We start from the raw sequence: 288,358 nt of genomic DNA, 5'->3' as shown, positions 1-288,358 counted from the left end.
AACATATGGGGCCTCTTAAACTGGACATAGTTGAGGGCCTCAGCATGTCGTAATCCAGCACTGGTGAGGATGCAAGCTGCTTGGTGACAAATTGTTGAGAAACTCAGATATCCTCATTATCATGTTTGCTAGCTACATTTAAGTACACTGTTTCTTGTCCAATAATTCTGGGATTTATGTCCTCATTTAGAGCTTCACAGTGTCCATTCGATAATCACAAAATGTGAATTGTGGCATATGACTTCCTTTGAAAAGTCACTTCCATAGACCCACTCAATTTACACTGCCTTATTTTAAAAGGGAGTTTTCTGGTTCTCTGATAAGATCAGAGCAATCTCCATATGTAGGCCCAGTCCCTTTTCTAATCCCTTAAGATAAGCAACAAATTCATCTCCTCCAGCCACTGCTCTTTTGTCAAGTAAAGTTTCAATATTTTTAAAATGTCTCAGCAATGGTGATGTCTTAAGACTGCTTTCAATTATAGACATGTAAGCTGTGAGTATCAACAAGTCAAACTTGCCTGAAATGCCTTCCCAAAGCTATGATTTACCCTTCAAATGGAATTTCAGTGTTCATTATGTCATGTCGGTCAGTATATTGCAACACCAAAGTAAAAACCATTGAAGCCTAGTCCCAAAGGATGAGTTTACATTGATGAATAACATTCACCCTTACTCTTTGGACTTTGATACTTGAAGTAGAAATTTCAGTTAAATTCAATAGACTGAAGTCCGGCATTTCATTCTATAGGTGGCACACATGCATGCACTGAATCATGTAACGCTTTTTCTGTGGTACCATTTTATTTGTTTCTTGCATTTCTTCAGACTTTTTGGGGTTGTTGAATTTTGTGAAAATGTACACTCTTTAAGCTTTAAATTGATATATAATGTGTGAGGATGCAGAAAGTATAAATACCATAAAATATCCTTAGACTATCTATTCCTTTGTGTATGATAAATACCCTTGAGAGAGGTACAGGGAGAAAACATTATTCAGTTATGGTTCTGTTGACTATAAAAGTTCCATTATAGCACTTATTTTACATTATTTACAAAGCTCACTGTACAATAGAGAAAACAGAAAAGGCAAAGGAGCTTATATGGAAAACTGGTTACCTAGATATAGCTAATGTAATTTACTGTTATTATCATTGAATCATAGAAGTAGGGTCAGAAGGGACCTTATAGATCTTCAAGTCCGACCCCCTGCCTGGGCAGGATTAAAAACTGGGCTCAAATGATCCCAGCTAGGTAGGCATCAAGCCTCCTCTTAAAGACCCACAGGGTAGGAGCCAGCACCACTTCCCTTGGAAGTTGGTTCCAGACCCTAGCCGCCCTGACTGTGAAGTAGTCTAATCTAAACCTATTCTCCAGCAACTTGTGGCCGTTATTCCTTGTTATGCCAGGGGGCGTTAGGGGAAACAAGGTCTCTCCCAAATCCTTCTGGTCCCCCCTAGTGAGTTTATAGATGGTCACCAGGTCCCCCCTCAGCCTTCTCTTGTGAAGGCTGAACAAGTTCAGGTCCCGCAATCTCTCATTTTAGGGTCTGCCCTGTTGTCTCTGGATCATGTGGGTGGCCATCCTCTGGACCCTCTCAATGTTGTCCACATCCCTCCTGAAGTGGGGCGCACAGAACTGGACACAGTACTCCAGCTGTGGCCTGACCAGTGTTAAATAGAGGGGGAGGATCACCTCCTTGGCCCTGCTTGAGATGCACCTGTGGATGCATGACAAGTTCCGGTTAGCCCTGCCAACCATGACCTCGCATTGTCGGCCCATGTTCATCTTAATGACTCCAAGATCCCTTTCTGCCTCCGTGCTCTCAAGAAGGGAGTTTCCCATCTTATAAATGTGCTGCTGGTTACTACTGCCCAAGTGTCAGTATTGAAACGCATCCTGTTTTTGTTAGCCCACCCCTGTAACCTATCCAGGTCTTGCTGCAGTCTTTCCCTCCCTATTAGCATGCTCACCTCACCCCAAATTTAGGTATCATCAGCAAATTTAAACAGGGTGCTTTTCACCCCATCATCCAAATCACTGATAAAGAAATTGAACAGCACGGGCTCAAGGACTGAGCCCTGGGGGACTCCGCTGCCCACTTCTCTTCCCACCCTCTGACTACGACCTTTCAGCCAATCTGCAATCCATCTGACTGTGTAGGCATCAATGCCACAGTCACCCAATTTTTTAATGAGGATGGGGTGGGAGATGGTGTCAAAGGCCTTGCTGAAGTCCAGGAAGATTACATCCACAGCAACACCTGCATCCAGTGCTTTTATGACCTGATCATAAAAGGCAATCAGGTTGGTCTGACATGACCTGCCCCTAATGAAACCGTGCTGGTTGCCTTTAAGCATCATTCCTGAGGCCGGCCAATTGCAGATGTGCTCCACAATGATCTTCTCAAAGAGTTTTCCTAGGATTGAGGTAAGACTGATGGGCCTATAGTTTCCCAGATCCTCCCTCCTCCCTTTTTTAAAGATGGGGACCACGCTGGCTATCTTCTAATCATCTGGCACCTGGCCCGAACACCATGAGTGCTCATAAAGCTGTGCCAAGGGCCCTGCAATGACCCTTGCTAGCTCCCTCAACACCCTGGGGTGGAGAGCATCTGGACTCACTGATTTGAACATGTCCAGCCCCTCCAGAATCTCTCTAACCCGGTCCTCCCCAACCTGAGGTCTGGAGGTGTTCCCCTCGAGTCCATCTTGCATCACGGTGGGAAGAATTGGTTAAAGAGGTCTGCTTTCTCCTCTGGTGCAACCACCAGATTGCCCAGAGGATCTTGCAGGGGCCCCACATTTCCCGCTGCCTTCTTCATCCTCCCTATATATTTGAAAAAGGACTTTTTATTATCTTTGATTTTGGATGCAAGTCCTAGCTCTATGTCCGCCTTAGCTTTCCTGACAGCCCCCTACAGGCCCGAGCAGAGGAGGTATACTCCTCTTTGGAGATAGCACCCCCCACCCCCCCACCGATTGTACGCCACCTTTTTGGCAATCAGGCATTCCCGTACACCCTTGGTGAGCCAGGGGGGCTTTTGGGCACTCCAGCCCCCCTTGCTTTTTGTTGGGATGGTCACCTCTTGGCCCCTGAGTATCATCTCCTTAAGGAATGAACACTCATCTTGGGCACTGAGCTTCCCTGCTCTTGAGAACCCCAGCACCTCTCCCACTAATCTCCGCAACTCGTTGAGTTGGCCCTCTTGAAGTCTAGGGCTACCACCTTGCTGCAGGCCCTGGACACCCTGCGCTGGATGGTGAATTCCAGCAAACAATGATCACTATCACCCAGGTGGTCAAGAACCTGGAGGCCCCTTACCAGGTTGTTGACTGTGGCCAGGACCAGGTCCAACAGGGCATTCCATCTGGTGGGACTGTGCACATCTTGAATTAAGTGGAGGTCCTGTATCTCGGCCAGGAACCTCCTGGAACGGTCTGACCTGGCTGACTGTTCCTCCCAGCAGATGTCCGGGTAATTTAAATCACCCATGACAACTACATTCTTCACCTTAAGTGCCTCTGCAAGCTGGCCTGAAAATTCCCGGTCCAGCTCCTCCCCTTGGTTGGGAGGTCTGCAGTAGACCCCCACCATTAGATCCCTCTCCACATGGCCCCCTTGTAGCTTGACCCAGAGCACTTCAGCTTGACACTCTGACCCCATTTTGCTGGCAGAGGATGTGTATTGCTCCTTGACATAGAGCGCCACACCCCTGCCTTTTCTTCCTTCTCTATCCTGCCTGTAAAGCCTATAGCCCCTAATGCTAACTGCCCAGTCATGGGATGAATCCCACCACGTTTCTGTAAGCCCTATTATGTCTGGGTCTGAACTGGCTATTCTGAGGGTGAGTTCTTCCTGTTTATCCCCCATACTACGAGCATTGGTATATAGGCATTTAAGGCCTTGCCTAGCTGTGTGTGCCACCCCCTGATTTGGAAGACTGTTTGGACCACTGTTTCTTACCTGGGCACTCCTTGCACTTGTCACGTGTCTTTCTCAGGTGGTGTCTCTTCATCTTCCTGCGGCCCCCTCCCCGGTGATGCTAGTTTAAAGCTCACCATACAAGATCAGCCAACTGGAAGAGAAGACACACTTGCCTTTAAGAGAGAGGTGAAGCCCAACCCACCCCAGCAAGTCCCCCATCTGAAAGCATGGGTTATTATCAAGGAGCCTAAGGCCTGCCTGGTGGCACCAGGCCTCGTGTCGCCATCCCCGCCTACTCACCAGAAGAAGAGAGGAGAACACCACCTGTGCCCCCGTCTCCTTAAGCTTGTCCCCCAGAGCCTTGAAATCCTTCATAATGTGGTCAGGGTTGCCCCTGGCCATGTCATTCGTCCCCACATGGATAACAACCATGGGGTACTGGTCTGCAGGTCAGATGTAGGCCGGGATCATTTCCGTGTTGTCTCTAATCTGAGCCCCAGGCATGAAGCAGACCTCTCGTGTCATGGGGTCAAGCTTACAGATGGGACCTTCCAATCCTCGTAGGATGGAATCTCCGATGACAAGGACTCGGCATTTCTTCCTGCTGCTGTTTGCTCTCTGCCCTTCCTTTATCATGTGGGGAGTGGCATCATTCCCGCCAGAGGCAATTTCACTGTCTTTCTCCATCACAGCTGCCAGGGCATCAAACCTGTTCCCCAGGTGAACCTGGGGAGCTTCCACCACTCTAGGCCTAGCAGCTCTGGATTTGGACACCTTCTGCCATTCCCGCATTGGCTGTGTCTCCTGTGGGGGCTCTACAGTGGGCAACCGGGCCTGCAGAGAACAGAAATAGGCATCAATTTCATCCTCTGCATCCCTGAACCCCCTCAGCCTTCTCACCTCAGCCTGGAGCTCCCTCACCTGCTCCTCCAAGGCCCTAAGTCATGCACAGGAGGGACAGGAAAGGGGACCACCAGGTTCCACCCCCCCCCAGGACCCCACCAAGCCCCCCCACAGACAGGGGGGCAAGGGGCCACTGACTTCACCATGAGCTCTGTCTGGGTGGAGGCCTCAGAAGGGCCCATGGCAGGTGACTGTGCCCAGGCGGGGTCCCTGGCAGCTGCGCTTTGAATCTGCACCGTGTCTACAGAGCTGCGCCTGCTGCTTTTGCTCACTGGAGGTGCCGTTCTGGGCAGGTACCTCACACCCACCTTACGTGAATGCTGGTGCAAACGTCTTCACACCCTTACATAGAGCGCCTGTTTGCGCACACTGTTCGCGCTTGCTGCCCGCGCGCAGCTTGGAAGTGAAGCTCCCTGTCAGGTGATCTAAGAAGGCTTCAGAGGGCTTCCACCTCAGCTGTGCTGTATCCTCTGCCCCACTTACCTTAGGGGGAAATCAGCTGTTGCTGCCCCTGCCGCTGTCTCCTCTGCAGCTGCTGCCTTCACTGCCGAGGTAATGTGGCACACGTGCACCCTGCTTCCTCTGCTCCTGCTCCCCAACTGTCAAAGAAAAAAAAAGAAAGAAAAGAAAAAAATAAGAAAGAAAAGATTAAAATAAAATCCAGACCCTTATGCCTTGGTCTAAGTGGTCCAGGTAAGCTCTGCTCAGCATAAGACCCAGGAAAATGGTTGGATCTGTAGACACTTCCTCCTCTACATCCCCCTTCTCACACTCTGCGCTTCATTAAGTTTGTGGATAGCCAATTCTCTTTGTCACACCTATCCCATGCTAAAATAGGTCTCTTTGTCACACCCACAACATGCTAAATAAGTATTATTCCAATAAGCCAACATACTTTTTAGCAACAGATCACAAAAATACAATTTTCTGCCCCAATCCGCACATACTTTATGGAAAAAATTCCTCCAGAGGTACATTCTCTCTTGTACTTCTTCCTCACATGCCTAGTGCTTAATGGGCTCCTCCTCTTTTCTGAGCAGCTGTTTGGCTTGCTTTCTCTGGTGGTTTTTCATATTTTATAGAGATGGGTATGTTCCTTCTCTTGATAAAATCAGCAGACCAAGTGATCTGCCTGCATCCGGAAGACCACCTTTCTAAATCAACAATGTAAACATGAAATGGAAATGTAGGTCTTACACACACACAAACACATACACACACACTCAGATATGAGGTTAGACTCATCTTAAACAGTACTAACATCCACTAGATGTTATCATAAACAGAACTAACATGCACATTTATATAGTAATATTTTCAAAAAGTATTTCATGAGCTTCAGCAACAAAATGTATTCAGGAAAAGTGTTTTCAGTTTGGCAAGAAAGATAAATAATAAGTGAGGCGGTGATCTTAGTTGGCAGTAACTTCCACTGTTGAGAAATGTGGCAGCCCAAGGTGAATTGTAATGTTATCAAGAAACACAGAGAAGGCACACTGAGCCAGTCAGCCAAAATCAGAGAGAGTCAGCAATCTATTCAGCAAAGGCAGAAACAAATTAATGGCATTAAATCTGAACCATCATATTTTAAAATCAATATCTTCACTAACTGGTAATTTCACCTGACAATCTTAAGAGCTCCAAAAGCTAAAGTTATCCTTTCTTTTGTCTTGGCAGTAATTGTAGCTACATCAGTGATTCTTTTTTGACCTACTAAGCTAAAAAGATTCAATTTTTTGTTACACTCATCTGTTGTTTTATCTCCCCCACCCTTTCCTTGGCGTTTTGGGAGGTAATTAGGGCAGTACTCAAATTTTATTAAGTCCTCTTTAGGTAACTGTGGCATACCACATACATCTAATCCAGTTCTCCTAGTTGTTCAACACACAAGAATAATGTGCATTTCCAACCAGCAAAAATAATCTTTCTTACATCTACAACCACCACCAACTACAAAAAAGATAGGAAGTAGAAATAAAATGATAAATCTTCTTAAAGGTGCTTTTTCTTTCCTTTCATTTTGAATCTTTCATTTTTTCCCTGCTCTCATAAATGCAAGTTACTTTCACATGTTTAGTCAACATTACTTTGTTCTTTGTTTGCAACAAATCATTGGAGAAGGAGAAGTTTATTCTACTATGAAAAATCAGGAAATCACTTTTCATAGACAACAGGAAATTCTAATAGTTGTACTAAAGCTTTGTAATCTGGCTCTAGAGAAAAGATGAGATTTTACTTTATGGAGCAGAAAAATAGCAGTACAACTCATTAAAAGCTGACATTTGGCAGAACATATTCAGTTAAACCTGCCAACTAATAAAGAATTTTGGCTCAGAAATTAACCTCAGACATACCTGAAATGCCATTAAATTCCATGTGGTACAATGTGTTGTCTAAAAGTGTGTCAGAATATTGTCCAGATGAAATGCCCACTGGATCAAGCCTGCAGAATATCAAGCCATCAGTGAACAGAGGTAAGGTGGATGTTCATTCTAAGTGATAGTGTCTTATGCTGGAAAAAATGCACATGTATTTACAGTAAATATTTACAGTTAGGCACCTAAACATTAATGATAAATTATTACAAGTTATTTTCTGTATGTCAATATTTCTTCTGGAATACTAATTTGAAAAACAAAATCCTGATAAATCCAGCCATAATAAAACCTAAATGACTTTATCATCCTAGAATAGAGTTATTTTAGTTATTTCCAATGGACAAAATTAGTAGAAACAAGGAATTCACAAGTTTCACAAGCACAGAAAGGTCAGCTGACTGTTTTATTATTTAAGCATTATACACATTGCTGAGTTCCTAGGTATACATTAGCATTTCTTTTACTTTGACAATATGACAGATAATCCGTAAGTCCCACAATACTACTTTAAACAATCTCTGAATTCTGGATTCCCAGTTTTCCTGTAAAAACAATAATATGCAGATTTTACCACTGCACATCTATGTATTGGAATATATCATTATCTAGCTAAGAACAGAGATCAGGTTGTATAGCTGAATGTAACAGTTCTTTAAATTATTTAAAATGTAAAAAAAGTAAAATAAACAAACAAGAATAACAAAGAAACAAACATTGAAATTTTAGTGTAGCTATTAGAGAGATCAGAGAAAAGTAGGTTAGGTGTGACAGTTGGATATTTTGAAATTGTCATAGTAGATTTATATAAATAGACAGATGGGCTTAAGGACCAAGGAATTAGTTTGTGTGTAGGAACTGGGGAGCTGTGAAAAAAGAAGACAAGACTGAGGGGCTGTTCTGAAGCAATACTAAGAGTAAGTAGAATATTAGAGTATTTGTTGGTTCCCAACAATTCTTCGTTTTCTTTTTAATGTAAATTGAGTTATGGAAAGTAATAAAATGACGTGTATACAACCACAAATTTTAAAGTGTCCACTGTCTGAAACTTGAAGATAATAGTTGTAATTTTATTCCATGTATTAGACTTGTAAATGAACTTAGGCATCTAAGTGTGATTCTATTCAACCTTTTCCAGGTCCCTGAAAATCTCTAATGCATCTACTTTTAATAAGGAAATGTTGGTGGTTGCCAAGTTGTTCTAGGGACATAGGCAGACAAGGTTATTTGGGCAAATGTGATATTATAGCAGAAAGACCCAACACTTCCTTCCCATTCATTTCTTTCTCTTTTCCCTCTCTCCCCCTCTCTCCCCCCATATGAAATTAGGTCTAGGATAAATCTTTTGTGAGTTAAGCTAAGGAAAGTAGTCTGTGCATTGCAATTTTTTACTATATATATATGTGTGTGTGTGTGTGTGTGTGTGTGTGTGTGCGCCTCTTTTAGATTATGTATCACTAATTTTGCTATCTTATATTGTTCTATATTTGAATTGTTGCTATTTTGTGCTATTTTTACACCATTTTTGTATACTTCAGACATGTTTTCATGGTTAATCAAAGTACCATCCAGCCCCATTTTGTAATGTCAAGATTCCATTTTGTTATGTTGTAACCTGCTTCTCCCCTTGCTCAAGACATGTTGTAACCCCATTGTAATGTCAATTGTGTCTATATGAAAAATTGGTCCCCGAGTGAATGGAAACTGTGAGTGTGTGTGTATGACGGTGAAAACGATGGACCCATCAACTCACCAATACACAGGAGCAGCCCTGCATTCAATTGAAAATAAGATTTCAGGAAGCAATCAGGATCATTATGGATTTCCAGTAACCCAGCACCACTCTCATTGTGAATTCTGAGAAGAAGCCCTCTACCCAAAACAGTCAGAAGATAGGACACTTTGAAACTGCACATCCCACCAGATGGGACTCTCATCAATGTGAAAATGACAGCTGTTAGCTCGTCTTCAGGGCTTTGAGCCCACAAGGATCACCAGGGAACTGCTTGATAAAAAGGGAGGGGAAAGTGACCCTGGTGGATGCCACCTCTATCCAGACCAGCATCCCACCACATAACCTGCACCAGCCACCCACCAGAGAATCAGCCAGCGACCCCCTCTGGACCCCAACCTTGGGATGACATTGACTGGCTATCAATCATCAACCCATGGCACCTGGATAGGTAAATATCACCTCGGTCCTTCCTAGCCTCTCCCTTCAGCTTCTCTCTCTCTCTCTCTCCCCCTCACTCCCAACAGGCACTACAGCTGTGTGCTGCTGAAGTCCGTGTCTCTCTCTCTCTCTCTCTCCCCTGACAGACAGCTGTGTGCTGCAGAAGTCTGTTCTGTGGCTTTATTGTTCTCTCATTCTCTTCCCCTAGGACTGCACACCGCCATTTTCAGTCTCCAAATGCCAACCCACAGTCACCTGTGTGTGTATGTGTGTGTGTGCACCAATAGTTTCTTGTACCTGTTTTAATTTATTGTATTTGTTTTATGTTTGCATAGTTACACCCTCATCTAATAAACCTGATATTGCTGATCCTGAGCATGGTCTTGCTTTCAAAGTCAACAATATCTTTTATCAGACCACCTGAATAGTTAGACAAATTGCTCTTTATAATTCTTTGGGCATAGGTGCCTGTACCTGAGAACTTGCAAAGAACATTTTTCAACTATTCAGTTGGTCTAATAAAAGATATCATATTTACCCAAATAATGTTTATATTTGTACAACACAGTATTATTTTGCCCTGAAGATCCTATCCCAAAATACAGAGAAGAAGAGGGCAATCCATCCTACTTTTCTATTAACAGGTTTCATGGGATTTCAGCAGACACCTAAGTCAATTTACAACCCTAAAAAGTGTAATAAAATCTGGTCCAATATGTACATATATGAAAGTCAGAATCAGCATTAAAAAAAAAAGGCAGACTCATAGAGGAAAAACTGAAGAAAAGGATAAAAGATCATATAAAACTATTTTCTTGGGGGTTGCTCATTCCAAGGTGGAGTACTTTACATTTCTCAACATTGAACTTTATCAGATTGTGATCTGCCCAACTTGCTAGTCTGTCTAGGCCTGTTTATACCTGTAGCTTATCTTGAAGCGTAACCATACTTCCCCATAACTTGCTGTCACCCACAAACTTGGCCAGTGAGCTCTTCACTCTCACATCCAAATTGTTAAGAAAGATGTTGAAAAGTACTGGACCAAGCACCGATCCCTGCGGGACACCACTGATTCTTGGCAATAGTCTTATGGGGAGGGAGGGGCTTTAATTAGAGTGACTCCAAGAGCCACTCTAATTAAAGAGTCCAGAGTGCCTCGTGTATTAGCGTCTCTGTGCTTCAAAATGGTGGTTGGGGCATTTTATCTAAAGCTTGTCAAAAGTGCTCTTGCTGGTCACCTTTTGACAAAGAAACATCAGTCAATTTTGAAAAGCCATGTTTGTAGATGACTGTACTGCTCTTTTGATCTGTGTCAAACCTGGGACGATCAATCCAGGGCAATACTTTAGCTAAGGTCTATTTTTACCCTAAAAGAAAGTATAAATATGATTTTTCAAGTGCTGATCCTCAAGGAATTTCACTGGTACCATCCTTTCAATTGTGCATTTTCTTTTTCAACAAAAGCTGTTGAAATCTTTCTTTTAACAAGTTTCCTTTCCTCTTTATGGGTCCTTGTACTAACCCTCATCTTCTTCAGCATATCGAATAATTTCCAGTGTGGCACCATATCAAATGCTTTACCGGTAAGGTTCAAATATATTCAGTCTAATGCATTTCCTTTGTCTAGGAAACCAGTTGTCTCATAAAAGAAAGATATCTGATCATTCTGGCATTATCTGTTTTTTTGGAATGTTCTTTGTATACCTCATGTCACGTCCCAAGCTTTACCTACGTATTTAACTTATGTCATTTTCATTCGACTGTGTTTAATTGGAGCTTTGATTTCTCCTCTTGTGGTGCACTGACTTTTATGTAAAAGAGTGAATATGAACAGAAAATAGAACTCTTTCATTATAAAGTTATAAACACATTAAGAAAAAAACTAATGATAATTATATTACAAGGGAACTTTGAACTTCTGAGAAGAAGTTTTTAATAACTTGAAGGAAAGAAAGAGAAAAGAAATGTCAGAAGCTATGGCATAAAAGGTGACACTATATCATGAAAATGGTCTACTATTTCATTTCAGCAACAGCCTTTTCATACTTCTAGAGACAAGACTGTGACATAAATCATTAGGTTCACCTGTTTTCCAGATACTAGAATTATATTTAGAACTAAAGTAACCAAGAAGAGATGATATTAAGGACCAGATGATACTGTCAGACCTACATAACATCTCTCTGTAATTTGGTTTTATTTATATATTTAAGGGGCTGACAATAGCTATTGAACTTAACTGAAGAATAACTGACATTCTCCCATCCTCCCACAAGAGTGGTTCCCCATGTATACATACAAAAAGTAAAAGGAATAATCTAGAGGTATATTTCCAGCTGTTGTAAAACAAAAACAAAAAAAATCTGCCCAGCTTTAAAAAGTTACTTTCTGCAATAGACAACTCTTACTCTTGGACATTAAATTATAACTACAATGAGATAAATCACAATTATGGCTAATTTTTGTGTCTTTGTTTGGTGAGAAATGCCTTAAATTTTCATTCATGAATGAAAGCCGGAGTCATTAAACCTTGGATTTGTGTTTCCACATATATATATTGAATGCCAGTAAGTGCAAGTATATCTCCATTCAATTAATTTCCTCATGCCAATTTACAGACCATTTTAAAACCAGTAGGAAGTTCAGCCCATCATTTGATAAATGTATGCTACTTTTCTGGAATGATTTTGTACATACTGGCAGGGACAATAAACAGTAAGGATAACAATCATTGAGATTTCAGTGTGTGCATCTACATATACAATTAGCACAGAGCAATAAACTGGTGCAGTTCACCCTGGAATTTATTGCTCCCAGGTGCAGCATTTACATGTGCAGGACCACAGCACATTGAAACAGGGTGGAGCAGCACTGGTTGAAAGAGGACCCACAGGGATCAGCCTGCCAACCATAACAGTCCTGGCTCATCATGCTGCAGGGGTATAGCTGGAGCACAAGGGTGCTCCAGTGCAGGACTAGCTGGCAGGCAACCCCCTCATTATAGCACCCTCATGCCCCAGACAGCTCCAAACACCATCTACACATGCATTTTGGTGCACATAACTACTCTGCTGTAGGACAGTACTTGTCCTGGACTGTACTGGCCTACAGTGGATTTAATTAATTTACTGCACCCTAGGTACACATATAGATACACCCAGTGAGAACTAGATTGATCTCAATTTTTTACTGAGTTAAATACATGTCTCTATGAAAGGGACTGTAATATTAGGGTACTTCTAGAACAGCAAGGTTTCCTGAGATAGAAGAAAGAACCACATACCCCAAAAACGATTAGTGATAATGATTTATTTTTTATTATATTTTCTGGCAGCTTCAAATGTGTTAACTGTTTCTTTAATTCTGTTTATACTTGAGATTCAAAGACAATATTTTCTAAGCAAGCACTTTTATGCAACATTTCATTATCTGAGTTCTTTTATAAATTAGCTATACACGATAGATTCAGAATGACTCTTAGCTGAAATACCTTATAAAAATGCCTAGCTCTGTGGTCAGAAGGGAGTTTATTTATTTATTTATTTATTTTGATTATGTAGTAGAATTTAGCTTCCTTTTTTAATATTAGGTTCCTAGATTGACTTGCAGCTGTGAAACAGACAATGAAATTCTATTGACCAGCTGAAGCAGTCTCTAATGGTTCACTCTACTGTAAAGTGCTCTCCATCAGACTTGGAGAGAATAATATAAATCCAGCATATACATATATATATAGAATGACATAGATGATACAGATGAATCATATGCAAACAAATTCAAATATGCTGAATATTTCAAACTAAGGTAAGATACAGTACATTATTCTTCACTGCAAGAACGTTACACATATATTATATAAACTGATATCTTAAAGCTTTAGGCACCCTTCAGGAACCTGGGTTAATATATCTTTCAGGTTGGGATATAAACATCCAAGCACTCATTTGGAAATGTATACTTGCTGTTAGCTGACCTGTCTGTCATTATAAATATTTACCAGTAACTGAGCGATCACTAAAATTGCAGAGTAGTTAAAGGAGTAGAAACCCTTCAACAAAAAAGAGAAACAAGGAACTTTCCCAATTTGCTAATATTGAGAGACAACTGTTAACAAAGCATTGGTCCTAATTTGACACTAAGGCAGTAAAACTGTATAAATCCTAAAAAATATGAAAAACAGGTTAGATTCTAAAACCTGTCATTTGGTTAATAATAATAATAGCAGCAACAATAACATCATGGAGTGGAATAGTGCCCAATGAGATAGGAGTGTCAAAATCTGCCTTTCAAAATGTAGTAAAAACTAGTCCAGAAATAAGTAATTGAGCTAGAGACAGAAATTACACATAAACCAGTATAAGTGATCAGAAATCAATAAAACCTGTACCAGAACAGAAATTCAGTGCACATAGACTGGTTTCCAAAATGGTTGAACCTGGTTTATGATAGACATGGATTCATAGATTCATAGATGCTAGGGTCGGAAGGGACCTCAATAGATCATCGAGTCCGACCCCCTGCATAAGCAGGAAAGAGTGCTGGGCCTACATTACCCCAGCTAGATACACATCCAACCTTCTCTTGAATACCCCCAGGGTAGGGGAGAGCACCACCTCCCTTGGGAGCCCGTTCCAGAGCTTGGCCACTCGAACTGTGAAGAAGTTCCTCCTAATATCTAATCTAAATCTGCTCTCCTCCAGCTTGTGGCCATTATTTCTTGTAACCCCCGGGGGCGCCTTGGTGAATAAATACTCACCAATTCCCTTCTGTGCCCCCCTGACGAACTTATAGGCAGCCACCAGGTCGCCTCTCAACCTTCTCTTGCGGAGGCTGAAAAGGTCCAGTTTCTCTAATCTCTCCTCATAGGGCTTGGCCTGCAGGCCCTTAACCATACGAGTGGCCCTTCTCTGGACCCTCTCCAGGTTATCCGCATCTTTCTTGAAGTGCGGCGCCCAGAATTGCACGCAGTACTCCAGCTGCGGTCTGACCAGCGCCCGATAGAGGGGAAGTATCACCTCCTTGGACTTATTTGTCATGCATCTGCTGATGCACGATAAAGTGCCATTGGCTTTTCTGATGGTTTCATCACACTGCCGACTCATGTTCATCTTGGAGTCTACTAGGACTCCAAGATCCCTTTCCACTTCCGTGCCACCCAGCAGGTCATTTCCTAGGCTGTAGGTGTGCTGGACATTTTTCCTCCCTAGATGCAGCACTTTGCATTTCTCCTTGTTGAACTGCATTCTGTTGTTTTCTGCCCACTTGTCTAACCTGTCCAGGTCTGCTTGCAGCTGTTCCCTGCCCTCCGGCGTGTCCACTTCGCCCCATAGCTTAGTGTCATCTGCAAACTTGGACAGAGTACATTTCACCCCCTCGTCCAAGTCGCTGATGAAGACATTAAAGAGTATCGGTCCAAGCACCGAGCCCTGCGGGACCCCACTGCCCATGGATGGATGTAGTATCAGACTGAACTGATTTACGTTAAACTAATCTGTCAAACTTCTGTCCCAAATCCTCTCTCAACTCAAGATAAGTCAAGTCCCTCAGCATCCCAGGATTCCTTGTGCCTCCCCCAACCCCCTTGACAGGATGGGTAGGCTGCCCTTAGCTGTGCTGTATGCTTCAGCAGAGCTGGACCTACCTTTGAGCTGTTACAGAGCTGAGGTACCAAAGTCTCTGCTCCCTAGCCTGCATCCTGCCTATGTCTGTCAGCCCAGTGAGGTGGGGGGAAATGAAAAAGAAAGAGCCCCTGGCCCCAGGCCTGCCCCACAGACCCAGTCTGCCCTGTTGCAAGTGGGGAGTGATTCCCCTCACCCCCATCCCCATACTTGACCTGCCCCTGAAGGTGGGAGGTGAGAAGCAGCCCCCCTCACTGGTGCTGGCCATGGCAGCCAAGGGTCTGCCCATCCAAGGGAGCTCCATGCCTCAGGAGATTTAGCCCAGACCTTCTGAGGTCCCCTGAGCCCCAGTCTTCCCTGCTGCATGGGAACAGATGGGTTTCCCACCCCTCCCCTGTGTAGTTGGGGCATATCTCAGCCCCACAGGTGGGAGGGGAAAGCAGTTGGTAGTCATGGAGCTACCCACATGTAGAGCCCCCACCTCAGGGGGGTTCTCTTAGCCCACCCAGGGCCTCCCCCCCTAGTCCCAGTCTGCCTTGCAGTGGGAGTCTGAGGGATTTCCCTCTCACTATTTTGCCCACACAGATGGAAGGGGAGAAGCAGTCCCTCATCGCTACAGCTCAGAAAGAAGGAGACCCCTCTGTTCACATGTGGAAGTGAAGACTAGGGTTGAGCTTTAGATAAAGTGCCCCAGCAGACATTTTTAAACCCATCAAGGCTTATATATATAACACCCTGCTGTGGGGTGCCTATCACTGCTAGTGGCAATTTGTGGAACTCTAGGGCACCAGCTATACCCATCCTTTTGTTTCCTTTAGGCTCACAAGAAACCTCAGGATCATGGTATGGGAATATCTCCTGTAACAGCACTCTGACGGACTAGGTAACTATTTACAATATTTATTATGTACAACAGATAGATAGATATTAATTTATATTCAGATATTTACATACATACTTACATACATACATTTATATTTGTACACATACTTTGCTATCTATTCTAAGGTTTAACTCATAACATATTTAACTTATGAAATAATACTAATGACCTCAAGGCTTATAGACATATGTATAATTTGGTAACAGCATATGTACATTTATAGGTAGGGAATCACACCCCCGGCAAATCTGATGTAGACACTCAAAATAGTAGTCTCTTGGTTAACTATCATGGTCTTGACTCCACCATAGTTCAGGTGTGAGTGCAATAGGAACTCCCTCAATGACCCCAGGGCCCCACTCCTGATGATGATTGGTGCCCATGCTTGACATCCTACAATACATAAAAAACTTCCTCCCCATGACACCTCTTTCTGCCCCTCAGACAGGGCTGGTGGCTCTACAGTCCTGGTTGCTCACTTCCTCGGGGCTTCCCATGTGAAGGTCAACTACAAGATGGGAGGGCTATGCCCACTCACCAACTCCTAACCCCAGGTGCTTCCCCTTTAACTAGAGCCAGGATTCACCTCTGGGCTCTGGTCACTTCCCTCACTCACCACTTTGGTCCCCCAGTGAGATCCCTGCAGTCTAACAACAGTCTCTCTCTCTCTATTTCTCTCTTACTCTCTCTCCCTTGGCTCCCAACAATCTTCAACTGTCAAGCTTCTGCCCCAGCTCCTAGCAGCCACCAATTCTGGCTGCAGAATTCTGGGGCTGTGAGAGGGGCCCTGTTTCCAGGCCCTGAAGGCAGAATTTCTTCAGTCCTTTGGCTCTGGTGTCCTCAGGGGGACAAAGAAACCTCTCAGGCTCAGCCTGGTTTTGGCTTACGACGGGTTTCCCCCTACAGGTGAGTATCCCTTCTATTACAGTCTGTTACATACACATGAGGCTGTGATGACACTATAGAGTTTTTGTTAGAACACAGAGCAAACTTCATTCATCACATTCCAAAATCAAATCCAAATCACAATCCAAATCTATTATAAAATAGATGCCACAAAGTCCTGAATGTACCTAAACTCACTCTGTTGGATTTTCATGTTCTTGAGGCACCAAGTTCTGCTGCTGGTCATCTGCAAAACACCCATAGTCTGTGAAGTTTTGTGCCTAGCTCCTATCTAAGCCACTAGGACCTGTCTCTTCACTTGGGATACATGACCCCAGATTCTATCTTGAAATGAAGATGCATTTTAAAACTGAAGAAAATCAAAGAGGAGAACACTCATAGAATCATAGAATTATAGAATCATAGAAAAGTAGGATTAGACGGGCCCTCCAAAGACCATCTAATCCAGCCTCCTGCCTCAGACAGGACCATCCCTATCCAAGCCATACTTTACAACCAGAATCTAAACCCTACATATCCCTCACTCCTTTAGTAGAATAGCTCAGAACATACACCAGGTACTTGGGTAACCTGGTTTTAGTGCTTCTCTCTCTTTCATAGATTTCAAAAACATGTCCCACATTCCTGGCAAAATACATTAATTACTAGACTGCAGGTTATTATCAGGTGGATGGGCAATCTCTCTAATGTTAAAACTTAGGTTGAAAATGTTTCACTTTGCCTAAAATGCCTTTAAAAAACCATGTAAATGGTTTGGGGCTCAAGGAAGAAAGAAAGAGAATATGAATCTCTAGCCCAGTGGCTAGGAAGACACTATCAGACTCCTAAACTTTCATAGAAGACTGTTTATTTATTACATATGAAGCAATTAATAAACTGCATGTCTACAGAAAAAGCGCTATAATCACAATTTCCCCTTTCATGTAAGTACAATAGCTCTTTATTATTCCATTGGAAGTGGAATAGCTCCAGCAGGAAGTGTTGAGAGATCACTTTTAAGTATCTTACCCCAAAAAGTCTTATAACATAGTAATTACAGCATTCACTTGGGGTGTGAAAGTTTATATCCCTCTAGTCTCTGAGTTTCTGTGTGAGCTCCCTAGAAGCCCAGAAAATAAATAAAAGAGAAGCCACTGTCTCCTTTTCCATTGATATGGGTCTTGCTCCAATAGGTGTTTTGTAAGAATTCTTACTGGATCAGGCTCCCTAGGTATGATAGGCTTATGGATCCTAGTAAGGCATAGAATTGGACTGGAGGTTAAGCAGCTCCTCATCATTATCAGATTCTGTACATCCCCAGAAGCAGAGCTTTAGTTGCCTTGAATAATAGGTTCCAATGGAGTTCAGGAGCCTCTAGCAACAGAAAATTTTATTATCAGTTTTAAACTCAAATATCTAAAACTTGCCTAAGACTGACATGGACTTCAGTTACAAATTGACCTGTGCTTCAGTGACTAATGCCCTTGCAACTTATTTGTACACATTTTAATTTTTCTTCTCCCTCTCCAGCTTCCATTTCTCAGTCCTCCAAACTTCCACCCTATGACACTGCGTGTGTCAAGAATATGTAAACCTCATGTAAAACCACATGATGTTAATTTATAAATAACAGGATCAACAATGACACATTTCTAATTTGTAATGCCTCTCTAATCTTTTTGATATGATAAAATATACCTACATTTGGATGATGAGCACTCAGAAGCTTAAAGAGAATGCTTGCATGCAAGCCATTTTTATATGAGGACTGGTAAAAAAGAGAAGATTCCTTCCATATTTCAATGAAATATGTAGGCATAATACCTCCCCCACTTAAAATGACTCAGGTTTTCTTATAGTGGATGACAGAACCAACATATTATCATCTCCATTCATAGAATCATAGAAAAGTAGAGCTGGAAGGAAACTCTAGGACCTCTAGTCCAACCCCCTGCTTGAAGAAGGATCATCACTATCCCAACCGTTCCATACAAATTCTGATCTAACCTATTTCTGAAATTACATGAGTCAACCTTGTCATACAACTACAAGGCTTATTACGCAAAGGCACCAAAAGCACCCTTACCTGCATGGTAAAGCAGGGGATGAGAGCTGTCAATGAAAAAGAAACCCGCCTCTCCAGGGCTCATTAAAATGTGCTCAGATACAAGTTGCATGAGTTTGTGCATCCTGGTTAGAAGAAGGTGAAGGTGCCATAGAGGAATAAAACAAGCAAGCAAGCAAGCAAACAAACAACCCCCTCCCCCCCTTAGAATATTATTCCTTAAAATATCATCCATCTTTGAGTATTTCCTCCACGTAATCTATTGCAAATTTTATCAGTAGGAACATACACAAAATTTTATTCCATTATTTCAAATAGAGAAACATCTTGAGGGAGTTGTTATTTCTTTAAGACCAAATTCTGCCATTTTATTCTCAGTGTATAATACCTTCTTGTGCCTGCAGTTTTGCTGAAAGCAGCCACATAAGTTTAATGATATTCTGACACACTGAGCCCTCCATTAGTAGAAGTGTGTACATCAAGCCATCTTGAAAGAAGTTGGAGTAATGTCTTAAGGGGATCTGGCTATTGTGTTTCATTCCAAAGCTTCTCCACTCCTCTAGATCCTAGGATGCTAGGTTCAAAGTAACCATAGGCTGGAGGCCTAGAGAATTCTCTTCCTTCAACTACTAGCGAGCCTGAATGGATACACACAGTCCCAGAACTGAATATTCTCTAAGAAATAATATTATCTTAGAAGTATTTAAAATCTGTTTTCAGGGATAGAGAAAAAGTCAATAGAAAGAATAAACTTGACTTAAATGACCTTTAGATCAGCCCCTTTAAGGAAGAGATATCTAAATACAATCAACAAAAAATATAAAGAATATCACTTAAATAACAGCAAGAAAAATAGAAAGAGTGAGAACTCACCAGCTCTCTAAAAATCTGAACACGGCCAACCATTGACTTAGGAAGGAAAAAGAACTAGCCTCAATGAAAACAAAAGCAAAAATATAAATTCCATTAATAAATAGGGAAAAGATGCATTTATTGGCTATGTATAATTCTGGTTTTTGTTTATATATATTCTGTTGCAAATGTATTGCCATTACATGGCTGCTCAAATCAGAAATTATTCAAATATTTCTATTTAATGAGACTTAATAAAGATATACAGTTTATGAAGAAGATGCTATGGCTGCTTCTATGGGGAATAAAGGAAATGTTGCTATTGCCTACTTACAAGTGTGACTGACATATAACTCAACAGTTTTTCATTTGCTCCAATCTCTGTTATTGAAAATGGAGGGTATTCAAAGACATTTATGTATTTTACTATAAATTAGATATTCTAGCTCTCTTGAATACAGTTTCATAAAACTTTCAGTTAAGACTATAAGAATTTAAGAATGGAATTAGAACAGCTAGAAAGTTGAATTTTAAAGGTTATAATTTTTCATGTTGGTGTGGTAGAGGTTATTAAATAAAGTTTTTTTTAAGCAGAGAACCCTACTTGCCTGATATACTAAAATTGCAACTGTTAATTAAAATGTTCTCCCTTGGTAGTGCCTTGGATTATACCAGTACCTGTGCACATCTAAGGGGGAGGAGGTTGTAAGCATTTCCATTATGCATTCGCTTTTACTATAAAATATATAACAAGAGCTGGGGCCTGTAAAAACTTCTTGGCATGCAAGATCCCTTTCTTTAAAAAAATAAAATCCTGTGCTTACAAGCAATAAGAAAACTTAATTAAAATCAATGTTTATATTAGTTGGTTAAGTCAAAAATATATATATTGCTTTTTATAGAGATAGATGCCCCAAAATATTTATTCTCTGTCTAAAAACAAAGCAAGTGCATTTTCTTGTTGTTAATTAAGAAAAGTTGATCAATTGTAATTTGTTGTCTTTAATTAGAATGTAAGCTACTCTAGAAAGTTTTAACTTTTTATTTTATTGTATATGTTTGTACAATAACTAGCTCAGATTTTGACTGAGACCATTGGCCAAAACTGGAAAGAGTCACAGAACTCTTCTATTTTTATATATTATTTCCTAACTCCTGATATTACAACCTCACTAACATGCTTTTAATGTTTGTTTATTTGTTGTTGGGTTTTATTTTGGGGCAGGGGGAGGAGGTTATTATGGTTTGTTTTGGTTTGGAGGTTATTTTCTTTGCTTGTTTCTTTGTCTGTTTGTAACAGAGGAAACAAGCATATTCCAGATATGGCATTTGTAACTGTAACAACTTCAGTACTGATATGGAGCATGTTTTAAAACAGAGCACCTCAGCACTGCAGCACAGATTTCAATCATTTCACGGGCAGGGACAATTATGTTAGCTAGCAACAGTTATAATTTCTGAACTGGTTTTACTTGGGGACAGGAATATGTAACAAACAAAAGCAATGGATTGAATTTTAAGGAACAGAGTCTTTTACAGATAATGCACTGCATTCAGGTACATAGATTTGGCAGACTTTCTGTGGAAAAGAATTTCTTAATTTGAAAGTGATTTTATTAGACATCCACTTTCTAGTCTCAGTTATCCCAAGATTAACTTTACACATCATCTCATCTACCCCTTTGATAAAATGTATGCTAAAATGGGTATTAGGATACAGATAATACTTTTCTCAGTATTACAGTATACAATATTAACAGATTAATAATACCATTTCAAAGTTGAGGTAAGTCTAGGACTCATATTCTCCTGTCTTTTGACTTCCACAGACAATGGATAATTTGGGGGGAAAAAGAAAGATTGATTTTGTCTGAATGAAGAATCAGAATGACACCAAAGGCCTGCTTTTCATGAGGACTATTTCCTTGCCAAACTCATAGGATAATGATGCTGTTAAAAATTTTTCGAAGAAATAGATGTACTGTTTTTCCTGCAAATTAAAAAATATCATTGAAGCATAGAAAAATAGAGCTCATCTTGAGAAAGGACCTTAAGGGTTCATCTAATCCAAACCTTTGCAAAAAGTAGGTTCATCTCTGTCTAGATCATTTCCTCTAAGTGTTTCTCTAAACTTATCTAAAAAACTACCAAATGACATTGTTCCAATAATATTCATATTCATCCTTAGACATTTTTTCCTGATATTCCACCTCTCTCTCCCTTGTGGCCTTTTAAAGCTCAAATCTTCATGTTATCTTGGAACAGAGAACAGTTTGTAGCCATTCTCTTTATGACAATATTTTTTTATATTTGAAGAACTTAGCAAATCACTTTTACTCCATTCACCATGATAAATAATTCAAGTTCTTCCAACCTATTATCCTATTTCATGTTTAAAAGCTGTAATATTTTTTTGTTGCTCTCCTCTGGACTCTTAATTTCACCACATATTTCTTGAAATGTGGGACCCAAAGCTATACAGAATACTCCATGCAATGTATCAGATATGATCTTTTCAGCCTCAAAAACAGGGATCCTGGTTTCCTCTGATAAAAAAGAACAATTTTCAGGTAAAGACAGTAACCCCAAAATCACATTTTTTCTGTGATCAAAATGAAGCACCACTAATATCTATAACTATATCTATATATTATATATCTATGTATTAGTGGTGTTTCATTTTGATCAATGAAAAATGTGGATTTGGGGTTCTTTTTTAAATCCAAATATTGTGGGTAGGGGGGTTATCAGTGAAAACCAGGATCCCTGTTCATAAATATCAATGGAAATAGTCAAAGTTTGGCCAAATAGTCAAATTTGTCAAAGGAAAGTATGAGCTAATAATTGCCCTTAGAGTGCATATGATTTAAGGCAAAAATAAATAAATAAATAAAAACAACAACTAATCAACAGGAACAAACCTGAAACTAATTGTGTGAAAGTAAAGCCAATCTTTCTGAAGGACAATTATCTTAAACTGATATATTCTCAAAGTCATAGTCCCCCATAATTATTTTAAAGGACTAAGAAATAATGATCTGTCCTAGTAATCTACATTTAGTAGTGATAAAAAGTGGTTGCTTCGGCAGGAGAACATTAGAAACAGAGCAGAAGATGCAAAGTAAGAAACCAAGCGTCAATTTCCTAGTTTTTGGATGACCTGTTATAGAAATATGGGTTACTATATGTCCTTCCCTTCCTATATTTTTTTTAAAGATGAGCCCAGCTACTTTTCTTGAAAAGGGCATAAGATGGTTCCAGCTTTGGAATATGTGGATGTGAAAACCTTTCTGTAGGTCACTTTGTAAAACATCTGGTAAGCAGGTGTCACATCTGTGGTCAGGGTTTTTCTATGAGTTAGCTTTAGGCAACCACATGCTGTGACGGCTGGTTTTAATGTGCTCTCTTTTAAATATGCTTTGTGTTCTGGATTCCACTCTGAAGCACCTTATACCTACACTACATAGATAACTCTCAAATGACTCTCTCAAGTTCTGGATTCCACTCCAGGCACTGAAGTATCTCCGCTGGATTTGCACCTTAATCTATTTCTGTCCCATTCATCATTCATTCTCCACATCTGCAATACATATTTTATTTAGCTAGATTTCAGATTCAGGAAATACAGTTTAGGCCAATTAATCTCTGAAAGAAATATATTTTAAATTAAGTGATTGCTACTCCTGTGTGTGTGTGTGTGTGTGTGTGTGTATTGTCCCTTTATGTCAGAATGGGGTTTTCTGATTTTTTTTTCTGTGATTTGTGAGACCAGGAAACTACACAAAAGACCAGAACCATATAAATACTTAAGCAAATGGAAATTAGACATCCAGATGCTTTTGAAAATAAAAGTTCATCTGAAGTGTCTATCTGAAGGTGTATTGTAAAATCTAGGCGTACAATGCAAATCTCTCTGTACTATTTAATTTTGTATTCGAAATATAATCAATATATTTTCTTCACTCTTTAGGACACTGAATCACATTGATGAGATATATTTGGAACATGTCAGCATGTCTGAGTAGTTCAGAGGTGGGTAAAATATTGCCCATAGACCAGACTGGATGTGCTGAGGGATTATATCTAGCATGCAGTAGGTTCCTTGGTCCCGCTAAGCTGAGGTATGGGAAGTAGCATGGACTGTGGTGCATGCAGCTGGTCCTGCCAGCTCCAGGTGCACAGCAGTGGCCTGACTCCATTTTCTGGAAGCTCTGCCACAGCTTACAAACCTAGCCCTGCTGCCCACACAACCCAGCCCATCTGCCCTGCACCCACCACTGAGGGCAGGGCCCACATGAGCAGGGATCTTGCCCAGGCTGCTGGGATGAGGCAGTGGGTGAGTGTGAAGTGGTGCATGACAGCATGGTGAGAGCTGTGATCCACTCCCCGCATGCCCTTGCCTTCAGAACCCAAACCTGTCATAGAAACATGCGGGGAGTGGATCGTGGCTCTGCCCCAGCCCCAGCCCCAGCCCCATGCTATCGCTGAATCAAGATCCTGGTCCCAGCCCTGGATGTATTCCCTCTTCCTATCTATGTGCCCTGCCTGTGCAGCTCCCTGTTGGTCTTAATGGAGATCCTGGGATCTTGTGATGGTGATGGCATAGAGCCAGGGCCAGGGCCGAGCCCTAATTCTCCAGGCAGGGACATGTAGGGAGCAGATCATGGCTCTGCCCCAGCCCCAAGCTGTCACCACCCCACAATCCCATGGTCTCTATGGAGACTAGCAGGGAGACATGTGGGCAGGGCACATAGCCAGGTGAATGGCATGGGGCTATGGGCAGACAGGAAGCTGAGGCTGGGGCTGTGATCTTGTGGCAGTGACAACATGGGCTGGGGCTGGGGCTGGGGCCAGGGCTGGGGCCAGGGCAGGGCCACAATCCTCTCTCTGCATCTCCCTGCAATGGGTGTGGGAGGGAAGCACTGTTCAGGAGTGGGATGGGTGGGTGAGGCTTGGATCAAAGAACAGGATCTTGGGGTGGTGACAGTGTGGAACCCAGGTAAGGGTAGAGCCATGATCTTCTCCTTGCATGCTCCTGCCCACAGAATCCACACCCATGTCGAACAAGAAGAATTTCTACAAGTATGTCAGCAACAAGAGGAGGATCAGGGAATATGTGGGTCCTTTACTATACTAAACTGGGAGGCAGCCTAGTGAAAGAGGATGCAGAAAAGACTTAAGTATTCAATGCCTTTTCCACCTCAGTCTTCACAGACAAGGTCAGCTCCCATACTACTGCACCTGGCAGCACAGTCTGAGGAGGAGGTGAGCAACCAGCAGTGGCAAAAGAATGGGGTAGGGAGATGTTAGAAAAGCTGGACATGTACAAGTCTATAGGAACAGATGGAATGCACTTGAGAGTGCTGAGGGAATTGGCTGATGAGCTTGCAAAGCCATTGGCCATCATCCTTGAAAACTCATGGCAATCAGCGGAGGTCCTGGACAATTGGAAATGGGCAAATACAGTGCCCATCTCTAAGAAAGTGAAAAACGTGATTCCAGGGAACTACAGATTGGTCAGCAGCCCTGCAAAAAAGGACCTTGGGATTACAGTGGACAATAAGATGGACAATAAGATGAATATGAGGCAACAGTGTGTCCCTGTTGCTAAGAAGGCTAATGGCATACTGGGATGTATTAGCAGCAGCGTTGTCAGCAGATTGAGGAAAGTGATTGTTTCCCTCTATTCAGCACTGGTGAAGCCACACTTGGAGTACTGTGTCCAGTGTTGGGGCCCCCACTACAGAAAGAATGTGGAGAAATTGGAGAAAGTCCAGCGTAGGGCAATGAAAATAGGAGAACTTGACTTACCTGTAAAGGATGAGGGACTCAGGCTTAGATTGTCTAGAGAAAAGAAGCCTGAGAGGGGAGGATGGGGCTAGACTGTTCTCATTGATGACAGATAACAGAACAGGGAGCAATGGCCTCAGGTTACAGCAAGGGAAATTTAGGTTGACTATTAAGGGAAAAATCTCACACTAGGAGTGTAGTTACACACTGGAACAGATTGGAGGTGGTGGAATCTCCATCCTTGGAGGTTTTTAAGACCTGGCTAAACAAAGCTTTGGTTGGGATGATATAGTTGGGTATGATCTTGCTTTGAGCAGGGGGTGGACTACATTACCTCTTGGTCCCTTCCAACCCTAATTGTCTATGCTTCTATGATCCTAAGCTCAAGTTGCTCATGACACATCAATAAATAGGTGCTTGGGATTTGAAATGAAAGGCAGCTGGCTGTGATACTGGTGACATCACTGCCTGATATAGCATCAGCCATAGAAACATATATGCCTTAACTATACTAGTTCATTGATTTTTTTTTAAACTAAAGAAGACTAAACTCTTATTGAACTAGACTGGAGTTTTAGTAAGAATTGTAGTTGATGGCCTGTGAGCCAGTGGTTGTATCTTCACGAGACACTTTACTGTGCAGTAAACCAGTCAACTGTGCAGTTAACTACTCCCTATAGATACAAGTAGTAAATGAACTGCAAAGTTAGATAATGCACAGTAAAATGCACGTAGATGCTGCCTGGGAACAAATATGCTCCTGGTCAGCCTAGCCAGCAGGGGGACACAGGAGACAGGGAGCTCTTTGACCCTAGTGCTGGTGCTATTCAACTCACTGGCCCTCTCCAGGAGCTAATCAGGGCTAGGACTGGGGAGCTCTCTGTCCCCTGTCAATGCTTTCTGGATTGGCCCCACACAGGAACTTCATGTGTCATGTATCTTAGAGCTGGTACCACGTTTTCCCCTGGCCCCATATGGTGCTGGGGGGGTGGGTGGTTCAGTACAGGTCTGGCATGAGGGCCCACTCAAGACCCAAGGCCAGCACTGGAGACTGGATCATTTTAAGAGTTTTATTTTTATAAGCTTTAGAGTTTATGAAGATTATTACAGTAAACTCGCACATAATTGAAAGAATAAATATTAAAATAAGTCCAGCCTTTTCTCTTCTCTTTTTAAATTATCATTGACAGAATTAAACTTCTACCTGGAGGCTTTACATAAAATGGACTTAATTGTTCTATGCACTCTAATAACACAGGATAAGATAAAATCCTGTCCCAAGGAAATTAAAGTTGAAACTGACAGAATAGATTCCAATTCAGGCAACAGAGGCAATTCAGAAACATGAATATTAAAGTGCACACAAGAAGTTTGTGATCTTCTACATATCAGTCAAGCACGTCAACCACAAAAACCATCATATAATATCTATAATGAAGTCAAGAGTAATAAAGGAGGGTGTATATATATATATATATAATGAAGTCAAGAGTAATAAAGGATGGTTTTGTGGTTGAGGTGCTTGACTGATATGCAGAATATATCTAATTTAGATATATAACACATATATCATATATAAAATTAGAGTAGAGAATCCCCTGCTCCCTTTATATAAATACAAATATTTCTTTTTGTTCTTTGCCCAAAAGCTTGCAAGGAACAATGTTTCCATCTATTTAGTTGGCCAAATAAAAGATATCACACCTACCCAAAGAACCTTGTCTGCCTATGCCCTTAGACCAACACAGCTACAACCAACAGATATAGATAGATAGATACATAGATAGATATAACTAGATATAGATACATGTATCAGGGCACTAAGTTGCCTGGTACTTGAAAAGCAGCAGTATGGGTTCAGGTGTTGGTTGCTAGGGGCAACCAGGAGGAGCTAAGGGCCCACAACTGGTGAGTCAGCTGACTGGAAGGGGCAGGGCTTACTACTATAAGACCCAGACTGGAGGCTGTGAGTGGTTTTTCTCTGCTGGCAGCCAGGAAGAAGGAGTACTGCCTGGGAAAGAGATCGCCTCTGAATGTGGGAAAGAGAATAAGGCCTGAATGTACCAGCCGCTATTTACACGGGTGAGAGATGTGGTGTGGTTTGGAGAACGTTTAGTCAGGAGGTTTAGCTTTGTGTTATAGCCCAGGGGCTTGTGTAATTTTTTTTTTTGCTGTTGTTACACCAGAGGACTGGGTGAGGCTATTAGGGGTTGGAGGAGGCCTCATAGGGGCTCCATGGTAGCATGGGGACCCTGGTGCCAGAGAGGGCACAGCATTTGGGGTGCACTGACCCCAGCCTCAGAGTAAGGGGGTAGTGAGAAGCCCTAGAGCAAGGGGCACAGTTGTGAAAAGCCCTGGAGCAGGCAGTTGTGAGAAGCCCCGGAGTAGGGGCAGAGATTGACGAGTGCCAGAGAGCACGGTTGCAAGGCAAGCCAGAAACGCCCGTGGGGTGCGGAGAGTGAAATCGACCAAACAATGTCCGGTACATCTTGGGGCATGGTACCGGGATGGTTGGAGTCACACATAGCCCATAAGGTTGGGGTGCACCGAGTCACCCAAGATAGAACAAAGACCAAGATACATCAGAGCACTGTGCCAGAGAGGACTAAGGGCAGTCTCCCTTATACATGGTTAACATCAAAGATGTGGCGGGTGAGATGTGAGGGTGCTTTTAATATTACATCACGGTAGGGGGTGCTAGGTGAGTTCACGGCCACCCCTACGATTCTGGTCTGCTACAATACATATAGATATATGGTAGATGTGAAATCTTTTATTAGACCAACTGAATAGTTGGGAAAATTGTTCTTTGCAACATTTTGGGCACAAACCCTTCTTCAGGCATAAGAAAAGTCTGGTGGTGTTTTGTATGCTCTCCTAGGCAGAGTAGAAGCTGATATGCAAAATGCAGGTCTGTGAAAATGCACATGCATGACAGTGAGGATCAGAGGAGATGTGAGACAATCAGTGTGAGACAGATAGGTGATAGAATGTAGTTGTTAAAATGCAGACAGGTTACCTGGGGTTATCAGATGGCAGACAGATTATAATGTGCAATAAATCCAATGTCCATGATTTTTAGTATCCAGTAGACTTATGAAGTAAAGTTCATAGGCTTGTGTACTAAAGGTGTTTTGAAAGTTCCCTTTGAGGATTAGAACTCAAAGATTGGAGCGAGAGTGGTTGTCTTGTTAGAAGTGTGCACCGACAGGTAATTGTGTACTTTTGTCTTTGATAGATTTCCGGTGTATATAACATGTCTGGAGGTTCAGGTGCAAGATCCAGAGATGGTGATTTTTCTGTTGTGGGGTGTAGTCAGTGTGGGAGTAGTAGAGATGTATTGGCAAGTACAGTTGTAAAAAAAGTTTTATGGAGTACCTCTAATTAAATTAGAGAACCTCATACATACATATACACACATACACACACACACACACACACGCACACACAAAGAAAAAAAGAGGTTGGGGTGGAGCTCTGCCAGCCTTGGCAATTGTTAAAATGCAAAGACCTGGAGAAGAGGCTGAGAGAAAACCAATGCACAGTTTTTTGGACAGTGGGGCAATGACATTGTCTAAAATCATTTAGAACAGGGGTGTCCAACCTTTTTGAATGTGGGGCCAGATCATGAACTTTTTATCACCCAGTGGGCCAGCGAGCCATATTTAAAGACTTCACAGGAAGTGGTATCACATCACCCCCCACCAAATGAAACTACAGCGTTTACTTTCATTTCCTTTCACAGCACCTCAGGCCTCAGAAAACAGCTTGGACAGCCACATGGCAGCCTGCGGGCCATATGTTGGACAAGCCTGATTTAGAATGTGGATATAAAGGTTAATTTATGGGAAGGAGGGAAGGTTTGAGACCTCAGTTTTAGCTATATTGAGCCTGAACTGATAGGTAGACATTCAGGTAATGATAATCTAGAGAGAAACTGAGATGTACATTTTATTCATAGAAATGAGCTGAATTTGAGTTTGTCAATGAGATTACAGAAAAATAAGTGTAGAGAGAGGAGAAAAGGTGACCAAGAAAGGAACCTGTGAGTACCTTAGAGAAAGCTGAATTGGGGAAAAACACCTTAAAAGAACTTTTAGAGAGGAAGAAAAATATAAGGAGAGAACAATAAAAGAGGCTAAGTCTTTAAGTCACCCTCCCCGTCTCCTCCACATACTCAGTTGAAAAGTCTCTATGTTTTTAATAGATCACAGACATGGACTCAAAAATAAAGTCAACTTCTCCCTGAGCTTTTGTTTTATTTATGCATTGGGAAGGGGCATAGTTCAAAATCAGTTTCTTTTCTATCTTCATTACCTTGGGTTAAGGCATAATCTCCCACTCCCTTTATTAGCTGGGGAGAAGTAATTAGACCCACCCATATATATGACTGAGCCGTAATCCCACTATAATTGATACATGACTTGATGTAGGAGTACCATATTATTATGCTTAATTTTAAGCATTGAAAGCTTGATACAGGAGATAGAACTAGTTTAATTTTTTAACAAAAAGCCCCCCTTTTCTGCTAGAAGATTTTTCTTTAAAAATGTTGTTTCCGAATATTTCACCGATATGTTATTTTCTTTTTTATGTTTGTGTTTGAATATGATTTTGGGGTTTTTTTAATTTTGTTCTTTCACATTTTATGGAAGGTGTTTGTAAGGGGTAGGAAATGGGCTTTCATTTTCGCATTTTGTGTTGGAATCCAAACCAGAGAAATATATTGTTTCTTATTTTCTCAAAGAAAAAATCCCTACTAAATAATGAAGCAAACTACAATAACAGTTATGCCTTCCCACTTCCCAAAAATATAATAACAATTCCACAAGTACATATAGATCAAACTCATGCCTTGCCCAGTTCTGATGGAAGTTCCCTGAATTCTAGCATTCTGTAATGCTTACTATCAAATAAAGTAGTTATTTAGAGAATCTCTCAAACCATATACTGCAGAGCTGTGCAAATGAATTATGCATTCAGCCTTTCAGTATACAAAAGCAATATTTAACCAAGGCTAGATGAAAGGCCTCTATTCAGACTAACAGCAGAAAACCTTGGGCCTGTACTGTTCAATCTCTTTATCAGCGATTTGGACGACAGGTGAAAAGCAACCTGTTTAAATTTGCTGATGATATCAAAATTTGAGGTGAGGTGAGCACACTAATAGGGAGGGAAAGACTGCAGCAAGACCTAGAAAGGTTACGGGGGTGGGCTAACAAAAACAGGATGCATTTCAATACTGACACTTGGGCAGTAGTAACCAGCAGCACATTTATAAGATGGGAAACTCCCTTCTTGAGAGCACGGAGGCAGAAAGGAATCTTGGAGTCATTAAGATGAACATGGGCCGACAATGCGAGGTCATGGTTGGCAGAGCTAACTGGACCTTGTCGTGCATCCACAGGTGCATCTCAAGCAGGGCCAAGGAGATGATCCTCCCCTTGTATGCAACACTGGTCAGATCACAGCTGTAGTACTGTGTCCAGTTCTGTGCACCCCACTTCAGGAGGGATGTGGACAACAACGAGAGGGTCCAGAGGAGGGCCACCCACATGATCTAGGGACAACAGGGCAGACCCTACAATGAGAGACTGTGGGACCTAAACCTGTTCAGCCTTCACAAGAGAAGGCTGAAAGGGGACCTCGTGACCATCTATAAACTCACTAGAGGGGACCAGAAGGATTTGGGAGAGACCTTGTTTCCCCTAACGCCCCCTGGCATAACAAGGAATAATGGCCACAAGTTGTTGGAGACTAGGTTTGGATTAGACATCTGTAAGAGCTACTTCACAGTTAGGGCGGCTAGGATCTGGAACCAACTTCCAAGGGAAGTGGTGCTGGCTCCTACCCTGGGGATCTTTAAGAAGAGACTTGATGCCTACCTGGCTGGAATCATTTGAGCCCAGTTTTTCTCCTGCCCAGGCAAGGGGTCGGACTTGAAGATCTACAACGTCCCTTCCGACCCTACTTACATGATTCTATGGAAGTTTTGACCTTTAAATAATGCAGTTTCTCAATATGATATTTTAAGTCAATGTCCTTCTATCCATTGTTCTTAATAGGAAATAAAATCTGAAGGGGAATTATGAAAACATGTATTTCTTTAAATATATATATAAAAAAAGTACATGCTCCCATAATTCCCCTTGAATTTTATTTCCTTTCAAGAACAAGGGGTAGAAGGATATAGAGTTAAAATGTAGCATATAGGTTACATAAATAGAACTCACTCTATGGGCTAGATGAATGGTATGGGGCTGGCTTTATGGGCCAGATAAAGCCCATGGACCACCTCACACTGGATCCAACATTCACAGTATCTGCTCTAGCTGGTCTGGGATATAAGCTGCATGCAACACTCTGGCTGGTCCAGGGTAGGCACTACACACAGCATGGGTCCCAAAACCACTCTGGGTGGTCCAGGACTATGCCACATGTAGTGTTGGCTCCAGGGCCCACGCTGTATTTGATGCCCATCCTGGACCAACTGAAATGAGGTCCATGTGCAGCTCACTGCCTGGACTGACCACAGTAGTTGCTAGGTGTGGCATTGTCCCACACCCATTAGAGTGCGTGCAGTGGGCACTAGATTCTGCATATTGGAGAAGAGCTGTGTGGGGCTTTCTGTGCAGAGCCAGCTGCTCTAGGGAACAAGCATGAGCTGGGAATCTAGCCCTAGAGGATGACCTACAGCCCCGGGGGCCTGAAAAACATGGTGAACAGGGGACCCTGTGGTGGGTCAGTAAGGGGTGCTCCTGTGCTGAGCCACCCACCTCACTGCACCCAACCACCTTCCAAGTGCCTTCCTAGGAGAGCCTCATATCTGGGCGACCCCCTTACTGGAGGATACTCTCTTGCCTGGAGGTATTGCTGCTACCATCCAGGAACTGACTCGATCCTGGCATGGTGTCCCCTGGAAAACTGGCCTAATAGCCCTCAAGAGTACTTGTCTCACGTCAAGAACTTAGAATGATTCCTTCAGTCAGAAGCATAAGTAGTGGTATCCCTTAGTCAGCCAAATGAAGGGGAACATTATTGGTTACAAGGAGTAGGGTTGAAATAGGATACAGATTTGAGTAGAATCAGAGAAATCCCATAAAGCAAACAGGGTGGCTGGGGTAGCCATTGATCATGCATCTGAGTTTCTGCAAGCTATGTATCTAGTTAGATCTCAGGTGTCATCCAAATGCAGGTGAAGTGTCCCTCTGGAAGCAGGCAGTTCATTGATCATGAGTTTCAGGACAGAGAGCAAGTTTCATATGGTCCAGCTCATCTCTCTCTCTAAGTTTTTATCATGGCTACTACCCTTCCTCATGGGCAACCCCTAACTTATGACCTCATTTACCTGGTCCAATGAAGTCTAGCACCTGTTGGCTGCCAGCCAACCAATTTGAAATGCATCACTGGTTGCTGGGCAGACTGGCAGTCTCTAGCCCATTAGATAGTCAAAGCCCCTTACCCGGGTATGTGATGCCAGTCACGTAGGCAGAGGGAGCAGATTTCCCCACTCCCTCAGGAATGTAGTCAGCTCAGGTTACCTAAACAGATGGGGTAAGGTGATGTCTTCTGTTGGGCCCATACTAACCAAATTGTCACAAAGTAGAGTTTTTGGGAAGAAACAGAGGTGGCCTTCTGTCACAGAGCCCATGGTTCAGAAGATGAGCATGAGATGGGGAAAGAAGTGTGTGTAGGTGCTGCTGGGTGGTGAACGGTTCATCAGGAGAGATTCATAGGTGTATGACACAGTAAGAGAACATGCAACATGCAGACCTAGACTTCTAATCATGTTAGACTTCAATAGAAGAGTAAATATACTATGTTAATTGCCTGCCAAGCATTAAATCTGTTTAATAAAATTCAGATCTTTTGCCAAAGAATACTTTGTTTTGCTAGCTGTATTAACATTTCAAATGTTGTAATAATTTGAGCAAATCCACTAAAGCACATTTGTTTACAAAACCTCTTTTTTAAAGAAATTGGTAAACTATTTTAAGAAAGTATCAGTCTGATCATAGACAATTCACAAAGTGGAGTAAGTGCTACATTAGCTAAATAAAATATTCAATAAAAAACTATTCACCTGGCTCTAATTTGAATCTTGAAGAGAGCTTATTTGAAAATTTCTCCTAGAAATGCTGCTTTCAAGCTCTGAAAAGCCTTTATTCACTGTGGACCTGAATAAATCTTATAGATATCACTTCCATAATCAAAAAAAAATATTAGCGCCTTAAAGGAATTTCCCCCATCCTCTTATCCTATTTAATTGTTTGCCAAAATATGTGGGAAGTTTGGATAGGAAAAAAGAAGGTTGTGCAACAGACACTTGCCATCTAGGCTTGAATTTATAGTTACACTATTTATCAAACTATAAAGTAACTTTTCAGTGTGATGCATACACTTCCAATAATGATAATGAGGTATGGATGCTTATATTTCCATGCAGAAGTCAAAGTTATACTTTCTGTATTATAATAACTAATAAATAAGAGAGGAGAAATTGTAAAAGTCAGGATAAAAATTCAAGGTAATAACAAACATGGCAAACAGAGAGATAAATGATTACAATAAATATTAATGTTTGGAGACAATTGAATTCATATAAGACAAAACAATAACCCACCTCATCCTCTTCACTGGGGTTGGATTTTAATAGCCTAATAATATAGCCCTGCAATCCTTAAGGGGTAAGAAGTGGGAAGAATTTGCTGGGGTCAAATGCTCTAGTCAACATATTGAGGTAGGTTGTGTGGTATGTTCTTATTCCCTTCCTTTTCCTCACTTGACCTACACAAGTTTTTATACTGATATGCATATGATTGCTATTTGGTTATTCTGGAGACATGGTGCTGAATCTTTTGGCAAATGTAGTTGCTTTCTCAACCTGGGGAGGACAAAAAGGGATTGTTTATACACAAAAGTCATCTTGTGCCATGAGGGGACCTAGACTGCTGGGTACATGCAGACATTTAGGGAGGATAGGGGGAGATTAGCTCAACCTCATCTAAGATAAGTTGGAATGGGGGGAGTGAAAGGCTTAGGGGAATGGGGGCGGGTATCGGTGTCCATGGGGAGGGGATAAGGGGGTTTGGAGGTGCTACCAGGTTCTGTGGGAGGGATCAGGGATAGTAGGGTCTGCAGGAGAGATTGGAGAAGGGTAAGTGGGGTCCATAGGGGAAGAGTGGCGGGGATGCATGAAGTCCATTGGGGCAATCTGGGAAATCAGGGTGGAAAACAGGGTTGGGGGAGGGGGGGTTGGTAGAGTCCAGGGTGGTTGGGTGGGATCAGGGAGCTAGCAAGGTCCTCAGGGAACTTGGAAGTATGAGGGGAGGGAGCAGCTTGTGGGATGATGAAGGTTTGCTAGGTTTGAGTGGGAGAGACACTCATTGGTCTATGGGTGTTGTCCATCTGGGGAGATAAAAGTTGCCTGGTGCTGGGAGGGTAGGAAAAGTGTAACCCTGAGGTTGGAACCAGAAGCTGTGTTTTCCCTGTGCTCTGGGAACTGTATGCAAGTTCAGTTAGATAGGTCTTGCTGGGCCCAATTTGAGATGGATGATTTTGGAGGTACACTTAAAATACGTCAGGTCAGTCTTTTTTAGACTGAACTAACTGCCTTAAACTTCTGCACAGTTTGCATTTATATACACCTGACTAGTAATCTAAGTGTAATGTCCTCACTTGTATGAACTAAGTTAGATTGGGAGAACTAAGTTATGTTTTTAAACTAATTTCCCCTAGTCTCCCTGAACATCTGTATGTACCATCCTTTGCCTTCTCCAAAATGCTGCAAAAGTTTGATATGTAGGTTTCAAGCACTATATACTGATGGGATAATAATCTTTCAAGCAGATGATAAGACTTTAAACCTATTTATGCATTTTCAATCACAGCATAGACTGATCCTTGGCTCCAGGGGGTTGTGTGGGGGGCAAGGGCTCAGTCATTAATGCAATGGAATGACTGCAAACACCATTTGTACAGTGCCCAATTTTAAATTAAAGATATGCCAATTTAATCACAACGGTTTAGTTAGTAAAAATATTATTCACAAACTATGAAAGCAACCCAGTGGTTAAGAAATGCTTAATTTATAGGTTATCAGATCACAGAAACATTGACATAATGTCCAGCAAATTAGTCTAGAAGTAACAGCTGCTTAAATACACTCAAAAGGTTCATAAAGGACTCTGCTACCCTTTCATTTAAAGCATATACTTTAAAAATAAACAGTACAGTATTAAATTACAGGGCAGTTCAGAGCTCCAAAAGTGTTTAAATATCTTCACTATTTTGATCATTGTAATTTAAAACTCAAAATTAAGCTAGTTTGGTTTGTACTGGTTTAATTAACTACAAGGCAAGGTTACTGTAAAGGTTAATTAAAATCTGCCTTCTATGACTGTGGGGAAAACACTTTATGATAAGTAGTTCAAGAGGTATTGTGGTTTTCTGTAAGAGCACTCGAGCATGTTAAATGCAGTGGGTTTGACATAAAAGAAGGGCTTTCTTTCTGATATATCTGAAAAGCTTGCTAATCATAAATATTACTCTGCCATTCATGTGCAACAGAAAAAGACAAAAAAAATCCTTTTTAGTAATTTAACTAGCTTTTTAAAAATATTTTGATTCATAGCTCTTGTCCTATGTCAACTGCGCATTACCTGGTCCTATTTTGTAATTTTCTTAGTGATTACTGTGTGGTTGTATGCTGGTAAAACAAGAGCAAAAAAGATCCCTTGGCACCCCACCAACATGAAACAAGGGTTGTATGTCAAGTATACAGCTTTTCATCTTTGATTAAACTCATCCTCAAAGGTGACTCCTTTCACAAAGAAAACAATAATTAATCAGCTAATTACATTTCTGACTAACCTTCTGAACTGAGCCAAAATGAAATTTTATTTAATAATAACTTCTCCATTTGTGTCCCAGACTGTATTATTCTGTTTTAAAAAACAATTCAGATACTCTTGCTGGCAACTCATGGTATTTATGACATGTTACCAATGAAATCTGACCTATTACCCCTAAAACTTCATAGTTTCTAGGGTCAGAAGGGACCTGAGTAGATCATCTAGTCCGACCCCCTGCCATGGCAGGAAAGAACACTGCGGTCTAATGACCCCAGCAAGATGTTCATCTAACCTCCTCTTAAACACCCCCAGGGTAGGAGCCTGCACCACTTCTCTTGGAAGCTGGTTCCAGACCCTAGCCACCCTGACCGTGAAGTAGCGCCTCCTGATATCTAACCTAAACCTACCCTCTGCCAGCTTGTGACCATTATTCCCGGTCACTCCAGCCGTGCTCGGGGAAACAGTGACTTCCCCAATGCCTGCTGATCCCCCCTGACTAGTTTATAACAGGCCACAAGATCCCCCCTCAGCCTTCTCTTTTGGAGGCTGAACAGGTTCAGGTCTCGCAGCCTGTCCTCATAGGGCCTGCCCTGCTGTCCCCTGATCATATGAGTGGCCCTCCTCTGGACCTTCTCCAATCTGTCTACCTCCCTCTTGAAGTGTGGCACCCAGAACTGGATGCAGTACTCCAGCTGTGGCCTGACCAGTGCCGCATAGACGGGGAGGATCAACTCTTTGGACCTGCTCGAGATGCATATGTGGATGCATGCCAAGGTGCGGTTGGCCTTCCTTACTGCCTCTCCACACTGCCGGCCCATGTTCATCTTGGAGTCAATGATGACCCCCAGGTCCTTTTCCGCCTCTGTGCTGACAAGAGGGGAGTTCCCCAACCTGTAGGTATGGTGCCGGTTGTTCCTCCCGAGGTGCATCACCTTGCACTTGTCTGTGTTGAAACCCATCCTATTCTCTTCCGCCCACCCTTGTAACCTGTCGAGGTCTGATTGTAGCCTGTTGCATCCTTCCAGTGTGCCCACGTCCCCCCACATCTTAGTGTCATCAGCAAATTTGAACAGGGTGCTTTTTACCCCCTCGTCCAAATCACTGATGAAGATGTTGAACAGTGCGGGCCCGAGGACTGAGCCCTGCGGAACCGAACTGCCCATGTCTTTCCAGGTTGAGAAGGACCCATCCACTACCACCCTCTGGGTGTGGCCCTCCAGCCAGTTGGCGACCCATTTGACTGTGTGGGTGTCTACACCACAGCCCCCCAGTTTCTTAATGAGAAGGGGGTGAGAGACAGTGTCAAAAGCCTTCTGGAAGTCCAGGAGGACTATGTCCACTGCTACCCCTGCATCTAATGATCTGGTGATCTGATCGTAAAAGGCCACCAGGTTGGTCTGACAGGACCTGCTGCTGATGAACCCCTGTTGGTTGCCCCTCAGCATGCAGTCCCCTGCTAGCCCCTCCTGGATGTGTGCCAGCATAATTTTCCTCGAACAGCTTGCCTAAGATTGAGGTAAGTCTAACTGGCCTATAGTTTCCCGGGTCCTCCTTCCCGCCTTTTTTGAAGATAGGGACCACATTGGCCCTCTTCCAGTCCTCCAGTACCTCACCAGAGCACCACGAGTGCTCGTAAAGTTGTGCCAGGGGACTTGCGATGACCCCGGCCAGTTTCTCCGGCCAGAACTCTAGGGTGGAGATCATCTGGACCGGCTGACTTGAATATGTCCAACCCCTCCAGAAGCTCCCTAACTAAATCCTCGCTAACCCGTGGCCCATGTGTGCCTCCCCCGGGGCCCGAGGGGGGCCCAGCAGGAAGGTGGCTGTTCTGGTCCCTACTTAGGAAGATGGAGGCAAAGAAATCATTAAACATGTTAGCTTTGCCGTCTGGTGTGATGACCAAGTTTCCCATTGTGTCCTGCAAGGGCCCCACGTTACCTGGGACCTTCTTTTTACCCCCTATGTGTTTAAAAAAGGACTTCTTATTGTCCTTAATCTGGGAAGCTAGTCCCAGTTCCATTTCTGTCTTGGCCTTTCTAACTACCCCCCTACATCCCCGAGCATCTACAGAATAGTCCTCCCTGGTGATGACCCGTTCTTTCCATTGGGTGTAAGCCACCTTTTTAGCAAGGAGACATTCCTGGATGCTTTTGGTGAGCCATGGAGGCTTGTGTGCTCTCCTGTTCCCTTTGATCGTCGTTGGGATTACCTTCCTTTGGCCTTGGAGGATCGTCTCCTTAAGGAGCGACCACTCTCCCTGGACACCTGGCTCCCCTCCCGTCCAGGACCTCAGCGCTTCTCCAACTATCCTCCTTAGCTTGTTGAAGTCTGCCCTCCTAAAATCTAGGACCACTGCCTTACTGCATGCCTTTTCCACCTTGCGCTGGATGGTGAATTCCAGCAGGCGATGATCGCTGTTGCCCAGGTGGTCAAGCACCCGCAGGCCCCTCACCAGGTCATCACCCGTGGCCAGCACTAGGTCCAGCAAAGCGTCTCCCCTGGTGGGGCTGTGCACCTCCTGGGTTAGATGGAGGTCCTGCACCCTGGCCAAGAACCTACGTGAGCGTTCATACCTGGCTGACTGTTCTTCCCAGCAGATGCCCAGGAGGTTCAGGTCCCCCATGACTACCACATCCTTAGCCTTCACTACCTCTGTGAGCTGATCCAAGAATTCTTGGTCAAGCTCTTCTCCTGGTTGGGAGGTCTGTAGTAGATTCCCACCGTTAAGTCTCTTCCGCTCGACTGCCTTGTACTCTAACCCAAAGCACATAAAATTATGTTAGGGAAGATGATTAAATAAATGACTGAACAATGTTGCACCACATTGGATGCTGATTTGCAATACAGACTAATGATGATACATCCCTGTAAAGTCTGCAGCTGCTTTAGAAAGCTACTGGTAAATTTGCTGTATGAGAAACCTTGTGAAAGGGGGGAAAAGACAAGCTTTCCAGCCTGGCACCACCCCCTCTACCCTGAAGGCAAACCAGAGTTGAGCTCTCAGCCCTGGCTGCTGCCCTGGATCCATGGTGGTCTCAGGGAAATGCACTCTGTGCCTTTGCTAGACCAGGTCTGTGGACCTAGTGGAGAAAGCAGCATCTTGACTCCTTAGGAAGAAACGAAAAAAGTGAAATGTCCCTTGTTTCTTCCATAGACCCATTCTGCTTCTTCAACAAACCTAGGTCACTCCCAACTGTGCAAAAGGTGGGAGAACTGTGCAGCCATTCAGCTTGGCACAGGAGAAGGGTGTTCTTCCTGGGTAGAAGCATGCTCTTTTTTCATAGAAGTACCAGTTCTCTTCCTGGAATTGCTATACACTATCTTTCATTTGGCACACATGCAACTCCTGCCTATATCTCAGTTTAAAAAGTTGAGGATCTATGTTTCCATACAGAGGATATGCAGGCAAAAGAAAACTACAGTAAAAGCTCTGTTATTTGGCATCCCCCATTCCAGGGGGATGGTGGATAACAAAATATGCTGGTTAATTGAATGATGCTAGCTGCCACTTCTCACGCTGTGTCTGGGGCATCCCTCTGCCACTCTTGTGGCATTGCTGCTGCTCCCGTGGGGCCTGCAGGACCCTGCAGGACATGAAGGTGGGTCCCACACAGCCTCACATAGTCTGTTATGCCCCCAGGCCATGGGGGCTCAGCAGCACAGGCTGCTTTGCCCCAAGCAATGGGGGCTCAGAGAAACTGGAAGTGCCACGGTGGGCACTTCTTGTTTTCACTTTATCTGGCAAGCCAGCATGCTGGTTAGTGGAGCATGCCAGTTTATAAGATGCCAGATAACAGAACTTTTACTGTAGATAAATTTAAACTCATGAAGGTTTCTTTTTTCAGATATGGATTTGCCTTCTGCAAAAAAAGCCTGCTGGGAAAGGATCATAAACATCGGGTATCCTGGTTTTTTCTGATTAAAAAATCCCCAATTTTCTGATTTAAAAAAGTAACCCAAAATCCACATTTTGCTGTAATTAAAATGAAGTAAGTGTGTGTGTGTGTGTGTGTGTGTGTGTGTGTGTGTAAAAGCATAGACCAACTGCAGGTGCTCTCTCAGCCTGATGAAGGGCATTTGTACCCAAAAGTTTAGAAATAATTTTTCCAACTATTTTAGTTGGTTTAATAAAAGATAAGCAGACATGGTTCTTTGGGTAAATCTGATATCTCCTTAAACCAATATGGCTGCAACCTTTACTCCTGAAATATTGATCTGTCAAGACTGACAAGTTTCTTGATCTGCCCATCTGGATAGGTGCTCTTGCTTTCATACTCCATCCAATTTACAGTCATCCTTTGAATAATATAATTCATCCTACTATTCCTCCCCAGACCATGGTTGCATGCAGACTGATCACCCCTTCTGCTCTCCCTCCCCCCACCATAGGCTATTTCTCAGACATTCTTTCACATTAAGGAGCTTCTGGGGGTCAAAGGGAAGGGAAAGCAATATGACATAGTTACCTCTTCTTTTCCCGTACCTTCTCTACCCATCATATGTTTTTTGTTCATCTTTATCATATAGAAGCAAAATAGAACACAGGAATATCAACATGGACAATAATCTTTCCCCCTTGTAAAACTTTGCTAATAAGCTTTTTGTAAATCAAGTCCAATCCTAAGTGACATCTGTAAAATCCAATTATCTTCAATTCCTGGCCTTAGTTAATATGTGAAATTACAAGGGATTCAAAATGATCAAATTGAGCTCCATAATTTAATTAATAATAATAGTTATATTCTGTAAATATTACAGTTACAATAATAATCCCATTCAATGTCCATCAAGTACAGCAGAACCCAGTTCATGAAGTTAAAAAAAAAATTATTTAAGTAACTAAAGTAGTCAAAATGCTCACTTACTAATAAAGTGCAGAAAACAATTATGATTCACAATATACATGTAGAGTATGTTTTTCTGAGCAAATGGTGACACTTTTACAGTCAAGAATATGGCACATTATGACAGAAATGGGTTAGGATTTGGGAACAAAATTAAAATTGCATTTATTATCTATTGCTGGAAATTCTACATATCATGAACTAGTAAGAATAACAAGAAACAAAAAATAAGCATAATGTTTATCATTATAAATACATTTGTAGCAGTTACTTTAATTTACTTTAATTATTCTGAATATTATATCCCTCACACCATTAGCTTTCTCATAAAAGAGAAATAAAAATGGTATACAGATCTGAAAGAGTGGGATCAAGGAATATGATAGTTTTCTTTTTTGTAAGTGCAATTTATACCCAGAAACGTACAGCCATATTTCTACCTCCATTTTGTAAATGCAAAAAAATAAATTTCAGGTATTGGGAACTTTGATTTTCAGTTCAGTATCATGACTATGGACACAGTGTTTTTAACGCACAGGAAATTAAATTTGGCATAAATGCACTGGTAGACACGTCCAGTATGACTTGCATAACGTCAGGGATTGAAGTAATAGAAACGGTAGGAAATATAATAGTACAAAGTGCAGTCATGTGCACTGGGACTACTCCTAAAATATTTTGGATCAACTGGTTGGTTTTATCCTAGAAATAGTAGTTGGAGAGATGGATTTGGATATATACATTGGCAGCTCATAGGCCTTCTATTCTTTTGCTTATGTGATGTGGCTGTAAAAAACAAACAAAAAACCAACTAATTCAATTATAGAATTCATTAGGAAGGATATTTTTAATAGCAATGGGTAATTATTAGTAGAATTATACAGGGCTTTAGTACAACCTTATTCAAAACAAGTTAAATTAAGATGAACTAGGGGTAAATAAGTCCTTAAAATGTTTAGGAGACCAAAAGAGAATACTTTACCTAAGTCCCTATCCCTTTCGGGGGGAGAGGGGTGGGAAGAGGCTAAAATATTGCTCATGTCTTTGTCTCTCTTGTGCTCTTCCTGTGGTAGATTCAAATTGTATTTATTTAGGGTTGGGGTGGGGACATGAGTTGTGTTAATTTCAACATTGTTATGGTGAAGATTGTTATGGAATGCTTTGTACCTGCAATATGCAGGAGGGTCCAAAATAGATGTTCTGGTGGACAATTATGGATCATAGTTAACAAAGATCACAGGAGACAAGACTCAATGGTCTGGCTACTTTTTTCCAACTGTGTATACCTTAACAAATGACAGAATCCTTTTTTTTGGGAATCGGTGAGAACACAGTATCAAAAATATTTGGAGGGGAAGGAAATGAGAAATAACTATCATTACCATGTTGAAAGGCAAATTTTCCACTTCCAGGTAAACAGCTAAGTGAAACCTGACTCTGGTGGCATAACTACATATTGCTGTTCAGTGATATTGCTATGGCACCATGCTTTAGTACTTTCTTTTGGTAGTTATTTGTGAAAGTACTAAAGCTTGGTGCAGTAGGGGAAGGTACTTCACTGTGCACACAACACACAGTTAGATTTTGCCACTATGTTGCCGTAGTGGCATGCTATACCAGGGCAGTGTGCTGCTACAGCAACAGAGCTGCCAATCCTGTGTAGACCCATGCGATCACTATACCACCATAGCAGACCGCATGGCAGTGTAGTATGCTGCTATGTAGTAGGGCTGTGTGAAATTTTGCTGGCTGTTTCATTTTGACACTATTTTGACTCATTCTGAGGTCAAAACAGCAAAATTGAAACAAAACAAAGAGGTTCAAAACAAAATGAGGGCAGTTGAAATGTTTCAAAAGTTTCTAAATGTTTCAAGTTTTGAAGCAGTGAGCCAGGTGGTGGGAGACAGGGGAGAACCAGGGCTGCATTCCCTGTGGCTCCACAGCCCCATGTAGCTCAGCTTGGCGTGGAGTGCAGCTTTGGCTCTCCCTGTCTCCTGCAGCCAGGCTGTGCTTGGTGGTGCTGGCAGAGTGAATGGGAGTGCAGTATTGGCTCTGCTGACCTCCTGCTGCTGGGCCGTGCTCTGATTGGCTCTGCCAGCTCCATGGAGCTCAGCCCAGTGACAGAAATGCTGTGCTCTGCCTCCCGCCACCGAGATGAGTTGCATGGGGCTCCAGGAAGCCAACTGCAGTGCTGGGGAACTCAGCCCAGTTGAGTTCTCCAGCCCGATCACAGAGCTGGGGAGGGGAACTCAGTCAGGCCAAGTTCCCCAGCCCAATTCACAGCTCTATCAAAACAGCATTGAAACAGTGAAACTGTTTTGATGAAACGGAGCGGAACAGTGCTTTCAAAGCGAAGCAAAACTCAAAATAAAACACTGTTTCTTTGAAAAGTCAAAATGGATGTCAAAGCAGAACGCTGCTGTTTCATACAGCCCTACTATGTAGCTAAAGGGTGACACATGCTGGGAGATCATTTAGAGTGCAGGTGAAGGTACAAGAGAATATTGCAGTTCTGTGAGCAGGGATTTCTGAGGAGCATTGTGGCTAACAACAGAATCAAAATGGCAAGGTTAACTTTAGGTTCACCTTTTCCTAAATATAATAAAAATATATTACAAATTTATGGTATAACTTATTTATGGTATAACATATGATTTTAGCATTTGTCTAGTTCAAAACTTTCAGGAATTTGTCTATATTAAGGTCATGTTCATGGGAAAAGGCTTAAATTAATAGTTGAGACTTTGTTTCTTTATTTTGATTATGTTGCAACATTAATAGAGTTTCATTTCATCTTTATAATTTTAGTCACTTTATTTTGAATTTTATATTCAAAATATAAAATGTATGTGTATATATATGAGAGAGGGAGAGAGAGAGGTGTGGGGAGGGACCTACCAAATTTGTGATTTCACAATTTTGCTGAAACCATTGATTTGGTCCATCCCTCTGAAAGTGCAGGGACGGTGAAAAAGGTACAAAAATCAGTGAATCAAGGGAGAAAAATGAAAAAAATGTAGCTGCAAAATGGCAGTAAGTCCTAGTGTCTTGAAGCATGGGGCAGAATGGGGAAAAGGAAAGGAGAGGTGGGAGAAGGAGCAAATTGGATGCTGAGCCTCTGATGTAGATGCAGTCTGGGAGCCAGTCAGGAGCCAGCCCAAGAGCTTGCAAAGAAGCTGGCCTCCCTCTTTTTTGCTTTCATTTGTTTTGCATTGCATTGCAAATGCCAAGCCCGGCATAGCCTGCCTGCTTGCCCTCCCACCAGGGCAAAGAGCTACCTCCCTTCCTGGCAAGCGGTGAAGACTATGGAAGCCATTGACTCTGCCCTAGACTGCTTAATAATGTGGCAATTACTGGCTTCTATGGGCTTAATCAGGGGGTTTAGCCCATGGAAGCCTTTAATTGCTGCATTACCAAGCCTCAATTAGGGCCATTGGTCCATCTTTAGGGAGGGGTGGGACTTCTGGGGCCTATTAGCCAAGCAGACCTTTGTGTGTGGGGTGTGGGGGTAGGGGGCTGCCCCACTCCACTGAGAAAGTAGCTGTGAGTGCTGGGCTCAGACTCTAAAATCAGATGGTAGCCACCCCAAAATTGGTAGGCCGCTATATATATTTAATATTTTACATTAATTTGATACCAAAACAATGTTTTAATACCATCAATAGAAAACTTTTCAATTATTCTTAATAGTTGTTACCCTGCGTCCCCCCCATTTCCCTTCTCCTACAGTTTTCTTCTACAGGAATTCTAAACATTTTGGATTTTCATTCCATTAGAGAAGGGGGAATGATAAAATGTTTAAAATTCAAATGGACTTGAAATTGCGTTTTCCAATTAACTCTACATACATGATTTATTGTTTTTCTTTGTACTGAACATATTTGAATTGGAAATAAAAACATAATGGCTCACTAGCAGAGCACTTAAGTGACTTCATGTAATACTGAGTGCTTCATTTAGGATTTCCCTCTAAGGAATTGGAAGCCTAGCTTAAAATAGGAAAAAGCAAACAAAAAAGAAACAAACAAATCATCAAACACAAAAAATCAATTAATTAAAAGTTAATTGAAAATAGTTAAAACATTATGTTCAATGTGATAATTATAGCCTATTCCAGTTAATCTTGGTATTCAGTTTCTTCCAAGATGAATTGCAGCTAGAAAGTCCTACAGTGTTGCATGATTGCTTAGCAAGGTAAGAGATACAAAGGAGAATAGAGACTTAAAACACTTACACTACTATTCTATAACATGGAAAGAGACACTGCCTCTTTAATTTCATGGTCTGAATCATGCTCACCAAGAAAAGTTTCAATGAATTGAATCATAAGTCACAGCTATAACTTAAAGTAGATTGCTTGGTGTCTTTGTTTGCTGAATTTATGGTGACAGGATCATTATGACTGTTCTTAATCCCTATTTTCAGGGATTTTTTTATTTTATCCCCCAAATTTTCTGAGCCATAAAGTTTTATTCAAAGAAAGGGTTTTCTTTCTCCAACAAACACAAAAAGATCTATACAAATAGAAAAATATACAAGTTTTCTGTTTTTGAACTTATAACTGAAAACTGACTTTCATTTGAACAAATTAAAATGTGCAATCTTTTGTATACATATAGTATTTTTTTCCAAAACAATGGCATAAACATATGAATTAATTCATGTTGGAATCATGATTCCATTCCCCCAAACTGCCTTGTGATTAGTTCTGTTATATTGTAATTAAACTGGTTATGGCCAATTTAACAGATTGACATTTCCATGTCCCTTTTCTTTCTCCCCTCACTGGCTTTATAAAAAAAAAAAAAAAAAATCATTGGTTTTCCTTCCTGGATTTCTAGATTATTTGTTTTACCATACCTGAAATCCTGGCTTATTGCATACCTCTTTGACTGGTCAAAACACTTCAAAGGGAGGGATAAAGACCTTCCTTGTTATCAATTTACCCTGAATCTCTTCTTTTCCTCTTTCTGCTCTAATTTCTTGCCAGAAAAATCCTCTGATAAGGTGGGGAGGAAGAGAGGGGGGTGCACAACACTGTCCTATTTCACTCTATAATAAAGTTTGTACAGTGATTTCAAGGCACACAAAAGTGAAATTGCCATTAAGCTTTGGAGGGAAATGTGTTTCTTTTTAGGTAATAGACAATACTGGTTGGTGGGGAAAGTGTTGTGACTAGTTCTTATATGATGAGATGAAAGCCACCCCCAGGGACTAGTTTTCCTCAGCTAGTAACTCTTGTTCTATAATATGACTGGATAGCTTCAGGCTCAAGATTATAAAAGCCTAGCCTGAAGGAGGTTTAATTTTGAAGTGATTGCTGTAAGTTGTGAAATGCTAAGAGAGACTGAAGCTGACTTTTGCTTGAAGGGTGAGCTCCCTTGTCAATAAATAATGTAGCATGTTTTCTTTCTCTTTTGCACTCCCCTTTTACCATTTTAAAAACTTTTAAATATCATCTGGTGATTATCAGGCCATCTGGCTTTGTAAGTTTATTCTCTACTTTGTGAACCTGCTTTTATTTGTATTGGTACCTTTTCATCATAGCTAGTAGCCATAGCTGTATTAGCTGCCATGAAGAGTTAAATGTCATGAAGAGCTCCAGCATGGGAAGGGGGTGTGTGGGGACCGGCAGAGCCCCGGGAGGTTTGGGCCATGGTGCAGCCCAGCTGCTACAGGCAGCTGATCTTGGCTGCTCCCGGGGCCAGGGTGAGTGCCATGGCCCATGTCGCCTGGGGCTCTGCTTGTCTGCACTCATCCCAGCCTATACTAGAGCAGCCCTGGGAGCAGCCAACACCAGCTGCCTGCACCAGGGCATGATGCAACTTAAGAGCAGAGGTGACTGTGGACAAGTGGGCGGCACAGGGCAAGGCACTTATGCCAGAGCCCAGGCACAGCATGAGGGCAGGGGAAGCACAGTGCAGTCCAGCAGCTGCAGGCAGCTGGCGCCAGCCACACCCACTGCAGCCTGGGCTGGGATGACTGGGGACAATGGCCCTTTCTCCACTCCCAACAGACTTACCTGTTTGGGCAGGGGTGGGGGGGTGCCTATGCTGATTGCATAAAAGTTAATTTATGACGCATATAATGATATGGTCTAAATACTCTCATCACATAAGAGTGAATGTATAAATAAAGAACCCACATAAACTGAGGAAAACCTGGAAAATTGTCATTTCTTGTCTGATTCATATGAAACTTGCAGGGATGGTAGTCCTTTCTGAGGCCATGAAATCTGCCGATGTCCAAGGAGATAGGAGGAGTTTCTGGGAAACTGCATCTCAAGCTGCTGACAAGCAAAACTTCTGACATGGGTGACACTGTGTATGTGCTAAGGTATTAAGGTGCAGGAGGGTTAAAACTGCAGGCATGTTAGGCCCTGATGAGGCCATTGAGCATGCCAGCTTTCAAAGAGATAGGTGCAAGGGTTTCTGGGAAACTGCATCTCAGGCTGCTGACAAGCAAAACTTGTGACATGGGAGACACTGTGTGTGTGTTAAGATGTGATCTCACTGGCTCTGGGACCTCCACATGACATGATAGTGTGTCTCCATGAGGTCTCCTCCTCCCCTGCAAACTCAGCTGGTCCACCACTTTAAAGGATAGCAGATATAATAATAACTTAGTTAGCAGCAGCACAGTAGGACCAGCAACATCTCGGGCAGCCAAACTGTGACAGAGCCTTTCTTTCCTCTCTGCAGGAGCTTCTTCTCCAGCAGCCACCAGAGAACTCTCCCTACCAGCCCCAGCCCTGGGGTTAGCTGTGCCCAGGGCCCTGCATCCTTCCGGTCAGGTGCTAGGGGTGTTGGTCTAAGGACATGGCACTGACAGACAAGGTCCTTTCCTTTGGGTCAATCTAATATGGTATGTTTTAACACACCAACTGAATAATCACAGAAATATATCTTGGCAAGCTTTTGGGTTGGAAAACCCTTTGTCAGGAAGCACCTGCAGTTGGGGCGGGTGTGTGGGTGTGTGTGCGTGCGTGTGTGCACACACGCACATGAGCTATTTCTAGATGGAAGGAATAGTAAAGAAGCCAGAGGCTGGTATGCAATGCAGGCAAGAAAGCCAATCAGTGAAAATGGAAGTGAGGGTGTCACAGGGTGTTGCAAGCCTGTAAGGGATGCTCCTGCACTGAGCCACTCACCACCTTGTGCCAAATAGCCTTCCATTGTCTGAGTGCCTCCCAGGAGGCAGCTCACATCCAGCACACCCACAAGCCTGGGGGTAACATCACTACTACCCAGAGTCTGGACTGATCTTGGCCCTGTGTCTCCTGGGAAAGACAGGCCTAGTAGTGCTTGAGGGGTACTTGACCCACTATTGCCCACTTTTTTCATCATTTTAATTATCTTTAAATGTGTAAGTGAAGTTACATACACATACACTTATGTGCTATATGTGTATAGATAGACAGATAGGTATATAGAGATATATCTATAGATACACACACACACACACACACACACATCTTAACCTTAATATACATTGCTTAATTCTGTTGAAACATCAGACCAGTATTCATCTGCATAATCAAATTAAAGCTAGTATGCACTCACCAAACACCAGCTTCTTTTTTTAACTCCCAGAAGCATAAGGTCCTTTAAAAGAAAGTATGTACTCTTCTGTAAGTGTTTTTATGAATTAGCTCCTGAGCTATAGACCATCTACAAAGCTTTAAAACTTACAATTCAATAACCAACTTGAGCCTCCACACAAAGTAAATTCCTAATATTCTCTCGTCTCTGGGTGAATGCACACCTAGAGTGGTATTGATTATGTAATTCATTCTGAAGTTTCTGCATGAGGTACCACTAAAAGCACTAAGAAGCCAATGACACATCTGATATAAGATCAGTAACAGCAACAGAAAAATTAGATATTCTTCCTGCTATCCATTAAAGGATCCTTAAGATTGTCCATTAAAAATAAATTAATAGTAAGTGTCAAGGAAAAAGCTGAATTTCTGATCCATGAGCTTTTGCTCATACCATGCTGAAGGAATCAACTAGGTAACATCTTTAGTTGTACATACAAATTCACTGAGAAATGTATGATTCCTCAATGCAGGACTTCCTATTCTGAATATTCTGCTTTTTAAAGGGGGTGGAGGGAATCTCAGAAGGACTTTATTCCTTGTTCTCACAATGATTTTCATAGTGGCCATAGAACAAATTTTGGAATTTACCAATTTAGCAGGAAGTACTAGTTGAGTTCTTTCTGTTGTTGTTTTGTGGTATCATACATGTGTAAGGCCATTCTCATAAACAGAGTGCAGAAGTAGTAATGAGGCCACCTGGAGAATTTTGTAATGGGTCAGACCAAATGGAGGACAGAATTGACACTTTAGCTGCTAGAGTCCTTGAAAGTAGACTTTCCTTCAACCTGTTTGGGCACTATGTCCAAATTTCTACACAGACAGTTGTCAAGTTTTAAACTGATACTGAATTATTATTATTGTTGTTATTATTATTATGATGCATTTGGCTGTGACTGAAAAAAGTAAACTTGCCAAACATTTTTTGAGGAATGACTGAAAATCAAACATTTCCCTTACATCTTTGGAAATGAAACAAGATTACTACTTTGATCTTGAAATCTTGCTTTATTTAAACATTAACTTTACCTTTTAAATTATTAAGTTAAAAGGTTTACAATCAACTTAAGCAACAGGGTTTTTTTTGCGGGGGGTGTTGGGGTATTTTGAGTCACTGAAAAGAAGAATACATTATTTACATATTTTTAGTTTGTATAAATATTTCTTTTGTTTTATTTTGGCAGTATCACAGTTCCTAAATCTTCAGCATCCAGGAGGTACATTTTTCTTCTGTATTATAATATATTATATTATATTTATATTTTCCTTTTTTATATTACTGTCAGTATTAATGGTGCATTATTTTCTTGCAAATAATTAACAATACCTGTCTACCTCTGCATTCTCTTTACTTTGGATCTCAAGAGAAGAAGAATATAATAAACATGCACTAAGGGGAAAAAAATGTTTTTGACGCCTTACAGTGCTTAAATAGATGCATAAAAAGCAACAAGCACAATGGTTAGAGTACCACAGAAATGAACAATATACTGAACTGCAACAACAACAACACTCTGCCACTGCTTGCTTCCCCATATGGGAAGATAAACTTATATGGAAAATGTGTTGTAAGAGAGGTCATTTGTTTATCTGTTTTTTCCCCATGACTTTAGTGCGGTTTGCAATACTAGTATGTGATTGGTGATTAACTGGAAGCCATTCATTTCAAGAATCATAATTCCTATTATCTAATGTTTCAGTTTTTCAGAGTATGTCTGTATGTGCATTTTATTCATAAATGGGGAACTGAAATATTACTCTTTAAAGAGAATCGCAGTGGCTTTGTGAGTGAGCCACAGAGAGTAAAATACATTTGAAAAGCCTGGTTGGTCCATTGTATCTAGCCATCCATCTATCTCTGTTACTGTGAGCAACATAAAGTAAGCCACATCCTAGAATGACCAAGCAAAAAAAACCAACCCCCCCAAAACTATAGTTTATATGCAGAATAATGCCAGAAATGTTCAGACTACTTTGAAACTGGAGGCCCTACCAAGAACTGGACTAGGTGGAAGGTTAATGACAGTAACCTTTGCAGGACCGAAGGCAGATAAATTGTCTTCAGTCCAGAAAGCTTTGTAAGTTCCAATATGTACTGAGAAAATAGGCAGGGATATTTGCAGCTTGGAGCTCTTAAATGGCAAAATCGTTGTAGAATAGAGGAAAAAATCCAGACTGTTTGCTGAAGAAATTTGAAGCCAATTGTTTTTCATAGAAACAAACACTTCTAAACAAAGAAAAAAATTCTCTGAAGGAAATCAGAGACCAAATTAGACAGGTGATGAATGGCTAATCCAGATACAAGTATAAAAAAAGACTGGTTTCCCAGATGGAAATGACGTAAAGAACTGTAGGATCTTAACTGCATCAAATTTAAAAGGTATACAAGAAAAAGAAAAAAAAAATTAAAAAAAAAATTCCAATACAATAGCCTGAGCATAGGACATATTCAAGGAATTGATGAAAATACTCATTAACTCAATAATGAAACAGAGAGGCATGGCCATCCATCAGACACATGCTTTTCTTTTTTTGCTGAGGATTAAAACAAAAGCATGTATACCTCAGGTTTACAAGGCATATGGACTATGCCATGAAAAGCAAAAGGAAAATTTGGTACCAGGTAAGCTTTACATGAAGTGCAAGAAAGCAAACTATTTTGCATGAACACAACTCATGGGAAAATGGAAATACATATTTTAACCAGTGAAGTAAAGTGGAGAAAACCTTAAAGAAGAAGAATTTAACAGCCATGACAATGGCAGTTTATGATGTTTCATTTAGGCCATATTTCCTCAGATTTCTTATGAGAAAGTATATTAAAAGAATCTGTAAATAGTCAAGACATGGCGTATTTGTAGCTTCGTAGATTCATAGATGTTACTGTCGGAAAGGATCTCAGTAGGTCACCAAGTCTGATCCCCTGCCCCGGGCAGGAAAAAGGGCTGGGATCAGATGACCCCAGCTAGGTGCTTGTCCAGTCTCTCTTTGAAGACCCCCAAGGTAGGGGAGAGCACCACCTCCTATATAGGAAGCCCAATCCAGGTTCTGGCAAACCTTATCATGAAAAAGTTTCTTCTAACAGCCAACCTAAATCTTCTGTCTGTCAAATTGTAGTGATTGTTCCTAGTTACTCCAGGGGGTGCCCTAGTAAATAGACTGTCTTCTATTCCCTGCTGCCCTCCCCTGATGAATTCATAGGCAGCCACAAGATAGGAGTCAACTATGACTCCAAGATCACTTTCTGCCGCTGTGCTTCTCCTTTATTTCACTAGAATAAAGATGAAATTGCATTTGGTATAACATGATCTGTCTCTTATCGACCACTTTGGCTCTTTTTAAATTACTTTATTATCTTTTAAATATGTTAAAATTGATTGTTCAATGATTTTTTTCCAGTATCGTTTTGCTGATCAAAGTTATGCTTAATTCCTAGGATGATCTTTTTTCCTGTTTCTAAACATAGTACTAACTTGGCCAGTTTCTGTCCTTTGGTCTTCTGTGGAACATATCCTGTTATCTGTATGGTCTAGCAATTGGTAATGGTCTGCAGCTTATTTTAACTGGGTTCCTAAGTACTCTGAGGAAAATGTCATCAGTCCCTGCCTACTTCTCATGTATCTTAACTAAATATCATGCCGTCTGCTTTTTTTCCATGTTCAAGTCTGCAATCCCAGATCCTTGTTAAAAAAAAGATATTGGTAAATATCTAGTCACATATTATGTTGTCTTTTTTTAAAGACTTAATAAAAGACAACAAAGAATGACGTCTTTCTCTGTATCATCCTTTATTACCATTAGTTTTCCTTCCCCATTTTTACAGGCATATACTTTCCTTTGTTTTTGTTTAATACATTTATTGGAACCTTTTGTTTTTGCATTTTATGTTAGTAATTGAAAACTATTTTGTGCCTTAAGCTTTCAGATTTTATCCTTGTATCGTCATCCCAAATCAAGTGTCAATTTTTTATATTTAATTATTGATTTTCAGGTTATTAAATACCTTAGGATGCAACCTCAATGTCCCTTACAACAAGCCCCTATATATACTTTGCCATATATATTCCTTACTTTTGCACCAAGATATTTGTCATTGTATTCCTTTATCCTCTATATTGTCTTTTGAAGATAACCTATGTACCAGTTCACTGAGTTTGTGGATATCTTTAAATATGAACTCTATTATCCTTACTTGGTTGCTTATATTAATTTTTTTCTTGTAGAGTGATTTGTTTTTAATTTCATGATCATCTTTATATAAATTATGTCCTATCTATTAGTCAGAACAAAATCTAAAATGCCTATGTCCCTAGTAGCTTCCTCAACCTTCTAAAACAAAAAAGCTATCCCCAATTCATTTCAAGAACTGTATGAGTCTCACTGTAATGTTTTCCAAAAGATAATGCAGTAATTGGAAAATGATGGGCTTATCTTTTCAATATCTCAACAGTCACTTAAAACAAAAAAAGTCTCATCCATTCCCTTCTCATTTTCTCACTAAGTTTCCAAGTCAATATTCTGGGATGTTCTTCTTTTCTCTTTCACATGTACCAGTCTCTTCCACTATTCTGCTTTCATAGAATACCCCTTGTACTTCAGAAAACCAAACTTCTCCTGACTACACCATATGCAAAAACTTGCGTTTATCACCAGAATTTCTCTCTTCTTGCTTTGGCCTTACCCTCAAGAAATAATAGCAACAAGAATACTGCATATGCAATGGAGTCCTTCAGTCTTATCCCCAAACCCTTGTAGTAACTTCTGATATAATCAGATGATACCAGGCAGTATTATTAGTGTCTTTCATGACACTGTTTGTCCATGTAACTGCTTTAAAAAAATCACAATAGCATGCAAAAGGGGTTATGCCCCAACTTCCCTCTATTGTTATAATATGTAGCTCTGTCTTATTAAATATCTGTTTGGGATTTTTCTATGTCTATTACAGTATTTACCTTACACTGTAACAGTCAATCTTACCTTATTTACTTCTGGCTATATTCCATACCAGAATAATACAGTATATGTCTTTTATATATGTGCATTTTAAATGTGTGCTTCTTATAATAAATAAAATAATGGAAGTAACCATTATTCAATTAAACAAACAAACAAAAAAATCTTAGACCCTGAACTCTTGTTATTTAAAGGAAAAAAAGACATAAATTAGTACAAAACAATGTATTTTGTTGTGTCCTTCAGATGAAGTATTAGTACTTCTGAGAGAGGTAGCATAGACTGACAGTGGATTCCAGAGTTTAATAGAGTGACTCATACAAGCAAAGAGAGACAAATTATATTTGAAAATGAATTGTAGTAAACAGCAGACTGACATTTTAAATTAGCAAAGATCTAAGTATTTTTGAAGGTTACACTTGCTAAAGAACATTATGTGAAAAGGAAAGGTGAGGCAAAGCTAAATCAAACAGCAATATTTTATGGTGAAAGATGCAAAGAGAATCTCAGAAAACATTCTAGATGAGATGAATGGATGGTACAAATGAAAATGCAGCCCACACAGTTGGAGAGACAAGAGGGTGCCAAGAATGAATGGGAAGAGATGTAAGGAAAAATTAGCCAGCAAGGTGTGGGGGAGAGATAATCTCTCTCTCTCTCTCTCTATGTCTCTTTCTCTTTTAGTACAAAGTAGACAAACAAGGTTACACCCTTGAACTCATTTTGGACATTGGTAGGAAGACAATGACTGTATTAGGATGAAAGAATGAGTATATAATACTTCCCAAGAAGCCTGAAGATTCTGGGCCATTTTAACTTAGAGAGTCAAGATTTAGGAAGATAACAGAAAAAGTGAAGTGAAGCTTAATAGTAAGACCATAAAAAAAATGGATGGAAAATACAGATTTTTGAAATGTCACCCAGGGTAGGAATGTATTCTTGAAATGGTCTTGAGCTGGTGGTCACAGACAGACAAGGAAAATGTGTATGGTCTGAATTAAGGTTTCTTGTCTTTGTAGAATCAAAGAGTGCCTATACACATGCTCTGACACATTCTAATTAGAATGTTTTAGAGCAGACTCAGCAAATCAATCAATCAAGTCTGCTGGACCAATCTAATTAGAAAGTTCTACCATTCTGCAGTGGCACGTGTATTCAGCGTCATGTGTCCTCAGTATCCTAACACCCCCTCCCCCCCACACACACACACTTCGAAGCATGTGTATAGACACCTAAATGTCTAAGTTAAATGGAATTCCAGCAAAATCAGAAACTGCAGAAAAAAAATACACTTCTTTCCAAAAAGAAAATTTAGTCTGTGAAACATTTAATGATGGGTGTAATGGAAGGCCTGTGGCTCTGTTACAGAATTGGAAAGAAGATGGTGTATGCACTTTTAAGGCCAGGTACAGACATTATACTTTTACCTGTATAAGTGATTGGAAATTAGTCTATACCTATAACATAACAGAAGTTCAGCACACAAAGACTCGTATCAAATGTCAGAACTTGGTCTAAGATTTGGTCCCCACCATTCTCCACCGCAGAACAAATGTATGTTCTGTTTGCTACCAATCTTAACTATGCCACTTACAGAAAACTGCATAGCTTAGATTGATTCTGCCGTGTGCTTTTTGAGTGTCTGTACCTAGTGTAAGAAAGTAAGCATAGACTGGTAATCCCATTCTCCCATGCTTTCCTTGGATATATAAGCCTTCTGAGGGCTGAGCCAGTGCAGCTAGTGCTGAGGCAGCCTGGAAGAAGGAGCTGGATCTGAGCAAGGAGCCTGGGTTAAGGCCTGGGAGTTGGAGTTGGAGGAAAGATGAAAGGAACATTGCTAGGTATTAGAGATAAAGGGGCTGTACTGTATAGGACTAGTCCTGAGATATTAGTGCTGGGAGGTGTCGGGTATCGCTTTCCTCTGCAAGGCTGGACCAATGCCGCCTGCCAGTTGCCTAGTGTGTCCTCAACTATAATTGGGGTGTCACACGTTTCACCTGCCACGACTTTGATGGTAATGCAGTTGGTTCAGATGTCTGACGCATGCAGTCCAATTATGAGTCTCACAAGCGTCTCATGAGGTCCTGAATTTCTGAGGACTCCTCCACCCCTACACCCTCACCCATTCCACCGGGTGGTGGCCAACTGGCTGGTCTGGCCACATATCCTCACGTCCTCTCAGATAATCCATGAACAAAAAAAATAAAAATCAAAACAAGCACTACGACCAAGAAGGTTCCCTTGATCTGTGCCACTGCTCTGGCTGTCTGCAGCCACCTTCCAATCCAAACTTGCCCTCTGAGGGGCCGAGCCCCCTTATTGGCTCTCAGAGAGCCCCCTTTGTGGGGCTTGACAAGATCCCCTTTTAACAGTTTTAGTCCACAAGTGAAGTGCGCCCCTATTACACGGCCTACGGTATCCAAAGTCAATAGTGCCCTTCTACTAGGGCTTTTACGGTACCCAAAGTCAATGGTATCCCTCTACTAGAGCTTTTACGGTACCCTTCTCTTGCCGGGCTCCTCCTGGCCGGTAAACAAACAGTCCTAGCCCCCGCAGGGGCCAGCAGACTGGGTTCAAAAACCCTTCTGGGGCTTCGTTCTCTGCCAGAGGCTCCTACCGGCACTCAGCGTTGCTTTCAGCATCCCTCTCAGTGTGTGCCGGCCTGCTCTACCTCCTCCTCATGCTCTTTCCGGTTCTGCATTGCTGCCACTTTCCGGTCCCGGCCTCTCCTTTATACCGGCGGGGGAAGTACCAGCCCCTCCCTTCCCAACACACCTGGGTAAGGGAACTTTCTGCTGGGCTCCTTGGGGCTGCGGGCCTGAGGCCACTGGCCCTCCGCTTAGCCCGGGAGCCTTGGAGCCTGCTGACTCCTTCTCTGTCTCACAGGAGGCTGCTAAGAATATTAGTCCTAGGAGAGGGGACCACTTTATTCAAGACTTTAAGATGATTTAAGATGGACCTTTTGATTTGGAAGCAAAGCCCTTGTGAGAGTCAAGGAGTGGTTGGGAAGGCTATAGTTTGTCAGGGTTTGGCTGGGACATAGATGGCCAGGACTCTGATAGGCCAGTAGAAGTGACCAGTGGGTCAGAAGGGTGTGGGACCAAGTTACCAGAGCCAGGAGGGGAGACCCAAGAGATATATTCCAAGATGTAAGCTGAGGTCAGGAGCCAGGAGTCAGAGAACCAGTGCTGAGTTCCAAAGAAAATATCTGAAGACAAAGAAGCCAAGCCAAGTCAGGATGCCAGAGAGAGTAGGGCAAATCCCAACTTTCAGGGGAGATCCAGGGTCAGTTTCAGAGAAAACCAGGAGGCAAGAGAACTGGACTGAGAACAGCAAGAACAGACTGAGGCTATGTGAAAGCATGCGTGCAGCCTAAGGCCGCAGTTGTGCTTATAAGGGATGAGGGGCATTTCTGTCAGCCAATCTGGCTCCAGAGCACTGGGTCAGTTGCCTTAGTCAAGGATCAAGGGCAGGTGCGGTAAGTCAGGTGTGCTTGATCAGAGGGGTTAAAATGTATAAGATAACTTATTTAATAAATGTAGCCTATTTTTGCCTTTATAATTTTCTGCAGACTTTGATTTTTATGACCGTGTTTCCTATGTATAATTGTTTTCAAATAGTTTACATTAACTATATTTTCAGTTTATGAAATTCACTATGAAAACACCTGTGAAGCGTTCACTAAGAACATTAGTTTGAATGGCTGATATTTGTGATTCAAATTTTCTTCTGTATTTCTTCTTCTGGTATTCTTTCTGTTTTCTGATTAGATAAATACATATGCAATTTACTTCTGCTTCCATTTTAAACACCTATTTTTCTGAACAAATTCCAGTTTTGAACCTTAGATTTGCATTATTTTTGTATTTGTGGTGCAATTCTAATGAAAAAAAAACCTCTAAAATATTAGCAATTTTATAGATAGATAGATAGATTTCTACCATCTTGTAATTTTACTCTACATAAGATAATATGACTGCCTGCATAAGCTGACATGTTACCCTGAAAGAAACCACTGCACTGTTCAAAGACACCTGAACATTTTCTAAATGATGTGTATGCTCTAACTTGTGAGCGTTCAGGTCAAGATATTTCCAATGACTGCAATAATTTTGGAGGATATATAAAGAACACAATTTTCAGATGTGCAGGGATGGATAATACATGAAGTTTCCTTCCTGAGTGCAAAGTATACCAGCTGCCTGTATTCACAGAACTACTTGCTTCTTGATCTTTCTGATAGGATCTTGAAAAGTGTCTTAGAAGCTGAGCCAAGGACATGTTTTTATGATTTCTTTCTGTCCTGTTTTATGAAGTAGAGCTCACACCCTGGGAGGAATCTCCACTGTACAGAGTTCCTCTCCCCACTTCCCCCACCACATCCTCAATGCACATTGAACTTTCACATTCTGGCTTTTTAACTTCCTAGGATTGTGCGCAATATCACATAATGCTCTACAATGTTGCTGTTTGCATATCTATATCAATTTATATGAGCAAAACTAAGACCCTCCAAAGATAATTTTTATTGTGGCTGACAGCCAATAATTATTGGGAGCTGACTGTACTGAATCAAGATCTATAAACTGGAAGGAAATTGTGATACTGAGATGGGTATTATTCACTATACAGGCAGTCCTTAACTTATGACTATTCGATTTAAGATGAACGGCACTTACAACCTTTATAAATTAACACCACATTTTGAGATTCTGACACAGGTTTCAACTTCATGATGCTCAATACAGCTGGTAAGTCTGCTGTGGTGGAAGGGGAGGGGGGAAGGAAGAGGTATGCGGGGGCAGATCAATACCCCCACAGAGAAGGAGGGATTGGGGCAGGGGCTGAGACAGGGGCTGGGCAACTGCTGCCCAGCCAAGGTGGGGTGGCATGGGATGAAGGTGCAGCAAATTTGGGGGGTGTGGGGAGGGGAGAGGAGGCCCCTGCTGCTGTTTGCCACTTGTCTAGGAACTGCTCATGTGGTGGCTCATCCAGCAGCTCCTGCCACTTGTATGGGAAGGCACGGGGAGTAGGGCATGTGGCCACAGATCTGCTCAGGGCAGGGCCAGGATTGCACTGCACTGAGCTCCAGGTGGATGCAACAGTTAAAAAATAACCCTGAATCCACACTTTTCCATTATTAAAATGAGACACCACTACATATATATCTATATACAGTAAAAGCTTTGTTATCTGGCACCCATGGGAAATGGAGGGCTCCAGATAACAAAATATGCTGATAACTGAGCAACCCAAACAGGTATTTTTGCTTTCTCAGGGTGCTTTCTCCTGGGCCATGGGGGCTCCATGAAACTGGAAGTGCCATGGTGGACACTTCCAGTTTCACTTTCCCTTACAAGCCCTTACAAGCCAGCATGCTGGTTAACAGAGCATGCTGTCTTGCAAGTTGCTGGTTAACACAGCTTTTGTTGTATTAGTATTTCATTTAAATCACAGAAAAACGTAGATTTGGGGTTACTTTTTTTTAACGGAAAATTGGGGATTTTTTTAAATTGGAGAAAACCAGGATCACTGGCCATGAGACTATAAAGTAGCTGGACTGGGTTACCTCCACTTTCTCATGCTGAAATTTTCTCTTTGTATAAACAGTGTAGAAGCGGTGTAGAAACAGTGAAGAGATAGTTATTATACCTCGTAATGATTTTTGGTTTCTGAAGACATACATCCATAGTAGAACAGGAAAGCTTCTTTTGTTTTCTGAGAAATATGAAAATCCACCAAAGTGAAATCAAGTGTATTCTGGGGGATATGACAGTTTCCTGGAATGTAGGAAAACCAAGTTCATATCTAATCTCTCCCTTTAACTTAAGCAAGAAAAATGGTAAATGTTAAAAGTATTTTCTTTGAATACACAAAAGTAATTTATGCCTGACTATCTCCTTTATTCTTCAAAGGAAGATAAGGCTTTTTAATGTTACAAGATTGGAAACAAGCATTTGAACCTGTGTCCCACATCACAGAACATTACTGTCACCTCAAGGCTCTAGAGACCTCTGATATGGATTGTCTGTTGGGTCAGTTTCACTCTGCATGGCTTTCATAGGAGAATGGCTGAAGTCCCTAGTAGTTAGGTTACTCATTTGTGATGGTCTCAGACATTTCCCCCCACCCATAATACCCTAGAACAGTACTTCTCAACTTTGTTAGACATGAGGTATACCTTGGAAAAGCATGCTCTTAACTTTCAGTTGTTTTTGATTGCCAAAAAATAAAAGATCAAATACTTGGTTTTGAAGAACACAAAGATCACAGCAGATCAGAATGTTTTAGAAAACTAGGGAGTCCTATTTGAAATCTTTGGGTTTATGTTGTGATTCAAGTGTTTATACACATAACAGTGTTAGTATTGCACTTGGTAGCACTCTTTAAACAGCTCCACAGCACCCCAGGGTGCCATACCACTCTGATTGTGAAAAGGATACATGTTTAAATACTCAGGAGACAATTGAACTGTATCTTCCTGCAGTCTGAAAGAATGCTACACACTGAGTTAATGGGTAAATGGAGAGCCTTATCTGCCAGCCTTGTAAATTGGGCATTCATTTCCTTAGCTTTCATTTTCTGGCACTTAGATAAAATATTCTTCTATTTGGATTCAAAATAAATATTTTGTTTCACTCAAACTTCCCTCTCATCCCAAAATTTCTTGATTTGGCCTCTGAATCAGAGAAAACTATTTATGTAATTCTAAAATCATTAAAATTCTCTGCCATTTGTGTAAATTATGAATTTTTTATTGCTTTTTCATTTTGCGGGGGGGGGGGGGGTCATGGCAAGAGGCATCCTCTTACTGAGAAAGCCATCCTGCTCTCTCAGAGGTCCAGGGACCTGATCCTTCTTAGCAGGTTGTTCAAAAAAGGAAAAGGAAAACCTTCACTCACGGTAGCCAGGTAGAATAGAAGAGGAAACAAAAAGTTGTACAATCCTTGGTTCTGGATGAGGAACACCATATTTCCATATAATGACAATTACACAATAAAGACCTGTATCTTGTTCTACAGAACCTCAACTGAATTTCTACAATACAAGAAAACATACATTTCAGGAATTATTTAGCCGAAACATAATTATTTTATTACTATAGCTTGTAAGAACCTTAAGGATCTAGATAACATTGTACTCTAGGGCCTTTGTACATACTACAAAATTGGCCTTTAAAATGGCTTAAATGATCTTTTGCATCACTTTCATAGATTATAGAGTTGGAAGGGACGCTATGGATCATCGTGTCCGACCCCCTGTCCCTCCCTGGCAGGAAAGAGGACCAAGGTCAGATGACCCCAGCCAGGTGATTGTCAGGCCTCCTCTTGAAGACCTCCAAGTTAGGTGACAGCACCACCTGTCTTGGAAGCCCATTCCAGACCCTGGCCATCCTTATTGTAAAAAAGTTCTTCCTAACCTAAATCTACTCTCCACTAGTTTGCACCCATTATTCCTAGTTACTCCCTGGGGAACACTGGCAAACAGCACATCCTCAATTCCCTGCTGCCCTCCCCTGATAAATTTCTGGCAGTTACAAGGTCACCCTTCAGTCATCTTTTGTATAGGCTGAAGAGATCCACATCTCTCAAACTCCCCTCACAGAGTCTTTCACAGAGACCACTAATCATGTGAGTGGCCCTCCTCTGAACACTCTACAGATCCTCAGTGTCCCTTTTGAAGTGCAGTGCGAAAAACTGGACACAATACTCCAACTGCAGCCTGACTAAAGCTACATAGAGGGAGAGCATCACCTCCCTCGATCTGTTGGTCATGCATCTACTAACACATGACAGGGTGTTGATTGGCTTTGTTGATGGCCTGGTTACACTGCCGGCTCATGTTCATCTTAGAGTCAGCTATGACTACAAGATCTCTCTCAGCCTCTAAGCTGCTGAGGAGGACATTCCCCAACCTGTAGGTGTGCTGGGGATTACTCCTTCCTAGGTGGAGTACCTTGCATTTATCTTTGGTGAATTGCATCCTATTTCATTCCACCCATTGATCTAACCTGTCCAGGTCGGCCTGTAACTGCTCCCTGCCCTCTGGTGAATTAACTTTGCCCTACAATTTGATATCATCCACGAACTTGGAGATGTTGCTCACCACATCATCGTCCAAATTGCTGATGAAGATATTAAATAACACCAGCTCAAGGACCAAAGCTTATGGGACCATGCTACCCACCTCCTTCCAGGCTGGGAATGACCCATCAACCACCACTCTCTGGGTGTGGTCCTTAAGCCAGTTGGCCACCCACCTGACTGTGTAGGCTTCCACTCCACAACCCCTTAGCTTCCCTATGAGAATAGGTTGCGAAACTGTGTTGAAGACCTTCCTAAAATCCAGTTAGATGACATTGGCCTCCACTCCTGTGTTAAGGCAGTGTGTGACCTCGTCATAAAAGGCTATAAGGTTTGTGAGGCAGGATCAACCTGTGACGAACCCATGCTGGTTTCCTTTCAGCATCACATGCTGGGCTTTCACAAATATGCTCTTTGATGATTTTTTCTAGTATTTTCCCAGGAATAGAGGTAAGACTGATTGGCCTAAAGTTACCTGGCTCCTCCCTTCTTCCCTTCTTAAAAATGGACACCACATTGGCCTTTTTCCAGTCCTCAGGGACCTGTCTGGAGCACCATGAGAGCTCAAACAGCAGTGCCAGTGTCTTGGCAATGACACTGGCCAATTCCTTCAGCACCCATGGATGGAGGTCATCTGGGCCAGCTGACTTGTACCCATCCAGACCTTCCAAGTGCTCTTTAACTGAGTCAGGACTAACCTTTGATGGTCTGGTGCCTTTTGGACATCTGTCTATACTCACGGCGGGGGGATTGTCTTGGTAAGTTTTAAGGAATACTGAAATGAAGAACTCATTGAAAAGCTCTGCCTTTTTGTCTGCGTCAACCACCAACTGATTTGTCCTGCAGGGACCCTATGCTACTCTGCACCTTCTTTTTGCTCGCTATGTATCTGTAGAAGGAATTTTTATTGCCCTTTAATGGCACTGCTTTTCACACGTTTGGCAGCATATTCTGCTTTAATGGTGTTGTTGTTTGCATAATTAGCAGTGTATTCTGCTTTAATGGTGTTGCTGTTTGCATGTTTGGTGGTGTATTCCACTTTAAATGACTCTGGTATGTAGCAAGATAAAACACCTCCAAGGTGTAACAATTTGCAACAGTGCATGGGGATGCTGAAAGCAGATGTCACTGGGGCTTGGCAGGCCTCACACAACTTAGGGGCTGTGGGACCTGGTGGCAGTTCATTCAGGCAAGTTCCATTGAAGGAAAAAAAAAACCTGATCTTTCCCCCTGCCCCACCAGAGCCTGCCTACCTGCCCCCCGGATGTGTGCAGGGGCCCAGTGCTTCCGTCCATTGCTGCAGTGCCGTCCAGGACTTCCAAGGCCAGATGCCAGCAGGTGGGTGCCCCTGGGGGGCCCATGCTCATCTCAGGGATTGCTTAGCCCACTGGAAGCTCCTCCTGCCCCCTGCCACCAAAGAGGCAGGTAAGGATTGGGCCTCCACCCTTGTGTACATGCCATGAGATTTTAGTTCATTTAAATTCTCTCTAAATTTAAGTGGTATTTTTAAAAACCCACCATTTCAATTTAGGGAGAACTAAACTGAATTAACCCCCCATAGCATATACAAGCACCCCTAGATAAGAAAAGTTACATCAAGTAAAAGCAGACAGACAAGTAATACAAAGAAACAGTTATTCAATCAATCAGAATACTTGGCAGTGCTCACAGCAACTTATTTATCAGTGTAGTCAGGTCTTAACCCTAGAAGGTCAGCCCAGGGGATCAGGAACAGACAAGGTCTAAAAAGCAAGGGAGCCAGCTAAATCAGATTTAGTCAGATCTGAAGGCCAAGCTGAGGCACCAGGATGCAGGCAGTCACACTGGGTAAAGCAATAAGCTGAAGGAATTTAAGAAAAGGTCCGGACCAGAGTCACTTGCTGGGTGGGAGGGGTCAAAGACCTACTATCTCTAAGTGTATAGGAGCAGGATAAGGGGAATCACTGGGGTTTTCTGTTATTTAAAAAAATCTTTAATTAAAAAAAACCCCCAAAATCCACATTGTTCCATGATTAAAATGCAACACCACTATAGATAGATAGATAGTGGTGTTTCATTTTAATCACATAAAAATGTGAATTGTGGGTTACTTTTTTTAAACTGAAAATTGGCAATGTTTTTCTTTTTAAATGAAAGAAAATCAAGAGCCCTGGTAATCATCAAGCTAAACCACAAGTCCAAAAGACAGTCTGGAGCACAAGGAACTCAGAAGGGATCAAGGCTGGAACAAGGAGTCAGCAGGCAGGAACTAGGATGAAGGCAGGTAAAACCTAGGTCACTAGAATGAACAATCATAATGCAGGAACTGGAAAACTAGAAAGAAAAAGGTTGGAACCAGATTATGGCACCAGAAACCCAAAACTAGGCAAAGAAACAGCTGTCTTGCTGAGTGCTGAAAAAGTATCTGTTTAAGAGCATGAATCCATACCCATACAGGCAACTTCAGACAGCTGAAGATACTTAGGCCACTTGGGAAAAGGCCCATTTGGTAACAAGGGAGTCAACATATTTTCCTTTCTTCCTTGACACCTGACAATTTTGTTATTCACTTGTGGTTTCTTGCTTTGTTTTAGATATAACAGGAAAGAAGGCACTGGTGGAGAAGAATGTGTTATTCAAGGCAGGAGTTAAAACCCTGGGTGTCAAACATAGATTGGCTTTGTGAGACATATCTAGTCTGCCAACCTACTGGGAGGCCACTGGAAGTTGTGAGGCATGGCTGGGGAGTGTAGCTTGCTACAGAATCCAGGCCCCAGTAGACATGGAGATTACTGGCAGGAAGATGAGCTAGGGCTGACATAACCCCATCTGTCCTCCAGCCAGTTCACCTGTCCTTATTGCTGTAGCCCTGCCTCCCAAGTCACTGGCCCCCAACCAGCCCTATAGTTAGAGTTGTAGCTGCCACTGTGGTACAAGGCATGCTGCAATGGCAGTTCTGGCTCTAGCATTGGGGCACATCAGGAACGGTTGCCATTGCTATAGGCTCCAGGTCAGAGCCAGAACTTCTGCTGCTCCTACCACTCCCTCATGTTCCAGCCTGGATCCACACATATGAGGCACACATATGAGGCACAAGTTGAGTTGAATGCCCTTTATTAGACAATTCAGATTGGAGTGTCTACATAATGGTCTATGTCTGAAAAGTACTGTTTATGCATAGGTTGGATTCTATCCCTGGATGCACAGCCATGCATGCATGAAGGCTGAAAATAAGCAATGCAGGGCTCTGAACAAACACATATTTTATGTTTTATAATAGAAAAAGATGAGACAGCAGGATGCAAAAAAGGGTGACACAATCTAAGTGATGAACTACAGAAAGAGTCTTTCCATCAGTATTTTGAATGATTATGAGTAGAGCAAGACTGCACTTGCCAATGCCAGAGAAAAATGATGATGTTGTTATAAAGGTGATGAGAAAAGAACAAGAACTTAGCTGTGTAGATAGATAAAATAGACTGTAACTTACAGATGTTTTCCAAAGTATCAGCAAGACTTGATATGAAAACCTAAAAAGAAGGCATTGAAGGAGAGGCACCTTGCTGTGGTACCTGTGTGCCAACATTTGTTCCTCGGTGAACTTTCTTTAATAACCATTGATAGAGAGCAAAAACAGAAGCCAGAACTTGAAACCTCCTTCCATTCAAGATTTTTCCCATCCCATGGAGATACTCTCCCTCTGACTAGCTTTGTTCCATGCTCCACCTAGCTTCCTTTTGTGGCAACCAAATTGTCGGCTTCAATAGGAAGGGTAGGGATGGGGTTCTTGGCCTTGCGGTTAGGGTACTTTGCTAGGAAGTGAGAGACATGTTCAAATGTATTTTGAGTAAATGGAGCATAGACTTGAAGGCCTAAGTCCTGGCCATGTGCCCTCATTGCTAAGTCAAAAGATGGGATGGCTCTTTGCTTTCAAATAACTGTTATTTCTGTTTTTAATTTAGCAGTAAATTTGGATACTTAGATGGCATAATACACCAACCCAGGCACAACTGGATCATCATAGAACATGAGTTGCCATAGGCAATGGACAGATATTACACAGAAAGCTGTTTAAGTGATTGGAAACTGATTTAAACCTGTATCACAACAGATGTTCAGTGCACTGAAACCAGTTTGAAAATGGCTGAAACTGGTTTGAGATAAACCTGGTTAAATGTAGTATCAGAGTTAGTTGATTTGGCTCACACTGGTTTGTGCAATGTCTGTCCCAGACCCCTTGCTAGTTTAAGATAAGCCAGACACCCCCAGCATCCTGACATACTCTCTGGGATGAGCAGGGCTCTCTGCTCTACAGCAGTATTGGCCCCTCCCCTCTGCTCCCTTGCTGGAGCTCCAGCAGAGACTTGCAGGCACAGCAGGGTCTGCCTGGATTCTCCCTGCCTTACCTCCATTCACTGCTCACTACTTACTGCTCAAGCAGTAAATCTCCCCTTCCCTCCCATCTCCCACAGCATGGACCCTAGTCTCAAAGACCCTCGGCATGTGGTATGCTAGCTAATGCAGACATGTGTGTGTCTCCAGTTTCACTGGGACAGGAAGACAGAACAGGGACCACTTAGGGCTGTTTGGAGCTAATCAGCAGGTCATCTGGTAAGCTGTTTAACAAGAGTTTGAACTAATGGAGAGAGGGTATTGTTTTGCTGATCAGGTGATAAACACTGTTATCAGCTCCCTGCTGTCTTGCTCACATGACAGTTTGCTGCAGACAGTATAAAGAAGCAGGGAGGGAGACTGAAAAGCTCTGTATCATCCGCAGATGCATTTACTGCACACACACCCTTGCCTCAGAGTTCTAGCAGGGAGCTGGGGTCTGACAACACTCCCACCCCTTGAGCAGCCCATGGGGAGAAGCCTGCGATGGTGCAGGCAGACCTCCCTAATCAAAGTGTTGCCTGGCCAGGCCGCCCTCATCTCAGCACTGTGGAAGGAAGGGAGGGCTTATCTAGTGCCCCCCTGGTTTCTAGCCTGAGCCACTGCAGGCATGTGCCTGAATTTCCTCATTCCAGAGAGAATGTCCATCCGGTTACAAACCAGATCAGCCTAGCCAGGTTAGGCTGACCTGCAAAAATTAGAGATCCCTTCTGAGTGCACTGAAAAAAGCAAGTTTAGTTACAGAAACAGAAATAGAATCTAAAATCTGTGTAGACGGCAAAAATGCCTCATGCATCTACACATAGATGTCTTTAACCAAGGACAGGGGCCAAAGAGTTCTATTTTAGCTATATCCAGCTTGAGTTGACAGCTAAACTTCCTCAAGGAATATCAGAGAAACTGACTGAGATTTCAGGGTGAACAGGAAGATGCAATTCTGGAGGAGAAAAGTGAGTCATTTACTCAGATCAGCTGAATTTATGTCTGCAGTTACGTACACTCAGGTGAAAGTACTTTTTCCTGACATGGCAGGGGGTCAGCCTTGATGATCTGCTCAGGTCCCTTCTGACCCTACCAACTATGAAACTATGAAAAGGCAGAAAGACAATTGAAGGCAGAATCTTATGGAACTGTCACAGAAAACTAATGGGAAATTAGAAGGATCCTAAAGAAGTTGATTGGGAAGGGGATAATTAAAGAGGAGAATCAGTAAAGGGTAGAGTCCTGGAAGTCAAGGGAGGAAAAGATTTCTGAAGAGGACCATGGTCAGTTATGTCAAAAGAGAACAGAACAAGCAAGGAAAAGATGAGAGAGATTTTTGAGTAGCATGCAAGAAGTAGGAGATACATCAGAAGATATGAACTCCAAAGAGCAACCACAAATAGCACATTCAATGAGCTACAAAGTGAAAGGGAGGAAAGAGTGGTATGGTAATTAAAGAGATAGGTAACAAAACTGTCTGTAAGGGGGCAGAGACTAAAGCACACAGCATATATTTTTAAAAATATTCTACATCTAAGATGACAAGGGAAAAATCTAATGGTACCCTGATAGGTAGGAAAACAAATAGCACTCTTCAATATGTCTCTGTGTGTGCATTTGCAAGATACAATTTATTCTATAATGTATCACATGATTCATATGAAATTTAGAAGACATGAAAGCAGAGGCTATGGAAGCGTACTATCTTAGCTTTTCTTATTAAACACTCCCTTTCTCTGAATTACAGAACTGCATCATTTATACTAGTTTCTGTCGTTTGCCCCCAACATTTCCACAGGCCATTTGGGTTATCATGCTTTTATTAGACACAAAGTTTATTTTCTTTTTGGTTTTAACATTTAATTCAATATACTGGAGTAGAGTGTATAGGGGTTTACACCAATATAACTCTGAAAGCAGAGTCTGGTCTAAAATATGCGCTCTTTCTTTTTAATACCATACAACTCCAGAGTATTAACATCTGAAGCTTGTAAGCCATTTCTGTTTCAATAATAAGCTTATAGTGGCTCATTTCCATGGCAACCTTCAATTCACCAGTGACCAGTGCTGTAGTTATAATATATTTTCTCTGCTTTTTCAATAAATGGTTTAGATCTGCCAAATATGTGTCAAAAGATGAAGGTTTCACTTCAGAGCTTAGTAGGGTACAAAGATGCTACCCTTATATTTGCTTCAATAAAAGATTGTCTCACCTCAGCTAATTCACTTCTGTGTGACTTGATTGACCTGAGTCCTGTGTCTCAGATAAAACCTATGATAGTAATTGTCAGACAAAGTCACAATTCTGTTAGAAATGGAATATTGTTAGAAATGCACAGCTTGCATCTTGCACCTGATAAGAAAGAGATACTGCCAAGGACTTTTTTCCTCCCCCAGCCTTGCTACAGCCTCTCTCATGCTAATTGCAGTTTCTCCCCCATCCCCTCCCTAGTCTTTGTCCTACAGATTGCAGGAGCCAGAATTCAATTATCTGTGTCCTTGAAAAGGGGCGGGGGGGTGAAGTAAACTTTTGGTGACCTGTTGTAGTTTCTGAGCATGCTTAATTAGCTGATGCATATTTACTTCTCCACCCTACATACTTAAGTAGTTAATTATACTATACATGCGATGTATGTAGTGATGTAACCACATGTATGCTTGTATGAAATGGAAATGAGCTGTAAGAGTTCCTGTTTCTGCACACGTGGCCAGGAGGGAGAAGATAAATATTCCCTGCAAACCTTTGTGGGTTTGGAGTAATCTGAGTTCTTGACTCTGCTCTGACCCTATTTGCAAATACGCCTTTTGTGCCATCTAATGTATGTGTGTCTGTGATTTTTTTTGCGGGCCTCCAGAGAAACGAACCGCTTTATGCATCAATTGGCGACTCCACCGGGACACCTTCTGGATCACCTCGGAAGCCAGTGACAAGATCATCTCTGTCACCACGGGGAGTGCACACTGAGCCGCCTTTTTGGGCTCGCCCAGGGGGTTTAAGACGTGAGTCGGGGTATCCGAGAGATTAAAGGCTCCTGTGCAAAATTTTTGGTTTCTGAGGATGCCAGACACACATTCCTGTATTCTGATCGAGATCTCTGGGATATCTGAGTGAGTATACGAATTCCCTTGCCCAATTTGGTCTGGATCCGGGAAAAAGACGTGTTCAATTTGGTTTAATACTGGGGAATTTTCGGCCTGGTATATGCAAACCATCTGTAACTAGGATCTTTTGGTATTTGGTGTGCATTGGGCGCACTCTTGTGGGCATATGGGTGCGGGTTGCTCCCGTGTAGAAAACTCGGATACGCCCTTAGGTTATATATTACGGAACTTCAGTAAATTTGCAAAACAGGCAGATTATGGAGTGAAAATAAAAAGGGTAATTTAATTAAGTTTTGTCAACTCGAGTGGCCAACATTCGGGGTCCACTGGACCCCAAAAGGATCCTTTGTAGTAAAAGAAGTGATAGCTATCCATGAAATAGTTATGCAGAACGGATATTGCAATCAATTTCCTTATATCGATTGTTGGTTGGAAGTGGTTCAAAATCAGCCACCTTGAATTAAGAAATGCTTAGTAAAGTCTCATGCAATGGTTGTTAAAGGAAAGACTCGAGGAGGACCGCCTGTACTCCCTGAGTCTAATGATGGGGGCGATTCTGAACTGGCTGAGTATCGGACCCGCTCTCTGGTCACCCTGTCAGATAGCGAGGATGAATCAGACACCTCCTCGGGATCCAGTCCCTCTGCACCACTGCTCCCTCCCTCAGGGAAACCACCACCAGTGTATCAAAGCATACCTAATGATTCAGAGCACGTGCTTCAGCCAAGTGCCCCATCTGAATCAGGGAATAAGGGCTATATTTGCACAAGACTGTAGAATCACAGCCGGTGCTGAATTGCCCGATGCGAGAGGTTATCGGAGAGGGGGGCAATGCAACTTTTGTCTACACCCCATTTAGTACTTCAGATTTATTTAACTAGAAGAATCAGAGTTCCTCTTTTCGTGAAGACCCTAAAAAGATGAGAGACCTGTTTCGATCTATTGGGCAAACCCATCGACCCACTTGGGCTGATGTCCAGATGATGCTCCAAACCCTCCTGACCCCGGAGGAGAGGAGATTAGTATTGGGGATGGCAGAGCACATTGCAGCAGCCAGGGTAGAAGTGGAGGGAGTTGCTGGTCGTACCTTGCGTGATACCTGCCCTGTTGAAAAACTGAGATGGAATAATCATACTGTAGAAGTAAGACAGCTGAGTGCACGGTATCTGGGGATTATAGTAGAAGCAATGGGGAAGGCAGTGCCTCGGGTTACTAATTTGTCTAAATTGTATGAAGTGAGATGGGGAAGAGAAGAGGATCCCTCAGTTTTCCTCGGGAGGCTGTACGAGGCGTTCTGCAGGTTTTCAGACCTAGATCCAGAAGCCCCAGATAATCAACACATGGTAAATCTTATGTTTATTGGTCAATCCACTGCTGATATTCATACGAAGTTACAGAAAACTGAGGGAGGTGCTGGGAAACCGATTTCAGAGCTGGTGGAAATTGCATATAAGGTATATGGGAATCGTGAACAAATGCAGGAGCGCAAGGAGGATAAAAAGGCTCAGCGACAGATGGGAGCGCTGGCAGCTGCTATAACTGGAGGTAACCCTGGAAAGGCTGGGATACAGAAAGGGAAAGGAGAAAGAGTGGGAGCAGACGTTTGTGCTTACTGCAGGGAGAAAGGACACTGGAAGAGGGAATGCCCAAAGTTAAAGGAGAAGAGAGAGGGGGAACCAAGAGGTCACCTCATGCAGGCAGAGGAAAAGGTTGAGGACACAGAATGATGGGGACGGGGATCTAAGACCACTACCCTTCGGGTTGGAGCCCGAGAAGGTCCCATGGTAACCATTAGGGTTGGTGGCAAAGACTTTGAAGCCTTGGTGGATACTGAGGCTACATTTTCAATGATTCCAGAAAAAAAACCCTGTGCAAGAGCTAGTAAACAGCATGTTCTTGTAGAAGGGATTGAGGGAATGCAATCCCGACTCCCTGTTTGTAAGCCACTCCTCACCAAAGTGGGGGACCATTTGCTTGAGCACTCCTTTGTATATTCTCCAAGTTGCCCAGTTGCACTACTTGGGCAGGACCTACTTACAAAACTGCAAGCTGAGATATTTTTCAGAGATGACCAGATGGTGGTCCAGTTACCTGTCAAGCAGAGCTCAAACTATCAGATGGCTCTCCTGGAGGACCGGCACCCTGTAGTAAGTTCTGAAGATCACATGACTGGAGTCGACCCTTCGGTATGGGCTGATGGAACCCCTGCATGAACTAAGTCGGTCTCCCCGGTAAGGATCATACTCAAGGATGGGGAGGGGCCTGTTCGGGTAAAGCAGTATCCATTCAGCCGAGCGGCCAGAGTTGGACTCAAGCCACTAATAAAGAAATACAAGAAGTACAGATGGCTAGTGGAAAGGTCCTCGCCATATAATACCCCCATTCTTGGAGTGCCGAAGGCAGATGGGGTCTCATACAGACTGGTCCAAGACCTGCAAGCAGTAAATAAAAAGGTCCTTTCAGACCACCCTGTAGTCCGGAACCCACACACGATTTTGACACAAGTACCGGGGGAAGCTAAAATATTTTCAGTGCTAGATTTGAAAGATGCTTTCTTCTCCATTCCCCTTCACCGAGAAAGTCAAAAATTGTTTGCTTTTGAATGGGAGGACCCAGATACTTTCCATAAAGCCCAACTCATGTGGGCAGTTCTTCCACAAGGATTCATAGCAGCCTCCCATATTTTCGGACTTGCCCTTCAGAAGGACTTGGAGGAGTGGAAGGGATCGCACCCCGCAGTGACTCTCCTCCAGTATGTGGATGACCTGCTAGTTGCAAGCCCAAATTTGCAACTCTGCGAGGAAGCCACCAGATCACTGCTAAACACCCTAGGGGAAAAAGGATATAAAGTCTTTAGAGAAAAAGCCCAAATATGTCAGCCTCAAGTTATATTTTTGGGATATAAGCTCTCAAAAGAAGTCGGAGCCCTGAGTGTGGATCACATACAGGCAATCCAAGGTTTAGCCTCACCTAAGTCACCCAAGGAACTGCAGGCATTCCTAGGGCTAACTGAGTTCTGTCGACTATGGATACCAGATTATGGTGAAAAAGCTAGACCACTGTCTGACTCCCTGACTAAGGAGAGTCTCACTGAACGGAAATGGACTAAAGAAATGCAGCATGCCTTTGATCTGCTTAAGGCAGCATTAACCCAGCCCCCTGCCCTGGCCATCCCAAATAATAAAAAGCCATATCGACTGTATGTTCATGAGAATCGAGGGGTTGCATCAAGGGTGCTGACACAGCCATCAGGCCCAACCTGGAGACCCGTGGGATATTACTCAAAGGTTCTAGATCCAGTTGCGCTCGGGTGGCCAGCCTGTCTTCGGGCTGTGGCAGCCACAGCAGTGGTTGTTGAAGAAGCCCAGAAGATAGTCATGGGTGCAGACTTGGATATACACACCCCTCATGGAGTTCCCCAGATTCTAGGGACTGAGGGAGGAAAGTTTCTCAACCCCTCCAGACAATCACGGTATGAAATATTTTTGCTCTCTAATCCAGGACTTACTTTCAAACATACTACAGCCTTGAACCCTGCAACCTTGCTGCCGGAACCAGGGAGACCAATGCATGACTGCCTTGAGGTCCTGAATCAAACCACACAGGTGTGACCTGATCTTGCTGAGGACCCAATTGAAGACCCGGATGCCGAATACTTCGTAGACGGCTCCAGCTCTGTCATCGATGGAAAAAGACGAACAGGATGTGCAGTGGTAACCTTGGATAAGGTAGTATGGAGGGAGTCATTGCCGAGCTCATGGTCGGCACAGGCCGTGGAACTCACTGCGCTCACCCGAGCATTACAGTTGGGAACAGGCAGGCGGGTTAATGTATACACTGATTCTCGCTATGCTTTCTCTACGGTTCATGCACACGGACTATTGTGGAAAGAAAGGGGTTTCATTACGGCTTCTGGGAATAAAATTGCTAATGGCCCTCAGATTATCAAACTACTAGAGGCACTCCACCAGCCTAAAGAGGTAGCAGTCATTCATGTGCGGGCCCATGGGAGGGCTGCTGAGGAAAAGGATAAGCTTGGAAACGCAAAGGCTGATGCGGCAGGAAAAGAAGCTGCATTTATTGGTGGAGAGGCGGAGGAAGTATCCAGGCAGGCCATGTTCCATGCTATATGGCCATACATCCAGGATTTAGTCCAGCAGTATTCCCCTGAAGAAGATCAATTTGCACAGAAGGCTTATGCAGAAAAGAACTCCCAGGGGTGGTGGATAGTACCAGGAGGGAAAGTCATGATACCTAGGCCATTGCTTCGGGAGGTGCTGCAACAGCTCCATGCAAGTACCCATATGGGAGGCTTGGCTATGGGTGATCTAGTGATCTGCCAAGCAGTAGCCCCAGGGCTATATGTAGAAGCTCAGCATATTGCTACCAGGTGCATCACATGTTCAGAAAGTAAACCCTCGAAGGAAACCCCCTGTGCCAATAGAAGTTAGACCCTGGGCAGCGTACCTTGGACAAGCATGGCAGATTGATTTTGCCGAGCTCCCATGGTCCAGACATCATGGGTTTTTACTTGTCATGGTAGACCAGCTCTCCGGTTGGGTCGAGGCATAGCCCACCAGGACTGCCACTGCGGCTACAGTAGTGAAGTATCTGTTGCAGGAGATCATTCCCCAGTATTCTCTGCCTGAATCCATCGAGTCGGATCAAGGACAACACTTTGTGGGAAAGGTAGTTCAAGAGGTCACACAAGCCCTCAAGATCACTTGGAAACTACACACACCATAGAGACCACAGAGTTCAGGACAAGTGGAACGCATGAATAGGACCTTAAAAACTCTACTCACCAAGATCTGTATTGAAGCACGCCTTAAGTGGCCTCAAGCATTGCCACTAGCTCTTACTTGCATCCAAAACACTCCCCGACGGGGCATTAAATTGACCCCATATGAAATTATGTTTGGCAAGCCCCCTCGAGTCTTACCCCCTGGGATGCGAGAAAATGTAACTTTTAAATTAGATAATAGCGAGCTTCATATGTACGTTATTGCTATGCAGTCTGTCTTGTCTTCTCTTCACAGGTGTGCAGCCTCCTTTCAGCGTCTGCCTTTAGACGTTCCGGTACATGACTTCCGCCCGGGAGACTGGGTCTTGGTGCAGCGGTGGAAAAAGGAACCTTTGACTGAGAGGTGGAGTGGCCCTTTCCAGGTACTTCTAACAACCCACACCGCTGTAAAGATTGCTGGCCATGACCGTTGGATACACCATACCCATGTGAAACGACATCCACGAGCGTCAGAGGACACCAACTCCCAGGACGAACTCACTCCGGAAGCTGAGTCGTCCTCGGAACAAGAAGCCAGCAAGTGGAGCTGTGAACCTACTGGTGATCTCCAACTGTGCCTGAGACGGCTTAATCAAAGTTCAGAAAATTAGACAAGAAAGTAAAAAGAAAAAGTTTAGGCTGTATTTGATCTCAGAAAAGGGAAAATATGGTGGAAGTCTTAATATGCCTTATGTAATAAGAGAAGCAGGATTGAGCAGCCCTAGTCGCCAGCCTATATCCCCGCTTCCCCCAACTGCTCCCCCAGGAACAAATTTGTATGTTGACATGATGGAAAGGATTCAAGGTACCTTCAATCTCACCAACTGCTGGGCCTGTGGGGGACTCCGAGAGGCCGGAGAATGGTGGCCTTGGAGGGCTTTTCCTTTGGCCCCAAAATGGTTAGTAAGCAATAAGGCGGATGTTAAGAGTACTGGTCAAGAATGAAATGAAAACCACAGCTAGAATCTTTCCCAAGTGGCATTAGGAGAGTACTGTATTAGCAATAATGGTACAGGGAGGAGTTTGGGACATAGCCGTTGCATATGGACTTTAAAAGTGAAATAAATAAACCTTACAAAATTAGAACAGCTTTATTACCCTAACAGCCCAGGGTATAATCAGCTAGTGTGGCAGCATCCTAATGGAACAATTGCATAGTTTAATAAGTATTGGAGTGCCACAAATCAAAGTAATAATTGGACAGATTGTACAAACAAAAACCAAGATGGGCTATGGGAATATTCCACGAGAGGAGGCCTTGCAGCCACTGGTCCTTTGGGTCCAGAAGGAGGCTTGGGGTTTCCCGAGATGCCCTATGGTTGGGCCCCTCCAAATGCCACTAATAGAGAAAATAGGGCCTTAAGAGGATACCATTAGATTTGCAGACGGCGGGCCTATACAATACTACCACAAGGGTGGGTAAGAACCTGCTACATTGGAGTAATTGTACCAGCTTTCTTTTTGCTACCATCTAAGGTTGGAAATAAGTTGAGAGTCTCTTTGTATGATGATTGGAAAAGAACCAAGAAAAGTATTAATGTAAGTTTAACACGGGGTGGCTCCCAAAAGTGAAAAAAGGATGAGTGGCCCCCTCAAAGGATTATTGAGTATTATGGACCAGGTACATGAGCTAATGATGGGAGTTGGGGATACCGGACACCAATATACATGTTAAATAGAATCATCAAGTTGCAGGCAGTCTTGGAAATAATTACTAACCAAACTGCCACTGCTCTCGAGTTACTGGCCCGACAAAGTTCTCAGATGAGAGAAGCCATATACCAAAATCGAATGGCCTTAGACTATTTACTCGCAGAGGATGGCGGAGTCTGCGAAAGTTCAACCTTTCTAATTGTTGCCTCCAAATAGATGGTAACAAAAAAGCAGTCTTAGAGATTGCCAAAGAAATTAGGAAAATAGCCCATGTACCAATACAAACGTGGGAAAATACATGGGATAAAGACTGGTGGTCTAATCTACTTGGAGGACCCTGGTGGAAGAAAGTAGGGTTTGTATTTTTGTGTGCTCTGACTGGTTTGATTTTTTATTCCTTGCCTTACTCCCTGTCTCACTAGATTGAAAACCACCACAGTTGAAGGGATGCAAGTTGCAGCAGTCCCCCTCAAAGCCCAGACTGTAGCAAAAGTCATGGTACTCAGAAAAATTCCTCGTAATTATCTTGATCTGCCTAAATGAAAATGGGGAGCAGAAAGCATCTTGAGGGGGGAATATTGTTAGAAATGGAATATTGTTAGAAATGCACAGCTTGCATCTTGCATCTGATAAGAAAGAGATACTGCCAAGGACTTTTTTCCTCTCCCAGCCTTGCTACAGCCTTTCTCATGCTAATTGCAGTTTCTCCCCCATCATCTCCCTAGTCTTTCTCCTACAGATTGCAGGAGCCAGAATTCAATTATCTGTGTCCTTGAAAAGGGGCGGGGGGGTGAAGTAAACTTTTGGTGACCTGTTGTAGTTTCTGAGCATGCTTAATTAGCTGATGCATATTTACTTCTCCGCCCTACATACTTAAGTAGTTAATTATACTATACATGCGATGTATGTAGTGATGTAACCACATGTATGCTTGTATGAAACGGAAGTGAACTGTAAGAGTTCCTGTTTCTGCACACGTGGCCAGGAGGGAGAAGATAAATATTCCTTGCAAAATTCCTTTGTGGGTTTGGAGTAATCTGAGTTCTTGACTCTGCTCTGACCCTATTTGCAAATACGCCTTTTGTGCCATCTAATGTATGTGTGTCTGTGATTTTTTTTGCAGGCCTCCAGAGAAACGAACCGCTTTATGCATCAATTCCATTCATTTTGTCAGGAATTTGGTTAGGGCTTCCTCAAATATTGCTGCATATTTAGTACCTCAGTTTTTTCTCATAGATCAGTACATCTATACTGTAAAGTTTTGCCTGTCTCTTTTACCAATTGAATTAAACAGGAGTAGAAATGTGGGAAATACATTTTCTGATATAGGAAGCAGCATTCAAAGCCATGATCTGTACAGCATATTATCTAAAGATCTTCAAAATGGTGTTCTGCGCCAGTTGTGTGACATTATCTGACTCTCAGTTGATGTAAGTCTTCTATAGTCTCAGTTACAGAGCTTGAGGGTAAAATCTTGACCAGTCGGGGTCAGGATTTTGCCCTGTGATACTTAATTGGTAAAAATGTGTGCTTTCATCTGTAAAAGACCCTGATTCAATCCCAAGGGTGTTGGCTAAAATGGTGACTCAAACACTGGTGAATGGGAAAGGGCATTGATGAATCATTTTCAAAATGAAATAAAAATATGTTTATAATGGTCTTTATTCTTTTTCAATCTATATGACAAAAATATATGATGACTACGTAAAGTAGAGATGCTGAATACACTGCACAATAAGGATCTGGCAGAGTACAGAAAAGCTCATTTTATTTCCTGACTCCTGTCACATGACCTAATTCAAATGTTAACATGTCTGTCAGATGGCAGGGGTTTATATTTGGTAGCTAGCATTTTTGAACCTAACTAGGAATTACTATCCATGCTGACTTTCCTGCTGGACCAGTTTGCAGCACGTGTCTGATGCAGTACTTAAATTGATACATTAAAGTGAACAGATGAAAAGATCCTGCTTGTGTATTGTGTGCAATTTATTTGTAAAATTGAACAGGAAGCCAAGAGGAAAAAAACCACAAAGAAATGGACTTGCTACATGTTTAGCTTTGGTGTTTGTTGAAAAGGCTAAGTCCTTTGCGAGGTTACTGGCACAGAAACTTATGTCTGGTTGGCACAGGATATTGTGAGTCACTAACTGCAACATCTAGCTTGCTGAGCTGATGTCAAGAATCAGGCTGTGTGAGGTTGCTGTCAGAGCATTTGTAACTTGCTTGGCTAGCATCCAATCACATACCTTTTCATGAGGTTTCTGGCTAAAATATCCCTAATTTTCTTAGCTGATGTCAAAGCGGAAGCATTGGTGACATTTGCTGGCTTTGAACCTCTGTCTTACTGTGTTGATGTAAAACATCAGTTATCTGCAGCTGACCTTGTTTTATGTTTATTTTCGTTGAATAAAAAAGAAAAGATGAACCCCTTTCTGAGCAGCAAGGTAAAGTGATGTTAGTAATTTAGATCATAAGAACTGCCATTTACTAGGTCAGACCATAGCTCTATCTTGCCCAGTATCCTGTGTCACAATGGCAAAGAGTCGACACTGAAAGGGAGAGGCAGCAGGGTATCACCAGGAGTTTTTCTCTGGTTGCTTTCCCACTTACAGTGTCCTGCTTTTACATTCCACATCACATTCTTGCAGATCTGAATTGGATAAAGGCCACAGGAGCTGCCAAAACTGTGCTCTGAACTGCCTTTATTTGGAATCGCTGGTAACTTTGAACCTGAAATTTTGTACACAAAAAACCTAATTCTCCGTTGTCTCACCTTCACACTCAGTGGATCTGCCTTTGCCTTGCCACTCCCTGTTACACTGCAGAGGATAAAACTGAATGTCTGTCTTCTTCCCTTATTTTTCTTACCTCACATCTTCCTGTGCCAGGGTATATGAAGTCCAGTTCACATTCTCCCTTCTCTGACTCAACACTCCCCACCTAATATCTGTTTCTATCCTGATCTTAGTAATACCCTTGATTAACTGTGGCCCTCTGTACCTTAGACTCTTTTTACCTTTCTGTTCCTACTACCAGAACAATGTATACAGACTTTAGAAACAATGATTTTAAAGTAATTCTGTTCCTGATCTGTGACATTGCTGTCTCACTGGTCATCGTCCCAACTGTAGCTCACCATTTTACTTTTATTATCTTCACAAGTCTGAGCTAAATGATCCCAAGTAAGACATCCTCAGAACATCAGTTAAGCTCATTCCAGAATTCCTGCTCACTAGTTTACTGCACGAGGCATAGCAGAATAATTGTGGCGATTGTAAGCTTTAAATATAGATCAGGTTCCCTTTGCCTGAGAGGGATTTGTTTATATGTTCCATACATTTCAGTTCTTGCAATTACCATGCAATACAAGCATTTTATATCATCCCCCCAAACTGTGCTTTAATGTTTATCTTAGGTTTAAAATTGCATTCTCCTTGATTTAAACAGCTAGCATCTAACTCTTCCACTTGGTTATTTATAAGACCCTCAAGAATTTTCAGTTTCCAGTTGAGCAGCAGAGAGTGTACCAGAAGTTCTCTTTGGCTGTTAGCTGTAAACTTAATGCACATGATGTAATGCCTAACAGAAACAGTATCCCATGTTGTGTTTTTTTCCTTTTTTCAGTTAAACAGAAAGTGGACACTACAATAACATTAGAGTTGCATTAGTGTCATTAAATGAAGTAATTAGTTTGTTTGTTTTTTTACACAGGCACAGCTCTGTTTAAAAGAAAAAAAAATCTTACATCAATCCTTTCTACAGAAAACTAACAGCTGCATTTTCATTCTAATTTTCTCTTCATTATTGGTTTTAATTAGCAAAGGACAAGAGCATCAATTTTGTTCAGAATTTTCTTTCCTTCCCCCCCTCCCCCTGCCCCCATGTCATGGGGACTGATTTGTAAAGGTAGACTCTAACTTTAGAAAAAAACTTTTTTTCACTCAAAAATACTTCCAAGGGTCAGTTGCAGAGACACAAAAATGAATCAGTGCTTGGGTCTTTATAGTACAGTAAACAGATAGTCAGGGTATCATGGCAGAGCAGTTAATGTAACTTGCCATGGCTTCACAGATAATAGTTGGACCCCTTTTCTAGACTCGTGGTGCAGGCTACCTTTTAACCCAGTGGGTATCCAGACATTCAAACTCAACATGGCATCTGGCTACCTTTAATTTCGATCTATATTACTCCTTTATGTCTTGTGGCTGTTGGGCCTGATATATGTTAACTGTGTTAGCTCACTGGGTTGTTTGGCTCAGGGAGATCTATAACTTTGACTTTTAAATTAGCTAGACATCTAAATACCATAAAATTAGACCTATATAAATATGTATTTGTGTGTGTGTGTGTGTACTAACACAGGTATATATTAATCCTAAATCTGCATTCATAACTGTGTGTAACAGTAGAAAACAGAAGTAATCTAAGTACTATGTATTTATTAACCTCTTTCATAAAATGGTTATTTCTAGCTTTAATCCCTATCTATTGCTACTCAAAAGCAAAGGTGTATTTATTTTTTTTAAACACAAGAGTTAAGGAAAAATAATTCCATAACCACAATATCATACACAGCATCAGATCATGGTTATTTTGTGCATTTATTCTTTGCTATTACCCTGTTTCAGTCTTCCATCATGATTGATTAGCATGTGACTTTAGTAACATGATGATGGATAAAGGACAAACAAAACAGAAGAGGGAATAGTTAAAGTGAGAACTTAGAACTGAATATACCAGGGCTTGGTAATTCACAGCCTGCAGGCCAAATCCAGTTCATGGAGCCATTTGATTTTGCTCACAGACTTGGGGCTTTGGCAGCATTTGCTGGGGGGGGGGGGGGGCTTTAACTAGGAGTCACTTTTCTTGGGCCATGGAAGGAATCATTACTGGTACCTGGGTTTTAGTTGTCTTCCCCTCACCTCCTCCTGTCTTCCTGCCTCTGACCCAAACTAAGTCAGTCCTGCCGACAAACTTAAAAGATTGCCAAAAGCTGAAGTACATTATAGACTCTTATTTGTTTATTTTTAATTTAAATTATTTTAATTTGCCTATACTGTTAAATGAATAATCAAGAATAAGAAGTATTAACAGGCTAAGATTCAATTTCAGTGAATAGAAATAAGATTGGAAAGTACTAATTTTCTTGGCTATTTTATTCATAATGATAATGTAACTAACTCTAAATTCTTGCAGACTGAATATACTGCTAACTGTATCTCTAAATATGTAATTTATTTCATATTCTTACATAATTATAAAACTATTATTGGTCTTAACATTCAAGTACAAATACATGGTTGAGTATATAAGAGATTATTTGAAAAGACAGTTTTCTACTATTTATGTATAGCTTCATAGATTTCTGTGAATTTACCCTAATGAATCAAACTTTATTTACCATATTAACCTGAATCCAAGATAATTTTAAATTTAAGATGACCCCCCAATAATTAGATTGTAGATATGGAAAAATTATACATTTGTTTTAACTTTCCATGTATGGAATTGAATTGTTAGGGAGTCATCTTAAATTTGTCCCTGCTACCATTGCAGTACAAGAAACAGCAGGAGGGTGGCAGACAGCCTCTAACACTTGTCCCCATCACTACTTGATTCCCTTCAGCCTGCACAACCCTAGTGGTGCTTGCACACCTGATTCCTGGCCCCCTGCCTGCTCCCCACATCTTCTGCCCCTTCTGTCTCCCTGCAGTCTCTTCTACTTACCCCCACTCTTTACTTTCAGGTATAGTTCTGGTTCTGGCTTCATTCCCTCCCAGGCATAGAGCATGCATAGAGTCCGGTCCCAGCCCAGCCATGAAGCAGCTGCAGGGCTAGGCAGGGGATGGAGCTTGCATGTGCTTGGGAGAAATGGAACTAGAGCCACACCTGACAGAAAGTGGCAGGGGTTAGGAGGCAGATGCTGTAGGGGAGAAGGCAGCTGCTATAAGGCTTGGGCCAGAGTTAGAACCATAGCATCCACCTGTCCCACTCTGCCCCTTGCCCTTGTCCTTGCCGTGTACTTAAATCTCAGTAAATTTCCCCCCCGCCCATGTTGAATGAGGGAGAAAACCTCCCCTTGGACTTGAGTAATTATGGTAAATGATATATATGCATATAATACTCTTTTTAGAATATTCTAACATTATAATATCCACACTCCATGCCTGAACTGTGTCTTTAGATCTTTGAACACTGTAATTGCTTTTCACACCACCTGATGTATGAAGGTGTACACCACTAAGAAGGTTTAATCACTGTGAAAGAAGAGCAATTAGAGAAGAGCACTGTGAAAGAAGAGCAATTGAATTTAATAATTTAAAATGACATAAGAAATGTACATGAGGAATAGTAAAACAAGACTTTCTTAGTAGTGGGGGGGAAGCAAGAATATACAAATTATGAGACTTTATTCTGAAGTTAAAAAATGGAAAAAAAGTTCTGTCTCATAACTAGAAAGTAAATTTGCCTTGAAACTACATATTGTATATCCTATGGGATCTCAGATTTTTAAACATTAGTGTTTTGCTGTGACTGCATTAATGACTTTTAACTAATTTGCAGGGGGGATGTCAGTTTTCAATGTGTTATGCTCCACTCCTGGAATCTCTGAGACCTAAGATATGGAAAAGAACATATATTACTTTTCAGCTCTTGGCCTGGTGATCTGTAATGCTTGACTGTGCAACCAATGTGAAAGCATCAGTGATATACAGCCTATGAGAGTAGAGTCTTATCTGCCCTGATATGGTTATATTATTCAAATCCTTGGACTCTGACTAAGGTTAAATAAGACATGAAAAACATATTCAGTGACTTCATCATTGCTAGTACTTGGATCTGGCAAATACTTACATTTAAAGCTATAGATTTCTGGCTAGTATGGGCAGAATCCTGTTTCACTTACCAGATAGCCAAAGTGCAGCTTGAGATGAACTCTGAGCTATTCAACTATCATGTAGGAATGATTCTTTTTCCCCCTTTCAGAGCAACTGAGTGCCCCGTTCTAGGAACAAGGAGATATCTACACTTTTCTAGAGGACAATCCTATCCATATAATGGAATTTAATATAATGAGATCACCCATTACAATTAAATCATGTTAAGAGCATTTAAAACTGGAATGATTACACATTAAAGCTCATTAACAAGTGTTAAGTACCATGTAGGCGACTTAAAATTATGCCACTTCAAGTATTATCTTTGTGAGAGGGAAAAGGCAGGTAGGGGAGCCAGGGGGAGGGAAGCATGGAAAGAAATGACAGGGGATAGGCTTGGATGTGGGAAAGGTAAGAGGAAGGGGGAGTAAGTAGCTTCCAAACTACTGCTTCATCTTCTCCCCAAATTTCCCCTGACCCCCACATCTTCTCTAGCCCCAGATTGCTCACCTGACATCCCAATTACCCCCTGTCTCTCATGAGCCCCTTCATTCCCAGATCACTGTCCTACAACCCTGATCAGCCCAAGAGTAGCAGAGATAAAAAAGTGGGTGCTTCCTCTCCTTGCCTGCTCATGAGGTCCCAGCAGATAACACTGTTCCTGTGAACCCAGATCCAGACACCTTAGACCCTGCAGCTGAAAGGCAGGCAAGGAGGAAGGGGAAAGAGTGGGACAAGAAGCTATCATGTAGGTGAGGGCCAGGTGGAGGCTGGATCTAGGAGCATGGGGATGGCATGGACTACAGGGAGCTCAGGACCAAATGGAGGAGGAGCCAACCCCCTCCCTCTTGCTAGTGGCATTGCCACTGCTCTCAGACTGGGCATCAAGAAAGTGATCAGGGTATGGAGGGGTTAATCAAGTGGTGGGGGAATTCAGGGGCTGATCCAGGCATGGAGTGATTTGGGGGTGTGGAGGAAGTGATCCAAGAGGCATTGGAGGGAAACCTGGCTTATACTGTGGCTAGCAATCTGCAAGTAGGGCAGACATGGAGCATACTTGCAGCCTGTAACCAGTCCTCTAGCTGCAGATCTCAACAGTGTAAATTAGGTAGGGTATTAACCCTGAACATGTGAGTGGTCACCAGGGATTCTGGTTTTCTCTGATAAAAAATATCCCCAATTTTGGAATTAGAAAAAGAATCCTAAATTCATATTTTTCTGTGATTAAAATGAAATGCCATATATTTAGCTAGATAAACACCATACATATACACACATACATATATATATAATTTTGTGTGTGTGTGTGTGTGCGTGTGTGTGTGTACGTAGGTATTATTTATTAGGGCTGTGCGAACCTTCAGTCGCTGATTCAATTCAGAGGAGATTTGGCCTGATTCAACAGCGAAATCTCCAAATCCGAAAAAAATCAGGAGATCCATTAATCTCTCTGAATCCAATCAGAAGCCTCTAGTTTGATTTGAAGAGATTCAGAGAGATTCAATGATTCAGATATAGACACTGCTTTATATGTTTTTTCTACTTACCTCAAGGTATCAGGCGGCTTGTGTAACACTGAGAAGGTGGGGCAGATGGAGCATCCCACGAGAGTGCAGAGGAGTCCCTAGCATGCTCGGTGGTGGACCTGGAAGTGGTACTTCTGTTTCACTTCTGGGTCTGCTGCTGAGCACACGGTGGGTGGGGGGCGGGGGCCCACGCTTCTGTGGGATGCTCCATCTGCCCCACCATTTCAGTGTTCATGGGCCATGCCCAGTACCTCATGGTATGTAGAAAAAAATATAAAGTTGTGTCTATGTCTGAATCACTGATTCTCCAAATCAGACTTCAATCTTCAGATTTGGATTTGGCTGAATTGAATTGGGACAGTATTCCAAATCAGTTAATCGATTCACTGTCCCCCAAATCAGGCCAAATCTGGAACCAAATCTAATACAGCCCACTTAGCACACCCCTTTATTTATATATAAGTGTATATTAAAATGAAACACCACTATATTTCATTTTGAAATATATTTGAATAATATATATATGTGCCAACAATATATTTATATAGTGGTGTTTCATTTTAATCATGGAAAAATGTGTATTTTGGGTTACCTTTTTAATTAAAAAATTGAGGATTTTTTTTTAACAGAGAAAACCAGGATCCCTGGTTGTCACTAGCACTAGTTAATCTTAATACAGACTGACATTCCTTAGAATTAGAAGTCTAATTTATAAATTCACTGTTGCTATGACAGGCTATGATCTTGTTTTATAGTTTAAATGGGTTTGTGTTATAATAATGTTGCATGCCTCACTTTTCTTGACTAGTTTGTACATGGAAAAAGAAGTTAGTACACATGTTAAAAAGATCCCCACAGTTCCTGTTCCAAAGTGTTCCATGTGTAAGGAATGGATATCAAGCACTAACTTCACTGAACCATCTATTTGGCATCTAGATGACCAACTCATAGCTCATTCAACTCTCAGCCTACTCATCCTTGAAGAAAGACCTGTAAACTCTGCAGATGGATCTGTGGGTCAAAGATTGTACTTTGAAATTATTTTAACACTCATCATTGAGAGATGGTAGAGATCATCCTCAAATTAAGGGCTTGTCAATAATGGATCATAAAACAATTTGTTTATGTGTACACATCAGGTGCCCAGCCTGACACCTGAAGAGACTTCCTATAGTTTTTGCTGCAAGGGAGACTTCAGAGTCAGAAAGTGCAAAATATCAGCTTGAAAAAGGAGCTAGCCAGAGGAAGTGGGAGGGAGAGATAAAGGCAACATGAGAGGATCCTTAAAGGCTTGACATACAACAGCTGAGGCAAATTGTCTTTACAGAGACTTCTTGAGCCAAAGGACACTACTTGCTGTATTGCTGTCGACCAGTAATAGTTAATTTTGTTAAAAGAAGATATACTTGCTTTACTGCATGTAACTGTGACTTTATACCTTGAAGAAGTAAAATGCTTTGCCAGGAACCAAGCTAGGAGGTAGTTTTCTGAGCTGGAAATGGATAACCAGGGGCATCTGGAACCAAAAGTCCAAGTCTTCAGTTCAAGGAGCCGGGGGCTCAGCTAACCCTTCATAGAAGGGTGGCATCCTTGGTATGCTTCAGGGGATACTTCAAGAGATTTCCTAAGGCTAGGTGTCCCAAGCAAATGTTCCTTTCAAGAATTGGTACCACTTTAACACCCAGAGGGGATAAGAGAGTTACCCATAAGCAATACAACAATAACTCAGAATTCAGTTGTCCACTAGGAACAAAGTTCTATTCCACATATTATGTGTCTAAGTATACTTAAACACTTAGACTACATTCTGGTCTACATGATCAGGTTCTAGTAATCCATTCATGCATCTACTTCTGTAGATCCTATCCTTTAGAATTAGTCATAGGAAAGTAGGTCAGGGAGGGACCTCACAAGGTCATCTAGTCCAATCATCTGCTCAAAGCAGGATGATCACTGACTAAACCATCCTTGTCAAGTGTTTCCCTGACCTTGAACGTTTTGAAAATTTCCAGGGGTGGAGATTCTACAGCTTCTCTACACAACCTGTTCTAATGCTTGACCACATTTATAGACAGACAAATCTTCCTAATTTCCAAACTCTTCTACAACTTGAGGCCACAATTCCTAGTCCTGTGCCCTAAAACTACAGAGAAAAGTCTGTTTCCATCATCTCTATAACTGACCTTCAAGTATGTGAAAACTGTTGTCAGTTTTCACTTTAGTCTTCTCTTCTCAGACTAAATGACCCTAGTTCATTCAGGCTTTCCTCATAATTCATTTTTCCTGTCCCCTTATCATTCTCCACTGGACAGCCTTCAATCTGCCCACATCTTTCTTTAAGTATGGGCCCCAAAACTGAACACAGTACTCCAGCTTATACCTCACCAGTACTGAATAAAGTAGAAGGATCACTCTCCTTAATTTTCAAACGACACTCTAGTTAATACAACCCAGGATGCTGCCAGTCTTTTTTGCAACCAAAGCACACTGTTGGCTCATATTTAGCATATTGTCCACCGTAAAACCTAGGTCCTTTTCTGTAGTCCCAAAGCATAGGCAATCATTCCTCAGTCTGTATTTGTGCATGTAATTATTCTGTCCTAAGTACAGGACTTGACACTTGCTTTTGGTGAATTTCACAATTGAAATAGATATGAATTTATCTACATCTATCTATCTATATCTATATCTATATATATACACACACCCGCAGATACACACACACACACACACACACACACAATTTGAATAATTTCTCCAGTTTTTATCGGTCATTCTGGTAGGTCACTACCAGACCATAGACAGTCCCCAGGAATCCACACTTGCTACCTCCTCCCAAGTAGACATCAAATGATTGATGGTTACTAGCTGAGCACAATGATCCTATCAGTTTTATATCCACCTTATGGACTTTCATCTAGTCTGCATTTACTTAGTTTATTATGAGAATATTGTGGGCAACAATGTCAAAAACCTTTCTAAAATACAGGTGTATCACATTCATTGCTTTCCTGCCAGACACAAAGTCTGAAATCACTTGAGTCACAAAACAATACACCCACCCACATTTTATCAATAATTTTTCAGAGCCACTGGTGGGATGGAATAGAATTAGACTTAAATGCCTAAGTTCCCTAACACGTGTAATAGATTGAAATGCTTTGGCTTGGTGAAATAAGATTCTGTCTTATATCTTGGAGAAAATTTCCAAGAACCTTCTTACTTTTTCACAGTAGCACAATTCAGGGATGTGCCCTGGTGACTTGGCACTGTTCCATCAGCATGGAGCAGTCTTAAAACATTCTGCTAATTTCTTTCCTTTTGGGAATCTTCAAGGGTCCAATGTCTTAGCTCTCAAAGCAATAATTCCCATCTGTCAGTATTAGTTTGGCAATAAAATTTTCCTGCATCCTCTTGATCCCCAGGTATTGTTAATAATCGCTATGTGATAAAGATGACTCTAGTCTGAGACGCATTACCAGAGTGTCCTGTAATAAGTGGAATGAAAAAACAGTACTTCTGTGCTTTAGTGGCACTTTTATAACGTTTCTTTAGTGATCCACTAATATTTCATACAATAAATTATTATTGTTAAAGTGTTCTCCAAAGGAGAATGTAGTTTGAACACAATGTAAAAGAGACTTACCATGTGTCAAGGGTAACAAGTCATTTACCAAAATAAATTATAGACCTCCATTTAAAATCTCTGTCCAAATATAGTGCAGCTGAATATATATATTCAATTATATATATCAGCAGTATTTGTCTTTTTAGGCTAAGTCTGCAAAAGTGGGATCATAACCTGAAAATAAATAATTCATTCTTCGCTAAAAATACCAGAGGCAGAATTCTATTACCCTTTGTACACATAAATGGCACTTCTCCAGTTGTGTAAGTGGCCTTTTTGGCACTTACATACAGTTTGCAATTCCATTACCCTACATTATGTATGCTGTGTGGATGTATTGCTCATCATCATTGGCAGTCCCTCAGTATGAGAATGACAGCCTTCCAGTAAATAGGTAAGTCATTGATGAGTTCACAGAAGATTGAAGAAGCTGATCTGTGGGGATCCAGGTTTTCTCTGATTAAAAAAAATCCACAACTTTCACATTTAAAAAAGTATCCCAAAATCCACATTTTTCCGTGATTAAAATGAAATGCCTGTCAGTAATATGAGTGGTGTTTCATTTTAATCATGAAAAAATGTGGATTTTGGGTTACTTTTTTTAATTTGAAAATGGGTGATTTTCTTATCAGAGAATGAATTATTTATTTTCAGGTTATGATTCCAACTGTTTGACATTTAGGTGGTTGTGAAGCTGGCCATGGGGTAGGACCCGGATAATTCTAATGAATGGATCTGTATCATCCCGGTGAGAAGTGGCCAGTGGTGTCCCTCAGGGGTCCATGCTTAGTCCAGTACTTTTCAACATCTTTATCAATGATGTGGATGTAGGGGTGAAGAGCTCACTGGCTAGTTCGAGGACAATACCAAGTTATGGGGGAGCATGGTCACACTTGAAGATAGGGTGCAGATACAGGAGGACCTAGACAGGCTAGCAAGTTGGGTGGATCAGATCTAGATGAATTTCAACATTGAGAAGTGTAAAGTGCTCCATCTGGGGATGAACAATCCCCAACGTACTTACAGTCTCAGTGGCACCAAACTGACTAGCACCATGACTGAAAGGGACATAGGGGTATGTAGACCATAGTATGATATGAACAAACAGGGTGATGCTGTACCCAGGAGGGCAAACAATACTCTGGCATGCATCAATCGATGTATCTCAAGCAAAGCCAAGGAAGTGATTCTTCCACTTCACTCAACATTGGTAAGACTGCAGCTGGAGTAGTGTGTCCAGCTCTGGGTGCCACACTTTAACAAGGACATGGAAAAGCTTGAAAGAGTCCATAGAAGAGCTACCCATATAATCAGAGACTTGCAAGGCAAGCCATACGAGAAAAGGCTGAGGGACTTGGGTCTCTTGAGACTAAAGAAGAGAAGGCTGAGAGGGCACTTAGTAGCAGATTACTGCTACATAAGGGGAATACAGCAAGGGCTTTGTGAACAACTGTTTACTAAGGGTGCCCTTGAGGAAAACCAGGAGTAATGCCCACAAACTCCTGGAAGACCATTTCAGGCTTAACACTACAAAAAGCTTCTTCACAGTTAGGGTGTCCAGATTGTGGAAAAGCTCCCTCCAGAGGTGGTACATTCACCAGCCTTGGAAATCCTCAAGACGAGACTGGATGGTCACCTCACTGGGGTCACCTGATCCTAGTTGTCTTTCCTGCCTAGGGCAGGGGGGATGGACCTGATGATTTTGCAAGGTCCCTTCCGGACCCTTACAATCTATGAATCTACTAATCTTATCTATGAAACAGGACCTCTGCTAAATTGAAATCTGCATGTTCTATTGCAAACTAGATCCTACTGATCTTTTTTGATTTGTCCTCAATTGTTCTTTCACTCTTGAATTTTCCTCTGTCTCAGATGTCATGTGTTAATATGTGTCTTGCTTTTGTATGGGATTGATACCTTTCTGCTAAGTTTTGCTTTTTCTGTTAATGGAGCTTGTATTCATTCTCATTGAAGCAGTCCTGATGCTTGCTTTGTGATGTTTATTTTGCATACAGATTTTTGCACACTTCTTAGATATATTTCTTGAAACTCTATCAGTCATCAATTGTGTTGAGGTCATCAGAGGTCAGAGACTTACTCATTAAGGCACTGCTGGAAATGATTGCTTTTAGCAGGGTCTTCAAGTACTTGATATTGAACCTCTCTCTTGGATGCTTCCTCTGTTTACATCTTTTTGGGGTAATACAAATGGATGGGATGGAACATATTGAGCAATGATTTGTTCAGAAGTCATTTGCTCTGGTAATAGCTATGGTGATACAGACATCACAATGATCCTGGATACGCACTACAATGTAGTCAATCACATGCTGGTGTGTGAGTGGGGGTGCATACATGATATTTTTCATTTGTTGTTTCAGATGAAATAAGGATTTTGTAAAATCATATTCAGAAAATTTGTTCAGGAGCAGAATTCAATTCACTTCTGATAATCACTAGCACCTGCCCTCTTTGCCACTCACTTGTCATTACCATTGCCATCATTGTTTTTAGAAGAAGATGCCTGTACATGTCTTCTTTTAACAAAGGGTTGCCATTGCACATCATGATGCTTCATGAAAAGGAAGTCTTAATCTGATGGCGAGGAAAACCTAGACACTGGAGGTTTCTATTCTACTGCAGCCTTCATCAATTTTGCAGCCATTAACTTTTTAAATCCTCTTACTATGCTGTTGATGTCTTTATTTTTGGATCATGAGTAATGTGGAAAATTTGCTCTTGATCTTGCTGTCATGGGTGACACTACCAGGAGTACAAAACTTCAGATGGCTACAATCTTGAGGGTCACTGATTGCACACAACCTTTTCGATCATGTCAAGGTTGCAGTGGAGGACAGTGGAGAACAGTCATGACAGGGTAATGTGGAAACACATATACTGAGCATGTGCAGTATGCAATGTGCATTGACTGGGCTGGTATGCAGCTAAGTATGTAAATATATAGGTCATGACACTGTACACTGATTTTAAAACCCATGACTAGCACACCTCACATAACTTCCTCCGTTCTTTAGAATGACTAGGACACTCACCCAAGAAGCAAAAGACCCAGCTTCTGAGTTACTTTCAGAAATTTAAACCCATATTGCTGTGACTCGAGCAAAACATAGACCATACTTAGGGCTGCTTTTGAAGCTGTCTCCTAGGATGCAGAGAGAGGAAGATATGTAGACCCAGGAAGAAGGAAACAAGTTCAGTGATATGTAGTTTACTAGGATAGGTGTTGCTCAAAAAGACAACAGGTGCTGGGTTCTACTTGAACTCTTGTCACAAGTGGGGCAGAAAATGTGTAGCTATTTTTTCCAAAAACAACTAGATACAAGATGTTGTGGTTTATCTTCAAAAGGAGTGTTGAGGAAAGACCGGGAGAATATCTAATCTAATTTGTAATGTGGCAATTCAAGCATTGCCCTCAAAAGGCAGAGGAGACGGTAGGCTCAATGTTCCTCTGGTATGAGAGTGCAATGGCTGAGAACATGTCTTCTGTCTAATTAGGAAGCATTTGAGTTTCACAGTGGATTTTTTTGCCATCTACTAATGGAAAATGTACATTTTCTGTAGGATTACTGTTAGGGTCAGGAAGGCCATATGATCTTATTTCTTCAGAAGATTTTACAGAAGACTCTACAGGCCAAAACTCAAAAGATAAGCTATTTAGAAAAAAAAAAAGGCCTATTTCAGGTAGCAAGCATGAAAGAGAGATACTAGGATACCAGGCTGGAGGGTGAATCTAAACAATAAACCAGTTGGCTGTGTGTTGCAACATGTGAGAAAGTGTGTGGCTTCTTTACTACTATGTGAAAAATACCAGTAAAAACAGATAAATGATATTTTCGTTTTGTTTAGCTCTGTCACAAACCAACCCACAGGGAATCCCTAGAATTCTGAGTTTCTCCCCACTTTTGGGTTATGAAAAAAGAAATTATAAGCCCTCTCTCCACAGAGAGAAGTCACTCCTTCCACAGGCAACCAATAAGGAGACAAAAACCCAAAATTATTTATTATAAAAACAGAAAAAGCACGAGAAACCAGTAAATGTGTGTTAAGATACAGATAGAGATGTGAATGAAGAAACAAAAGAAAATACCAGAATATTCACATATTTTTACCCTACACCTTGAATGTTTTAAAGCAGTCTCTGGCTCTGACCCTGCCCATCAGGTTCTTCTGCCCCTGTCAGCTTGGTTTATGCAGTCTCCCTGTCTGGGACATTCAGCCCTTCCTTTGGACTTGGGAAGACTAAAGATAAGAAATCCTAGTTTTGTCTGGCAAAAAAACCCAGTTTTGAGATTATATATGTATAAATTCTATATAAATTCTATATATATAATTTTTAAAATTAAATATATATAATTATATATTTAATTTTAAAAATTATATATATAGAATTTATACATATATATAATAAAACATATGAATAATAAAAGATAGATAGATAGATAGATAGATAGATAGATAGATAGATAGATAGATTAGTGGTGTTTCATTTTAATCATGGAAAAATGTGGATTTTAGGTTACTTTTTGAAATCTGAAAATTGGGTTTTGTTTTCTTCTAATCAGAGAAAACCAGGATCCATGCTGAAGACCAATCCATGCTCTCAAAGAAGGCTTAAGTACCTTTACCAGTGTGGCTATTAACATATGCCACCCCTTCATTTCCAGATTACTCATGCCATGTCAATAACTTCCTGACCCTCCAAACATGTATATTTGCTAAATTACATTTTGCATTCTTTTTGAGACATTCAGATTCATTAATCTGATATCCTGTCTTTCTTTTGTGACAGTTTGATCATCTAGGTGTTAGGATTTTTTAAAAATGTAAATATATAATTTTCTGGTCAGACCCAGGCTTCCATGCCTCTTAGCACTTGGCATGGAGGACCAAAATGCAAGTCAATTCAAATGCTACTTCTTAGCTGTTCACTCTAAGTATGAATAATTGTGGACACTTCAAATTAATAACCACCTTACTAACAGAACCTTAGCTGAAATATAAAGAAACATCAAAATTAAACTTATATCCAATACTACAATATATACAGATGGGCAAACAATAAAACTGAACACGGTTTACACTCACTACAATTAGGGTGCTTACACAAGTGACTTTTTTTGTGCAATAAGGCTCTACAGCCATGACTTAAAACATGTGCACAGCTTCAGAGTGCTTTAAAAATGGCCAATAGCATGAACAATTCACTCTGGTAAAATGAAGTATTAGATTAATGTGCTCTAAAGCAGAGTGCCTTAGGGCACTTGTGTTCTCTCCAGGGTTAATTTTTTGTGTGGGGATGGGACTGGGTTGGTGGTGGAAGACAGTAGCTGGACCAGGATGGAAACAGATGTGTCTGTGCTCTGGCAAGGAAGACAGAAAGTTCACCCACTTAGCATCATTTGGGTTTCCCTTTTATAGGGTTTCCCAGTCTTTGTTCAGCATCTTGGGGTTTTCCCATGCTTAGTCTGTGTTTTAACAGTTATTTTGCATCCATCTTCTTATCTCTACTCGAGGTCAGCCTGGTTATAAAAATGGGTCTTAGCTTTGTAGTGTTCTTGTTACCCACATGGCAGCATTCTTTCTTCCATTATTTCCCCTGTGCTGCAGGGCTTCAAAGGGATTCTTCAGCCCTTTGTTAGTTAGTTACTAGCTGGTAATTTACACATCTGGTGCCTTGTTACTTACATAAAAAGTTACATCCATTCTCCTTGTTCTCATGCAAAAACTCCCATGCACTTTTCACTCACCCCTTCACCCATACATCTTATGCACAGGACATAGATTTCATAGACATCAGGGCTGGAAAGGACCTCGGGAGATCATCGAGTCCAGCCCCCTGCCCAAAGGGCAGGAAGTCAGCTGGGGTCATAGGATCCCAGCAAGACAAGCATCCAATTTACTCTTGAAGGTGTTCAATGTAGGTGCTTGAACCACCTCCGCTGGCAGACCGTTCCAGACCTTGGGGACTCGGACAGTAAAGAAATTCTTCCTTATGTCCAACCTGAAATGGTCTTGCAGGAGTTTGTGACCGTTCGACCTCATCATCCCTTGGGGTGCTCTGGTGAACAAACATTCCCCCAGATCCTGGTGGTCACCCCTGATAGACTTATAGGTGGCCATCAGATCACCCCTGAGCCTACGCTTTTCCAGGCTAAAGAGTCCCATAGCTCTCAGGCTGTCATCGTAAGATCTGTTTTCCTGACCTCTGATCATGCGCGTGGCTCTCCTCTGGACTCTCTCAAGATTCTCCACATCCTTTTTGAATTGTGGAGCCCAAAACTGGACGCAGTACTCCAGCTGCGGCCTCACCAAGGCCGAGTACAAGAGGAGAATGACGTCCCGAGATTTATGAAGTTCATACAAAGTTCATTCACTTGTGTCAAACCAAGAGCACTACAAAATAGAGTTAAGTAGTTACTTTCTAGAAGACAGAGATCAAATCATTAAATTCATACTGAAATATTCTAAACTAGATTCAACTTAATTATTTAAAGATTCAACCACATGCCACACTCTCGCTCTTCCCCTGACAGCCCCAGAGCCTGTGGGAGCTAGTGAGAGGGGCAATTTGGCAGTCTCCCCCCGAACCAATACATGGACATCTGTTGAGTTGGGAAGGAGGGTGCTCTATGTCATCATGCTTTATGTGAAGCAGTATGAGTTAGAGCAGGGCCTTGAACATCTGTAGGCACCCTTACAGACTAAACACCCTAATAGCAAACCTAATTTCATAGAATATCCATGCATGCCACATGGTTAATCCCCCAAAATACCTTTGTCAAGGTGTACTTCCATGACAAGCTGGAAGTCCAATTTTATATCAAAGCAAGAGTTTAGCAATAAATCTTTTAAGCATCCCTATTATGTACATACACACTTGAGAATAGTCTGAAACCTTTAGAGTACTATATAACATGATTACGGTGGAGTGGGGTGGGGGAGGTGAAGGATAACAGGTAGAGGGCACAAAAATGAAGCACAAAATTGCCAGGTATGAGACAATAGACACAATTCTGAAGAGCTCTTCCTCTCCCTGCCTCTCTCCACCCCCTGCCCATGCTAAGGGACATTTTCTGATACTTCTGCATGAAAATATATATACAATACTTTCCCCCAATTGAGGCTGTTCCTAGAGGTGCAAACCCTGAATATTTTGGTAGGAAAACTTTCATAGAGAAAATTAAAATTCAATTCAATTAAAACCCTATTGATAGAACTCAAAAATATATAGAAGGAAATAAGTTTAATTACAACTGAATTTCAGATTATTTCAGTATTATCACAAAAAGCTATGCAGGCAGAAGTCCATCAATATTCCTTAAATGGAAGTAGTCACATAAACCAAGAGAACTGAACTGACACCGATAAAATTTTTATTCTTTCGGGCTCAGATCTTGTACTACAAATGTCAGTGGAAGCTGTGCCCTTAATTTTAATGAGATGACAGAATCCTAAAGGAATATGGGGATGGGTTTAAGATGATTATGATAGCTGCCTGCATGTCTAATGTAATGCTGTAAATTCTGCCTGGAAATTATTACAGTTTCAGTAGGTGATCTTATTTATATACCTCACAAATAATCATGGTAGCATACACAAGGAAACTGGAAGGAACCTCAGGAGGTCAAGCAGTCCAGCTCCCTGCTCAAGATAGTATCATCCCTAAATAACCCATCTTAGTCAACTGTCTGAGCATCATAGGTGACTGGTGCCTCCTGAGTCAGAGGTGGCACTTACTTTCCCAGCGGCCAGTCAGCAACCGGGGGGGGGGGGGGGGAGGGGGGGGGAAGAGTCCCCCCACGGCTGATTGTGCTGACCCAAAAGTGCCAGAAGTGGACCTGGAAGTACCATCTGCATTTCTCCTGGTGCCCACACTCCCCAGCCAATGCTTTCAGGGGAGCATGACAACTCCTACCTGCCCCATCTACTCATCACCTAAGTGGGGAACACTGGTTTTCAGGGGGTGCTTTCAGGGGGTGCACATGAACCCTGTGCATCCCTACACGTAGCCACTGCTGTATATCCTGTTCTTGGAAATTTCCACAGCCTCTCTAGGAAGCTTGTTCCTATGGCTGTCTACCATCATGTGAGAATGTTCTTCCTAATCTTCAATGTAAGTTTCTTTTGCTTCATTTTGAGACCACTGTTACTTACCTGGTTCCCTATAACAACTTTTTATTCTCTATCCTCTTTATAAATCACACTTCATATATTTAAAGATTGTTAATGATTCCCTGGCATGCTTTTCCCTTCTCTTCCCTAGTCTCATTAATCTTAGTTGCTTTCAGACTTCCCTCAAAAATCCTGCTTTCCAGTCCTCTGATCACCAGGAATCCTGGTTTTCTCTGATAAAAAAAAAAAAAAAAATCCCTAATTTTTAGTTTAAAAAAGTAACCCCAAAGCCACATTTTTCCATGATTAAAATGAAACACCATTATCTATCTATGTATCTATGTGTTTCATTTTAATCATGGAAAATGAGTAAAAGGCTTAGTGGTCTTTCTTTCAAGTATCAAAGGTGAGGCTATTTTTTTCAAAATGGTGTCCATGGCCCCACATCCTTTTTGCATTTGTTTGACAGTTGTATTGATCATCCACAGAATGGGAGATTTTGTTTTAATTTTGTTCTCTGCCTGCAGTGATCAAACCTAGTCACCTTGGTGCTCTAAATACCAATCTATATGCTTTTCTGTGGTAGTGAATATCTCCACCCCTCCTTTTCAGCTCTATTATGATGATAAAAAGTAAACATTTATAAGTTCACTTAGAAAAAAAAGGGACCTGAGATCCATTCCCTGCTTCAATGACCATCAAAAAATAATTGAATAAATTATTGAAACAATCCTTAGGACAGGAGGTAATGAAGAACTCGCTCTCAATTAAGTTTCCTATTTTCTCCCTCTTCCTGGCCCTGTAACAGGGGACCTAAACCCCGTTACTTAGCTGAAGGGGAAAGAGAAAGGCAGAAATAGGGATCAAGGTAGTCAATAGATATCAACATTGCTCAGACTTGTTAAGACTGTGATGATTCTGGGCATTAGAGAGACAGAATTTTAGGTACCTAAAGAACGTTAAAGCTGGAAAATATAGTGAGAGAGAAAGAGAGAGAGTTTCATAGTTTCATAGTTCGTAGGGTCGGAAGGGACCTGAGCAGATCATTGAGTCCGACCCCCTCCTATGGCAGGAAAGAGTACCGGGGTCAAATGACCCTAGCAAGGTGTACATCTAGCCTCCTCTTAAAGATCCCCAGGGTTGGAGCCAAAACCACTTCTTTTGGAAGTTGGTTCCAGATCCTAGCCGCCCTGACAGTGAAGTAGCGCCTCCTGATATCTAGCCTAAATCTACCTCCTGCCAGCTTGTCACCGCTATTCCTAGTCACTCCTGGTAGTGCTTGGGGGAACAGGGACTCCCCCAGTGCTTGCTGGTCCCCTCTGAGTAGTTTGTAACAGGCCATTAGATCCCCCTCAGTCTTCTCTTGTGGAGGCTGAACAGGTTCAGGTCCCGTAGCCTCTCCTCATAGGGCCTGCCCTGCTGCCCCCTGATCATGTGAGTGGCCCTCCTCTGGACCCTCTGCATGTTGTCTTGAAATGCAGTGCCCAGAACTGGACACAGTACTCTAGCTGCGGCCTGACCAGTGCCACATAGAGGGAGAGGATCACCTCCTTGGATCTGCTTGAGATGCATCTGCAGATGCATGACAGGGTGTGGCTGGCCTTCCTGACAGAGTGCCCACATATCCCCACATCTTAATGTCATCAGCAAATTTGAACAAGATGCTTTTTACCCCCTTGTCCAAGTCACTGATGAAGATGTTGAACAGTTCGGGCTGGTGGACCGAGCCCTGAGGAAACCCACTGCCCACATCCCTCCAGGTCAAAAATGACCCATCCACTACCACTCCCTGGGTGCAGCCCTCCAGCCAGTTGGTGACCCATTTGACTGTGTAGATGTCGACACCACAGTCCCCCAGTTTCTTAATGAGAATGGGGTGAGAAACAGTGTCGAAGGCCTTCTGAAAGTCGAGGAAGACTATGTCTGCTGCTACCCCTGCATATAAGGATTCAGTGACCTGGTCATTGAAGACCACCAGGTTGGTTTGACAGGACCTGCCTCTAATGAACCTGTGTTGGTTGCCCCTAAGCATAATATCCCCTGCTGGCCCCTTGTAGACATGTGCCAGAATAATTGTCTGAAAAAGCTTGCCCAGGATCAAGGTAAGACTAACTGACCTATAGTTTCCTGGGTCCTTCTTCCTCCCCTTTTTGAAGATGGGAACCACATTGGCCCTCATCCAGTCTTCTGGCACCACACCAAAGCACCATGAGTGCTCGTAAAGCCGTGCCAGGGGTCCCGCAATGACCACAGCTAATTCCCTCTGTACTCTAGGGTGGAGAACATCCAGACCAGCTGATTTGAATACATCCAGTCCCTTCAGAAGTTCCCTAACTAGTTCCTCACTAACCCTTGGCCTAGTTGCACCTCCCCTGGGGTCTAAGGGGGGTCCGGGGGTGGTGGTGTCTGTTCTGGTCCCTGCTCAGGAAAATGGAGGCAAAGAAATCATTAAATATGTTAGCTTTGTCATCTGGTATGACGACCAAATTTCCTAGCATGTCCTGCAGGGGTCCCTTGTTACCCGGAAGCTTCTTTTTGCCCCCTATGTATTTAAAAAAGGACTTCTTGTTGTCCTTGATCTGGAAAGCTAGTCCCAGTTCCATCTCTGCCTTGGCCTTCCTGACTGCCCAAGTATTTCATATAATATGTGTGGGTGTGTACATATATATGTGTTCCTTGAGGTTTGACCTGCAGCTGATTAGGGGTTTTTAGGACTGCAGTTTAGACTTTGGAACATGTCACGTGGGTTAACTGCACTTGAAATGCAAGGATCCATGCATTAAAGCAGTAAAATATATGCTAAATGTGTTAATTTCATAGCAATGTTCAGACACTTTGTGCAAGGAGTATCTTCAGGTAATATTAAGTAACAAGTTTCCAGCTATTGTTGGATGGTTCCATGGAGATAATATGTGTTTGAGAGTGGGGTACAGCTGGTTTTAGTCTGGTCCAGAATGGACTGAGGTCATAGTAAGCATTACCATGTGGCAGCTCAGAATACATTCCAACTTTTAATGTGGCATGGTAATGCTTACTACAATCTAAATAAAACACAAGCTAAGTGTTCCACATAACTAGACCCTCCAACACCCAAATTCTGTTAAAGTTTACAAAATCCTTGTGGATCTGACCCATATTATGGAGCAAAAGTATTATATCAATGAGTAAAAATCCTCAGAATAAATAAATGAATTTTACATACAATTAAAATTACACGATGTTAATTAATTTACCAGAAATTGTGATGTGCTGATATATTTCTTAACAAAGGCCATTTATGGAGAAACAATGAAAAGGGTGAGAGAGAAAAAGAAATCCCATTTCTACAAGCTAATATGCAGCTGTTGCCAAGGTAACAACACCGTCATCTTGTTGCTATAGCAATGTTATAACAGGGCATATGTTACCATGATTTAGTGAATATTTCAGGGCAAAAAAAGTTTATTAATAAACTTCTAATTCTAATGCTACTTTAAGGTATTTTGCAAAGCTAAATCTAGGATCTTTATTGTGGAGTCAAAAACTGCTGTCATAAAGAAAAATAAGCTCAAAAGTGTTATTTTACGTAAAACATTTTTATTGTCCATGTGTATGTCACTTACGGACATAATGAAAAACATAGTATTCAAAACTATATACACATCAGAAAGAAGCACATATATCACAGGCTGAGATGTGCAACTTGAATACAGATGTATGCACTGTATATCCAAGTGTATATTAACAAATGTATTATAACTTAAATAAATCAGATTGGAAAATTTCCCTTAGAATATGTGTGTGTGCCTCAGGAGATAAAGTTCTTGATATAGTTCACTTTTCAATTTGTTGTTGTTTTCATTTTTATTTCATATCCCTCATATGCTGACTTAGATTTGAGATCGATTATGCTATTTAGGCATAGCTCATAAGGAAGAATATGGAGCACTATTGACTTACAAGGAGCACAGGAACACCAAAGGAAACAGTTGATTCTTATTATTTTTGAAGATATGGCATTCAGTCACAATTCAGAAAGCTTTTTAGGGGAAGGAAGAAGGTAAGGAAGAGGGAAAAGTACAAAATTTGGATCCCTTCTAGAACTGTCCTTCTTTTGTAAGGACTATAATTTTACTTAGCTCATCAAAAAGAGAAAATGCTTTTTATTCCTACCCTTCCTGCTTTTCAACGTGTAAGAACCTGATAGAATCTGGTCCTGGAGAAGGTAGGTATAAGTTTTGTGAGAGATATTTAACAAACATAGACTAGCCTTTTTCTTTAGTTTCAAGGGTAGGATTTTTATGTGAATTTTACAACTGACCTCACCCTCAGCAGGTGCCAAAGTTAAGTCAATACAGAGTGCATCTGAAAACCCCATTCTCAGAGGTCACACAACTAAAAATAAATGTGGAGGGGGGACCTCAAGTTTTTTCCAGATTGAAACCAAAGTTTTTAGAACAGGAAATCCATTAAGGAATGGTTAACATTCATGTGGTCAAATACTTTTAAAATGTGTGATGTACATTGCATCATGTTAATGTGTTTTTTTTTAAAGCATGTATTTTTATTGTTTCAGTTGTGATTGCAAGATGCAACATACTATTTGTAGTGTATCACATTTACTAAACAAAAATTTTTGAATTGAGTTCCCATGAGTTCCTCATACTTCAACCATGCTTTTTTTTTTGTACATTTTGCCTTATGGAATCTTTTACAAATAGACAACACTGTGTTAAAAAAAGCTACAAGTGCATCTTTCTTCCCACAACTATTTCCTTATTTAAAAACAAGAAATATTTTCAATTTGTAAAAATTTAAAATGGATTAATCAAGAACAGTCTAAAAAAAAGGTTATTTTTTTTTCTTCCTGGAAAGAGATGAGTTTAAAATGAATTACAAAAAATATACTGCAACCTTTTCTGTCTCTTTACAAGGAAAAGGGGAAAAAAGTTAATTCTGGAATGAATAAATTATAGGAATTAAAGAATAATGACTGAAGAAACAGTAACTCTGCTGGTTTGAATGTGTCTTATCTTCCAGAAAAAAAAAAAAAATTACATCTATACATCTTCATTGGTTGGACACAAACTGTTTCCACAAACTGTCCTGGGAGTTGCTCATGTGCAGCTGACAAGATAATTGAACTCTAATATTTTTATGCCGTGTAATATCAAGGGTATTAAGAAGGAAAAAGCGTGGAATAACAAAAAGGGTTAATGGAGAAAAATGTTGGCTGAATGTTAACCAAAGCCTTCCCCAGTGTAGAACAAACACAGACATGCATGTACATGTGCAAAACACAATCTTACTAAAGTCCTTATTTGGAGTTTGGCTTAATTTAAAAAAAACAACAAAAACATATGACATAACTTGTAACATAACTTTCAGCCCAAATAATCTCACTAATTTTGGCTACTTCTGGAATTTATCATTGAGAATTTATGAATCCACAATCTAACTTTTCACCACAGAAATCTACTACCATGTTTTATATTTGTAATTATATTAATAACAGCCTAAATGCATGATAGTCAGAAAAAGGCAGTTAAATCTTCTCTCTTGGGATCAACACTTGAGAGCAGTATGGGGTGTCTCTGGAAATCACACTCATATTGGAAATCAAAGATTCTGAGCACAACAAAAGTAAAGAAAATATCATAAATGTTTTTTAGTAAAGCTGCTTCAGTTGACTATGGCCATGTGTAGACGAAATGAGGGGCATGTGTGCATGACAATTTAACGCGGGTTAAATGCCTTTGCACTGCTTTAATTGTGTTGGTGTTTCATGAGTCAGCAGTGTATTGTGCACTAATTCCAGCTGCTGTAGCAAATTCAGTGGCATAATGCACCTTAAACGACTTGGGGCACAGCAAACTAAAACTTTGAAGAGTTTGAATTTGCTGCCCTACAGCCATGGAGCAAAGCACCAGGCTCCATGCAGCTCACGGGCTCTGCAGAAAACCTGTGTGGCAGCCTGGAGCAGCCTAGGAAAGCAAGCTATGCCCAAGAAAAAAAAAGTGGGATTCTTTTTATTATTTTTTTTTCTTCCTGGAGCCCATCTGCCTGCCTGAGTTGTGCAGGGGCCTGGTGCTTCCTTCTGTGGCTGTGGTGCCCCCAGGGACGGCTGGAGCTGTGTGCATGTGGGTAGGTGCTGCCTGGGGGAAGCCTGCTGCTGCTGCAGAGGGAAGCACCAGCTTCCCCACCCCAGGGACTGTTCAGCCTCCAGCAGCTCACCCTCCCTGCCCCTTACCTCGCCACTGCCAGAGAGGCAGGTAAGTGCATAGGTGTGTGCATGATATTGGGGTTTACTTGCTCCTAAATTGAAGTGGCATTTTTAAAAACCCACGGCTTCAATTTAGAGCCCTTGTTTTGTCTACATATGCCCAATGCCATTAAAATGTTATATACTGCCATACAGGTGCCATGTTTAAAAAAATGAGAAAAAGTTATCTAGAAATGAAATGTATGGAACAGTAAACTATTCCCTGAAAATTAGTGTGACTGGAAAGACTGACAGGCTGAAAGTTGTTTGTAAATTATCATGCATGGTTATCATGAAATTTCCACTAGGTATACCATTCTCTTTTTTCAAACAAATTTCTTCCCCTCTATGTCTTTCAGCATTGGGCATTGTTTCTGCATTTTTAAATATTGAATTAAAGCCTAACCTAAGCTCTAGGGAACAGATGCTAGTAGGTATCCCTCTCCAAAGTACTTTCCATCACCTGCTTCCAGATAACTAAGACCAGCATGTGCTCACGCTTTCAAAAAACAAAAGAGAAGAAATTCAAATTATCTTTTTAGCTTTGTTTTAATGAAGGGACAGATTCATATCTTATTCATTATTTTGAGTATATGTGACATGAAGTGGTTGTGGGAAAGTTGCTTTTCATAGTTTGGTGCTAGTAAATATTAACATATCAAGTAACACATTCTCCTGGGTTGAAAATATACTATTATTTAAAAGCTAACGTTCATCTGATTTAATCATTGCATCTGTACCCAATTTGTTGAATTGTTCTGTTATTAAGAAAGGCAGAACAACATATAATGACAATGAGATTTAAGAAGGAAAGGAAGAAGTAGAATTTTGAATGCACTTAAATCCCTGCATTTTTAAAGAGAAATTAAGAGAATTCAATTCTTGCCTTGGACAACTCCTCTGGGCAAGAGTCTAAAGCCAATATGGATATATAGGCCTAATTTCAAAAAAGCACCTAGGTGCTTAAAATGGAATTGAAGTCAAATTTAGACACAAATCTAAGAATGTAATCTGGCAAAAAATGCCAAACAGCTGCCTATTTAAGACTCTACCTCCCTCAGGACAACACTATCAAGCACTGCAGGTAATTATGTTTTAGCTTATGCAACTCAGGTAGTGTGACCTCCTTAGAAAAGCTCTGGATGCAAGCCAATAAGTTTTCCTAAGGAAGATTAATTGATATATAATCATATTAAGGTACTATAATGTACTACTTACGTAAGATAGCATGTGCAGAAAAACTAAGGAGTGCTTCATCATGATGCTCCCTTATGGTGTCGAGCCAGCATAGGCTAGCTTTGTGGGTCCTTAAGCACTCAAATTAGCATCAGCAAACTTCTCTGCATGCTTATACTTCTACTACTGTGTATTTCTGAAGGTGTTATCATCTTATCATTGATGGAAAGCTCAGGAGACATTTTATACCCAATCCCATTCGGTTTCACAAACTAGGTATCCCTAGGCACATCTACATATGCATATACTCTGCCTACATTTAGTCTGGTGTCAGCTACTCTGGTGTAAGCATTTACAGGCAGGTGTCTGTGAGGATTAGGGGGAAGTTTCCTGCAGCCCTGCAATGGATCCCTGTCACCACTGGGGAAAGATCCAGTGTCCAGTTGCAGCTGCCAGCAGGACAACATTCTTCAAAAGCCAGCCCCATTCTCTGCTCTCTGGCCAGCCCCTTCCCTGTCCAGAAGCAGCATGCCCAGAGCAGTTTGGCAGCGGGGAACTCCTGGTTCTGGCTCCCCATTCAGGGGTAGGGGACTTGGAAAGAGCTGCAGAAGTGCAGGTTCCAGCCCCCTGCCCCTATCTGCTGGTTGGGCAGCTAGCAACTAGCTCATTGCAGATTTGGCTCCCAGTCAGGTGCCTACATGAGCATGACTGCACTGTTACCAATCTCAACTTAATCTGTTACTTGCATTTGCAGGTAGCAAATTTACTCAGGATTAGGGAGGTTTGCTGTGTAGTAAGCATATGCACATGTAGACACACATACTTACTTCCCAGTTAACTATGCTAATGAGAAGTTAAGCAGCTCAAGTACCCAAAATTGAGGAGACACACTCATTTCATTTAGGTGGAACATTTACTTAGCAAGTGGCAGATAAAGACCTAAGCCCCTTCATTACCCTGAGGAGCTTCAAGCTGATATTTTACCAGCTCTCATGAGAGTCCTGACAACCAGATTATAGGCTAGTCTGGGTGAAGACACTCTTCAGGCTACCTATTAAAGGTGTCCTATAGTGCAAAATGTAGACAAAATTCATAGTTCTAGAAAGAGTAAACTCTACTTTATGCTACCTACACTTTTAACATTTTTTGTCCAATTTCTTTTTAATACACAACTGGCATGAGCTGTGCTGGGAGTAGGGATGATTCGTGCTATTGTTTCCTGATGTGTGGCATGGTTTTAACATTAAATGTGGAGATTTTAGGAGATACTTTGAACTGTGCTCAGTTAATACCAGTTTGTGTCCTGCTGCTCAGACTAAGGTACTTTTGCGTACTACTGGAAACCTACATTTAGATGCTGATGGATCTGTGCAGTACAAAAAGTACATGTTAAATTAAATACAGTGACTAGTGAGTTTGTGGGTGCTAGAGAGGATGTATTTTGTGTTTTCTTTAACAGCCTAAAGAGATAAATTCTTCATATGTTCCATTTAAGCAAATCCCAATCTGGATCTGGCCCTAAATCCATCACACTGTACCAATATATGTGATAGCTAAAATTTCAAGCAAAGGACTAAACATTGATTATTCTGTTTAATGTGAATGGCCCTGCAGTTACTTTTCTGGAAATGTTTTGAGAGGTCAATGGAACTTTTTCATCAAATGGAGACAGTATTTTTTTTTTCCTTTTTTTTTTTTTTACTTTCAGGAACAAACTTCTCTATTCTGGGAAGCGAATAAGCGCTTATATATCTGTTCTTCAACTTTCTATCTATCTTCCTACCATTTTATGGATCTCTCTGAATTATCTGAGTATCTCCTAAAATTATATTGTATACCTGTAATAATCTCAATTTCTTTTCCTTCTAGTCCTGAGAAACCACACCGCCATTTATTCTGACTGTCTGTATTTGGTTTATTTATTTGTTGTTTGTTTGGGGGTTTTTTTTAAATATGGTGGTGCCATAGAATGCAAATTAATAAAGTTAGATGTTAGTTGTTCAAGTTCTATTTGAGTCACTGATTTACATGACTAAAATACATACATTTCAGTTTAGTGTTAAATCTCTTGACAGGTACACTTTCATTCACACATATTCTATGGCTCAGGAATTAAGCCTGTATACACTGAAAACACTATTTCTAAAAACATCCAGCATACTGTAGACCTAGCAATTATCAGCTATGAATGTCCAGCATTGAACTCTTCACTTGATTTTCAATTTTTTTTAGCACCTTGGAATAAAAAATCCCTCTCCTAGTATGACTTTTTTTTTTACTCCTGCTGTTACTCTTGCTTGAAAAGAAACAAAAATATATTACCTTCTGTCACATAAAATTCAGGAAGCAAATGGTAGTTCTCTCTCTTTCTCTCTCTCATACACATACATACACAAATCAAACTATCTGGATGCATCTACATGTGAAATTAATTCAAAACAATAAACTCTGGTGCTTATGCCACCAAAGTTTATTGCTCCTGGGCATGCTGTTTGAATGGGCACCCAGAACCACAGCACATTGAGCCAGGCTGAAGCAGCCCCAGTCTGCAGGGGATCTATGGGTTCAGATTGCCAGCCCAGAGCTGCTCTTGCTAGACTCAATGTGCTGCAGAGGGGTTGGCTGGGGCACAAGGGTGCTTCAGTGTGGGACTAGCCAGCAGGCAGCCCCCACACTGAAGCACCCTTGTGCCTGGGCCACTCATATCAGCATCTGCAATGGTGGTGCTGTGGAGTAAAAAAACTCCACAGGAGGATAGTACTTGTATCTACAATACTATCCTTTGCAGAGTAAATTAATTTACTCCTGCCTAATAGTACTGCATGTGTAGATGTGAAGCATTTACTGTGAATCTAATTAGTCTATTCTGCAGTAAACTACTTATGTAGATGCACACTTTGAGAATTTGAATATTGGCCTCTTAGGTTTCCTATACACATGCTCCAGGGTGGGGAGGGGGTGTTTAGAGTGTTCCAGGAGAACTGCTCTGATAAAAACACTACAGTGTCATGTATCTTAAGCCCCTAAATCTCATTTGACCAGCTTTAGTTAAAGTGCCACAGTGGCCATTTTTAAACCCATAAGGACTTATACACAAGATGCTGTGGCAATGCTAAACCAGTTTAATTAGAATGTGTCATAGGCACCCTCAAGTGACAAGAGTAGTAATCAGGTAAAGTCCTAGGTGTATTTAATAAATCATGAACTTATAAGATCTCGGTGGAATTACTTATGCTTAAAGAAGTGAAGCAACATGTACATATGTGTTTAAGGATATGTGTTTGTGTATTCCCATGATAGAAATTTATATAATTTTGGTTCTGTAACAAGATACGGTAAGAACTAAAAGAATTTATCCCTACACAGAAAAAAATGTCTAACATGTTCATCACTATTCTGTTATCAAGTCTGTCTCCTTTTGTAGAAGGGAACTTGAAAGCATGAAAAAGGAGGTGAGATCAGATCCCTAAATTGATGTTACCAGAGCGCTATGTAACCTATGCATATTTTGAGGGATTTGTAAGGACAAGGAACATGAAAATGTGACCTATAGATAGGCAGCTAGTAATTTATATAATGCTAATAGACTTGGCATCTTGATGGTTCCTCAGTCTGGAAGTATAATGTTGTAGGCAGTGTTCAAACCTAGGTAATATTATTATGTGCTAAGTGGATCAGTTAAAGTGGTTGTACTGAAGAACAATTTCAGATTTCTTGACTTGAGTATATTTAAAATTCATCCTTAACACTACAACACAAAATGGATTTCATGTATATTACTTATTTCCTTAAAATTAGAAAAGAGAAAAAAGTAAATGGAATATGAATATGGGAACCTCTGTCCTGCTGTGTTAAATGATTGGTATCTAAACTTAACAAGATTAACTTTTAATTGTTCAGATGAAAATTCTTCTCAGAGTATGTTAATATTCCTAGAGGCTCTTTTAGATGAATTATACAGTTCCTTATGGTTTTCTTGATTTAGCCAATATTTACAAGACTGTTTCTTTATTAAGTGTACTTTAATTAATTGTTTTCAAAATAATTTCTCTAAGTTTTGAAACAAAACACAAAATCCATATGAAATGCAAATCAATGACACTGTAATTGTGCCAAATATTACAATGTATTTAGTATTTGACCAAAACATCTTTTTTCATTTTCGTTAATAACTTTGAGAAGCTAAAAATCTTATACATATTGTAGACTCCAAATTCAGTATTGTATGTGCTAAGATCTAAAATGTATGTTACAAAAAATCCAGTATTTAACCACTGAAATATATGATATCATATTAAATTTCCTTTTATTATTTTAAGAAGTGCAGTCATAAGAATTGCAACCAATCTGAATGACATATTTCAATATAACTTGTTTTTCAATTGTTTTTAACATGGGTAATAATTATACTAATAATACTAGTAATACAGACCTTTTTGATTATTCCTTTCATTATAAAGTGAAGGCTGTTTGTTCTCTCCATCCAAGTAAAATAGAGGGTTACTGAACTCACCATGATCCCATAATGCTTTGCTTCTCCTCCCCCGTCTCCCTCTCCTACTCAGAGGCTATTCTGTGTTCTTCTGGTGCTTAGAACATAGCTGCTTAGGAGAAAAACTTACAGAGCTACCCACTGAAACTGCTGGTTGTCAAGGTACCAGAGCTGATGAGCCACGCTCACAGTCTTGGTCACAGTGGTGAGGCCGGGTGGTGGCCATTGGAACGAACAGGCGGGAGTCTTGGCGGTGGAGTACGAGCTGTACAGGACACACGTATAAGTTGAAACAAGGATGATTTATTTACTCACGCTTGGCAGCGGAGGCCCAGATGATTTCTTCAGTTACAGTTTTTTAAACACAAACCAACAATGAAGGGGATCTGTCGGCTCACAAGGTTCACCAGCAGACCCTTGCTATCTAACCCCGGAGGGCTAGGGGCGGCTGCCTGCTGGCTAGTCCCAGAGCTGGTCGACAGCTTATATAGGGGTGAACAAATAACAACACAAGAACTGTAACGCGATGAAACAAAGCGATGTCAGAGTTGAGAGTGTGACACCAGTCCAAAGGACAATCCGTAATCAAGGAGAATGAAGAAGACGAAGCCGAGGTCAGTCGAAAGCCAGGTAAGTAGAACGATGTCGAAGTCAGAGTGCCGAAGGGATGATCAGAATCAAAGTCCAAGTCCGGGCCGAAACAATTCAATAACCGAAGGTATCAACATGAGGGAAATGAAATCAAAGGGGGTTATCACAGTGCAAAGCTATGAGAAGAGACGGGGTTTTTAATCCCAACCTCGTTCTCCCACAGTCCCTGCTAAGAGCAGCCTCTGCTGGGAGATCGAGTAGCTCTCCTTCACAAACCTCACACTAACGACACCTCCAACTCCTATAATGCCCAACAACCCACACCAACTCCTAACGCCCACACCACCACACCAACACCACACCGAGGTGGGGGGCTCACTGGCTTTTATAGCAACCCCTTGGCCAATCAGGGTGCTTTTCCAAAAGAACCTTCTAGTTAGATTAGGTCATGCTCTTGCTGACTGAGCATGCTTCTGGTTATGTTCTGTGTTGTAATTGAGCATGCACAGGGCTGCCTAAGTAGGTCAGTGCTGATTGACAGCTCCTGAGGTCGTCCAGGGGACACGTGCTGGGCACACTGTGGAAATTTCCATTCAGGAGCCGTTCTGCACGTACCAGCTTCAATTCTCCCTTATTCTTTCTTATTCTTTCTGCATTGGCAGCATCAGTTCAAGATTTTGTTGTCACACTGGTATACACCCATACTCTTGTAACATTACTCACAACCACAGGTTGCAGACACCCATACACTTGTTTTTTGCCATGTCCAAGGCTCAAAGACCCAAAGCCTTTGAAAGACTACCAACTCCAAAGGGTAGTTAAAAGCAGCCTTTGTAAGTCAGTGGCCTTGGCAGGATGTGTGGTCGTCTCCAGGGTTAGTTGAGCAGAGTGCTTACAGAGTCTATTGTAATCTGCTGCATTGAAGGTTGACAGTGAATTTCAGCCACAGATCAAGGGGTCACCTTCATTCTTATATTGCCAATTAAAATGACATAATGGAGGAGAGCAAGGGAGGTGTAATTGCGTTCTTTCAGGAGGGTGATGACAGCTATAGACACCTCTCTGAAAACTTTGTTCAGGCCATGAGAGGAGGATTGTTGTTCTGCTTTTTATTTCAATTAATAAGTCATTCAGTTAGGCTAAGTACAGACAGTCAAAAAGCCCAAGGCAGAATCGATTTAATCTTCACAGGCTAGTCTGAGCTGCATAGAATGAACTGACAAGCAAGTAAACAGACATTCTCTTTTGATTCCAGAAATGCAGCCACATGCCTACAGTGGGCCATGCCAGAAGCCAGGTACCACTAGAAAATGCCTCCCTGCTTGGCTGAAGCAGACAGCTTGGGCCAAGGCTAGCCCACACATCCTGTGAGGGGGGATTGCAGGGGAGGTGCAAAGCATCCTGGGATACTGGATTGTAAGTTAACTTGAATCTGGAGGGTTCTGGGACAGTTTGATAAACTAATTTAATTTAAATAAGTTAAGTCTGATATTACATCCAAGTTTATCTTAAACCTCTTTTGAGCATTTTGAAAATGGTTTGTGTGCAATGAACTTTTGTTGTGTTACAGGTTGAACTGGTTTCTGATCACTTATTTCTTTCCCTAGGTTTAGAGGGACAACTCTTATAACTGGAACATCAACACTGAGATCTACACACTGTTATGGAAAAATGGGGTTGAGAGAAAAGTTGGTGGTGTTGCTTTGTATATGAAAAATGAATATGCTTGTTCTCTAGCTCAGGAGGAGGAAGGAAGCAGAGAAGAATGTACTTAGATAAAGATAAAAGGTGAAAAATATAGCACAGATATAATAGTGGGGATTTATTGTGGAGCAGGAAGTCAGAAAGAAGAGTTGGATGACACAGTCTTTAAGGAAGTCAAAAAATTGTCCAAAAATTATTATATGGTAATTATGGGAGACTTCAGTTTTATGGATATTTTCTCAAAGAATCAAGCAGCCAAACATAAAATGTCAAAGAAGTTCCTAACTTGTATGGAAGACAATTACCTGCAACAAGAGGATCTTGGATCTTGTCCTGAGGCAAAGAACTAATGAAGTATGTGAAGGTGATGGGAAACTTGGGAGAAAATGATCTTAATATGTTAAAATGTATTATCTTGATACTGGGAAAACATGAGAACAGCAGATCTAAGAAACAATTTCAAAAGGGCAGATTTCAATCAACTTACGTCATGATGCTTTGAGAGGACAGACTGATAAGGCACACAGGAGGGCTGGAAGATTTTAAAGGCATGGTGTTGAAAGCCCAACAAGAAAAAGTTCTGACATGAGGAAAGCACAAGAAGAATGGAAAGAGACCAATGTAGCTACCAGAGGTGCTTCTAGAAAGCCTCAAATGCAAAAAGGAAACTATACTGGCAATAGAAAAAGGGGCAAGTCATCCAGAAAGGATACCAGAAAATGAGAAGAACTTGCAGAGGCAAAATCAGAAAGGCAAAAGTAAAAAATGAACTTCACTTGGTGAGGCAAATTAAGGACAACAAGAAAAAGTTCTGTAAGTGTTGATCATTACAAAAACACCAAAGAAGCCGTGAAACCACTATTGAATAACCAGCAGAAACTCTTAAGAGACTATGTAAGAAGGTGGAGCTTCTCAAGCTCCCCCCTCATCCCCCAATTAGGATGAAACCAGGGAGCTAACAAGGATTATTTGGAGAAGGAAGGGAACAAACTGAGGAATAAGATAACAAAAGGAACAGCCAGAGAGTTTTAAAGGGATGTGAAATAATTCAAACTGGCAAGATCTTATAAAACTTATCCCACAGTACTGACGTCATTAACAGAGGAGGTTTTAGAGCCCTTGAAATTAATATTTTAAAAGTCATGGGAGATGGCTGGGATACCAGAAGACTGTATAAGTACCCGTCCCCTCCCCTCTGCCTTTAAGAAAGTCAAAAAAGGAGAACCCATAGAATTATATAAAAGTTAGCTGCACCTTAATATCTAGGAAGTTACTGGAACATATCATAAGGAAGTCCAAGCAAGCATCTGAAGAAGGATAAGCTGATTATCACCAGCGAGCATTTGATTTACTATGGACTAGTAATGCCCAACAAACTTGATCTTTTTCTTTGACAAGATAATGAATTGGGTGGAACAAGGGAATGATGTAAACATAGTGTATCTGGATTTCAGCAATACCTTTGACAAAGTCCCATGTGACCTTCTCATAAACAAATTGGAGAAATGTGGAATAGTCAGAACTACTATAAATTGGCTCAACAGCTGGCTTAACAGCCACAAGCAAAGGGTAATTATATATAGATCCAGGTCAGAATAGCAGGAGTTTTTAAGTGGAATCCCAAAGGGCTCTGTCCTGTGTCCAGTGCTGTTCAACATGTTTATTAATTATTTGGATGCTGGAATTGCTTGCTTCTTGAGTAAATTTGCAGATGAAATGAAATTAGGAAGGACTGATAATGTGTTGGAGGACAGTAGAACAGTTCAGAAAGATCTTGACAGATCCTTTATTCTGTTGGGACTAAAACTTGGAAGCTCCTGGCTAGAAGGTCTTGTCCACCTACTTCAGATAAAAGCTGGTAGTGGTTGGTACGTTTCTAATACAATGTGGCAGCAATGTGGCCACTGCCAAACCTTCACTGTAGTGTCTGGAAGGTGCATTTGCTATGTCGAGTACTTCAGAGTTAATTTGATGGAGGGTGATTGGTGGAAGTTGTTTTGGTGAAATTTCTCTAGAGATTTCTTCCCAAGTGTCCTGGTCTAAAGTATACCTGGAAGATGGGGTGGAAGCTGTGGAGGAAACTAACTTCAAGGTCTGTCATAAATATGTTGGCATACTGGGAGGCCATACATGGGCCTTGGGAAGTGTCGTTCATTTTGTGGGTATAGGGAGTTCCCAAACTTGAAATAGTCATGTGTGAGGACAGAATTGCTTAATGAAAATAAAAGAAGTTTCCCTTTCAGGGAAAAATTGCTGAAAGCTTATCAATGAAGGCCAGTTTCTGTAAGAAATCTGTGGTGTCTTTAACATAATGCTGGCAGGTCCATTGATGTGTTAGAACAGGATAGAATCAACACAGACAGAAACTCCCTTTGTGATAGGGCCAGTTGCAATGATGCCAATTCAATGGAGCATTTTAGGTTGACAGGTTTATGGATCTTGGGTAATAAGCAGGGTTATTACCACTTTTTATGATCACTTTTTTAAAACCAAAAATTGAGGATATTTTTTAGAGAGAAAACCAGAATTTCTGCTAATAAGTAAGATTTGCTTGGCTTAGATTCCTGGGAGGTGGAAGCAGTAATCCTCTCCTGTGTTTTCAGAGGTAGCTTCACGAGGAGTTTACTTAGTTCATTGTGTCATGGAGCCTTCTGTCAGGAGTTGGTTAAACTCTGTACTAAAAAGTTGCCTCTCAGCTTCTTGTATGTACACTACTTCTTCCATGATAACAGCCCCTCCACCCCCACCACCCCCGGCTCTCCTCCCACCACCCCTTTTCAGCCTATTCTATGATAAGGTTGTTTCTCTGTTCTGCAAGACTGATGCTCATTGGGATGACCATGCTGACCTTGCCAGGAGAGAAATCTCTCAGGTGTGTGAGGCAGTGGTCTTCTAGGAATGGTATAATACTAAGGCCTCCACCATCAGAGCTGAGGATGTAATTAGGCAGACTGTGGATCCCCATAGTCTGATGGAGAATCTCCAAATGGAGAAGGACACACAGAAAACTGTTGTGGTCATAAATTGGCAGATAGGATTCTAACTGTAATCAGTTTCATACTCCCTAAATCAGGTTAGTCACAAGAAGCTATGAAGGAGATGCCAGATTCCATATGTCAATTTCCATACACTCCTAGATTAAAGCAATGAATTAATTTAGTAGATTTCAAGGAAGGTGGCCCTGGTCATTCTGAATATTGCTACCATTGTTCATTGTCCCAGGACCTCAAGAATATAAACCTCCTGCCAATTGATCTTTATATTTCTGACTCATAAGCAGAAATACATGCTTGGCACCTGATGTCAAATACGGCCATCCTCCTTCCTCAGGCACTTTTTGATATGCAGAACAAGTAGCACAGATTGATGGAATGCCTGTCAAGTGCCAGCATCTTGGAACCTTGAGCATCAATGGTGCAGCACATCACCTGACGGATGCGTTCAAAGGGCATGAAAAGCATGCCCAGGTAGGTGAAGACTCTTCACTGTGAGCTGAAAAGCAGAAAACATATCATAGTACATCTCCATGACAGACTGTAGAGAAAGAAGATGCTAGAACTCCATCCTCTTCTCATGCTGGAAATGCACTAGACATGAACCTGACAGCCCCTCCTGAGGTGAAACTGATTGTTTCTGCAGTTGCAAATACTTCCAGGTAAATTTCTGCTCCTTCTACTCAGCTTTCCTGAGAACCTCTAGAGATTATTTCCAAGAATTAGGGTGGGATTCCTGCTCACCTGCCCCATAGCAGTGGAGTGGTACAACAACACTGACTCCGGCACATTTTGAAGTACTTTGTAGAGTACTGATACGCTTCTAATAAGAAGCACTTCACATTAAGAGGGAATTTGGAGAAAGGTATATGTACATCTAACCATAAAATTAATCCATCACTATGGTTCATATACAATTATGCACAAAACAAAACTTCATGTTTTGCTTTCAAGAGTTAGAAAAAAATTATATGGACAAAAAAGTATGTCATCCCACTGATTAAACTGGTCTCTGAATAATCATTTAGAGTCCACAGACGCCTGTTATTTTTTAACAGTGTAGGCCATTCTAGGCAGCTTGCCAGGTTCTCACACTTCTCTTCCCTAAAGGTAATCTATGAGACAATTGGCACTGCTCAAATGTCTGTTTCCTCTGGACAAAGCTGTTTCCTGGGGGACTTTTCAATCATAAAACATTCACAGTAAAAATGTGTACCTTGCCTTCTACAGTCCAAATATAATTTAATCTCTACTTAATATATTTGTTAAGAATCTTCCTTCTCTTCATGAATGTAAAGCAAGTGCTTTGGTGAAAAAGAATAGGTATTGGGCTGAAAGTGCATTTTAAAATGAGATTTCAGGGTTGCATATAATGATATAGATGTTGTGAAATTTTTAATGTGTAGTTTTCAGTAACATATGGCATGATCCTGAGATGTCTGGAACTTATAGAAATGAGAAGTTAAGGGCAAATCCTCAACTCTAGAAATTCAGATACCCCATCACTGAAAAATATTGTGCAATATTCTATAATAATGAACCCAAATCACTTCAGCAGCTGTATAATATTTAGGACCATTTATAGCAGGGCATTTTAAAGGGATATTAGAGAATAATGGTGAAAAGTTAAGGGGCAGAGGAATATTATGAAAAGAACACCTTTTGAAAAGAATACTCCCTTTTTAGAGAGCAATCCATTTCTTTAATACACATGAACAATAAAGCTAGCAGACCATCACATCATTTAGCAGTACTGTGGGCTTGCAGCAATGTTACTGCCTCCCACTACCAGGTGGAGCACAGCTAGAAACAGTATGTTTGCTAAATATGAAAATATGTAATGAAAATTTAAGCCTACAGTGTTACAGACTCTCCAGTGCTTAATGTGTAGTATTAATGATGTTAATTGTGAATAGTGTCAAACTCTAATACATTTTACTATAAAAGATCTGCATCTTTCACCTGCTATTGAATGACCTTAGCAACTTAAACACAAGCAACATGTAATGCCTATACTACACACAATATTAAATAAAATCTTTTAAAAATTATTTCCAAATGGAAAACATGCAAAAGAAGATATTCTTTGGAGGGGTAAATACTGGAAAATTAGTTGAGAATGCAGCGAGTGACCAAGAATTTCAATGTTCTTTTTTCTAATTCTGTCCTAATCTTTCATGGATGGACTGCATGGCTTTGTGAAAATAATATAGGCTGTAACGTGTTTCATTTTTTCCAAGGGTGAAGAATAGAGATAATACTTCTGTCTCAGATGCTGGAAAGATGAATTAGTTAATGTCTGTAAAGCATTTTTAAGATGAATAATGTTATGTAAGTGCTAATCATTGCTAGTCTATATGAAGGGACACTGTTAGGGTTGATAGTCTCAGAGGTTGTTGGAATATTTCTATTTTAATAGCTTTTTTCTAAATTCTTTTGGGCACTTAAATGTTGGAACCTTTTAAAAGAAAACCATTGTAAATCCAGTTTTAACAAGAAATCAGCCTAACACACATGAGAAAACCCACAATAACAAGCAACTAGCTGTTTGCAGCAGTAAATGAATACTAGTTGAACCTGTGTTTCACTGTGGAAGATTAATTTGATTTTTAAAAATGTTTTGTCATAATCATCATCATCTTCACTTAGTGGTTTATGCATCATTGTCTGTTCCAACCTCAAAGGCTTTCAGATCATTGTTTTCATATTATTTGTTATCCTCTTATAGACTGTATTTGAATTTTTTGACATGGGTAAGCTACCAACCCTCCACATTACTCCCAACCTGGAGGACCAGACCAGAGCCCCACTAGCCAATGTTTTCACTGTTCCCTGGAGACCTACATGGCTGTTTAACAATGTAGCAAGCATTATTAGATACACTGTAACAGGTATCTAGACAATGTTGAATCTTGAATGAGGCATTTATTGAACAACCCTTCACTGTTATATCACTATGAATTACACATTGGTCAGGAGCAGGCAAAATCCAAGCACTTTCATCCAGCCTGTGGGGGCCCCTCAACAAATTGTGCCCTACCCAGACCTTCTACCTATGAGGGTAGGAGTGAGGCACCCATGTGTATATGCAGCCCCCAAAATGTACCCTATTTCCTGGCTCCCACCCTTGTGGGCAGAAGGGCCCAACCAGCCAGCATGCAGCTTCTGTGCAGGGCTACTGCTGCTGCAGACCCGGGGACCTTCTCACTTCTTGGTCTCCTGCTGGCTCTGGGCAGCTGATTGAAAGCAGCAGGGATGAGGCTACAACTGGGAAGGAGCCCAAAGCATGAGGCTGGGGCTGTTGGTAGCGTGGAGTCCACGCCCAGGGGAACAGGGGGCAGCAGCTTCACACAGTTCAGGTGAGCGGTATGCAGGTATGAGGGAGAGTCAGAGGTGTGGGGACCCCCCATATGCTCTCCATGGCATGTAGCACTGGCAGGTGGTGGTAGCAGCAACAGGTGGTGCCCTCAGGGCACAGGTCAGGAGGGCTATGGCTCTGGACAACGCTGCACATCACAGTGGGGGGTACATTAGGTGTCTTCCCTGCTGAGGCTGTATAGCACCAGAGAGGAACTTCAGGCTCCAGAGCTAGCTGTCTTCCCTGCCTGGGGCTTCCCTCCACTGCAGTGCAGCCAGTGCAGGGAAGGCACATGGCTCCAACACGTGAGGCTTCCCTCCCTACTGTGCTAGTGCAGGGACTGTGCGTGACAGGGAGTGCTGGCAATACAGACAGCTGTGTGGAGGCCGTGCTCCTCACTGCAATGTGCAGTCCTGGCTAGAGCCATGCCTCACTGGGCACCTGAGCCCTGAGCATCCCCCTGCTGCTGCACCATGGGACACCCTCCCAAACTCCTGCACATCCACACCCTGTCCCCATAACCTCCCACATATACACAACCCCCCAACATACGCTATGCCCCCCCACACACAGCCACACCTCCTCACAACCCCCACCCACATCCTACCACAGAGCTTTATTGCTAGTTTCAAGACAACATCTTATCAAGACATCTTATCTAAAGAGTTTAGTCTACTAACATACCTATGAGTTAGGTCAAAAAGCTTACAATTATTAAAAGATAGGAAAAATGAGGCACAAAGAAGCTCTGGGCCAAATAATTTTTAAAACATTTGGGTATCCAATGAGATTTTTTTTTAAATTTAGGAGCATAAACCCTTTTAAAAATCCCACCAGGCACCTTCCTGAATATTTAGTTAGATAAAGAACTGCATGCAAGCACTCATTTCTAAGAGACTTTGTGAAGGTCTTTAACAGCCAGTTCCAAAAGATTTTCACATGTACCTTCCCCTTACCAGGCACAACAAGCAGATGATAACCATTTTGACACAGAAGGGTTATCTCCACTGAAAATATTAAGTAGTTAGGCACACACACAAAAGAGCTAGATGCTACCAAAAGGTGAGCCAGTCATTGGGCATGCCTACATGTGCACCATTACTGCAAAGGAACTTCTGTTCTGAGTACAGGCAGTCCTTGACTTACAGTGTTTCGAGTTACAATGTTTAGCACTTGCAACGTTTATAATTGACATCCTGTTCCAACTTTATGACGTCAGTTTTGACTTTACAATGCTTGATCTGATGGGAAGCCATGCCATCAAGCAAGTTTGCTGCATTGCTCATCTCCCTGGTGAACATCTGTCCAAACTTCTTTGGACACTTTCTTTAAGAAAGCAGACAAGACTTCTGAAAAACTTGCAGTCAAGACTCTTGAGAAGACTTTAGCCAAGAACCCTTCAAAAAGTCTAACCAAGAGCATTTCAAAAAGTCCAGCAAAGTCACCTCAAAGAAGTCCTTCCAAATCAATATGATTAAAATTTACAATATAAATACATTAATGTTGCTATATTACTCATCTATAATTGATCAAGTACAAAATTCTGGGGTATTTTTGGTGAAAATAGGGTATCGGGCCTTGGTTCAGGAACCAATCCCCCACTTATAACATTGTTTCTTGTGAGAAAAATTGGTTCCGAGTTACAAATTTTTACTAAAGATGTGGTTTTCAGGAACCAAATGTGTAATGAGTCCAAGGACTGCCTCTATAGACTAATTTTGTGCACTAAACTTCTATTCTGTTACAGGTTTAGACCAGTTTCTAATCACTTATAACTGGTAAAAGTGTAATGTGTATACCTCGCCCAAAAGAACAAAAAATTGTATAACTGTATTGTTTTGAAATCGTTTAGGCAGTGATTTTTATTACCATTCTCTCTGCTGCTATTATATCTTTAACAAGTCTCTATTCTAGACAAGTAACTGTTGACAAAAAGAAGTCTCTTATATAAGCTTTTAAATATGCTGATTCTTTTGAATTGGGTACTTATTTAAGTACCTAAGTAAAGGTACCTTAAGGACCTTAAGTAAAGGTACTTATAGTGTCAAAGAATAACATTGGATGTACGGCAAAATAGTTTTACTAAAAAAAATCTTTATCAGATATTTTTATGCAGTAGAACCTTTCTTACTTAATCAGTTTATATCAATGATAGATTAATATATGCTTTTTTAAAGAATCCAAGCAACATGCACCTGCTGCTAGTTTAATAACCTTCTCCTTGTCTTGTAAGATCAGTTTGATTTTTTTTCCCTCTTACTTTCATGCCTTCTTCTTTGGGGTTAGTTCTCTGGGAAAGGGAATAATGGAGAAGGTCTTCACGGCTTTTCCAGTCCTGATGAGCATCATTCTGTAGGTCCATGTGCAAAGTGGTGGTCATTCTTTATGCTGGCATATTGTTTTTCTTACATGGCTTGGCTCTATTCATCTACATTTCCCAAGTAGGACCTGTATTGGAGAGCTAATCTGAAAAACGAAGGCTCATGTCAATGGTGGGGTGTTACTGTGTGAAAGGTGTCTGTGTGGGGGCACTTTTTTGTGCATGTTACATGGTGCCCATGAGGAATATGCATGTGAATTTAGTGTTCCTTGCAATTGTCAAGCTGAAGCCCCTTCTGCCACCATTGAAAAAGATAAGTGAAATAATAGAACATTAAAACAGTTAATTGCAAATTATATTTTACTAAGTCTTTTCACAAAGAACACAAACTCACTACCTAAAATCAAATATTTATAACAATCTTTGTTGCATATTTACTTTCTGTACTGAAAGAGTAAGTGAAAAATGAGGTAAAGGAGATTAAACATAAAGTCTACACATGGCCTGAATTCCCAGAATCTCTTTTGCATTAAATTTTCAGAGTCACTTTTGTTTCGGGGCACAAAGCTAGCCACAGCTGCAATGATGGAAGATTGTGTTTCTTCAGTAGGTAGTCAGTACTGCTCAGGTATCACACCGTTGTTCTCCATGTGAAGCTGCCTGGTAAAGCCTCTGGAACTGACCTTTCTTGTCATATCTTTCCTTGGCATCTGGGAGTCCTTTCCTCTGATTCTTCCCTTAGCTCTTTACTTGTTCTTTCAGTGTTTCATATATGGCAGGGTCTTTCTTATTTCCTCTCCACCATTCTGTGTGAATCAACAGAAAAAAACATTTTTTTTTAAACTTCTTTTACCCATTATCTCTAAGTAATTCATCTACAAACATACATTCAAATGTTATTTCTATGCCAATGTGATTCACAAAACTATCTCCCATTTTTATCAGAAAGGGGAGCAAGAACAGGAGAAAAATGTTAGTCTTAAATAGAGTTAATCCTGGTATAAAAATATCAACAGTTAATATGACTATGATCATAAATCAGAATGTCCAAATATTGGCCCTGAGAGTTGATAGTATTTTGACAGCTATAAACATGTGATTCTACATGGCAGTAAATATTTATACCCATGATGCCAAAAAGGCTTCTAAAGCCAAAATTGTGATTGATAATTAATAAATAATATGCGTACATACATATATAGAGATATATAGAGAAATAGATATAAATATATAGATATATATATACACATATATATGTATACACACACACATATATATACATACGTATACACACACACACACACACTGATATATATGCATGAGGATGTAAATACAGATAATGTTATATATACACTGATATACACTAGTTTTCAAAAGAATATATTTATAAAAGAATTTTTCCTACCATTTGCTCTTTTATCTGATGGCATTTTCTCAGGTATATTTAATTTTGTTGCTGTCAGTTATCTCCCTGGAATTATCTCCCTGATGCAGGAAATGTTATTATTTATGTATAAAATGTTATATTTGATTCCTACCTTCCTTTCATTGATCCGTTTGCATATTATAATGACCCTTGAAAAACTGATCTCTTTATTCCTTTAGAACTCTAGATTCTGGTTGCATCTTCTCATATTGGTATGTATTTACTTGATTCATCGTTAATGATAGCCAAAGAACTTTTTCACACACAAAAACATAAAACAGAATTAAATAGCTGACAATGAGACAACTGCAGATGTGTTGGAAGAACAAGTACTTAAAAAACTTTCATGAAGTTATATTGCTGTCTGTGCCAACTTTTTTTGAAAAGTTTCTGATTTTCCTGATTTTCAGTTAGATGAACCAGAAGTTACCTGAATCCATAACCAATCACACAATTAGATAAGAATTCTCAATAATTAGTTTACTGCACCATCAAAATTTGATGCATAAACTGTTCAGTAACTAATATATTCAGGTTTCATTGTGTGCATCTACATGAGACGTTATGTCACTGTAGCAATGTGCAAGGGTGACGTAGCATCAACAGGCACAAACTGATGTCACATATATGTCATTGTAGCAATGCACTCCTTTACTAAAGTGCATTGGTACGGTGATGTAGTGGCTAAAAATAACCATGTGCTGCTGGCATGGTGCAGTATGGGCTGTTACTGAGCCATCATTTAGTCCTCCCTTTTGTGGCGGAATGCCGGGCTAGCGGTTCCGGCAGCGCTTAGGGGAGCCGCGGGCTTTGCAGAGCTGTGCAAGCACATGGCTTGTGGGGCGGGATTGGAGGTAGCTTTATAGCCGCCCTCGAGGTTCACCGAGCTGGCACAAGTAGACGACTTAGAGTAAGTTGTTAACGTTTCTTAATTTATAGGGTGTCCGTTGGTTCACAAGGTTCCAGAGCCAGCCCTTGCTCTCCAACAGTGGAACTAGTCCAAAGCTAGGTGCGGCTGCCAGCTCCGTAGTCCCAGAACTGGTCAACGGCTCATTTAGATGGGATGTTAGTAATAGAAATTATTACAAAGTAGATATAGGATAAAACAAAAAGATTTTATTCACTCACCTGGCCTCACCCTCTTATGAATAAGAGGGGAGGCCGGTTGGAACGAAGTTGCAGTAAATACAAGTATAACGAGCGTAGATATGCTGTCTAAGCTACGATGAGAGGCAGTCGAGGAGTGCAGTCTCCGATGTTTCTTCAGTTACAGTATGCTGGATACAAAGGGGGTCTGTTGGTTCACGGGGTTCCAGAGCCAGCCCTTGTGTTCCAACAGTGGAGCTAGTCCAAAGCTAGGTGCGGCTGCCGGCTCCTTAAGTCCCAGAACTGGTCAACGGCTCATGAATGGGAAATACAAAGCAATACTGTAACACGGTGAATCGTTGTCAGTTGTTGGATTTTTGAGGCCTTTGTCTTCGCTGGGGTACGCCCAGACGGAGAAGCTGAGAATCGGTCTATAGGGTGATCGGGTTTATAGAGTTTTCCGGTTGTTGTCTCTGCTGTTTTCTGTTTCTTTGCCTCTTTATAGATGTTGGTTGGACTGCCTCTGTGACGCTAACTATGATATAAGATGAGCATACAGGGATAGGATAGTTTCTTTTACATAGTAATTGCTAGGCAGACTTTTTACATAAGTTTCATTTCTGCAAAAATAACACTTCTAGATAAGAAATAAAATCTACAAAATGCACATGTGTAGCTTAATGCCAGCAGAGAAAAATACAAAGCACTCATTTAGCTTACTAGTTAAGACTTCACGGTTACATAAATGTGAGAGTGCCGCGCGGCAGTTATACAGAAGAAAAAAAATAAAATGAAACAGTTACACCTTTGGAAGTACTAAATGAGGATGCAGTAACAGCAGTGCTGTAGTGGCATGAGTAGATGTGCCCACAGTGTTCAACTTGGGAAGTTCGCCATGTATCCTTTGGCACCATTGGGACCCCCTTAAACTGTCATGGGGAAAGGATCATCAAGAAGGACATGGGTGTTAGCTTCTTATGTTTGCTGGGATGGCCTGTTTTAAATTGGGAGCTGGGGAGATATACCTGAACAGTCATATGGATTGTCCAGAAGTGAATGAATTAGCATATTTGCCAGCCTTTCTACTAATCACCTACCCAAACTCACTGTGCAGCCTGCCTAGATTTAGCCTGGTAAAAAGTTTTTGAGTATGTATTGAGCCACTATTAACTTAAGGCAGAATTCTGTTTCATCCAGTAGACAACTAAAGTGTAGCTTGAGAAAAACTCTTTGTTCCAAGACTACTTTCCCTGAGCACATAATTGCTCCCATTATAGGAATCGGAAGACATTGGTGCATCTCCAGAGGGCAATCCTACTCCCATATGTTCCTGGAGTGGATAATAGAATCACTCTTAAAGTTGTTCCTCATTGGGTAACTCATAGTTTGTCTCAAGCTGCATTTTAGTTGTCTAAGTGAAATAGAAGTCTTAGCTGATTTTCTTTAGAAACAATTGTAAAAAAGCTGAACGTTATGCCCTTATTTAAGCTCTAATGTGAATGACCTAAACTTTGAAGCAAATGTTCATAAAATAATGGGCCATACAGATCATGGATTTGATTATTCATTTTACTGAATTAAATACTAACGTATTTTATGTTACATTAAATTAAGCATTGAAGTGTTCAAACTTTTTAAAATCTAAGTAGCAGAGAACACAGGTTTGTTAGCTCTTTGATGGCCTTATTGCATTGTCAACAAATGATTGCCTATATTTGCCTTTTTTTCCTTTTTCAAATGAAAATTGGGAAAATATTATTAAAGAAAATCATTATTTGTGGATCAGTTTTCATCCTGTAATATAGCACATTATTCCTTAGTAGCCTCATTAACCTTAATGATACCATTTGTGCAGACACATGTTACTCATTTATGTGCATAAGAAATTCTGAAGAGAGCCCTATGAAATATCCATTTATACAAAAATGTTTCTTTGAAAAGCAATTTTCTTTGAAAAAGACTAATGAGGTTGAGCATATTCAGTGGACACTAAAAAGTGTAGCTTCTACTTGTTAAGTAACAAATATAAACTAATGTGTAGAATGTAGAAATAATATATATTTTTAAATAAAATGTTACATGCAGGTCAAAATGGAGAGGAGGCATACTAATTATATATCACCTAGTGCTCTAGTAAAAGACTGCAGTAAAAATAAGTGACTCTGCTGGTATTCTTATCCCTAACCCAGAATAAGTACTACCATATATTTGAATTGTGCACATGTTGGGAGCAGTTAGCCCAATAAAATAGAAATACTATTTCTTGACAAATATTTCAAACCTCTGCCTCTACCCTTTTCCCCTGCATATTATATAGAGAAGAATAGGAAGAACAGTAGCAAATTGTTGGGAAAGGGTTTTTTTAATTATTTGCAATTACATTTTCATCCAATAACTAAAATCAAAGTTAAATCAAATCAAATCAACATGGAAAATAAGAAGGGGAAGCAAGTGAAAGTTCTTTTAAAATCTCTAATATCCATCAAAGTCCCATTATATTTTCAGCTTTTACCAAATCAAGAAGAGCCAACAAAACTCATCATAAATGTTTGCACATTAATGACACCTACACGTCCCAAACTTGTATTCTGACACATGATAATTAGCATGCATTGGAGCAACCTCGATTAATCAATTAATTATCATGCTCCAGCAGCCTCTGTGTCACTAGTAGTCAGTGTCTATATGCTTCAAAATGGTGGTAGGAGCACTTTAACTAAAGCTTGTTGAATGAGCATTAATTAAAGTGTTCCTGCCACCATTTTGAAGCTCAGGGCACTGAACACACATGATGCTGTGGATGCTTTAATTAGAGGGGCTCTCAGAGCTGGTCTAATTAAAGCAAACTCCCCGGATCACATGTAAAGATGCCCTAAGTTTCTGATGTGCATACAATATATAAAATATCAGTTACGAGTCACAATTCCATTATGACTAGTCCCTCCATTATAGGAATAGGAGATATCTGCATGTCTTCAGAGGGTGATTCACTTACATGGGCAAAGGAGAGAGTGAAATGTCTTATACATGTTTAGGACACATACAGGTGTTACATTTAGAATCATCTAAACTGGCTTAGTTAGACATAAACCCAAAGGCATGCAAACATTCACAGTGCCTAGGTCAGGCTAAAAATAATATGGAATCCCTGGAGACAGGGTGGTGGTGCTTGGGTCCAAAGGCAGGGGCATCCCAGACATCATGTTCCTCCCCAGGCCAACCTGTCCACTCCCCAACAGCTCTGGCATTCACCCCATGAATGCATGCCCCCAGTGCAATAATGAAACAGCCTACTGGTACCGTCAGGTCAAGACAGGGAATGTAGCACAGCAGCCCACTGTGCCAGACTGTCACTGGAAAAGGGGCTGATTATGGAACCCATGAAAGGGACTGGCAGAGGTGCTGGTCAGCTTCACATGACCATGGTACTGATACTAGTCCTGCTGAAGGAGTTTGTTCCAGCCACAGAGGGGATAGACATCTGCCACCTCAGTCTCAGAGCATGAGAAAGACCCCGCAAAAAGCTAAGGGTTGCAGGTCACTGTTCTTACAGATAGAGACTAGGACATGGTGGCCATTAGAAAGGAGGTCTAGGTCTCTGGGAGGAGCATGAGGAGCCCATGACCCCAGGTATGAAAATGCTTCTTGCCACTCACCCAGCCTTCCACCCCAAGCCTTGCAGCCCTCCCAGGCAGACAGTGGGACAAGGGTTACTCAACTGTCCAGCTGCTACATGGAGAAAGACCTGGTCTTCACCCCCAAGTCTGAGTGTTAGTGCTCCAATTTTAATCTCCCCTCCCCATGTTTCTGTTAGGTGTTTCTCTTCTGTCACCCCCCTACCCCAACCCTACCTCTACCTGATCCTAACCACCCGTACAGGTTATTTAATACCTTCCCTTCCATCTGTCCCAAAATGGTTTGCTAGTTTTCATCCATGGGAAGAGGGACTAATTTCTGATTAATTTCTAACACACTCAATCTTCAGGGGCTTTTATTAAATACAGTACAAGATTAGCAACTGAGAATTCGTAAAACTGAGGCATATCTCTTCCTCCTGATGCATTTAACTGTATCCAGATGTGTTCCCCTTATGGAGAAGGTGTCCTGTATTCTGGACTTGGGCACATGGGACATTTTTACACATGCAAGCACCGCAGCACCAGGCACTTTGGAAAGCACTGGCACTGTGATGCTTGCAGTTGTGTAAGTGGCAAAATGCACATCAGCACTGAAAAAATGGTGGTGGTGTAGTTTTGAACTAAAACATATCAAAAGTGCTTTAGTTCAAAAATGCATCGGCACCATTTTCTGCATGCTGACATGCATTTCACTGTTTATACAATTGCATGTGACACAGCACAGTGTGCATCATCTTGTGTGCAGAGCAAAATTAGTTAGATTAGGTGAGTCTAATCCAAAGCACTGGATCTCCAGCGTATTGTGGGACTAAAAAAACATAAATGTCCCTGGTTATTCCACCCCACAAAGCCCTCCAGCCCTCTCATCTGGGGAGAAAACTGGTTCCCATGGACCAAGAGGTGATTACCAGGGATAAATTAAGGAGAAATGTGCATTTTGGGTTACTTTTTTAAATCTGAAAATTAAGGATTTTTTTTTTTTATCAGAAAAAAACAGGATCCCTGGTGATTACCCCCAGAGGTGATCAGTCAGGACTTTCCCGACTTTGGCTTCCGGCCAGTTCAGTATGCCAGAACTTGCAGTCTTTGAAGGCGTGTGTTCTAGGCAGCTCCTACAAGCACTCCTTTCCAATATCAAGGCACATGCTCAGAACTTCACAGTCATGCAGCACCTCCTCAGGTGGCAGTTAGAGTCCATGTTATCCATATACGGCTTCATAAGCCAAGGTAGGCCAGGTTCCCAATGATGACAGGTGGGCTGAAAACACCACTGACATCAATGCTGAGGACCCTAGGGATGTACCACCCTATCTAAATCATCTGGAGGAAGATGGAGTTTTGGAAGACACTAGCAATGTGGGCACTACCTGCCCATCTAGTGAAGATATGAGTGAAATGGCTCCAGTAGTCAGCAATGCTCTGCAGCATGATGAAGAAGAAGTTCTTCTGGTTAACAAACTGCTGGATACTAAGGTGGACAAAAGATGCTGGTGCTGTCAACCCCCATGCAGTTGGAGAAGTCCATTTGGTGGAAGCTGGTGATGACCCCCTGTGGGTTGATGAGCCAGGTGAAGCTGTTGACCAGGGCAGTTTGGATGACCAGGCACACCTCCTTGACAGCCTCTCCAGTTGGTGACAGAGTGGACACTCTCAGATGTGGTGAGTCTGCACATGGTGATGGTTAGAGGCTTTTCTGGAGTGATGGTGATACTTGTGTCTTTTCACTCAATGTGGGAGTTGAATGACAATGTCCATGAAGGTGGTCTAGCACATCTGAAAATTCTGAAGTTATGGCTCATTATTCCCAATGCCCAGGATGATCTGCTTGCACCAGTGGCTGCTGCTGGCACAAGCCCAGAACTGCTGCTCAATGGTCTGGAGGTGGTACCAGCAAACCCCAGAGGCCATGGCATCTTGGATGCCCTTGTTCTCATAAGCCACCTGGTAATTGCTGGTCAAGTCCAAGATACTTCATGGCCACAGGATGCTAAGCAGCTTCACACGGGATTCTTGGCTGCTTGGGTATGAAAGCATGTGTATAGAGTCATGTGCCATTGAGATAATCTGCTAGGCTTTCTTCAGGCAGATGCATACAGTGTCCCACATGCTCCAGCAAGGGTCACACAGGTCAACAAGTATGACCTCAGCTCTTGGGTCTGTGGGCTTGAGCACACAAAGGAGGGCACCATGGTGGGGTGCACACAAAGAAACTGATGCATGTGCAATTATAAAGACCAGAGTCTTGTTCCATGCCTTTTCTGGACACATCTGGGAGGGAGGGAGGGGTCACTGTGAGAAAGAACTCTCTGGTGTGTGGGTTGAGGTTGTAGTTCCCTGTGGCATTCAGGCAGTTGTGGGAGTTTGGGTGCTTAGCTGAATTCAATAATCTCTGGCAAACCAGGGCATGCTGGGATGCATACAGAAGGGCCCCTGTTTGCAGGCCTTCACCAGAGCAGGTGCCTTCTCCTCCAAGGGTTAAATGCCTGCACACTGCTCTCTAGATCTAAACTTAGGTCATTCATACTAAGGTTATAACTTAGACTAGTCCTTCTTCATTCTTTGTGGATGCTTGTATATACCGTTTGTTGGATAGAGTTGATCACAAGCTGTGCTTTGGTCAGCCACTAGTTGACTTAAAATTTTGCCTTTAACTTCTACAGTTTTTTACCATGGAGTAGACCCTACAAAACTTACTCCATGAAGGAAAAGCAAGTTTGTCTTAATAAGAAAATAATACAGCCCTCGATCTATTTTCCAGATAATCACTTGAGTCATTTAGTCTTCTTGAAGTAAAACTCACAGCATGAGATTGGGAGTAGAGAAGGATAGATAATCTCCAGTGAATTATAAAACAACTACTGAAGAAGAGGGCCATTTGCAAAGACACCTCCTATCTCTGCAAAATTAAAGAAAAAGATGTAACCGTTCCAGGTACAGCATGGGATATAAATATGGCTGTTTCTCTTGATTTTATTCTCAGCCTGACTAGGAAGACAGTTGTGTGCCCCTTCCAGAGATCAATATTCTTATATAGCATACTTAGAAGAGTCAGTGGGGAATAAAGTGGGGTTAATGTGACACACAGCTGAACACTTCCTTTGGCATGTAAAATTAAATCTCTGTAAACTCAAATTAGCAAGAAAGGACACTGTGAGAGGGAACTCCCTGGTGTGTTAGTTGAGGTTGTAGGTCTCCATGGCATCTAGCTAATCATGGGGGTCTGGGTGCTTGGTTGCACTTGATGATCTCAATACTGTTATAAATCTGAAATCTTTTAACAGTAACAAAATTCAGTGTGTTTATGTTATACAGCAAATAAAACAGATGATACAAGTTAGACCACTATTTCTACCAACAGATATTAAGAGTATGTTTTCTTTAGTAATCAAGGCCTAGAGCGAGAGGCATGTAGCATTTATTTTGTAGTAATGGTAATTTCAAGGGGCCATGTCCAATAAGAGTGTGCTTCAGAAAGAATTACAAAACTGGAGCTGTAGTAACTTTATAATGGCTGGTTTAATTTGCTGCACTGTATTTTAAAACAGTTGCTTCCAGTTTATAGATTCTATATTTCCCTCTCTTATTTGAGAGGATACAGAGTCTTTTAGTTCATCTGTGTCCCAGGCATTAGCTATACCTTAGGAATAATAATATATCCTCTCTTCAACAATGATGTGCAAGGTTATTCTTCACAGACACTGCCAGTAATGGAAGTTAGGAAAATACCAAGTTCCAAATAGATTCTGTCTTTCATACTTATCATACAGTAAGTCTGTGGATTACATATATTCAAATAGTCCCTCAGCAGCAGCCCATCTTTGCCCTGTGCATAGATCCTGGGGGCACAGACCCCCCTATGCTTGCCCAGGGATACATACAGTGGTGGGAGCCACCCCTCCCATCCTGCTCACCCCCCCAAATGTTTGACTTAAAGCTCCATACTGTGCCTCACCCTGGATGGGGACAACCTGTTGACTCCCCTTCAGTTCAGTGCCCTGCTTGTTCCTCCCTTGTTATGGTACTAGCTGAGAGCTGGAGCCCCATCTATACAGCCACAGCTTCACCCTCCACATGGCTGGGCAAGTAGTACCTGGCATGTGTCTTTATGGCTGATGCTGATTCCACACTTTACCTGCTGCTCAGAGTGGTGCAGCAGCGGGGTCAGGAGAAGGAGGAGTAACTGGAGGCAGGGGGAGCCAAGCAGTACCTGGCCAGCTCTAGCAGCCCTCCTGGAAAGCTGTGCACACTGGCTGGGGCTAAGGCTGGGGCTGGGGCTGGGGCTGTAGTCAGAGCCAAGGCAGGAACATTTGCAGGTTGCCCCAGATAGGAGTTGGTGAGACTTGACCCTATACAAAGCACCTCAGGGGCAGCCATGGACTGGATAGTGGTGGAGGGGGTGGACTGCACTTGCACCTACACTTGTTCCACTTGGATGAACTACCCTTTCTGTGCCTCACCTCCCTGCACTCCCAGGACCTAGCATATGGGCAGCCCCCTAACACATATACTCATCCCCCATCACACATACTCATACACCTAGCACCACACACTCCCCACAAGTGCACTCCCCCACATATATCCACACATCCATCCACTTCCACACCCCCACACCCTGCCACACTCCCCCATACACCTTACACCTCCCCGCACATCCCCACCCATCCCCCACACTTTCTCAACCCCCAAACCCCACACCCACCCACCAAACACAACCCACACACATCCCTCATCCCCCAAACACATTCCCATACACAATATATGAGTATACAAGAGGCTTTATTTTAAGCTCTTTTGCAATCGTTTATATACACTACTCAAGAAAACATAAATCAAGAAAAAATATTTCTGAAATAATATTAAAATATGTTTTAGTAGATGTTTGATCATTAGCATACGATTTATTTTTAATCTATAATTTGTTAAAATAATATCTTCTAAAAGATTTTATGTTTTCAGCCTTTGGCATCTCACCAAAACGCATTAAGTGAGCTGAAATAATTCATTAGGTGAGCTTCATCTAAAATAATTGCCCACCGCCACTGTAGTCTGCCCCATTACTTGGGATAGATAGAAAATCTGCCTTCAAAAGTGTATCGATACTACAAAGATAGCCTGGGCTTTTAGATTTAAGATGTGTTTTATTTAGATGCTAGTAAAAATTACTGTGAGTTAGAAAGTTTTCTGAGCAGTCATGTGACAAAGTTTACTACAATCTAAATAAAACATGTCCTAAGCACTATAGTTGTTGAAGACTGGTGTTCTGCAGTGTGCTGTGGTGTTCAGATTGAAAAATATCATACTGCAATGGGGAGGTCATACGATCTGGAGACTCCAATGTGGAGGGAGGGCTGCTTGTTCGTCCTCCCTCCACACTGATGTCTCCAGATCATATAACTTCCCTGGAGCCATCCAATGTTAGCTCAATGTATGTTAGGTAGTGTCAAGCCGGAGGTGGCAAGTCAAGCTCACAGTATTGGTCACGGTGGTGTGGCTGGGTGGTGGCAATTGGGCATGGAGCAGGCGGGAGTTTTGGCGATGGAGTCTGAGCGGCACAGAAGTGTATGGTTCCTTAAACAAAGGGTGATTTTATTGACATACGCTTTGATGTGTAGGCAACAATGTCTTCGGTTACAGTCAACAGTAACAATAAACAACAGAGGGGTCTGTTGGCCCACGGGGTTCCAGAGTGAGCCCTTGTTATCTACCCCGTGAGGGATAGGGGCGGCTGCCCACTCCTTAAGTCCCAGGGTTGGTCAACAGCTCATGCAGGGATAAACAAACAACAGAACAAGAACTGTAATGCGTCGAGATGAAAATGAAGATGGTGTCGTGACACCAGTCCCACAGGACAATCGGATAGTCAAAGGCGATAGCCGAGGTCGAAAACCAGGCGAGTAGTGAACGAAGCCAAAATCGAAGCAGTAGGGATTATTCGGATCAGTGGTCGATGATCAGTGCCAAAGGTGAGTCGCAAGCCAACAGATCAGTATAGTAAAACAGCAACAGAGAACAATACAAAATGCCAAGTGGGAGAGGAGACCAATAGGTCTGAAAGACAGTCCCTGGAAGACCAGCCTCTGTCTCCAGCTAAACAGGTCTCCCCCCCAAAGGAGGGGCTCGCTAACCTTTTATATGAATTTAGTGGCCAATCAGAACGCTTTTCTCAAAGAATTTTCTAGTCAGATTACCTCATGCTTTTAGCTGTCACTGAGCATGCGTCTGTGGGGAAAGTAGGTCAGCAATAACTGACAGTTCCGCAGGTCACCCGGGGGCAAGAGTTGAGTGAGCCTTGGAACTTTCCCCTCACAGAGTTTAAACCGTGCATGTCAGTTCCAGTTCTTCTGTGTTGGCAGCATACACTTAAGATTTTTCTGTGACGGGTAGAACCATCTAGAGATGTTTCTTTTTATTAGAGAAGTCCTAATTTCATTATACTACAATGGCACTTAGTGTGTTTTACTGCTTGGACTGAGGGGGGACTTGATAGCAGCCTTTAACTACCTGAAGAGTGGTTTCAATGAGGGCAGAGTTAGATTGTTCTCAGCCATGACAAATGACAGAACAAGGAACAATGGTCTCAAATTGCAGCAAGGGATGTTTAGGTTGGATATTAGGAAAACAATTCTCACTAGGACGGTGGTGAAGCACTGGAACAGGTTGCCCAGAGAGGTGGTGGAATCTCCATCTTTGACGGTTTTAAGGCTCGGTTTGACAAAGCCCTGGCTGCAATGATCTAGTTGGGGATGGTCCTACTTTGAGCAGGGGGTTGGACTAGATGACCTCCTGAGGTCCCTTCCAACACCAGTGTTCTATGATTCTATCATTCTTTGCCAGCATTTTAAGTGCAGTTAACCTGTCCTAAATGTAATGTTCAACAAGGTCCTAATTCCAGTATTGCAGCTAATCCCTTCTGCTTTTCATCTACCTCTTCTATCCACCACTTCACCTGAACTTCATACCATTGTGAACCTGGGCTAGCTGGTAGGGGTGGTCTGTGGAGAAGAAGCAATTTCATCTTTCAATTAAGTTAGTAATAAACTCATTTGGCTAGCTAAATCCCCACAATGTTGATAGTCTTCCAGTTCTTTCCCACCCTTCTTCCACGTACCCAGAATAAGAAAAATTCTTGCTTCATTCACTGGGAAAGAATCATAGTGTCTCATTTGCTATAGTACATCAACATGGGGGGATATGCCTCAGGAAAACCAAATGGCACAGTCATGCAGTACAGCACCAGTGAAGAAACTAAATCATATATGGCTTTACAATGTGTCTGCTTACCCCTGAACTAAATTAACCCAAAAATTCAGTTCAGAGTATGAATTTCACAAAATAACTCTACAGGGAATGAGTTAAAGGACAATATATTTTCTTGGATTTGTGTGAATAAATCGATGGAAAGCTGGGCCATGAGCTGATCACCTTTACTATCCATTGCAAAGCTGGCAAGTCAGTCAACAATACTGAAGTTCTCAACTTCAGGAAAGCTGACTTTGACAAGCTCAGGAGACTCTTTGTTGAGGCCCTAAGGGACCATGACTTGACTGGAAGAGGAGTCTAAGAGGAGTGGTTGCTTCTCAAGGGAGTGAACCTGACAGCACAAGGAATGGCCATCCCATCTCAGAGGAAAGAAAGCAAAAGGGCACAGCAATCCCCTTGGCTAAGCAGGGAACTCAAGGAACTCCTACACCTCAAAAGAGAGACTTATAAAGGATGGAAGGATGGATTTACCACCAAGGAGGAGTACTCAGCACTGGTCCATACCTGCAGGGAGTGGATCAGGAAAGCCAAAGCTGCAACCAAGCTCCATCTGGCTTCACATATCTAGGATAACAAAAAGTCCTTTTTCAGATATGTAGGGAGTCAGAAAGAAAGCAAGGGTAACATTGGACCCCTGCTGAACCAAATAGGACAGCTGATAATCGACACCCAGAGAAAGACCAACCTGCTTAATGGGTACTTCATGTCTGTCTTTTATCAGTCCAATGGGACCACCCTGCCTAGCAAGATGTGGGACTGACAGGGTGAGGGCATGTTTATACCCAGCATCAGTGTTAATCTAGTAAAGAATCAGCATGAGAGGCTGGACACCTTCAAGTCAGCTGGTCCTGACAGATTGCATTCTAGGGTACTCAAGGAGCTGGCAGGTGTCATAGCCCAACCATTGTCAAAAATATTTGAAAATTCATAGTGCTCAGGTGAAGTACCTGAAGACTAGAAGGCCAATGTGGTACCCATCTTCAAGAAAGGACAGAAAGTAAATCCCAGGCATTACAGGCCAATCAGCTTGACCTCAATCCTTGGTAAGATTCTCGAGAAAATTATCAAGGAGACCCTTCTGAACAAGCTGTTTGAGGGCAACATCTTGAGGGATAGCCATCATGGGTTTGTCATGGGTAAGTTTTGCCTGACCAATCTTATTTCCTCCTATGACCAGGTGACATATCACCTGGACAAGGGAGAAGAGATTGATGTCATGTACCTGGACTTTAAAAAAGCCTTTGATCTCATGTCCCATGACCTCCTTATGAAAAAATTGGCCAACTCTGGCCTCAATCAGATGGCTGGGAAATTGGCTCCAAGGTCAGACCCAGAGAATAGTGGTCAATGGCAGTGACTCATTATGGCACTCCATAACGAGTGGCATCCCCCAAGGCTCTGTCCTTGGACCAGAGTTCTCTTCAACATCTTTATCAAAGATGTGGACAGTGATGCCAGAAGTGCACTGGCTAAGTTCGCTGATAACACTAAACTTTGGGGCATAGCATCCACATCTGGGGACAGGCTAGTGATCCAGGCTGACTTGGTTAGCTAAGTAAGTGGGTGGACACAAACTTGATGACTTTCAATATTGATAAATGCAAGGTACTCCACCACTGGGAAACCCCCCCCCCACAGCATACTTATAGGCTTGGCAATGCTGTGCTTGCTAGCACCACTACTGAACATTACTGACCACAAGATTAACATGAGCCACCAAGGTGATGGCAGTTGGCAGAGAAAATAAAACCCTGGCTTGCATCTAGAGATGTTTCTCAAGTAAATCTTGAGGATGTCACCCTCCTGTTGTACTCAGCCTTGGTGAGGCCGCAGCCGGAGTACTGCATCCAATTCTGGGCTCCGCAATTCAATAAGGATGTCAAGAAGCTTGAAAGAATCTAGAGAAGAGCCATGCACATGATCAGAGGGCAAGAGAAGATGCCTTATGAAGACAGGCTAAGACTCTTCAGTCTGGAAAAGCACAGGCTCATGGGGGACCTTGTGGCTGCCTATAAGTACACAAGCGGTGTTCATTGGGATCTGGGAGAATGTCTGTTCACCAGAGCACCCCAAGGAAAAACAAGACCAATGGTCATAAACTCCTACAAGACTGTTTTAAGCTGGACATAAGAAAAAAATTCTTTACTGTCTAGCCCCCAAGACCTGAAATAAACTACCTCCAGATGTGGTGTAGGCACCTACTCTGGACTTATTCAAGAAATGGTTGGATGCTTATCTTGCTGGGGTCTTTTGAGCCCAGATGACTTTCTGCCCCTGGGGCAGGGGGCTGGACTTGATGATCTTTGAGGTCCCTTCCAGCCCTAACTTCTATGAAATGAAATCTATGAATGGGTAACTTTAAAATCAGAAAGTCTAAAAACAGCTATGTTGCTATTACATATAGAATATGTAATTGTTTTCAGCCTTGTATTTGTCAACAGCTGATCTTGGGATAGGTGAATTCTAATTACAGCTGGATGCCTACTAACTCTAATCATTCACTTTCCTGTCCCAGATGATTTATTTATGTGCAAGAACAGTGAATTATTGTTTAGAATTCATGTCCTCCCTGTTCCTTTGACATCTCAGATGTGTAATAACTTTTGAAGTATAATGTCTTTAAATAGCAGGCTGTTTTAGTGTCTACAAGTAAATGATCATTTTTAATTTAGTGCTAACTAATTAATATACAGGAGTTAACAGAGGAGATAATTATTGCTTATTATTGAATTATCATTATTGCTGAAGAATGATCACTGAAAAGTGGGCTTTGTTACTGCAGAAGAGGTATAACTGAGCAATATGCTTAAATATTAGGCTGAATCAAGGTCTATACTATGTTTTATAACTTAATTGTATATTTTTAACATTAATTCTTTTTTAATGTTAGATGCCAGACACATTTTTGAAACATTACTAACTCAAAATACTCATGATTTTATAGCTGTCTACATTTTCTAGCATAGCATCTAATAAAGTGAGCTGTGGCTTACAAAAGTTTATGCATCTCTAGTTCTGTTAATCTCTCTACATTGTATTAGGAGAATAAAGGTGAACCAGGATTTGGCCCTCAGTTGTTTATGCTAACATGTCTACAGGATGAGTTTACCAGTATGACTAGTGAAACTTTTTTGTGTTGAAATAGTATAAACACTAGCCTGTTATCCACAGTTTGATAGGCAGATGGAGAGGGCTAGTCAGGTGCTAGAGCAGTACCTATGCTGTTTCCTCAGGTTCTTCTAGGATAACTGAGTTACCCTCGTGCAGTGAGGAGAATTTATATACAATAACTCATGTCAAAAATCCATACAGTGCAGCCCATTCTATGATGACAATTGATTGTACTGTGGCTTCCACCTGATCCTACCAATCTTTTTCACAATCCTTACTGTAGCAAAGCTTGTAAATCACCTACACAACATTGAAGAAGACCTAATGGGCCATTTAAACCAGATGCATTACAAGCACTTTGCATCTTATAAGTACTTTGCAGATTGGCACCATTCAGCAGGCCCTTTGTTCTAAGTGAGAGAGAAGGTGTTGCTGTCTGCCCAGCATTTCAAATCCATCCATCCTTCCCCCAGGCTTCACTACCAGTACCTGGGACCAGATTAAGGTTCAAATTAACCTGGTTGCATACTGGCTAGAGCTATACAAGTCCCTAACAGACCATCTTCCACCTAGCTTTGTTAAAACTAGATGAAGAAAAGCCATTCCCTGGCTGCTCAGTTATAAAGATCATCTTCTTAGGAGAACTCTTCTTTAAACCCACTCGGGAGCCAGGAGCAGGGAGGAGAGGAGGGATCCAGGCACACGTGTGTCCCGCACGCATGTCTGCCCCCTTACGTGACCTGAAGCGGCGGCAGATGCAGCAGCAGCGGAGCCAGCAGCGGGGGCAGCAGCAGGTGATCCCCCTAAGGTAAGGGGGCAGAGGGACCAGACACAACTGAGCTGGATCTGGAAGGGAAGCCCCCCGGATCCCTCTTAGCTGAGCCAGTAGGGAGCCGAGCTCCTGAGCCATGCCATGTGAACAGAGCGTTTGTGTCGGTGTTCATGCCAGTGGGAGAGGAGGAAGGGCCAGGAGGGAGACTCCTGCTAGGGCAGGGTGAAGACACCTCACTAAGCCATAAACAAGCAGCAACTCCTATGATGGTGTTGACACAGAGTGCTGCCAGGGCCCATCCTACCCCAGACAGAGCCCATGGGGGGGCTGGCATCCCCACTCCCCAGACTGCAGGAGTTGCCCAGCAAGGCCCGGGAGGCCAGGGAGTGGGGAACCCCACACCTGTCCTGCAGGTGCCCACCGTAGGGCCCTAGAGGTGCAGGTGAGGGAGCTCCAAGAGGAGGTTAGCAGGCTGAGGGGAATCAGGGAGGTGGAGGATGAAATTGACAGCTATTTCCTTTCCCTGCAGGGCCACACACCCAAGGAAGAAGCACCTCGGTAAGTGCCCTCCACTGCAGAGTGGCAGACAGTCACCTCCAGAACCAGGGCTGCTCGTAATACAGCAGTACCAGTTCCTCCAGTCCAGCTGGAGAACAGGTATGAGGCCCTGCCAACTCTGGAAGAGAAGGAAGGAGAAGAGGCAACCGGAGAGGAGGCAATGCCACATTCTCCATGATCCAAGCAGGCCGAAGGAGCCAAGCAGTCCCATAGGAAATAGCATTGAGTGATCATCATAGGCAACTCCATCCTGAGAGGTACAGAGGGCCATATCTGTCATCAGGACCACTCTGGGGGGCATGCTGAAGGAGATAGGCTCACAGATGGTTTCCTCTTCTGTCCTACCAGAGAGCGGATGTGGAAGACAGCATACAATGTGCATCGCAGAGACCAACTGGCGGCTTTGGGAATGGTGTCTCGAGGCAGGTTTTGGCTTCCTCGACAATGACCCACACATCACGACAAGAGATATGATAGAATGGGATGGGCTTCACCTTTATTTTAAAGGTAAGCATGTGTTTTCTTCTAGGTTGACAGATCTCTGGCGGGCTTTAAACTAGGCTCATTGGGAGCAGGGGAAGATGAGGGCGGAGGAAGCCTTGGACTGCCAAACCAAGCAACACCCACAAATACTGGACAGCTTAGACCGGCGAGCAGAACATATACACAGGTAAGCAACAGGGACCATGGCAATGCTGACATTAGGGGGCCAGTGCACACATCCTCAGGAGGACTCAAAGGCCTCTACACAAACACTCTTAGTATGGGAAACAAGCAAGAGGAACTTACCCTCCAGCTAGCTGACACCAACCCAGACATAGTGGGGCTCACTGAAACATGGTGGGACCCAACGCATGACTGGGTATTGAATATCAAGGGCTATAGGCTGCACAGGAGGGATAGGGCAGAGAGGAAAGGTGGGGGCGTGGTGCTCTACATTAAGGAGGAATACACATCCTCGTCAATTAGCAAAGAATCAGAGGAGGGGCACTCTGAAGTGCTCTGGGTTAGAATACAGGGCAGTTGAGGGGAAGATATTTAACAGCAGGAGTCTACTACAGACCACCCAACCAAGGGGAAAAGCTAGACCAGGCATTCTTAAGTCAGCTCATGGATGTAGTTAGGGTCAAAGGATGTGGTCATCATGGGTGATCTGAACCTTCCAGACATCTGCTGGGAAGAACAGTCAGCCAGGTCAGACTACTCACGTAGATTCCTAGCCAGGACCTCCATCTAACCCAGGAGGTGCACAGCCCCACCAAGGGAGACACCTTGATGGACCTGGTGAGGGGGCTGCAGGTGCTTGACCACCTGGGTGACAGCGATCATCACCTGCTGGAATTCACCATCCAGCACAAGGTGGCAAAGGCCTGCAACAAGGCAGCAGCCCTAGATTTCAGGAGGGTGGACTTCAATGGAAAATAGTCAGAGAAGCACTGAGGTCCTGGAGGGGAGGGGAGTCAGGTGTCCAAGAAGAGTGGTCACTCTTAAGGAGACGATCCTCCAAGCCCAAAGGGAGGTAATCCCAACACAGATCAAACCGAGCAGGAGGGCGCAAAAGCCCCCATGGCTCACCAAAAGCATCTGGGAATGTCTCCTAGCTAAAAGGGAGGCGCACACCCAATGGAACAGAGGGGCCATCACCAGGGAGAACTATGCTGCGGTTGCTCGGGGATGCAGGGGGACAGTCAGGAAGGCCAAGGCGGAGATGGAACTGGGACTAGCTTCCCAGATCCAGAACAACAAGATATCCTTTTTTAAATACATAGGGGGCAAAAAGGAGGTTCCAGGGAATGTGGGGCCCCTGCAGGACACACTAGGAAATTTGGTCATCACACCAGGTGACAAAGCTAACATATTTAAAGATTTCTTTGCCTCCATTTTCCTGAGCAGGGACTGGAACAGCCTTTTGGGTCCCTCTTAGGCCCCAGGGGAGGCGCACCTAGGCCAAGGGTTAGTGAGGAACTAGTTAGGGAACTTCTGGAGGGACTGGATGTATTTAAATCAGCTGGCGTGGATGATTTCCACCCTAGAGTATTGAGGGAATTAGCTGCGGTTATTGTGGGACCCTTGGCATGGCTTTACAAGCACTCGTGCTCTGGTGTGGTGCCAGAGGACTGGAAAAGGGCCAATGTGGTTCCCATCTTCAAAAAGGGGAGGAAGGAGAACCTGGGAAACTATAGGCCAGTTAGTCTTACCTCAATCCTGGGCAAGCTTTTTGAAAAAAATATTCTGGCACATGTTTATGAGAGGCCAGCAGGGGAGATTATGCTTAGGGACAACCAACATGGGTTCATTAGAGGCAGTTCCTGTCAAACCAACCTGGTGGCCTTCTATGAGCAGGTCACCAAATCCTTAGATGCAGGGTAGCAGTGAACATAGACTTCCTGGACTTTCAGAAGGCCTTTGACACTATCTCTCACCCTGTTCTCATTAAGAAATGGGGGGTCTGTGGTGTCAACACTTACACAGTCAAATGGGTCACCAACCTTTTCAGCCTCCACAAGAAAAGGCTGAGGAGGGATCTAGTGGCCTGTTACAAACTACTCAGAGGGGACCAGCAGGTATTGGGGGAGTCCCTGTTCCCCCAAGCACTACCAGGAGTGACTAGAAATAACGGTCACAAGCTGGCAGAGGGTAGATTCAGACTAGACATCAGGGGGCACTATATCACTGTCTGGGCAACTAGGATCTGGACCCAACTTCCAAGAGAAGTGGTGCTGGTTTCTACCCTTGGGGTCTTTAAAAGGAGGCTAGCTGAACACCTTGCTGGGGTTGTTTGACCTCAGTACTCTTTCCTGCCATGGCAGGGGGTTGGACTCGATGATCTGCTCAGGTCCCTTTGAACCCTACAAACTATGAAACTATGAATCTGATCTACTTGGCAGCCAACAGATTAATATATGTATATGTATGGTCTTAACAGGGAATACAGAGTCTCATCCCATGACCTGGATTGGTTTTTCCATCTATATGGGTTTATTGCTCTAATGTTCTCTCCTACTTTCTCTTCCTATCTCAGCACTGCCCTCTACCTGCCTCCTTGCTTTACTCAGTCTTCATATTTAAATCATTACTTCTGCTTGATAGCCTGCTCTCTGACTGTCCTTTCATAATATCCATCCTTTCTTAGTAGGGCACCCAAAACTGAACACAGTATTTCAGATGCTGAATACAGGGAGATAATCACTTTCCTTGACCTAGGCAACACACCTAGCAATGCAGCTCAGCATGTCATTAGCCTTTTTGGTAACAAGGGCACACTGCTGGCTCATATTCAACCTATTGTCCAGTGTAACCCCCAGGCCCTTTTCTGCAGAGCAGCTACCCAGCCATCAGCCTTCAGCTTGGGAGGCTACATGGGATTTTTCCATTCTAAGTGCAAGTCTTGGCACTTGTCCTTGTTGAACCTCATGAGATTCCTTTTGGCCCAGTCCTCCAATTTGTCTAGGTCACTCTGAATCCTAGCCCTACCCTCTACTACTGCATTCATTCAGCCCATATTTCCTTAGCTTGCCTGTGAGAATCTTGTGGGAGACCATATCAAAAGCTAAAATCAAGGTACACCACATCCACCTGTTTTCCCACATCAACGAAGCCAATCATTTCATCATAGAAGGCAATCAGGTTGATCAGGCAAGACTTGCCTCTGGCAAACCCATGCTAACTGTTACCTTTTTTTCTCTTCCACATGCTTAGAAATGGATTCCTTGAGGATCTGCCCTATGATTTTTCCAGGACCTGAGGTAAGGCTGACTGATATGTATTGGCACTAAATATGGAAACTATGTTTTCCATTTTCCAATCATCTGGGACCCCTCCTGATTGCTATGCATTATCAAAAATGATGGTTAGTTGCTCTTCAAGCACATCGGTCAACCCCGTCATCCTCCTTGCGTACATCCCACTGAGCCCCAGGGACTTGTACATGTCCAGCTTTTCTAAATAGTCTCTAATCTAAGGGTAGGCAAACTATGGCCATGGGCTGAATCCAGCCCATGAGACCATTCTGTCTGGCCCATGGGGCCCCTGAAAAATTTAGAAAATTAAAATTTATCTGTCCCTGGTTTCTGTCAAAGATGACAGGAACCAAGGGCACTAGGACACAGGGGAAGCCCTGGAAGGCTCCTTCAACAACAGGGCCACCTGGGCCCCACATCCTCAGCCAGAAGCCCCAGCAGGAGCTTCTGGCCTGGGACTGTGTGGCTGTCCCGGTGCTGGAACCTCAGGTAAGTGGGGTGGGGAGGGCAGGGGATGAACTGGTGTGAAGAATGGGGAATAGTGGGCCCTCCCCTTCCCCATGGCCAGCACTTCTTCCTGTAGCCACTTGCTACCTGCATGGGGTTGTCTTGAGGAGGCACAGGCATCCCCATGCAGGCTGCAAGTGGCTGCAGTGTGGAGAGCTGGCCATGGGTTGGGGGACGGGCCACTTTTCCCTGCACTCAGCACTAGCTTTTAATCCACTCCACTGCCAGACTTGGCCCTATGCCAGCTTTGGGTTTGCCCCTCAGGGCTGCACTGCAGCAGCTGCGCCCCCCCCCCCCCCCCCACTTGCTGTACTGGGAAGCATTTTCTGCTGCTGCCCAGTGCGTGAGCTCTATCCCAACAGTGCCAAACCTAGATCTGGATGGAAGCATCAATGGTGAGTGGTCCTGCCTGGAAAGAAACCTTTTAGTCCTCCTAAGTGTGATTCTGTCCATCCTGTGGAGTGCTTTATTACATGTTGCACTCTGACCTGCTCAAATGTTGGTGATCTGCTGTGTTGTTGCTAGCTTGAAATTGGACAAATTGCACCTGAGAGCTAAAAACCTTCTCTGACTGTCTCCCACCTGCACAGATGTGACTACAGGGTTCGTGAACCAGGACAGACTTCTATCTCTGCTCTAGGTGGAAGGTACATGAGAGACGGCTGGGGGGCTGAAGGGGGAAGGTGGGAAGATTAAGCTGAGAGGCAGAGTGTTAATGGGACTTGGGGGTTATGAAATGTTATGAGGAAAGGGAATAGTGGTGGAGAAAAGGTGATGAAATGAAGGAAATCAGTCACAGAAGGATAAGCAAAATAAAATTGAATTTAAACAGAAATATAGAGGAAAGTCTCATGTTTTAATACATTGGAGTTTTCAGCTTGGGGTCTAGGGATTTGCCTGTCACACTTCCTAAGGTGGCTGGAACATGGGAGAAGTTAAGGAAGTCACTATTTGGGAAGCTCCTGCTCCTGGAAGGAAGCCGTAGCTCATAGGGACCCTATCCGCCTCCCTCCCAGCCTTATTCTCCCCCAAACCACCTAGACTTCACTTCAGGACCCATGCATGCCCTTCAACCTGGCTAGCTGACATGTGCTTTTCAGGCTGTTTGCCCAAGGTTGAACACCTAGGGGTGGGAAGGTCACACCTCTGGGGAAGGGATGGGAACTTGGCTTGGTGCCAGAATTGCCCCCTGGGCATTAGAGTTCAGGAGATGGAAAGTTTGTCTTTGAAGAACAGAAGGATGGGAGAGGGAATCCTGCATCCTGGGATGCTGGAGGAGTGCATCATGGATGGCTCATCTGTGGGGAGTGGCCACACTTTAATGGAACACAGATCAGAGATTAAAATGGGTAACACAGATCAGAAATTAAAATGCCATGGAATGGCATAATTTTAAGATGCCTAAGTTTGCTTAAAACTATGTTCAGGTGTTAATGTGTGGACAATCTGAGGGTTAAGAGGTTCAGGAACCACCTAAAATTAATGTGCCCTGAGTTCCTGACAAACAGCTAATGCAACAGCTAACATAGGTTAGTACTTTTAAACACAAGTACTATCCTGTGGTTATGCTATTTAGTATGCTGCAATGCACATGTATATGCTGATAGGGCTGGCTGGGGTATGAGGGTGCTTAAGTGTGGGGGATACCTGCTAACTAGCCCAGCACTGGAGCACCCTTGTGTCCCAGCCAGCCTCGCTGCAGCACATTAAGCTAGGCTAGAGCAGGCTGGGGCTGGCAGGCTGACTTCCCAGGGTCCTCTGACAGCCAGAGCTGCTCTAACCCAGCGCCACATGCTGTGGTCCAAATCACATGTGTAAATGCGGTGCCCAGTAGCAGTAAACTGTAGTGCAAACTGCGTGAGTTCATTCAATCATATGAATAGCATGTGTAGACAAACCAGTAACTGCTTTTTACTCTAATGAAGACAGGACTAGAATAGTGTTTATCCTTTCCCAAACAATGTCTACCCTTCTGAGCCATGCATGATCTGACTTACTTTCCTTTTCTTTGCCTCCATATCTTCATCTCTTAGTTTCCCATGGGCCAGCTTCAAGATGAGTTCAGCTGAGTAAAACATCTGAAAAATCAAGTTTAATTTTTTTTGAGGTAAGTTCAGGCATATTAAAAGTTATAAGGAGGGATTCTGGTTTTCTCTAATAAAAAGAATCCCCAATTTTTTATTAAAAAATCCACATTATTCCATGATCAAAATGAAACTCCACATATATATATATATATATATATATATATATATATATATATATATGAAAAGTGTGGATTTGGGGTTACTTTTTTTAAGCCAAAAATCAGGGATTTTTTTTTTTATCAGAGAAAACCAGGATCCCTGCTGATAGGCAATGATATGATGTTAAATGATATAGCCAAATACTACTACAAGGTGTCTTTAAGTTGGTACTTTAAGACACACAGAGCACATCTACACAAGACATTTTACTGCACATGGCTGTGTGTAGAAGAAATGAGGTGTGTGTGTGCACAATACTTGAATGTGGGCTAAATGCTTCTTCATTGCTTTAATGATCTCAGTGTTTTCATGCCTTGCCTTGATGGCATATTGCACATTAATATCAGCTGCTGTAGGGAATTTAGCAGTGTAATATGCCTTAAATGACTTGGGGTGCAGCAAATTATAATTCTTCCAAGGAGTTATAGTTTACTGTACCTACAGCCACGGAGCAAAGCACCAGGCTCTGTGCCACTCCGCGACTCTACAGAAGCCCTGCAGGCAGCCTGGCAGCAGCCCAGGAAGGCAGGATCCACCCAAGAAAAGCCATGAGCTTGATTTCCACAGCTCCCCACCCCCGAGCCTGCCTGAGCTACTCGAGGGCCCAGTGCTTCTCTCCATGGCTGCGGTGCCCCCTGGGACTGCCTGAACTGGGTGCCTGTGGGTTGGTGCTGCCTTGGGGAGGCCCACCACTGCCAAAGAGGGAAGCAGCAGTCCCTCCTCCCCACAGCCTAAGGATCGCTCCACCCACCAGCAGCTTGCCCTCACCTCCCTGATGCCAGAGAGGCACAGGTAAGTCAACGGGGTGTGTGTCCGACATGGGGATTTAATCAGCCCTAAATTGAAGCAGTCTTTTTAAAAATTCATTGTTTCAATTTAGAGCCCCTGTTTCATCTACACATGCCCCATGAGACTAATCTAATGTGCAGTAAAGCATCACTATCTACACATGTGTGGGATTTACTGCACTGTTAATTAGGTTAATGTGCCATTTGCTAATACCAAGAAATACAGGTCTTAGATTAATGACACATCAGCTATGGTACAGTAGCACACATGTAGATGCTGACAAGGAGCAATTTGCTTGGGATCCCTACGTGGTGACAGGCAGAATCCCTGCCAAGCAAGGACAGCTGTCCTCACCACATGGGGATTGGGACAGGCCCCCATGTTCTCTGTCAGCTCCTGAATTGGCACCTGGGGGAGACTGGTGCTCTCCCTAGATGCTTCAGGGTAGAGCAGGGCAGGAGGATTCCTGGTCTGGGCTTCTGTCAGATGCAATTTGCTTCTGACAGAGGCACACATGTAGATGTGTGCTCCCGAGAGCTCTAATGATTCTCTAATGAGCATTAATTGCATGTGTAATTGACATCACTACTAATAAAGAGAAGTCATCAATATTTTATCACTATTTACTGTAGAAGACAATGAGAAAACCCTAGTTATAAGGTTATTTTTAATAGCACGTAAGTGGGACCTGACATTGTCAAGCCTCTAAGGTGAAAGCTAAGAGGCAGTTTAAAAAACTCAAGGGGTTTACTGCATCTACATATACACTTTACTGCATAGTTGAATAATTAGCTCCACAATAAAGCATCACCATCTATATGTGCAGCACTATTAGAACACAATAAATTAACTAACTCCAGTGTAAGATATTACTGCCTGACACACACACTATCCTATGATAGAGTTATTTTTTGCACTGCAATGTATGTATAAACGGTAACTGGGCCTGGCTTAGGCATGAGGGTGCTAAAGTGTAGGGCTGCCTTCAGACTAGCACTCCACTGTAGCACCCCTGTGCCCCAGCCAGCCCCTCTGTAGCACAGTAACCCAGAGCAGAGCAGCTCCGGGCTGGCAGGATGACCCCCTGGACCCTAGACTGTACTCGAGTTTAGTCAGGTGCATTAATTTCATGTGCAGACAAGCCCAAGGGTGGTAAATCAGCAGGACCATATCTTATTCATATACTGAAGGGAAACAATTTTGAAGCAGTCTACAGTGCAATAAAAAGCTAACTGCTTTCACAAAAAGTGGTTCGAGGTTCTGTTCTACATTACTCACAAGAATTGATATTTTTTACATCGGTTTTCAACTGGTTTTTAAATGTAATATTTCAGCAGCTGTAGAGTCTATTTGTAGGTATATGGGCTCTATATTCATAGTGCAGTGCACTCATACAGTAATCCCTTTCTCCTGAGTACAACTACCCCTGGAGCTTTTTCCAATAGAACCCCTCTCTGCCCCTTGTTTTCAGCTTCAGATTACAATAGTTTTTATAGTCCCAGATCAGTGTTAAGAAAATAAAACATGTTCAGCTGCCTAAGTGAGTCACAGAAATGGCTTGGTATCTGTCTTCTATGTCCTATAACTTGCTGTTCTAATACTCTGCATTACTGAAACCCATCTTTTTTTTCTCTGGCATGACAAGTTCAGGTAAACATGAGTCACATTTTTCAGGTTTAAAAGCTTTTCTGCGTAGGAGAGGATTACAAAAGTGTCACCATTTACTGTTTACTTCTACTCATGAGTTTTATAGAGCTGTAATTTAAATGGGCTATTTTTTCTTCCTTCTTCTATCTCTCAAAGTCATTAAGAATGAACATATATTCCAAGTCATAAAATATACCTGGATTTGAGTAAGGAATGGATAGTCACATGTCAAAACCAGGAAAAGATAAAAGTTATTTCAACTATCATATATCATTTAATCAATTATGCCCATACACTAAACATGATTTATTGGATAAGTCAGAAGATAAAACAGCAGAGTGATACTATTGGATATTAGTGGATATACCATATCTTAGGATTTTCTTTTTATAAAAAGATAGAAAAGGTCACTGCTAAAGTTCTTGATAGTAATATGGAAAAAAACTACTCTTAACAAAATACATAAATACATCATATTCAATAACCAATTATTATTAACATTCAAAGGTAATTGAAAACTTTTTTCCAAATAAGGAAGGTTTGGACACAAAACCCTTTAATAATTTATGGTAGAGTTGTATTAATATTTCCATTACTATTTTTGGTTTTCAGACAGTTTATAGTCCACTTATGAAGTGGCTTCAAACTACAATGAGATCTTAGAACAAAAAATTTAAAAATGATTTCTATTTTAAAATAATGATTAAACTGTATGAAATGTGCTAGCTGTAAAACATTTCCAACACTGTTTCTGCTTAATCCCAAAACAGTTTTGATGTAAAGTGGGATTTGCCAAATGCTTCATGCATTTGGTCCTACTGAAAGACAGAATTTTGTGGGCATTGTTTGAAACAAGAACTCATCCCATTCAATGTCTGTGAAGTCCCCAAAATAGTTGTTTTCCAGTGAGTCAATCTGATGGTTCATGCCCTGAAGTAACATATTAAAAACAATGATAGGTGGGAAACACATTGTAGAGAGAATCTATTAAAATGATTCTGTAGGTTAGAGGAGAAATTAAGGACTTCATTGCAAGATGGGCCCGGTTTTGTGACTGATTCCATTCTACCTATCACAACCAATGGATAAAATCTTTGTGGGATCCTCGTGTTACTTTTTCTCCACTTTCCTCCAAGTTTTAGAATTGAGGGATATGAGGTAGCGGATCCAGTCCTCTTTGCTATTACATTGTATGAATCCCATATAACATATGGTATAATTGGAAAAATTATGATGGATATGACAAGTGAGCAAGGTTTGGCCCTTAATCTTTAAATTCCAACATAAGGGTTGTACTTGTCACCTAGATCTCAATTACTTTGGCTGATATAGCTACAAAAAGTTGAGCAGATAGATTAATAAGGCTTACCATTCCATTATACGAGTTGTACTAGAGGCTTAACTGTATAGGTAAATGAAGGTTGATTTTACAGGTTGGAAAATTGGGCTCTATTCAATAAAGTAGGGTATTCTAGTCTCCTGTAAACCAAAACATCCTCTTCCTCTAAGTAAGTTTATCTATCACAAGATGAACATAATTGAATCCATCATTCTTTTGATTCTAGAGTTCCAGTGGTAACAGTTGTCTCTTAAAGTAAGTAGATATGTGCTATCATTGGAATGAAGCATTTCAATTTCAGAAGGATATCAACATGTGACACTCACAAATCCTACACAGAGAGAGTAGATTTAGAAGGCAGAAAATGATGCTATCAGCTAACTAGCTATTTAAAATTGTTCAAAAAAATTAGCAATTTCAAAACATTTAAAAAGAAATTTCAAAAGCTTTCAAAAGTTATCCAGGTTATGAGATGTTTATGGGTTGTAGTTGAGAACATGAAGCCTTGATTAGTAAAATCTTAACAAGTATTTTCTCTCTGCCTGCTTCATTCAGAGTTGACAATCGTTTTATTTAATTAGTTTTAGTTAATTATTTAGTTTTATTTATAAAATTAGAGAAGGTGATTATCTAAAAAGTACTAAACAGTTGCAAGATGCCATTAACAATCCTGCAGTAATGATTTTTTGGAAGGGAGGTCTAATAGTTTAATCTTTAGTATCATAGTATATTAGTAAAAATAGAAAGAACTTTATTTTAAACCATTTTAGAAAATAGAAGAGTAGACAGGAGAAAAAGAGCATGTGTCTAACTACCTATAGACAAATTATAAAATATGGCTAATATTTTTTTTCTCTTAAAACATGATTTAGGGAAGTATTCCGCAATAGTCATATTCTTCTTCCATATATATGAAGGCTGATGAAGAAGCACTTTTGAAAAAAAAAGGAACAATCCAATATATCTAAAAGTTATTGGACACTATCCATATCTAGTAACATAATATCAACCTGAAAATAAAATGTATTGCAAAAAGGATATTTTTTTCTGAATATTTGCTTCCAGATCGATGAACTTTAATTCAATTTCAGCAAGTTTACAATACCAGCCACTTAACTTTCTACTTATTCCTTTTGACCCAAGGCCATGTACATATCTGGTGCAAGTAGACAAGTGCACATGTGCATTTGCCTGGGGACAAATAGGATCAGCACAACTATGTGCCAGTGCTATGTGTCCCTGGAAAATGCCCATGCATGCACAGTTGCTTCTGGTAGCTTGGGGTCAGCTGGCACAGGACCGCAGCTGCTGCAGCTGCCTTGGCTGCTCTAAGGCCTGTGCAGAGGGACACAGTGGTCATCAGTGGAGACAGACTGCCAGGAAGTGCCCCAGGGCCCCAGCAACCCCATAGGCTCTTAAAGGCCTGGGGTGGGGCAGACCTAGAGCCAACCCAGCCCTAGAGCAGGAAAGGCTCCCAGCACTGTGGTAATGGGGCTAGTCTGAGGCTGGTCCCCTAGTGGTGAGATTGACTGGGAGCATATTTGCTCCCAATCAGTGTCTACATGTGCACTACTGCACAATAACTAATCACAAGTAAATTTGCTACTTGCATTTGCAGGTAGCAGATTTACTCATGATTAGAGCAATTTACTGCCCAGTAAATGACTGAACATGTAGATGTGGACCCTTATTATCCAATAAATTGGTCCACTGCATAATAAAGCATCTCATGTAGATGGGCTCAGGGCTGTCCTATTTGAAGAGCATTAAAATGGAGCCTTCACTATAGTTTTCTTTTTGCAAGATAGGCTTTTCTAAAGGCATAATCCAGAACTCTTAACAGAAAGGAGCACACACCTGGTTTTTGCAGAAAGGAAAAGGAAGTGTAGTCAAATAGCCATAGCAAAATTAAGGTTCTCTGATTTTTCTTTCAGACAGATATAGCCCAGGCATGTACAATATTCAGCTTTCTCCAGTTTTCTGTTACCAATCCACCTTTCCTCCTGGGAGAGAGGCTGGCTCTTTCCACTGATAAATCTTAAATCTCTCCTGAAATCACACATCTCCTGTGACATTTCTCAACCCCCACTCTGCTTATCCAAGTTAATCAGTGATCCATTTCATTTCAGATCATCCTGTGTGCTGGAGGCAAAGTCCCTTCTCATTTGGATGGAAGTGTTAGGTGAGATTCTATCCTCATTTCTAGAATGTAATCCAAAATAGTGCCATAATTTGAAAAGGCATAACTCCTTCAGATCTATGTTGAACTTGGCACTAAAGAGTCAATGGGTGAAACAGTGTTAGGAGCAGAAGTCAGTACATACAGCTTAGTCTGTACCAGGTCATTGCCCGGCTTCTGGGCTACTTAACTCATTAATAGAGTTAGATTCCTTGGACACTTATACATGTGCCAGATGTCTGCTCTGACACATACTAATTAACATTCATTAGAGCAGACTCAAAGCATAGGCTTCATCAGCCTCGACATCATGTGTATTCAGTGTCCCCATGTCTCAAAATGGTGGAGGAGTGTCTCTGCTGCTATTTTGAAGTGTGGGACACTGAATACACATGATGCTGCAGACACTTTAATTACAGTAGCTATCAGACCTGGATCCCTAATATCCTAGCCAGTGAACCATACATTACTTCCACTGACTTGCATGGAAATTGAATCCAGTCAGAAAAGTTCTAACAGTTACCCACGACCATTGTTAAACTTTTTGGGATACTGAACACTTAGAATATTTCTATTTAATAGTCCGTGTGCATGAGTGAAAAAATAAAGCTGGTGTCAGAATTGCTTGTAGAAATTAGTTTATATTAGTATACTTTGTTTAGGATCTTGTAATGGTATGCCTTCTCCTGAATTGTAATTAGAAACCTTAACTATAACTGGCTATTATTTCTAATGTTTTAAATTCCGTAAATTATTTTAGGTAGTCATTTTAGGTGTGACAAACAAAAATTATACAGACTAAGCCATAGAGCCTAATCACATGAAAATTTACTAAATAACTTTCTAATAGACAAATCTAACTTTCTAATGGTCAGATCCAGATTTGTCAATAAGGTGCCTGAATAGAATTTAAGACAGCATAAAGGCTCCTAAATCCCCCCAGAACAATACAAAATAGCCTTACTCCAGAACCCATAAAATTCATTTGGGGCCTCATATGGAATGCAATGCTCCTTGAATGTCTACACATGCAATTAATGCAAAGCAATAAACACCAGAGTGTATTGCTTTTGGGCACACCTTCTGAACATGCACCTGGGGTAACAGCACATTCAACACAGATGGAGCAGCCTGGGCTGGCAGGGCTCCTGCCTGTCTCAAAATGTTGGAGCAGGGCTGGCTGGGGCAGGAGGGTGCTCCAATGCAGGGCTATCCAGCAGGCATTCCTTGCACTGAAGCACCATTGTACACCAAATAGCTCTGTCACTGTCTACATCTAGATTACTATAGACTGAAAAATCCTAAGCTGGATAGTATTAGTATTTACAAGTACTACTCTGCTGCAGAGTTTATTAGTTTTCTGCAGCCTCATAGGGCAGCACATGTAGATGCTGAGATGTTTACTACAAAGCTAATTAGACAGGTCTACTAAATGTCTTGTGTAAACACGACTGCCATAAAGTTAATTTAGTGCAGCCAACACTGATCGTGATTATAAAACACATAGCCCAAACTGATGGGAAACTATTACAAGTATAAGTTTGTGTAGCCTATCTAAATAAAATTTATGCTAGTGCCCATTGCAAGCTGTCCCCTTAAGCACTGACTCTTTTTCAAATTATGGTGAATCAATACACTTAATACATTTCAACTTCCTCTTCATTCCCACAGCTAAGCAGTACCTTTCTGACTCATTTCCAATTATTCCTGTTCTTCACCAACCTTAAATGTCTTGCAAGCATCACCACATGGAGCCCCATAAGGCGTGTCCGCACATGCAAGGAAGTACGCTTGTAGCAGCTCAAATAGAAGCGCTGCAAATTTGAGTCAGAGCTTTTTCCCTCAGTGCATGTGCTCAGACATGCACTTTGGTGTGGAGCAAATTGTGCCACTTGGGGCAAAATAACTCTGCCTGGCTCCTCCTGGATCTGCAGCCAGGGGGAGCTAGAGCCCAGGGCCAGCATCTGTGCTGTCCCCAGCAGTATAAAAAGCTACCCTGTCCCAGCTCCAGCAGTGTAAAAACCTGCCCTGGCAAGCAGCTTTCCGGAGCTTCTGGGGATCAGCCACTTGGTACCTGGGGACAGTATCCTTTGTGCCAGCTGGACTGCTGCAGCAGAATCCCAAAATCCATGTTTTTCCACAATTAACACAAAAGACCACTTTATACGCATGCACACGCGCACACACACACACACATACACACACACATCTAGACAGAGTGAGAGAGAGACAGTAATCATTTGGGCAATGCTTTATTGGTATTTTTACAATGTTAAAGCAATGTGTGGGTTGTAATGAGGACATCTGAGGGAGCGCACATGCCCCTGGTGTCCCCCAACCCTTGAGGCAGTGGCAACAGCAGGAGCAGCAGTAGCAGCAGCAGCAACAATCCACAGCTGAGGGACAGCTGTGGCAATGAGGAGGTAAGCTGGGGAAGGGAAAGGGGAAGGGTGTGAGTGGGGCCAGGTGAGGGTGATCGGGCAGGGGATGCTTTCCCTGCCTGACCCCATTTAGCCACGCTGGGCAGGAGCCATGCTCCTGAGCTGCGCAAACAGGGAGTGCAAACAGATGCTCTCTTTAGGAATGAGCCAGAGTTTGCACAGGGGTGAGAGAGGGTTAGGAGACGGGGTGGGTGAGGGCTAGGGTGTTTGGAAGCCCGAGGGTTGGCTTACCAGGGATCCCTTGGTGGGACGAAGCTCCAGTAGACAAGCAGGGTTCCCACAGGGGGTGGGGCTCCAGGCAGACACAGCTGATTGTCTGATTAGCCCTGCTGATTGGCCCGGGAAATTTGAACCCGGGCTAATCGGCTGGCCAAGACAGTTGTACTGAGGATGCCGGAGGGAGTGCATGTGTCCCCTGACCCTTGAGGTGGAGGCAACAACAGGAGCAGCAGGAGCAGAGCAGCAGCAGCAGCAGCAAGGATCCACAGCTGAAAGACAGCTGTGGCAATGAGAAGGGGAAGGAAGTGAGTGGAGCCAGGTGAGGGTGATTGGGCAGGGGATTCTTTCCCCGCCTGACACCATTTAGCTGTGCCAGGCGGGAGCCATGCTCCCGAGCCACGCGAAAAGGGAGCGCAGACAGGTGTGCTCTTTAGGGGCATGCCAGAGTTTGCACTGGGGTTCACGCAGGGAGGTGTGTGAGAGGCTGCAGGCAGTGGACGAGCCAACGGCAGCAGGAGCAGCAGCTGCAGTCATCTCCAGGTAAGTGCATGGGGGTGACAGCATGGGAGTTGTCATTCAGAGTGCAGCCAGGGCTCCTGCCCCATGGCTGCCTCCTGGCCCAGGGACCAGTGAAGATTCCACACAGGTGGGGCCACCTGCCTGTGGGGGCTGCCTGGCTTGGTCCCTGGGGCCGTGGCGGGGGGATGAGGGAGTTGGGGCTTCTTTCACCTGTCCCACCTGTGCCAAGATTGCGGAACTGGAAAGGCAGGTGAGAGAGCTCCAGGCAGAGGTGAGCAGGCTGTGGGGGATCAGGGCCATGGAGAACAAGATTGATGGGTACTTTTGCTCTCTGCATGGCCTGTCCCCTCAGGCTGTCACTACCCATGAGTCTGCAGGAGGTGAATAGAGGACGGTTACCTCCAGGGCCAAGTGGCCTCACAGGCAGTGTGCAGCTGCATCAACTGTCACCCCAGTACAACTGGGGAACAGGTATGCAGCCCTGGAAGAGCTGGAGGAGACTGGGCGTGAGGAAGGAGGAAGGGAGGAAGCCACGCTCTCAACCAACAAGCCGGCATCCATACCTCTGGAGCATCATCAAGTGACCCAGAGGAAGAGACATTGGGTCATCATCATAGGGGACTCCCTCCTCAGAAGAATGGAGGGACCCATCTGCAGCATGGACCCCAATGTGAGGGAAGTGTACTGTCTCCCAGAAGCCAAGATTGGGGACGTCACAAAGAAGATCACTGACTTCATCCAGCCTTCCGACTACTATCTTATGGCCCTCCTCCATGTGGGAACCAATGATGCAGCCCAGAGTAGTCCGGACCAGATCATGGATGACTACGTGGTTCTGGGGGCCAAGCATAGAGAGTTGGGGGCCCAGGTGGTCTTTTCATCCCTCCTCCTAGTTAGTGAAGGCCATCAGTGGCAGAGCGCTTGTATCCATAAGGTGAACGGGAGCCTTCAGAGTTGGTGTCGTCATGCTGGATTTGGTTTCCTGGACCATGACCCACACTTCAGATTAGAGGGCATCCTGGGGCATGATGGTCTCCATCTCTCCCCAAAGGTAAGGGCTTATTTTCTTACAGGCTAGTTGACCTCCTCTGGTGGGCTTTAAACTAAGGTTGTCCGGGGATGGGGATCCACAGGAGCAAGACACAACTCAACCAGATAAAGGACCTGCCCAGGTAAGAGCTCAGGTATTTACCAAGGGAACAGTTGTCTTCAGGATGTGGGGGTGCCCAGGGCTCCCACAGGGAGATTAAGGTGTCTCTTCACTAATGCAAGAAGCATGTAGTAAAATCGACCTGATTGGCCTAGTGGAGACATGGTGGGATGAAACTTTTGACTGGGCAGTAGACATAGAGGGCTATACGTTGTTTAGAAGAGATAGGAAGGGGAAAAAAGGTGGGGGGGGGGGTTGCGCTCTGTGTTAGGGAACAGTATACCAGTTCTACCTTCCAAATGAGACCAGAGGAAGGCTTAACTGAGACCCTGTGGGTAAAGCTCCAAGGAGGGTGGGGGGAGAGGGATCTGGTGGTAGGCGTTTACTACAGGCCACCACATCAGTAGGAAGAGCTGGATCTGGAATTCTCCAGGCAGCTGGGGAGGCCATGCGTGCAAAGGATGTTGTGGTCATGGGTGATATGAATTACTCTGACATCAGCTGGGAGGAGCAATCAGCCAGGTCTAACCACTCACGAAGGTTCCTGATGTGCGTACAGGACCTACACCTCATGCAGGAGGTACTCATCCCCACTAGGGGAAACGCCATACTGGATCTGGTGTTAGCCTCTGGTCATGACCTGGTGGGGGAGGTGCTAGTACAAGGGAGGCTAGGGGACAGTGATCATGAAATGATTCAGTTTGTTATTCAGAGAAAGGTGTGGAGGGTAACTAGCACAGCACAAATGCTTCACTTTAGGAAAGCCAACTTTGATATGCTCAGGGCAGTAGTCAGGGAGGCATTCGGAGCCCAGGGGGTAGGTAGTATGGGGGTCCAGGAAAGGTGTTCCTTCCTCAAGGAGGCTATCCTTGGGGTGCAGCAGGACACAATTCCTCTACGCAGAAAGGCAGGAAAAGGGTCCAAGAAACCTTCATGGCTGAACGTGGATATTCAGGCTGGCCTGAGGGCAAAGAAAAAAGTGTACTGGCAGTGGAAGCAGGAGGCAGGGAGAAAGGAGAAGTACACCTCCCTGACCTGAGCTTGTAGGGATTTGGTGAGGAAGGCTAAAGCAGCACTGGAGTTTAGATTAGCTTCTGGGATTAAGGATAACAAAAAGTCCTTCAAGTATATAGGTAGAAAGAAGAAGTCTCGGGGTAACATTGGACCCGTATGAGGCAGGACAGGGTAGTTGGTGATGGATGTGCAAGAGAAGGCAGAACTCTTCAACAAGTTCTTTGCCTCCGTGTTCCTGTCTGCTGACAATGGGGTGCTCTTGGGTGACAGCGTAGAGAGGCCCAGGAAGGATGCAAGTCCCCCGACTGTTAGTTCAGAGCTAGTTAAGGATTACCTGGAGGGCTTAGATGTGTCCACCTTGGTGGACCCAGATGACCTTCATCCACAGATGCTGAGGGAATTGGCTGGTGTCATTGAGGAGCCATTGGCACACTGTTTGAGAACTCCTGGTGCTCAGGCCAAGTCTCTGAGGACTGGAAAAGGGACAATGTGGTCCCTATTTTCAAGAAGGGGAGGAAGAAGAGCCTGGCAACTACAGGGCAGTCAGCCTCACTTCTATCCTGGGGAAGGTCTTTGAAAAAATTATCAAGGGCCACATTTGTGAGAGCCCTGCAGGGGAAGTGATGTTGAGGGGTAACCAGTATGGGTTTATGTAAGGCCGATCCTGCCTGACTAACTTGGTCTCTTTCTATGACCAGGTAACAAAGAGCTTAGATGGGAAGGAGGAAGTCAATGTCATCTTCTTGGACTTCCAGAAGGCCTTCAACACAGTGTCTCGCCTAATTCTGGTGGGCAAGGTGAGGGACTGCGGCACTGATGAATGCATGGTCACATGGGTGGCAAACTGGCTCCAGGGGTGATCCCAGAGGGTGGTGGTGGATGGATCGATGTCAACCTGGGAGGGTGTGGGTAGCGGAGTCCCCCAAGGCTCAGTCCTAGGGCCAGTGCTGTTCAATATCTTCATTAGTGACTTGGATGAGGGTGTGGAGAGCTCCCTGTTCAAGTTTGCTGATGACACCAAGCTGTGTGGTAAAGTGAATACACCGGAAGGCAGGGACTGCATCCAGGCAGACCAGGCAGGTTAGAGAAGTGGGTGGATCGGAACAGGATGCGGTTCAACAAGGACAAGTGCAGGGTGCTGCACCTGGGGAGAGGGAACCAGCATCTTGGTTATAGGTTAGGGGCTGACCCTCTTGGCAGCACAGAGGCAGAGAGGGATCTTGGAGTCATGACTGACTCCAGGATGAATATGAGTCGTCAATGTGATGAAGCAATAGGCAGAGCCAACTGCACCCTGTCATGCATCAACAGGGGCATCACTAACACGTCCAAAAAGGTCTTGCTCCCCCTCTATGTGGTGCTGGTCAGGCCACAGCTGGAGTACTGTGTCCAGTTCTGGGCGCTGCACTTCAAGAAGGTTGTGGAGAATCTGGAGAGGGTCCAGAGGAGGCCACTCATATGGTTGGGGGCCTCCGTGGCCAGCCCTATGAGGAGAGGCTGAGGGACCTGAATCTTTTCAGTCTCCACAAGAGGAGAATGAGGAGGGATCTTGTGGCTGCCTACAACTTTATCAGGGGCCACCAGCAGGGACTTGGGGAAAGTCTGTTCACCAGGGCCCCCCTTTAAGTCACCAGGAACAATGGCCACAAGCTGAGGAAGGATAGGTTTAGGTTAGATATTAGGAAGAACTACTTCACGGTAAGGGTGGACAGAACCTGGAATAGGTTTCCCAGGGAGGTGGTGCTCTCACCTTCCCTGGATATCTTCAAGAGGGGACTGGATAGGCACCTGGCTGTGGTCTTATGACCCCTGCCACCCCCAGTGCTCCTTCCTGCCCATGGCAGGGGGTCGGACTAGATGATCTGTCTAGGTCCCTTTCTGACTCATTGAGTCTATGATTCTATGATTCTATAATGTGGTAGCCTACCAGTGTCTATCATCATGATAAAATAATTATAAATACGTGTATTTGTTGATGTGCACTTTTGATTTTCTTTGCACATGATGAGTGTGTGATGGGGGAATGTGGTGTTTTCAGGAAGTGGGTGGGAAGGTGTGTGGGGGAAGGTGTGTGTGTGTGGAGGGATGTGGGTTGGTGTGTGGGTAGGTGTAGGGTGATTGCTGGGGGGACTGTGAGTGTGGGAGACCTTGTGGAGGGACTGTTCAGGAGGGGTGGGTCCCCTGGCCCCCCACAGGATGCAGCCCCCCCACACAACATGTGGAATGCCCCCCCCAACAGGGCCCTAGCTCTCCTCTGGAGGGCCACAGCCCCTATCCCCCACAGGGCCGCAACCCTACTGCCCAAGGTCCCAGGCAACCTGGAGAACCACAGCTTCCCCTGCCCAGGGTCCCAGCTCTCCCCGGAAGGCCCCAGCCCTCCCATCCAAGGTCCCAGCTCCCCTCTGGAGGGCCCCAGCACCCCCACCCAGTGTCCCAGGAACACTGGAGGGCAACATCCCTCCTGCCCAGGATTCCAGATCTCCTTGGAGAGCCACAGCCCACCTCCCTAGGTTCCCAGGCACCCTGGAGGACCCCATCCCTCCTGGCCAGGACCCGTAACCTACCTTTAGCAGCAGCAGTGGGCATGGGATGCTCTGAGCCATGGCAGCAAGACCTGACACAGCACATGGAGTCCTTGCGCCAGGCCCAGCCAGGTCCTGGCATCTCCCTGCTGCCAGCACAGGCCCTTGCCACTGTTGAGGCCCCACCGCTGTCCAACCAGGCTGGGTCCTTGGTGGCATGGGAACCACATGTTGGGGCCAGCTGGGTCCTGCCAGTCCTGGAGTACCTCTGCTGCCCAGCCAGGCCGGGCCCTTGGTGGCAGGACCTGGCATGGTGCATGGGCCCTGCATGCCGAGCCCAGCTGGGCCCTGCTGCCCTTGGGACCCCTGTGCCACCTGGGCAGCCACATGCACAGGGGCCCCAAGGGCAGCAAGGCCCAAATGGGCAGGGATTGGGTGGGTCTTGGGGGCTGGTGGGGAAAGGGGTAGGGCTGGGGGAGTGGACAGAGCCGGTAGGGGTTCCCCCAATGGTCCCTTCTCCCCTCCTCCAGCCCCCTTGACCCCTTACTCACCAGCACTGGAGCCCTGGTGCTAAACACAAGGCTTCACTGGCCACATGTTTCAGCACCAGGGCAAGTGCCCTGCCCCACTTTCTTTAGTTTCCTTTTTTTTTTTTTAGGCCCCTGGGGGTCTAATTTTCTTACCACATTGCAAGTTTGCAGCACAGGGAACATTTTTTCATTCCCACATGTGCCCCTTGCCCTACTTCAAAGGGGTTTGAGATGGGGCAAGAGGCACATGCGCTCTCCTCTGGGCACGCCCATACAGTTCACCTAGAATCCCTCTGTCATCCCCTTTCTCAGTCTGTCATCTATGATTAACAGGTATTCTGGTTTCCTCTGATAAAAAAAAAAAATCACCATTTTTAAATATAAAAAGTACCCCAACCCCCACATTGTTTCCATAATTGAAATGAAACATCACTCGCTCTATATATCTATAGAGTACTGTTTCATTTTAAGCATGGAAAAATGTGCATTATGGGTTCTTTTTATATCTGAAAATTGGGGATTTTTTTTTCAATGAAAACCAAAATCCCTGACTATTAGTGTGGCCCTGCCATCCATGAGGAGAAGCCAGACCAAGTCAACCTGTACCTAGAGATGTGAAGGCCAAGAAAAAAACCCAGAAAAATTGGGGGGGGTTCCTGTTTTTTTTCCAAGGGCTTTTTTTTGTTTTTTTCCTGAAAAATTGGAAAAATTGAAAAATTTTGGAAAAACTGAAAAAACCTCTTATGAAATATTTTCTTTTAGAATGATAAATAAAAAGTTTAAGACAAGGTGTTCATATATTTCTACCCTTTACTCCCCCAAAATGTTTTCTAATAACTATGTAATAGGAAGACTTTCATATAAAACTATCTACAATATCAGATCATTACAATTCCTGTACACTGAGAGCAAGCAGTATAGTACAACTCTCAAATGCAAGAACAAGAGACATTTCTGCTCCCAGGGGGCACTGCCTTTTTCATAAGAGAAGAAAGAAGGATTCAGTGCCTCCTTTGCTTGTGCACTTCCTCTATTATTAACTTTTGATCTAGAGGTTGGTGGGTCTGCTTCAGTCCTCCTGACTAGGCCTGAAAGGACTGTGAGTGGACACTGGCAGCAGCATCTGTTCATTGCTGTTAAGATTAAAAACAAAGAGCTTATTGCCCTGCTTGCTTAAAAGCCTCAGGAGAGGAGACAGAGCAAATCTAAAGGTTTTGGAGCTGTAAGGAACCTGCCTCCCCCTGGTCCTGTGACCTTGAGATCCGCAGAAGTAGCACAAAAGAGCTGAAAGAAAATATACTTCTTTTTATTTTCAGAATTTATGGAATTCATAATTGAATTCCTACTAATCTGATGTTTTGTGACAAATAATCCACTTCAGCAGTGAGGTGAGGCCTGCAGGGCAGGAAAATTGTTCACTGTTAACTCCGAAGAGGCCTCTCCTCCATCCATTACTAAATTTGTACCTTATGTAGCTTAGTGTTTATATATGCAAGCTAGCCACTAAACTACATTTTCTTTTTTCTCCCTCAGCAAAATGGTGCATCCAACTTCTAGCATATGGACGCATTTCCACACTGCAAGTTATTCTGAGGGGGAAAAAAAGGTGATTTGCAAATACTGTCAAATAAAATATGCATTTCCAAATCCTAGTAAGATGACCAAACACATCCTTGTATGTAAGAAGTGTCCTGAAGACATTAAAAAATCCTCCATGGGTGTGAGTGGAGAGGAGGCAGATCATGATAATGAAAGTACAAGTAGCTCTTTCCAAAATTCTCAGTCCAGAAGTCCTCCTCCTACTGCTGCTGCTGCTTGTTCTATAACATCAGCATCACAACAGGTTGACCAATTAACCTCTTCAAGTACCCAAATATTGCAACCAACTCTATACAAAAGACTCTCAATAGCTTCATCTGTAGACAAGATGACAAGATGGCAGCAGTTGCACAAACACCCATGTCAGGAGTTTTGCCTGTCAGCCGCTAGGAGTGCAGGGCCCCATAACCTCCCTGCACCTATCTGCTTAACAGCTGGCAGGCTTCATGGCCACAGCAGGGTCTAGCAGGCCTGCAGTTTTCACCCACCTCTGCCCCAAGACAGACACAGTGTACAAGCATCCATGTCACAAGCTTTGCCTGTGAGCAACTAGAGGTGCAGGGCCCAAAATCAGGCCAGAAATGACAACATTATAGGCTGTTTCAACCTTCCCTATTATTGACGATGGGCAAAATGTTGAAATAGCTTTGAAACGTTGAAACATTTCAACTTGTTTCATTTAGTTTCTAGGCTGTTTAGATGATATCTGTTTCATTTTGATTTCACTGTTTTGACCTCAAAACAAGTTGAAACAGTGTTCAAACAAAGCTGGTGGCGAAATTTTGCATGGCTCTAGTAATTAGAAATATTCCATGCACAGAATGTCTGAAATAGGCTTGTTAATTTATCTATTCAGGCATTAAACCAAGCCACAGTTTTTTCCTAAGATATCATAAAGCTTCAAATGTGCCCACTAAAAGATTTTTTTTTTTCTGATCACTTCAAGGACTTGTGAATGTTGGCTGCTACAATATGAGCCTTGAATAAGACAACCAAAAAGTGTGCTAAAACAGCATTTTTTCTCCATGTACAGCAAAGCTCCTACTGTTTAATCTGGATCTAGGAAATACAGTAGTTTAGTGTCTTTTACTCCAAAGACAGTTTCAAGTCAAAAGGCAATATTGGTTAGGCAATAAACCAATTTTTAACCAATTTTTAACTAATTTGTTAGGGCAATAAACCCTAACCAAGAGCAATATTGGTTAGGCAATATTGATTAGGCAAAATTGATTAGGCAATAAAGAAACTAAAGTATGGGAGGCAAATTTCATTGTTGTTGCTGTTATGAAAAATATCATCGTAAAGAAAAATCAGCCAACATTACTTCAGAAGAAAGACAGGAGAAATACAATGATTTAGATAATTCTAATTTTATAAAAGCTATAATGTGTCTGTTTGTCTGTACATAATGCTTTATCCGCACTCTGATCAGCTGTCTCAGCAGCCAGAGTGCTCCAACAGTGTTCCAGACAGAAGGTGGCAAAGCGCCACCATGATGGCACAGAGGGGATGGATCAGGGCAGGAAGTAGCCATGGAGTGAGTTGGAAGAAATCGGATCACTGAGGAAGTGATGGCAGCAGTATGAGGGGGTGAAGGAATGGAATCAGGGCTGCTGCAGTGGGGAGGAGATGGGTGAGGAGTGAGCACAGACCTGGAACCCAAATCAGTGGGGGTGGAACAGGGTCAAGCCCAATGGGGGATAGATGAATGAGGGGAACAGGGTGCAGAGCTGGATCCAGGGCTCCATTCCTCCCAGCCCCCTGGGTGGGGTGGGTGGAGTGGCCCCAGCCCTGGACTTGAATCAACAGGAGTGAGGATGCAGCAGGCCTGGACACAAGGAAGTGGCAGGGTGGATGCAGGCCTCTGTCCCTGCCCACTCCTCCAGCAGGTGCAGCAGTAACAGAGTGGATGGAGGGGGCAGGGCCAGTGCTGTTGGCCCCGCCTCCTCATTCCCTGAAGATGGTGGTCATGGAACCACCAGAGCAGGGGGATGAGGCCAGCAGTGCTAGCCCCACCTCATTGCTCCCCGCAGGGCATGAAAATGGAGTGGATGGACAAGAGGAGGGAGAAACAGTGACAGGGTGGATGGAGGGGGAGGCCAGTGACAGGGCTGACTGAAGGGGTTGGGGCCAGCAGTGCTAGCCCCATCCCCCTGCAGCAAGGCAAGTGCCACTGGCCATGCCCCCCACTCCTATAGGTGGCAGTGATGGAGTAGGGGGGCAGGGCCATGTGATGGAGTGGGGGAGGCAGAGCCTACTAATAGAGGGGTGGGCCAGCCCAGCCCTGGCTCCAGCCCCGAAAGAGGGGGTGTGGTAAGGCACCTTAGGAGCCTACCACTTTAAGAGCAGGAAGCAGCCAGGGGCTCGATGAGGGTGGCCATTTTTGCCCATTTTGGCCCTGGGCTGCAGTCTGCTGCAGGAAGGAAGGAGGAAATATCAAGCTGAGAGCCTGCTCTGGCCATAGTCAGGAGGTAAGCGCAGGGGCTATGGGGAAGAGGTGACCCCTTGTCCTGGGTAAGACATAAAACTCACCCTGCCAGAGAAGGGTGGTCTGGTGAGCTTTCTAGTGGTGTGGGAGCCCCCAGGAAATGCCAGGCCAGATACCTCCCCAGTGAAAAGGGGGTCAGGGCACCTTGATAACCCCAGCTCCGCATCCCTGGTGGTGTTCCAGCAAGCAGGGGTAGCCCAGGGCTCAGTTAGGGAGCCCTGAGATAGAGCTCAAGCTGGAGGAGGAAAGCTAGGGGGTGCGAGTCAGACCCTGTGTGAGAGGGGTGGGTGATGAGTAGAGAGACCCTGTGAGAGAGGGGCAATGATTAGTGAGACTCTGTGAGAGGAACAATGAGTAGCGAGACCCTGTGTAAGAGCGGGGATGATTGGTGAGACCCTGTGTGAGAGGGGCGGTGAACAGAGTGGTCCATGAGTGCAAGTGAGTGAAAAGGCCCAGTGAGGCCATAGTGGATAGTAAGGGGCAAGGAGTGAAATTGTCCTACAATTGACAATTCCTTAGTAAACACTCAGGTGAGACTAGCAGGAGATACCCGACAGATTATGCCTGGACTGACCAAGGTGAGGAGTGGTAAGCCCTGTACTTACTGTGATGGGACCTGCTGGCATGCTTCTTGGAAGGCAGAACCTCAGCTGGGGTTGCAGGGAAAAGATGAGCCCATGCACACAGGGCATACTCTGCAGCACTGCTGGACAGGCAGTCAGCACACAATACAAGTTTCTCGGGCTTTTTTCTCAAAGCAGGGCGGGGGCCCAGAACCCCAGCCCCATATGGACTCAAACATCAGCCCAAAGAGAGAATAAGCAGCTGATTTAGGAGGCACCATCTAGGGCCTGGGGATAGCAAGTGCAGAGAATAACAAGCTCATCTGGGGCTTCCAGCACCTGCCAAAAACAGTGAGACACACAGGTTAAGTGAGAGACCAGATTAGTTTGTGCCAACCTGGAAACTCCTATGTAAAGACACATAAGTCCAAGGAGTGGAGGAACACACAGATGGGTCCGGCCTCTCACCACATGGAAGTAAAGGACCAGGAGTGAAGGACCTGGAACACCTCAGCTTTCTGGACTGACTCATGGTTACCAATCTGCCATATGGAGCCAGGTACCTCTAGGGGCTACTCCAGGGTTTGCAGTACCCCCAGCCCCACTTTACTTGTAGCATCCAGCATGGAATGGATAGGCCCACTCAGAATAAACATATACAAAGGCAATCCCAGGAGGACTGGGATAGCCTCAGTAGAAGTGCCTCAGGTGCTCTGCAGGACCAGGAAAGGCCTGAGACACAGCCGTTTCAGTTTTTCTCAGTTTATTTTTTTCTTTACATGGACTGTGCACCTCAGATTCTGAAACTGCAGTAGAAACCACTGGGCACAAAGGCATGCTGGCTTCAGACAATATGGTCTCTCTTTACCATGGATTCCTTTGCCTGAGCTACAAGACCAGAAATTGATATCAACCACCAACAAAAACCCTGAGTGAAAAGGTGTAAGATGTAGGGGAGAAGGAGCCCCACAGAAGACCTACACATGTCATGACCCATGCCAGTCTCAGTCAACCTTCTCTAAGCAGATACCATCCTGTGACATATCTTCTCAGTTACACCAAGTCATGGTGGGGAAGATTTGAAAACAAGAGAGTGAGACATCTGCTGACCGTGTGGCGCGTGGCTTCCATCCCAGTGTAGCTGCTCAGCATCTGATATACAACCAAGCCCTCAGATACCACCGATTTTGCACTGAAGAGAACATCCAGGATTGATACCTCACCAATCTTAAAAAGGCTTTCACCCAACAAGGACATTCCTCCAGACAGATAGATAGCACGTTTGAAAGAGCCACCCAGATACCATGTGAAGAACTGCTGCAGTACAGAAGAAAACCCGCCACAAATCGCACACCACTGGTTATGACATATCACCCCTCCCTCGAACCCATATGGAAAATCCTCAAACAATTGCAACCCATACTAGAAAGAGACCCTACCAGAGAAAGAGATCTTCCCAGAGCCACACATCCTAGCCTTCAAACGAGCACCGAACATCGTTAACCTCATCACCAGAAGCAAACTTCTTCAAGCCCAGAACACGCCAAAAGGATCCAGACCATGCCATGACAAGAAATGCAAAACCTGCCAGCACATCTCCACCACCCCTACAATCACTACACCCCACAACAGAGCCATCAGCATTCCTGGATCTTACATCTGCACCTCCAGGAATGTAATATATCTCATCCAATGTACCAAATGCCTGATGGAAAATACGTAGGAGATACCAAACAACAATTGCACACCAGAATGAATGCACACTGAAAATCTATCAAAGCCAGGAATACCCAATTACCTGTGGGGGCACATTTCTCACAAGAAAACCACTCTCTCTCCAATCTCTCAGTCCTGATCCTCAAAGGAAACTTACAAAACACTTCCCAGAGATGAGCATATGAACTCCACTTCATCAACCTTCTGGATACTAAAAATCATGGACTAAATATACACATTGGATTATGACACATTATAACCTGCCTGACATCTGACTCCCCAGCGATCTCTCCACTATTCATCCCCCTTCTCTCCCTTCCCCCCCACAGCCTGTCTCTCACCCATTGACTCCTCAAGCTACATTTTCACTGACTGCCTGTCTTGTATGCATACCAGCCAGCCTCTGGCTTCTTTACTTTTCATTCCATCCAGGAAGAGCACACACCGACTGCTGAAACTTCCTTAGCCTGATGAAGGGTGTTGAACCTGAAAGGTTGCTTAATGATTGTTTTCCAACCATTTAAGTTGGTCTAATGAAAGATATCAGATTCACCCAAAGAACTTTTTCTGCCAGCTAAAGTATAGGAGTTATTCTATTACCCCTTTTGAGTATCCAATATAGAGAATAGGGACACTTCTGAGCAGTGGTGTAACAAGCTAAGCTGGTGTCCAGAATATACCTAGTACTTAGAGGGAGCCTACACAATTCCTGGGGAGGGGATGGGAGGGGATTTGGGGAGGCAGCGTAGGTTCTGAGAGCAGGAGAGGCTTAAGACTTGGGTTCTGAGTGTGGGGTGCAAGGTGTGGTTGCTGAGAGCAGGAGCAGGGGTCAGAAGACTTACCAGCTAGGAACTTCTAAATAATTGCTCCTGAAGCGCTGCTGTACATGCTCTGCCCATCCCAGCTCTGTTGCTGTTAAAGTGACAGTATCCTGGAACTGTTTTAGAGCACTATGATAGTGCTGCTGGGGTGTGGACCCTGCAAAGGTGGAAGGCAATTGCGGCTCCCTTCCTAACTTGTCATCCAGGGAAGGTACCCATCTCATCCATCCCTAGTTATGCTATTGTTTCTGTGTGTCTGTGGGGGGGTGGCATCCGATTGTTAAAAACAGCCCTAGTACACCCAGAGTGGATAAAAAAGTAACTCCTTCACATTAGTCTATTAACTCAGCGTTGGTCACAAGCTGTATTCTGGCTTTTGACTAGGTGAAATAAATTCTATTTTTTATCCCTCTATGACTCATTTCCCCAATCTATATAACACATATAAATAAATAGAGGGGAAAAACACTTTCCTACTCGATGAAAGCTGCAAGTATGAGAATGTTAAAGGCTGAGAGGCACTCCAGCATTATGGTAAAGCAGGTCACATAAGTAATCAAAATATTAGGAGTATTGGTGAAAAATGAAGTTCATAATCTAAACCTTTGAAAAGTAAAGTGGCAATTGCTGACTATTTGGAAGTATCTAGGTGAACAAAATTATTTTAAAAGATAAATAAAGCAATACTATTTAGAGTTATTAAAAACATAATGGCAGGCTGAGTAAATGCAGAGCATTTTTAGCATGAAGTGATGCATCACAAACACTTTAGTCATAAAAAGCAGTAACAATTTCAGTCTTATAACTTGCCCATGGCGTTTGCAAAAGAAAAAATGACACATCAAAGGAAAGGTGATAAAATACTCATCAAAAAGATAAACCCCTTGCAACTTCTCCTGCCTTTTCTGCTGTAGGGACTATTTAGCAGACACTGAGGCTGAATAACATCTTGTCAAGATAGTCCTGTGTGACGTGCATATTTTAAGGACCACATTTCTGTTACATAAAATTATTCCCATGTTAACTTCAACTAGTCATTTGTACCACTTGTCACTAAAAAAAATGAAAAAAAGCGATAATATGAACATACTTCATAGATGAATCCACTTTTGTGTGCTGTGATTTAACTGTTGTAATTTCCCCTGGGAAACAGGTTAAGTGAGAACAAAATTAAATGATGGGTCCAGATATTTTTTGTTGTTTATTTCAGGCAGACAGGGTTTTTTTATTAAATGGCACTCAAGATTTTATTTTGCATAATATACTTCCTGAATAGTATATGAAGTGTAGCAGAAAAGAATGAAAAAAGGAAAAATTTGTTTTTATGCTGTTTGGCAATGCCAACATAGACCCTTAATGTGAAATGAAATAATGATAGAGTTGGGCTTGTGTTTTCCTCTGAGCACCCAGGACATAGCATGATATTGAATACTTACTCCCTTTAAACAAACGTAAACTAACATGTTTACTTGAACTTTTTCACTAACCTGTAGTGAATAATGTACTTTTTTCTCTCTCACACACACACATTCTCATGCACTGACTATTTAAAAATATTCTTTTTGTCATTCATAATTATCAGACAACTCAGATTCCTAGGCCTGATAGTGACAAGTGTCGTGTTAAAGGAAATAAACAACTAACTCTTCCATATTTTCAGAAAGTACATGCATGAGAACAGAAACAAATTCAGAGGTTTCTCCTTTCTAACCTCTGTCTTGAATTATTTATATGCTTTTCTATGGTGCACCTCACTGCCTTGCACATATCAATCAGTCTATCTATAAGTCCTGTGGGAGGAAGGGTCAGAGACAAATATATTATTTCAAATATAGAAATAAAATATTATTTTTTAAATATTATTATCCTAAGATGGGAAGTCAGTAACGAGACTAAAGAACAATGGTACCAGAATGACTGGAGAGAAAGATTTCCATAGTTGACGGGTACTGAATAATTTGAAGAGAGGAAAGTGAAGAGTCAGGGAGCATGGAAATTCTAAAGCAGTCCAAATAAAAGGTCTATGGTATAAGCTTCAGTTTTATTGGTAGAGATTGAATGGTGTAGGTCAACTTTAGAAAAGAAAATTGTAATTCTTTTTGAAGGCTATTACACCCTGTGCAAATACTGATTGAGCATTACTCATGAAGTAGCTGAAAATATGCAAAAATAACTGTTTTATTCCTTCCCTTTTCTCCTACTGCAATCTATTCAGTGTGTGGGTTCTAGAGAAAGTAATTTCAAAGATATACAACTATCCTTTTAAGTGACCAGTATATGCAGTTTAGGATTTAATAAATCTGCATTGTAGATACCCCTTATTATCTGTTGAACACAATCCACTTGCATGCAAAACTGTAGAAACATTACAGTCCTGTAAACAGAACACATCCAGATTAAATTCAAATGATGACAATTCTGCCATAAAGGGCATTTACACATGTGCTTTAAGAATGGGGGTGGGAGTGCTTTAATTAGAGTGACTCTGACTACTGCCCTAATTAAAGCATCTGGAGCACCTCATGTATCAGCATCCCCACACTTAAAAATGGCAGTGGGGGCACTTTAACTAAAGCTCATTGTGACCGCCGGGTCTCAAACACCTGGTCATGTGCAGCCTTGGTTCAAGCAATGGGTGGTGTATTCCTTGCAGACACCCACAAATTGCCGAGTAGATGTTCACTCCTCAAGCAATCTTTCCCTATCTCACCTGCCACAACTTTGAATGTTTCCCAGTGGGAGGTTGACTGCCCGGGGTCCTTCTGCGGCACGCGGTCTGCCCGACGGTCACTTGCAGGGCTCTGCCGCCCCTACACCCCGACCTTACACCACCTTGATGGATTGCTCAGTCTTCTTGGCCATGCCCCCCTTCTCGTATACCTGTGGAGCATCTTGAGTTCCTTCCTGTCCTGGATATCAGCTCCTGCAGCCGATTTGCTTACTCCATCATGGGTTGTCTACATTTGGAGCTCCCTATCATGATGCCTGTATTTGCCTAGTGTGGACTCCCACCCTAAAGCCTGAATTCAATGCGAAGCCCAATTATTCTGTTTATGTAGGCCCCTCCTATCTCTCAACTTCTTCACATGGGGAAACACAAAAGAAAAGCACAAAACAATACGGTTACCCTATCACTAGGAATCTGGGTAGCCCCCTTCCTTGGTCCCTTATGTCAGAGTGCCGGGTGCCTAGTTTCCTATGGTCTAGCCAGAAGATGACCTCTGTTTGGGTCTGTGTACCTGTGGCTTCCTGCTCAGGTCGTCCTTTCCCCTTTTCCACTTCTTCCATGAGCCTGGGGCTGCCCCGCTTCTTTCCCTTCCAGAGTGTCCCAATACAGGTGCCTCATAGTTCCTCAGCATATGGCTGGCTACTTTCTGTGTTCAGGGTAAGTGCCCTGCTTCTCCGTAGCCCTTCCTGCTGGTCCTGCTGGGACTCTCCCAGTGGTGAGAATTCCTCCTCGTCCCAACGGTTCCCAATATTCCAACCTGTTATGGTGTGGGTCTTCGTGTACCCTCCTCAGCTTCCTCTGTTGCTGCTGTCTTTGCAGATTGCAGGGCTGTTCCTGTCTTGTCTCCAGCACTGGCGATCTGCTCCCTGCTGCCACTGCCAAGACCAGCATCAGGATCCTCCTCTGGCTTCTCCTCCGGTGCTCCTTCCTCCCTGAGGGATACCCAGAGTGGGTCCTGTGGCTATGCACTCCTTGGGTCTGTTCTCCCCCTTCCCTTTCCTCTGCCATTGGCCATTTTTATCCTTGCTAGCTGGTGATTGCTGGTGATGTCATCAGCCGGCCTCAGCTGGAAAAAGATGTGGCTAATGAGCCGCGCGGACTTCTCTTCCTGTTCCCGCTGCACTGCAGCTCCTGCTGTGGGTGAGTAGTTTTTTTCTATTTAAAATTTTATGTTCGTTGCCTCTTCCTCCTGTTCATTCTTTTCCCCGTAACTTTCCTTTCTTAATCAGGGTCCTTCCCCCCGTTCTGTCCCGGGACACTCACCAAATGAGCTTTAGTTAAAGTGCTCCTGCTGTTATTTTTAAATGTAGAGACACTGATACACGAGAGGCTGGAATATGCTGGAGTGTATTAATTACCAAGCTCCAGCAGACTCAATTAATTCAAGCATCAGAGCAGATTAAATAAAATTAATCAAGTCTACTTCGATGCGTGTCAGAGCAGCTTTGTTTCTTGTGTATATACACCCAAAGTTTCCAGATATTTAACAAGACTGACAGTAACATGGAATTTAACAAATAAATCATTAGCATTAAGAAAAACATTTAAACAAACGCCACATAGAGATTTCCTGTGCAAAAGCAACAATAAAAGGCCTACTTTTTTACCTGTTGCTCATTATTGTAATTGATATGAATTATATAACAGCAACTGTTTCATGACTGCTTTTTTTCAAATTCATTCTAACCAAAGGCCATGGTCAGAAACTCCTGATATTTTCAGGTCTTCAACAAAGCAAGAAATAAATTTAGATTATTTACAGTATCAGATGGTAAAAGGAAATTAGAAGTACTTACAAAAGCAGTAAGACAAGTGCTTGCCTTTTCCTTGTTGACATTTTTTAAAACATCTCTTAATACCTAGGAAACAGCTTGGCTGTGGGATGTGTTGCCCTCAATGTCAGAAAATCCTATATTGCTGCAAGACAACAAAACTACACCTCAAGCAAAATGATCTAAAAGTTCTGCAAATCTCTTGACTTCTCCCACTTGAAATCTGAAAGAAAATGTGTTGAGCAGCCATCTGGTGTATGATGTCCATGGGGATACATAAATCTAAGTGGAAGAATGCCTGCTCTTACAGTACATGTAGCTGGCAACATTTTGTAATTTAAACTTATAGAAAAAGAAATCCTTCCACCTTCTTTCATGATTTTATTGTCAGTCATTTCAAATTGGAATGTATATTCAGCAGTCATTACATTTCTTTCTGCTGTTTCTGCTTTCTAGGAAATTGCTTCTTGAGGCTCAGTTTCCGAATTTAGTGTTTAGAAATCTCAAGCAAATTTGTTAAATCTGAAATAACATGAAGCTTCTAAAATGAAATATTCCTTTTTATATTCATTTGTAAGTTATTCAACAAACTTAACAGAAAAGCTAAGTAAACAATATTGATCTGAATTCATAGTTAACTTCGAATCTCACTTAATAAAGGTGAACCAAATCCTATTCCACACATTAGATATGTATATGGACTTAGATGCCTAAGTGAAATTATATACTACACTATTCAAGTCCCTGGAAATCCTTATGTTACAAGATACCAATTAATGAACCAATACTATACAAAATTATTAAACATATAATGATAGGCTGAGAAATACAGGTCATTTTTAACAGGAAGGTATTTACTTTTGTAACAAACCATCATCTTACCCTGAAGATTGGGGTCACCAAAAGCTATGAGGAAGAAGAGGAGTCACTAACCTCTTACTAGTCATAGCATTGCTCTGGATTACATTCTAAGAAAAAGGGTAGTATCTAGCGTAGTGGAGTTTCATGCAAATGAGGGGAATATGGCCCAGTTCACTGGCTGATCTAAAAACAAATGGATCACTGATCCACTTAAATAAGATGGATGTGGGCTGAGAGGCAGAATAGGAGATATGTGATTTCAGGAGAGATCTATCAGTGGAAAGAGTCAGCCTGTCTCACAGAAGGCAAAGTGGGTTAGTGACAGAAGGATGGGGAAGGCTGAGTAGTGTACATGTGTGGGTGTTCTTGTTATGCAAGAAGAATTAGAGAATTTGAGGTTTGCTATGACTAATCTACCAGGTTGTCTTTCCCTTTCTCCAAAATCAGGTACACACTCTTTTCTGCCACAGGGTCCAGGCTCCTGTCTTTAGAGATACCTCTTTTGTACAACAACTGCCACTTGAAGGCTTTCCAAATAGGGCAGACTAGGCAAGTATTCCATGCCTACAAACCAGGGGTATCAAGCATTTAGCGTGTCAGTGACATTTAAGTGGTTTTCTCAATGACTTTTTGTAATACAAAACACACAAAGAAAGTTGAAAGAAAGTACTTATTTCCCTAATGTTAAGGCAGACTTCATCTGCCTGAGTCCTGCCTGAGCCATAGAATAAAGATTGCTTTTTGTTTTGGCTGCAGTGAGCAGATCTACACATGCATTTGCTCTGGGGTGGGTTTACTCTAGTTATTTACTCCATAGGCAGGCACATACATGTGCAGGGAAGTGGGAGAAGATTTGCTGCTCATGGCAGGAGTCTGCTCCAACTTCCTGTGGTTCTGCACTGGCCCCATGCCACTGCCAAGGGGAGGTGGAGGCACCAGCAGCTGACTGCCATCTTTAAAAGGCAGCCCCGCATACTGCTCCAGGGCCACATGCTTCCCAGGCTTGGAGAAGCTTGCAGAGCATGGTGGCAGCATGTGGCAGCTCTCTTGCCATAGCCTTGGCACACTGCGACATGGCTGCTTCAGTCACAGGCAGCAATGTCCACTGCCTCAGACTCCTGCTGGCCACCATGTTGGCCTACCATGGAGACTGCCATGGGGCCTAGGGCACTCTTGGCCCTGGCAGCTCCACTGCACCTTACAGCTGCCTGGCCTGGCTCCCCACAGTATCCCAGGCCCATTGCTGCCACACTGCTAGTGCTTGGACCCTGTGTTGCTTCCTGGATCCCAGCAGGGATGCTGCAAACATGCTCCTGGATGCTGCCACCAGGGCTGCCAATGCCCTCCTGGGCTTCCAGCCCTGCTGCCTCTGGGCCAGCCCAGACAGACAGGACTGGTGGCTGCACATTGTCCAGACCACCCAAGATAATGAGCAGTGGCTGGAGGCATTCTGGATGACCTGGGCCACCTTCCAGGACCTCCTGGAGCAAATCTGCCCAGATCTGGAGTGGCAGGCCGCCACCATGTAGTGACCCCTTTCCGCAAACACCTGGTTGGCCATTGCCTGTTCCAGCTGGCCACACTGGCCAGCCTCCGCTATGTCCGCCACCTTTTTGGTGTAGGCAAAATGACTGCTGGGAACGATGTCCTGGAGGTGTGCTGCACCCTCCAGAACATACTGGGGCACTTCGGGATCCAGGTGTATGGCCCCCTGACAGTGGTGATACGGTTCCATGCCTTGGGCTTCTCCCAGTGCATTGTGGCCCTGGAAAGGACCTACATCCCCCTCACCTGTCTGCCCATGGTGACTGCCCCTAATACAGACAGTGGGGCAGTGCTCATGATGTCTTCATCTTCCACTTCTCCACCCTGCCAGCCCTTGTGGAGAGGTGAAGAGAGGGAACTTCATGACAGGGGTGCCAGCACATCAGCTGAGTGCAATGGTGGTCCCATCCCTCCTCATTGGCAGCCAAGCCTACCTGCTTCTCCCCTGGCACATGCAGCCTTTCCCCAGGCAGCTGGACCCCCACCTGGCACACTTCAACAGGTGCCTGGGTGGGACCTGTGCACTTGTGGAGTGCTACTTTACCTGAGTGAAGGGACACTTGTGCACCCTCACCGCCCACCTCAAGGTCACTGAGGCCAACATCCCCTAGGTCATTGTTGCATACCTACCAATGGAGGCCAGGGCACCGGGTTTGAGAGGCACTGGCTGACCACCTATTCCTGTACTCCATTCTGTAGCCCACCTGGCAGCTGTCCTCAGACCCCAGTCCCACTGTACATTCCCAGTACCACACTCACTACTGACAGTTCTCCAGAAAGCACTTTATTCCCCTCTACAGAAACAGACCACCCTTTCCCCCTCTCTGTTCCACAACAGAGCTTGTCCTTCTCCCCAACTCACCACAGAGCCCTTCCACCAACCACCCCACCTAAAACCAATAAAGCATCCACTTCCCCCTGTTGACTATTTACAGTATGGTCTATGTGTGTGTGCCCTTCTGGGGTAGGGGACTGTGGGGTGGGGACATCTAAGGGGTGGAGCCCAGAGACAGGCACCTAGCACCCTAGCATCTGGTCACTCCTCCGTGGGTGTGCACATCATGGCAAGGCTTTCAGGCAGAGGGCTCACCTAGGGGTGACAGTGGATGGTGCCCTGCCAGTGTGCCCATCTCCACTTCCTGCAGCTGGTGGACTTGACAGGGGACCTAGGGTGGGGGCGGGGACAGGAGCTCCTGGCTAATGAAGGCAGCACTGCATTTGAGCCAAGGCCCACAGTAGGGCCTGCTGTTGGGCACCAGGTGGCTGCCAGGGGAAAGTCAGGGCTGTGGTCAGGGGATAGGGTAGTGAGCAGCATGAAGGTGACCTCCAGGGCCAGGACAATGTCCAGCACTCAGTGGTCCTCCTCCATCACCTCCACTTCCATGGCTACCAAGACAGCCAGGGCCTCCACATCCCACTCCTCCAAGACCAGGTGTCTCTCCCAGAACTCCTAGTCTACTCAGTCCCACTGCCAGTCCCTTTCTTTCTCATGCTAGTCCTTGTGGGCAACTTCCTCTGCCTGCCAAATCCATGAGTCTGCCAGGTGATCCTTGGCCACCATGACTAGCCAGTCCAGCACCTGGGTCCAGTCCTGGCCCCGGCATTGCAAGAGCCAGCGCATCTGCCGGGGCCCAGCCAAGGCTGCCAGTGACCATAACAGAGCATCCCAGCTGCCAACAGATGCCTCTCCCCCACATGCAGTTGCAGGGCCTACAGAGCTAGGAGAAAGAGGTCTGTGAGAGTTTACATTTCTGAGGTAAGATGTTCTGTATGTGAGGGCTACATCCTCAGTTCAGAGGTCATGTTTGCAGGGATGCCCACAAACCATGCTAAATCAGTTGGACAGAACCTGGTCTAGTCACTGGATGATCCCCCCATTCCCGCTTGCTCCCCAGGGGCAGGCAGGCCACCAGGAGCTAGCCACATCCAACCTGCCTCCCCTGCCTGATTCCCAGGTGGGGACAGACCTGACTTCTGGAAACACTTGCTGCCACAGTTCCACAGACACACACCCCACCTTTTCTTCCTACCAGCCAGCCTGTCTCCTGTGCTGCCACCAAGCCCATAATGCCTCAGTGTAGGGGGCAAGGGGCTCCTTGCTGACTGAGACACAGAGCTGCTGGTGCCTTCCCCCTCCCTCCTGGGGACCTCTCTGGAGAGGCATCCTGAAGCCAGCCCCTGCCTGTGCAGGTGATGTGCCCTGTGCATGCCCCTGCTGTGAGTGTCCCAGACACACTGCAAAGAGCTTTTTGCATGGATCAGAGGCTGTGTAATGCACTAAGCTGTGCTATTGCTGATCTCCATGGTGCCTCAGGTGCACCTGAGAAGCCAGATGGGACCCTGGGCTTTGACAGTGTGGAGGGAAAGCCCACCGTACCCTGCCACCTCCGCTGCTACCTGGAGGGCTACCTGTGGCTGTGCTACACATCCCTCTCTCCCACAGCTGAGGATGTCATTACTGCTGGCATCAACACAATTCTTGGCATATGAGAGGCCCATACCCACCTAACTGCAGGAACACAGGCTGCTCAATAAGTTTTTCACTGTCTCCTACCTCCCTGAGTGCTGTGGGTGGGGCTTTGGGCACCTGGGGGAGCATAGGTGGGCCAGGCTGGGATGGGGTGCAGGGGCTAGGGCCCAGTGGTGGAGCCAGGACAGGGGGAGATGGGCCTCCCTCCACTGCAGGGCTTACTTGGTGGCTGTGTAAGGCATGCCTAGCATTCATAGTCAGTCCCCACTGGAAGTGAGGAGGTGTGGCTCCTGGCAGTGTCCCAGGGCACAGCAGAACAGCATACGAGTGCTTGGGCAGGGTCCTGCTCCAGGGAAAAATTGGAGCTGATTGCAATTGGTGGTACCATGGAAAGTCTGGCCTTGTGGGTGGGGCTGAGCATGCGGAGCCTGCAGGGCAGCTATGAGCATCAGCTCCAAAACCTGCTGGAAGAGGCCAGGCATGGGGACCTCAGGAGGACAGGCTCCTGGTGGGTGAAGGGCCCTCCCCCAGTGATGCATCACTGCAGGTGCCTGGCCACAGAAGAGGCTCAGCCACCTGTGCTGGAATAAATAACATGGCTCAGGCCAGGGTCCTAAGGTACAAGACGCTCATCCAGCTGCCACATAAAGGTCCTGGACTTAACGGGCAACCCCTGGCTAGCAGTTGTGGTTAATGACAGTGACCCACTGTGCTGGCAAGGCCTTGTTCTTTTTGCGGCACTGGCACACTGTTGGGTTGTGCCTGTGCTCCCACATGCAGCCTGACAGCCTCTCATAAATGTGCATGTTGGAGTGCCAGCTGTGTACAAACTGGGTGAGGACTTTGGCCACAGCATGATGAGGTCCACAGTCTTCTCCTGGGAACAGTTAGAGTCCCAAGAGGTGGTGTATGACATTGGGGAGGATGCCACGGTGACTCCCTCAATAGTTCACTGCACCTATGTACAGCAGTTCTGGTGCTGGTGGACCTGGGCTGCTTCCTGCAGCACCCAGTATGAGACAGGAAGGTATGTGGCTAGGGTGTGCTTGGCACCAGCAGCAGGGTCTAGGCAGGCTGCTATGGGCAGCCTGGGGACAGCTGGAGTGGGACCCAGTGGCCCGAGGCTGGATGCAGGGGTCCCAGGGTGCTGCTGGGCCTAGCAGGTGCCTGCACCCAGCACAACTCCAGTGGTGTGGATCTGGCAGCCATGTGATACCACAGTGCCAGGGACCAGCACTGGGGCCTGAGAAGGCTGCTGCAGCTGACTTAGGGCATCTGTGAAACACACAGTGGCCTGAAGCTGGCTGCACATGGCCCAGGGCTCCAGCATCTCTGCAGGCTTTTAAGGGCCTGGGGCTGGGGCTGGCAAAGAGCTCCCTCAGCCATGGGGCTAGAGAAGCTCTCAGCTCTGGGACCCTGGGGTTGTGCCAAATGTGGCTACCTAGTAGTGGAGCTGACCGGGAGCAAATTTGTGCAGGACAGGTCATTCCCAGTCAGTGTCTAAACTTGTGTTACTGTGCAGTAAATAATTGTGAATCCTGTACCCCCTCTGAACACCTAGGTGCCCTTTTTAAAAGACTAAGATATCTGCATATCTCCAGAAGGTGATTCTATCCCTATAATGTCCCTAAATATCCAGAGAGTGTGACTATCCCTATAGTAGTCAGGTAACTCAGAGGTAGTTTCAAGTTGCCTCCATTCAGTGAAGTAGAATTCTGTCCTTGGTGACAATCCCTCTTCTCACTAGGAAGCAGTCTGGTGATAAAAAACTGTGATGCCACAATAAAATAAATTACTACTATAGATCACAACTACTCAGAGGCACAATAGGTAAGTTATGTGTATGCCCTGGTTGATGGTGGTACGTGGTACAGGAGCAGCAGCCAGAGGCTTGCTGCTGCCAGAGGCTGATGTCACTTTCTTTTCTTGCCACCAACACATCAAGCAGCAATTTAAACATCAATTTTCTGTGACAAAAAATAGGAGGTGACATCCTTCCTGCCCTCTTCCCCTCCAGCAACAAACCTCTGGCTACTGCTCCTGTTTCATGTACTGCCATTGATACTGCCACTGGTGCCCCACAGCCACTGCCAGAGTGCCTGTAGGGAAAGAGCAGGTTAGAGAACACGAGGGTGAAGGCTCTAGGTTTGCATTCTGCATTTAGGAAAGGACCGGGGCTCATGCTTCTCTCAACCACCCATTGTTATTCTACTGCATTGTTTTGCTACCATACTCACAGTTCTGACATAAGAAATGCATTCGTTTGAGTGAAAAATTAATTTAATCCAAGTAATTCAATCTAAGTAATGTACTTCCCTGATATTAAGAATAGGCTATTTAATTGATTTCACCTTGGCAAGATAAATTTAGAGTCAGAAGATACCATCAGATCCATATTCTTCCCTCTCCCAAATAAATGTTATTCTTTATACGCATACACTCTATCAACATGATAAGTTTTCCTCTTTGTCCATCTTTCTTCCCTTTCCTCATTACCTCATGAAGCCTCAGTTAAATAGCATCGATACTTGAATGCTGTTCTGCACAAGTGTTTTGCATCCTCTGCTGCTTCTTCTGCTGGCAGGCTAGTTATTTGTATAGTCTGATAGAGATACAATAATGTGCCTCAATACTAGGCATTGCAGCACCTTACTTTTAGGTGTGTGGGCCTCATAGTGGAATCCTGTGTTAAGTGCATTGGTTCCTTATGTACTGAAAGAGTGTGACATTTCAGAATGGGATCCCAAGATCTGTTACACTGCAGTGTAGTGTAGAGGTACCTACAAGAGCTTTAGCTTAGCTTGAGAAGGAAGAACAGACCTCTGTTTAGGATAACTTACCATTTCTTGACAGCCAGCTTGCTGAGCATGTCATTGCATAGAGGTTTCCAAAAGTAATATACCTGAACTCTTACCCCTTTTTGGATAAATTCTACTTCACCATTAAGATGGACTAAATGGTACATATGTAGCATTTAGGCATTTAAGTCATGAGTGGAACTCCATAATAGCCAGAATCTCACTAAGTTTAAGCTTCTTGTGTCTACTTTTTCTGATAAGAGAAACGAGTTCAGGTAGGTGGGTGAAAAGTCATTTCCTCTCCCTACATTCAAATACACATCAAAAAATTGAGGTATCCTGGTGATTAGTGCATTTGCATGGGAGATGTGGGTTTGAATGATTAGAGATCAAAGAGGGAATTAAACCTTGGTCTTCTACTTATGCAGGCAAGTGCTCCTTGGTTTAAAAAATAAATAAAAGGACAGGATGATCACCATTTCCATCACTATTTTAAAAAGAAGTGGCATCTGCAGATGCCTGATCTTGTGGGTGTGAGATAGGAATATTGTGAGAACACCTACCAGACTGAGCCCTTCAAGGGAATTACCCAGACACATACATGTTTTCTGGCCTTAGGTGCAGGTCTGGCCTGAGCCTGAAAATAGTGGAGCATTTATAGGTATGCACTGACACAGAATTCTAGGAATCCAAGAATCTTTAAATAAAAAGGTAACGTGCTTACACAGGTTAGGCATTTCTAGGTTTAAGCAGGGTTTTTTTGGATTGCAGTTTCGGACTGAGCTGAGGTATGTAAATTATCCTAAAATCTTTCTTTAGTAGAACTGGTGCTCTGTCATGGAAAAGTAGGAGTGGCAGCAACAGCATGTCATGGACCAAATCAAAAATCCAGTGCCACCCACCCCACAAGGAAACACATGTCAGAGCTGCAGTACACTTTGTCAATCCCAGATAGGCATCATCAGCCATCTTCGGACACACTGGGCATGTCTACACTTATCACTATGGTGATGTTGTTACTGTGCCATAATTTTATACTTCCTTTTGGAAGTACTTTCTTTTGGAAATACTAAATTATGGCATAGTAACAGCCCATACTGCACTGTGAACCTGGTGCTTGGTTATTTTTACCAGCTACTTCACTGTAGCAGCGTGGTATACCGGGGGAGTGCATCACTACAGCAAAGTAGCTGCTGGTCATGTGTAGACACCCACAGATGCTGCGTTGCCATAGTGCATTTCTACAGTGACATAGTCACATATAGATGCACCCACAGATGAGATAATCATGGAAGACAATCTTCCTTGACTGAGGAATTGCTGAAGCTCTGTCATTGAGGTAGTTAACTGCATGTAAAGCAAACACCAACTAGTCATAACTTTTAAACATCTGTTAAGAAGCCGTCTTGCCTTTTTGGCAAAGCTGGAAAGGGTGATAGATCTCTTCAGATGGCTGCTAGTTTCTTCTTGCTACTCAGGAGGACTAGGCTATATGCTGGCATTGGGAAAGAAATGTGACTAGTGGATCACACCTAGCTCTTGCTATTCAAAGCATGGGCTAGAATTAGGCTGGAAAAAAATAAAAGGAAGAGAAAGAAAGTCTTCCACAGCTGTGCAACAGAGTAAATCCTCTGGCTTCATTTCGTGCACTGCAGGAATCATGGGACCACCTGTGGTCTTTGTGGTGCATGTTTCATGAGGCTGAAGCATATCCTGAAGCTCAGTGTGGGATTTCCACCTAGGGCCTAGCATCTTATTCCTACCCTTCCTTACTGGGATTGCTTGGTTTCATAGTTTCATAGTTTCATAGCAGCTAGAGTCGGAAGGGACCTAGGTAGATCATCTAGTCCGACCCCCTGCCTTAGCAGGAAAGAGCACCGGGGTCAGATGACCCCGGCAAGGTGCTCATCTAACTTCCTTTTAAAAATCCCCAGGCTAGGAGCCTGCACCACTTCCCCTGGAAGCTGGTTCCAGGCCCTAGCCGCCCTGACTGTGAAGTAGCGTCTCCTAATATCTAATCTAAACTTACCTTCCGCCAGTTTGTGACTGTTATTCCTGGTCACTCCTGGCAGCGCACGGGGGAACAGGGACTCCCCCAATACCTGCTGATCCCCCCTGACCAGTTTGTAGCAGGCCACAAGGTCCCCCCTTAACCTTCTCTTGTGGAGGCTAAACAGGTTCAGGTCCCGTAGCCTCTCCTCATAAGGCCTGCCCTGCTGACCCCGATCATACGAGTGGCCCTCCTCTGAACTCTTTCCATATTGTCCACGTCCCTCTTGAAGTGTGGCACCCAGAACTGGACGCAGTACTCCAGCTGCGGCCTGACCAGTGCCGCATAGAGGGGGAGGATCACCTCCCTGGACCTGCTCGAGATGCATCTGTGGATGCATGACAGGGTACGGTTGGCCTTCTTGACTGCCTCCCCACACTGCCGGCCCATGTTCATCGTGGAGTCAATGACGACTCCAAGATCCTTTTCCGTCTCCGTGCTGGCAAGAGGGGAGTTCCCCAACCTGTAAGTGTGGTGCCGGTTCTTCCTCCCCATGTGCAACACCTTGCACTTATCAGTGTTAAACCCCATCCTATTCTCATCCGCCCACCGTTGCAACCTGTCAAGGTCAGCTTGTAGCCTATTGCACCCTTCTAGTGCACCCACATCCCCCCACATCTTAGTGTCATCAGCAAACTTGAACAGGGTGCTTTCTACCCCCTCATCCAAGTCACTGATGAAGATGTTGAACAGTGCGGGCCCGAGGACCGAGCCCTGCGGAACCCCACTGCCCACATCCTTCCAGGTCGAGAAGAACCCATCCACTACCACCCTCTGGGTGCGGCCCTCCAACCAGTTGGCGACCCATTTGACCGTGTGGGCATCAACACCACAGTCTCCCAGCTTTTTGATGAGGACAGGGTGAGAGACAGTGTCGAAAGCCTTCCGGAAGTCCAAAAAGACTACATCCACAGCAACCCCTGCATCTAATGATTTGGTGACCTGATCGTAAAAGGCCACCAGGTTGGTCTGACAAGACCTGCCACTGATGAACCCATGTTGGTTGCCCCTGAGCATGCATTCCCCCGCAAGGCCCTCCTGGATGTGTGCCAGGAGAATTTTTTCAAAGAGCTTACCCGGGATTGAGGTAAGACTAACTGGCCTGTAATTTCCCGGGTCCTCTTTTTTTCCCTTTTTGAAGATAGGGACCACATTGGCCCTCTTCCAGTCCTCCGGCACCTCGCCAGAGCACCACGAGTGCTCATAGAGCCGTGCCAGGGGTCCCGCAATGACCTCGGCCAGTTCCTGTAGAACCCTAGGGTGAAGATCGTCCGGACCAGCGGACTTGAACACGTCCAGCCTCTCCAGAAGTACCCTAACTAACTCCTCGCTAACCCCTGGCCCAGGCGTGTCTCTCTCGGGGCCCGAGGGGGGCCCAGCAGGGAGGTGGCTGAACTGGTCCCTACTTAGGAAGACAGAGGCAAAGAAATCGTTAAATATGTTAGCTTTGTCATCTGGCGTGATGACTAAGTTGCCCATCGTGTCCTGCAGGGGCCCCACATTACCCGGGACCCTCTTTTTACCCCCTATGTATTTGAAGAAGGACTTCTTATTGTCCTTAATCTGGGAAGCTAATCCTATCTCCAACTCTGCCTTGGCCCTCCTGACTGCCCCCCTACAGATTCCCTGTGTCGGTCCTCACATCAAGGACGTATCAGCGATAAAACTGATAAGAACAAATTGACTTTTATTAGTAAATGTTTAGGATTGGGAATCCAAAAAGAAAGATGACAAAGCCAGTAGGGAAATACAGATCACCCGAGTGAGGGACTAACAATAGAGGGATGGGGGTGAGGAGCGGAACGCAACTAGGTTATTGTCTGACTCTTACCTGCCATATTTTGATTTTTCTAAGACGTTATTAGTTGGGAGGTGTTACTTGCTTTCTACCACAGTTGGACTGCAGCAACCTACTTGAGGATTTTCTTGGGGCTCCAACCGCCCCTGTACCCCTTCCAAGTGCCACCCAAAGGTTACATCATCGATTGAAATCAGAGTCTTATTTGGGTAAAATAATTAATTTATTATTCATTTTTTTCCTTTGCTTTTCAGGTTTTATTTTTGTATCTACAATCAACCGAGAGTTCAATGGATTGCTATTGCTTCACACCGTGTCAGGTAAGTTTTATCTTTAACTTTGAGAGGATTCAGCTTGCACCAGTCTCACTGGGGGTCCATTTTGGGTAATCATAACATAACAGTTCAACAAAAACTGGGCATTATCCTTCTCTGTCCCATTCTGAGTCTTCTCTGACAGGTTGCACTGCCTCCTGGTGGGGTCCTGCTTCAACAGGGCTCTCAAGACCTGCCTGCCTCTTTAAGAGTTTGAGTTGCTGTCTCTCAGGCTCTGTCACTCCTAAGTTTCTCTCTAGAGCCCAATTGGCTCAACTTAAAGTCCAAATAAAAAAAAAAAAAAAACAGCTTCTGCTGTAATCTGCATGACACTCATCTTCCTCACAGCACGGCTGCCTTGGCTGGAGTTCCCTTGCTTGGGACACCGTGCAGAGGTGTATCTACTTCACCAGTGACCCCCGGCTCAACAGAACCCAGTTGAGCTCCCTTCCCCACTCAAAACTGGTCCCAGGGGATTCCCCGTTTCCTGCTTTCACTCTCAGGCTTTCCTGGAGACATACCCCACTCTGCTCTATCAGCGCCATGCCCCTCTCATCCAGGGGCTGTTCTATCTGAATGGAGCAGCTGCCCCACAAGCATCGCTCTCCCTGTGTCATCTCCTCTCCCCTCCATGCCATCTCATTCTCTGCCATAAGTATTTAGTCTATTACCTGTCTCCCTGCCCATTTCCCTCCACACTCAGGAAGGGCTGGATGCTTTCAGCCATAATTAATTCAGGTCTATTTACGCCCTATGCATAGGAATGAGTGTAGCCCTTTTCCAGGAAGGGTGAAATACAAGAATGCTTTCCAAATTTGACTGACTCATTCTGCTTAAGAAGCTTATTATTCAGTTCTTACAGTGAATGTGGTATGTCCCATATGGTTCTTCTTTCAAATATAAAACATTTTGCTTAATGTCTATAGTGATATGCAAGTGATAAGAATTATTATAATTATTAAGAAAAATTGATCCAGCTGTTTCAGCATTTTAGAAATTCTCATATTGTATATTTCATTTAATTAAAATGTCACAAACATAATGCCTATTTCACAGAACAACTGCCTGGTTTTTTATTATTTATTTTTAATAATCTTAGAATGATTAACTATTCATGCTCATTCTATGTGCACCATTTGTTGTATGGACAACACCTGCTCCCTGCTTCTACCAAAGAAAAGTAAAACATTTGCATAAGTGTCATGGAAATTTTTGAGTATGTGCTGCCAGTACGGAAGAGGTTAAACTGACATGCGTGGTTTGAAGCTGTGAGTGGAAATTTCCAAGGCTCACCCAGTCCTTGCCCCCTGGGTGACCTGCGGAGCTGTCAATCATTGTTGACCTACTTTCCCCACAGACGCATGCTCGGACTGTGTCAGCTCCTGACTGAGAGCATGCTCAGTCAGAACCTGACATGAGGTAATTGGACTAGAAATTTCTCTGCGGAGAGCACGCTGATTGGCTACTAAATTGATATAAAAGTTCTGTGAGCCCCTCCCTCAGGGGGGAGATCGCGGGGACTAGAGACAGAGGCTGCTGCTGCAGGGACTGTTCTCTGAGTCAGGCTTCAGGGCCTATTGATCTCCTCCTTTGGTGGCTTCGTATTGCTCATTGTATTGCGGTTTTGACTACGTTCATCTGGCTCCTGACTTACCTTTTGAACTGATTAACGGCTTACGATTTCGGATCACCCTCTGGACTTTGTTTAACCCGGTTCTGGATCATCGACCTCGGCTTTCTTCACCAACTACGACTCTGCTCATCCCTCCAACTGACGTCTCCGCTGCATCACCTTCTGGCTACTGACCTCGGCTTTTCATACGACCACCCGATTTGTCCATTGCTGTGGACTGGCGTCACGCGGTTCATCATCACCGTGTTACAGTTCATTTTGTTATTTGTGATCCCCATTTATGAGCTGTTGACCACCCCTGGGACTAGGTCTTCGGACTGAACCTCGTGGGCCAACAGACCCCTTTGTTGTTAATTGTTAGTTGTGTTCAAAACTGTAACTGAAGACCTTTCTGCCTACGCCTGAAGCGTAAGTCAAATAAATTCACCTGTTCTTTCTCAATCCGCTCCGAGTCCCTAACTCCAGACTCTACGCCGCTAATCCCACCTGTCCGTATCTAACTGCCACCCCGGCCCACCGTGACCTTGGGGCCCGATCCTTCGGTTTTCCCCGACAATAAGTAAATCACAGAATTAACAGGGATAAAAGGCAAGTTAAGAATGTGTTGTTTGATTTAATTAAGAATGGCTGACTTTTTTCATCATCCATATTTTTTGTGAAATGATAGATTAATGTTACCGTCATAATCATGGAATGGATAGATAAATGTATCAGTAGCCTTGTGCCTGGGGTCAGTGAAATCTCTAGTAGATGGATCTAAAGAAGAAAGGATGGACAAAAGATGACTTTAACATGATCCCTTGTGCAGAATCATAATATGATATACTTGGTATGGAATTAGATATAAATAGCACATTTACAATATTTCTTCTGCTTTGACCTTCCCTGGCACATTGCCTAATCATCAGGGATCCTGGTTTTCTCTGATTAAAAAAACAAACTCCAATTTTTGGATTAAAAAATGTAACCCAAAATCCATATTTTCTGTGATTAAAATAAAACACCACTATATATAATATATGGTAACATATATATATATATGGAAATATAGTAATATATAATATATACATATATGGAAAAATGTGGATTTTTGGGTTACTTTTTTAATGCAAAAATTGGGGATTTTTTTTATCAGAGAAAACCATGGTCCCTAGTCATCACCTTCCTTCAGAGGCAGGAGGTAGAAAAAGTATATAAGAGGTGCACAAGTAACTGAAATTAAGCATATACAGAGAATAAGATTGTATACCTGTGTGCAAGAAAGACAAAATTAGAGAGGAACTCACATAAAAAGCAAACTCATAGGTGGCACCAATTATTACCCTCATACATAGTCTCAGCAAAGCCTTACGACCAAGTAAAAATGGAAGCTAGATTAAACCTTATTCGAAGTAATTGAATCCACAGGTCATAACTGTGAAACAGATGGGTTGCTGTTGGGTGGACAGAGTTGTTGCATACCTTGCATTTATATATGTCTTCCTGTATAGTGGTAAATTAAGGGCATTATTGGCATTAAGTAATTAGTGTTGTAGTTAGTATTATGCTGTAGTATTCAGTGTAATGCTATTGAATTCAGGAGTAGGATAAAGGAAAGAACTTCTGGGATGAATTTAAGATAATTTATAACAATGATAAACTGTATTTAAGGGGCCCCTACCATCTTTTCTCATATACCATATGACCCCAAATATGCATCATATGTTCTGCCTGGTTTTAGAAGGTAGAACATAGGAAACAATAATTTTCCAGAGTCATGGTCTAGAGCAGGCTTTTTCCTGGAGTGGCAATGCTGAAAGTCAGCCTCTTTCTGGGACAGTCTAGCATTAAATCTTTTACAACCATTAGCAACCATCTTTTAAAATTAGCAACAGGTTTTGACTGCTCAGACAAAAAACTGTTGCTAATTTGAGAATGGCTGTGAAAGGTTAACACTAGACTCTGCCCCTCCCATTTGCTGTCTGAGATAGAAATTTGCAGGCATCTTGAAGCAGAGTCTTCATGCATCTACTTCTTTATACTAAGATCAGCTTTCCTGTTTAAGAAAAATGCCCTTATTTTGGAAGGCTGATTTTTAATGAAAAGGTGCATGCAGCAGGCAAAGAAACATAGTAAATTATATCACTTACATCAAGCCAATGTTAAAAAAATGTAACTGCTGTAGGGTTATGGGGTGTTCAGCATATTTGGAATTCCTGTGATCACCTATCGTGTTGTCTATGGAAGTATTATAACATTTGCAGAGATGACAATTCCAGTAGTTAAGGAACTAAAGCTTTTCACCAGTGGGCAGACACTGTGAATAGCAGAATGTGATTCATTTCAAACATCCACATGCCATTTCTTGTTAAGCCACAAAATGTTGCAAAATACATTGTATTCCACTGCTGTTGATAATGTTACCAAGCCTGTCTCACTGTTTCTTAGGTTATTGAAAGATACAACTATAAGATAAAATATACTAGATAAAATAAAGATAATCATCAATACATGCATTCGAGATATCTAATGATGACTTTTAGGGTGTCTGAATGCAAGTATTTTGTTAATTATACATTTGGAGATCCTGTAATACATTGTTTGCTATGTCATGTTTCCAGTTTCTTAAATTTCTTGCTTGTAAGTTATTTACTTTAGTGTCTCAAAACTTATATCCTAGAAGAAACCAATCTGAACTGTTGAAAATCTTCATTCCTGTTGGGAATTTTATTTTTAGATTTTTAGCTCTCTCTCCATCTGCCTTTGAGCAATTTTCTGTGCTTCAAGCATGAGCAAGCAATATTAATCCAATTTCTAGTTTCTGTGAGGCACATTAAGTTAGATCATATGCACCTGAACTCTTCTTTATAGGATCTATGTGTTTATTTAACTGTTTCATTGTCTCTCTCTACCCAAGATTGTGCAGTGAAGCAAAGCTAATAAACCATGTGAAAAATATTGATTTTGCTGCTGTTGTAACTTTTTAAAGTAGAGCTATTACAGGAAAGTAAAGGAGCTCAGCAGGCATGCTGTCAAGCTTTCCAAAAGGAAAAAAAATAAAACCTCTTTTCTGATCCCCAGAATTTGCAACTATTTAGAACCGCAGCACCCTGGACATGTGGTTCAATAAAATTTTGCTCTCATTATAAGACAGGGAGCGTACTACAGGATCCACAGCAGTTATATCTCTTTATAGCTTCAAGAAGTGAGGCACACCATCATGAACTTCCTCTTCTAAGCACCACTGCCTTTCTAATAGCACTTATTTTCCTACTCCTTTCTGCCCCAGCAGTCTCCATCTGTGTTCAGAATGGGAAGGCCCCTTGACAGTCCAATCAAGCATCATTCCTGCTGAGATCAGTCATTCATTGACTGATTCAGATTGATTACATATATAAGCATGACAGAGTATATTTTGAGGATGCTGAAAAAGTTAACTTACCCTGCATTCTTTTCTTTAGTATTAAATTCATGAAAGAATAACTGGAAGTGCTATTCCCAGTTGAACGGGGCATATTCCTTTGTTTACCTACAGTTTGGTTTCGCATATACTTAAGCAAGCTTGAGTGCGAGGAGTTTGCCACGGCAGCTGCAGTGTAGCCTCGAGCCAAGTTATCATAAGACATAATTGTTTTACAAGCTGTACTTTGCTGAGCAGCTTATACCATTATGTATAGTATATGTATAGTATAAACCTCCCATCGTAGTTTTTTTTAATTCCCTTTGCTTTCCAAGATCTATAGCCTGCATTAACCTGGGGAGGCAGGGCAGGACAAGGGGGAGAGAGAGGGTATCCCTGTAGCTCCCTTTGAATGTTGGCTATTCAATGGTTACTCCAGTTAACATTCTGCCTGACCAAGCCAATCATCAATTATCACATACCATGTCACTAATGAAGTTATAATGACTTCACTATTCTTGCTTTTCTTAAGGGTGAGAGGGACCTATATTGCCAAATAAAGCACTAAGAAAGATGACACAATCTGCATGTTTTCATCCTCAGTCTACTTTATATATTACAATACATTAGGAATATGTTTATTAGCTTTGTTTGTATTGGCCATTTTAGGGAAATGAGTTAACTGAAAGCAATTAGAGCAAGTAATGATGACTCAACTGATAGTGCTGTACGGTCATCATAAGAAAAGGTGACCAGCAATACTGTAGTTTGATTCTTTTTCTCTATTAGCATGCATCTAAATTGCTGATTGTTGTGATGATTACTACTAAATGCTTTTAAAATACGAAGTTCCACAAGAGACATGAATGTCATATATTATATTTTACAGCCTGGCTCAGCCACTCCTGTAAGGACACAATTCTATTGCAAATGAATTGAGTCATTTACTTCCACAATGTTTCAAATGGCTCTGTGAAGTCCAGTCTCTCTAGCTGTGGGCCTTCACCTCACAATGCTAGGCTCAAGACTCTTGTCTGAGTCCTCTCCTGGGAAGTGGAATTTTGCCACCTACTGGGACTTGACCTTTAAAAGCACAGTCTTAGATTAATACTAACCACACTTCAAATCCAAGCATTAGTACTCTGAGCACCTAGTTTAGCTTCTTTGAGGACAATGTGGTAAGACATCAAGGAACACAAGCTTAGTAAAGTAATTTCTTAAAGCACTTGAGAGCTACAGATCTTTGAAAACAGCAAAAAAGTCTTGAGTCAAATTTTCCCCTAGTCTGATTTCACTCCTGTGAGTCTGAGGTCAGCATGTTCAATCTGGGAAGAATGTCTCCTGGCATGTTCGTTCTTCGTGACTTGCTTACTATTACTATGTGTCCTGGTGATGGTTGTTCACTCTGCTGAAGAGAGTGTCTGCTGCTTTGCTGTGTACTTAATTTAAGCATTCTAACCCATTTCCCCAGCGGTGTTCCCTTTCGTCTTCTTGTGAACCCTCCCTTCAGGAAAAAAAAAATAGCAAAAACCTGACTAGTTCAGAGTTGGGCTAATAGTTGAAAATAATTCAAATCTGAGAGCCATGACTGCAGTCTTAATGGTGTTTCTATTATATCTTTCAGTGAAATCCCTAAAGTCCTTTTCTGGCAGGGCCTTTATCTAGAATGCAATTCTCTAAGTTACCCTGAGGAAAAACAAACTGTGTACTCAGCATATAATGCAAAGTGGAGTTCACAATGTAATACCGACATATTCCATTCTTTTACATCAATGGCAACATCAACGTAGAAACTTAAAAGTTTAGAATTCCATGCTTTTTCTCCTTATCTCAAGCTGTCATTAAATTTTGTGGTCATTTGCCTTGGCACAAATTTATCTTTGCTTTTACTGTAAAAAAAGGCATTCTTTATTTTAAGTGAAAAACCTTGAACTATCTACAAATATTTTATTTCAAGTAAACAAACAGCTAAATAACAACAAAGAAACCCCATAAAATATTTACATATCTGTCACAAACTGTCTTATATTTTGGGGTTTGCAGCGTGTCATAATTTGTTTTCTTTTGTTTTATTGTACTGATATGGCATGTGTGCTCTTGTTAGGACTGTATAGAGTGTTATACTAGCTATGCATATCTTTACAGTTTTACATATGGTTTAGCCAGAGAACTCAGAGGGTGGGTTTAGATGAGCCTGCACATGCCTCTTGCAGCATCTCAAACTCCTTTGAGATGCTGCAAGAGGCACATACAGAAACAAAAAATGTTCCCCGTGCTGCAAGCAAGAGAAAAAGCAGGGGGCTGGAGACGAGCAGGAGACTGGAGACAAGCCCCTGGATATAAGCTGAAGATTTCCCCTGCTCTCTCCAGCTTCCTGATCATTTTCTACTACTGCCAGTGAGCACTGAGGGACTGGGAGAGCAACCAGGGAGCTGGGGGAATGAATGGAGTGGGAGAAATGAGGGGAACTAACAGGGGGTGGAGGGAACAAACGGGGAGCTGGGGGAACCAATGGGGTGGGGGGGGGAACAAGCCTCCTGCTCATTCTCCTATTCTCTCCAGCCTCCTGCTTGTTCTTCTGCTCATCTCCAGCCTCTGGAGAAGAGCAGAGGAATGAGCAGGGGGATGGAGATCAGTGTGGGGCAGGGAGTCATAGCCCCTGGGGGGCCTGAGAGCCTGCAGGAAGGTAGTCCATGTGCTGTGGGGAGGAGGGTATCTTCCCTGTAGGGTACAAGGAACCACTGACGATGCATACGGGGTGCACATGTGTGCACCCCCTGAGCATGGTGGTGCACCCCCTGCCAGCAGTGCTTGTGGGTGGTTGCTGCTTGCCACCACTTCCTCCCACCCACTGCCACCAGCGGCATCTGTGGGTAGTCAGCAATCACCACTGGCCACCACTGTCACTGCTGGCAGTGTCTTTGGGTGGTCGCTGATCCCCAGTCAGTGCTTGCCACACCTCCCCCTGCTGCTGACAGTGCTGGTGGTGTCTGCAGGAGCTCCCGGATTACTGCTCCACCATGCTCCCACCACTGCCAGAGCTGCCGTGCCCTGCCAGCCACCAGGGCATACAGCATTCATGCAAGGGACCCACTTCTTCTAAGCAAGCACCACTTCTCCTGGAAGTTAGTTCCAGATCCTAGCCACCCTGACCATGAAGTAGCGCCACCTGGTATTTAGCCTAAATCTACCCACTGTCAGCTTGTGACCATTATTCCCGGTCACTCCTGGCAGTGCTCAGGGGAACAGAGACTCCCCCAGTGCCTGCTGGTCCCCTCTGAGTAGTTTGTAACAGGCCATTAGATCCCCCCTCACCCTTCTCTTGTGGAGGCTGAACAGGTTCAAGTCCTGTAGCCTCTCCTCGTAGGTCCTGCCCTGCTGCCCCCTGATAATGTGAGTGGCCCTCCTCTGGACCCTCTCTATGTTGTCCACATCCCTCTTGAAGTGTGGTGCCCAGAACTGGATGTAGTACTCCAGCTGCAGCCTAACCAGTGCCAGATAAAGGGGGAGGATCACCTCCTTGGACCTACTTGAGATGTATCTGTGGATGCATGCCAGGGTGCGGTTGGCCTTCCTAACTGCATCCCCACACTGCCGGCCCATGTTCATCTTGGCATCAATGATGAATCCAAGATCCTTTTCTGCCTCTGTACTGAGGAGAAAGGAGTTCCCCAGCCTGTAGGCATGGTGCTGATTGTTCCTCCCCAGGCGCATCACCTTGCACTTGTCGGTGTTGAATCCCATCCCACTGTGTGGGTGTCGACACCACAGTCCCCCAGTTTCTTGATGAGAACAGGGTGAGAGACAGTGTCGAAGGCCTTCCAAAAGTCCGGGAAGACTATGTCCAGTGCTACCTCTGCATCTAAGGATTTGGTGACCTGTCTGTAGAAGGCCACCAGGTTGGTCTAACAGGACCTGCCGCTAATGAACCCATGTTGGTTGCCACTAAGCATAATCTTCCCTGCTGGCCCCTCGTGGACATGTGCCAGAATAATTATCTCAAAAAGCTTGCTCAGGATTGAGGTAAGATTAACTGGCCTATAGTTTCCTAGGTCCTCTTTCCTCCTCTTTTTGAAAATGGAAACCACATTGGCCCTTTTCCAGTCCTCTGGCACCACACGAGAGCACCACGAGTGCTCATAAAGCCATGCCAGGGGTCCCACAATGACCTCAGCCAATTCCCTCAGTACTCTAGGGTGGAGATCATCTGGACCAGCTGATTTGAATACATCCAGTCCCTCCAGCAGTTTCCTAATTAGTTCCTCACTAACCCTTGGCCTAGGTGCGCCACCCCTGGGGTCTAAGGGAGGCCCGGGGGGGGGTGGCTATTCTGGTTCCTGCTAAGAAAAACAGAGGCAAAGAAATCATTAAATATGTTAGCTTTGTCATCTGGTACGATGACCAAATTTCCTAGCTTGTCCTGCAGGGACCCCACGTTACCTGGAAGCTTCTTTTTGCCCCCAGGTATTTAAAAAATCATGTCTTGTTGTCCTTGATCTGGGAAGCTATTCCCAGTTCCATCTCCACCTTGGCCTTCCTGACTGCCCCCCTGCATCCCTGAGCAACCGCAGTATAGTCCTCCCTGGTGTTGGCCCCTCCCTTCCATTGAGTGTGCACCTCCCGTTTAGCTAGGAGACATTCCCAGATGCTTTTGGTGAGCCATAGGGGCTTTTGTGCCCTCCTGCTCCCTTTGATATGTGTTGGGATTACCTCCCTTTGGGCTTGGAGGACTGTCTCCTTATGAAGCGACCACTCTTCTTGGACACCTGGCTCCCTTCCCCTCTAGGACCTCAGTGCTTCCCCGGCTATTTTCCTTAGCTCATTGAAGTCTGCCCTCCTGAAATCTAGGGCTGCTGCCTTGCTGTAGGCCTTTGCCGCCTTGCACTGGCTGGTGAATTCCAGCAGGCGATGATCACTGTCGCCCAGGTGGTCAAGCACCCACAGCTCCCTCACCAGGTTGTCACCTGTGGTCAGCACCAGGTCCAACAAGGCATTTCCCCTGGGGGGGCTGTGTACCTCCTGAGTTAGATGGAGGTCCTGCATTCTGGCTAGGAACCTACGTGAATAGTCAGACCTGGCTGACAGCTCTTCCCAGCAGATGTCTGGAAAGTTCAGGTCACCCATGATGACCACATCCTTTGACCTAACTACCTCCATGAGCTGACTTAAGAATTCCTGGTCTAGCTTTTCCCCTTGGTTGGGTAGTCTGTAGTAAACCCCCACCATTAAATCTCTTTCCCCTCGACTGCCTTGTATTCTAACCCAGAGCACTTCAAAGTGCCCCTCCTCTTATTCTTTGCTAATTGATGAGGATGTGTATTCCTCCTTAATGTAGAGCGCCACACCCCCACCTTTCCTCCCTGTTCTATCCTTGCTGTACAGCCTATAGCCCTTGATATTCACTGCCCAGTCATGTGTTGGGTCCCACCACGTTTCACTGAGCCCCACTATGTCTGGGTTGGTGTCAGCTAGCAGGAGGGTAAGTTCCTCTTTCTTGTTTCCCATACTTTGAGTGTTTGTGTAGAGGCATGTGAGGCCTCCTGTGGATGTGTGTACTGGCCTCCTACTTCCAGCATTACCCTGGCCCCTGTTGCTTACCTGTGTATATGTCTGCTCGTCAGTCTCAGCTGGGCTGTACTTGTGGATGTTGCTTGGTTTGGCAGTCTAAGGCTTCCTCTGCCCTTGTCTTCTCCTTCCCCCAACAAGCCTAGTTTAAAGCCCGCTGGAGGAGATCCACCAACCTAGAAGAAAACACATGCTTACCTTTTGGGGAAAGGTGGACCCCATCCCATCTGAGCATGTCTTTTGTCGTGATGTGCAGGTCATTGTCAAGGAAGCCAAAGCCCACCTCGAGACACCATTCCCGAAGCCACCAGTTGGTCTCTGTGATGCACATCGTATGCCGTCTTCCATGTCTGCTCACTGGTAGGGTAGAAGAGAAAAGTACCTGTGCGCCTATCTCCTTCAGCACACCCCCCAGAGCGTGGTAGTCCGCCATGAGGTGATCAGGGCTTCTCCTGGCCGCATCATTAGTACCCACATCGATTAGGACCATGGGGTAGTAATCGGTGGGCTGGATCACAGCCCTTCATGTCCTGAATCTTTGCTCCCGTTAGGCAGTAGACCTTGCATGTCAAGGGGTCCTGGCGACAGATGGGACCCTCTGTACCTCTCAGGATCTTCACGTGCAGTCCTATTAGGCAGGTGTAAACGATTAACTCTTCAGTAGGACAGTACTTACAAAAAGATTCCTCCAGTGCAGTTGCTGAGTCCAGGTACAAGCCAGAGGGACCTGAACCTGTTGCTGAGGGACCTGAACCTGTTCAGCCTCAGCAAGCGGAGGCTGAAGGGGGATTTGGTGGCTGCCTGCAAACTTGGTACAGGAGATCAGCAGCAAGTAGGAAGGGTCCTATTCCCCCCAGCAGCACCTGGGGTGACAAGGAACAATGGCCAGAAGCTGCTGGAGATTAGGTTCAGGTTAGAAATTAGGAGGCACTATTTCACTGTTAGGGTAGCTAGGATCTGGAACCAACTTCCTAGGGAAGTGGTCCTCACTCCTACCTTGGGTAAGTTCAAAAAGAGTTTGGATTAACACCTGTCTGGGGTCATGTGATCCCAGCATGTGCTCCAGCCAGTGGCAGGGGGATGGTTAGACTAGATGATCTATTCAGGTCCCTTATGACCCCTAACTACTTTGAAACTATGAAACTAAGCCATGAGGATCTGGGGTCCTGAGACAGGGAGGTAACATTGGGCAACCTCAGTCTGTTCCTTGGGGCATATAGCGACACAGTGGAGAGAAAGGGCTTGAGGGGGTCCAGTGTGGATGGGTTTGTGACAAGATCATTTTTTTATAAAACTTCACATGTATATATGTCCTAAAGCAAAATTAAAGGTTCATATCAATGCTGTTGACTCATCTCCATTGAGTACTAGGTCTAATTTTGTCTCTGCCATTGAAGAATTAAGATGTGTCACATGTTCTAAAATTATTTTTTCCTTCGTGTCATGTGCAATAGCATTTTAAAACTTCAAAAAGAATAGCATATCAGCACAAACAGCACATCATTATCTAACTTACAAATATAGTTATTCTGTTTTTATCTTACAACATGTCATCTCCAAGCTATAAACACCAATGCAAAATAGCAATGATTATTCTAATACTGAAGTCCAAGCTGATTTGTATCTTGGTTTCTAGGCTTCAAATAGAAGAAACAACAGTTTCCATTTAACCCCCACCTAAACACTCTCCTTAAGTGAAGTAAGAAATTGAAAATTGTACTTATAGAATTTGGTTGCCCGAGGCAAGCTTAAGTATGGCAGAATGATGTATTTTTGTTAGATGTGCACTCATATATATCAATACTAGAAACTGATTTTAACACTTAAAGTATGGGAAGACTTACAATGTTTTATAGGTTGGGAAAAGTAGTTGATACATATGGCACTAAATTTAAAATTAGTTTAAATCTGCTTAATCTTTCTTATTTTTCCTTTGGGCTTTCTATAAAGAGGAATGCTTACTTTCTCTTCTTGGGTCAGACTCTTAGAATGTTCAGGACATCTTGTTAACATACCCATGTTCTCAGAAGGAAAAGAATATTGTGCATGTCTGGGATACATTAGGACTACATTATGGAGTGCTGAAGTGAAGAATGCCACTCTCACTTCACACATGCTACCTGCCCAAATGGATGTAATCTAGCTACCGCAGTGTGATACTGTGAATAAACTTGTTCACTCTGGACAGCCTATTCATATGCACCCAGTAATAGGCTAAACAGCATTCCTTAGAACAGTCCTGATGTAATATGGTTATGCTCTTTGTTTTATATCTCTGTTGAAGTTCTTGTGAAACCTGAGGTCTAGGTTTAAAATGCCTTGCATGCTATATATGCAGTACTGCTGGCAGAAAATAAGGAATTCAGTGGAAGGAGGTGTGTATATGCCAAGGATCTGTCAGGTTTTATGGTGTAACATACTGTTGGGTGGATTGTTCAAGTTATGTTTAAAACTAGGTTTTAACTACAGGGTCTGATCTTGCAAATTTGTAAATAATTTGAATCCTATGTCTAGTTCCACTGAAATTAATAGAGCTACTTGGAGGAGTAAACTGACTCATATGTAAAGGTTTGGCTCATAATCATCTATATTATGATTTTTGCTGTGTGCATGTGAATCCTATGGCAGTCTAATAATATCTTAAGTTTTTATTTGGTCCTTCTACAATATTATCCTTTATGGTCCTTCATGCTTCTAAAGTATTCTTTTGATTAATAAATTAAAAAATACAGAGGTACAATTGCTGTTTTTATTATCATCGCAAACAGAAAGAGACAGGTACTATTTAAAAACCTTAAGACGAAATATTCATTTTGCTGTGAGAAATGTGTTGTCTCTGAGAAGTGATACTGTACCAAACCCTGCAACCCCAGGAACTGGCATCGAAAGCCAAAAATGGAAGTTCTTATTTTTTATATGGAAAATGCTAGTGGTTAGGATCATAATGCAACTGGTTAAGAAGAAAGGACCAGGTACAAGTAAACAAACATTAAAATCAAGGTACATGCACTTAGTATTAGGTAGCAGGTAATAAACAGTAACAGTGTGGTGAATTCACAACAGAATTGGCAATTTTCACCTGATCTGGGCACAAAAAGTGGAGTACAGACATGACTAAACACAAGCACCTGGCTGCAAACTGCTTCAAAAATGGCCAGTTTGGGCAAAAAATCTGAACCTTCATTGCATGAGGGTTCAGATAAAGACTTTTCAAAACATAGCATCTTGTGTAACTTGTCTCTGCACTTCCTCCCTGTCTGTTGCTGTTTTCTGAATGGAAGGAGAGAAAGGGGGCAAAGGGATTTTGGGTTAGGGTTTTTTCACCCCTGCTGGAGGGTGGGGCAGATATACTGGAGCTCCCTAGAGGTGGGGGTCTCCAATTCATCCACTACACCTTTCAACACCGGCTGGGGAACCCCTAGAATGAACTCTGTTTCTACCCACCCATTCTGAAAACAGGGACAGGCTGGGAAGGAGCAGGGGTGATTGCTCTGGGAAGCTGGCTGCAAACTTGCAGCCAGTAAATAGATTACACTCACCTCTGGAACCAACAGTGAACTTCTGTTTGGTCTGGGGCATTACTGCAACTCAGAATGCTTCCTGCAAAGTGTTCTGAGTTACAGTGAGCTGCGCTTGCATCTGTGCCCCAAGAAATCATCAACTCTCCCACACCTTCACACGTGTTCCAAACCAACCTCTGGTCCCAACAGTGCTCAACTGCCATCTGCACATGCTTCCACATCCAAGTCCCACTGATACAGCCCCCAGCTCCATCATTCCTTGGGGATCTGCTGCCATGTGTTTCCTTCTGCTGCTGATTTCTCCCCCTTTGTCTCCTTGCTCCCAGTATCTCTGGGGGTTATAATCTGCATGCAGTCAGCACAGTTCTTCAAGACTTTCACGCCCCAGGGCTTCTTAGAGTTGTAGTCCAAATCCAGCCAGAAAGGCTACTCCCTCTGTTGTTGCACATTCACATTACAGTGCATTCCATTTAGTCCACAGAGTAAATTACAGCATTATAGACTTCAAAGACCTCATAACATTTTTTCAAAGCTTCTGTAACTTCAATGCAGGTCAAGATTCAAAAGTCAGGGACTTTTGAAAAGTAGCCAAGACATGCAAGGTACATTTATGCTAAAATTCAAAAGAAAATATTCCATATTATGGAGATAAATTTGATATGTATTGTTGAAAATTTTTGAAAAATGGTAATATCAGATTCTTCTGCCTGAAATGTGACAATGCAAGGGATTCTATGGAAGTAGGAAATGCATATGCTGTATCTTGGTTATCTCTGATTAAATCCCAAACTTTTGGATAGAAACTCCCCCTGCCAAAATCCACATTTTTCCACAATTAAAATTCAACGACACTTTATTATATATATATATATATATATATATATATATATATATTTCGTTTTAATCACACAAACATATAGATGGGGGGGTATCCAAAAAATTAAGGTTTTTTTTTTAAATCAGAGAAAACCAGGATCCGTAATGATGACAAAGTCAAGCAGTTATTTCCTGGAATAAGTAAAGTGCATGGTATTACTATTGTGTCTATTTATAGCACTTTTTTACACTTTTTTACTATTTACAGCACAATTTATAAAACCTCCCAGATTGGGGTCTTGACATTTAAAACAATTTTCATGGTGTCAAAGCTATGACAGGATTGAAATGAGGTATTCATAAGAAATTAAGTAGGAACCTTGATTATGCTGCTTAAAATGTTACTTTCATTGGGCAATTAGTATATGAACCCAGCAGCATTAGGTTTGTTTTCTAAATGACATCTCTCTTATGAAATATTTTTGCAGGTCAGCATCTGTTAAGAATCATAGAAAACAAATGAATTGGGCATTCGAAAACCTTGAGAACAATCATCAACAGTGAGGGAGAGATGCAGTATATGCTGATAAGCTTTGTAAATGAAAATGGTGATCTGTCTGTTAACACAAGGTGGCTGCTGGAAGTTCTAGAACCTTTAAATTGTGGTTTTCTCTGATAAAAAAATCCCCAATTTTCAGATTTAAAAAAGTATAGTAACCCAAAATGCACATTTTCCTGGGATTAAAATGAAACATCACTATATAAATATATCTGTATTAGTGTTGTTTCATTTTAATCATGGGAAAATGTGGACTTTGGGTTACTTTTTTAAATCTGATTTTTTTATCAGAGAAAACCAGGATTCCTGATCATGAAGTACCATCACTAGAACATGTTACCGAAAGAGCTGAAATATCCATACCCCCAAATTTAAGATTTTATAGTCAATGAGCAATTACCAAGATTGTTATGGTAAATATCCCCAGCTCTCCGAACTTTTTGAAGTAATAATCACTACATGCTCCAGCTACATTGCTTGGATTAGATACTGAGTCAGTGAAATCTGATTTTTTTGTATTTAATTTATTATTAGATAAGAACAATCAGAGGTGTAACTTAAAAGTTTGGTACACTAGGGGAACGTTTACTTGAAACTCCTAATGTGCAGTCGACTAATTCTACTGCATATTAGCACATCAGGGCAAAAAGTGTGCTAATGCACTAACGTGTAGTAGAATTAGTTGACTGTGCATTAAGCATCACAAAATGACCACGCACCATTTCTATTGCACATTAGCCTGACTACTGTGCATTATGTTGTACCTCATATTAGAGGAACTAAAATTAATGCTTGGTCTCAATGGCCACATTAATGCACACTTAGATGCACCCTAGGTGGAGCAAGGGGGGTAGATGAAAAGTGGTGCTTACCTCCTTGCCCAGTGGCTGCTAAGGAAGCAGGGTGGGCTGTTGCTGCTTCGGTGTAGGCTCCCCCAGTATAAGTCACAGTGATGGGAGCAGTGGTGGCTACCATTCTGATCCCCCCTCTGAATCAGGTTCCAGGAACCCTGCTTGAACCTCTCCCCCTAAGATATGTTACTAAATTGCAAGGATTTGAAGAAATTTGACATGCTGCTAACAAATTAAAGGAAGTTTCCCCAAATATTTTTTAAATGCCTGTGTTGTTCCTGTTTGGAATTTCAGCTGCAACTCGTAAATTCCCTCTGGAATTTGAAAAAACAAGAACACCTCACAACAAAGGATAAGCTTGATTTAGGTAAGAATGTTAAAATTTATTCCCCTGTCATATTGAAGTGGTTTGACCTTATAACTAAACTTGAATATCTTTGTGGAAGAATTCAAATGTCATTATCCAAGCAGCTATAGTTTTATGAACATTTTCTTTGTTATGCAGCACATTCACTTTAAGATTTGTTTATATTTTTCTATCTTATTTTTCTTTCCTTCATAAAAAATGAGGAAATAAGGAATAAGAGGTTTCTTACTAAGACTGTTTTTTCACTAACTAAATGAACCTCTGAAAGTAAACGTAACTTCTGACACTTGTTCCCCTGTGTCTAACCTCTTAGTTATCCCAGGGGTTTGAAGTTGCACTGAAGTTGCATTCCTGAGTTCTCAGCATAGTTCTCTAATCAGCAGGTCAGAAGTTTCCAACCCTTCTTTTGAAGCTGGCATCTGGGCAGCCAAGAGAGGGAAAAACATATGAACAGGGGGAAGAGTATAAATAGCTAAATCAGTCTGTGGCTCAGTGAACCAATGACTTTATTTCCAAGAAGGAAGTAGGTTCTCTGTTCTAGTTTTAACTTTTGCCCAATAAGGTAAAAAGTTCCCCCCTGCTCTCCCTCCATTTTGTCTGTGGATAGCTTGAAAAGAAGGCCTGGAGATAGGGTCTAAGCCATTGGAGAAAATATCAGCAAAAGTCCCAGATTGGTAAGAACCTTAAAGGTGCAGGGTCACGGCTCTGTGTGTGTGTTGGGTGCCACACTGGCTCACCTGGGCCTGCTTCTGGGAGCTGTGGGGTGGAGTATGTGTGTGCGAGTGCAAGTTTGTGGCAGTGGGAAGGGATGCAGCAGCTGTTGGGATGCAGCAGCTGTAAGGTATCTTGGGCTGTGTATAGACAAAATGAGGGGTGTGTATGTATGACACTTTAAAGTGGGCAAATGCTTTTACACCACTTTAATGGTGTTTGCATGCCTCACCTATGTATTGCTCATTAATTCCAGCTGTTGTAGGAAAGTCTGGCAGAATAATTAACCTTAAATGGCTTGAGGCACAGCCATCTGGGCATTCAAAGGAGTTTTACTTTGCTACCCCTACAGCTGTGGAGTGAAGCACTGGGCTCCATGCTGCTCAGGGGCTCTGCAGGAAACCCTGCAGGCAGTCTGGCAACAGTGCAGGAAAGCAGACTCCACCCAAGAAAAAAGGTGAGTCTGATTCTGCCCCCTCCCCCTAGAGCCTACCTGCCTGCCTGAGCTGCAAGGGGGGGCAGTGCTTCCCTCCATGGCTGCAGTGCCCCCCGGGACCATGTGAGTCAAGTGCCTGCATGCAGGCAATACTTGGGGAGGTCTGCCTCTGCCACAGAGGGAAGCAGCATTCCCCCACAGCCTAGGGACTGTTCCACCTGCTGGCAAATTCTTTTTTATAATGAACACCTTAATTAAATCAGATCAATGACATACATATGCTAAATAATTTAAATTCTTACATTAAATTTTTACTTCTTTTATTCTCTTCTATCAGACATGTTCTCTATAGATTTGTCAAACATAAAAAAATTAAAAGATTCCAGATAATAACATGTGTAATAGTTCTATTACCCACAATTAGAACAATAATTATGAAATAAACTTTTAAGTGAATAAGATTTCTACGCTATATTCCATTGACACTTAGCACAAGTTCTTTATTATTTTAAAAACCATGAATTAAAATTACATGCATTTTTTTCCCTCTTTTCTTAGGGACTTAGAATTTACTGCCAGTTTATGAATCCACAAAGCTTTAAAGTTCTTCACTTTGTTTAAAAAGAAATCAGTGTACTATTTTTTACTCTATGAAACAGTGGGGAGGCTTAGATTTCTAAGTCTTTACTTGGAGTGAAATTATTTTTATGAGTTTTTTATGATTTTGGTATTTGTTCTTTGAGTATTGAACATTTCTAAATTGACTTCCTGTAGAGAAAACTTAGTACATCTCATTTGTGTAATACATTTATAATTTTCTGCTTTATTTGGTCATAATACAAAGAGTCTGTCATATCACCTAAGTATTTTAGTTTTGTAAATATCCATTAGAAATTAGCTTCTTAATGGGTTACTGTTCCATATGTGTAAACAATATTTCTTGTCTACATTCCTTTTTCTGTTTGCTTTCTTTTAAAAAAGAATTATTAACTATTTACTTCATAACCTTAGGCACAGATTAATGTTCTAATTCCTAAATATGTTTCTTATTTCCTGGGAGAATCCTCTCCCCAAGTAGGCTACTTTATAACATTAGGAATACAAGTCAACCATTACCACCATCACTTCATTTTCTCTGGCTACATTTTAAAAATGAAGGTGGAGCAGCATCACTACATTTGCATAGTGCTCTCTTGGTGCTTTTTATATGTATTCTTAGGAAACCAATCAAATAATATTTATGATCAAAGATTGGTAGTTAGCTGGGTTAGTCTGAAGTTAGGCAGAAGGCAGGGCAGAGTAGTACCTTAAGCAAGGCAGGGTAGTACCTTAAGGTGTGTACAAGCATTACATTTTGACCTGTGGCATTCCAGTCTGGGAATGCAGGGGTGCCCTCTGGCATCCCACTTTGCCCTGCTTCTACCTCTCTACCTCTAGGGAGATGTAACCCAACTGACAGAAAGCCCTTATCCCCTGACAGCTGAAAGGCTGGGAAAAGCCAGATTCTCTCTATATCCCAGAGGCTGTAAACCAGAGGCTGTTGAGTACTTACACCCTCACCCAGTAACTGGCAGGAGAAAGACATCCACTATCCTGGATCCACCCTGCCTACCCTCAACTCCACCATCCCTGAGATTCCTTAACCCTCCCACCCAGACACAGGCTGCTCTTGCTTCCCTGGAGATCTTCAACTTCTTCCCCCAACACCCAGACAGGGCCAAGCTCATTTCCATGGTTTCCAGAGACATCTGCCCCCTGTACACAGGCAGGGGCCAGCCCAGTCCTGCCTCCACCATCCCTGGAGTTCCCTGATCCCTCTCATGTGAAGATGGCTTGCCCCCACTCTGCCCCTCCCACCATATTTCTTGACTCTCCATCCCATTCTGTTCTTCCACAGCCCACACAGACCTTACTCTGACCATACATCTGTGCCTATACAAGGGGCAAGGGTGGAATCTCAGTTCCCAGTGGGGCCAGACCCCCACAGTTTTTGGGCAGATTGGCCTTACCCTCTTCACCCACAAAATTCTGTCTTTCTACAGCCCTCCCCATGAATGGAAATGGCTGGGTTACTCCCACCTTCAAGCTCCACTCTCCCTTCCCCCAGTTCCCAGAGATTCCTGCCTCTCCTATTTCTGACCACCCTGGATACTTCCCTCCCTTTACCCTGGGTCCTAGCTGGGCCATAAGGTTGTATCCATGCAGAGGGTGGAGAAGGTTCTCTGGTTGTGGTGGGCCCAGAAACCAGGCTTTGGACAAAAGGAAGAAAGGTCTGGCAGATTGACTGCACTCCCTCCTTCCCCCAAACTGTGGGGATCACCCCACCCACACACACACACACACACACACACAAGGACACTGACTAGCCTAGCCCTGCCACCTGCTCCTGTGTTCCTTAATCCATCAGAAGCCTCCCCCACACCTCCCACAGACCTCATCTGAAGAGTTGGAAAGCTGAAGAACCAAGATCTACAGTAGATCTGAGAGCTGGTGCCTCAGAGGTAATGATTCATTGGACTGCAAGAGAGGGGACTAACATTAGACCAGCTGAGGGAGGAAGGGAGTGTTGCAAAGAGGGCGGGGGGCGGGGCACTTGCAGCACTAACTAATTGGCCCTGACCAGTGCTCTGAGCTACTGTCACCTATATTCAGGCAGACAGATTACTGAAAAGCACACTGGGATGTGTGCTCTGGGTTTCCATGGCTAGGTGCTTTTAGCATTCCAGGCTGTCTGCACAGCATACAGACAGTCCTTTGTAAGTTGTGCAAGTTAAGGCATCTGAAAATCAAACAGCTGAATGTCAACTGGTTGATTTGGATGTTTGTGTGCATACTCAGATACTAGCTAACTCAGGGAGGCATGAGCTTCTGTAGGCTACAGTGTGCTTCATCATATGCATTTGTCTAAACATCTAGTCCCATTTTAACGAGGAAAAAAGGATTTTCTCTTTTTTAAAGGAGAAAAAGGCAGCGTTCAAGCATGCATGGGGGAGGGGGAGTAGAGGGAGGGTGATCAGCAGGGATCCTGGTTTTCTCTGATAAAAAAAAAAATCTCCAATTTTTGGATTTAAAAAAGTAACCCAAAATCCACAATTTTCCAGGATCAAAATGAAATGCTACTATATTTGTATGCATATACACTATAGGATATACAATGAAATGCTACTATATTTGTATGCATATACAATATAGGATGAAACTAAATCTTCGCTTCACTTTTCTAAGGAAAAATAAGCAAACTGTTGATATATATATATATATATATGCATGTATGTATGTATGTATGTATGTATATCACTAATCATTTTGATCACAGACAAATGTGGATATTGGGTTACCAGGGATGTCCAGGAATAGGTAACATCTGTGCAGGGAGTTTCAGGATTGCAATTCTGAATAAGTATATATAAACTCTACTGAAGATCTATTTTAGGCATCTAAGTCATTAAAAAAACAAGAGGGAGAGAGAGAGTTTGGGCTTTAAAATCCTTTTATAAATATAGCTTTAAATGACTTGCCTGAAGATAATTAAAGAAGCTTTTAACAAATTAGGAGTGAACCCAGACCACCTTTACCCTTTGTTCAGTGCCTTAATCATAAGAATATCTAAAAAGAAACAATGTGAAACAGAATGTATCTCTTCCACTTGCTCAAAGTGATTTGTAATTGAAGTTGTTCATATTACTGAAGTTGACTGGTATTGGACTTGTTCATTGGTACATGGAAATTGTATGTTAATCTTTAAGGGTGGGATTCTATTTCACTTACATGCCCAGATAGCAATTTTCCAGCTGCCATTTTTGACATTTAAGCACATAGCTGCCATTTTTGGCATTTAAGCACAATTTGTGGTAATTTCAGGTAATATGGATATGCAAGTATCTATATTGCTACTGAATATGCTCAGTAGGCTGCACTCTGGCCCATATGCCCATACCTGAGAAAAAGTGTCCAGATTCTGACCCCCTAAAGTCTCAAGGTATTTTAATTCCAGTAGGAGAGTGGTACCCCAGATTCTAGACCTGTCTGATGCAGAAATACTTTAAATCTACAGTTCTCTAACTTCCCATTAAAGTGATTTAACTACTAGGTCATTAATCAATTGCTATTCATTCCCCTCTCCTGTCTAGGACATGCATGTGCACACATACACATGCACACATTGGGACAGTGTGTGGCAGCTATGTTATCTTTCTTACAGGAACTGGGGCTGTGGGCTGGGCTGAGGGCAAGGCACCAGCTAACCTGGGGGCACTGTGTGGATTCTGTCTGATTCACTGTTCTGCTCCATCTTGGCACCTGCAGTTGCATCCTGGTCATGCACCCCTCAGGTGGGCACACTCAGTACTGGCCTTATACTCCCTCCCTGATTATGTTACGGCATGGCCAGGCTGGGCTAGACTCTCCATGTGAGGGCTGTTTTGTAGCTTGCCCAGTCCAGCCCAGTCCAGCCCAGTGGGTGCAGGTGCCAGGATGGGGCCGGACCTGTGAGTCAGCATGGGGCAAACAGATTCCACAGAGTGCCCCCAGCCTGGCTGGTGCCTTGGCCCAGCCCCAGGCTACAACTCTAGCTATAGTGACAAAGGGTGTGTGTAGATGAAACAGGGGCCCTAAATTGAAGCACTGGGTTTTTAAACCCTCTGCTTCAATTTAGGGTAAAGTAAACCCCATGTTGTGCACACACCCCACACTTACCAGCCTCTCTGGTGGCGGGGAGGGAAGAACTTGATACAAAGATAAATAGACATACTGAATACTGGGTATACTGGGCTGCATTAGTAGGAAGTTATCAAGGAAAGTGATTCTTTCCCTGTGCTCAGCACTAGTGGGGTCATATCTAGAGTACTGTGTCCAGTTTCAGGCCCCGTGCTACAAAAAGGAAGTAGACAAATTGGAGAGAATCCAATGGAGGGCAACAAAAATGTTTAGGGGACTGGGGCACATGACTTATGAGGAGAGGCTGAGGGACTTGGTTTTTTGGGGTATTTATACATAAGCATGGAAGCTGCTCCAATGCACTAGAATTCCAGCACATCAGAGCAAACTTGATTAATCTAGCCTCCCATGTCTCGTGTATCAGTGTCTCCATGCATAAAAATGGTGGTGGGGTTGCTTGATCTAAAGCTCATCAAATGAGATAAGGCAATGCTTTAGAGTGCTCTTGGAGCCACCCTAATTAAAGTACTGCCCTGCCACCCTGCCCTCAGAACATGTGTAAAAGTGCCCATTTAGTCTGGAGAAGAGAAGACTGAGGGAGGATTTGATAGCAGCCTTTAAATACTTGGAGGGTAGTTCCAAAGAGGATGAAGCTAGAAGTTCTCAGTGGTGGCAGAAAACTGAACAATGAACCGTGGCGTCAAGTTGCAGCAAGGGAATCTTAGGTTAGATACTGGGAAAAAATAGTTCTCACTAGTAGGGTGGTGAAGGACTGGAACAGGTTACCTATACAGGTTGTAGAATTTCCATCTTTGGGGGTTTGGAAGACCAAGCTAAACAAAGCCTTGGCTGGCATGATATAGTTGATGAAAGTCATGCTTCGAGTAGGGGAATGGACTGGATGACCTCCATAGATCCCTTCCAACTGTAATTTTCTATGATTCTATGTTAATAAAAACACGTTGAAGAAAAAAGAATAACAGAAAATATGATTAATTTCAATGCAATATAGGATGAAACTAAATCTTCACTTCACTTTTCTAAGGAAAAATAATCAAACTGTTGATGTATAAAGTAACTGGCTCTTTTGAACAACCCAGAACAGTACTGCATTAGCATAGTTAAGCTGAGAGAGGTAGTTAGTAGGGTTGTGTGAAATGGCACTGTTCCATTCTGTCTCCAATTTTGACCTCTGTACAGAACAGTGCTTTGTATCGAATAAAATTTTGAGTCGAAACAGCCTCACTGTTTCTCTTTGTTGAAATAGTAAGGCTATTTTGACCCTGTTTCAACTGTTTTGCTGGACCATGGGGCAGGGGAAAGGAACTCAGCCCAGCTGGGCTGAATTTACAATCCCAGCCAGGGTAAGGAAGGCGCCCAGCTGGGCTGATGTCTCAGATCCCGCAGGGAACAGGAAAGTGGGCTGCCTTCCAGCTCCACATACAATCTGGTGTAGGGGAGATGGTGAGGCAGCCCAACTGGGCTCCCTCCCTCCCCCTGCTGGATCTTGCACTGGGGATGGGAAGTTAGTACAGCTGGACTGACTTCCCATCCCCGGTGCTATGGTTGAAACATTTTGACTTTGGAGACCTTTTGACTAGCCTGTTTTGTTTGTTTGTTTGTTTTGTTTTTGAGGCTATTCCAATGGCCTTTGTTTCATTTTGATTTTGCTGTTTCAACCTCAAAATGAGTCAAAACAACATCGAAATGAAATGACCATCAAAATTTCACACAGCCCTAGTAGTTAGCAATGTTAGTCTCGAGTCAGGCAGAAGGCCAGAAGATATGCACACTATAGACTAACTAAAAAAGACATATAGAGATCACTAGCTTTTGTGAACTTGAGTTCACTTAACCAGATGCTTTGAAAGGACAGCATTAGAATAGCATATGTTTTTTTGGCAATCTCAGAATGTACATGGAGGTGGAAATGGTTTATATGCAGATCTAGAGTGGGTCTGTAGTTCTCAGGTAGAGCCCAGGAGCTGTCCTTCTTATTGTGCTGCATAGGGGTCCAGTCTGGTTGATTATTGCAAGGCTCTTCATCACAGAAATATTCCCTCAGTCTTAGGTCATGGAAAAAAAATCTCAAGGTGTCCATACAGATGTACCATATTGAGTTGTGTAGGAATATATAAAGAAAGACCACAGGATAACACAAGAGTATATGTTGTAGCCATGTTGGCCTAAGGACATAGGCAGACAAGGTTCTTTGTGTACATCTGATATATTTTACTAAACCAACTAAAACAATTGGAAAAATTCTTTTTTGCAAGCTTTCGGGCATGAGTGACTGGTGCCTCTTAGTCAGGGGGGCACACTTAGTCAGGGGGACACACACTCCTCCCAGCAACCAGTCAGTGACCAGAGGATGAGTTGTCCCCCTGTGGCCTGTTCCACCGACTGGGAGTGAGCCCCCCCCCCCAGCTGATTGCAAGACAGTCAATCCCTATGGCTGATTGCTGTGGCCACTTCCAGAAGTGGATGTGGCCATCTCTGGGAGTGAAATTGCACTCCACTCCCTAGCCAGAATTTGCAGGGGGGGGCACCAGCACTCCCACCCGATCCCCTGCCCGTCACCTAAGTTCCAAGCATGGCCAGTCAGGGATTGCACTGGTGCTCTCAGGGGCTGCACATGCACCTCCGTGCACCCCCTATAAATCACCACTGCTTTCAGGTACAAACATCCTTCATCACGGGATAGTACAGACATCTCAGCTGGGCTGAGAGTGTGGTTGCATAGGTTGACGATATTAATGTAGATCATAGACTTGTTATTGGAGTATGCAAGTTTGGAAAGTTCTGCTTCCTTCTTAAAGGACTGAAGGGGTTTGTAATAACCTTCATTGTTGGATGCAGAGATCTCCTCCTGGTAAATGACTGTTATGTCCTGGTGGTTCTGCATGCCCTTAGTTACTTCTGCTAGACTGGAGTGCCTATACAGTGGGATCAGGGATGCTGATAGAAGAGATATGGTGGTGCTTTAATTAGAGTGGCTTTCAGATCCATTCTAATTAAAGAGCACCTCCTCCTCACCTCCAGAGCATGTGCAAACATTCCCGTGGTATTTATCTGTTCCTGTTTGCTGTATAGAATAATGATAAAGCGGTGCCTCAATTTCTGGGAAAGAGCGAACTAGAGCTTGTCAGAATGTACTGTGTGGTATGTGGAATGAAGTGGATTAGTCATCTGGAATCCCTTGGGTATGAAAGTCATTTGCTAGCTTCTAATTAAGCTGTCCTAGGCATTTTGCCAAAATAAGTCAAAATACTTTACATTACCTCTGGTTAGATCTCTTTACTCTGTGCCAAAAAATTAAATTTAACAGATAAGGTTGGCACCTTAGAGACTAAATGGATAAGAAAAGGAAAAGCTTTCATAAGTGACTGTCAGAGCACCTTTGGTGCCTGCCACTTTAAGGCTTGAGTGCAAGCAGCAGAGCGCCTGGAGGTGCGGGCTAGACTGAATGAGGCAATCACATGACTGCAAAGGAGCCCTGGGGTAGGAGGACAGGGCTGAGCAGTCCCCATTTTAGACCTAGGCTCTCAGGACTGAGGCAGCAGTCTGCTGCTAGCAGATAAAAGAGTAACACCTGGCTGAACTGCTGCTCAGTATTTCCTTGGAGGTAAGGGCAGAAGCTATGGGGATGGCAGGAGGCTCCTGCTCCTGGGTATGACTTGAAACTACACTATGCTGGAAAAGGATGGTCTGTTGGGACTACCTGTGGTGGAATAGCTCCTCAGAAATGCCAGGCCAGTTGCCTCATCAGTGAAAGAGAGGTAAGGGTGCCTTATGGACACCTAAGTCCCATGGAGTGTCAGACCCCAGAGGCCCCAGCAAAGGGGGAAGATAGAGTGACCCCAGTGAGGGGGCAGAAGTTAGTGGTGGCTTGCATAGAGTAGGGTGCACCATTGAGGCCTGAAGGACTAAGCATAAGTGGGTGTAGAGTAGGGTTGTAAGGGGAATCTGAAGGGCTGCACCAGGGGGTATGTTGGGTAGGGCTGTAGAGATAGCACGTAGGCCAACCCCTACAAGTATGCAAGTGTGTGAAGTTCCCCAGTAAGGGGCTAGGGGCAGAGTCAGCCCTGTGTGAGGCAAAGCTGGAGCCACATACAGTATGGAAGCTCAAGTAACCAGAAGGGCTGTGTGTGGTCCAGCTAGCGTAAGACTAGGCAAGTCTGATGGCCCAAGAGGGGATGCTCAGGGGAGCAGGGCAGGTACAGAGTGGCCTAGTGATGGGCAGTATGAAAGAGGACCAGTGAAAGTGGGAGGATTGAAAGAGGCCCCAGAGGGGTGGTATGCATGTAGCCCAGTTAAAGGCAGAATGCAACAGACTCAGCATAGGACTGAGTTTGTCCTGGCTTTAAACTGGAGGTGTGATAATAATTTGGATGGCATCTGTGAGGCATGAGACACAGTATAGGGAAGGTATAGAGCCATGTATAGTGTCCCCTGACATTGGGTCATTAATATGGGCAGCCTCCTGCATTTTACACCAGCTTAATAAACAGGAAGTTGTGACAGGTGAGGATGGGTGGACAAGTTAGCCGGCCAATGTTGAGACCTGGCCCTGAGTTGGCTTCTTGTCACAGTGACACTCTAATTTGTTAGATTCATATCATCTGATGAAGTAGGATGTTGCCTGTGAAAGCCTACACCTGTTTGAATCACTTACTCTCTAAGGTGCTATCCTGCCCTGTTCTGCCTGACTTTGCCTAGGTGTCTGAATGTCCCTTACTGGATATTTTCAATTTGTTGGATAAATATTGGTTAGGGATGATCTAGGATTAGCTATGCATGGGGTGTTGCTTTAAAAAGCAACAGTTGGAAGGAAGGACCTTTCCCTCCAACACACACACTTATGGATCTCTAGGAAATCATGAGGAGAACTCTGCAGTTTTAAGTAGGTGGGTTTTGGAGAGGGCAGTGCTCAGCAACAGAAGAACAAGCCAGAATTCCTCAACTAATTTAGTTATGAATAGAGATTCTGGTTTTATCTGATTTTTTTTAAAAAATCCCAAATTTTCTGATGAAAAAAACAAACACAAAATCCATATTTTCCCATGATTAAAATGAAACACCACTATATATCTATATATTAGTTTAGTTGCATTTTAATCATGACAAAATGTGGATTTGGGGTAACTTTTTTAATCCAAAAATTGGGGATTTTTTTAAATCAGAGAAAAGCAGGATCTCTGCTTAAGAATTCACTTGTATGGAGTCCTGTTACCATCACATGAACACTAGGCAGGAGTATGGAGAAGTGGCCCAGTGATGGGAGGTATGAAAGTCTTATCACTCCCCCTTTAGAGCAATTAGACAGAAAGCAAAGGCCAGAATGAGTCTAGATGTTCAATGCCTTGCTGATTGTAGCTTGTGCCAGACAGCAACAGATAAGAACTACTGCTGACTGCCCAGTGCCTCAGTGAGGGCACATTTCTGTCAGGGCAATGTTGCTTAGCTTTTCTTCAACCAAGGCAGGGATTGGCAAAATGCAGCCCACGGGCCAGATGTGGCCCGCCAGGCCATTCTATCTGGCCCATGGGGGCCCTAGACAATTTAGAAAATTAATATATATCTGCCCCCGGTGGCCTGTCATGAAGCCCTCAATGGCTTGCCAAAACTCAGTGAGTGACCCTCCACCTGAAATAATTGCCTGACCCTGAACTAAGGAATACACACATAAGGCATTGTGGCCTGGGCTTTTGAGCTTCCTTATATTCATCTTACTCTGGAGGTTGCAACACTGTGAAATTTTATAGGAGCTTCTCCATGTTGCCACCAGGCCCTCTAATTAGATGTAATTTACAGTCTTACCCAAGACCAGTATTTTAATAGCCCTTACACCAACAGGTCATTGACAGTGCCCTCATCCCCCTACTTTACTCGTAGTAAATTTGGGTATTCATTGTGTTTTTAGGCAGTGTTCCTCGTACTTTTGTGATGGGGTTGTCTGTGTAGTTTTAGGAATAAGTTGGACAAGAGCTTGTATGGGACGATTTGGATAAGGATGTTCCTGCCTTGAGCAGGAGGTTGGACTAGATGATATCAGGAGGTGGCTTCCAGCCCTCCTTTTCTATGACTCCAAGACAGCTCTTGTTAGTTCTGAAGGACAAGAGAAACTACTTTCCATTCCTCTCCTTCTCACTTTCACCTACCCCTTTATGCTCCTCATGTACACAAATGGAGGATGGGAAAATCACCTAAAGGAACAATTGAGCACATATCATAGTTACCTAAATAATAGCATGCACCTCTAGATAAGAGACTTGCCCAGCTTTCACTAGGCAGAACAAAGCTTTGCAAGCAGTAGCAACACAGGCAGCTGCAGTAGGAGGGAACAACAAACTATGGCTGTTTCATTAACCTTCTAGTTGCTAGTTGACTGTGGAGGTGTAACAGCTGATTCTGCCCCAGAAGCAGCTTATTGAAGATATCACTTTAACAAACTGAAACGAGTTGGGAAAGAAAGTAACTCTGCACATGCTGAATAGACACCCTCAAACTTCCACTGGGCTAGATCCTGCTGCTGCAAATGCTACTGCTGATGGAAGAATTGTCCACAACCAGCCACCATCTAAAGGGTTAATGAAACGGTCACAGGTTGTTGGCCGGTCCCTCCAACATGCTCGTGCTGCTGGCAAACTGCTGAGCCAGTAGTAATTTTTGCAAGTCTCTGCTAAGGGAAATGGGAAGTAATGCAGCACATACGCAGCACAGTGAGCATGCAGGACTCCCATTGTCCACAGCCAGCAGGTAGGGAGCCCCATATGCTCACTGTCTTGCTTCAGAAAATTAATAAACCATAGCCAAGGTGAAAAAAATCTCAAATTAAGTACAGTTGCTCTTTCTTATATGAATTATGGTTTTATGTGTATATATAAAGATATTTTTATTTGTTAACAGATTTTTCTAAGAAAAATGTTATATATCGTAATGCATAATTTGAGTAAAATTTATCGGAAGTTTCAGTATTATAGCACTGAATATTGTAGCTTTGCTTATTGGTTCATTCCAGCTTTTCAAAATTTATCTTACTTACTCATTTAAATTTAATGGTTATCGATAGATACGTTATTAGCTGTTTCATTAAATCATTAGAGATTGAATGAGTCAATATTTTGTTGCCTAGTCCAGTACATTTTCATGTTGTTATTGTAAGACTGCTTTATTCTTGCCCTTTTATCATTGTAGATAGACTTGTCGTCATGATGGTTGTTGAGCAATAAAATCCATCTACTTCAGTTTCTTTTATAGCCCCGAACAATAATTATGCAAGAGTTTATTAATGTAGTAAATGTGATGTTTTCTTTAGCATTTCTAGTATATCTAACTGCTAACGAGTTATTTGATCATTAGTAATGATTTATAAAAAAAAGCAGTGAAGGAGATTTTATGGCTCCATTATCCTACTAATGATATTTTAAAGATAAAACTAGAGTGCCTTTACCGACTAGTCATGACTCTTGAAGTTAAGACATTACCTTGATCAGAGATACTCTAGTAAGCTTGTTTAAGTTAGATTGCCATATTAGAGTCTCTTTTAAGTGTAACACCCTATATTAGAAATCATAGGTCAGTCATAATTGTCTATCTCTGTGTCACACGATGATTTTAACCAGTTTTGAAGTTAGACTGAACTGGTAGCAGAGCTGCAAAAGTCATGTACTTGTGGACATATGTTATGATGATCATTTTTTGCCAGGACAATCCTGTCAACACCTGTCCTGGGCATCCCATCATTTTGGGCAAATTTATATTTTTGTCCTGTTTTCAGCAGGATGACTGGGCCACGTTTTTAAAACAGGACTATTCTCTCCTGCTGTGGCCCTTCTCTTCTTCTTACTCTATTATGTGCTCAACTATGATCTGAGCTGACAGATCACTGAGTAGAAAGTCCCATTTTGAGATCCGGAATATATAGTACCTCTGGGTACAGATCCTCTGTGTTGCTGATGGAGAGACCATGACTTTTTTCTAATTAAAGAACATTAACATTTTAGCTCAGGCTACTTGGGAGTGCCTCCAAGAAGCATATCTTACCAAATGGCTTTTGTAGACCAGGCTTCATTCTAAGAATGCGAAAATTAAGGGTTGCAGTCTAAAAGAGGTAAAGGCACAGGGCCAAAAGTCTGTGTATTTAGAAAGTCCAAGAAAAGAACAAAGATTCACCTGGGCTGTTACTATGAAACAGCTTATAAAAAAAGTTTGAGAATTTTTATCTATGTGAGATCATTCAGTCAATAAACTATTTTTGGAATCAGAGTAATGTACCAAATTAAATGTGATTTTTAAAAGGTTTGTACCTTTTCTTCATGTCTGGGCATTTAAATCTCACATGGTACTAAAAGTTCCTTTTGTATTATAAAGGGTATTGAGCTCTTTAATGAAACTGACAGACTTTTATTTAGGTTTGACAGAGCAGTTACATTATTAACTGCACCAAGAAGCTTTTATAGCCACTAAATCTGATTTTGAGTTGTTACTTACTAACATTCTGCCTCCAGCTACCTTGGATACATTTCTATACTTTACCACTTCATTCATTAACAGCAAATCCTTTTTTTGAAATCATCTTTTAAATTTGCCCTTGCTATAGCTTTCACAATAGCACAACCTAAAGTTTTCATAGTTTCATGGATGCTACAGCAAGAAGGGACCATTGTGATCCAGTCTGGCTTACTACATACAGCAAGCCATTGGATTTCCATTCAATAATTTCTGTTTGTGTTATTTTTAAAAGTAGGAGAAATCTTGTTTTCAAAATTGCCAGAAAATCCATTACAAAATTTCATAGGTTCTCCCTATGATTAATTAATTACCCTCACTGGTAAAAATGTGTCCTTTATTTGTATTTTCTATGTGTCTAACTAACTTTCAGCCCATGGATGTTAGTATTCCTTTGTACAGTAAAATGAAAATCCCTCTATCTCAAATACCAATTTCCCATAAAAGGACATATTATTCAGTAAAAAAGCAATGTTTAATGTTCTTGCAAGAAGCTTGCTTTATTTTGGGTCCAATTCCAAATGACTATGTATGAGAACAATAAAAACTTTACAGCTTCTTATTCAGGCTAACTGGGAAAATTACCCCTTTAAAGGTACAGTCCTCATTAATACATCTTCCCTGCCAAGGTAAATAATATTATTTTGTAAAACAGTATTAATACAACTCTAAAAATATATAAATATATAATTTAGAGTTCCATAGATACATATTACATAAATATACTTTGATATGAACAATTGCTATTTAGTATATAATTTATATAATTTAGAGTTACATTAATACTGTTTTATGAAGTATTATTATTTATCTTGGCAGGGAAGCTCTAGTAATTAGAACTGCAGTTTTAAAGGCTCATTTCCCCAGCACAAGTGAACTCCAACTGATCATTGGTTCAGGTTCAAGCTAAAACTGAACATGGTTAGAAACTTTATTTGGCTAGCTATATATACTGTATAACATATATATTATGTAGTATATATAGCCAACCTAATAAATACAGTTTCTAATCATGTTCAGTTGTAGCTTGAACCTGAACCAATGATCAGCTGGAGTTCACTTGTTCCATGTTCTGAAACTCTACTTGATTAGCTGGTTATTGTGTTCTTTGTCTAAGATTTCATAGATTTCATAGTCATCAGAGCTGGAAGGGACCTCGGGAGATCATCGAGTCCAGTCCCCTGCCCAAAGGGCAGGAAGTCAGTTGGGGTCATAGGATCCCAGCAAGATAAGCATCCAATTTACTCTTGAAGGTGTTCAATGTAGGTGCTTGAACCACCTCCGCTGGCAGACTGTTCCAGACCTTGGGGGCTCGGACAGTAAACAAATTCTTCTTTATGTCCAGCCTGAAACGGTCTTGCAGGAGTTTGTGACCGCTCGACCTAGTCATCCTTTGGGGCACTCTGGTGAACAAACTTTCCCCCAGATCCTGGTGGTCACCCCTGATAAACTTATAGGTGGCCATCAGATCACCCCTGAGCCTACGCTTTTTCAGGCTAAAGAGTCCCATGTCTCTCAGCCTATCATCGTAAGATCTGTTTTCCTGACCTCTGATCATGCACGTGGCTCTCCTCTGGACTCTCTCAAGCTTCTCCACATCCTTTTTGAATTGTGGAGCCCAAAACTGGACGCAGTACTCCAGCTGCGGCCTCACCAAGGCCGAATACAAGGGGAGAATGACGTCCCGGGATTTGCTCGAGAAGCACCTATGAATGCAAGCCAGCGTTTTGGTTGCTTTATTAGCCTCAGCATCGCATTGCAGGCTCATGTTCATCTTGTGGTCAATGATGACCCCCAAGTCTCTTTCTTCTGTAGTGCTATCCAACGTAGCACTGCCGAGCCTATAAGGATGCTGCAGGTTTTTCCTCCCAAGGTGGAGAACCTTGCATTTTTTGGTTGTTAAACACCATGAGGTTCTCGTCTGCCCATTTGCTGAGCTTGTCCAGGTCAGCCTGGATCACCCGCCTATCTTCTGGCGTGGATGCTTTGCCCCAAAGTTTGGTGTCATCGGCGAACTTGGCCAGTCCACTCCTGACTCCAATGTCCACATCATTAATGAAGATGTTGAACAGGATGGGTCCAAGGACAGAGCCTTGAGGGACCCCACTGGTCACAGGGCACCACGATGAGTGACTGCCATCAATTACAACCCTCTGGGTCCGACCACACAGCCAATTTCCCAGCCAGCGGATCATGGTGGAGCCAAGGCCACAAGTGGCCAGTTTGGCGAAGAGGCGATCATGGGATACCAGATCAAAAGCTTTTTTGAAGTCAAGATATATGACATCAATCTCTTCTCCCTTGTCCAGGTGATAGGTCACCTGGTCATAGAAGGAAATGAGATTGGTCAAACAAGACCTACCCGCAACAAACCCGTGCTGGCTATCCCTTAGAATGTTAGCCTGGGCCAGTCCATCAAGGATGGCCTCCTTAATAAACTTTTCTAAGATCTTCCCCAGGATAGAAGTCAGGCTAATGGGCCTGTAGTTAGTCGGATCCACTCTCCTCCCTTTCTTGAAGATCGGCACCAAATTGGCCTTCTTCCAGTCTTCGGCACTACACCAGAGCGCCAGGAGTTTTCAAAGATCCGTGCCAGGGGCTGGGCTATGACGCTCGCCAGCTCCTTGCGTACCCTGGGGTGCAGATTGTCAGGGCCGGCTGACTTGAAGGTATCCAGCTTCTCAAGATGTTCCTTCACGAGGTCAGCATTTATGGAGGGTAGGGGATTCCCATCACCCGGATCTCCCTGTCCCATAGCAGGAATGGGCATCCTATGGGACTGATGAAAGACTGACGCAAAGTACCTATTTAATAGGTTGGCTTTTTCCTGGGCGTCAGTTGTCAGTTGCCCCATCTGGTTTAGCAGGGGTCCAACATTGCCCTTGCTTTTCCTCCGGCTCCCCACATATCTGAAAAAGGACTTTTTGTTGTCCTTGATGCTTGAAGCTAGTTGGAGTTCAGTTGCAGCCTTGGCTTTCCTGGTTTGCTCCCTGCAGGACCGGACCAGTGCAGAATAATCCTCCTTGGAGGTGAATCCTGTCCTCCATCCTTTGTAGGCTTTCCTTTTTAGCTGCAGATTCTCTCAGACAGATTCAGTGCCCTTTATCTTCCTTCAGCATTATGGAGTTAATGTTATCTTCTCCTCCCTTATACCCAGGGATGCTGGTTTTCTCTGATTAAAAAAAAACAAATGCAGTTTTTGGTTAAAAAAAAAAAAAAAAAAAGTAACCCCAAATCCACCTTTTTCCATTATTTAAAATGAAACTATTTAATGTAATGAACGGCTTAGTCCATTGTCTGTCTGTCCATAACATGTGTGGCCAACTGTGCATGTGCCACTGAGAGGGTGGGTGGTGATTGGCTGGGTGGCCCAGGCTGCACAGGCCCAAGTTTGCATCGCCGCTGGGGAAGTTTTGCTGGGGAACATGCCCCAGCCATCCATGCAGCAGGGCTTCTGCACCCTGCATCCTTGCCTGAGGGTGAAGGTGGGGATTACAGTGGTGGTGCCCCCTGCTGCCCATCCCTGATACCCCCTAAAACAGCTACCAGGGAGGGAGAGGCGTGGGGAGTGAAAGAGGGGAGGGGAGAGGGGATGCAGGCAGACATGGGCCAGGTGGAGATGGAGAAGTGGGAGGGAGGATGGGGAGCAGGCTTGGACCCATAGCAGTGGGGAGGGAATGGGGTTGGACCCGAAGCAGCGGCGGGGAATGGGGGAGTGGGATCAGACCCAAAGCAGTGGGGGGGAAGGGAGGGTGAAGCTGGATCCAAGGAGGCGGGGGAAATGGGGTTGGGCCAAAAGTAGTGGGGGGGAGGGGGAGAGCGGGGGCTGGATCCAAATTGGGGGGAAGGAGGGAGCGGGGCCAGACCCAAAGTAGCGGGGGGAGTAGGGTTGGACCTAAAGTGGTGGGGGGCATGGAGCAGGGATGGATGAGGAGCAGTGGAGGAGAATGGTGGGCATGGGGCCAGATGCAGGGCTTTGTCCCCACAGCCACCCATTCATTCTTGATGGTCAATTCCCTAGTTACTATGTATAAACCAGGATCCCTGCTTATAACCTTCATCTGAGGAGACTACTACATACTGAAAAACAATCTTTTGTGACATCATTGTAGTTTGCAAATCCTTTTTTTCATTCTAAAGATTTACTGCATCATGAAGCAGTGGCCTCAATTTGATCTCAGCATGGTTATTCAGTTATGTGGTGCATTCATTTCTTTTTGAGGTATGTTATTTCTAATACATAAGAAGTAAAACTTTAGTTTGTTTAACCTTTTCCTAAAGCTCTTTTTTCCAAAACTACTTGGAGTCTCTAGTAATGCTATTTCACAGTCTCATCTTTATAAACTTTAATACCCTACGTAAGATCAAAATTTGCTTGTATTTCCCAGGGGAGGAATGTAGCTGTTAAAAATGAAAGATGTATCTTACAAAAGGGGGTGTTGAGAATTTGCCTAATGCATTAGGTCTGTAATAATATTTGGCAATTTCCCCAAAGATTCTCACCTTGTGGATACAAAAATATGTTCAATTTTTGCATATTTATTAATTATTTGGGATTCTTTTTTTCTGAGAACAAGAGACTTTCATAGGGCCAGAAACTGTAGTGTAGTTGGGTTCTTTTATCAAATGCCCTTGAACTTTTTCTTAGTGTTTTCTGTCCCTTGCCTCTTCAAAGGATGTGCCTTCTTGACAACACCAAGATCACCAGTTCACTACTTACCTAGTAGGCCCATTTTGGCTACAGTTCTGCCTCACTTTTGAACATCTGCCTTATGTTTCAAAATTTTGCTGTAGGTTTCCAGGATTAACAGAGTCAACAGAGAGGCTTCACAGATGCCTAAACATCTGCCAGATTTAGGCATGGATGGATTCTTTGCAGATAAAAGGGAGCCTCCAAATGGCAATTTAGAACATTCAGAGTTATTCAAGACCACTTAGGCACTCTTGCTTCTCCCTGGAGCTTAGGCAGCTAATTAAAGTTGTCCATTCAGCATTCCTATCCATTTGGGGTATATAACTCCTAAGCCCATTTGCAAAGATAGCCATGGAATAGGTTTCTAAAGATAGGTGATTCCACTTGTTGGGTCATCTTCACTCTCGTGGTGAACCCACACATTCCTTTTTTCAAAAGCGTATCCTAACCACCATGCAATAGGAGAAGCTAGTTAAAGTTACTCTTCACCCCTTCTGTTGAATCTACAATACTTGGCATAATTCGTGGGGCCAGAAAGAAATCAAGGAAAAAGAATCTTTTCTAGATAGTTGGAAAACTCCATGAGAGGAAAGGAAAGGAAAGAGTTTTGGGTTCTGGCCTTTATATCCAGCAGCATTTATGCATTTTAAAACTAATATGGTTGAAAAACAGAAATAAACTTGGCAGCAGAGCCTCTAATCACTGTGCTACAGACACTGACTTCCTTTTGCTTGCCTCCAGCACTGTTTATGCATTTTACTTTATACAGTAGTTAATTGAGAAATAGAAATAACCATGAAAGCATGCACTTCATATTTTCCAACTAGTGACTTATCCATACATTGAATTTGCATATGCTTTTACTGGGGATAAGTTCACCCTAATTTAACATATTTACCCATCAGTTCCTACATTTCGTAGTGTTTTGATTTTATTTTAATGCTAGTAACGTTATCCTTGGCAATGTGCTGCTTTGTGAAACAAGTTCAATGGAAAATTAATAAATGTTTCAAATTCAAATTCAACTGGTTGATAATCCAGTTATCTTCTGCTGCAATATTGCTGCAGTTGAAGAGTTTATTGAAGCTACTGTTGTCATCTCTGAGCCAACTAACTTTCTGATTCCAAGCTTTCTCTTCTCAGTAGTTTGATTCTCCAACAGAATGCTGTTCATTCTTTATTCTTGAGTCAGTAGCAATAGAGTTGGTACCTTGGCTTGGGAAATTCTAATGATATTTTCAAAAGATAATTCTTGGTTGTCCACTAGTTTCTTTCCAATATTTTTAAGGAGTTGCTTATCAGAATAGTGTGATTTTTGTCTAAGATCTTAGTTTCTGGCATTATATTTGGGTTTCCTGAAGCAGATATTTGCTTATGCCCATTTTACCAAGCAGTTCAGTTCATTTTTGGTCAGTGGCCTGTCCTCTTCAGTATTTAATACTCCCCTAATCTCTGTGTTAGCTGAAAACTTAATCAGAGATGAATTTATAATTTCTTCCAAGTTATTGACAAAAAAAATAAATAACATATGATCAAAATTTGATCCTGGTATGATCCTATTAGAAATACACCTGTAAAGTGAAGCTTTCCCATTTATATTACCTTCCTTTTGAGATTTATCCAATAGCTAGTTTCTAATTTATGTTAAAGAGTGTGACATTAATTTGGGATCACCCTCACTTTTTAATCAAATGCCTTATAGAAGTGTGAGTATATTATATCAAATTAAGGTTTTTTCACAGAAGTTTTTCAGAGGTTTAGGACTGGAAGGGACCTCATGAGATCATTGGGTCCAGCCCCCAATGACTGGAACAATCATTATAAACACTTGGTTTCACATGTTCATAATTTCTGCCAGAAGGGAAATCCCCTTTCTGGCAGATATTTTCCATGCTTGGTTTTGGACCAGCATTTGAGTTTAAAAATTAGAGTGAAATTCAGTAACCCATTTTGAATTAGGGAAAGATGGAAACAATAGTTTTCTCATTTTAGCTAAACTTTTAATAAGCTTCCCCAGCCATGAAAATTTAAATAACTGTTTATTGTTGCATCCTGAAAAGGATTAATTCATACTAAAGCCAACTACGGGCCCTTTCATTTTTCCAGTAAACCCATCTAGGATGATAGATGGGCATAGTTTATTAGATCCCCCCTGGTAGTAGTCCTTTCAAGCATGTTATGCTGGACCTGATGGGCAGTCTTTTACATTAGAAACAGTGTGGCCACATCAACATGGGTAGATAAATTAGTTTAGGATCTGTAGATTATTTGGCACAGTTACTTTGTGGCCCAAGTTAAGCCTCCTTTATGCATGTGAGTACAGTGCTTTGATTTAAGGCATAGATGTCAAACATTTAAGTGACCAGTGACTGCAGGCCTCCAGTCAAATGCGCCATGTGGCTTGCATGCTATACAGGCCACGTGTCCCCTGAGTTGCATTCCATATAGCCTGAATGCTGTGATGCACCACATATGTCACACACACCCCATGGGTACACCCTGTTACACCATGCCAATGTTCCCGTGCTGCACTGTGTAAAATCCCTTTCACTGTGCCATGATGTGGGCACTTCCCCACTGCACTTTATCTGTGCTCCAGGTTCATCTGAGCCTTCCAGCTCTGGTATTCCTTTGCTTTATGGGCTGTGCCACCCTGCCCCAATTCCAGGGGCAGAAGCTAGAGGAGAGAGGGGAGCCCAGAGACTCTAACAAGAGGAAGAGCAGAAACAGTGAGGAATAGCACCTAGACCAGGAGCACAGAGGACAGTTTAACCCACGGGTGGGGAATTATTTTTGCTGGCGGGCCACTTAACGAGTTCTGGTGAGCTGTCAAGGGCCACAAATACAAACATTTGGAAGATATAATTTTGACAAATTTGGAAGATATAATTTTGACAAAAAAATCCAACATCTACTGTAACATTTAAATTCTATTTCAAAAATATTTTTTCCAGATTTCTATATTTTTGGGTAATATATATAGAAATAATGTCATAGCTCAGAATAAAGTCTTACTATTGTATATTGGGTGGGGCTTGGGTGTGGGTATATGTGTGTGGCAGGGTAGGGTATGTGTGGAGGGATGGGTGTAAACATGCTCTAAGCACTAAGCTATTGGGCAAATAATGGGCACCCACATTTGCCAAGTATTAAGAAAAAAATTGTGCTTCTTATGTATATATTTACAAATAGATAATTAGGCATCTACTTTAAAGGAGGGCTCTGGACTGCTAATCCCAGTATGACATAGGCACCTTTATTAGGTGCCTAGCTCAGGAGAGAGGTAGGATTTGATCCCACCAGTGTACTGTATGCATGTGTGCTGAATTCTCCCTAGGCATTGTATAAGAAGTTTACACATCTATTTCAGGACTGTGTATTCTACTCTAAAAAGCAGGTGCCAAAAAGTTAAGAAAAGCATGGCACCTGTCCTGTAAGAATACAGGTATTATACTGGGTATTTTAACCTTTGTTCATTCATCTTCTGTGCTGGGCTGGTGAGGAATGCCATGCACATCCACGCAAACACAACTGAGGCCCTGCCTATGCACATCCTCAAGCTCTCCTCCCCATTCCTATTCCCCAACAGATAAATTGCTAATAACAGTGATACCACATTAGACAATGTATCAGCCAGAGTCCTCCAGGATCACATGCTGACCATATTACAGTTCTTCTGGCCACCTGACTTAAGTACTGATGGTCGGGAGTGCATTGTCCTGAGGACCTGGGACTACAACCAGTGGGAGAAGAAGTGCAGGATATACCAGGCCACCTTCACGTAGCTATCCACTAAACTGGCCCCTACTCTTGCATCACAAGACATTGGAATAAAGACACCCATCACTATCAAGAAGCAGGTCACTACTGCCATTTACAAGCTCACAACCCCTGACAATCCCTGCTCCACTGCCAGTTAGTTCAGTGTAAGCAAGTCCATAGCAGAAGAGGCAGTGTAGGAGGCATCCCTTGATATTCAGTGGGAGCTGCCATCATGCTTTATTCACCTTACTAACCATCAGATGTTGCTGGTGGAAGGAGAACACTGCCAACTTTGCAGAAGCTTCACAGGTTAAGTGTGACAGATTTGTGCACTGCTGTAGTCGCACAAGCCTTGAGCAAGCAAACACATGTCTTCCACTGGAGTTGCCTGAGGCATAGTTTTTGGAAAGCAACACCCATGGAACTCTGATAATGTTCGGGGCTCAGATGAGGCACTTAACAGTCCCATTTGCCCCAGCCATGGCCTTTTCCTATTTCAACAACCTTGAACTGCTCTCAGACAACTTATGAATATCCTCACATAAAGTCAACCACTCATGAGTTCTTGCTTTCTGCATTCCATGAATGTGCAGATAAGGCCATAGATGCTGATTAGACAGGGGTGTGTGTGTGTGTGTGTGTGTGTGTGTGTGTAAATAAACTATGAGAGGTTTTACAAGTTAGATTCATGATGTGTTTTCTAGATTATGGCACAGGATTAGATTCAAGTGAAGCTGTCAGTATATTTAAGTTTGTAGAATCAGTAGAAATATCACTAGAGTGAACTCAAATGGGGCAGCACTCTGGGAACAGCTTGCAATCTGCTTATAAGTGGATTGTGAAGAATTTTATTTTATGTATGAACAAAGAGCATGCTGAGAAAATCAGTGTGATGATGCATACTCTGTTCCACCTCCATGGGACAGTAAATTTTGGCATTACAGACAGACTCCCTGAAGCTGTGAGGAGCAAGACCTTCCAGGATACTGGAGGACTGAGCTATACCCTTTAGCAGCATGTGTAATTGTACAGGTAGAACATGATGCACTGCCAAGAAGTTCCTGTTTGAAAGATGTAAGCTTTAGGGGCAATTTCACCATTTTTTCTTTTTCTTTCTTTTTTTGGCCACAAACTTCTCAAATGGTTGAACAATCACTTTTTTTTTAGTGAAATGGTGTATATTTAGTGCTACAGAAATAGTACCTATCCAAAGCCTTAATAGGAAACATTTTTTTTTTAATTTAGCACTTCCTGTTTTTATGCTGATTAGTGCTTAATGTAAAATTAACATGTTAAAATTTCTTTGTTGCATTTAAGAACAGGCAGACAAGGTTCTTTGCGTGAATCTGATATCTTTCATTAGACCAGCTTAAATAGTTGGAAAACAATTATTAAACAAGCATTTGGGTTCAAAAACCCTTCATCAGGCTAAGGAAGTTTCAGCAGTCTGTGTGTGCTCTTCCTGGATGGACTGAAAAGTGAAGAAGCCAGAGGCTGGGCTGGTATGCGTACAAGATAGGTAGTCAGTGAAAATGTAGATTGAGGAGGTAATGGGTGAGAAACAGGCTCAGGGCAGGGGGAGGGCAGGGGAGAGAAGGGGGATGAATAGTGGAGCGATCCCTGGGGAGTCAGATGTCAGGCAGTTTACAATGTGTCATAAATCCAATGTCTATATTTATTCCATGATTTTTAGTATCCAGGAGGTTGATGAAGTGGGGTTCATAGGCTCGTCTCTGGGAAGCATTTTGCAAGTTTTCTTTGAGGATCAGGACTAAGAGATTGGAGAGAGAGTGGTTTTCTTGTGGGAAATATGCTCCTACAGGTAATTGGGTATTCCTGTCTTTGATCAATTTCCGGTGTGCGTTCATTCTTGTGCACAGTTGTTGTTTGGTCTCTCCTATGTATTTTCCATCAGGCATTTGGTGCATTGGAGGAGATATATTACATTTCTGGAGGTGCAGCTGTAAGATCCGGGAATGCTGATGGCTCTGTTGTGGGGTGTAGTGATTGTGGGGATGGTGGAGATGTGTTGGCAGGTTTTGCATTTCTTGTCATGGCATGGTCTGGATCCTTTTGGCGTGTTCTGGGCTTGAAGAAGTTTGCTTCTGGTGATGACGTTAACGATGTTCAGTGCTTGTTTGAAGGCTAGGATGGGTGGCTCTGGGAAGATCTAAGAATAGGGTCTCTTTCTAGTATGGGTTGCAATTGTTTGAGGTTTTTCCATATGAGTTTGAGGGAAGGGTGATATGTCATAACCAGCAGTGTGCAATTTGTGGGGGGGGTTCTTCTGTACTGCAGCAATTCTTCGCGTGGTATTTGGGTGGCTCTTTTAAATGTGCGATCTATCTCTCTGGACAAGTGTCCTTGTTGGGTGATATTTGTTAATATCTATTATTTTTTCTTAACATGGAAAATACTTCCATTTATGTCATCAGCAGGAATCCTATCTTTCTCTGATTAAAAAAAATCCCCAATATTTGGATTAAAAAAGTAACCTAAAATCCACATATTTCCATGATTAAAATGAATGTCAACTAAAATATATGGGCTGCTTCTTTTAATAAAAATATTGGGGATTTTTTTTTAAATCAGAGAAACACAGGATCCCTGCTCATCAGGGTCTCTGTGGGTGAATGTACACAAAATTACTGGACAGTACATAAAATTACTGCACAGTATGGATACACATTTGCACCCATATGTCCATACTGTGCAGTAAATATAGGTACTTATGCTGACTTGAGTGTAAATTTGATGCCCACATAATGCAGGTATCAAATTTACACCCAGTTAGATACTGTGCAGTAATATTGTGAGTATGGACTGACCTGGGACTAACTTTAGTCCCACATCAGTCCACACACAATGTTAATGTGCTTTAATGCCTACATGTGTAGATGCCAGTGTATTCCCACTTACTGCACAATAATTTACTGAACAGTAAATTTAAGATGGCATAAATGCACATGGAGACATGCCCTGTATGTGCAAAAAAGATCAAAATGCTCCAAAAAAGCATTTTGCTGTTAATATCAAAGAGAAGAATTTGTTCTAAAAAATTAAACTACAAATATTTATACCTTATGTTATCCTTATCTACATAAATGAATTCCCGCTGAGAATAAATAAATGAATGCCGCTGAGATGTGTGTATGTGTGTGTAACATATGGTATAAGATTGACCATAAACAACATAGAAGAGAAGAAGTGATCGTCCTACTTTTCTGGTAACGTTTCTATATTTACCATCTCTTGGTGCTCATCACTGTAGGATCCAAACATCCTAAATTAAGTATTATTCATTTGTTTCTAGAAAATGCATGATGCCCTGTTTGCTTTTTTAGAGTTATTATTATACTAGAATAGTGGGCTGGTGAATGTGCATTTTTTTTTTCTCTGCTGATGTTTCATTGAATGTTCATTCTTTCCCTAATTTGTGAAAATGGGGCTAAGAATTCTTTACATGCCTACCTCTTCGGGGGGAAAAAAAAAATATATATGACACAAATTTAATTGATTTTAATGACACCCCGTCTGTGTATGCATTAATTCTGAATTAATTTAGATATAAATTGCAGTCCTACCCTATGATTTACTTAACTGTATTACCTTCAAAGTATCTGTACTTAACAAAAAGATAAATAGTGCCTAATTAAGTAATATATACGTACACAGCTAGTTTAGTATTTTAAAATTAATGTATTCATTAAGTATAACATAGGCAAAAGGAAAAGTCAATTTCATTATATTATTAAAAATAATGATTTATCCAAAGAAAAATTATATTTAAGCCCTGATAAATAAATTTATCTGTGTAATTTTATAAAGTATTATATTACATATATGAATATGCACATTTAAATAACAACAAAAATTAAAAGCTTTCTATGGGAAATTGCCTCATTCTACTGATAAAGATAACATCAACAATTTAATCTTTTCTATAGTTTACTCAGATCTATTACAAGTTTATACTTAATAGTGTGAAGAGCAAAAACCAAATATCTCAGAGATGATGCAAGTTGTAAGCCTAAAGTATATGTGACACTTTAGTGCTTTTCTATTGAGCCTTATCTTAAGTAAGACAGAAAAAGATTGACATGTGTAACTCTTCATTGAACAAAATATATTCTCTATATAAATTGCTTTTTATTTCTTCAAGAAATGTCAGTAGACTTAATTGTTTTAATCACTATGGCATCTTTACACGTGCTCTGGGAAGGAGGGGGGACTGCTTTAATTAGAGTGGCTCTCAAAAGCTATTCTATTTATCACGCCTGCAGCATCTTGTGTATTCAGTGTCCTGGACTGCAAAATGGCAGTGGGGGCACTTTAATTAATGCTCATCAAACTAGTCTCCACCACCATTTTGAAGCATGGAACCCTGAATACATGTGATGCTGAGGCTGGTGGAGTGTGCTAATTAGGCTGCTGGAGCATGCTAATCAATTAATTGAGTCTGCTCAGAATGTGCCGGGCACATGTATAGGTGACCTATATTTCACTTTGACTAATAAAGCATTTTCTTCTTTAAAAAGATGATGACAGTTCAATGAGTTCAATGAGAACTAAGGGTTCCCATGCAAGTATAAACAAACTTGGTGCCATAATGAAAAGTTCCCACCAAAGCCTGATTGGTACACTACTGGCTTTGTCTCTAGTTGTAACTTCCATTGTTTGACATAATCAAAGTAATGTCATTTAACAAGAGGAGTAGCTACGAGGCCTTTTCATCAAACAATAGTAAAGGGAGAAAGGAAAACATGAACTATTACAAAATATACAAGTAGTATTTCTTCTGAATATATATGATATTTATTATCTGGTGGGCATGACAGTGGATACTTGATTCCACACTTGGTTCTACCCCTGACCTTGTCTGTGATTTGGTGTCATTTTATCTACTGCTAAACTATAAAACTGTAACACTACGTAAAAATAGTACTTTTCTTATATGAATGTAGTATTGGTATAGTACTGTTAGTTTGAAGTGTATTCAAAAAGTATCCAGTCTGGCCTACTTGCTATGTAGAGCCTAACAAATTTCACAGACCAAAGTACTGATAATTTGATGAGTGTCTCTCTTAGCAGTCATTTCTTTAATCTGTGCAAAGCTTTTACAAGGACGTGTCAAAATAAATCAGTCTCTGGAGATTTGAAAAATGAAGAAGAATGGTATCAGAGAGGCAACCAAGTAGCTATATAAAAAAGTTTGACTGCAAAGGTAGATTTAGGCTAGATATCAGGAGACGCTACTTCACGGTCAGGGCGGCTAGGATCTGGAATGAACTTCCAAGAGAAGCGGTGCTGGCTCCTACCCTGGGGGTCTTTAAGAGGAGTTTAGATGAACACCTTGCTGGGGTCATTTGACCCCAGTAATCTTTCCTGCCATGGCAGGGGGTGAATCTACTCAGGTCCCTTCCGACCCTAGAAACTATGAAAGGAAACCCAGGAGAAAGAGGTGGCAACCCTGTAGAATGGTGCTGCTTCACCCAGAAGGTGTTTGAACCTACATCTTACCACCCATTCTGACCACAATATCATGGGTAAAAAATTTTCCCATCTCCTCTCCAGCCCTTCTCTCAAATCTGGACCACTGTTCAGTCAGGAAATGGAAATATGTAGTCCAGGATGTGGAAAACAAACTAAGCGAACACAGTATCTCTTGTCTGTCCAGTTTCTGAAACCTGGCACTTTACTTTTAGCTGCCAAGTACACCAGTTTGATAAACCAAATTAATCAGTGACCCATACACAAGACTCTTCTGTAGCCAAATCATTAGGTCTCAAAGGAGTCTCAAAGGAGGCATCAAAGGATAGTTTGAATCCACTCAGGGTAAGGGCCGGCAACACAAGTCTTCTACCCCTGGGGTGAGTGCTTTGGCACTGGGATGTTCTACCAAAAGGGGACAGGAACAGCAATGTTCAGATGTGTGTCTACAGTCAGAAATAGGGTCAGGCATTCTGGATCCAGGGTCAGGCATTCTGGATCTAATGTACAATGTGATTTAGATGCGTAAGCTCCTGAGAAAGATTAGAATTAAGACCCATCCTCATGCTTATTGCTTCCTACTAACTACCTTTGTGAACCTCTAGGCTTTCTGGATTGCTGTTTAGCCTAAGACTGTCCAGTGAATTTATGGGAACCTGAGATGCTGCAACCTGGTGAAATTGACTATCTCCTCTGCCAAGGTGTTATTATTACACCTTAGTGTAGGCAGCTTCCTAACCAAACTGGATCTGCCTCTTAAATACTAGGTTGCCATGGGGACTACTGGAAAAGTTTTATAAACTTGCCTTGTTCCTTCATACAAGCACATTCTCAATATCCTAATGTTTACACTGAGTGTAAAGACATGCTTCATAACCATTTCAACCCTGAAAAATAAGTGAAGACCTTAAAATCTTATGGGATTTCTGCTATGTTTATTTGTCAGTCTTCTCAGCACACAATGATCCACACTGATTCAGTCATGTACTATAATATCTCTTGTTTGTGCTATTCCACTGATGGTTTGTGACAATCTAGGTGGTATATCCCAAATCAAAAACTGTATAAAATGCTATATAAGAACACAAACCTTACTGCTTTATCTTAGAAGTTAACCTCTTGGAGATGGTAAACATGACCTGATGAAAGATATTATTGTAATGTCCCTGAAACAGCAAGAGGGAATAAAACAGTGTAATCATACTCACTTATAGCTCAGTACTGGTGTTCAAAGAGATTTTCACATCATGATTACAGTGACTTCCAGGGAAGCACTTTTTGAAGATAATACTGAGATCAAGAGTTCTGGGACAGTCATTTTTGTTGTGTGTAAAGGCTGTAATACCATTATCAGTAGCTGAGGATAACTTTTGACATAATATACTGTGAGTTTCACTACTGTATAGAGAGAATGTGGATGGGTGGACAAGTTTGCACTGACAAAGCAGCTGTAATAAAAAAAATTGTCATCACCATAGGCATTATGCTGTCAAATATAGTAAGCAAGGATTTCAGAAATATATAAAAAATTAAGTGAGGTTTATTTGAAAAAGCGAAAAAGAAATGGAAATATAAGCCCTTAAGTATATCTCCTTAAGGGTTATATAGCCCAGGCGGAAATTTTCAAGTGCTATCATCTTGTCTGACATGCTCTCGCAGAATATCAGGGGAAATAAAAGCATACTAAAACTATTATGGATAACAGAAAAAACAAAATAGGAACATTAAGTTTGTTCACTTATTCTTTTTCTCTTTCTTTTAAAAGAATAATTTATTAAAAATATTACTTTGAATGAAATAACTTTGCAGACTGTTTGAACAACAATTACATCGTTCACAGTGTTTTCCTTTAATATGTAAGCTGATTGACCAAACCAAAAATACATTGCCTTTCAATGAACCTTGTTTTAAAAATCCTCTAAAAAGTCATGAAAATGTACCAGTGGCCATTAAGTCACTTTGTGATGAAAATGGAACCTAAAGAGCAAAAAACATCTGAGGGAAATGAAGAGAGAATACTCACAGCATATAGGATCTATTCATCCCAGTGAAAAGTGGGGAAGAAAAGACAAATGATGCAAAATATACACAAAAGATCACACAAAATAAAGATCACAGTTAAGTTTCACCATCAATGGAAAAAATGTATTCATAGCCCTTGTCATGAGCTGACCATATTCTCCTTTGAGTTAAGATGTGTATTGCTCCTCAGGCTCAAGGACCTGTTCTGATAGTCCAACTTTGGCTGATGAAGCCTGACTCATTTATTCAATGGCTTCCTCTACCTTAATTTTAAAGATTAAACAAAGTTTTTTCCTTTTCAGATGACACAACAGCCCTCTTCATCAGGTTCACCCTCAAGGGTGGCTAGAGATCACCAGGGATCCTGGTTTTCTCTGATTTAAAACAATCCCCAATTTTTGGTTAAAAAAAAGTTACCCCAAATCCACATTTTTCCATGATTAAAATGAAATGCCATCAATATTATATTAGAATCTAGGGAACTACAAATCAGTCTGCTTCACCTCAGTCCCTGGAAAAATCTTGGAGCAGGTCTAGATATAGATCTATAGACATCTTGATGAAGATAGCACAACCAAGCACTTACTTCTGTGGGACACCACTGGCAACTTCCCACCAAGATGATACAGATCTGTTCATTAGAACTCTCTGGGTCCTGCCCCATAGCCAGTTTCCTACCCTCCTGGCTGTCTTGTAGTTAATTCCAGAGTCTTCCACTTTTCCCATGAGAACATTGTGGAATACTAGATCAAAAGCTTTTCAGAAGTCAAGATATATAATGTCAACCTCCTGTCTCTTATTCATGTGATAAGTCACCTGATCCTAAAAGGAGATGAGGTTGGTAAGACAAGACCAGCCTGTGATGAAGCCATGCTGGCTGTCATTTAAAATCCTACCTTCTAAAAGCCTATAGCACATAGACAACTTAATGAATTTTTCCAGGATTTTCCCTGAGATAGAAGTTAGGCTAATTGGACCATAGTTATCCAGGTCCTCCCTCCTCCCCTTCTTGAAGATGAGCACATATTGGCCCTCTTCCAGTCCTTGGGGGCCTTCCCTGGGGAGGTCCCATAAGGTCCCATGGGGGACCTCCTGCCCATGGAATCTTTACCTAGACTTCAGCAAGGTCTTTGATACTGTTTCCCATGAAAATCTCTCAATTAAGCTGGAGAGTGTCCTAACAAAATCTTAAGGAATGCTGGCAACACAGAAGTTAAGTTTCCAGTCATGCGCAGATAACATCTAGTCATGGAAAATTCCGCAGTGTGCTCAGCACATGCCCCCTGAGTGACCTGTGGAGATGTCAATCAGCCATGACCTACTTTCAGCCCTGCGCATGCTCAGTTGCCATATAAAGCTCAGACCTGCACATGCTCAATGTGTTATAAGCATGATGTCAGCGTCTAGAAAATTCCTCCAACCAGACACCCTGATTGGCTGAAGGGTCACTTTAAAAGCTCTCTGACCCCCACCTTTGGTGTGGGTTGGTGTCTATTGGTGGGTGCGTGAGTGTTGGCGTTAGTGTGTGTCGTTGGTGCAGTAGGAGAGAAAGGAACTGCTCTATCTGAAGGCAGAGGCTGCTTAGGCAGGGACTGTTAGTAAGAGAGAGTTTGGAATCTAATTTCCCAGTTCCATTCTTGAGTCCGCACAGCGACTTACCTTTATTTTTCGTGTTTGATCTTCCGGTTATGAACTGTGTACTTTCTGGTTTTGACTACGTCTCTATGATTTCTGCGATTTGGATTCTTCGACCCGGCTACTGTTTATCTGGCTCTGGACTGATTTTGCTTGTTTTCACCAACTACGGATTTGGCTCGTCCTTCTATTGAATACTGCATTCTCCGGTTTTGACCTCGGCTTTCCTTTGACTACCCATCGTTGTCCTGACGGGACTGGCGTCACGGATCGACACCGAGTTACAGTTTTGTTATAATTTGTGTGTTCTCCCATTTATGAGCTGTTGACCAGCCCTAGGACTTATCTGACAGGCTTGTCTTCTCGGGGAACCTCGTGGGCCAACAGACCCCTTCGTTGTTCTCTGTTGTTTAATGTGTTAATACTGTAACTGAAGAATATCATACCTACGCTTCATCAAAGTGTAAGTTAAAATAAACCCACCTTGTTGTTATCTGCTACATGTCCCTTCCTCTGAACTCCACGCCAGTAATCCCACCTGTTCATATCCGATTGCCACCCCGATCACCGTGACCTTGGGGCCCTGTTCCCTGACAGAGAGTACTGGCCTAGAGAAGTCTGTAGGGAGGTGGGTTGGCAACTGGCTCTGAGGCTGATCCAAGAGAGTTGTAATCCTGGAGGGCCATCTCCAGTGGTGCCCCCAGGAATCAGTGCTTGGACCCATACTCTTTAACATCTTTATCAATGACTTGAATGAGGAAATAGAAAGCACAATGATTATGTCTGTGGATGACACCAAGCTGTGGGGTAATGCGGGAACATCTGAGGAGAGGGTAAGGATCCAGGATGACCTTGAAAGACTGGTCCTATGGGCTGAATGCAATCAGATTGAGGTCTGATAGGGACAAGTATTGGGTCCTTCATCTAAGTAGAAAGAACCCTCACCATATCTATATGATGGATGGTAGTCCACTGACTGGCACTGCATCTGAAAGGGACTTGGGGGTGACAGATGACCAGAAAATGAATATGAGTCAATAATGCAATGAAGTCACCAGAAGAGCAAATAGAACTTTGGCGTGCATCAGCCGAAGTGTTACAAATAGATCCAGAGAGGTGCTCCTCCCCATCAATTTGACGTTGATGAAGGCACAGCTGTTGTACTGTGTCCAGTTCTGGGCATCACACTTCAAGAAGAATGTGGATAAGCTCAAAAGGGTACACAGAATGGCCATCCATATGATTAGAGGCCTGGGTGATAGGCCCTATGAGGAAAGACTCTCAGAACTGGGTTTGTTTAGTCTGTGTAAGAGAAGACTGAGAGGTGACTTGATAGGTACCTACAAGTATGTCAGGGGTGTGTACCAAGATCTAGGGGAACAACTCTTCAGAAGGGCACCCCATGGAAAGATAAGGACCAGTGGGTACAAGTTAATTGAGGAGAAATGTAGGCTACACGTAAGGAAAAATTTATTCTCCATAAGGGTATATAGAATCTGGAACACACTCCAAGCAGGGATCCTGGTTTTCTCTGATTTAAAAAATCCCCTATTTTTGGATTTAAAAAAGTAATCCAGAAAAAATCCACATATTTCCTTGATTAAAATGAGTAGCACTCAGGAGACATACCAGAAGACTGGAAGAGGACCAATGTTGTACCCATCTTCAAGATGGGGGGCGGGAGAGAGGACCCAGGGAACTACAGGATGATCAGTCTGACCTCTAACCATATGAGTGGCCCTCTTCTCGACCCTCTCAAGTCTATCAACATCCTTCTTGAAGTGCAGCACCCAGAACTAGATGGACTACTCCAACTGTGGTCTGACCAATGCCACATAGAAGGGAGTATCACCACGTTGGATCTGTTTGTCATGCATCTGCTGATACATGATAAAGTGCGGTTAGCTTTGCTGATGATTTTGTCACACTGACAACTCATGTTCATCTTGGAGTCCACTATGACTCCAAAATCCCTTTCCACTTCTGTGCTGCTGAGAGGGTCACTTCCCAGCCAGTAGGTGTGCTGGATCTTTTTGCACCCTACTTGCAGCACTCTGAGCTTGTCCTTGTTGTACTGCATCCTATTGCTTACTGCCCGCTTTTCTACCCTGTCTTTCCAGCCAGAGCAGGGGAGCTGGATCCAATGATGTCACAAGATCCCTTCCAGTGCTAAAATTCTGTGAATCTGTGTTTCATTTTGAGCACAGAAAAGTGTGAATTTCGGGTTACTTTTTTAATCCAAATATTGGGGACTTTTTTTTTTAATCAGATAAAATCAGGAGCCTGGCTAATCATCTTATTCTCTTCCAAGTGCTTAAAAACTGCTCCTTGAGGACCTCTAAAGTCTAGGACTTCTGTTCTACTGACAGAATTCCTAGCCTAGACTTTACCCCTAGTTGGTCCTTCCACAGCCCTTTCAAGAACAGGTCATAAGTAGCTGCCAAGAAGTTGGTTGACTTGCTGGAGCTGGCTGAATGGTCTTCCCAACAGATGTCAAGGTAGTTGAAGTCACCCATGACAATCAGGTCTTTAGTGCTGACAGCCCCAGTCAGTTTCCTGGAAAATGCCTGATTTTGGCCCCCTTGTATCTTGACCTGGAGGGTCTCAAGAGATCTCTCCCTGCAATCAAATGTGACCTGCAGGGAGGGGTACCACTCTTTCACATAGAGGCCCACCCCTCTTCCCTTCTTCCCAACCCGATCCTTCCTATGGAGCCTATAGCCCTCAATATCCACTGACCAGTCATATGTATCATCCTACCAGCTCTCTGTCAACCCAATGAGGTCAAATTCCTAATCAGCTAGAAGGAGTGCCAGCTCATTCTGTTTATTGCTTATGCTTCTGGCATTCCCATAAAGACACCTGAGTTCATCCTTAGTTGCCTTAGGTTTTCTATCACTATGCAGGTGTCTCAGGGTGTTGGTATTCATCTGGATGTCCCCTATGAGACTATCCTCTCCTGGGTCATGTACAGCAGAGGATTTATATATAGTAGTGGTCTCCAGGAAATGCTTAGTTTAAAGCGCTCCTCAGCAAGTTGGTGATTCTCATAGAGAAGAGCTTCTTCCCTCTGCCTGTGAGGTGAATACCATCTCTTACATGTAGACCAGTGCCATTAAACTGCACACCAAGGTAGAGGAATCCAAAAAAACACAATGACACCATCTCCAAAGCCTTTGGTTGACTTCCTTGATGCACTTCTCTCTCCAACAACCATGCCCTCTAACTGGGAGAAGACTATTTGTGCTCCTAGTTCCTTGACTTCACCACTATGGTCTTGTCAATCATGATTGTCCCAGGGGTGTTTCTTGCAGTGTCATTGGTGCCCACATGGGCAAGGAGCATGGGCTAGTGGTCCATAGAGTGGACTGGCTTTTGGATCCTTGCCATTACATCTCAGATCCTGGCTCCTAGAGGATAGCAGACCTCTTGAACAAAGGGTCTGGATGACAAATGGCATCTTCTGTTCCCCACAGCAGGGAGTCTCCCACAACAATCACCCTTCATTGCTTCTTTGTTGGGGGTGCTGTTCCTGTCCTGTCCTCAATGTTGAAGATGTGGATGCCTCATCCACTGATGATGTGAGGTTGATATAGTTTTTGTGCAGGGCTATTGATGGAGCAACTGATGCACGTCATGGCTTTGGGCTTGATGTGACCAATTTGTACCCTCCAATAGTTGGGGCATCTTGCTGAAGCTTGCTCTTCTGCCTGGTTTCTGTGGCATCCTTCCTCAGCTGCAGGGCCTGCCAGTAAGCATAGTTAGAAAACTGGCTGTGTCATCATGATCATAGACTAGTAATCAATTACTTGATGTCTAGTTGGCAGGCATTATCAAGTGGAGTGCCCAGGAGCTTGGTCATGGGGCTGGTTTTGTTGAATATCTTTATCAAAGACCTGTAAGATGGCATGAAAAGCACCCTCACTAGTTTCTCCCAAGGTGGGAGAAGTCATAGATATGTTGGAGGGTAAGGCTCAGATTCAGAGTAACCTTGACAAATTGGAGGATAGGACCAAAGAAATCTCATGAGGTTCATTAAAGACAAATGAAAAGTTCTGTTTTTAGGACAGAAAATACCATGAACCAGTACAGGCTGGGTACTGACTGGCTAGGCAGCATATCTGCAGAAAAGAACCTAGGGGTTAGGATGTTCAGTAAGCTGAAAATGAATCTACAGTATGCCTTTATTACCAGGAAGGCTAATGACATACTGTGTGGCATTAGTAGGAGTATTGCCAGTAGATTTAGTGAAGTTATTATTCCCCTTTATTTGGAACTGGTAAGGTAACATCTGGAAGGGGGTCTAATTTTGGGCCTCATACTACAGAAAATATATGGAGAAATTGGAGAGAGTCCAGCAGATGGCAACAACAGTGGTTAAGGGGCTGAGGCACATGACTTATGAGGAGAGGCTGAGGGATCTGGGTTTATTTAGTCTAGAGAAGAGAAGCCTGAGAGGGGATTTAATAATAACCTTCAAGTACCTGAACGGTGGTACCAAAGAGAGTGGAGCTAGACTATTCTCAGTGGTGGCAAAATGAGGGACAATGGGCTGAAGGTGCAGCATGGGAAGTTTAGGTTACATATTAGGAAAACTTTTTTCATGAGGAGAGTAGTAAATTACTGGAACAGGCTACCCCAAGTGGTTATGAAAACTCCATCCTTGGAGGTTTTTAAGACCTGGATAAATAAAGCCTTGCCTAGGATAATCTAGTTGAGGGTGGTCCTGCTTTGAGCAGGAGGTTGCATTCCAACCCTAATTTTCTATGATTCTATGATCTTTTATTTATTGTGAAAAACATCTCAAAGTTTAATTTATTTTATTGTGTATTTCATCTTAAGAGAAGACACATAAAAAAGAACACCCTGTCTCTATTTGTGGAAATGTTGAATTATACCAAGTTGCATCACATTCTAAGTCTGTGACAAATTTCAAAAGACTTACAAATTTGACTTTAATTCTTATATTTGTTCTCTTTCCTTTCCCCACCTGCTCATTGACTAAACAGTGATGATCAAACTTTTGACCCTGCAACCTAGACGAATGGTGTAGATCCAGTCCATGATCTGGATCAGACCTTGGGGCCTATATCTGTCCCTTCCCTGCCCCATGCACTGTGACTGGGTCTTGGAGGCTTTTTACTGCACCCACCAACTCCCAGGGTGCCAGGATTGGGTCTCAGAGTGCAACACTGCCCCCTCTGACCCACTCCAGGTCCTGGGATTTGGTCTTGGTGGCCCAAGACCATACTCTCCCAACTCCTGCACACTGGGCTGGGGTTTCAGAGACTTATCACCACCTTCTCACAGCCCTCATGCACTGGGATTGGGCTCTGGGGCCTGACACCACTCCAATCTAGTCCTGCACACATGAATTTTGTTCTCCGTGGGTTTAGAAATTTGACAACAGGGGAGTGGTGCCACTGCTCCATTGCTGCCAAATTTCTGGGCCGATGGAGAGCTCTGTGCATGAGACAACATGGAGTTATGGCCTGGATCTGGCCTGTGGACCGGGGGTTAAACAACTCTGGCCTAGAAATCTGTGATAGTATGAACTGTCAATCCACAAAGCAGTGTTTTTGAGATACTCATACAAGTCCAGAAATATTAACTGAACTTCATAGTTTCATAGTTTCATAGTAGCTAGAGTCGGAAGGGACCTAGGTAGATCATCTAGTCCGACCCCCTGCCTTAGCAGGAAAGAGCACCGGGGTCAGATGACCCCGGCAAGGTGCTCATCTAACTTCCTTTTAAAAATCCCCAGGCTAGGAGCCTGCACCACTTCCCCTGGAAGCTGGTTCCAGGCCCTAGCCACCCTGACTGTGACTTGTATGGATGAATCCCCATTCTGTGAGATTCCGACTACCTGATAAAAGGCTTTATTACTGAAGTGCAGAGCATATCCGTGAAAGATGTAAACTGTATTTTATTTATTGAGGTATTTGTCTCATTATCTTTAAATAACCATTAACCATTTAAATATCATACTAGAGACCTTATATGTGAAACCTGTTTAAAATTATGCACTTGAACTGTATTTCAATGTACAGAGTAAACTTATTTAGGTGTATCTTATTATATAATTATTTAGGTGTATCTTATTATATAATTACCAGGGTTCTTCATTTTTTCTGGAAAAAAAAACTTCCCGATTTTTGGATTAAAAGAAGTAACCCAAAATTTATGTTTCCATGATTAAAATAAAACACTAATATATAGATATATGTTTAATGGTGTTTTATTTTAATCATGGAAAAATGTGGATTTGGGGTTACTTTTTTAATCAGAAATGGGGGGGGGTATCAGAGAAAACTAGGATCCTTGATAATTACACAAGAATAATGTAAGTTTAAAAAGCACTCTGAAACCCTTCTACCACTGGTTGAGAACAAAAGAATGGTGTTAACCATCTACAAGAAATCTCCAAACACCAGAACCCTGTAAAAGATGAGAAAGGCTCAAAAAGAAATGAAAAAGGAGGTTAGAAAATGAGCCCAAGATTTTTGGCTAAAATTCTGTGATGATATTCAGAAAGCAGCTGATGCAGTTGACCACTGTGAATGTACGAAGGCACCAAATGAGAAATTGGCCCAATGAAGAAGAAAACAGCTTCACTAAAAGACTTATATGAAACTGTCATCACTGATAAACACAGGATTGAATAGTATGGAATTCTCTACTCTAGCAAGACTGAAATGAAACACTAAGAGCTTGAAGGATTCCCGCTGTACAAAGTTATGATGGATTTGGAAAATGGGCCTACATAGAAGATTTGCAGTAAGTCATTAAATCAATCCCCAGGAACAAGGCATCTGGCAATGACTGCTTGCCTGCTGAAATATACAAATATGCCAATGATGAAGTACTCTGAGAGCTCCGTGAAGTTTTACTGCTCTGTTGGAAAGAGAAAGCAGAACTGCAAGATTTCAAAGATGCTCAGTTTGTACAGTTATACAGAAATAAGGGGGATGGAAGTGATTGTAATAACTACAGAGGCATATCACAGTTGAACATCATCAGAAAAGTTGTCACTTACATTGTGCTCCCTAGGTTGTAATCTCCTAAGTGAAAGACTCTATCCTGAAAGTCAGTCTGGTTTTTGCTGATGTTGCTCCACCTTTCATAAGATTATTTGGTCAAGCAACTGCAAGAGAAGTGTAGTGAAAAGTGAATATCACTGTACATATAGCCATCATCAATCTGATGGAAGCCTTCAGTACAGACAACAGACAGTGTTTTACTGCTCGGAAGAAATTGGTTGCCACCCCCAAAACTGTTACACATCATTCAGTCATTTTATTAAGGTATGATAGTAACTGTAGTTTATGAAAACAAAGAATCAAACACCTTTGACATCAACAATGGGGTAAGACAGGGGTTTGTCTTAGCCCCTTTTAACATCTAATTTCCTTTCCTGTTTCTTCATGCATTCAAGAGCAGCAATGATGGCATTTATCTTTGAAACAGATGAGATGGAGGCTTGTTCAACATCACAAGGCTTAGAGTGAAAACCAAAGTGGAAAAGCTGGTTCTGAGAGATTTCCTGTTTCTGAATGATGTAGCCTTGGTTTCCCACAGTCAATCTTACCTGCAAAATCTCTTGGGCAGATTTTCTAAGTCATGCCAGAACTTCAGGTTCACAATTAGTCTTAAGAAGACTGTGATCATGAGGGATCCTGATTTTCTATAATAAAAGTATCCCCAAATTTTGGATTAATAAAAGTAACCCCAAATCCACATTTTTCCATGATTAAAATGAAACACCACTATGTATAGCTATATGTATATGTATATGTAGAGCTGTGCGAAACAGCACCATTTTATTTCAACTTCCATTTCACTGTTTTGATGGGACAGTGTTTGTTTTGAGTTTTGTTTCATTTTGAAACCACATCATTTCGATGAAACAGTTTTACTGTTTCAACGTTGTTTTGATGTTTCACCCATAGGCTATAATGGGGAAGCATGATACTGGCTATAACCTTGTCATTTTTTGGCAGATTTGGATGAAAACTGCAGGAATAGTAACCCCTGCTGAGGCTATGAAGTCTGCCAGGTTTCAAGGAGATATGTGCAGGGGTTTGTGGGAAACTGCACCTCAAGCTGCTGATAAGCAAAACCCATGATATGTGACTGTGTATGTGTTAAGGTGCTCCCTCACTGGTGCTGGGGTCTCTACACAACACAGTAATGTGCCCTAATGAGGGCTCCTCCTCCCCTACATCCTCAGCCTGGTCCACCACTTTACATGACAACAGGTAATAAGTAAGCAGCACAGTAGCACTAGCAGCATCTCAGGCAGCCAAACTGTGGCAGAGCCTTTCTTTCCTTTCCTGAAGAAGCTTGTTCTCCAGCAGCTGCTAGAGAAATCTCCCTTCCAGCCCCAGCCCTGGGGCTTAGATGTGCCCAGGACCCTGCCTCCTTCTGGTCAGCTGACTGGGGACAGGTGCTAGGGGTGTTGGTCTAAGGACATGGCACTGACAGACAAGCTTCTCTGGGTCAATCTAATCTGTTATCTTTTAGTAGACCAATTGAATAGTTACAGGAATGTATCTTAGCAAGGTTTTGGGGTGAAAAACCCTTCATCAGGCTGAGGAAGCACCTGCAATTTTTGTGTCTGTTGTTCCTGGATGGAAGAAATAGTAAAGAAGCCAGAGGCTGGCATGCAATGCGGGCAAGAAAGCCAGTCACTGAAAATGGAAATGGAGGCATTGGGGGTGAGGAACAGGCTGGAATGTGGGGTAAGGGGGATGTAGCAGTGCAGGTAAAAGTAAAGAGGTACCTGGGGAGTCAGATGTCTAGCATGTTGTAGTGTGTCAGAATTCCCATGTCTACATTGAGTCCATGAGTTTCTGTACCTACTACCTAGGAGGTTGATGAAGTGCAGTTCATAGGCTTGTCTGTGAAAAGCAGTTTGTAAATTCAAACAAGCGCTGAACCTCACGAACCTCATCACCAGAAGCCAACTTCCTATAGCCTAAAAAACACTGAATGGGTCTAGGCCATGCCATGACAAGATATGCGAAACCTGCCAACATTATCTCCAGTATGGAGATATCTTCACAATACAATACATACCTTCATCAGGTCACCAAGTGCCTTGATGGAAAAAATGTGGACATACCAAGCAACATCTGCAAACCAGAATGAGTGCACACCAAAGAGCTATCAAAGACAAGAACAGAACATCACCTGTTTCCAATCTCTCAGACCTCATCCTCAAAGAGGATTTACAAACCACTTTTCACAGACAAACCTATGAACTGCACTTCATCAACCTCTTAGGTACAGAAACTCATGGACTCAGTATAGACATTGGGATTCTGACACACTACAACCTGCTGAACATCTGACTCCCCAGGTACCTCTCCACATTTACCCATGCTGTTACATGCCCCTTCCCCCCTCACCCCAGCCCGTCCCCCAACGCCTCCATTTCCATTTTCACTTTCACTGACTGGCTTTCTTGCCCGCATTGCATGCCTGGCCAGCCTCTGGCTTCTTCACTATTTCTGACAGGGACAGCACATACCCCAACTGCAGGTGCTTCCTCAGCCTGACAAAGGGTTTTTCAACCTGAAAGCTGGCATCCCAGGCAGCTAAGCTAAGCTTACCTGGAACCTCACAACTCCACTTCAACCAGCAAGCCTTAGGCCCAGATGGATCTGGGCTTTCCCCAGCCAGGACTGTGTGTTTGTGGTGGCTGGACATTATGGTGCCTCCTGCCCCACTTTCACCACAGGAATCTTTGGTTCTTGCATTTCCTGGGACCGCTGCACCAGCAGGCCTCCCACCCATGGCAGAGTTCAGTTTTAGTGGTCATGTCCAGAACCTGGGTCCTTCTCATTCTGGGTAGCCCCAGCTCATACCTCCAAGTTTGTCCTGGCATAGAAGCTCAGCAGGGACATGTTCTTTCCCTGCTGGCTGGTGATGTAGTAAGTGCCCCCTCCAGCTCTGAGAGTGGGGCATTAAGTGGCTTTTAAAAAATGGAAAAAAAGAAATAGGTTCAGAAGGAGTGAAGAGGGTGGCATTCACTCCATCTGCTCCTGGAGCTGGGGGATCTCCAGTGGGAAGTTAGTCTTCAGGAACCCCAGCTGCTTCACCAAACCAGGATTCAAGTAGGTGCAGTGGGGTGTCACTACATCCCCAGCAATGCTGAACACCTTTTTGCTTGGAACACTGCTTGGTAGACATGACAGGTGTTCCCAGGCAACTGTGACCAAATCTGCCCACATCTGGCTGTGGCTTGCCCAGTAGTCCAAGGGGTCGCACAGCAGTGACTCACATCTTTGTTGAGATAGGCAGCCACCAAGGCCTGAGTGCTACCTGCCTGATAGTGAGGTCTGGTGCCTCTGGACCCCACCATGGAAGCCATGCCCTTGGCCCACATTGGCAGCACCTGTGGTGGAGGAGGAGACTGGCTGGTGGATGGTGTGCTGGCACAGGACAGTGGATCCCCTTCTTCCACATTCCCGCAGCAGATTTGTGGAACTTGTCAAAGTTGGCATCATGGACCACCTTGACCATATTGACCCTATTGTCAGTCACCATGAACCTCTAGGTGAGCTTGCCCTGCCCAATGAGCCACCGCTACACCGAGTTGTTCATTGACATCATGATCTCCCTTGCTGTGTGGGACTCATCCATCACTTTGGCTTGAAGGAGAGCCCACTGATGGCCTAACTGGTCACACCAATGCCCTGTGAGAGAGAGGTATGTATGATCTCCACCCCAGCTGCTCCAGATGTCTGAGATGAAGTAAGGCCACCTGCAGACCTGCCTTGAGCAGCTCCACCCTCAAGTACTCCCCACATAGGGCACCATGGGCCACCTGAATCCTGGGTGCTCTACTAAGGAGAAGAGCTGGTCATTGACAACAAGTATCTCCCCAGTGCTCTGGGTGATCTCACTCACCCTTGCAATGCATCCGCCTTTTTGGCTGTCTTTCCCCCACTGTTCTAGGGTGGCCTGCTTCCAATTTGGTGGGATGGGAGCTTTGGAGTGACAAAGGGACTACCCTTTGGGCACTCTCCCACTGTTGCCAAGCTGAGGAGGAGCAAGGGCAATGGGGTGGTGCCGGCAGAAATGCATCAGAATCCCCGTGGTGTTCATGTGTCTTGTTCCCTTGCCCCAGCTGGTTTTGACTTGGCAGTGCAGGCAGATAGCATATATGGGATCATCTGCCAGCTCAAAATTATCCCAGACCACACTACACCACTTGCTTCTGGGTTGCAGGTGCATGTGTAAATGCTGCAGTTCCCCCCTCCTCAGCAGGCAGAGGCACAGCAACAGAAGAAGCGGCACAACAAGAGGAGCAGCAGATTCAGCTGAGCTGCTTGCCTCTGCAACCTTTACCTCAACCTCAAGGCACTTCGGAGGAAGGAGGCCTGGCTCTAGGGGAAACTTGGGCATGGAGCACGAACTCAGATGATTCCCTCTCCTTCCCCAGAATTGCCCTTGCTAGGGCACTCAGCCCAGCTCCAGCTCCAGCTCCAGCTCCAGCTCCAGCTCTTCCTCTGGCCCAGGAAGGCTCAACATGGGAAGTGAAATGAGGGTCTAGGAGATTGTTATGCTGGTGCTGGTGCTGGTGCTGCTGCTTGTTGTCATGGTGGTAGTGTGGGGGGGTTATGGCTGGTGCTTTTGGAGGGGGTGCAGACTTAGGCACAGGGAGTGGTACTGGCACAGCTTCCCTCTCCTTGCTGCCTGTACTAGTGGAAGCCTCATGCCTACTTGTTTTAGCAAAGAGCCTGTGTCTCAGTTTGCAGGGGGGGAACTTACATCTCTCCCTCTACCTCCTCTTCCACCCCTCCCTGAAGGCTTGCCAGCTGCCTTTCCACCATGCTTCATGGTATGTCTCATAGTGTCTTTGCCTTGGTATGCTGGAAAATCTGTCTCTTCTTCTCTAATATTATCTATCATGGTTTATGTAATATATGTAGATATTAAGTTACTTGTATGTAGGTGTATTTATGTGATGTATGTATGTATTTATGTAACAAATAAAATAAAAACGTATACATATATGTATGTGTTTTCCTATATAAATTCTATATTATAGTATGCAATATAATTATGCTGTGCTTCCCTGCACAGTGAATGGAATGCACACTGAAAGCACAGTTCTGAAAAGAATCAAAATAGACTAAACAAAAAGAGGATTTTGAGAAAGGAATAAATTGAAAGGAATCAATTGATGGATATAATAAGAAAATAAAAGGGTACAGAAAGAAAGCAAAATGTATTGCTGAATCCCACTTGCTAGGTTAGCAAGTAGGAAGTGAGTGGTAGTCTTTGTTGTCTAATGCTGCTGAGCTTCTGGAAGACATCTCAGTAACAGTCCCCAAGGGAGAAAGCAGCCCAGTTGAAACAAAGCTGCTTTTTATGCTGTTTTGCCATCTCTCCCCCAGAGCACTGGGTTTAGAAGGGACCTCAGGAAAGGATCACAGCCACTGGCCAACTACACAATCAATGTCAGAGCAGTCCTTCACCTGTCTTTCCCCTCCCTCTCCTTACTTTCTGTTTCCACGCAGGCAAGCCCAGCTTCAGCTTCAGCTTCAAAACTCAAAACATTTCAAAACTTTCAAAACATTTTGACTGCCCTCGTTTTGTTTCAAGGCAGTTTCAAAACCCTTTGTCTTGTTTCAATTTTGCTAAGAATTTTGGCCTATTACAGAAGCATGCATGGAATAACAACAACCTGTCAAATAAGGCGAAGGTGCAAATCTATGAGACTTGTATGCTGTCAGCCCTGCTCTTTATTTTAGAAACATAGGCTACATATGCTAGGCACATCAAGAGATCAAACAGCTTCCACATGAGATGCCTGTGTAAGATCCTGTAAATAAAGTGGGAAGACAAAATATCAAACAGAGGTGCTAGAGCATGCAGGACTGACATATTTAGAATTCACTATCAACAAAAGGAGTTTGCAATAGCTCAGCCACGTTAGAAGAATGGAAGGAGACGGTATCCCCAAGAATATTTTGTACAGTGAGATTTGAAACAGCTCTAGAAAGTGGGGTTGTCCTTTATGGCAGTACTATGACCTGTGTAAAAATTATGTGAAATTGATATCATTCAACATCAATGTAGAAAACTTGGAGGAGCAGGCAGAATCCTGCCTGACTGGAGGGAAGATCTGACACTGGGTGCAGAACAATGTGAAGTTGCTTTGATCCAGAGGATAGAAGTGAAGTGAGAAACTTGGACTCCAGTTCAGACAACATATGGATTTGTGAAATTTGTAACAAGCAGAGTTGCTCTCAAATTGGGCTTCTCAGCCACAAGCTAATTCATCAGGTACTTGGCTAGATCTTTTAGGCATACACCCTGATCCAGAGGATTGACTGTTGCCTATCTATATATAATTGTATGGATACCATTATAATAATATAATTATGACAAATATGCTCCATCAAAAGAAGGGGAAAAGCCACTCTATTCATAGACCATGTGGACATGGTTAAGCATTCAAAAATTAGTTACTGCTGGAGTGAAAGTTACAACCTTAATTCTACCACTTTGTACACAGGAATTATGATTTAGTGCTTATTTAATCTAAACACATACTATTTTTTTCAATACAATTACAAACATTATTCAAGGTATCCAGGTTGTAGCTGTATTGGTTTAGAGGAAACAGCAATCATGGCTTGTAGTAGAGATGATATCTTTTAGTACACCAGCAAGATTTTTGGAAAAAAAAAATCTTTAATTGCAAGCTTTTGGGAACAAACAGCTTTCATCAGGCATTGAAGAAGAGATTATAAAAGTTGTCCTGGGTAAAAATTAAAGTTCATATTTCACAGTATTTTACAGAGGAGTCAATAGATGGAAAACTCCTCTGGGCAGGCAGTACATAGCTGGTATGGAATCTCTCACCTCTTGTGAGTTTCTGCAATGATGCAAATTTCCTTGAAACAAAGGCAGGTGCAGTATCTTTTCTCCAATGCCTGATGAAGAGTGTTTGTACCTGAAAGCTTGCAATTAAAGATTTTTTTGGGCAGATATCTTGTTGGTCTAATAAAACAAACATAATTCAAGACACTCACAGCTACTTTAATACACGTACTTACCCTGTGAAAAATGGTTAGTAACCATATAAAAGTGCATATTACGCTAGTGTATATGTTGTCTGTCAATAGCATGAGTCTACTCAACTAAATATTTTACGATAGCTTTCACTTTAAGCTACTACCTGATCACCCACTACCTAGTCATGGGTACTATTATAGCAGCCTACAGTCTGTTTTTCCAAAACAAACTGGTCCCAGATCATTGTTCTACAACCTGACAAAATATGATTGCAGACACATAATTTTATACCAGTATCATTTCCATTGTTTTTTACAGCAATATAAATTACAGTTGGATACCTTTATTGTAACACAAGCTGAGTAACACAGATCAGAGCTAAACCTGCCCAGGAGTAGCATAACATTGAGCTGCTTAAAGAGTGCTTAAAGCTAGTTTCAGGTGTTAATGTGCAGGCAATCCAGGTGTTAGGAGCTGCAGGAGCTTGCCAAAATTACCAAGTAAGAAGGCCCCAAAATAGGTTCCAGAATAAATGCAACATCTACTCCTTTAATTACTATGATTGTAAGAGCCGAATTTTAGGCAGGCACTAAAATGCTGGTTTATGTTTGAGATTTTCAGAAATTCTTATGGAATTTGGAAAATTAAGTGCATTAAAAATCAGCACCTGAGAATGTGAAAAATCTGTGACTGGAGGTCAAAGACAGAAGAAAATAGAGACTTGTACAATGTAAAATCTTCACTCAAAGGGTAAGCTCTTTGTGGTAAGGGCTTGTCACTTTGATCTGTGTTTTTACAGTGTCTAATACAATAAGCTCCTGCTCCAAGTCTGAAACACCTAAGCAGTAATACAGTACAAATAGTACTAGAGCCTGAGACGTGAAAAAATTGAATAGTAAGGAGGAGTTTTTGTGTATGCTCTTTGAATAGTGGGTACTGCTGCAATAACTTGCTAATTAAGAAAGAAAAATTGCAGCCAAATCATAAAATGGATATCTTGACATCAAAGAGAAGTACATTCTTTAATTTTAGTATATCATTGGAAAAAAAAAGACGAAAAGAATGGCATGCAAGCACAAATCCAAACTTTAAGGAAAAATAAACAGTGAAATGCTGATAGAAGTATCAAAAATTCAAGCCTTTGTGGACCAGCAGTGTAAGATTCTGAAGGCTCTCTCAAATACTCAAAGACACTTTAGATCTGGTTAGCTGTGTCTATTAACCATTATAAAATCTTCATGCTGTGTTTATTCTTCATTCTTCTATTCCAATGCTATTTTATAGTTTGAAAGCCTTTCAGGGAGGAGGAGGGGAGTGTTTCATTTAGATTTGTTGTTGTTTTTTTGTCTTAATTAGACATGACCTAAACACAGTTTCTGTATCGGTGTACTATGCCATTTAGGAGTGTGACATTTTATACTAGTGGTATCTGAACATGTTAATGTGGTAAGTGTTTGACTTATAGAGCTTATTACCCTTCCCAACATAGGATGTATGTACTTTAACTATACCAACATAATTGAAATGGGACAACCTTCCTATGAACATTGTTGGCAACATATTTATCATCTTCCAAATAGCAATGCATTGTAAACACTACTACTAAATTACCAGTGTCTAAAGATACTTTTATGGTAGGACAATTGTTGTATCTCACTCTTGTGACAACATCAGTAACTGCATAATAATTCTTTGACTATTTATTGAAGCCACTGGCAATACAAGAGCTACCTTATACATAAACAGTAAGCAAACAGTATTCCCTGTCTATACTTAGAAATATTTTCCAGAAAAAAAAATTAAAAAAAAATTATGTGGCTATGTGTGTGCATATATATCTAATAACCCAACTTAAATAAGTTTCAATGGCAAAAGGACTGTTAAATTATAATGCAACTGCCAAATACAATTATGTATGAATGAGGGCTTTAAAAATGCTCTTAAAAATCACATTCTTAAAACTTCTGATGTTGAGAAGACTCTTTTTTTTTCTTTTTAAATTTGCCCTTAAAAAGGTCTAATGTCAAACAACTGAATACAAATATCCATCAGTAAGGACCAATTCCATAATTAAGTTCCATTGAGGGGCTATGAGGAGAGGCTGAGGCAACTGGGCTTGCTTAGTCTGGAGAAGAGAAGTCTGAGAAGGGATTAAAGCAGCCTTCAACTACCTTACAAAGAGGATAGATCTAGACTGTTCTCAGTGGTGGCAGATGACAGAACCAGGAGCAATGATCTCAAGTTGCAGCAAGGAAGGTTTAGGATAGAGTAAGAAAAAACTCTTATGACAAGGTTTGTAAAGCATTGGAGTAAGTGACTCAGAGAAGCTGTGGAATCTGCATCTTTGGAGGTTTTGAAGACTGGACTACACAAAGCCTTGGCTGCAATGAATTAGTTGGGGCTCATCCTGCTTTGAACAGGGGGTTGGACAGGATGGCTTCCTGAGGTCCCTTCCAATGCTAATGTTCTATGATTATGTGATCTACTCCAGATACTGATTATATGGTTTCATTTACTTTGAGGATTCGTCTTTAAAAAGAACCTATAATACACTTTTTATCAACTACTATTTTATATGATTACATGTAAAATGCTCTGGCTCTTTGTGAGTCCTTCAGAGCTTCTAAACTCACTGATTTCTTTTGCAATAGTTCACATTTCTTGAATTTCAGAGTGCTGTCCAAATCTCATCTTACTGGGACTTTTGAGGAAGATGATATTACCTGTTGTAGGATAAAAATGTTACTTATCGTTTCTTTACCATCAGAATTAGATATTTGCTGATAACAGTGGGTGGTGTTTGCTATCTTTATATTATGTGCATGCTTTGAAACAAATATCAAATAGACCTATAATTTAAAAAAATTCAACATTTGAAGCACAATTCCACTCTGAATAGTGATTTTGTTAAGTGCTATTTTATGTTTCCACAATTATTTTGTCTCAATGATTCTCCATCAATTTATCTAAATTTACAAGTTTAAATCTCAGCTCTACTGACTCATTTTCATTGGGATTTAAAGTTAAGCTTAGTTTTTTTCTGGCTTACGGATAATCAGCCATAATAAAGATTCAGTAGGCCTAAGTGATGCACCCAATTATACTTGAATAGTGTCCTTCTATAACTCTTTATAACTCGCTTAACTCTGCTCCATTTAAAACTACAGGCAATTTTATTGTTGTCTCCACTAAGAGCAGAGATGGACTAATATGAAGCACTTCTAAAAATTCATATTTGCCCTAATATGTCTCCTTTAGTTAAAGCCAACCAATCTGTTTTTCTTTTCTGTGACAGCACTCTGGTAATCAAGTGAAAACTTTGAATACAAAGGGTTGCACAGATGGCCTTGCAAATGGAATTTAATTCTACAATTGATGTGTCAGTCAGGAAGAATCTAATTCAGTCTTTCATAGCTGCATGGATTGTGATCAGAGTAAAATGTATTGAATTAATATTTTTACCCAAAGTGACCAGATAAAATTGAAAATACACAAAGGAAGGAGAACCACCAACTAAGAGAGGGTTTGTAGGCGGCTTAGCCAGTATATTTGGTTAGGAAGCAATTAATGTAGGTCAAACATCAATGTGTGGGAGGGAGATCTAGAACACTGGGGTGTAAAGATGCATCATAATTCTTCCCAGAACCAGCCTTTTGTTCCATGATCCTACAGAGGTAGAATCCATTGTCCCACTTTGAGTACTTGTGAAGTATGAAAAATAAAATGAGCTAACACTTTTTCCCCAGGATAGTGTTCTATCTGTAACTTAATAGCTTCTCCTTCAAGTTACTGTCCATTCATTCCAGGGACAAGCTTATCAGGCTGTGTTCTCTGGGGCCACTGAGCAGCAATGCTGCTTGCAAGGGCTACATGTATAAATGGCTGTACTGATCTTGTTTTGTCCTGGGCCTTGACTCAAATTCATCAGGACCTTCTCAAATGAGACATCTGTTTGCAGTCTTGGTTTTCTGCTCTGTTGGAAAGTGCCTTAAACACTAGGCTATTAGACTAAAATGTGAGAGGACTCTCTCACCCTCAGTTTTGCTTCTGAAAGGTGTGTGCACAAGCACTTGTCACACAGTGAAACAGATTTCTGATCAGGGTGTGTCACACGTGCATTAACTTGCTTCAGTTAATGTGCATTAAATTTAGTATCTCCAGGCTCCTATACACAAGCAGAGACACTGCTCCAGTGCACTGGAATGTACTGGAATGCACTGCTCCAATGCACTGCTCCGATGCACTGGGATTCCACCCCTTGGAGCAGACTCCATTAGTCAAGTCTGGTGGAGCATGGTAATTGCGTCATGTATCAGGTGTCCTTGCACTTAAAAATGACAGTGGGTGCTTTATCTAAAGCTTATTGAACAGACTTTAGTTTAAGCGGTCCTCCCCCGCCACTTTTAAGCACGGGGAAATGGATACACACGACGTGGATACTTTAATTAGAGTGGCAGTCTGAGCTGAAAAATGTTGATTTAGGGTTTTTTTTATACATGATTTTTTTTTATTAGAGAAAACCAGAATCTATGCCTATTAGTCTTTTTACTTGAGTTTTATTACTCCCATAAGGGTATATGTTCCTTTCTGAAGTAAGAAAATGTAACTATTTTTTTATTGGATTAATTTCTGAAAATTTGTAGAATCAGTCTTTGACCAAAGGATTTGTTGATTGAAGTTTCTTCTCCCCACCTATACATATCCCCTGCCCCACACCCCCCCAAGCCCTGACACTTCTTTGGTACTTAACGATTACACTAGTTTATTACTATTTAATTACTGTAAATTACATTGTTGTTCACTGTGCACAAAGAACAAATTACAGATATAGTCCCCTCCCATGTGATCTTACAATAGAAGGACATGGGATGATATAACATGGAGAAGGTGAGAGATTTAATATGAAGGCAAAAATTCATAAATATCTTAGGAGTCACTGGGCACATCTACACAAGACATTTACTGATTAGCTAATTAGCTATACAATAAATGTCTTGCGTCTACGCCTGTGGTCCTATTAGGCCACAGGAAACTAATAAAGTCCACAGCAGGGTCATATTTGTAAACAAAAGTACTACCCTGATTGTTCCAGCCACCAGCAGAGGGTTCGGGATTGAGAGTATGGTTGGGGGTAGAAAGGTAAGAAAGGTTTATTGATTTAACAAAAACACAACCATGCACAGAGAAAAAAACAAGAGACAGACAATAATAATTCCTATCAGCAACTTATTGGCAGTCCCCTATGATGCCTGATGTACAAGTTTCTCTTCCGCAAAGCTCACCAAAGTCAGGTGTCCCTGATCAGTGCTGTCTGAGGGGTACTGGGAAGGAGCCTGGTATTCAGTCCTTGGGCTCCTCAAGGTCCACGGGCCCACTAATCCAGTCCAGTAGCTAATCTTAAATCAGTACTTCTTTCACAGAGCTACATCTTTCTTCTGAATGATTTCTAGATGTGCCGGTCAATTTATAATTTCTGAGCTGTGGTAATAACTTACAGCCATTCAGATTCTTTTTACTTCAACTGTCCTTAGACTGACCAATAGCAGTACAAGCCTTGCATTCTTCTGGTAAGATTAATTTTAACTACGCAACAGGGCCTTACTACTTCAAGGCTTTGCTAAATTTACTAGGCCTGACTACATAGAATTATAGTCAGAATGAGTTGGAAGGGACCTAGACAGATCATCAAGTCCAACCCCCTGCCATGCACAAGAAGGAGCACTGGGGTCATAAGACGCCAGCCAGGTGCCTATCCAGGCTCCTCCTGAAGATTTCCAGGGAAGGTGAGAGCGCCACCTCTCTGGGAAGCCTATTCCAGACTGTGGCCACCCGTACAGTGAAGTAGTTTTCCTAATATCTAACCTAAACCTATCCTCCCTCAGCTTGTGGCCATTGTTCCTGGTAAGAGCTCAGGTATATACCAAGGGAACAGTTATCTCTAAGGACAGGGGGGGCGGGCGGGGTGCCCAGGCTCTCTCGGGGGGATTAAGGTGTCTCTTCACTAATGCAAGAAGCATGGGGAACAAGCAGGAGGAGTTTGCTGTCCTGCTTGCAAGTAGTAAGACCTACCATACAAGACCTTACTATATCTTAAACATTAATTAGGCTCTTAGCAACAACATATAGCTTAATATTTAAGCAAATGACAGAAAAAAACATTTGGTCTAATCTTCATAGAGCCTTCAGCAAGCACCTTTATCACACAGATATAATTTTCAGCTGTCTCACCTGGTGTTGAGGTTTTTTTTACTCCATAGCAGCACACATGTAGATGCTGCCCTATCTGGGTGGGGCATAAGGGCGCTTCAGTGTGGGGGCTGCCTGCCAGCTAGCCCCACACTGGGGAATCTTTGTGCCCAAGCCAGCCCTTCTGCCACACACTGAGCCAGGTTGGACCAATCCCAGGTTGGACCCCAGATCCCCCTGCCACCTGGGGCTGCTCTTTCTCAGCTCCACAAGTGTGGTCTCAGGTGCACATTCAAATGGCACACCTGAGAACAATAAACTTTGGCACAATATGCACTGGGGTTTATTGCTCTGTATTAATAGCATGTGTAGACACACTCACTGACTTTCAGTCAAATAAAATTTTAAGTGCCTAAGTCCATTTTGAAAATAGGATTTCAGCTCTTAAATAATTTAGTTGTGTCCCAGGGGACAAAGAAATGGAAGATGCTTACCAGCAGCTTGAGACACAGCATGCAAGGGGTGGAATAAAAAGCCTGCATGGCTCATTAGCCACCTTTTTATTCAATTACGGCCGACCAATGACATCAGAGTCAGACGCTGGCCGGTGAAGATAAAAATGGTGGCTGATGCCACGGAGGAGACAGATAGGAAGGGAGAGGAGGTGCAGCCACTGCCAGCAGCAGAAAGGATTCTCCCTGAGGAACCCACAGAGCCTGGCAAACAGGGACAGACACTGGCAGCACAAGGCATAGCATTTGATGGGATCCCACATGGGATGGAGAGGGAGCAATGGACACACAGTCCAGAGGCATGGCTAGAGTGGAACACGGAGGTAGAGCTGACCCAGGTGGGAGTGCCAGGACAATGGGGCATGGAGGAAGCTCTGTTAGGGAGAGAAGACCCCGGGAGAGCCCTGAGGGGTTTACTGTCGGGGCAGGTACTGCTGCTGGGCTCAGCCAGATTGACGGGCAGACAAGAGTGAAGACTGGAGGTGATGGGTTAGGGGTAACATGATACAATCCCAGTCAGAGTCCAGAGATAGAAAGGGGGCAAGGAGCTGCTACATCAGGGTATGGCTTGTTATTAGGTATTTTTTTGTTACATTTATTTTGTTAACCCAGACGGAGGAGCATAGGGAAGGGTGCGGGTACCTCAAGGAGTGAGGCTGAGGTGAAGCCTTGGAAGGTGTACCTTTTTTTGTGTGTGTTTCCCCGAAGGAAGGGGCAGAGACGAGGGGGACGAGGGGTAGGCCCACACGGGTGAATGAGGCTGTGGCCTGTGGACACCTAGATGCCAAGATGCATTATCCCTACTGAGGGGACGAAACCAACAGACAGGTGACGCTCTGAAGAAAGCATGGGGCTGGGGTGTAGGAGTGGTGGAGCCCTGTGGATGGCTGCCAGGTGAACCACGGGCACACTACAAACAACCTCACCTATTGAGGAAAAACAAGTCGTGGCAGGGTTCGTGGCAGAGAGATCAGGGTTGGTGACTCGAGGGGGAGACAACTACTTGGGCGACAACACGAGTCCACAAGGCGCTTGACGTCTACCACCAGAGTGAAAACCATTCATGGGTGGCTATTTGAAGCTTGGCAGGCACAAGTTGCTTTGGTTAATTTTATCTGAATACAATAGGATACCCTGGCTATGTAGAAGACTGTAGTATTTACCCTAATAGTTAGAATAGTTTGGGGGTAAACGGTTTCTGCTATAATATGATATAGCAAACAAAACTGTTGTTTTTGAATGGACACATCACATAGTGTTGGTGTGAATATAGATTGTGTCTTAAAATACTTTTCTTATACTGGCAATCTTTTTGTGATAAATGCAACAGGAAAATAATGTGAAAAGTCTTTTAAGTATTCTTTTCTTTACAAATAAAGCCAGGCATATGCCAATTTCTTGCAGTGGAAGACAAAGACAGATATACAGAGGGGATGAGATACAGCATAGAATTAATGAACCAATAGAAAAATGTCTAAAATAAATTAAATTTTAAACTGCAAAATAAACTCTATCATGTAATGGAATGTCTGATTGCATTTTTCTTAATCACTAGTGGAAATTATTTATCTATTAACATGTTTTGTTTCTTATGTTTAAATAAGACCATTTTGGTTTGATTGCCAGGGATTTGGCTTTTCCTCCTGTAATCATCATAGAAAATGCTGTGTGTGTGTTGAATAAGCTTTTTCTATGATGATTACACATATATGATGATTTTATATATATATATATTTCCCCCACTGTTCCAGGGTAGCCTGTCTCATTATATATATATATATATATATATATATATATATAATGGAAAAGTGTGGATCTGGGGTTACTTTTTTTTACTTCAAAATTGGGGATTTTTTTTAATCAGAGAAAACCTGGATCCCTGGTTATTACTTTGAGTCTTGAACAAATCATTATCATGTTTCTCCAAGATTTTGAGAAGAACGCTTGTGCTTGTTGAGCCTATAGACAAATTACTGTCATTCATATATACCATATTAGTGGTGTTTCATATACAGTGGTTTCATTTAAATATATCTATATATATATATTACTCCAGAGCAGCACACATGTAAATAATGCCCTAGCTGGGTAGGGGCACTACTTATATAGTGGTGTTTCATTTAAATCATGGGAAAATGTGGATTTGGGGCTACTTTTTTAACTGAATATTGGGGATTTTTTTAAATAAAAGAAAACCAAGATCCCTGGTAATAACAGAAAAAATATGTTGTATCTTAATACTGTGTTGTAGATGTTCTGATAAATCCAGTGGCATACTACCATCTTTTAAAAGCATGTAAGGTATTCACAGCATGTTGTATATTTCAGTATTACCATCCATCAAATATAGTCTCTTTTTACTAGAGGAGGCAGAGAGTGAAATGTCAAACCCGCAGGAACAAATCTCTGATTTGGAGGAGAGACAAATGCTAAATGACCCAGAACTGCAGTTGGAATAAACCAGAAAAAACAAGGAGGATATAATAAATACAGCTGAATTTTTGAAGCAAGGATGAATAAGGAAGCAACACATACATACCTTTTTAAAGTTAAAGCAGATATTTATTGTTCAATACCATGCTTAACAGCTCATTGAACAATCATTCTCTGAATTTACTTATTTTTTCCTTGTGTGTTTCTACTTGACAAAATCGAAACTGAAGATTTGAAATACCAGCATTTGGCTCTTGACAGGTACTGGTACTTCTGCCTAAGTTAGATTTTCCATAGTATTCCTCTATGCATCTTTCATGGGGTATCTCAGTGCATACAGATATCCACTGATTGGGAGAAATCAGACTTATAGTGAATATATTCAGTAAATTAGAAATGAATTTTTAATATGACATGACAGACAAAAAGGCCAGACTTATATGAGCACCAGTCAGCATCAGAGGCAAGAGATGCTAACCTTCTCCGTGTGATTCTCATTGCACTGTACTTACCATATTATATTTCCTAGATAACTCTTTATGAGAAGGGGATTGAAATTTTTGTGGGTCAGAAATGGACAAGAAAACTGAACAAGGGAATTCATGAGCTGAGTCATGAGAAAATACTAAAAAAAAAAAGCCTGAGTATGGGATATATGGAAGTGGTGAATCTACCTGTGTGAATCTTAAGTTGCTTTTTGTTATTTCAGTTGTATCAGCTCATGCCAATGCATGTAAAACTTTACTCTGTGTTATCAATATATTCTGTACCTGCCAGTCTGGCAGCACTTTCCTACACTTGTGGCTGGAGACATCTGTTTATGAGCAGGGATCCTGGTTTCTCTGATTTAAAAAAAATCACCAATTTTTAGATATAAAAAAGTAACAGAAAATCAAAATTTTTCTGTGATTAAAATCAAATGCCACATATAATGTATACAGGGGTGTAGGTTGTAGCCATGTTGATTTAAGAACATAGGAAGACAAGGTTCTTTGGGTGAATCTGATATCTTTTATTAGACCAACTTGAATAGTTGGAGAAACATATTTTGGCAAGCTTTTGGGTTTAAAAACCCTTCATCAGGCTGAGGAAGTCTCTGCACTTGGTGCACACCAGAGTACACACCAACTGCAGAGACTTCCTCAGTCTGATGAAGGGTTTTTAAACCTGAAAGCTTGGCAAAAAAAAATGTCTAACTATTAAGTTGGCCTAATAAAAATATCAGCTCCACCCACAGAACCTTGTCTGCGTATATAATGCACACACACAGACATATAGTGATGTCTCATTTTAATCATGGAAAAAATATGGATTTGGGGTTACTTCTTTATATCCAAAAATTGGGGATTTTTATTTTTTTTAGCAGAGAAAACCAGGATCTGTGTTTATGAGGGCCCTGGGACAACATAACACTAAAAACCAGATTCTATTCCATCTTTTAAGGGCCTAAGTGTAAATCTGTTCTCCCCTGATTTAATCCCTGGAAATCTATTAATAAATCTATTTATGTGTAACATCCACCATCATAAGATTCGGTAACAAAAAAAGTATGGAGATAAAGTAGGACCTACTCAACCTACTCAACTTTTACATTAACAGTTTTTCAGGGACTTGAGCAAGGTATAGAATCGCTTATAGACACGTAAGTCTATATATGTAATTAAGAAGTGAAATAGAATCCATTTCTAAATACATAAAGTTTGCCTAACAGATAAGAGGGAAAATGGCAGTGTAAAAACCAAGGAGAGAGAAGATACTTAAGGAGGTATAGGAGATAAAAATAAAAGTAAATAGGTAAATTTTAGAAGGGAAAAAATGTTGGTTTATATTTGGAATGGTTCCTAGTGATAAGATATATTAGATTTGGAAAGAGTTCCCTAAGGGAAGTAGTAGAAACTAATGACTGTTTAATGTAAAATGCATAAACAGTCCAGGGTTATACTAAGAGTGGAGTATGACTGTAAGACTCAGTAAGGGTGTCAGTCCTGTAGAAAAGGGAAATAGTAGCATGCAGTCTCTGCTCTCAAGGCTTTTTATGCATCTTTGCTTTAAAAGCACAAAGCACTATAACTATGGGAGAAGGAGCTGGATCACAGGACTTTCCCATAACAAGGATGGGCCATAATCAGCATACTGCTTCTCACTTGCTTGCTTTTTGGTTCCATGATACTTTGCTTCTTGGCTGCCTATTGGCAGCCTATTACCTAGAAGTTAGGACATACTCCTGGTAAGTGGGATATATGGGTTTAGGATGCAACTGGACTTAGAGCTGGGTTTAAAACTTGATTAGGATCAGCTCCTAAAATCTAATTGGATATTTATAATGCCAACAACAGCTACAGTTTCTTGGAAAATGTTTGTAATCCCCCAAATATGGAGGTTTGTGGGGTTTTTGGTCTGAAAGTGAAACATTTCTATTTGGAAATACTGCCATAATATCTCTGGATGATTGTAGCTCTGATGACTTACATTCCCATTTCAACCAGACCTACCCTTGCTCTCAGCACAACAGTCATCCACTCGTTTCATTTTTTCAATCTAGGATTACTGTCTGCTCACTGTTATCTATTATCCACTTCTCATTATCGCTTCTATTTTCTATTTTTCTCCTCTTCCTTTCTTCCCAAGATTCTTCCTTCAACACTTTACTGCAGCTGTACATATTTCTTATGTTTGCTTTCTAGATTAGTGCCACAATTTAATAATTCTTTGATTCTAGCTCTTTATCCAATTTTTCAACCTCTTAAAAAAACAAAAATAATCTTAGCCTACAATTCTTTTGGTATTGCCCTATCTCTGGTACTTCTTTCCTCAGTTGACTACTTCAAAATCTGTCTGTACCTCTTCTCTCCAAACATTACTCTACAAATTCCTTGACAGTTGAGATCTAATTTAAATTTCAACCTGACTGTAATATGAGAACAGTTAACTCCATACTAATAGAAACTCTTCCTTTCTGCATTTCCTTTGACCTTACCATTAAAGAGTACTGAGTACCCCCAGTTTTCTCACATGATTTGCCTCCAGTTTATCAAGGCACATGCTATTTTCATCTGTTAGTGGCAACATCTAAGCTTCGATAACTGTCCTCTGAGATAAAACTCCTAGATGTTCATGCTTTTCTATATCACTTCTTTCATTCTGTTATCTTTTCACTGACTTTAAGCTTAATTACTACTTTAATATTGCTATGTGATACCTGTCTGTATCCTTTTATATTATCTCACTGACAGTTGCATTAACTGGCCTTCATTTAAAGGAGTTAACCCAAGAATCCACCTATAGGGAAGGAGGAAAATTAAGAGTAGGAAATTAATTCATTTAAACAAGGCTTGAATAAAAGTCTAGACCTTTTTCAATTGTTCCGTCACTAATAGTGTTCAAACCAAAGAAGTTTACCAGATGTAGCTGCACATGATTATTCCTAGTGAAAGGTAGTAAATATTCCAACCACGCTTGTCAACTGAAGAGGCATTAACATCATACTACCAGCTTTTGTTTCTTGTAATAGCTCAATCCAAGCTATGGAGAAAAATGGAGAATGAGAGAAAGCCACTCAGAAGCAATACTACTAGAATTTATTAGCGTAGTAATACTAGGTTTTTCCTGAACACCCAAATTATGCATCAGAGCCCTGTCATAGAAAGACATCCCATACCCCAAATAGCTTACAATCTAAAGGAATAACTGGCTTTCCAGAAGTCCAGAATAAAGACCAACATATAATTCTGCCACATAGGAAAGAGACTGTACCTCAGGTAATTGCAATCTTTCTTCTGGACCCATGTAGCCATGAGCAGGGAATGAAGTGCTAAACTCCATTTAAGTTTCTCTGTGTATCACTGCACTATGCTGACTGATGTGTTAAGCAGCAACAATACAGGCCTACAATAGTGCCCTCTCCATTCTCCATTCTGCCTTCACCTGCCAATCTGTGCAAGATGGAATATATTGGCTCTGCAGAACCTATTTTCCTTCCCATATTGCTACCTGTGCTGCAGGTAGCTTATTCAAGAATTAATGTACCACTTTACATTGCCTTCATTCCCTGCAACAGTTTTCCCTAAGTGTGATCATGGCTATAATTTGTTTACTACAAAGCATCCCATATATATTATCTATATATTAAATTTAAATATTATGAACATAATTGCTCTAATACTAATATCTACAGGAACAAAATACTCAGTTTTTCTGTATTTAAGTCTTTCATGGAGGAGACAGGTATTTATAATCATTTTAATAATTGATGTAAAGTTTAAGTAGGAACTTTCTATTATACACAGTTTGAAGACCTGAAAAAATGAAAATGTATTAGCATAAAGTTTAGCAGAACAAGAGAGACAGTTTACTCTGAAAAAAAAACAACCTATATAATGAGCATATTGAATAAATTCTGTTAGTTAGGAAGCCCCCTCCCCCCCAAATCTAAACCATTACCAAAACCGAAACCAAAAAATCTCTCTTTTACTCCCAGATAGAGAAATATTAATTAAAACTGAGCTGGGGGGAGGGGGCAGGGGGAGGAGGATTATATTAGCAGTATGTGTGTGTGGGGGGTAGTTTTTTGCTGTTGGTGGCATCCCCCCACACACCTTTTTTAGTTGTCAAATATCAAAATCAGGCACTGAGTTTATATAGAGAAAGATTAATGCCTGCAGATAACTGAGGATATATATGTAAAATGAATACATAAAATTGGCATTGTAAGCAAGAGATATCTGCATATGATAGACTATGCTAGACAAGTTCCCTGAAAAGGTTAGAAATATGAATAATATCCATTTTTAGGCCATCACATTATACTGCTGGGGCCCTTAAAATTAAGGACCTTTCAGTTTTCTTAAAGCTTTCTTCAATACCTGACACTTTCTAACTTCAGAGCCTGCTGCCCTCCAAGATTACAAAATCAGTTCCTGTCTGTTTTAGTAGTAGATGTTCACAAAGGAACTTTTAAAAATATTTTTCATCAGAAATGAATACTCTTCAGCAGCCAGTAGAACATTAAAAGTGGGTGTGGGAATCTTGTGAGCCTTGGAGATTCCCCAGGGTGCATATCTTATAACAGGCAAAAGCTGGGCAATGCTTGGTCAATATACATGTGACCTGGCCAGTATATAGCAAACCACACAGACTCATCCACAGTTTAGAAACAGGATCAAAACACCTATGTATACACAAAGGGAAATAGAATTTATTCCATAGTGTTTCTGATCATGTATGTCATTTCCTCTTCTTGCTGTCTGTCTACAGAGAGGATGGGAAGTCATTTTGTCCATCACATATTGCTACTTTTTAGTTTATGCTTAGTATAATTATCCATTATACTGTTGCTGAACAACTCAGATTCTGTTCCTGATGAAAGCCTGTAATGGAGGATTCTTATACAATGCTTTTAAATGTGTAAGATGCAGACTTCACATCTCCCTATGGGCACAGGTATGCAGTAACCCTGCCATGGGAATTTACCCCACAGTGGACATGTTTACACATGCAAATAATATGGGCACAGTTTACTCTTCCAGGCATGTGTCTACATGTGTAGGGACTTAGGAGAGGATTTGTGGCTCCTAGCAGCAGACTGCTCTTGCTTCCTGTGGTCCTGCAACTGGCCCCTGGAGCAGCCAGAGGGAGATCTAGGTTCCCCCTGGGTGCTAGCCCAAGGGCCAGGAGACAGCTGTCTCCAAGTAGGGGGCTAAGATATTACTCCCAGCCATCACGAGCTGCCTGGTGCTGGGGTGGGCTCTGGCACCAGTGTCCAGGCAGGAACAATTTCCACCTGCCTCAGTAGCAAGGAGGTCCCAGCCCCCACTCTGTGATTGCAGGGCCAAGGCTGGAAGATCCTTATCTCTCATGACTGGCTTCACAGTCATGGGGCCAGCACTCAGAGATGCTTACCACCCAGCACTGGGTCCCATGACCATGGGGCTCCAGTTGGGAGACAAGGATCTCCCAGTCCTGGCCCCATGACTGCAGGACTTGGGTTGGGAGATAAAGTTCTCCGAGCCCTGGCCCTGTGATTGTGGAACAGAGGCTCTGAGCTCCCTGGTGCCAGAGCAGGGGTATACTGTCCCCAAAGGGACTTTGGTGGTGCAGCCTGCCCCAGCACCAGGCAGCTGCCAGGGACAGAGAGCAATCTCCCACTCCAGGCTGTCCAGCTGACTGGGAGTATACTTGCTACTACATGTGTGCTACTGGGCAGTTACTAATCAAGAGTAAATTTGCAACTTGCATTTATAGGTAGCAAATTTACTCATGATTTTAGCCAGCTACTTTGCAGTAATAATTTGCATATGTAGATGAGGACACTTACAGCACAGTAAAGCATCGTGCGTAGAGATGCCCAGTGTAAATTGGGCATCTACACAAGATGCTTTACTGTGCTGTAAGATGCTTTACTGGGCATCTTGTGTAGAGATGCCCAGTGTAAATTACCAACTGGCATGTCTGAATTTTTTACTGCAAAAAGGTGGAAAGGCAGAGAGTTCAGAGAACAGCAGCAGCCTGCCAGGTGCAAACTGGGCTATCAGGAGGTGGTTTCATTTCCTTCCTTCCTGCAGTGATCACTGTTACTTGTTTAGGTATATGAACATTACAGTACTAAAATGATGATTTAGTTTAATAGTAATTATAGCCATTAGAATTGACTCAGTCTTGATATTTGTAAATAGAAACCATATCCAATCACTAATGTTTAGGAATAGCTCAACTGATTTCAGTTCAAACTTTGTCTTAAAATCTGATAGCAGAAGATTGAAAACTGGATTTTTTTTTAACTCAGAAGAATGAAAAGGAATCTAATCTCATAAGCAGGGATCCTGGTTTTTTCTATTTTGAAAAAAAATCACCAATCTTTGATTAAAAAAGGGAACTCCAAATCCACATTTTTCCATTATTAAAATGAAACGTGACTCTCTTTCTCTCTCTTTCTCTCTGTATATATTAGAGCGGGAATTCTTGTGTGTGTGGGGGGGAGGGTGCAGAACCAGGATCCCTGCTCTAATATATAAATTAGAGCAGGGATCCTGGTTTTCTCTAATTTAAAAAAATCCCCAATTTGTAGTTTAAAAAAGGAACCCCAAATATACATTTTTCCATGATTAAAATATATAAAAGTGGTGTTTCATTTAAATCACTTTTACAATGTGGATTTGGGGTTCCTTTTTTTAAACTGAAAATTGGAGATTTTTTTTAAACCAGAGAAAACCAGGATCCCTGCTCATGAGTTTTCAAAAAGCTTTAGGAGGAGTAGCAGTAGGAGTAGTAGTTGTTGTTGTTATTCACTTTACATATTTCTGACTTCGGCTCAAAGTGGCTATGGAATCACAGATGCACCCCCTCAAAATCCTTTATAATGTAATTATGGAACCTGATAGAATCAAGAAATGTTTGAAAGATTATGAGGGTGTGTGTGGTTTAAGAAATTTTCTGTCTCATCTAGACTGAAGGGATTTGAATATATTTAACTAAACATTTATACATGTTCAGTGCTTTCTATTTGTAATATTGATTTCTCTCTTACCCCTCTCTTTCTATCTCCTAGGTTCTAAGTTGGACTGGGGATCAAGTAGACAATCCCTAAATCTGCTGGATCTCCAATGAAGTCAATAGGTTCCATGTGGGCACAACAGTCTACTCACATTTCTCTGTACATGGGTCAGACTTAACTTCTTATCTAGTACGTACCGCTCATTATATCCCAAATGCTTTATTACTTATTTTCAAATAGAAAAATGTTACCTGAAATACATGAATGAAGGATCAGAAGGTTTGACTGTAACTTTTTGTTACAATCAAAATACAGGCAGTCCTTGGACCTACAACACAATTGGTTCCTGAAAACGACGTCTTAAGTTGAAATGTTGTAACTTGGAACTGATTTTACCATAGGAAACAATGTTATAAATGGGGGATTGGTTCCTGAACCAAGGCCGGATACCCTGTTTTCACCAAAAATAACCCAGAATTTTGTACTCAATCAATTACAGATGAGTAATAGAGCTACATGAATATATTTATATTGTAAATGGCAATCATATTGATTTGGAAGGACTTCTTCGAGGTGACTTTGCTGGACTTTTTGAAGGGCTCCTGGCTGGAGTCTTCTCAGGAGTCTTGGCTGCACATTGTTCTGGAGTCTTGTCTGCTTTCTTAAATAAAGTGTCCAAGGAAGTTTGGACAGATATTCTCCAGGGAGATGAGTGACACAGCGACTTGTTCGCCGTCATGGCATCACATCAGATCAAGCATTGTAAAGTTGAAACTGACATCAGAAAGTTGAAACAGGTTGTCAATTTAGAAACGTTGTAGTGTGAAATGTTGTAACTCAAAATGTTGTAAGTCGAAGACTGTCTGTACTATCTTAGTCCACTCATATAACTCCCAGTTAAATGAGATCTATAACTCAAGTCTTTTTGTAAACACTTTTATATGGCTCTCAATATAGATCCAAAAGATGGGGGGGAAGAAGGGGAAATATTTAAGATCTAGATCAAAATAGGTTAGCTTTAATTAAATATGCCAAGATACATTCTTAATCTGGAACTTTCGTTGTTTCTTCATATGACCATCAATAAGCAACATCCGGCAAAATATCCATGAAATGTCTGCCTGCCTTCAACTTTATGAAATGGATTTTTTGTTCTATATTAAGCATTTGAAGGTAACCAGAAAGAAATCTGGAAATTTCCTATACAATATTCAGAATATTCTAAACACATTTTTCCTTTTATTAAAATACCAAATGTAACTAAATGTAACATATTATTGTTCTTTATTTCCTTTTCAACTACAACTATAATGTGTATTAAATGTTCTTAGAAGATGAATTTATCAACTTTATTTTTCTCTTAGGGAACATCTTTTAATAAGGTGAATGCTTAAATATCTTTCTGTTTAAGTATTCCTCAGATGTATTATCTACTATACTCTGGATTTAGGTGAAAAAAGAAATGGAATAGAAGCGAATGTAGATGCATAATTAAAACCAAGGGATAAATTTGGCATCAGATTGTTTATTATTGCAATTGTAAATATTGTATAAAGCTGATTGTTGTAGTTAAAATATGATAATATTATATTTCTAAAAAATAAAAATGTAAGAAAGGACTAAAATAAAGTAATGGGAGTTTTTGTCAAAACACAAATATTCCTCTTGAGAGAAAGGTAATGGTAATTTTAAAGGACTTCTGAAGTGGCTATGTCATTTTTTTAACACTGCTTTTACAAAAATGTATGGTGTTCTTCTTGCACACACTTTTATATAAGTTTTGATCCCTATTCACATAGAGAATGTATTCCTACAAATCATGGAAACTTCCAAGATACATACAGAACAGGGCCCTCCATCTGCCCACCTACCTCACTTTCTCATTACCTCTTTTCTGTTTCTTCTCACATTACTTGCTCTACCAGAACCCTCTAAAATAGTGTGTGATGCAGTATGTATGAATAAAGCTAGGTGCTATAACTAACAAAAAATGATAACAAAGAGCAGATAGGGGTGGAAAGAGACCCCATTTCTGTGTCATTTTCCCCAGTTTTATCCTGATCCATTTTTAAACTTATGTAAATACCAAAACTCAAGGAACACTGATTCTGTAGGACTTAAATGAATGATACTGCAGAGATGATGTTCTTCTCTCCCATGTTCCTCATAAAGAGATTCAATGAATTACCTCATTCTAAACAGTTACCCAAGCAATACTATAACAATACTTTGTATTCCAATGCCACTTGGAAGTATACTGGGCATATCTACGTGAGACGCTTTACTGCTCAGAGTAAAGAATGTCCCAGCACCAGCCCCATTACTGCGAAGCTCAGGCTTGAAGATAAGAATCTCCCAACCCTCACTCCCTGATTGTGAAGTGGGGGCTGGGAGCTTCCTGTTGCTGGGGCAGAGGGACATCATCCCCACCTGGGCTGTAGTGGTGGATCCTGTTCCAGCAGCAAGCAATTCCTGGGGGCAAGGAGCAATCTCCTGCCCCCTGCTGCCTAGCTGACCAGGAGCAAATTTGCTCCCAGTCAGCTGTTTACATGTGTGTTACATCACAGTAAGTAATTGAGATTAAATTTACTACTTGCATTTGCAGGTAGCAAATTTACTCATATTAAAGCAAATTACTGCATAATAAGTGTTCGCACATGTAGACAGCGATGCTTACTGCATGGTAATTAGCTCTAATCTCAAGTAAAGTGTCTCCTGCAGATGTGCCCTGTGCTAAGTTACTCTGGATTTATACTGACACAACTGAGAGTTCAATTCAGCTCTTAGACATTCATTAATGCTTCTCCCAACCTCTTCATATTGTATGATCTCATGTATAAGAACAAGCATAGTGGTTTGGAAAGGTGAATTAAATATGTTAAAAAATAAATCTATCCAAATAAAAATACTAATAGGTGAACAGAAGAGGGACCTGTCTGTTTTTTCTCAAAGCTGGAATTCTGATTTGTTAAATAGCTTGTCATTGGTCCATTAAATTTAAGTGAACAATCTTTAACCAGAAATTAACATCTATTGAAACTGCTGGGCTTGATTTAGGAAGCAAAAGGGAAAAGAAACAAAACAACCCCTCCCACCCAACCCCCCCCCCGAAAGCAAAAAACAAAAAGAAAGGAAAAGAAAGGAAAGGAAAAGAAAATAATGCTTTATTTGGAGTTTGAATAAATTAGACTGAAAAATAAAAGACTTGAAAGGTATAATCTCCCTAAACAAAATGCTATTGCAAAAGAATAATAAAACAATAACCAGTTGTAATATAATGGGGTTTGAGAAAGTGAGCTATAAGAGAGCTTCAGCTGTAGAAAGAGAAAAAGATTTAAATCAATTATGAAAGTAGAAGTGATTCTGACCTCCATCTCTGTAATGTGTTACATTATGCAGAATATGGGCTAGCCTCAGGGAGGCTTTGTACACCACCAAAAGCATTGTACAGCGTGTAATTCTGAAGAATGATAAAGAGCAATGCAGTTTTAACACTGTCTTATAAATCTGTGTTGTGTTGTAATGCTGAGGAAACTTTTTTTTCTATCTAGATTATAGCTCCATTCTTTTATGTCACCAGGCATTTAGGGATATTGAAAAATGTATAAAGATATAGAAATATGATTGTGGAGTATGGATTGCTTTACCCAGAGTGAGGCCAGTAAAGCCAAAAATGCATCTTTCCTTTTCCCCTGGATGTTACAATTGTTCCAGATAACTGTGGGGTATTTTTTTTTCATATTGTCTTGTTTTACCTGAAAGGTAGAATGCTCTGTATAAAGGAATTCTATTATTTTCTAACATCAAGTTGGATGGACTGACTTAGTTTCCTTGCATTCATTTTTACCCTGGAATTTGTTAAATTGGATTTAACTGAAGTTGTCTTATCTTTTAATATGGCACTTATCTATGACTGATTAAGCTTGTCAGGCTGAATTTTTTTCTTGTTTGGATAGACATGGTCAGTGAAGAAAGAATTTAAAGTTGAAAAGAAAGGAAGAAGGAAGCATTAAATGGGATTTAGCGTTTTTTAAAGAAATAAAATATGTATCATCTGTTTACTTTAAAATTTGATGTATAATAAATAGTAATAAATATTGGCAGGAATGACTGTTGTCAGAACATCTATTCAACAGATGTTTATATATCTGTAGACATGATTATTTAATAGATAATATGCCAGAATATCAGGTTCATTAATAGGCAACATTGTTCACATTTCCTAGCACTAATAACAGTTGTTATATTGTCCACTGGCTACATCTTCAACGTGTTTGAATGACAACTATGATTCAGGCTACAGCAAAGCCTACATTTTAGTTGCTTTATAAGGAAATGAAGGCTACTGCTTGGGACTGTGCAGCAGCTCTCATGATCCAAATGGCACATCTATTTAGGTCTACAGCAATAAAAGTTAGCTAAATCACCTTAACTTTGATGCACCATAAAGCAGGGTTTAAGGTGGAGAGGTTTTACTCCATTTGTATCACTACAAAATCATGCAGACAGCTGTAACAGCTGTAATTGTAATAGCTCGTATCAGTATCTTTTGATAACAGTACAATTATTACTTCTGTCTACACCAGCAGAGTAGGACTGTCCACCTGGCAGTCCATGGGATGCATGCAGGCCATGCATGGACAACATAATATGCAGCCCATGGGCTCCACCCAGCCTCACTTTCCCACATCACTCCAACTGTAGCAGTAGCTGAGGTCTCCAGGCTTCTCCCTTTGGCAGGAGAGATAAGGAGTACTGAGATGTCTGTATAGGTTGGTACAGAGAGGGGACACTCTAGCAGTGTAGGTTTGAAATGATGCAGCCTACATAGTGTGCAGCCTCAGCTGGTGAGGCCTGTATGGATGGGCCCTGGCTACTTAGAAGTTGAACAGCCCTGACCTCAGAGTATGACCAGGTGCTTCTTCTTTATAAATGTATCTTATTACTAATCATTTTTGGAAAGTATTGTATTCTGGGACAATACAGACATTAAGCAGACATGTCTCACATCTGAAACACAACAGAATATCTGGATGTTCTAATCTCCCTAAAGGATTCCAATTGAAATTTAATGGGGGTGAAAAGTTTGTTTCATAAAGGGATTTAGGCATGGCATACTCTGTATAAAGTTTAGGTGTCCAGCTCCAGAAATAGAAGTCACATGAGAAGCTCAGTTTCTATAAATATGATAGGTGAGGGGTGGGGGGAGATCAAAGTAAAGAAAGCTTATGAATACATGAACAAAGCAAACTAAAATCACACGGCTAAAAAAACCAAAACAGACAAAGAGGGAGAAGAGCAGCAGATCACGGCAAGTAAAGACTGTGTCAGAGAGCTTTTGATAGCTTTGAACAAATTGAAATTAGCAGGACTTGAGAAAGTTCATCCAAGCATGCTGAGGGACCTGGCTGAAAAAACGTTGGAACTACTTGAACCATTTGAAAGTCATGGGTGACAACTGAGGGCCTAGAGGACTGGATGTGGATGGACATTGTTCTCCTTTTTAAAAAGGAAAAGGAGGATTTGGGGAACTATAGACAGGTAAACCTGATTTCAATTCCTGGGAAGTTAGTAGAGCAAAATGTAAAACAATCAAAATATCTAGAAGACCAGGGAGCAACAGACATGGATCTCTTAAGAACAATTCATACCAAACCAATCTGACATCCTTACTTGATAGGTTAACTAGATGGATGGATAAAGGGAATGTAGTGAACACAGGGTGCGTCTACACAAGATGGTTTACCGCTTAGGTGACTAAATGACTACCTGGTAAATTGTCACTGTTTCCACTTGCAGATACTTACTGCACAGTTAATTAATCAATTGTGGGGTTAATTTGATACCTGCAAATGTGCCATAGTGACTACATTGTAGCCCATACAGAGATGGCCAACTGGGAGCAAATTTGCTCCCCGTCACCCCGGACAGCAGTGGGTGGGAGAACAATCTCCTCTCCTGGGAGTTGCCTCCTACCAGGGTGGGCTCCAAGAACACAGCCTGGGCCAAGACAATGTTCCCCTGCCCTGGCATCAGGCAGCTCCCAGGGGAGGGGATTTATCTAAGTTGGATAAATCAAAGTTTTCAATGTAGTCCACATGATAATTGTATAATCAAACTGGAGAAAGATGGATTAGACAAAACTATTGTTGGGTGGATACATAATCAGCTAAATAGAGGCAACCAAAGTGGATCTATGCTAAATGACAGGACACTGATACACTTAAGTGAAGTGTTTCAAGTGGACATGGTGTTGATTACCATTTGTATTAATCCAGTGGGGCCCTAGATAACAGAACAAAGTTCAACAAAAACAAATATAAAGTACCACACCTAAGGAACAAAAACAAATGTGGACAGACAAAATGAGAAATGTTTAGCTAGGTAGTAATCTTCTGGAAAATGATTTCGAGTTCTTACTGGATCACAGATTTAACATGAGTCATCAATATGATGCAGTTATCAAAAAAAGCAAATACAATTTGGGGCTACTTTAACAGGCACAGTTTTTGTAAGACATACATGGTATATCTACGTGTGCAATTAATGCGCCTGAATTTTCAGGCACATTAAACTGTGTCCCCCAAAACATCTCAACATTCACCCATTGGGAGCAAATGTGCTCCCTATGGGAGAAGTTCAATCCAGGGCTGCTCCTGCCCTGATCTGCTCCCCTGCAGCAGCCAGCCCCAAGCTGGCAGGGGACACCGAGGCTGGTTCTGATCTCCATGTGGCTGGTAGAGCTGTCCTGGCTGCCAGGCAGCTACATGGAGATGGGGATACATCCAGATCTCCAAATGCCTGGGCATTCCGCCCAGCCAGGGCTTCTCTCCCCACCTGCTGGGGCTCCCTGCTGCCTAGGCTGACCAGGAACAATTTCTCAGTCAGCATCTGCACATTGCTTTGGCATATTAGTTGAATGCACAGATTTATAGTACTTGTATCTAAAATAGAACATTAGACTAATCTACTGTGCACAGATTGCTGCACAAATGTAGACAGTGACACTTTACTGCACAGTAGATTAATCTAATGTGCAGTAAAGCATCTCATGTAAACACACCCATAGAATTTGAATATTTGAATGTGCTAGAGAGACACCCCCCTTGCCCAGGTTTCCTTAGCTTTTCCTATCTCACCCAAGTTTTGGCAACAGATATTTTGCCAACTAAAAGAATCATTTCTTTTATCTAGCATATGCTCGGAATTCATAAATTCACCTCCTGTTATTGGGTCAAATGCTCTGAACTCATATGTATAACAGATAATAAGTACGTTATAAAAAATAAGAAAAAGAAATACAAAAACAAGACAAAACATACAACTTTGTAACTATGTGTTGAGATAACAGACAGAGATGCAAGAACAAACAAGCACAAGGCAATATCAGAAATAGTGTGTCATGGGGAGAAACAAGGGGGAAAACCCCGAGGAGCCCGGGGGGAACTCTGGGAGCAGGACCTGGTCTGGGAAGGAAAATTAAAAAAAAAAGGAAGCGAACAGAAAAACTCTTACCTCTAGCCAGAACTGCAGCAAAGCTGGAAATGGCGGCGGGACCCAAGTGGCTCATTAGCCACATTTTTATACAGCTGCGGTCAGCTGATAACATCAGCTGCAGGATCCAGCCAGGGGAGAGAAAAGGAGCTGCAGGCAAAGAAGAGGAGAAGAAACTGGCTGGAGCACCAGAGGAGGAGTCTCTCCCGGAGTCCCTGCGAAGGGGAGGGGCATGGGGGTTTGCATCCTGCAGCACAGGAGGAGCAAGCAAGACCCTTTATGAGGAAAATGCTGCCAACAGCGATGCAGGAGGTGAAAGTGCTGAGCAGAGACCCAGGGAAGAGTATTGAGAAGAGAGCAGGAGAGGTTTGACACCCAGAGTTACCCGCATAGGGTCAGAATAATTGGCAGAAGCCAGAATGCCAGATCAGGTGGGACCATAGAGGGCTCAGACATCCTCAAGGAGGTACCCCAGGCAGAGGCTGAAGGGCACAGTCAGCAGGAAGGGTGACAGAAGATGGACACTAGCCACACAGAGCTGCCTCACCAGGAGATGTGGGGGAGACGTGCCGAGGGGGGTCATCAGGGATACAGTGAATCCTCAGGCTCGATAAAGAACAAAGGGGAGGATGTGGAAGACAACAGGTTGACCCAGACCCAGTCCAGGCTTGTCAAGGGTCTTAGGGGCCGTAGCCGGTTGGAGTAGAGCAGTCTGTAGGAGCAGGCAAATGGGGGCGAACACCATTCCTTAGTATCTGGTATTTCTTCATTGGTGATATTCTTTTGGTGTTTTTTTGTTGCCCACTTTTGGAGGGGTTGCTAGGTGAGGAGCCCAGGTAGTGTACAACCATGAGTAGGGCCAGCTGGCTGTGAGGAGAAAGGGTGTGAAGTGGGCCTTTAGCTTGCTTTCTATAGCCTACTAGGAAAAGGGCGTGAAGCCTCAACTATCAGAGGAGCTTGGCCAAAGATCATCAGGATTCAACAAGGTGGGGTGTAAGGGCGAGGTAGAGGGGAGGTGGAGCCTCGCAGAAGATCATCGTCCAGCGGTTTTATGCATGAGAGACGTCGATAGTTAAACCCCATCACTGGGATAAGATCGAAGTCGTGGCAGGAGAGATTGGAGAGAGACCATCTGGGTCAAAGACACCAACTCAGTGGGACCACAGGGACGGACAGGCGGACAACCCCAAGCATCCGGGGGTGCATAGCGCATGACCGGATGTTTGAAGCCAGGCGGGTAGAAAGTGCTTTGACTTTATTTCTGCATCTTAGCCCTAATCCCCAAAATACAACATTAGACCAACCCAAAGTCTTCTGTTACATGTCAACTTTTGTGGTCTAGATAAGCCACTGTGGACACTAAAGCACCCTGGGCATTTGTACACATGTAACCAGTGTAATGCTTCCACTTGTATTAGTGGTGAAATGCACGTTGGCACTGAGAAAATGGTGGTGGAGCACTTTTAAAATAAAACACCTGAGAGATGGTGTTTGAGAGTAAAAAGTAACCCCAAATCCACATTTTTCTATGATTAACATGATAGTGATATTTCATGTTGATCGTGGAAAAATGTGGATTTTTTTGGGGGGGGTATTTTAATCTGATAATTGGGGATATTTTTAATCAGAGTGTACCAGACAGGGGGGAAACTTGCTAGGGTTGCCATGTTCTCCCTTACCACCCACTACCATGCCAAGTTTGTGTTAATGCACCCTCATTCTTGCCCACCACGTCTTGATCTTATAAAACTTAAAGGGAGGTTGCCTGTCATCCTCCTGGTCATGGTCCCTGCTACCCTGATCCTTGTTTATATAACAGGATTCCAAACACCCCAGCCTTATGGGCTATGCGTGGCTCCAACCATCCCTGTACCATGCCCCAAGCCTCACAGATCTAACAGACATTGTTTGGTCTTAGCCGCAGCCCTTGTCACTCTCGGCGCCCCCTAGTGCTTGGGCTCTCTGTGGCCCTTGTCACTCTTGGCACCCTCTGGTGTGCTGGGTCCCCATGCCACCGTGGGTCCCCTATGAGGCCTTCTCCAACCCCTAATAGCCTCACCCAGTCCTCCGATTAAAACAGTAAACAAAACACAAGCCCCTTGGCTATAACATAACTCTAAACCATCTGGCTCCCACCTTCCTCTCGCCACATCAGATTTGTTCCATCTGTCCCCAATCTCAGGCCGTACCTGCACTTTGGCCTCTACTCATTATTCACTCCAGCAGAGTTCCTTCCCCCTGAGCTGCCAGCAGGGAACTGTCTCCTGGGCCTCAGCCTGGGAGTTATATAAGAGCCAGGCCCTGCCCCTTCCAGTCAGCTGACTTTCCCTGGTTACTTTGACAACCAGCAGCTGGGCTCCCTACTTACTGATTCACCAGTAGCAGGCACCTCAGTGCCCTGCTACAAAGAGAAAACCAGGATCCTTGCTAATCAGATATCCAGGAGATACAGCCTATCATTTCTGTAACCCTGTTTTACCATGCTAGGGACAGCCTACTGCCAATCTTGGATCCCTCAAGTGCCAGTGGCCTCTGTCTTTCTCCCAGTGCATTGAAGGAATGGTAGCAGCAAAGCAGCAGAGTATCCTGAGTCCCCCTCCTCTAGTACAAGACAGTTAAAACCGATATATATCTATATACCTATATATAACAGATAGATAGATAGATCTAGATATAGATATCTGGATATGTATATCTAGATAGCTATATATATCTACATAAATATATATGTACACACACACACACAGAGTAATTATAGACACTTTAATTTATAAATAGGATAAAAAGGAAAATACATAACTAAACTAGTAACTTGGGTTACCAGTTAACCAATAAACAGCCCAACATTTTCGAGTCACGCTCCAGCTGGACTCTGCCAGCTTTGCCCAGCAACAGATGCCATCAGCACTCTCCTCACAATCTGGAAAGCCTCTATTTGGCTTGCTGCATGGCCCTGGCCATGTGCTCGGGAAACCCCGTCCCCTGTGGAAAAACCCTGCGAACACTTTGGCATGAATATGTGACCAATTGGGGCTTGAAATTGTGCTTGTCATCTGGCCTATAAAACCTGAGTTTCCACCCAGGGAGAAGCCAGAGCGTTCACTGCTCAGTGGGTAGGCCTGGCCAGCTTCCCATAGCTTCTCCTTCCTCCGGAACCATAGGCAATTGTTTGTGCACTCGGGTATCTTGCATATCAACCATTCATTCATTGTCGTTTTCGGTCTTGGACTCATCATTCTGCTTTCCGTTCATTCGTCCCTCACCTGAACCAGGAGAGATCCAAGTGTAACCGCCTGCGCAGCCACATCCACACCATTGGTGTGTAAGTAAGAAATCAAATAAAAATTTTCTGGAACCTTTATGAGTCTACCTCTCCCTCTTGGAAACTAACATCAGGGGATAAAACCCACCGGGGCTACAGTCACAACCTGGCTCGTGCCCCGCACATTTCGCATTTACTAATTTAAACCCAACATACTGTACTCCACGTTAACAACACAAGTTTAAATATATGAATTACTTGATACTCCGATGCTCAGGGTGACAACAAAATGCCTTTTGCACCTTTCAGTGGTCAGCAGGAGATATGTACCTTGGGGTCTGTTGGGCTCAGCATACACAACCAGGTCTTCAGCTGGGCTTGCGGGTGGCAGCCAAAATAGGACACCGCGCCCCATGGCTCATCTGGTGTCTGACTCTGGCTCCCAATGTCCTCACACAGTGCTGTCCTGCCCTGGTATATATCTTAACTCAAAGGAAAACACAAGCAAAGCAACACAAAAAATTGCTGTGCTTCCCAACCCCTCTGGGCCTTTCCACAGCCCTTTGCTCACTGCCCTGTAGGGTTTTCTCTATCACACAGCTCCCCTGTGTGACACCCAATACTACTTCCCCCTCAGGCCAGCCTGGCCTTTTTCAGATGTGTAAGGTCCCCAGTCTATCTCCTCTGGCCTCACCCTCCTTTGCACCCCACACAAGGCTCACAGGTTCCTGGGCAATGGGTCCATGCAGGGATTAGCCTGTCATGTCCTAAAGCCCTGGCTTGGTTCCTCCAGGCTGCAAGCTCCTGGGTCCATTGGAGGTCCTCTTTATGAGCTCCTGCTTCCCCAAGGGGTCGATCCATCCCCTTAGGGCCCACACACTTGCCTTCTTCATTAAAGGATCCCTCCCAGCCAATCAGGATGCCTAAATTTTCCCAGGCTTGCAGAGGGGCACTTTTGTTTATCAGTCTCTCCCCAAGTCTTCCCTCTTCCAAGATGTCTTCGCTGGAACAGGTTTTCATCTGCCCTCAGTATGGTGTCCTTAAAGGGACAAACCTCCACTACTGTCAGCTCCACTTTGCCTGGCATGGAGCACTCTGCAGCAAGGTATGTGCTCTCTGGAACTTGTTACATCTTAATGAAATACTATTTGAGCAGAAAACTATTTTCCCCATAATGTTTCTTCCCTTTGCAATGTATGTTCATCATAACCTCAGTCAGGTCTCTGCCCATATGTCAGTTCTCACCTGGGCAATCAATATTCATAGTCAAGCGAATGCAGATACTCAGTATATGCATCTACATAAGATGTTTTCTGCACAGTTGACTAATTAAATGTCTTGGCAATTACACATGTGCCCCTATTAGGGTGCATGAAACTAATAAACTCTGCAGCAGGGTGGTACTTGTAAAATAGAGGCACTACCCTGTTCTGGAGTTTTGTGCACAGCAGTGCATGTGTAAATGCTGCCTCAGCTGGCTGAGACAAAGGGTGATTCAGTATGGGGATAGCCAGTAATCAGACCCCATGCTAAGCACCCTCATGTCTCCACCAGCCCCTTCACAGTATATGCAGCCTGGTTGGAACAGCCCTGGGCTGGTAGGCTGACCCTCTGTGTTCCCTGCCAGCCTGGGCTGTTCTGACCAGGCTCCACATGTTGCATACAAATAAACACCAGAGAAAGATGCTCCAGAATTTTTTACTCCTGGGTACATTTTCAAATGGCATTCCTATGAGCCAAAAATTCCAGAGCAATAAGCTCTAGAGTTTGTTCATGCGTATTAACAGCACGTATAGATGAGCCCAGTGAATACTTTTCTCATTCATCTAGGCTTTGATCTTTACATGTGGAAATAGTCTTTGTTCCTTCTGACACCTCATAAACCATCCTTGACTGGCTACAATATAAAAGAATAAAATTATATTAATATTAAATACCATCATTCATATGGGCCTACAAATGAAAAAAGCTAGTCTCAGCTTAATTTCAGACAGATATACTAAATACCACAGTGAATCTAAACACATCTTAACATTAGTCATAAAAAGATTTTACTTATATCAGCAAATCACAAAACCATCCATGCATGACCTTCTTCTCAAATTTTTTGAGTTCATGACACTGAGCAAGGACTTTAAGCCCTTCCATATCTAGGTAGATAATGATCTATTCAGTACAGAAACAGAGACACTTCCATGATGAAATTTATAAAGCATATGAGTACTGTTATTGGATTGTAAACAAAGGGCAATGATAATACAACATAGTAGTTTCTTCATTATCAGAAGCTATAAACAGATGTTGAATTTGTTACAAAACTGATTGTGTTGCAACTTGTCCAGTGATGGAAAAATAGCAGGATTGGCATGTCCACATTTCACCCTTCAACGCTGATTTATTAAGTGGTTGAGTGCACATGTGAGAGCATGCATCCCAGTATGCCTGGCATCAAAGCCCATAGTTTTCCCTGTCCCTGCCCATACCAAGTAAAGCAACCACTGTTCTTCAAATTGTGGTTTGGTGGCAAAATTTGTATCGGATGGATTTTGGTGTGATTCACTGCACATTTCTGTCCCTGCTCCCTTATATATAATGAAAGGTATTTCTAGGTGCAATGGCTGGCAGTTCAAGTTAATTTTAGACTAGCAGTGTATGCAAAGTATTAATAGTGATTGTAATTAATATTGGGACAACATGCCAAGGACCATGGTGGATTCATCATATTTGGAAATTCTTAAATCATACTGGATGATTTTATAAAAGATATGCTGTAATTCAAAGAAAAATTCATTCAGGGGAATTCTGTAACTTTTTTAAGGTAGTTTGTTAAATTATAGCATCAGAAAGTGCTCTTCTAGTATTATAAATCAATGAATACTAGTTAAACCCACACTTAACTTAGGAAGGTTAATTTGATTTTTTTATAACCTTTTGTCATAATCATCATCACGTTCACTTGATGCTTTATGCATCATTGCCTGTTCCAACTTCAAAAGCTTTTAGACCATCATTTCCATCTGGTTTCTTCTCTTGTAGTGTGTAATTGAACATGGGTGAGTTACCCCTTTTTGACATGGGTGAGTTACCAACCTCCTACACTACCCCCAAACTGGAGAACTAAACCAGAGCCCCTTTAGCTGACGTTTTCACAGTTCCCTGGAGACCTTCATGGAAGTTTAACAATGTAGAGAACATTATTAGATGCACTGTAACTGGTATCTAGGCAACACTGAATCCTGAATGAAGCTTTTACTGAATAACCCTTCATCATTATATCACTATGAATTTTATATATAGCTGGGAGAAGGAAAAATACAGCCTGGGGGCCAGATCCAGCCCACCAAGCACTTTCATCTAGACTATGGGGCCCTCTCACATATTGTGCCCCACCCAGCCCTTCAGCACACAAGGGTGGAAGCGAGGCACCCAAATTTTCACAAAGCCCCAAAAATGTACCCTATTGCCTAGCTTGCACCCTTGTGGACAGAAGGAACTGGCTGGCCAGTGTACAGCTTCCACATGGTGCTGCTGTTGCCACAGCCCCTGGGACCAGCTAGCTTCCCCAGGCTCCTGTTGGCTCCAGGCAGTAGGTAGGGGGGTTGGACTGCAGCTGAGATGGAGCTTGAAGCATGGGGCTGGTGGCAGCATGGAACCTGCACTCAGGGGGACAGGGGGCAGTGGCAGCACAGAGCTGGGGTGGGCAGTATGTGAGTGTGAGGGAGAGTGGGATATGTGGGGATTCCCCACATGTCTCCTATGGCACACAGCCCCAGCAAGCAGTGGCGGCGGCAGCAGGTGCGGCACTCAGGGCACTGGCACCTGGTGGGGAATGACTCTGGCCAGCACTGCAAATCGCAGCAAGGGGTGCATCCTTTGCATGGCTGCTTGTATTTCCGGTGCTCCCTGCCACTCATGTACAGCCCCTGCACTCATACAGCAGAGAGGGAAGCCTCATGTGCTGGAGGCAGGTGTCTTCCCTGCTGAGGCTGCATAGAACCAGAGAGAAACTTCAGGCTCTGGAACTAGCTGCCTTTCCTGCCTGGGCCTTCTCTCTCCTACAGCACAGCCCCTACAGGGAAGACAGCTCACTCCAGCACATTAGGCTTCTCTCTGGTATTGCACAGCAACATCAGAGAAGGCACCTGGCTCCAGCATGTGGGGCTTCACTCCCTGCTGTATTAGTGCAGGCGCTGTGCATGAGTGGCAAGGAGTGCTGGTGATACAGGCAGAAGCAACACCACACATCCTACACTTCACACCCCACATACCCCCCTCACACACCACACATACCATGCACCCCCCCCACACAGCACACACACAGAACACACATACACCCTCCCCCCAGTATATACAAAACTAAGTATTTGTGTGTTATTATGCAGTAACCACTATATACACCATGCAAATACAAATCATGACAAAAATATTTTTTGTAATAAAATTAAATAATGCTATAGTAGGTGTTTGACTTTTAGTGTATGATTTAATTTTTTTCTGGTTCTAAGATGGCAACCCCCCCAAAAGGCATATTTCTAGGGGGCGAGGGGAAGGATTTCTGGAGGCAAAGGTCGGGGCTAGGGGGTGGGACTTCTGGTTCCAAGATGGTAACAAGGGGGTGGGGCAACCCATGTGATTCTTGACAGCTCACTAAAGCCTGTTAAGTGGCCGGAAATAATTGCCCACCCCTGGCATAGGCCAACAGATCTGGCCTCCAGAATAAGAGATATCATTTATATAGATCTTTGTGTGTTAAGCTGTGTAATCTATCCATCATGTTTCTATGCAGAGTTGTGTTGATATTTGTTTATTTAACATTTCCTTAATTATCTGGGTGAAAACAACAGATGATACTAATTTGGGAGGTCTTTGGAAACAGTGTGGGCAGATGAGTACCACAACAAAAATACAAGAATCTAGATATATGGGCAGAAAATGACAACACAAGATATTCAAAATGTGGGAGGAAGACACATGGATTCAAATACTGCCATATGACTTTTACAATGAGATGTGGCAACAACAAATAGCTAATCTGATCTTGGAATAAAAACTCACAGGAATGATGTCATGAAAGGAAGTTGGGATACCCATTTTACTTTCTTCACTTTTATTAGATTCCTTCAACAATTACTTATAACTTACTTCTGTTACATTTAACCCTAACTCCTCTCCATCTAGTAATGATACATTTTCAGGAGTCAATCATAAATAATTATTCTAATGTAATAATTGGTTAGAGGTTTAAGGAGGCTCAAAGATATTTCCTCATCAATAAAATAGGTAACTCATTTCATCATGATATATATTTTCATATATTTTCAGAGATACATTTTTTCAACATTCTATTTTTTGTATTTCAAAGCTTAATTCATAAGATCTAGATCTAAAAATTCTCTCTTAGATAAAATGTAATCTGATCTTGTTTAGAAGATGTATTACCAGCAGCTTAATTCCATAGAAAAAAAACAAACAGCTTCCAGCAAAGCAACTGATTATTTTAACCATCTTAAAATGTTAACTTTTACAGTATATGTGTTCTGATTGTATGTCCTTTAAGAAGGTAATTATTTAGACTATCTATGTAGAATAATATGTGAACAACTGTGACTGTCCATCACATCATATTATTAAATGCTTATTCTATTAGTAATGTTCAATCACATCAGATTATTAACACCATAATCATATTAGAGATTTTCCTACTGAATAACAGCAAATATTTAAACAGTAAATAAAAAAGGAAAAAAATCCCTATTAAAAAACTATTTTCTTGCGTGTTATGGGAACAGTTTCTGAAGAAAATGTCTTTTGTTCCTGTAGAGAAAACTGGACACTGTATATGGATAAATAAGAGGTGTTTTGATTCATTTGGTAAGGATAGAGGAGAGGGAACAGGACTGAGTGAAAAAGGACTCCATGCATTTTATAAAGAGAGCATGTCATCTTAATGCCCAATAAGAGTCTATCCAATTAATAAGGAAGGATGAAGTCAGGTTGCCTGTTTTGCTCTGAAATATAATTGAACTGTGAGAGATAAAAATGCTATTCCTGGACAAGTCAGTGAGACACGTGAAGAAGAAATTCCATTGCAAAGGTAAGCACCAACAAATCACTTTCCAAGAAAAAACACATCAGCTATAAAAGTCACAAAGTGATGTTTCTATGGAGATCTGAATCGTGAGGGCAAATAATCAAGTAAACAACAACAACAAAATAGAACCACCAAAGCCTACAGCAGCTATATGGAAATCATACTTAACTAATATTAATTATTTTTTAAGATACTGAATTCAAGAGTAAGAATTTTTTTAGATAAAAGTCATACAGAATGTAATAATTTTTTTTTTAATAAATCATCCTATAGGACATAATAGATAGTTATATCCCTATATATAACAGTGTATACAACCTACAGACAGATACTAGTTTCCATTAAATTATATACCTTCTTAAAGTAATTTATCCAGAGCTTTAATCTATTTCTATAAAATACTTTTGGTTTCATTCAATTTTGTATAATTTTCTATACAAACCATACTGCTGTTTGTGGATGCCTTATACAATTTTTAGCATCTTTGAAGCATAATCTTCATTTTAAATATGTTGAATTGCGGATGTTAAGATTAGTAGTCTCAGATAAGGAAGTTGAACAAAATCCATAAATTAGATTGTTATATTTAATTGGAATCAAGTCAAAGCTTAGTCATGACCAGGGATCCTGGTTTTCTCTGATTAAAAAAAAATTCCCAATTTTCTAATTTAACCCAAAATCTACATTTTTCTGTAATTAAAATGAAACACCACTAATAAATAGATAGATAAATAGATATACCTATATATATATCTATATATTGATATATAGATATATATCAATATATATAGATATATTTATATATCTATAGCTATAAATATATAGCTATAGATATATCCATAGATAGATCTATATCAGTAGTGTTTCATTTTGACCATGGAAAAATGTGGATTTGGGGTTACTTTTTTAATCTGAAAATTGAAGATTTATTTTTTTTTAAATCAGAGGAAGCCAGGATCCCTGGTCATGACCTATCACAAGCTTATTTCATTTCTTCCCTTGTCCAACAAGTACTGCTATCTGAGTGATGACTGCAATACCCTGTATGAGTTACATTCTTTGGCAACTCTTCATCTCCTGGTGTCATATGTATGTGTAAAGAATGCCATTCCAGTGCACTATGTGATTCAAAGAAATGAAAAGGAAACAGATGCTTCCCCAACACCTCCTCCCTGCCTATCCCATCCTGCTAGACTTCATGTTTTAACTGGGGAAATGGTGAAATTGGCACAAAAGAACTCAGTTTCTATACAACTGTCCTGAAAGATTCTGGCTAATTTTAGATTCACATGAGAAAGAAGATATGGATGTGATTAATGATCATTTTTTGTGCAGTAAGAAAGCAAAAGTTTGCTGTCTGAGATAGAAAATTGTTTGTATGGTACAATGGATTTGGAGAAAGAATGTAATTACAGTCTTCTTATCCTTTACCAGAGCCCCTTTTAATCCTGCTTAGAAGGGAGCATAGAAAACACAAGAAATCTTACATATTTCTTAGCTGCTCTTTTCATCCTAATAACAAAATCAGTTGTGGGTTTGTTTTTTTGGGGGGGGAGGGGGAGAAGCCGTCCTGACCTGTGTATTACAAAGATCTGATCTTATAATATCTCTGGCATTGTGGGTAAAATCTCATGGGATCTTAAATCTTGGTCCTCATCACCATCAGTTCTAAATATTAATTTAATTTATTCTGCATCCAGCTCCTTCAACTTATCTCTAATCATATCTTAGCTATTGAACTACATTGCAGTGTATTGCAAAATGATATTGCTAAATATGATTGGGGCCAGATTGATTAGAATAACATAAAAAGTGTGAGCTTTGTTCTTCAGTCAGCACACATATATAAAAAGACAACAGATCTAGTGAATAAAATGATGTATTCAGATTCACTATGGTCTGTTTCTGGACCTTATAGTGAATCATTGTATTCTGAATACCACTGGAAATTATCAACATTCCAGAGGCTTTACATAGCATTATGCAAGTTTCTGGCAATAGCCGACCTGCTCACATCTTAAATAACTTTTTGAGGTAGTTGGAAAAGCACTGACTCATTTTACAAGCCAAATATTTCACCTCCTGAGTATGTGCTTTAGTAGTTATATAAAAGGTGGGCACTCATTTTCACTGAATTCAGTTGTGCTGGTGTTGGTGAAATTATGGGAGGACATTTGCAGGCTTTGCTCTAATTAATTCAGAAATCTCAAACACATTTCCTAAATAAGATAGGACAGCAGAGAGATTAATAATTAAATTGCAAGACCATCAAAAAGAAAAGGAAGAACAAAAACTACACATGTGAAATAATTTCAAGTATTAGCAATCATTTTACCAAGTGCAACATATCAAACTAGAAATATTTGGCAATTCCCTTGCAGTTTAATAATATATGTATACATTTGCAGCACCCAATATCAAAGAAAAAAAAATATGGCAAAAAAAAAAGAGATGCAGCACATGCTTCAGGATAGTGCACCAGAACAACTGGAGGCTGGGTCCTCCAGGAAGGTGGTCTGGCTGCTGGCAGCCACAGCGTCTCCCTCCTCTAGCTCTTCCCAGCTACTCCAGCATGGTGGGAGCTGGTAGAAATGGAGAACAGGCAGTTTGCCCAAAATGGAGAATTTTGTCCCTCAACATAGTGCATGTGCAATCACTTGTGGAACAGCAAAAAGTAGCAGCACAAATTTGTTCTCTTACTTTTTGTGCCACTGCAAAAGCATGCCCCTACAGATGTGGCTTAGGTGTCTGATTGATCAATATGATGTCTATATGGCCTTAGCCAGAAACTAAAATGTTGGCTCCTAAGGATGTTTAAGATGCAAGATGTGGGTTTTGAGTATGATTTGGCCACCAGAATAAGGCCCAATTTAAATATTTTTGCTGATTTATGTGACTTAAATCTCTCTAAAACTTTTCAGGCAGCTGAGGCTGGGTCCACATGAGCAGGGGCATGCCCACAAATAGTAGCAGCACAAATTTGTGTGGCTGCTTTGTGCCACAGTGCACGCCCCTGCCTGTTTGCTTTGCAGCAGGACACATTGTCTTGCTGCTCCACATGCTGATGTGGGGCCTGGCTGGAGCACAGGGTGCCTCAGTAGGGACTAGCCATCTCCTGCACTGAGTCACCCTGTGCCTTGACTAGTCCCTCCTGCAGCACATGGAGAGGGTGAGGCTGGCTGGGGCACAGGGTGCCTCAGCACAGCTACATAGTGTGCAGACATGGGAGAGCAGGCAGCCCTGCCTGCTTCCTCATCTCTACATTTGTCCCTGAGCTTACCAACTTGGTGTGGGTTGAGCTGCATTTTTTTCAGGATTTTTTTGTTTGTTTGTTTTGCTACCAGGAAATCCTGTTAGCAAATTTTCCTTCGGTACTGCAAATTAGCACTGTGGTGCACTGATTAATGTGCAACTCATGTGGTATGTGGTGTTGCAGAGGCTTACAGCACCACAAACCATACATGCCTGCACATCTGAATCCAGCCTATGAGATGAAACTGGAGGACACCCTGCATGCTCACAAGAAGACACGAAGACTATGGCTGCTAACAAACATGGAAAAAAAATACTGCACCCCCCCCCCAATAGCACTTTGCTGGAAGAGACAATGTATCAGTTTGACCTGTCTCACCCACTGTGCTTCAGTGGGGCTTTTAGCTAAAAGCTGATTGAAGCAGCTCTTAGATAAAAGCACCAGAAAGCCTTGCTGAAGCATGCGATCTATACAGACATTGGGTGAACTGGGCCAAATGGACATAATGCCTTTTCTGGGTATGCACTGCCTGTGGTGTAGGGGCACACTGAGCTGAAATTAAAATGCTGTTTCTTATTTTTATTTTCACACCTGTTAAGTAGGCTATGTGACAGAAATGATAGTGATCTTCACTAGGATTCAGGTGACATGAGTTTTTTTTTCTCAGTTCTAGCACTGGAAGAATTTATCAGCAAGTCCATTCATCACCAGGGTTCCTGGTTTTCCCTGATTTAAAAAAATCCCCAATTTTCAGATGAAAAAACTTACCTCAAATCAATGCTTTTCCATCATTAAAATTAAATGTCCCTAATATACAGATATATAGATATAGATATATAGTGCTGTTTTATTTTAATCATAGGAAAACATGAATGTGGGGTTACTTTTTTCATCTGAAAACTGCGGATTTTTTTAAATCAGAGAAAACCAGGATCCTTGTTCATATCACTGTGCATATATAGGGATATGTTTGAAAAGTCTTTTGTAAAGCACTTTTACTATCTGCTTATTAATAATGCTGAGAAATGGATTTTTTAAAAGTTCATTTTTTCAGCAGTATATCTCATCCAAGGAAAAAAAATGTTATATTTTATTCATGTCCAAAAAGTTCTAGTTTTCAGGTATAACTACAGGAAAGAGAAAACTAAGGGAAAGAGGGTAACTTCAATGAAAATTTTGTTTGAGTAAGACCTAAATTGGCAGCTATTTGTGAAAAAGAAAATATCTGCTATGAGTCTGTTGAGAATATGCAAAATAACCATTCTGAGGTTGGGAGAAAGGGGAATTATAGATACCAGAACACACCCTGGAATATTATCTGATCCACAAAACTGTTAGTGGCAGAAAATTTAGGTTCAACCAGTATAAAAAAAGAAAGGAAAGGGAGAGACAAGACAAGAAATCTTCTCATTGTGATTTCAGAGGCACTTTAAAGACTCTTAGAGAAATAGATTAATTTGTGGCATAAAGAATGAACATAATTGGAACAAATACTATCAGAAGCTGAGCTCATATTTAATAAAGCAATAAAGGTCTTATTCTAATCGACACTGATGTAGTTTTGGAATAGGTTCCTCAGGAGCGGTATCCCAGAGAACCAATTGTGCATATGTTTTTTTAGGAAAAAAAATTCTTATGGTGCTGATAGAAGGTCATTATTGTCAAGAAAGCGGTTCAACAAAAGTGCTGAAACTGTCTAAAAAAGAACAAAACAGGTCTAGAGAGCTTGCAGCAATGAAAGGGAAAGGGAGACCCAAAGTTATAATAGGTAAGCAAACAAATCATTTAGCTGCCCTGCAAGAATGCCAGTGGGCTTTAATCCTGCATGTTTCCATTGAAACATGCAGGATTAAATAAAGGTTTTGTACCATTCTGTCAGGACTTGTGTATACAATGAAGCTGCATAATGGGACTCCTAATGAGCTTCACTCAGCTCAAGTGAGTAGAAAAGCTTGTTGGAACAGAGAACTGGAGTATAAACTCTATATGGAACTCTCCAAGGGCAGCGGGAATTATAACTAAAAGCTTGTGCCAGAATTTGCACCTTGCACTGCCTTCAGCAGGGTACCAGCCCACACCAGCAATCATGCTTTGGTTCTTTAGATTAGTCATATTATACTTCAGCTGCCAGAGATAAAGATCATTTGGCAGAAGGTTGTGGCTACCTGGCACTGCAGTCGCAGCAGCATTCCATCTTCCATTGTGATCAAAGATCAGCGTTGGGACGATGGAGAAAGGCAGAAGAAAAGCCACTGGTCCCATGGGTGGAGTCCAGATAAACAGGATTTATAGGACCTGGATAAACTGGTGGTCAAGATGAAAACAAAATATACAAATGAACCTGAACAAATTATACCTGCATTTTTTCCTGTTAGAAAAATAGTCTGTGAACTGGAGTATACATGCATTTCAGCTAGACAGGCAAGCTCTCCAGCCAGGGGTCACTAAAGGAGCTTCTCCCTGGGCAATACCTGCCTTTAGGAAACCCCATTAATTGACAGTCTGTCCACTCCCCAGCCTCAAGAGTCAGGCTGTAAATAGGCAAATTTATAGCCAGAGTCTGTACACAAGATGGGCTGTACATGGGGTAATTTAAAGCTAGAAGTGTGGAGGTGTGGAACCAAGGAGACCCTTCCTGAGCCTCGTTCCCTGTACTCCCAGCTTCTCATTACTGCTTGTGCCAGTACTGCTACATTTAAAAAGTGGCAGGGCAGCTGAAATATCTTTTTGTCAGATGGGTATGTTTCTTCCATGAGAAGCAACCTTTTACTGGGTGAGTGGTGATTTTCCCAGTAGACCTATAGCATCTCTATGTGGCCATAAGTGTTGTCCAGAGATGCCTGGTGGCAGGTGCACAACAAAGAACTATCCAGGTATCAGGCACCATCTTCATACTTCTAGTCATTTTTATCAGCCAATTTAGATGATCAGTTTAGGGTAACACATGCACATCAGAGATGCAAACTTCAGATACATGTAAACATCAAGGGACAGAGCCTACTCCACCTATTAAAAGCATAAGTGTAGGTGGGTCTAGGATTTTAAACATGCATAGCATATAATACAACATATATTTTTCCCCAAGTAAAAAGAAACTTTAAACGTTATCAATATGCTAGGTGCCTGGGGCTATACTATTCAGTTTAAGATTAAAGAGGAATAAAAATAACTTTATTGGAATGTACATTAATTTGCTAAAACACAACAAACAAGCCACAAATAATCACAATATATTTCTTTAGTTCTGTAGAATTGAATGTAGATCTCTTCTGCAGATTCATAAAACAAAATAAAGCTTTCTTGAGCATCTTAAGAGTGCACCCAGAGCTTCACTGACAGTTGTTTCCTGAATTAATGTTTATCTGAGTTAATGCTTTTAGCTAAAGTTAAAACTGTCTGCAGGGCTGTGAAATAGGAGGTACCAGGAGCAGCTAATAGACAGTATATTTTCAGAAAGAAGGATAGTTTGATTACTATCAACCATTAAATAGGAGGGTTATTTAACACCTGTGGAATGAAAATTTGAGAAAGAATCAGGTAGGTTATAATGAACCATTAAGTTAGTGACTCCCTCACTATTGTCTGAAAAGAGATGTTTCTGCCACTTCCAGGCAGTTTGTTTTAAACTGTGGATGGACTGGGAATCCAAGGTGGGTATGACCCCATCTTCCCTGCATCTGCCCCTAAGCATGCAGAAACTTAAGCACCTAACTGTAATTTGATTCCTTCTGCTCAAGTCCCTGAAAAATAATGGGTCCCCCTCCTATAGAAGGTGATTGGGTCCTTGTGCTTCTCTACCTCACTATTTTTTGCGGGGAGGGGCAGGGTGCAGCTATTGCCATATGGTGATATTGTTATAGTACCATGCTTTAGTACTTCCTTTTGAAACCAAAAGGAAGTACTAAAACAAGGTACAGGGGGTTACTGCGCAGTGCATGTCGCGCATGATTAGATTTCGCCACTGTGTCACCGTAGCAGCACACTATACTAGGGGGGTGTGCCACTATGGCAGTGTAGCTGCTGATCATGTGTAGACTCATGTGATCTCTACACTGCCGTACAGTAACATTGTGACTCAATCTTAAGGGAAGAAGACCATGCATTACAGAAGTAGATGTATTAATAGATTTTCTAGACTTGAATATGGCACAACAGATTGATAATTAGGCACTTACATTCATTTAGCTGCCTAACAGGTAGAATAGAATCTGGTCCCAGGCTTCCCCATTAGAAAGATAGGAGAGAGTGTCATGATACTGCATCTTTTCCAATGGCTTATTTGTTTTGACTGTATGTGTGTTCATCACAAGGAACAACGTATTGCATGAGAAGGGCACATTTCTTATCCTATATCCATCAATATATCAATCCACTGTGATGCAAAACACCTAATCCTAGGTGTAGTGGCATAAAAACCAGGCAGAAGACAAACACGAAGAGGAATGGTTAATCGTGCTACTAAGGAAACTGCACGTGTACCTCATTTGTATGCAGCTGCAAAATATCTCTACCAGGAATTTACATTTTGTGCTCATACTCAACAGAAGCGCAAAAGCATGTGCAATACAGCAATCCTGTATTCATTTGTGACTACTTCATTTACTAGCACCCCTTTTCCAAGCAAAAGCCTATTTACTCTGGCACAAAACTGCAAAGAAGTGTTAAATTGTCAATCTCCATTCTCTTCCTGTCTGCTGTTTCCCTCTTCTCTCCCTTCCAGATGGCCTGAGATTTTCCTGTGTTAAGTGGGTTGATTCCAGCTCTGATGATGGAGTAGTTTACAAGGGTAAACTCTAACATTACACACCCACATCCACAACCACACTGTTATCAACAGAACATATTAAATAGGAATGAAATGCTAAACAGTTGGTAATACTAACTAATCTGATCATTAAAATAATGAGAATAAAACAGCCTATCAATATTATAACTGTCCCCTCCCGACATTATTCCTCATGCCTTTTATTGCTCAAGGCTTTAATTATTCATTCATGTCCTTTCTTAACTACTCATCTAGCTTTGACAGGGAAGTCTTCTCTAACTGATGAGATGGATAACTAAAATGTTGTCACTTAACAACCTAAAATGATTTTTAAATGGTGTTTGTTTTCCACTTCTTAAATGTGTCATATTGACCTTGGTAGAAATTAAATGCATTGGAAACTGAACAAAGGGATCGGATATGAATCCTGGCATGGGAAACCACTAAGTTGAAAAAAGGAAAGTATTAAAGAATCATGTTAGTCCTTGTTCTCCATTTTATCTAATGTGGGTGAAGCATGGTTAGGACCCCTCCTCCCCATAAGTCAGTAGACACTATGTTTAAATTTCCATGCAAGGGAGCTTCTATGCAAGATGTTTGTACTTTTGCAAGTAAAATCAGGATGAGAATGTCATGTGACTTTATTTTTTTAATCTGCTAGAACAGCTTTTTGATGGTATTTTGTCATTTTTGGATCTGGTCCCCTATAGAAACTATAATAGGAAATAGAAACCATATCCAGACAACTACAAGACTGTGCAAGAGTTCAGGCCCATTTCAACTGACACTTCAGTTTCAATCTTCATTTTCCTATTCATATCTTTATCCATTTAAAAAAAAAGACAAAAAACAACCCTTCACATACTATAAGTGCTGAGACCATGTTATCCCAGGCATAGTGCCATGAGTGTCGTTACTGTGTGACTCAAGAAGTCAAAATTGTGTGGCATGGTAAATTTGCGGTGTAAACATGCCCACTCGGTCCATGTGATATGTCCTGAGCATATTTAAAGCTAGAGAGCAAGGCTTTCAAAAGTAGGTGTTTAAACCCATATTTAGGCACCTAAATAAACAACCTGGACACCCAACTCTTTCATAAATGAAGCTTGCCATTTAGATGTCTGAATATGGTTCTCAGAGCCTAACTGAGGTACCCTAGTTTGAAAAACTCTTGGTCCCAGCTTGTGACAAAGGTACTAGTTTCAGTTTGTAAAGTGTTTTTTCAGTAATTCCAATAAACACAGCAGTTAAAAGTTATTTGTGATTTAACTGAGATACACTTATTCATTAAAAATAAAGAGGGGGGAAAAGGAAATAGTTTAAAAATAACTATGGTGAGAATTCAGAATATCTATACTTATATCGCTACCACAGTCCTACACAACAGTTTTCAGAATAAGAGTGTGGCAAACAAGTCAGCTTTTCTTGTAAGTGAAACTTAATTGTTACAGTGTCTCCTAAAAGTACACCAGCTCTGGGTATGAAACTTATCTGAGTATTATCTTATGTCACCGTGCCTCATTAAAATGAGTGAGCCATTTGTGGTTGTTGTTGTTTACTTGAGTATGGTGCAATAGAATTATACCTAGACAACTAAGTCCATTTAGATGCCTAATAGGCTTCACCAGTAGAAAGATAGGAAACAATTTCATGATACTGCATATTTCCCAATGTCTCATGTGTTTTGGCTCTATCCATGTGCATGACAGGGGACAAATCCCATGAGAAAGTTACACTGCTTATTCTTTTCCCACAAAAACATTTGTGCTTAGAAACATCTGTGATGTTAAATGTTGCAAAGTTAAATAATGTTCCTGGATATAAATGAGATTTTTGAAGACCTAAAGCGGGGTGAGCAAAATATGATCCACAGGTCAGATCTAACCCACCAAATGGTTCTATCTGGGCCACGACTGTTCCTCTGAAGAAGAACTGTATCCAGCCTATGGCTGCCATGGCTTTCAATGCCCTGCTCCCTTCCCTGTGCCATAGCCAGCTGCAGCAGCAGCTTCAGCTTCGGTGCCCAGGAAGCCACTCTCCTGGCTGGCCTTCTCTACCTTGGCCCCAGCCCTCAGTGGCAGGGTGTGCTGAGCTCCTGGCCAGGCTTTTACCCAGAAAAGCTGTCCTTATGCAGGTCTGACCCTGTGGCTGTTTGCAGACCAGACAGCCTAGCCCCTGGTGAGGGTGGATGCTCAGGTATGGTTCTCTTCATGAGCCATGAACCCTAGGTTATCCAGGCCCTGTCAGGCAGGCCAGGGTCTGTTAGGTGTGTGAGCACTGCTAACACAGTTCCATGCTCTTAGTGCAGTGCTGTGCACTAATTTGGGCAGAGCCATTTGGGTACAGCTGGAATGGCTGGCACAGGTCCTTCCTGACCCTGGCATAGCTCCTGCCTGGCCACAGCACAGCTCCTGCCCAACCCCCAGTGCCCAGCACCTGGCTGGATCAGGCAGGAGCTGAGCTAGCTGCTCCAATTGCATCCACATGGCCCAAAGTTGTGTGCGACAACACAGTGCCACACCAGTCTGGTTTGGCTGTGTGCTGGGGCTTGGAGCAGGGGACAGGGTTGCAGGGAGATCTGTAGGGAGCTTTTGCACATGCGTGTGTGTCTGTGCATGTGTTAGAGTGAGTGTATGTGTTCCTGCATGCATGTGTGTGAGTGCATGTGTGTGGCCATGCTTGCGCGCATGCATGCGTGTGTGTGTGCGTGCGTGTATGACCCTCAACAGCTCACAAAAACTCATTAGGTGGTCCTCCACCCCAAATAATTGCCCAACACAACCTAAACCTAACACCAGCTGGAAGTAAGCAAAAACATTGTGTCTTTTGTACCTCTGAAAATCTTCCCCACAAATGATTCATACTATGCAGGTTTTTTTCTGAATTTAAAGTAAAGAAATTTTTTAATCGTACTTAATTATCAATATCAAAGTAAAAATAACATATAGTAGTGGTTTTTTGATACTGGATACATTATGCATCTGAGAAATCTTTTCACTAAACAAGCAGTTGTAATAAGTGCAAATCATTTAGAAACTCTAAACTTACTGTTACAAGATTCCATTCTTGGTAGTAATGGTGTGTCATTTCAGGGTTAAAATAGTCCAAAAAAGAGAAAATACGTTTTCTAAAAAGAGAGTGTCCTTGCTGATCTGAAATATAATGCAAGAGAGAACCCTGCTGGCAGAGCTTTATAAATGCAATGAGTGCTTCATTAGCCTAAATAAGCTATTTACTATATAGTGAAACATATATCTTAGAGTATTTCCTTCTTC

General features: G+C 42.4%; 3 long non-coding RNA genes across 3 annotated transcripts; 2 read left to right on the top strand and 1 right to left on the bottom strand.

Annotated features, from left to right (window-relative positions):
* Positions 1 to 119,216: 119,216 nt before the first annotated feature.
* LOC149874836 (uncharacterized) lies at positions 119,217 to 169,311 on the bottom strand. Its single transcript, XR_016439970.1, has 3 exons — positions 169,146 to 169,311; positions 142,837 to 142,917; positions 119,217 to 119,547 (listed from the first exon to the last, which is right to left on the bottom strand). It is a non-coding gene; the product is annotated as an uncharacterized LOC149874836 (long non-coding RNA).
* On the top strand, positions 168,444 to 197,629 carry LOC149874835 (uncharacterized). The gene is made up of 3 exons (XR_016439971.1): positions 168,444 to 168,489; positions 180,898 to 180,963; positions 197,576 to 197,629. It is a non-coding gene; the product is annotated as an uncharacterized LOC149874835 (long non-coding RNA).
* Positions 197,630 to 198,147: 518 nt separating this feature from the next.
* On the top strand, positions 198,148 to 261,812 carry LOC149874834 (uncharacterized). The gene is made up of 3 exons (XR_016439969.1): positions 198,148 to 198,322; positions 198,712 to 198,816; positions 260,273 to 261,812. It is a non-coding gene; the product is annotated as an uncharacterized LOC149874834 (long non-coding RNA).
* The last annotated feature ends 26,546 nt before the right edge of the window (positions 261,813 to 288,358 follow it).

Source organism: Crocodylus siamensis, chromosome 1 (assembly GCF_052110815.1).
Source record: "Crocodylus siamensis isolate JL-2025a chromosome 1, ASM5211081v1, whole genome shotgun sequence".
NCBI classification, from domain to species: domain Eukaryota; kingdom Metazoa; phylum Chordata; order Crocodylia; family Crocodylidae; genus Crocodylus; species Crocodylus siamensis.
Note: the sequence above shows the minus strand (reverse complement) of the source record. Positions and strands in the feature narration are given on the sequence as shown.